Source organism: Hyperolius riggenbachi, chromosome 4 (genome assembly GCF_040937935.1).
Source record: "Hyperolius riggenbachi isolate aHypRig1 chromosome 4, aHypRig1.pri, whole genome shotgun sequence".
Classification (NCBI taxonomy): Eukaryota; Metazoa; Chordata; class Amphibia; order Anura; family Hyperoliidae; genus Hyperolius; species Hyperolius riggenbachi.
In genome coordinates, this window is record NC_090649.1 from 162736128 (window position 1) to 163024485 (window position 288358).

At 43.3% G+C, this 288358-nt stretch overlaps 2 protein-coding genes across 2 annotated transcripts; both read left to right on the forward strand.

Moving 5' to 3' along the window:
• Window positions 1-10737: 10737 nt before the first annotated feature.
• Window positions 10738-200390, forward strand: ARHGEF26 (Rho guanine nucleotide exchange factor 26). Its single transcript, XM_068280907.1, has 15 exons — window positions 10738-11143; window positions 15871-17004; window positions 25059-25098; window positions 39874-40013; window positions 76561-76617; window positions 78331-78491; window positions 122179-122331; window positions 125756-125885; window positions 127639-127713; window positions 134755-134844; window positions 150197-150351; window positions 179939-180148; window positions 185842-185909; window positions 190014-190118; window positions 196157-200390. Exons 2-15 carry the CDS (start codon window positions 15946-15948, stop codon window positions 196297-196299), a joined length of 2586 nt encoding a protein of 861 aa, XP_068137008.1. The 5' UTR covers window positions 10738-11143; window positions 15871-15945; the 3' UTR covers window positions 196300-200390.
• A 19028-nt stretch (window positions 200391-219418) lies between these two features.
• On the forward strand, window positions 219419-252378 carry LOC137571581 (lysosomal amino acid transporter 1 homolog). Its single transcript, XM_068280909.1, has 7 exons — window positions 219419-219732; window positions 228217-228346; window positions 230905-230992; window positions 232743-232867; window positions 241357-241452; window positions 248303-248488; window positions 252199-252378. Exons 1-7 carry the CDS (start codon window positions 219542-219544, stop codon window positions 252298-252300), a joined length of 918 nt encoding a protein of 305 aa, XP_068137010.1. The 5' UTR covers window positions 219419-219541; the 3' UTR covers window positions 252301-252378.
• Window positions 252379-288358: the final 35980 nt, after the last annotated feature.

The following is a 288358-nucleotide window of genomic DNA, read 5'->3' on the forward strand; positions in this document are numbered from 1 at the left end:
AGCTTTTATACATACCTGGGGCTTCCTCCAGCCCCATCCGCTCCGATCATTCCCACGCCACCATCCTCCACTGTCCGCAGCTTCGGGAACTGGGTCCCGACTCCCCGTACTTCTGTCAGTCGGTCCAGTCTGGCGTAAGAGAAGTGAGCTGTTTGTAGAGGGCGTACTTCTCCTGAGTAGCTGGCCACGATGACGTCAGTAACGGGACCCGGTTCCCAAAGCTGCGGGCAGAGGAGGATGGCGGCGCGGGAGCGATCCAAGTGGATGGGGCTGGAGGAAGCCCCAGGTATGCATAAAATCTTTTCATTTTACAGCTCTGAGTCCCTTTAAGCCTGGGCAGTACGTTGATTGATGCACTCTCATCTGCACTCCATATTTCTTGTACAGTGCTTCACAATATGTTGCTGCTGTATAAGCATAATAATAACAACATATGCCATGTTGTACAGCGCCTTGGAATATATTGGCACTTTAAAGCCTCTTTTACAGTGCGACGTTAAAGTTGCACGTTACAAAAATTTATAACGCAGACTAACGCACAGCAATACAAAGTCTGGGCGACATTCACAGTGCACACATTGCGTTGTGTGTAACGTGTAGCAATATTTAGAAAGTGCTGCATGCTGTGCGTTTAGCAATAAATTTGCTGCGTTATGTGTGTTGCACATGTTCAGTAATGTTTTTTGTTTTTTTTAAATGTAACACATGCACCGTTTTCATTCCATCAGTATGCGACAAAAATGGCGCACCAAGAGACACATAACGCAGTGTGAAATAACGTCCAATGTCATAACCTACATGCACTGCACTAGGGGCACGTTGTACGACTTTAACGTCGCATCAAACTCAACGTCCCACTGTGAAAGAGGCCTAAAAATCAATAATAATAATAATAGCTGCTGTCCGTAGCAGTTGTCAGCAAGAATAAGTTAATTGTGGTCCGATTTAAAAAGAAAAAAAAAAAAAACATTGGTAATTTGATAAAAGGTTTATTTCTTGATCCAGTCAAAATAAGAAATAGCTAGACTTATTTACAAATATACTGTGAACAACTGGCAAGACACAGGACCTGAGATACTTTACAGCTACAGCTTCAAAGACCCTCAGCCTTTTCAACCCATAAGAGGTGAGATGACTGGTCTCTTTGAAGGTAAAATAAACCCAATTTGACACCTCTGAGAGTGCCAAGTGGAAGTGCTGATGTGTGTGATTCAGTGTCACTGCGTTTGTTTAGAGAAATAACATTAGAGATCTCTCCAAGGCATGCTACCTGCCACATTATACTAATCTCATATCTTCTGTTTACTCAGCAGACCGAAAAAATAATATCCTTTCCTTAAAGGTGAGTTTAATGAAATCATCAGCACTGGAGCTATTTACTTTATCTTAATTGGCAATTTCCTTTCATTTGCTTAGCGACAGGTAACTTGTGAATGACTGTAATGATTCTTTAAATGCCAATGCTTTTAGTAGCCACACTGGAGATACAAAGTCTCATAAAATCATCACTCTGCTATTTAGCACCTTGTTTTAGTTTGTCATCATACTGCATCATCAATGGGATATTTTACTCACAGCTACACTGTTTGCCCTAGTGCACACCAGAGCGGTTCGGCAGCGTTTTCAGATCCGATAGCGGATGTGGATCCGCTTGGGTAATGTATTTCAATGGGCTGGTGCACACCAGAGCGGGAGGCGTTTTGCAGAAACGCATACTCCCGGGCTGCTGCAGATTTTGGATTGCGGAGGCGTTTCTGCCTCCAATGTAAAGTATAGGAAAAACGCAAACCGCTCTGAAAAATGCTACATCAGAGCGGTTTGCCAGGCGTTTTTGTTACAGAAGCTGTTCAGTAACAGCTTTACTGTAACAATATCTGAAATCTACTACACCAAAAACGCTACACAAAACCGCAAAACGCTAGCTGAAACGCTACAGAAAAATAAGAAAAAGCGTTTCAAAATCTGCTAGCATTTTGCGGATCTGCTAGCGGTTTTCGGTGTGCACCAGGCCTTAGAGCCCATTCAAACTTGATCGTTTTTCCGCCGATTTCCGCTTTTCAAAGCGCTAGTGTAATAAAAGTCTATGGGCTCGTTCTTACTTGGGCGATTTGCGCTAATCAACGCAAATCACCCAAAAACGCAAAACGTGTCGCCTGCACCATTTTCAGGCGATTTCCTGGCGATCACGTTTCAGTGCTATAAAAATCGCCGCAGTGTTCAGTGATTTTTCTGTGTGAAATCGCGGAAAAATCACTCCTGCAAAACGCTGGCAAAAATCGCCTGCGATTTGCAAACGCAAGTGTGATTAGGCCCTTATAGCGCTGCATAATATCTTGGCACTTTATAAATAAAATAAATAAATTAAATAAATAAATATGCAAGGTTGAGTGCAGGCCAAAAAGACAGGATCCCTGTCTGTACACTGCTGGGGAGTATTATTGACTATTTCTATTGTTGTTCTGTTTTTTGTATGCCCATGTTTGCCTTTTCTGATGCCAAAGGGCCAGATTTATCAAAACATTATCTACAGTTTTTTCTTCTTAAACAGTTCTAACCAGCAGGGGAACTGTTCTGCATGATAATAAGAGACTTCTTAAATCCTACTTAATAGCAGCAGTTTAGAGTGAATTTCTAGAACTGCACTACCGTTAAGAAAAGTGCAAATCCATCCCTAAACTGCCGCAAATTAATAGCACTTCTAAAGATTGTGCAGCAGTGCAGGCTAGACATGATTTGTGAAGTTCTCCTCCCCCCTGCTGAATTCCTCAGTCAGAGCCTGCCTGCCAGTATAAACACAGCAGATGTATTGGTTACCTCAGCAACAGCAATTTTCCTCATACACTGCACTGTCTGAGAAACCTTCCTAATTCATCCTATTTTACAACAGTTTAAAAAGTAAACTACACTAGCTAGTGATTTCCTAAAATGTCTGAGACAGTTCTGCAGGGTTTCTAAAAACCTACCAATATTTTGTCTCAGACACTGTTGATAAATGTCCCCCATTGTTAACTGCAATCAATTCCAGGTACGACAACTATTGTACTCGGCGAATAAAGCTGATTCTGAGTCAGCTTAGTTGTGTATCATATTTTTATGCCTTCCAACATTTTGAGATAAGAAAGGACACTTAAAGACAAACCGTGACCAAGGATTGAACTACATCCCAATCAGTGGCTGATAACCCCTTTACCCTAAGAAATATTTTCCTTTTCTCAAACGGATCATCAGTGGGCTCTGTATGGCTGATATTGTGTTGAAACTCCTCCCACGGTGTGATGTCAGGACCATGGTGCTGACATCACACTGTGGGAGCCTTGTTGCATTGTGGGAAATAACAGCTGTTTCCAACTGCCAAAAAAGCAAGCAGCAGCTATTTCCACTGACATCACTTGCCAGCAGTAAAAATGTCATCATGTGATAAATGTCAGAATGTAAATCAGGGAGAGGAAACATTTTACAATGGGCAAACACTGACTTAATCATTTCTATATAATTATTTTAAAAATTAAGCACTTTTGTTCATTACGTTATTTTCACTGGAGTTCCTCTTTAAATCACACCCCTGCCACTCCCCTAGTCACACACAGCATAACGATTTCATACTAAAATGTTATTTTATAATTCAGACCACACTGATCCTTTCTATCCTGGTTCATTTTCCTTCATATTAACATTTGAAAAAAGGAAATATATCAATTTAAAGGATGAGATATAAATAAATAAATAAAGTTTAGAGTTAATTAAACACATTTTTCAGGAGAAAAAGACATAATTTGACTTAGATTTGTACATCGGTCCTGAAAGAGGGACAAATTAGGAACAAAGAGGGACAGAGGAATTGCATCCCAAAAGAGGGACTGTTCCTCCGAAAAAGGGACAGTTGGGGCAATTTTTTTTGTAATATCTTCATCTTCTAGTTCTAGTGAAATCAGGCATTTGGTCATCAGATGTGTGTGAGAGTCTGGCCTGCAGGATTCCTGGTAACTTAGGCAATTTCTCCTGATTGCTATAGTAAGGAGCACAAACACAATAATTATATTGCAACACATTTTGCAGTAATCCAAGGTTATGTCACATTGATGAATTACCAATAACATATTTGTTTCCTAAAAGCTTTTCTCCGTCCAGTATCCATGAGTGACCTCAGAAAGCAATAAAGTCACATAATGGAGCAAATGAAATATTAGGCGTTCTAAGTTGTTTATTTATCTGGTTACAGCAGAACAGATTAACCTTTTTTGTTAAAGAGCTGAAATTCTCCCTCCCTATAGTAGTGCTGATCTTCCCACGGGTTTCCCACGCTGCAAGAACTGCGGCAACAATTTTTACACCAATTGCACACACTGCCCACCCAGAAGGGGTATGCATTAGGAGTTATAAGCCTATCCGGAGAGAATATATTCTGCTTCATTCGCATTTCCATACCCTATACAGCTTCTTTGAGCTGCTTTCATGACCAGAAATGGGACGAGAAATCACTTACTTCAGACTTTCAGATCACAATTGCAACTCTTTTCCTGCTGGATTTTGAACTGTAAAAGCCCATACTCACTACGCATTTTCTATGATGATTTTTCCAATGACTGGTGATATTTGGAGCAAGGAGCGATCATTTCTGCAATCTGGTGATATGGGTACAGGTGCATGATTACGCAAACAATGTTTGGCAACACGTGGCAATAACGAACGTCACAGCAGATCGGATCTTTAAGATCCCTAACAACTCCCACGCAAAGTACCGCAATCGCTGGACTTCCCTTTGCGCTCGTCATGTGCCATCGTGTGACATCGGGAGTACACGCCAGCAGGAAGATGGATCGGGGAATGCTTGGCATTGGGGGACGTCCCTGGGAGCCATCTTCCTGCATCATTAGATGCATATTCAGCTTTACACATGTACAGTATAGTTTACTTTCTATACAGGAATACTGTCTGCTGAAGGATTTTAGGTTTTGACAGTATTTAAATCGGAGCTGAAGATAAGGTTTCTGCAAGTCCCCAGCAGCCGTCCTGTCCCATGTTGGTCCACCACGAGCCTCCGTTCTCCCACGACCAGCCACTTTCAGTTTCGCCGATGGATCACTGCTCATGCGCAGCTCTGGCCACGGGTATCCTTCTTCACGCTCCAGTCCGCAATAGCCCTATTGCAGACGGGAACGCGGAAAAAGGATATGCTTGGCAGTGCTACGCAGGTGCAGTGGCCCCTCGATTTCGAGAAGCTAAACTAGCTGGCTGCAGGCAAACGGAGAATCGTGGAGGAGTGGCGTGGGACAGGAAGGCTGCTGGGGGCTTGCAGAAGCCCCAGGTAAATGAAAATGTTTGTTTTAATATTATTTTTAGTTCCACTTTAAAGGTAACCAGAGGTGAGAGGGATATGGAGGCTGCCATATTTATTTCCTTGTAAACAATGCCAGTTGCCTGGCAGCCCTGTTGATCTTCTGGCATAAGTAGTGTCTGAGTCAAAACCCTGGAACAAGCATAATGGCTAATTCAGTAAAACCTAAGTCAGTACCTGATCTGCTGCATGCTTTTTCAGGGTCTAAGGCTAAAAGTATTAGAGACACAGGGTCAGGGGGACTGCCAGGCAACTCCTCCTCCTTAATGCTGCTACAGCCCAATTTGAGCCTTGGCCCCCTTCAGTTTTCTGCCCCATCCAGGCAACTGGTATTGTTTAAAAGGAAATAAATATAGCAGACCCCATAGTCCTCTCACCTCAGGTTCCCATTAATACCTGCAAAAACACACAGCCCAGCTGTGGCTTTGGGTTCATTTACACTCAGTAAAATGCTGGTGCTACTTGCTGGTTTTAGTAAGTTCTGGCTGATGCTGATTAGGGATTCAGGCTCAGTTCCCATCTGCAGCCGGACCAGGTATAGCCAGTAGGAGCAGACAGTGTAATGTCTGCATCAATGGTCTGCATCAATGGTCTGCTGTGGTTTGGCTAAAACCCAGGGCAGATGCATTTCAACAATATGGCTACATGGGAAATGCATCCACCTGACGTGCTGTCATATTATACAGTAGAAGGGACTCGTAAGTCAATACGTTAATATCACATTTTGAAGACACGCTCATCAGTAACCCTTTGGCCCACTTTTTTATGCCACGCAATTATTTATGGCCATCCAGTTTTAGAGCTAATTTCATTTGGAGGGACATAGGGGTTTATGCAGGAAGCAGCAGTAATATTGCTGTGTGTAGACAGCACACGTAATATTACTATCACTACCATGAGCAGTGTACAGAGAGCTACACTACCAGCAAAACCTATGGCACTTGAGTACTGTGAATGCTGCTGCAGTGATGTGTGTAAGTAACACACGTTGCCGTAATAATGCCCACGTTACTCGAGTACCATGGGCCACGCTAATAGCCTAACTCGTGGTTCACTGTTGTCGGTAGTTACGGTAACATTGCGGTGCGCTGTCTACACACAGCAATATTACTGCTGCTTCCTGCATAAACCCCTAGGTCCTCCCAAAATAAATTAGCTGTAGAACTGAATGGTCATAAAGTGTTGCGTGGCACACAAAAGTGGGCAAAAAAGTTACTGATGTCCAGCGTGGCTTCAAAACATGTGATATTAACAAGTTGCGGTGCACACTAGATCTAACCTACTACGAGTTCCTTCTATAACATGACGGCACATCAGTGTCTGGCAGTACTGATGCAGGGTGGAATGCTATTGCTCCACTCATCTGTATGGAATTGTGTGATGTCTGTTTGGATTTTCAGCATGAACATAAGTCAGCAGCAGTAATGCCTGCAGATCAGATACTAAGGCATATGGAATTTACAGAAACTAATGCTTTACAAGCTCCATTTGCTATAAGGAAGTACCTGTGTGCATAACTGTGACAGCTGTTTATAAAAATAATAGTAGAACTGACTGTTAGCTGCACAGTATTGGCTGGCTTGTTATTCCCACATAAAATATGTATGAATAGTAATTATAACAATGCTGATGATAATAATAGCAATAATGATGATGATGACAATAATAACAACAATACCATAGCTGGAAAAGTGGGAGCACCATACAATTATGTCAGTGGTGTAGCTACAGAGGCTCGTGCACCAGTGCAGACACAATGGGGGACACTTTATTCATGCTTATTACTATATCACTATGCAAAGCACACATAATGGTAATTGTTAGTATTATAACACCAATAAAGAGCTGATGTAGTAATAAAGGTGCCCAATTATTTTCAATAGATGAAGCATTAGAAGCTCTAAAAACATTGCAAGTAATGAAAACCTAGTTAAGCCATGACATTTTCAATGTATATTGTGATCAATATGTAATAGATCTGTTGTTTTCCAGCTGAAGTGTGGAGGAGGGGGAGGAGCAGCAGTGCACAATCAATGTTTCCCGTAACTTTGTACTGCATTGAGATCTGCAAAGCTAGCAGCTGCAGTGCTACTTACAGAGAAACCGTGACCAAGAACTGAACTTCATCCCAATCAGTAGCTGATACCCCCTTTCCCATGAGAAATCTATTCCTTTTCACAAACAGATCACCAGGGGGCTCTGTATGGCTGATATTGTGGTGAAACCCCTCCCACAGTGTCCTGTCAGTGAACCTCATTGCATTGTGGGAAATAACAGCTGTTTACAGCTGGGTCCAACTGTCCCCCCACCCCCAAAAAAAAGCAACTGCCCAAAAAAAGCAAGCAGCATCTCCTTCCAGTGACATCACCTGCCAGCAGTAAAAATGTCACCATGTGGTAAATGTCAAAATGCAAATCAGGGAGAGGGGAGTAACACTAACTAAATCATTTATACATAATTATTGTAAAAATGAAGCACTTTTTTTAAATTACATTATTTTCACTGAAGTTCCTCTTTAATACAGTGCAAGGTGACATAAAGCGGTACAAAAGTTAAACAATTGATATCTTTGCATACCTGATCTACCACAAATCGCATAGTGTATGAGCACCCTGATTACTATTAAGCCCTAGGCAGGCGTACATGGCAGCTTGATGCAGGGCTTTTTGGAGCAGGGAGAGCCGAATGACAGCTCCCCCTGCTGCCGCACAAATTCTGGGCGCCATTAATTACTATTCCTCCTTCGAGTCGTAGCAACTTGGAGGGAGAAGTAATTCTGGGTCCGGCAATAGCGGGCGGGGACTATAGCATTACTGCTGTAGCCGCACCAAGCTTTGGCACTATGCCGTGCCCGGCTGGTGCCAAAAAGCTCTGCTTCACTAGGCTGGCCCTCTTGGGCTCCAGTAAGGCCCTTTTACACTGAAATTGTGGTGCAATGCAATCACGATTTTCACTAGTTTACAAGTGCGCATTTTGTCACGATTATGTGTGAAATCAGTGGGCGGGATTGTGATTTCTTGAGGAGAAAAACTAACGTTTTTTTCAAATGGGAGATCGCAAAGTAAATCGCAAAGCAATGCATTTGGTATGCTATTTGCACTCTCTCACATTCATTCAACCAGGGCAGTTTCTAGGCTAAATTGCACCCAGCGGAAGGGTGTAAAAATTGCACTCCTGCCCCTCACCCTCATGGACTTGTAAACCCTTAGGGCCTGTTTCCACTACACGCAGATTGGATGCAGATTGTATGCAGAAAAACTGACTCCAATGAATGCCTATGGGCCACTTTCCATGAAACGTGATTTTTCTGATGCAGATTTTCCCATAGGCATTCATTGGAGTCAGTTTTTCTGCATCCATTCTGCATTCAATCTGCATGTAGTGGAAACATGCCCTTAATCTTTATGGACAGTCACACAGCCACAGATCACAAGTAGATCTGCCTACTTACTAGTGACCAGCCACTCATCCAAGAGGAAGCAGGGACAAGGAGAACACACAGGTGAAGAGAGCCCGGAAAGCCGCTACAGGACATCAGGTGTCATTACGCGGTGGTGACATGATGATGACTTGACATATGACACAGGCAGTCCAGGAGGAGTAAAGCAAGGTGATTGCGCTGGTAATCTTCTTTCTTCTTCCATTTGGCTGCACCACGTGTCACCAGCTCCCTAGCGGTTATGTCCTTTTGCCTGCACCCCCTTTTTCTACTTACCGGTCTGCGCCCTGCACTGACCAAGAAACGGCCCTGCATTCAACCCAATCGCAAACACAGGAAAAAGGCAGCAGGCACTATGTTTGCGATTGGGTGTAAACTGGGTAGCACTACTGTGTGCAGGGCACCGCAATTACGATGTTAATCACGGTGCCCTTGCGTTTGTCGAATGGAAGCCCATGCACTGCCAATCCCTATACCACTGAATAAAATGCATTAACATCCACAACATATAACATATGGCATAGTGAAATACAGTAGCAGAATAATGATTAAAATAAATGAAATCCTCTAAATGACAATGTGCCATAGTGACTTCCCCATGTGCCGAATTTTCAGACATTGGAGAGGATAGTGCTTTATAGATGCATCTGGAATGAATATTATGGTTCCTTGTGAACTATTCCGTAGGACTGACATACTAGCATGTCTACACAGCTTGACTGCCTTCTTAAAATGTACCAGAAGTGAGAGGGATATGGAGGCTGCCATATTTATTTCCTTTTAAACAATACCAATGGCCCAGCAGTCCTGCTGATGTTTCTGGTCAGTAGTGTCTGAATCACAGCAGGTAGAAACCTAAAACAAACATGCAACTAAACAGGTCAGATTTTCTTCAGAAACATCTGTTCTGCATGCTTTCAGGGTCTGTGGCTAAAAGTGTTAAGGGTTCTGTGGTATTATAAAAATCAAACAAGCTGCCACTTACCTGGCGCTTCTATCGGCCCCCTGCAGCTGTAATGTCCCGAGCATCCTCCTCTGATCACCCTTCCCCCGCCGCCGGTCCTGGTTTAATATTCGTCTAAACAGACGACTAAAGCTCGCTCCCGCTGGCATCATCGGGAGCTTACTGCGCAAGTTTTCTTGTACTGCGCCTGCGCAGTAAGCTCCCGATGACGCGATGCTCTGTGATAACAACCGTCACGGCAGATTGGATCTTTAAGATCCCTGATGACTCCCGCACAAAGTGGCGCAATCGTTTGAACTCTCGTTTGTGCCCGTCGTGTGCTGTTGCATGTTGCCGCAGGCAGGAAGTTAAGGTGGGTATTCAGCATTAGGGGCAGAGGATCAGAGGTGCAGCCAGGCGATATGCATTGTTTAAAAACATATAAATATGTCAACCACCATATGTCTCTCACCTCGTGTTCCCTTAACAAATACGTACCTCTCAACTTTTTGAGATGAGAAAGAGGGGCACTTACGCCACGCCGCTTATCATGCCCCTGTCACACCCCTAGTCACGCATACTATAAACATTTCATAAGAAAAATATGTTGTTTTATCATTCAGACCACACTGGTCCTTTCTATTCTGGTTCATTTTCCTTCATAATAACATTTTAAAATTAGTAATATATCAATTTAAAGGATGAGAATAAAGTTTAGAGTCAATTAAACACATTTGTTAGTAGAGAAATATATATATATTTACAGAGAAAGAGGGGCAATAAAGTCCTGAAAGAGGGATACATGAGGAGGAAAGAGGGACAGGGCTCCCAAAGAGGGACTGTCCCTCCAAAAGAGGGACAGTTGGGAGCTATGCAAATAGTTTTGCCTATAGTATCACTTGGTACCGCAATACAGCTCATCTGTCCTTTCCCAGATGTTGCAAAAGGTGTCCACAAGGGGGCGCTCCCGCCATAGTTGGGAAGAAGCAGGAAAGACCTCAGTGTGCAGGGAATCAGGGCTAGTTGTTGCGTCCCGCTGTGAACAGTTTGGAGAAGTGACAGACGCTGCTCCCAGCACACCGCTGCGCTCACCTATTCGCTCCGTGTGGATTGCTTTTGCTTTGAGCTCACTACAATTTGTGTACTGTGGCGTTAGAGATCACCGGGGATGTCTCGCCACCGCTCCTGGCTGGATACGGACCGTATTACTCCACCCTGTGCAGGTGGAGCTGGAGCTCACATTGCAGATCTGTAAGCAGAAGACCCATCGTTACCATCTCCTCTCCGATCTCATCAGTGCGGGCTCGCTGGATCAGCACACAGCAGTATCATCAGGAGTGCTGGTCCCCCTAGAGAGGGGGGCAGACACTGCAGGACCCACTGGAGTAACAGCAGTTCCTGAACTTCTGAACAGACTTTTTACATGGTAACGTTGTGACCATTGACCAGTGTTGTAATCATGCAACTAGAATATTGCAATGCATGTTTGGAGAAAACTGTTGATACGTTATCTGTCATGGGATTATATGCAAAGTAGGCTGGGAATTGTTTTCTAACCACAGAAACGCAGGACTGAGTCAGGATAGTGATAATTCATAAATTATTTTGGACACAAATGTAACTATTGTCCATATTTACAGGCTGGTAATTTTGTTTCATTTTAATATCCCCTAGTTCATAAACATTTCTTTATCTAATGTGAAGCTGAATGTAAAAAAAAAAAAATCAAACCCTTTCCAGACCAGTTAGCTTAGAGCAGACTTTCTGGGCCCATTTAGTTCACCCCACTTTCCACCACCCTCCCACCATTGCACACTGAGCTTTCCCTTTGCCCCATTGCACTAATGGACACTCAAAACATGGTACAGAAAAAATGAAATCTGCCTGTCCAAATTTTGATAAGGTTTATAGATGGATTCCATTTACTCATACTGAAAGGTCTGCCACTCTGTACCGCTGCTGCTAGTCTGAACAGGCACCTGGGGTATAGCAAGTCAATTCACCTGGTGCCATTAGTTAGCAGCATAAACCTAGGATAACGCTATACAATTATTATTTTTTTGCCTGTTTTGACATTTAATTAGATAAGAAGTTTGATCAATCGTAAATCAATGTGGAGTTCTACGCAGTTTTAATTGATATTAATAGAAGAAAATTGGTAATGTTGGGTCTTTTTTTGTCAATTGCAAAATAATCATGCTAATGCCAGTTAGGTGGCAGTTCATACATTTCTCACATGTTCAACATATAAGATTGATCACTTTATGATCATTTCTATAGAAATAACGTCAATACCCCTCTTTGCTTTATGTCTGGCGATTCCAGTGTCAATTGTGTACACATTGATTGTGCAAAAACCTCTTTGCAGTTTCAATTAGATTATCGATGTGATGTATTTTGCCTAATCGATCATAACGTTTGTTAAAAAATTGTTTGCAGTGTATTGACATTCCTCGGTCATCTTAAGATCTCAAAAGACCCATTACTGTCATTGGTAGCTACAGGTGTCCCTTAGCATTAGGTAGTCAGAGACACCCTCAGTATTAAGTAGCTAGTGGTGTCCCCAAATGGAAGGAGATCTCGTCAGTGGAATGCCTAGAGCTGGGCGAGTAATCTCTTATGTACGCTCTGCATAGGGAAGGAGGCACTAGGGGAGAGGAGTGAGCTACCTTTCCACCACCAGGCGCCTGCAGGCATATGCCTATAGTGCCTTATGGTAAATGTGGCCCTGACCATAGCACCAGCCCCCAAAGCTACCCATACACTATGCAGTTATCACAACATTTTGTTTTTGATCACCATTCAATTGACATTTAGATCAATGTAAAGCTATGATCAGATTCTTACCTTGGCAGAGAGTTTCGCCAGAGGCTTCCCGCATCCTCCTCCCTTCCACTGATCCAGCACTGGGGACCTCAAGTTGGTGCCCGCGATCCCGTATGGTAGCGAGTGTGGCTGCACTGCGCAGGCGGAGGACAGCTCACCTGTGTAGGGGAAACCAACATCCTCCAGTGGTAGACAGGTTATGTGTATGCTAGGTGTGTATTCTTGCAGGTAGGCACTTATCTGTTTTTAAGTAGCGCTGTTCATTTCTTTGCTATGTCACCTGTGTAGGACCTGTGCACGGTGGCTGAGCTCCATCAACATGCCCATGTCAACGGGGGGTCCCAGCACTAGAACAGCAAGGTGGAGGGGAATAGGGAAAGGGCTATGGATTATTATCTGATGGATAATGCATGTTTGTTCTTCCGCATTCTACCATGAACACTCCTTGCTGAAACTGCAGCCAGAAGGTGAAAACAGGTGACATGGTACCAATATATGCTGAATGTTGGAACTGCCTTAACCTGCCTGGCGGTAACCCCGAGCAAGGCTCAAGGTGGAAAAAAGAAGACAGGAGCGGTAATCCCGAGCCTGGCTCTGGGTTGCCATCAAGAGGTATAGGGGGAGCAGCAGCAGTTAGAACTCCCCTTCCCCCAGGACTCAGAAGCTTGCAGTCCGTCTTCTTCCAGTCCTCAGAGGCTTTCGGTCCCTAGACCCTAGGGTGAGATCGCCGCTTGTCACACAACCACAAACTCTAATCATAGGGGTAGAGCGCCAGGAGGGAGACTAGCAGCACTAGATTCAAGGGAGGTAAGTAATATGCAGGAGTTGCTGCAGGGTCCAGACATTATGATTTATTTCCTACTTTTTAGGGTCTAAAAGCAAAAAAAAAAATTGTAGTGCCTTTAGACCCTAAAATCAGGAAAAAAAAATCATGCCGCCACAGAGGTTAACTAAGCCCTTGGCCGAGTGCCTCTGTATTTGCCTGTGCTCACCAGCCTCTGCACTATGCAAGGACTTCCCTCTACTTAGGTAAGTATCCATTTGGGCCGCTTTCTTTCCCTTCAGGTACACAGTGCTTCATAACATGCTGTTGCTCTATAAATGAATAATTGGGAAATGGTTGCCAGGGGAAATGGCTTCACGTTAGTTAAAGTGTTTTCTGGCGCTTGTGCAGCCCAGGTGCTTTCCTTGTTGCACAGGCAGGTGAGTAGTAAGTGTTCTTTGGCGGTTTTGAAGCAGCCACTATGGCAGGCCGGGCGCTCTTCTTGTTGCACAGGCAGGTAAGGGCTGCTCCATTGGACCAGGAGATCACGGTTCATTGGTCATGTTTATTTTTAACATCTTAGGACGAAATCCAATCGCTTTATAATAAAGAATGGGCCATGCCTTTCCATTATTCGTCATCTGTCACTGGCTGAATATGGTTTTCATTTGCCTTCTTTTCATTGTGTTTGGCACAGACCTTAGTGCAGGCTTTCCTTTCAAGGCAGATCAGCTTTCCTTGCCTGCAGAGGACTTGCTGCATTGTGAGCCACACTGCCTGGGACTGGGATAAATATGATAAGAATTGCTTCCTTACAGCAGAGGGTCAGGGACTGCAGGGATTTTCCACTACTCAATGTTTATTACCCTGAAGACCTGTAATTTAACACCTTCATTATGTTACTCTTCATGTCTGGCTCAATAGCATCTTACTGAGCTCCAGCAAATAAGAATCACTGATATCCCTGGCTTTCTGTGATCCCCCACTGATAGGTCTGAGCAGCTACTCCCTCTGCTCTAGTGTAACTTTAGGCAGAGCTGCTGAGAATGTAATGCTTAGTACACACAAGGCAATTTTCCATCAGATTGACCGTCAAATCGATTATTTCCGATAGGTCCAATCTGATTCCCGATTTGTTTTTGTTTGTTTTTTTTCTGGTCGTTTTCTTTCTGATCGACTTCTATACAAAAGCAATCAGAAAAATGATTGGGAATTAGATCGGACCTGTCGGAAATAAATCATTCAACCGTCAATCTGATGGAAATTGCATCGTGTGTACTAAGTAAAATGCCTGGTACACACCATGCAATTTCCCCTCAGGTAAACGGGTCGAATTGATTATGACAGGTCCAATCTGATTCCAATCGTTTTTCTGATTTATTTTTTATAGAAATGATTTGACCCATCTACCTGACGGGAAATTGCATGGTGTGTACCAGGCATAACCGAGTCGTGTAAGAAGGTTTTCTGCCACAATATTAGATTGCTTTGTTTTGTCTTCCCTAGTGGAAAGGTGACTATCTATCTAGGGCAGTGATCTGCAACCTTGGCTCTCCAGCTGTTAAGGAACTACAAGTCCCACAATGCATTTCAGGAGTTTGACAGCCACAGTCATGATTCATAAAGGCAAATGCATTGTGGGACTTGTAGTTCCTTAACAGCTGGAGAGCCAATTTTTCAGATCACTAGTCTAGGGAGTAATCTGATCTGGAAACGTACAAAGTTGCCATCATTAGGAGCTGATGCTGCGTACCAAGCAGTCACGCAGCTTGAAAAGTCACCTGAGTGCTCCTCCAGGGGTGGTTAATTGTGTTTATAGCTGTGATACTAGGAGTACAAGCGAGTACAGATGCTAAGTTAAGCTACATACTCGCGTCGCGATCCAGCGACATCTCCCTGACAATGAGCACTGCCCGATCCTTTTTCCAGCCAGCGGGTATGCGCAACATTACACAACGGGTTTGAACGAGACTTCAAGGGATCGTGGTACTTTGTGCAGGAGTCGTCGGGGATCTTAAAGATCCGATCCACCGTAACGGTCGTTATTGCTGCGCAATGCGATCGTGCTCCTGTGAACACATCGCAAGATCACGGAAACGACCAATCTTCACTCAAAAATTGCTGGTCTTTGGGAAAATTGTCAGAAAAATAGCTAGGTGGGTACGGGCCTTTACTGTGTTTACAAATTAGCTGCTCTACAGTGGTGATTAGTCATAGATGAGGGGGAATTTGACAGGCTAAACTCTCTAAATACATACAAGATGCATTTCTCTGTTTTCCTTCTGTCCTGTGCAAGAGTTCAGGTCCACTTTAAACAATGCAAACTGCCTGGCTGTCCTGCTGAAAAGCCTCAGTAAAGATCAGTTTATTAATGCAGTCCCTGCCTTCTAGCCTGTAATGTAGTTGCATGCATGTTGTAGGGAAGTGCTCACAGGGCTTATATAAAATAAAGTGTGGGAAGAAGTTTATTGCAGATGCTTGCTTCTCTTTGGAATGTTCCATGCAGGTTTCTGTGCATGCCTTGACATTATGATCACGGATACGTAACAATATCTCTTTTCTAGGAATGAAAGACGGCTGGAGATTTGCTGGCCTCCATTAGGGATTTAGTGTCTTTCGGAGGATGAACAGACGTTGCCATGGAGGCAGAAAGCGAGGTGGAGTTTTCCAGCGATCTTAACTTTGTTCCATTGTGGAGGCGAGTGAGTCCTCATGCTTCCCAGGGAGAGGGACTGTACTACAACCACAGCTCTAAACCAAGACCACAGTCTTATCAGAGTCCCAATGGAGTACTTGTCACAGACTTCCCAGTGGAGGACAAGCAGTGCTTTACGGTGACTCAGCCAGCAGAAAGGATTACAAGCTCTCCAGAATCCTGCCAAGGAGGGACATACTTGCACAGTCCCAATGGCAAATTACAGACCTCTCCATCACTATCATCTCTGGAATACAAATCCCCAAACCACAAACGTTCATCTCAGGTCTTAAAAGTGGTTTCCAGCAATTCCATTAGTTTCACCGCAGGTGAAATCCATTCTTCACCAAACCAAAAAGCAATGCTGTCACGGCGGACCTCTAGTAATGTTACACTTACATCAGACAGAGAGCAGATTGTGTTTGGATCTAGTGCTTGCATTTCACCCAAGGGGATGGTAATCAATAATAACTGCAGCCTGCCACAGCCTGTGCATGCCACACAGGCTCCAGATCTCTTTGGTTCAAACTCTTTGCCATGTTCTCCGGTATCGCATTTCGAAGAGAAGCCAAGTGTGCAGAGGACTCAGTCTAACCCTGAAAAGTCGCCCATCATCCTGAGCACTGACAGCCCAGTGGCCCGCAAAGCTGGAGCCCAACAAATCATTCCCAAGAGCCTAGCTTCAGAAATAAAAGTCAAAACTGGTAACCACCCAAACCAAACTCCAGATTCTAACAAAAGGTTGCTGAAAACCCGTAGCATGGTGGAGACCAGCATGTCGCGGCTGATGGCATCTCCAGAAGATAGAGATGCTAAAAATGAGACTGACAGTCCAGGTGCATTGCGCAGAGGCCTGAGGTCCACATCCTACCGGCGGGCGGTAGTGAGCGGGGTGGAATTCAACAGCCCAACGGATAGAAAAAAGAGTAACAGGATGTCTCAGCCAGTCCTTAAAGCTGTCGTGGAAGATAAGGAAAAGTTTTATAGCTTGGGAAGGATAAAGGTGAGTGTTATAAATATGTCCTTGAATGTCTGACAAATAAGTATTGGAAAATAGGAATTGAACCTTACATCTGCTGCTGTTTGACTTGCGTTAATCAATAACTGATGCTCCAAAGTGAGTGAGCGCAGTGTTGTCTTGTCCGTAGTTGATGTGTTACTAGTCTTGTCACTTTCAGGGTATTTGGACAGACAAGGGCTTTCCTTCCAGACAGTAACAGCTTTCGTTCATCAATATGATTTGTATTTGTGCGTGTTTTTTGTAAAGCCTGTGCGCTTTTGGAGTGTCTGCATGCTTCAGTACGAGACTTCAGGACAAGCATTATCAATTCCTGCTGTTCCGAGGACAGAAAGCTGCATTTGCACATTTGTTTTCTATGCCACCTGCAATTTCAGTATGATTTTCTAGGAAATCCTATCTCTACCTCTTTCACAAATCTGACAGTCTAAACCAAGAGATCTGCCAGATGACAGAGAGCCCTTCCTTCCTGAAGTGCACACATGTTCGCTGTACATGCCTGCCTGGATGGGATACTTAACAAGACATATTATGTGTTCACTAGTTTCTGCCAGCAGCATAGCTATCCCTTTTTCAGAGCTCATCCATCCCTCTTTGGGAACCAAATTCCTCTCTTTTTCTTCCTTACTTGTCCCACCTTCAGGACTAATGTACAAATCTATGTAAATATATTCATTTTTCTACTAAAAATGTATTTAATGGACTGTAAACTTTATTCCCATGCTGTAAATTACCGGTAATATATTTTTTATTTTTAAATGTTATTATGATGGAAAATAGAGACAACAGAAAGGACCAGTGTGGTTTGAATTACAATGCGCAAAGCATTACCGCATTTGGCAATGCAGAAAACAGTTGATTTTACCAATCACCTTGCTAAATGCCAATTCACCAAACTGAAAAATACTGGCTAGTGAGGTAAACTGAGCTAACTTGTGAGAAAAATACCTCAAGAAATTGCAATTCACAAAGATTAAAGCATTGAGTAAATCAAGTGCACGTGTTTGGTATTTATCTCCAGCTGGTAACTTACAATCTCTATGTGATAAAAGTTGACAGATGTAGCAGACATCCAATAGGGTGAGCCACACAGCCCTGCTTCTCGCCCCATTTGATCCGATGCACTGGTGGGCGGGACTTCAGAATGACAGAGCAGGAAAATTTGACATTTGAAAAGGCTTTTCTGTATCCCTTTAGATGTGCATATCTGTATACTGATACACAGAAGAGCTCCCTCTAGTTAGCATGTATGCACATCTCAAGGGATGCTGGGGATGCACTGGACAAAAAAAAAAGCAAGGGCTCATGCAGACACTTGGGTGAAAACTTACAGCTTTCTGCCTGACCTGCTCCGCAGCTGGTGAGACTTGCCGAGCAGGGCTTAGTGAACTGAAGCATGTTTTTTTGGTATATTACGGAACTTTTACGTCATGTGGAAAACCTTATTGAATTTGAAAAAAAAAATGTAAAATGCTGAATGCAGTAATTTACTCACTTGAATTATTTTGCCAAACTGTCAGTGAATTTTGCCCAATGTCTTTTGCTTATGAATTCTTTGTGGTATGCATGACTACAGGTGTGGCATGGGCGTGGTTACACATGGCAGGAGCAAGTCTTACAGGTGCCCCTCTTTCTTACCTTACAAAGTTGGGTGATATGCAGCAATTATTCTGTCATAAGAAGTCCTGGTCCTTGTAAAGTTATCTATAATGCTATGAGAAGAACAAAAGATTTTAATCTGTGTTCTCTCTTCCTAGTAGGGGGAGCAATATTCCCGTCTCTGATGGTTTGCTGACAGACATAAGTTACTTTTGTGGTTGATTTTCAGGCAGCCAAGTACATTCAAGGACAGAAATTTGGGAGCTGCGACTGCTATTATTAAAGGCTAAAACACGTTAAATATCACTCTAATCCTGTCTTTATTGCCTAGTGAGCCAATGTCCTGGAACAAATATACGCAGGATAAGAGTTCAGAATTTCCAAGGATTTCATACTCCTGGATCACTGACTCACTAGGTAGTAGAAATGGGAAGGACAGACTTTGAGGTTCAGGCATAATGTATGACTTGGGATTTTCAAGGGGGACGACCGGTTTTTATAGTTTGTTTCACATTCTTCATTCTTTAGCGCCACAAACAATGCCCTGATTAGCTCTTACCTTAAAGTACACCTGAACTTGCCTAAAAAAAGGAGATTTTTACTTACCTGAGGTTTCTTCCACTCCGTGGTCCTTTATGTCCCTAAGTGTCCTGTGGGTCTGGGTCCCCTCTGTTGTGCCGCTGCCAGCTCCAAGAGCTCCAGTCACAGGCAATTACGCATGAGCTGTGACTGTCTGCACCTCCTCAATTGTACTCCATTCACTGGGAGCATTCTGAGCATGCCCCGTTCATTCATTATTTTCAGAACCACACTTGTGCAGATTGCTTCCAGCATGCTCAGAAGCCTGTGACTGGAGCCCCGCAATGGGGGGGACCTAGAGGTGACCGAAGGTCCTAACAAACTACAGGGAGCTTGAAGAAGCCTCAGGCAAGTAAAAACCCTCCATTTTTGGGGGGAGGGGGGGGGAGGAAGAGGCAAGTTCAGGTGTGCTGTAACATCCCACTGATGTGGTAGAGACGGCAACAGCAGAGACAAGTGCCCAGTATCAAAGGAACTCTGTTGCCTGTAAGTTCACACTTCTGCGCGTTGTCAGTAGTGTAGTCCTTCTCTAAACTCTATCACTATATTTTTAGAACAAAGTACATGAACTGAATTACTTACAAAGATCTGTGATACATGTGATAAAGTAGAGCTGCAGTCCTAGCCTCTTAGCTCACTATGTACGGAGTATCCTTACGGAGACAGATGTCAGGCGCAGCTGCACCTGACCTGTTGCTTTTTTATTTGCATACTTGTTTGTGAAGGAATGAAGTATGAGCTTTCCAGGATTCGGTGCCCATATTCTTCCCTGGTGATGTATGCCAGGCTACTGCCAGTGTGGACCCCCTGCTTACTGACAGCTGCCTGCATACAAGTGTCTCTTCCCCGTCTGGTTTATTTAGCTCTGGGGATTTTGCTTCGCTCTCTATTGTTAGTATAATTATTTGAGCTTCCAGTGAAGTTTTATACACTGACAAAGTCCATGTTTCATTGCCAGCTATTTGTTTGCGATTGCTGGAGCAGAAATCTCTGCAGGCCGATAATCACTCTGTGAGTTCCTGAAGAGTGTGAGTGTGGGCACACTCATAGCCTTGTGTTAGAGCAAATGTCTCATCTGGATTTTTCCTGATTGTATATCGTCTTCACGTAGATCGGCAGTAGGAAATGGTGTCCTCAGTGTGCTTCAGAGCATTGTTTATTTTGGTGAAGGACGTTTGGGGTTGCTTCATATCTAATGGATTTCATCTACTAAAAAACACATATTTGAAAGTACTCCCGAAGTTAGGGGGAACAAAAGTTACAGTATATGGAAACCTGTGGATGATCTAGAGCAGGGGTGCCTATTAGGTAGATCGCGAAGGACTTCATGGTAGATCCCGACCCCACTACATTTTGACTTACTAATTTTTTAAAGTAGCTCACAAGCCGAAAAAGTGTGGGCACCTCTGATCTAGAGGCTACCTGGATCCTCCTACAGCCCACCAGTCCAACAATGGGTCCCACTTAACCAGGGGTGTCAAACTCAAATACAAAGTGGGCTAAGAATGAGCACTGGTACCAAGTTGTGGGCTAACCTCAATGTCTTGTCTAGTGGCCACCTCTCTCCCTTATAAAGTTCCCTGGTGTCTAATACCCCCCCCCCCCCGAACAGATCCCTGGTTTCTAGTGACCCCACTTCTTTCCCTTTACAGTTCCTTGGTGTCTAATGGTTCCTCCCTCCACTATACAGTTTCCTTTTGTCTAATGCCTCCTCCCTCCCCTATACAGTTCTCTGGCGTCTAGTGGTTTCTCTCCCACCCCTAAATAATTCCTTGGTGTCTAGTGCTCCCCCACCCCCCAACACCATTATACAGTTACCTCGTGTCCAGTGACTCCCCCCCCCCCCCTCCCTATAGAGCTCCCTGGTGCCTAGTGCTTTCCCCCTCCTCCATATGGCTTCCCTAGTGATCTAGGGCTTCACCCCCAATATAGCTTCCCTGGTGGTCTACAGTGGGCCAAACACAATGCAAAGTTGGGAAACCACTTGAGGTCCAAATTTGAAGGTTCTGTGGGCCAGATTTGACATATATGCTCTAAACCCATTAGACAAAATATGTTTCTTCTGGCTGCACTCCCAGCTGTGGACAAGCAGGTGTTATTGCAAATGTACATAATACTTCGACATGACTGAGAAACAATACATCTGCTTTAAAACCTGCTCCAAGTCTGGGAACTACTGCTGTGTTTTGTTATTCTAGAACCTGTAAGACGGTATGGTTGTATTATGCATTTCTATAACACTGACATTTTCTGCAAAGCTCCTCAGAAATTGTTGATTTATGTCAATGTCCTCGTCACATTCTGTTGTCCCTAGCGTTGCAGTGTAAGGCCAGTTTTAAGGTGGAGCCAGTGCCCAATTCCATTTAAACGCAGGAACATGCAAACGCCATCAGGATAGTTTTCTAGCTTGAATTCAACTCGCTAGGTACACACACGGCAATTATTGTCACCTGCATGGATAATGACTCATTCCCTTGGGTGACAGCTTGTAGGGCAAGTGCTGTACAGATCCATTGCTAGCCTAGAGGCTGAAGCCTCATACACATATGTGTTCTGTTGCCATGTGTGTGTAGAGGGGGGACACAAGAAGTGTGTTACAGTGGGAGGAGTGATTAGGAAGAACAATACTCTTGGCCTAATCGATATGCCAGGCTGATTACTGGCCGAGGAGTTGTGGACCTCTGTATACACGCCGGATTCTTGCCAGAAGTGGTCGTGATCGGCTGCTTCAGCTGAGTTTCATCCAGCATATATTCACACTTTTATTTTGCATAACATTTTAGTAAGAGGGCTTTTTGGTCCTTTGTAGCTTCTTACACATTACTAGGAGTTCTGGTTCACCACGAGCTTGCTGGGTTGTCTGTAACTCTGAGTGCTTCAAGTCCTACTCCAAAGAGCCACATTAATCCATGCCATGCACTGATGAGGACCAACCAATCCAAAACAGTCTGTATGCATGTTGATTAGTGTGGCTCTGTACATTTAACAAGCTGACACATCATTGGATTCCAGAAGTTCTGAAGGTGTGTTTAGCTTGCAAGGACAACAAAGGGATGATTTGCATATTCAGCAGTGATGCATCGTGGGAGATATCAAATGCTCACTCCTACCTGAATTATTGCAAATACCTTCTGTTTTAAGGCAAACTTTTGTTTTTTCATCTAGCATATGTACACAACCTAGCTATGCATCTGCTACCAGGGAGGGTGGGACAATGCGTGGAGCTTGAGGAAGCAGCTTCTGTTGGGCAGCTCAGGGAGAAGAATAATACGCTCAAAAAGATCAGTTGGGCAGTGTCGCCACTAAAGGTCGGCCATGGTAAAAGGGAGCTGCAGCACACATGCTAGATTCTCTGCTAAGACAGTCCATAGTGGTTGCCTCGGTCGAATGTCACCTAGTCTGTGTACATAGCTTCAGACCCCAGCACTGCAATGGGAGAGGCTGCCCTCTTAGTCACCACTTCTTTGAACGGAAAAGTCTAGCAAAGCCGGTATAGTACACCTAAGAGAGGTGTAGAGTGGACGGCAGTGCTATTTTGTAAGCAGTTTCCCTTCCAGCAAAACCTTATGGGGGAATTGCTTTGCTTCTGTGGAGTCTAACACTAGCAAGTTATGCAGAATTTATATTCCTGTTTTGAAAAAAAAATGTTCTTGGTTTCCATTCTAGATAAACATTCTTCTGTTTTCTTGCATAGTTGAGTCGTTGAGTTAAAGTAGTATACAATGAACAGAGGCGCCAAAAGTATAAGATTAGATTAAATGAGCTTAAAAACCAACTTAAATGGCAAAATTGAAGGAGGAAGTGGTGGTCTTACAGAGGCGCTTAATTTGAATCCTTGTGCAGATTGTTTGATACTCCTCCCTATATTGCCTGATGAAGCGGGGTTGAACCTGCGAAACGCGTTGCATTTCTTTTTGGAGTTCCTAATAAATGTGTTTGACTGTCTGAATCGCAGTCGTTGTCGTGTCTGCTTGAGGGAGGTAAGACCACCACTTCCTCCTTCAATTTTGCCATTTAAGTTGGTTTTTAAGCTCATTTAATCTAATCTTATACTTTTGGCGCCTCTGTTCATTGTATACAATTTTGAGTCCACCCTTGGTGGAGGGTTGCTACCCTTTCTTCCTGTCTACAGAGAGCGACTTCTTAATCCTGAGTGGGGTCAGGACAATCTCCCCACCTGCCTTTACAGTGGTTGCCTGCTGGTGACCCTGACTTGTGAGTATTTAGCAATACAAACTTATTGCCACCTTGTCCAGTACGAATTACACTATTGGGGCTCTTGGTGTTCCCTGTTTTTATCTCTTTGCAAGTTGAGTTAAAGTAGTTTTACCTGCTGGACAGCATTATATGCCCAGCGGCAACATTCAGAGATGACAATTTCACCAGCGTTATCCTTCTCGTTTATAACTAATATATTCTTAACATAATAATGTATCTATTATTATATTTTACTAATGAACAGTTAATTCTGCAATGTTGTACAAGAAAAAGGACGTCCAGCAGGAAATATTCTATGGTTGTCTTCTCGTGACTACAATTACATTCCCCCTTCCCCACCACTCATACTTCTTAAAGGTTCGGTAACAGTCCATGACTCTGATGTCCTAGGAAATTGAGTCAGGGACTTAGTCTCCCTCAGTATCTTCTGGTATGAGTGGTGAAAGCTGCCACCCACCTGCCCTTATTTTTCTCTGTATAGGAGAGCCTGTGGTTATAGAGCCTGTGCTAACTTGCCCTCCCTGAGAGAATCATGGGATGCAGCAATGGGGTTAGTGGGGAAAGGTGGCGCTAGCCTGCCAGTAAAAACCCCTCCAGTAGACATGTATGGATAGAGGCCGTGCTCGAGACGTAGGGGGCAGTTTCCAATCCATTGTGGAGAGGAACAGGGCGGTCTTGGAGAAAGGGAGATTCATATCACCCACACCTCCCCCTGTAAGCTGAAGACCCCATAAGTAAGATTGAAAATAGGGGATTTTCTGGGAGGGGGCCAATCATCATCTGTTTGGAAGGGAGACAAAAACATTACAATTAACATTGGCTTTGATTAACAAACTGGACACTAGTGAAAAACTTGAAACCGAACATGCAGAATTAGGGCTGAAGTTAAAGACTCATGCTTGGACCGGGGGGAGATGATGTCAACAGAATTAACTTTTTCTGTTCTTTTATGAAAATTATTAAAGTAGATCGACAGTAAGTTTTCCTTGTGTCTCAGTAAACTCCCTAACCTAATAAAGTTCTAAGGCCTAACTGTTTTTTTTTTCTAGAAAAAAAGGGTTGTTTTCACTTTGTCCTGGTAGCCTTATTATTGCCTATAAAGCCTGACATTTCCATACTGCTAGGATATTGTTCTTTTATACCAGACTGCAAAAGATAAGACATAATATATAACAGAGAACCTCTGTGTGCAAATTAATTTATTTGTAATTCTATGTTATTGACTTCAAAGGATTTTAATTGAACTGGATATTACATCACTATACAAGATGGCTGCTTCCACACTAGCAGACTGTAACCTGGGGGAAGGGTGTATATTGTGATATCTACGTGTTACTTCAAGTCAAAGGCAGGAAGGATAACTATATATTCAATAAGGAGTTGGGGAGCAAATGTTTAACTGCATGCTATGCTAGACTGTCAGAATGTATTGGACATGTAAATTATATAAAAATATGTATAAGAAATTACTTTGTAGCTCTGTTTTCTATATTTTAATATTTACTTTTGCAGTCCTGTTTCAATATGATATACAACATCTTTTTGTTTGCACATTATCACAATAGTCTCAGTTTTCATGAAGTATAAGGGTTATGATGAATATGAAAAAAACTTATAATCTTTTTTTTTTTTCCTTTTAAAAGCGGAAAATCCTTCGAGGACAAGGGACATTTGATAGTGAAGGTATGTTAAAATATAAGTTTATAGTCTATGAAATTTCCTTTGGTGTGCAATTTTGATTTGCCTGATATTAGCAAGGAAAAAAAATAGAAAAAACTGTATTGGGTGGCGTAAAGCACAAAAAACACGGAGGCCCATATGCAATTAGTTTTTTTCCCCCCTAAAAGTGCCCGTACATCTACCTATTTTGTGTGGCGGTCGACCATCTGATTCAATAATTGTCAGCCTCCTCCTCGGGGGGCGGTTAAGTTGCACTTTACACTTGGAGGCTGATTGGAAATTGGTCTGCGGAGTATGGGCAGGCCACTGATCTCTCTCCGATCAGATTTGATCAGAGAGAGAGCTGTCTCATGGTTGATCTGCCCATACATCGCCTGATGTATGAACACCATAAGTTTTCTCCTAGAAGGTAATTCTCATCTTCTCCATATAACTTTTTAGCATTTTACAATTGAAAAAATGCCAAAAATGTATTGACATGGTGTGAAAATATCACCAAACAGTGAATTGCATATGGGCCTGAATTGAATGTTTAACTAGGGTAAGGGAACATGCTAAGATTTTTTTTTTTTTTTTTTTTAAAGCTTGGGCTCGGCCATTTCAGAGCTTGAGGGAAAAGCAGCTACTGTGCCTGCTTGCAGCAGCGACTGCTGGTGTTTTTTTTTTTTTTTTTTTCTGGTGGTCCCAGAGGAAGACTCTTAAGGACCCAGAGGATAGTCCCCCGTTGGGGAGGTTTTTATCCATACAAGTTTACTTTGTTACACACTAACCACTTTCAGCATTGTGTGGGAGCCACAACTATGCCAGGTTATATTCATGCTTATTGGTTTTCATCATTTTACACTAGACTGCTTATGTTGGCAGTAACATACTGACTTTTTCTTATATAACTCTACAAGTAATCCTGTTGTCTGTAGCTGCTTTCTGATAGGGATCTTTGCTTCACAGTAACTTTCTAGAAGATATCTAAAAAGGACATGAAGCAGGTGTCTTCTGTCACATTTTTCGTCAGCTGCTGTAAAAATAATGAACAGTTATTTAACAAAGAATCGGAAAAAGACTCCAGCGCTAGGCCAGTGAACACCAAAACCTACACAGCTAAATGACCATGTTCTTGACTGCATACTCATGTATAAACGGCCTCTATGTAGTTATGAAGGCCTTTTTTACACGGGCGGTCATATAAACTCCTGGAAAACCACGTATAGCAGTTTTCCAGATGTTGTCAAGTTGGTTGTCAGTGGATATGAAACAGCTAAACCAGTTCTTTAGTTGGCCTCATAGGTGCACCTTCACAGTAAACTTCACAACTCCCTGAGGAAAACCAGTGCAACGCACACACACACGAACACACGAACACACACACACGGCACTAGCACTTAAAGCTATGAAGCACTTTTTGTCAACTTCCCCCGGTCACCCCTAACTACATACATTTATGGGTCCAAAGGTGGGTCTGCAGGGAAGGTAAAAGGCCCTGGTTTATTGTCCCCAAAACTGTGTAAATTAGGCCATAGAGATACAAGCAGAATCATTTTCACTGTATGGAGGTACTTCAAAAGCAGTTTTACTTGGGAACTATAACAAATATGCGTATTTTTAGCATAGGTAATAAAATATGTCATCAGAAGATACCTTCAGTAAAAATTGCACTTGATTACAATGATCAGCAGTTCCAACAGTAGATCAGATGGTCTGCTAAGTAAATATAAAAAATATATATATCCTTTACATTAAGCTTGGCTCTTCTGCTTTATATTCACACATTTCCATATGGATTCCTTCAAACAATTTTTAAAGTACACAAAGAATGTTTTCAAATAAGATATCAGAATGAATACCCTAGTATTCAGATTACCATTAATAAAGGTCCAGTACCAATGTGAAAAGCAAATGCGTAAAAAAAAAAATCTACAGTAATAGTGTGTTAATAATGTCTAATATATTTGAAGTATAGGTGAAATATAATTTACTTTACTGAGATTTCAGAAAACTCAGGAACTCACTTTACTTTCTATCACTAACCTCAGCAGTTGGTATCTCTCTAAAATGTATGATACGTTTGGCACATTGTTCTTATTAGAGATACCGTATACTATGGCAGTTTATATACTGTACAATTAGACAAGACACTACTGGCGGATTAAAAGCAATTCAGAGTTGTAGCCACTTAGGGCCCTACGGCGTGATTTGCAAATCATTAGCGATTTTTTTTTTTTTTTTTTTTTTTTTTTTTTTTTAATCACTAGGGTTGCTTCAATAAGGGAACCTAAATCCTACGAAAAAAATTAGTTTCACTTACCTGGGGCTTTTTCCAGCCCCCTGCAGCCATCCTGTGCCCTCGACGTCACTCCTGGATCCACTGGTCCCCTGCCACCAGCTAGTTTCGTTTTTGCTGACTCGGAGTCGGAGGGCCGCCACACGTATCATTACATGCGTTACTGCTGTAACAGGATGGTATAGCAGGTGTCAACACGTATCTTTGTACGCATTGACACCTGCTATAGCGTCCTGTTACCGCGGTAACCCGTGTAATGATACTAGTGGCAGCCCTCCGAGTCGGTAAAAACGAAAACTAGCTGGCGGCGGGGGACCAGAGGATCCAGGAGTGACGTTGAGGGTACAGGATGGCTGCGGGGGCTGGTAAAAGCCCCAGGTAAGTAAAACTCATTTTTTTTTTTCGTAGGGTTTATGTTCCCTCCCTCTCAACATAGGTATCATAAAAAGTATTTTCCACTATAGTGATTCGATTTTCTGTAAATCGTAATCACTTTTTTGGAGCGATTTTACCTGCAATTGTGCTTCAGTGCTAAATGTAAAATGCAACATTGCAATCACATAGCAAAATGTAATGAAAAATCGCAATCACTTGCGTTTGTGATTTTATTTTGCGATTGCTAGTGGAAAAGAGCCCTAAGGATGATCTGGATCATTATTGGAAAGCCTTGCCCTTTTTTTTTTTTTTTTATGTACTGGCTAGAACAGGGTTTTGAACCCTGATTCAGGGCTCAAACCTACATCAAAACCCTACACTATCCAGCTCGCCAGCAAAAAGTTCTGGGATATACTGTATGTATCATTTATTCTGCATACAGAATCAGGCTTTGTTTGATTCTCCTGAATGACGTCCAGAGGCTTGAGATGATGCACCTTGCTGCAGTCATTAGCAGTATGCTGCATCCTTTTACACGTCGCTACGTGATAGCATCTCAGCATCCGCTTTATGCTTGCTTGCTATGATACTACTATATTGTTTCATCGGATGCTTATATCCTCTTGCATAGTTATGTGATGAGTGAGGTTTAATGACTGCCGTAATCACTATGCTATCCTTTGTTTAGATTTACCTACTGATGACAAAGTCTTACAAACATACACAAACAGCTCTTATTCTTTTGGATAGCTTCTGTTTGCTATGGGTTTCCCAAAGGTTCTATCAATAAAATGTCATCTATCTTTTTTTAGACTGCCGTGTCACAGACACATGGTAGCTGCAACCACCTCTCCTTCAGCTCATATATAATAACGTAATGAAGAACAGAGGCGCCAACAGGATAAAATCAATTCTTAAAACTTTTAAAATTGCTTAGGAGGCAGTGGTGGACTTACCCCCCGCAAGCAGACACAAAAGTTGTGTATTCAAAACAATTAAATTTATTGGTACACTCCAGGGTTTTTTTTTGCAACGCAGGTATATTCCCGCTTCCTCAGGCAATAAAAAAATAGGAGTACACACAGTACAGTCTCAAGGTCACGATAAGCGCCTTTGTGCTAATTGATATCCACCCCTGGTGGAGGGGGATACCCCTTTCTTTCTCCTGTCTACAGAGAGTGACTTCTTAATCCTGAGTGAGGACAGGCTAATCTCCTCACCTGCCTGTACAGTCGTTACTTGGAGGTAACCCTGGTTTGTGAGTATATATTATACTCGTTTTATTTACCCAATTGTCAATACTTACTACACTATATTGGGCTCTCGGTTCTCTTTTTACATCTCCTTCAGCTCAGACTCCCAGGCCAGTTTCTAAACGGCTTCAGGGCCTGGCAGTTGGAGCTACACCCCCGACAATGTCATTTATAAATAAATGATTTAGTCATTGTTTGCCCATTGTAAAACCTTTCCTCACCCTAATTTATATTCTAAAATTTATAACAGTAGTCAACAGTAGTATTTAGTCATGTCAGGTGCGTCACTGGGGAATGTTTGTTTCTGTACATTCCAAAGCCAGTGAAAGTAATGGGTGGTCTCCCAGAATGCTCTGGGGGAGAGAGTTTCATCATAGTTAAACAGCTTAGGCTAAGCATTACTGAGAGGGCGAGGCTACATACCAATATGCAGCAATATATAGATATAGGAAGTGTTTCTCATGCTGTAACCAGTAAAATTAAAGTAAAAGTGGGTATCTTGAATTATTTACTGCATTCTACATTCTGCTATATGTTACTACAGTACCTCTTTGAGGATCTGTTTACTCTATGGCACAGCAGTACCACATGAGTATTGTGCAGATACACTGCACTGGTACAGGGGTGCGCTGTTGTCCATTGCAGGGTTTACTGTTACTTTGGAGTAGGTGCATGCTGCTCATTGGATTAATTGCATAAGAGTCCACTTTAAAAAAATATAAATGAAAAAATCATACTGTTTGGTATTGACCAGAAACGCAATGCAAAATCAAACAAATACATGTTATACAACCGAGATATCTGAGGGTGCAGGCTAGTTTTATACTTTATTTTCTGGTTGAACTCAAAAGGATGTATGTCTTTTTTTCAACCCAAATAACTATGTAACATGTGGGCCAGCCCATAGAAAGTCTTTGCAAATTGCAATATGATTTGTCTGTTTTAAGTATTGTGTCCATTCTGTCAAAACGCAGGGCAGTGAATCTGTGGACTGAGCCTAAATGACCTTATGTATTGGTCCCCATGTTTTTGCCATATTGGAGGTTGGGGGAAGATATATTTTGTTTTTTTTAAATTAGAGATCCTTTTTGAAATGTATTTACTGCAGGATGAGATATTATTCCAAAGTGTGTAAATGTCTGAATTCTTGTGGACATAGACTTGATAAGCTAATCCAAAACAGGAGGTGGTTTTCTCCTTGCAGGGGCCACACTTGCCTGTTTTCGTGGCCTTTTTCTGCACAGAAAAAAATGGATTTAGGGTAGGAACACACTAGGCAGAATCGCGTATGCGTTTTCCACTATGTGCTATGAAAAACTCATATGCGATTCTGATGAATAGTTCCTACCCTGAAACTGAGAACTTCTGCTCATTTTCTCCTTTTTTTTTCTATCAGTTACATTAACTGCTATGAAAAAAAGTGCACGTTTTTCTGCATACAAACACATGGCGTGCAGAAAAACGCATGCAGAAAACTGAAAGACAAGTGTGTCCCCTATGGTATATATACAGGCCTGCACTAATATAGAAGGCCTGCATAGGGATAGCTAGATAGGTGGTATAATGTGCAGCACAGTTTGGTCACACTGTAACTAGGTTGGATTATGTTTGTGTGTGGCCAACATCATTGCCTCATGCTCGCTTCTTTATCACAGAGCTATAAAGATAAGGCAGGGCAGTGCTGTATTGTATTCCTTTTTATAATCAGAAATTGTAAGTGTCTTTCCTCTCTGGTTACATTTATAACTGTGAAAACAGAATTGTGCTTTAAGTGAACTGTGCACATGGAATAAATTGTTTTTAAAATAAACCTTAATGAAGTAGTGTGCTTGGGGGGGGGGGGGGGGGGGGATTTTGAGTGAGCGTAATTACTTACCTAAAGGGGGCTGCACCTCTGGCCATGGTAGCCGCCCTCTTCTCCATGGATCAACTGCATCTGTACCACATTGTGAACTTCCTGATGAATTAATGAATGTGCATTGGCCGCAATGCATGCTGGGAGATGTAGTCTGTGGATGTGAGAATAATGGAAGTTTATAATGTGGTACAACTGGGGTTTGTTTCTGGCGCTCAATTCTCCTCTTGATCAATTTTGCGGCTCGATTCTGCAGTTGATTCTCTTATCTTCCGCTCATTTTTTTTTTTTAGCTTTTTCCATTCAATTCCATCAGAAATTGAGCGGCGAAAGGATCAAAGGGAGATCGGACATGTCAGAAATGATCTATCGAACCATCTAATCACCTCAACAACGAACCGTGTATTCCCAGCATTAAGCCAGGGAAGCACTGCCGATTAACCTGCTTTGGTAACGCACGTGGAGCTATTAGGTAAACAGTCAGTGCTTCCCCCTCGTTAGTAGCAGTAAAATTATTGTGCGCTGCCTGCGCATGCCAACTTTACTGCTGTTTTGTGCATCAGGCCCCATATATCTCTGCTTATATGTTTACATTATGAATTATCTTTCCTTATCAGGTCTATCTCATTGACTGTCCCATTTCCCCTCTCTCCATCTTTTTTAGCAGGGAAGGTTTTAGGCCCTGTTCTCACGCCGGCGCTTTCAGCCTGCGTATTGCACTTTGCTGATCGCTGGTGATCAGCAAAGCGCTGCTGCACAAGTAATCCTATGGGATCACTCACACTACAGAGGTTGTAGGACAATGGCGGTTTCCATTGATCGTAATCATGCTGCATGCAGCATTTTCCTGGTGATTGTGTTGTGATTCTGGTTCACTGGAATGGGAATCGCAAACCGCAATCATGGAGAAATCATGAAAACTAGCAATGGAAAATCACAGTTTGCAGTTCCAAGTATGAATGGGGCCCCCATATATTTTCATCCTGAACTGACAGTAAAAATGTGACCTGTACAGTCCCTGACTTGTAGAACCCATAAAGAGCTTGTGACCCTGGGCAATTGCCCAGCCTTGGCCCTACTTTCTTATAGTTGAGGTGAAAAATAAGTCCCCACAGTCAAATATGTCGGCAGGAAAGAACTTGGTAGTATATATAGAATCCTACTGCTTATCCATGGACTTGTAATGAATTTACAGAAATAGGTGAGCTGCTGTTGTTGCAATCCAGGGATCAGGCATCTCTTAAAAATCCATAAAGAGTAGAGAAACCGAGAGCCCAATATAGTGTAGTATGTTAAGCATAAATGAAGTAAAGGTTATCGTGAGAAAATTATACTCACAAACATGGGTTACCACACAGGCAACCACTGTATAGGCAGGTGAGGAGATTAGACCTGTCCTCACTCAGGGATAAGAAGTCGCTCTCTGTAGATGCGAAAGGGGGTAGATCACCCCTCCACCAGGGGTGGACACGGTATAGCAGTAGGAGAACAGAGGCGCCAGCAGGATAAAAGTGGATAAAAACTTTAAAATTTGCTGGGAGGAAGTGGTGGACTTACCTCCATAAAGCAGACACGAAAGACTGTCTGAATAGTAGTCACATTTATTAATTAGTACCCCAAAACAGTGCAACGCGTTTCGCAGGCCCAGCCCGCTTCATCAGGCAATAAAAATGGGGACAAGACTGTAGACAAGAGACAGTACATTATGCTATAGTAAATTCTGCAAATTTGCATATTAATATATTGCATATCATAAAGCATACCATATGAAATAAATAGCTTCGTGGAGATGGCATAAAAGAGTTGGGTGTGCAAGTAGACAATAGGGGGTAGAGGCTATGGTGCTCGTGATAGTAATGGGCTATGGGGTGTTATTTTACACAGATTTGCAATGAGTGGTATTGGTAATGGAAAAGGGTATATGTCAGCAAGAGTAATGGGTAATAGAGCATTGAGAAGAGAACAGGGGGCCAGAAATACAGGGTAAAGTGTGCAAATAAAATAACATAAAGAACTCACCAGAATTTCAGCAATAGCAGGTGTAGCGCCTCAGTGAAGTGGTGAGGACGCTCAGCTCCTTATATATACAGGTTCTTGCTAAAAGGGCCAATTAGATGTATGGGAGGTATTTGGTGGGCGGGGTTAGGGTGAGTGTGCGAGCAGCCAATGGGCTCTCGCCACCTGTGTTCAGTGAATTGGGTTTTTGGGAAGGGTGGGTGGGGTTAGGGCGGGCTTGTGAGTAGCCAATGGGCTCTCGCCACCTGTGTTCGGTGTATTGGGTAGTTGGGGGGCGGATACAGGTATCATGGTTACCAAATGTGCAGCTGAATAGTGTACTAGCTGAATAGAGTACTGGCCAAGGGCACCGCCTTTGACACGGGAGACCAGGGCCCAAATCCCGGCCGGGGCATTATCTATTCATTGGTGTTTGGATGCTGTAAATGGGCAAAAGAATAAATTAAGTAAAAAAGAATATGCAAAGGTCTTTTTCAAGATTTAAATAAATATAATGATTCGATCCAGTGGGAATAAAATTAGTATATTTGACAGAGGGATTGATGTGTAAAAGTATTTAGCTGCCATCTAGTGGACCAAAAAGTTATGACCCGGTCCTAAGACACAAGCATCAATAGACATGTAAGAGCAACATAAAAATTAATAGAATAAATAGACATGTAAAAGCACCATAAAAATTAATAGAAACATAAATATAATATAAAAAATAACCAAATATGGATCAACTTAGTAGTCCTGGCGGTTTCCATTGATCGTAATCATGCTGCATGCAGCATTTTCCTGGTGATTGTGTTGTGATTCTGGTTCACTGGAATGGGAATCGCAAACCGCAATCATGGAGAAATCATGAAAACTAGCAATGGAAAATCACAGTTTGCAGTTCCAAGTATGAATGGGGCCCCCATATATTTTCATCCTGAACTGACAGTAAAAATGTGACCTGTACAGTCCCTGACTTGTAGAACCCATAAAGAGCTTGTGACCCTGGGCAATTGCCCAGCCTTGGCCCTACTTTCTTATAGTTGAGGTGAAAAATAAGTCCCCACAGTCAAATATGTCGGCAGGAAAGAACTTGGTAGTATATATAGAATCCTACTGCTTATCCATGGACTTGTAATGAATTTACAGAAATAGGTGAGCTGCTGTTGTTGCAATCCAGGGATCAGGCATCTCTTAAAAATCCATGCTTATCCCAGGCATCACCACAGAGCGGGTCACTGATGTAGAATGACCGCACAGTGTGAGACTTCTGCTTTCACTGACTGATTGCTAGTAGTGAAGCCAAAGGATAAGTATAGATCGTAATGAAAAGTCAGGCCACACCGTCATTTCTCATATAACACGCTCATGTATATAAACTGACCTTGTATTTGTGGAGAGTGCACCACCAGTTTGTTACTAAATGAGGCACATGTGGTATCATTTTAACTGTGACGAGTTGTAGAATACATTTTGGTAGGTCTTAAAGCTTGGACACACGTCACATACAAAATAGGTATGGACAAACTCAATCTAACATAAAGTCATATTCAAAATTATAATCAAACTTGGGAAAGTTTTAGCAAAACTACAAGAGACATATGTGGTAACATTTTAACCATGATAAGTAGAACAGAGTTTAGAGAGTTTCAGGGCTGAGGCCCATGTCTTGTGTATTCTTTTTAGTCACAAACTGAATCGAAGGCAATTACATTTTCATATATTCTGTACCAAAATAAAAGACTTGTAAAGTGAAAACAAAGTGGCCAAATATGAAAGAAGAAACATACATTTTTACCTTAGGAACTAGGCTTTTTATATATGTATGCCATAGGAGTACTTTACTATTATTTTTGCAAATAAGGTCTCATAATCATCAATAGTGTACAATGAGAAAGCAAAACACATTGTGCTAGGAACATAATCTAAACATTGTTATAATCAGGAATGGATAAGCAAATACAATTTGTGGGTTTAATTAATAGTTACCACTGTTTATTGTAAAGCTATAATGGATGTAAATGGAGAAATAGTGTTTTTTTTTTCTTTCTATTTTTCCCCTTCTTTTCCCTTTAAAATGCATTGAAAGTAAGGTAATTACTAAACACAATTATCACACTCTAAAAGCTTAATTTGTCCTGAAAAAAATATATATAAATCATTTATGTGTGATTAGTAGTAATAAAGATATTGGTGAATAAATGGGAGTAGTGCTAATATGTGAAAATTGCTTTGGTTCTGAAGTGGTTAAACTAATTTTAAAGCACTTGTATTTGTTTATTTTGGAGTTTGTTTACTCTTTCTATTTAAATGTTTATTTCATAGTGGCAAAAAATACCATTTACAGTTGAGATGCTATTTCCACAGCGGTGTGAAGTAATGCACTCAGCGTACGGTGAGATCATGTCAGACATTCCTTCCCTTCTTTAGTTGTGTTTAGCTGCACACTGTATTCTGGGACAGCGAGGTTTACTATGGGGAGCGGGGCACTGGCCACCCTTCTGTTTCTCTTCAGCGTCTCTATTGGTACATTGTGCTGCTCTGTGCTTGTGAAATCACCTGGCAGAGACTGAGCAATCTCACACACATTCAAAACAATAGCTTGCTATACTTTGCCAGCTTCGACATTCATCTGCCTTAAGTGCTGTTCCAAACCACTTATTACCAACTTAGTACAATAAAACTGTACCTTCCCTGCCGTTTATCTCTGTGGTATCCATGGATAGATTTTATGATGAATGTAATAAAGCATTAAAACCTATCTCCAGCACAGATCTAAAGCCTTGTAGAATAGAATGAGGGCTGTCACCTGGCAGGGATCAGGACTCGACCTCTTGGGCCACAGTTTGGAGCTTAATCTGTACAGACACTTCACTAGCCTGCAGGCTAGTGGCGTATTCAGTTGCTAAGGAGGGAGAAGGCGGGCCAACGGCACGGTGCACAACGGAGCGGCATGGAAGTGAGTAGAGGAGCAGTTCCCTCGGCCTGCACTCGACCAGGATCATTCACCAGGCAGATTGCTCATCACTGACACACCGGAGGAATCGGAGCTGAACACACTAGAGTCTTGGTAGAGGTAGCCCTGACTGGAGCCTTGGCCGAGAACTGTCTGGCTTTTGTACATTATACAGATATCTTTGACTCTATGCAAAAAGTGCTAGCAAGCGCCCAGACAAGGGTGTGGGAGTAGCTGACAGGCAGTGAATTTAGAGTCCAAAGTCAATTGGTTAAGAAGTGGTCACGTGACTACTTTTTCCCATACTTTTGTAGTTGCGTTCACATGCACAACCCTGTCTCCTCTCCTGTTGGGAACAATGGATCCACATATCGTTAGGATTAAATGCTGCAGTACACTTTCTGGATAGAGGGAAGAGAAACAAAAAGAAAGAAAAGATAAGAACAGTTCCTAAATGGCAGTGAAACATAATCAAAGGAAATCATCGTAGGTGAAATCGGAAAGAAAAATTGAAATAAAATAAACAATTATGTATTTATTTAGTTAGCATTCATAACCAGAAGCTGAAAAGAACAGTCTCCATAGCAGTGGCTTCCTACTGTATACAACATTGTTTTCCTATACAGAGGAGACAAACATTCCCCAACCTAAACATTGTGTGGCTCCCACTATGGTGCATTTCAGAGCGCACAAAGTCGGTTGCTAGGACACAACTGACTAACATGCAAACACTGCCATGGCTGCATGGTGTCTTTGTGTTGGATAGCTGCCCAAAGTGTAAAGTACAACATGAACCTGTGTGACATCACTGCTCAGACTAAAGTGCTGCTGCAATCTACAGAACTTTCTTACAAAGGGTTTGCCTGTGATTGACAAGATGAGCTGTTTCCTTTACCGAAGTACTGATTATCTGTAAATGCTAGAGGTTCTGTATTCTGATGCAGCTTATAGGCAGTGTATGTCTTGTGTACTCTGTACTATACACATAATAAAATTACATTACCTATGTACTGTATATCAGTAGAATGTTTCAGAGTTAAAACAGAACTGTACTAAAAATAACATAATGATTAAAATCACTTATTTTGTTTTTACAATATTACTATGTAAATGATCTAGTTAGTGTTTGTCCATTGTAAAATATTTCCTCGCCCTTTTTCACATTCTGAAATGTATTACCAGTGACAACATCTTTAGTGCTGTCAGGAGCAGCTCTGCAGAATGTTTATTTACTTTGTGTTCTGAAGTCTGTAGGAACAACACTTGGTCTCCCAGATTGCTCTGGGAAGAGAATTCTGCATAGCTAAAATCCCTAAGATGTGACATCAGTGGGAGGGTGGAGCTACATACCAGTATATAGCAATGTATAACTACAGGAAGTGTTTCTGATGCTGAAACCAGGATAATGAATGTAGAAGTGGGTTATGAAAAAAGGAAGAGACAATCGAGAGCCCCCAATAGTGTATTACTGATATACAATTGGCATAGGTCGTAGGAAGGATTAGGTTATACTCACAAGTCTGGGTTGCCGGGTTAGGCAACCACTTTTATCGCAGACGAGGAGATTAGACCTGTCCCCGCTCAGGCTAAAAAGTCGCTCTTCTTAGAAAGAAAAAGGGTGTCCACACTCATCCACCAGGTGGATCAAATTGTGCTAAAGCATACAGAGGCACCAGCAGATTAAAAGTAGTACCAAATTAAAATCAGATAAAATGTGGGTGGTAAGGGTGGGCTTACTTACCCAACAATCAACACAACCACTTTGTATGGTATAAGTAACTTTAAATTTAATTAGCAATCCCCCCCAAAAAAAGTTTGCAACGCATTTCACGGGTCCTAAGCCCGCTTCCTTAGGCACAAAACATACAGGTAGGAGCAACAATGTCTTTGTGTATACAGGTGTAGCGCCTCTGCCTGGGTATCCTAAGTAACTACATTCTACTACAGGCAGACCTCTACCTACAAACTACTCATGTTACAATGTTGGAGAGATACAAAGTTGTACTTATGTACAAAATAAACAAATTCAATTTTACAGTATTATATACTAAATTTTTATTGGTCGTTTAAAAAAAATTAAAATGTTTAAAAACAACCCCCAAAAATGTTTAGATTAAATGTCTAAACTCAGAGTTGTCTGAAAGCCAATAATTTATCCACGTTTTACCATGTAAAGCACATGACTCATGACTTTACCAACAACTTCAAGCGACGAACAAACCTCTGGAACGTAACCTATTTGTAAGTAGGGGATCCTTTGTACATGTTACCTTTTTTAAGCTCTTGATGTTGAAGAATGTTCACATAGAAGTTTGTGAGTGGTCCTTCATGAATTGCTTTCAGAGGTTCAAGTTCCTTTCTGCACAACTAAGGCCTGTGCACAAAGCTTAATAACAGTCACCCAAAATAGTCATTAAGTGATCATTCATGCCAGATCACTTAACAACTTTAAGGGATGCAGTAATGGGTGCTTTTACCTTTAAAGAGAATCTGTATTGTTAAAATCGCACAAAAGTAAACATACCAGTGCGTTAGGGGACATCTCCTATTACCCTCTGTTACAATTTCGCCGCTCCCCGCCGCATTAAAAGTGGTTAAAAACTGTTTTAAAAAGTTTGTTTATAAACAAACAAAATGGCCACCAAAACAGGAAGTAGGTTGATGTACAGCATGTCCACACATAGAAAATACATCCATACACAAGCAGGCTGTATACACCATTCCTTTTGTATCTCAAGAGATCATTGTGTGTTTCTTTCCCCCTTCTGCTCTCATGCACTGAAGTTTCAGGCTGCTCTTTTCTTCTTGCAAACAGCTTTGCCCTTGTCTGTAATCCTCAGTATGTGAAAGCCCAGCCAGCTCAGAGGACGATTTATCCAGCTTGTAAAAGATAAGAGAGAAGAGAGAATCTGCCATAATCTAAATAACACACAGGCAGTGTGCAGAGAGGGGCCTGGAGGGGGGAGATTCATCACAAAACCACAACACTGAAGAACTTGGCAGCCTTCCAGACACAGGCCGACAAGTCTGACAGGGGAAAGATACATTGATTTATTACAGAGACTGTTATAGTAGAAAGTGCTGCAGTAAGCCAAAACACATTAGAATAGCTTTTGGAACTTGTAGGATGATAAAAAACAGGATGCAATTTTTGTTACGGAGTCTCTTTAAATCATTGGAAATATTTACATGTTTATGGTGATTATTAATCTACATAAGTGACTGAGGTGTTCTGCAACTGTAGGCCAAATGTAATCCGATAATAATCCTAACATTTGTATAGCGCTTTTCTCCTGTCGGACTCAAAGCGCTCAAGCAGCCAACTGGGACGAGCTCAAGGGGCCTGTCTGCAGTGTTAGGAAGTCTTGCCCAAACATTCCTTACTGAATAGGTACTGACCCTAGCCAGGATTCGAGCCTCGGTCTCCCATGTCAAAGGCAGATCCCTTAACCAGTGTACTATCCAGCCACTGTGTATCCATGTCAACACAATTCAGGTTTGTTGGATTTTTTTAACTTGAAAGTTTAGTTAAACAGATTTAGATAAGTTTGGTTGACTGCATATAACTGAACAGGCTTAGCTGGGAAAGTAAACTATATTTGGATGTTCCAATAGCTCTTGCTTGTAAAGTTTACAGTGCTTGCCTTTTCCTGTTCTAGATCAGTTGTCAGAGTAGCGTCTCATGTCTCTAGGCCAGTAACAGTACTACTACTACTGTGTTTCATTGCATGCTTAGAGTTAAGGAACAGCAACTATTTTTAACCATAATCCTCTTCCTTTATCCATTTCCTTCGGTATACCATACATCTGTGTATTTATAATGCAAAGCCCCTGTGAATATTTCACTATGGACAAACATATGCTTATTGTGCTATTTTTAGCTTGACATTGGCCCTCTATAGTTTCCATGATGGTTGCATTGCTTTTAATATGCTTAAATATGTAAAACACATGGTGGGGATCAAACGGGTTTTCCCATCTTCCTCCCTGTACTGATTGGGTGATTGGTATGAGTTCATAAGTCTCCTGAGTCGTTTTACTAAAATGAGTTCTATCATGTTTTCAGAGAATGCGGTTTTATACCAGAACTACAAAGAGAAAGCTCTGGATAATGACTCCGATGAGGATCCTGAATCTAAAGAGCCCAAAGATCGGATCATTGTAGAATATAAACCTCTGAGGTCAACATGGAGTCAACTGTCAGTGGTATGTAACAGTCATATAAACCATGTAGCAGGCTGTCCGCTTATGAATAAGATGTGCTTGGGATCCGAAGAGACATCTTATTTTCATGCAGTTTATTTTGTCTTAAATGTTCTTTTTCCATCACAAAGTGAACTATTCTCAATTATTTACAAAAAAAATTTGTGGTGGATCATTCTGTTCTGAATGCATGACTTCTGATTTTTGTAATGCTCATCTTTATGTTCTTGTTTTCATGTTTTGTAGACTGCATACCACCATATTTGCTAACGAGCTCAAATTCTGGGTTTTAAAAGGCCAGTTAATCGTAATGCTTGCGCATTACTAAAAGGAGTTGTGTCTGGTCTTTGGCGTTACGTGGCAGAACTTGTAGTTATTTGATATCTGGTTGTTCGATGGTGCTAAGATTGGTGAAGATGTCCGTAGAGATGAGATGAGTCTCTGGATTTTGTTTGGCCATAGTGGCCAACTACTTGTCTGTGTGTGTACCTTATAGATGCTGCAGTCTCTATGCTTAGCTCCTGGCCCTGCCTTCATAGTATTAATAGAAGGCATCTGTTCTGTTCCTATGCGCGTGCGAGGGAAGGGGAGGTTAGTGGGTCAGTAATTGATGGAAAATATCACCGATGAGTACACAAGACAGCAATAAAAATAAAGGTGGCCACGCACGATACAGTAAAATGATCCGATTTTACAGCAATTCGATAAAAACGATCGGATCTCCCGAAAAAATCGAAAGCTTTTTTTTCATTCGACTGAAAAATCGGATCGGATTTCCCGCTTTCTTCGATTTTTATCGATCCGGAATGCCAGATATTTTTCTTCAATCTTTCTAAAGATTGTAGGGTGTGTGTTAGATTGACAATTTATTAATATACACACCCTAGCAATTTTGTCAGAGTTTCCAATCATTTTTATCATAATTGGGGGAAAATTTACATAGGTGTGTGTGGTACATTGATCATATTTTTGAAATGTTACAATCAGTCAGAAAAATTGATTGCAATTCTTAAATTGAACAGATATTTAAAAAATTGTATGGTGTGTGGCCACCTTAAAGAGACACTGAAGCGGAAAAAAAATGATGATATTATGATTTGAATGTGTAGTACAGCTAAGAAATAAAACATTAAGATCAGATATATCAGTCTAATTGTTTCCAGTACAGGAAGAGTTAAGAAACTCTAGTTGTTATCTCTATGCAAAAAAGTGATTAATCTTGAAAGTCGTGGAGAGGGCTGTTATCTGACTTTTATTATCTCAACTGTAAGTGAACTAATTACTTTTCCTCTGCCAGAGGAGAGGTCACTAGTTCACAGACTGCTCTGAAAGAATCATTTTAAATGCTGAGTGTTGTGTAATCTGCACATATTAGAGAATGATGCAATGTTAAAAAAAAACACTGTATACCTGAAAATAAAAATATGAGGATATTTTCTTTGCAGCTAATCTTCTAGTAATTATTCATAGTACACAACCAATTCACTATATCATATATTTTTTTTCGCTTCAGTGTCTCTTTAAGTCAGAGGTTCTAACCCTTTGCCCACAGTATCCAGAACTGCTATTCAGATGTTGCCTGGAAATCCCAGAAAAAAGTGGAATTTCCTCTGGTTGTCAGAGTGGGTGTTTGGCACTCCAGAAATAGGATACAACTCTAGGGCCTCATTCACACTTCGTGCACTTCTTTTCGCTTTTTTTCAGCACATAATGTTAAGGCCTCGTTCACATCTAGCCAACGCCGATGGCTGTGCGATCCGAATGCAGCGCATCCGATCGCACGTCATCTGCGCCGCTGCGCTGCTGATCCCATCCATTGACAGTGATGGGATCAGCTCTGCGGTGCGGGCAAAATCCAGGCAGCAGTACACAAGCGCTTCCCAGCGCACTCTATGCCCTTCTGCCGTTCCTGCATTTCAGCACATCATACGCGCTTCCATATCCACACGGAAGCGCGTATGATGTGAACGAGGCCTCACAGATACATGTTGCTGGAAAAAAAAGCGCACAGAAGCGGACAGAAGCGCATTGGTGTGAATTAAATTTTTATTGCTGCATATAAAACATTACAATGTTTTGAGACAACAATGTGTCTCTTTCCCAAGGACAAAAAATGCCAGGGGAATAAGCTGGATGTGCATCATCGGGTTTCTGCAGCAGACAAGTGGAGAGGTTGTTTCAGGTGTGCACACCTGATTGGTATTTGTCGTACCCGATATCTGGAGTGCCAACCATTCACTCTGTTATTGGTCCCAGCACCCAGGAACCATTGGGCTATACCTTACGGTGTGCATAACTTCTCTCCCCCACCCCACCCCCATTTTTTTATTTGGTTGTGTCCATTGCGGATAGGTAAACTGACACTGGTAGAGCCTTTTCTCAGAGAAAGCACAGCTTAGTGTGTATCTTTTTATAGCTCCAGTATTTTCCAGGTGCCTCACTCTGTTATCTGCAGCTGGTCCAAGATTAGAGAGGGTTCTTCCAATCCTGGCTGCCTGCAGAAACCAGGGAGTAATTCACTACCCAATGGCCTTTCTTTTTTATGGCATTCCACTTGTATTATGTTGGATGGACATTTACAGTCTCCGAGTGATGCAAGTGAGTTTTAATAATGTCACTGTAAAAACGATAAGGCATTGTTCTTGCAAATCTTTTGTAAGAGGTAACAAGGTCCTATGTAATACTTGGTCTGCATGGATATATGATACTCTCCCCTATTCCTAAAAGGAATACAAAGGCTACAGCCAGTCAGTCATCTTTCCTGTTTCACTGACTGTCCGGAGCACACAGTGTCTAAACAGTGAGCCTATGCGATCACTGTATAATTTAGTAATAAGTCCCCAAGGTTCTCTTGTCAGAGAAGCTCTATCAACTTATAGGGTAAGGGAAAACCAGGAGCTAAATGGTACTCAGTATAGTTTAGGTCAATCAATTTGTGACAGAATTGTGGGTAAGAATACTCACAAAATTGGGTTGCAAACTCTTGCAACCACTGAATGCGCCTACATCAGATTTGTCCAGAGTCTGGCCTAAGTCCTAAATGTGGCCCACTAAGCCTTTTCCGGTGACCTCCAAAGTTCCTGTGTGATTTTCATTGCATGCCGTTCGCGGGTCATTGCTGTAGTGCTGTATGCACCAATGTTTGGAGCCAACCTGTGTCATCGCTCTGAATTTCCGTCTGCTCTCCTGCAGTCCCACAGGAATTAGTATAAAACTACAAAGTAATGGCCGCCGATGTGTATACTCAGTATACACTGGAACATGTCCGACATTTTTTGTAGTCCTATAGTGATTACTATGGGACAACGGAAAATGGCTGCAGAAGCCCTGGTGGACGGGGAGGAAAAACAGATACATAGGCCTGGACTTGAGTGAAGGGTAGCCGCTTATGCCAACAGTAGCCACTATGTCAGCAGCAGCAACCCCTACTCATTAGCAGCCGCCACTGCACTGAAGGGGACATGTTGACAGCACACATAGAATATGTTTTATTTCCCGTATAAATATTTTATTTGACAAAACTATGATAGACATACTTTATCTAGGGCAGGGATGTCAACCCGGGCCTTCGAGGGCTGAGGTCCTCACACATTTTTGACACGGCTCAAATTAAAATTGATAGGTCTGAATCAGGAAAGGTGTGGTCCATCAGGTAGAACACATTCCTCTCTTTCTCAGTCCATCCTAAACACTGGCATGGATCTGGCCCTCCAGGCCTGGAGTTCGACACCTGTGACCTAGGGACAATCAGAAAAAAATTGTGTTTAATTTTGCTAGTTCCGCCCCTTAGCTATCTCAAGACATGTGATATGGCCCTTGGTCTAAAATGTTTGGCCACCACTGGCCTACGGGGAACTTAGAAGAGCCCACAATCCACACAGTCTTCTGCAAAAACACTTTGTCTTTGTAGTTGACCTGAGGAAACAGGCAGATATCTGTGAAACGCTTTGTCATTTGTACATTCTGCTGCAATAAAAATATTTTCCAATTTACTGGTGTTGTACATCTCAAGAGGTAAGATACCTTTTGTTTTACTTATATAGCGTATATCCACTTATTCTGGGCGTCTCCACCCTCCAAATCCATACTATCACTGCTTCTCATCTCCTTCCCGTAAAATGAGCATCCAGTAACAGTGGCTGCTACTAAGTGGCAATGCCTGGGTTCCACTGACAGCAGACAGGAAGGAGTAGTGCTCTGTAAGAACTTCAAGAACAGCCAGAATAGCTGTAAGACAGTCTGTTCAGCTTTGGCATATGACATTAGGAAACGCTGAAAATGCTAGGTAAGGTTTTCTTTTAGTGACTGCTCAGCTCTTTCCCTTTGTTTTGTTTTGATTTGGCTGCTTTGCAAAGGGGTAAAGAAAGCAGAAACTCTGTTATGTAGTGTTAAAGGTAAATTCCTCAACTTATGAGAAAGGCCTGGGACTAACTAGAAAGCACAAAGTGTAATCGCTAGTGATTTGTGATGGTGTTTTACAGATTATTTTGGGAGCAATTTTTTTTCCTGCTCCTATACAATACATTAGAAAGGAAGCGCTCCCAAAATGCTGAATGTCCTGCGATTTCCATTTGCCTAATCGCAATTGCTCTAGTGGAATCTGCCCCATCCATTTACATTGGCAGAGCATTTAGGGAAATCGATAGCGATTGAAAGCGATCCTTAAATGCTCCAAAAAAACAAAAACACTCTTGTGGGTTCCAGCCCAAAAAACACTTTTTACATTGGATTAAGGGCAAATGTTACTTAAGCTTGCTCACATTAATTTATGTCTATATAAAACGCAGATGTTTCTAGAAATTTTTCTAGTAAACAGTGTCTAATGGGTGTATCAAATCCTACTGCCAATCAATCATTTAGTTCAGATATGCAAAAAAAAAGAGTAACAAGGGTCCCTGCTCTGTGCTGTGCCATACAAATAGCATATGAATTACCACTGACTTGAACCAGGGCTAGTTAATCAGCACACACTGGACTTAATTAGCTCATTTTGAATCAGAGTAAATTTTAATTGAAAGCTGGAACTGAAGCTGATCACTAGAAAGTACTGTAGTCGTTGTTCCAAAAAATGTGCATCTGAAAGTTTAAAATGTGATGGTCATTGTAATAGTGGTAAATTGGAAAACCTTTGTGTAGCACCAGTGGACATTTATACCAATTCTTAATGAAAATAGATTATCCCTTCAAATATACTTCTTTTGTTACAAAGCCAAAATGCATTATAGGAATAATGTTCTGATGCCTTCACTTTTCTGTAACTGAATTCCATGCTCCTAGTTGTAGCTTACCCTTTAATTGATTCTTATATGTCACAGAGCGTGGAGAGCATACCTGTTACACTCCTGATCTATATCCGTCAGCCGTGAAAGAGTCTTTTGTTTTCAGTCGGCCTGAGCAGACATCCATTTCCATAGAGGAAAATATTATTATTATCCATTATGAAGTGCCAGATTTAGAACACAGCACTGTATAGTACAGTAATGCACAAATCACTATGCAGGCAGCTATAACCAAGTATGCTTACTGTGTGACATGTGCAAACAATACACAGAAATGACGCTTTTATATATTAGCATGTATGCATTAAAGCTCACTTCACAAATCTTGTTAACAGTAAAATACATTCCCTGCATGTGAAAGTAAAATAGCTGCGGAGACAGGCTACTTTGCTGAAAGTAAAGCAAGATCTTTATTTCCTGTATTTATGTGGTGGATTGGAATGCACCATTCAGACTTGGCCACAAGGCCTCCAGGAGTGATGTGCAATTGTGGTGAAAGCCTGTAATGAGGTGACCTTTAAATGAGCATAGTAATAATAATAGAGGATTTTTGTTTCATTGTTTGTTTTATTGAATAATTTTTCAAAAAGTTCTATAAAATAGGATACCTCAACCATTCTGTAGTGAGCAATCCGACATGCAATAAATATTAGTATTTTATTAGCGTATATACAGTGGTTAGCAAAAGTATTCGGCCCCCTTGAAGCTTTCCACATTTTCTCACATTACTGCTACAAACATGAATCAATGTTATTGGAATTCCACGTAAAAGACCAATACAAAGTGGTGTACACATGAGAAGTGGAACGAAAGTCATACATGATTCCAAACATTTAAAAAAAAAATAACTTCAAAGTGGGGTGTGCGTAATTATTCAGCCCCCCTGAGTCAATACTTTGTAGAACCACCTTTTGCTGCAGTTACAGCTGCCAGTCTTTTAGGGTATGTCTCTACCAGCTTTGCACATCTAGAGACTGACATCCTTGCCCATTCTTCTTTGCAAAACAGCTCCAGCTCAGTCAGATTAGATGGACAGCGTTTGTGAACAGCAGCTTTCAGATCTTGCCACAAATTTTCGATTGGATTTAGATCTGGACTTTGACTGGTCCATTCTAACACATGGATATGTTTTGTTTTAAACCATTCCATTGTTGCCCTGGCTTTATGTTTAGGGTCGTTGTCCTGCTGGAAGGTGAACCTCCGCCCCAGTCTCAAGTCTTCTGCAAACTCCAAAAGGGTTTCTTCCAAGATTGCCCTGTATTTTGCTCCATCCATCTTCCCATCAACTCTGACCAGCTTCCCTGTCCCTGCTGAAGAGAAGCACCCCCAGAGCATGATGCTGCCACCACCATATTTGACAGTGGGGATAGTGTGTTCAGAGTGATGTGCAGTATTAGTTTTCCACCACACATAGCGTTTTGCATTTTGGCCAAAAAGTTCCATTTTGGTCTCATCTGACCAGAGCACCTTCTTCCACATGTTTGCTGTGTCCCCCACATGGCTTGTGACAAACTGCAAACGGGACTTCTTATGCTTTTCTGTTAACAATGGTTTTCTTCTTGCCACTCTTCCATAAAGGCCAACTTTGTACAGTGCATGACTAGTAGTTGTCCTATGGACAGAGTCTCCCACCTGAGCTGTAGATCTCTGCAGCTCGTCCAGAGTCACCATGGGCCTCTTGACTGCATTTCTTGTTCGGCCTGTGAGTTTTTAGGTGGACGACGGACGACCTTGTCTTGGTATGTTTACAGTTGTGCCATACTCCTTCCATTTCTGAATGATCGCTTGAACAGTGCTCCGTGGCATGTTCAAGGCTTTGGAAATCTTTTTGTAGCCTAAGCCTGCTTTAAATTTCTCAATAACTTTATCCCTGACCTGTCTGGTGTGTTCTTTGGACTTCATGGTGTTGTTGCTCCCAATATTCTCTTAGACAACCTCTGAGGCCCTCACAGAGCAGCTGTATTTGTACTGACATTAGATTACACACAGGTGCACTCTATTTAGTCATTAGCACTCATCAGGCAATGTCTATGGGAAACTGACTGCACTCAGACCAAAGGGGGCTGAATAATTACGCATACCCCACTTTGCAGTTATTTATTTGTAAAAAAAATGTTTGGAATCCCACCACTTTGTATTGGTCTTTCACGTGGAATTCCAATAAATTCCAATAAAATAGATTCATGTTTGTGGCAGTAATATGGCAAAATGTGGAAAACTTCAAGGGGGCCGAATACTTTTGCAAACCACTGTAAAACAGATAAAATAATGGAAAAGTGGTATGCATAACAGTTTAGTGGTATGCATAATAGAGATTAATTACAACAAAATTTAGCATGTTCCTGTATTCTACAAGTACATAGATGTAATGCTAGGTACACACAATACAATTTTCTGACAGATTTACCTGCCAGATCGATTTTTTTCCAACATGTCCGATCTGAATTTAGATCGATTTGCTCATCAATTTTCCATCAAACTGAAATCGGTCAAACTTCAGATTGGATATGTTGGAAAAAATTTATCTGGCAGGTAAATTTCATTGTGTGTACCAGGCATAAATCTGTGCATAGCCGGACAAGTTTCGTGGACAGCATTTACTTCCTCAGCGGCAGGCAAGATGATGGTGTTAGTTTCTTAAGTATTTTGGTAAAAAAATTAATACATTATCACTGTTCAGATCAGTTCCTGAGCAGAAAGGGATTAAAATAGGGAACCACTTGTACACAAAGGGGCAAAACCGTTATACAGTACATCTACTGATAAGCAGTATGAATACTTTTCCCAAGGGGTTAATAGTGACTGAAGTGTAACCTGGCTAATGCCCTGCATTTCCCAACAGGAATCACAGCATTATTTATACTGTATAGTGCTGATGACTTCTGCAGAATAGTCACTGACATCTGTCTAATGGTGGCCATACATGGTACAATTTTTCAATTAGGTAATTTAGTTCGATTATTCCGTTAGATCAATTATAAAAAAATTTCCAGCATGTCTGATAATTTTTCTCGAAAAAACGGGATGATCGTTCGAATTTCTTGATCGAATTTTTTTTTTTCAACTTTCATTCAATTCGATCATTTAGATCGAAAAAACGGGAAAATCAAACGTTTCTATTGTACCGTGTATGGCCACCATTATGGTGCCCATACATGGTACAATTTTTTTCATCCAATCTTACCATTTCTATGTAAAATAAGGGAAGTGCCTACATTATCCTTTCAGTATATTCACTTAATTTACCCTTATACTAAATAGAAATGGTAAGATTGGATGAAAAAAATTGTACTATGTATGGGCACCATTAGTCTCTTAAAAGTCATAACCTACAATTCCTACCACATTCTAGGCCCAGTTTTCTAAAGAACATGTTTAGTTAGAAATGTGTTCTTGGATTGTGGAAGGTAACAAATGCACCTGAAGTAGAAGTATGTAAAACAGGGTTTACATACAAACCTCATACAGACAGCTGATAGCGCTCTTGGTGGCACTTGAACTAAGGACAAGGATCCCAGACCTGCAAGGTAAATAGTGCCACTGCTAACAAGTAAGACTATGGATGCTAAGCTTATGTCAGTGAAGTGAACATTAAATATTAGGTTGTGTTTACAAGTAAAACTGAAATTTGTTGAATATCTCTGGGAGTTCAGATTGCCTTTTCATATATGATTAGTTTCTATTAGCCGGAATTGTGAGAGGTTTATTTTAAAGGAGCATATTTTCACTTGTGTATCACTTCCAGCAATAACATAATGAACTGGTCCCCATCTAGTTAGGGGAGGCAGGAAGGATAGGTAGTGGAAAATTATTCTTGTAATTTGATTTTAAATGAAATGTTCTATTCAGTCTCGCTATCAGATTACTATAAATTGTTGTAATCACTGCTTTTTATTTAAGGTGTACCCGACTTGTCATGTGACATGAGATAAACATGTGTATGTACAGTGCAAAACATTTTGATAACCAGGCTGTTTTTCTTTTTTTTATTTTGCTGCCTGAAAGAGTTAATTTTCAGGCATGCAAGTGACAGCTTCTGTGGTGTTAGTACATTCTGGGAATATAGTAAACATCACTGAAAAGCAAATTATAGTCATAAATATTTCCTGACAGAATACAACTCCTAAAGGGCAGGGGAAAGATAGAAAAAGGTCAATCATGTATTTTAACTGGGGCATTTAATATGCTACCATTGATCGGAGAGAATAAAATATTCAATCTACTTTATAAATGTTTAAATATAAAATAAGCAATTTTTAGGAGTAGGAGAATAAATACAATTATTTCATCAGTTTATTTTCACCTCGGGTTCACTTTGTTTTTTTTTCTTATTAAATTTCAAATGTATGTAATAATTTAAATAAAGACCTGAGAATAGTTGATCTGTTGGGTTGTAGTAACCCTAAAATAAATAGTATGATTGAAAATTGTGCTTATAGGGGATGTTGGTGGAAAATCCAAGTAGAAAGTTATCTAAAAAAGAAAGAGAGGGAATATGGGGAAATCAGGACTAACCTGAATATCCTAGAAAAAAATATACTTACCTTTTTAAGACCAAAAAAGCTGCTGTCACTGTATTATGGGTTCCTTAATCAATTGAATTGCACAGCAAAGTTGCCCTTTTGTGCCAAATGGGAAGTAGAGTGGGGACCAGAATTAGAAAAACAATGGGATGATATCTGGAAAGCACTAGCCAAGATAGAAGCTACTAGATTAGCTCTGACCCAGTATAAGATACTAACGCGTTGGTATCTCACGCCGGTAAGGTTTAAAAACATATCAAAAAACTCCGAGCTGTGCTGGCGATGTGGAAAGGAGCGGGGAGATGATATACATGTATGGCGGAAATGCCCTATGTTGAGGAGTTTATGGGAAGGTATAATAAATTTCGGGAGTATTGGTGGGAAAGATCTCATATTAACGGATGAAACAATAATATTTGGGATCTGTGACCCCTTAGATAATAAGGAGATGAAACTAATTAAAGGAGTAGGGACGATAGTTGCAAAGGCCTTGATTCTAGAAAGCTGGAGAGGAAATGGAGTCCCACATTTTGAAGACTGGTTGCATCAGATGAATAAGCTGTTTGATACAGCAGATGATTTAACTGAGGAAGATAATGGAAAGGGGAGAGGGAGTGAACAAAAACAAATTTGGAAAAATTTACTAACTCAAAATCTATAAAATTTGACATATACGAAAAATAATTTATGACCGTCCCCTCCCCCTTTACTGTTAAGGACCAGACCGGGATATTTTAACTCAATAGTACGTCCTTGTCTCTCATGACCATATGGTATGAATGTTATTAGTATGAAAGCATACATGTATGTATGTATGTACGTATGTCGGTATGTAAGTCACTATGTATGAATCTTATGGGAGATGAGGTGTGAGGGTCTTATGACCATGGGGTATGAATGCATGTACGTAGATATGTATGATCAATTTGGGGGAGGTTGGGAAGTTAGGTTGGAGTAGCGTATATATATTTGTGATGTTATTGATTTTGACTTTTTTTTTCTATGAATAGAAAAAAAAAATAAAAAAAAAAATATACAATCAAACAATGATGCAAAATTGACCCAGTAAAAGGAGTATTACTGTGAAGTTAATCTACCAACTGGGTAAATAACACAAATGGTGTGCGCTGAGTTTGAAAAAAAAAAAAAAATTCAAATGTATGGAGTGAATAAAAGCAGTTTTAAAAAACTGTTACTTCTTGAGGAGTTGTGCCTGTTCCTTGATCAGAACATTTTTCCCATAGTTATCTGAGGAGAAGGGGGAATAGTTTCATGTCACCCACCCTTTGTCCCCGTGTACACACAAAGTGAGTCTGTGGATGGTGAGGAAGGGAGGGTCCAGCCTCATGCTGAGGGGAGCACACAGAGACCTTGGGAAGTTTTGTAGTAGCAGAGAAGAGCTAGTGTCTGATGTTCAGTGTGTGTAATGGTTTTTGTTCACAGTTAATTGAAATGCTGAGTCCATTGGCTGAAGCCTGTGTTTTAGTTGAGCGGGAGCCAGGCTTTTCATTTTGTGTGCCTGACTCGTGAGGCAACAGAACTGCAGCTCTTAGCTGAATGAAGCAGTTTAGATGTGCTGCGCATGCCTGCTGTAATTCTGTCCCCACTGTGAACCTCTGTAATGCCAAAGACTCGGCAATTGTCAGTGTGCGTTTAACTACTTCTTTATTCTTCACAGAAAGGAGTGCATACACATCAGAAAACTCTTCTCATGATTAATATTACAACTTTTTGAGAGGAGAAAACATAGTGCTGAAATGGTTGGTCTATAGATATAATCCACCCCTACTTCAGTCATATAATACATTGCAATAACATCTGTAAAGCACATCTCCCATAGGACTCAAAGCACAAAGATTTGTCTCAGATCAATACAGGGTTGCAGGCTGGACTGTGTTACAGAGGTGTTTGTAAATGCCACGCTAAACAGGTGGCTTTTTAGTTTGGACTTCAATGCTTCCAGGGATGGAGATACCATGATTGAGTGTAGCAGGGAAGTTCCAAAGTGCAAGGACAGCATGACAGAAGGCTCCGTCTCCAAAGGTTTTGAGGTGGACTCTGGGGTAACCAAGTTATTAGATTCCTTTGATCTAAGATTGTGTGTGTGTGTGTGTGGGGGGGGGGGGGGTGATGCGGTTGTAACAAGTTCTTCGGGTATCCAGGGCCCAGATTGTGCAAGGATTTAAATGTCAATAATTTATATCGATCTTTCCATTTTATGGGTAGCCAGTGGAGTGAGCGATTGTTTGGTGTTATGTGGCAATGGCAGGGTTGGCTTGTTAACAGACTTGCAGTGACATTCTGTAGTCATCGCTGGCTTCATTTTTGCAATGTTCCTTAGGTGAAAGAAGGAATGTTTTACAGCAGCTGAGATTTTATTCCTGAATCTTAGTTTCCCATCAGGACTAGAGCTGCTTTGGTGTCGAGAGCTGACCTCTGATAACAACAACCTCAGTTTTGTCAGCATTTACCCAGAGGTGTAGCTGTGGAGCTTGGGGACCCGGTGCAAGGTTTACATGGGGCCCAAAGCACTCTACTGATTTGGAGACCCGAAACCTACCAAGGACAGCTGCAGTGTCAGAGATTTGTAAGTAGAGTAAGGAAACAGTTTAAGGATTATCTCTATTTGACGCACATATATAGTACCAGCATGGCACCAATGAAAAGCTAATAAGATGAATGAAGGAGGGCTCCTAGTGGTCCCTTCTGGTCCAGGGGCCTAGGTGCAGACACAATCCCTGCACCCCTTATTGCAATGCCACTGCATTTAGTTTTAGTCGTTCATCCACTTCTGAAGCTCCGCTAAGCATGCGTTTATTTGTGGAGTAGGGTCTGTCACGCCATGTTTGAATGATAAATCTAGCTGGGTGTCATCAGCAATAGCATTGATATGTCCGCGGCTGCGCTCCCGACATCCCCCCCCCCCTGGCTCGCTCACAGGACAATCTGCGCAGGCATTGGCTATAGAGGAGCCCTTACTGCGCATGCGAGAAAAGAACTGCATCTGCTTCTGCCCACCTGTTAGGTCAGGCCTGTTACGAAGCATTTTACAAACAATCCGACGAGTACGGAAGGAAACAGAGGGCGCAGTCTTCCGCTGCTGGACAAGTTGGATACGTGGAGGCAATTGTTTTTAGTCTGTTTGCCCGCCTCATGCATCCTTATTAACCCCCCAACCACTGCATCACGCACAGGACCACCTAACACAAATTGGTGTCAAGTCCTTGGGCGCGGTTTTGCAGGAGATTGCGTATGCCGATGCGCGGTCATTTCTGCATGAATGACGGAGCTCCACTCCGTCATCAGTCTCCCAGCAGCGATTTCCGCTAGGAGACTGTTAGATGGCAGTCTAAGCTCTGTTTGTGGGCAGAAAAAGGGGGGGGGGGGGGTCACTTGTGCGCTGAGTTGTAAAGCCCTGCATCGAGGCCTTTAAGCTACAGTGGCCTAATTACTGAAACATAGCCTGGTCACTAGGGGGGTGTAAGCCCACAGTCCTCAAGTGGTTAAGGTCAATGGGAATTGTTTTGTTTTTTTAAAAAGCCAAATACTTACCTAAGGAGAGTGAAGGCTTTGGGTCCTATAAAGCCTTCCCTCTCTTCTCCCGGTCCCCTCGTAGCAGCAGCTCCTCCATTAGAATCCCCTGCCGTGGGGGACTTTGAAGTCTTCGGGAGCCTAGTCCTCCTGAAGACAGGCGGCTTCATACTGTGCATGAGCGAGTGTGTGAGAGAGGGCACTCGCGTGCTTAGAATGGAGCTGCCCGTCTTCAGGAGCACTCGGCTCCCGAAGGCTTCCAAAGCCTACCTTTGGCGGAGTATTAGAGCAGTATTTCACCAAATTGGTTGAATACTGCTACCGGGAGCCAGTGCTGAAATGAGGAACGGGAAGGCTCTATAGGACCCAGAGCCTTCCCTCTCCTTAGGTAAGTATCTGGCTTTTTTCCCATTCCCGATTCCCATTGATTTTAAGTGTATGGCCATGTTTACTCTACTAAGTTGTGAGCACAATAAAGCTAAGCTATGAGTACAACGAACCTATAACATTGTGACTCACCCCTTGACGAAGGCTGAACTAGCAGTCTCTCTCTCTCTCTCTCTCTCTATCTCATGTTTACAACACTAATTGTTAAAATTGGTATGTTTGTTGTTACTGACCACCTGTGTCACTCACGATCCCTTCAGTTTTGCCCTTTCTTTCTTCACAAGAATATCCACTTATAAAAGGCAGTTGTATGGGTAATGATAGTGGTAACTGCAGAACACAGTGTGGAGATGGCTGCCTTGCCGTGTAGAAGGTGGTGTGGCTGACAGACAAAATCTGGAATCTGTTGTCTATCCCAATTCTTTTAGGAAGGGTTCACACGTGCTAAACTTAGCATGTGACTTGTGAATGCGCAAAAATGCGTTTGCCACTGTGGAGAATTGAACTTTGTGGAGAATTGAAAATTTGTGACATTTTGTTTGCGTTTTTGCATGTGCAAACCACCCTGGCCTGGCTTCTGTGCTGTGCTGTTCTGGCTGGTCTGGCTTGCTAGCCTGATCCTGGGCTGACTGGCTGGCCTGATGCCAGGCTGGCTTGCAGTCCCCCCACAGTATTCCCTGATGGCCTAGTGCCCCCCTCCCCCCAGCCAGCATAGTAATTCCTGGTCATCTAATGGTCTACCCCCCATAACTTTCCCTGATTGTTAAGTGGCCTCTCCAATCCTCAATAGTATTACCTGGCCTTCTAGTGCCCCCCCCCAACCCTTACTAGTATCCCCTGGGTGTCTAGTGGACCCCCATGGCCCCTCCCCAATAGCACTGGGGACATCCGGGACACCCCAGAATAGATCTGCGGCCTGTGCCATGGATCTTTGGCGCTAGCAACGTGCATGACACACAGGATCTTTGTGTTTGTGTTTCATTTGAAAGCTTTTCAGTTTGTATTGCATTAATATGAAGTATGGGAAATGAGAGATAGAATGAAAGCATCCTTGAAAGTTGATCTCCCCCACATTGCAGTGCTGAGGAAGACTGTGTGGCAGCATTCCTGTATGATGAAAGTCACTTTTGGCCAGCATGCTGATTTTTGTTCTGATTTCTTTTACTGGTGGTCTGTAAGAGGTGACATCAGAACTTAAGTTAGAATAGTGTAATGGTTAATGGCTTTGCCTCTGACAGCGGTGTCCTGGGCTTTAATCTCAGCTCTTCCTGTTCAGTAAGCCTGCACCTATTCAGTAAGGAGTCCTTGGGCTAGTAACACTGCTACTGCCTACTGAGCGCGCCCTAGTGGCTGCTCTGGTGCCAGCCAGGAGAAAAGTGCAATATAAATGTTCTGTATCTTTTCTTGATTGGACGGGAGCAGCAAATGAATATCAGGGCACCCAGGAAACGGCAGACTTTATGGGGATAGACTTACTGGCACACTGTGTGCTACATGCCCTCACACACTGGCCTGAATCCTGCCCACATGACCAGTAACAGCTCTGTCCTGCCCATAGCAGAAGCATGTCCTACCTACAGACACATACCAAGATCTGTATAAGACTAAGCAATATTTACCAGCATGTCTCTGATTGCAAAAGCATTCTTCATTTCTGATTAATGGACAATTACGGTATTTTGATTGGACCATTAGTCAAGCAGGTTGTGTTTACACAGCCTTAGGCCTCTTTTCCATGGATGTTTGAACTGCTCGCTTGTCAAGCAATTCAGAGTCCCATCTAATCTGCCATATTTATTTCTTTTTAAGCAATACCAGTTACTTGGCTATCCTGCTGATCCTCTGCCTCTAATACGTTTAGCTATAGACCCTGAACAAGCATATGCAGATCAGGTGTTTCTGACATTATTGTCAGATTGTTTAGAAGGAAATATGGCAGCTTCCATATTCTTCTTGCTTCAGTTATCCTTTAAGAGGCACTGAGACTGACACCGAACCCCAACTTCCCAGCCATCCTGGCCATCCTGTTGAAATGTGTGCAAAAACATGGAATATAATACAATAGCAAAGTGTCTATTCTCTATAATACAGATGTGACGCAGCAGTATGATGCAATCAGCCTTGGACAGCTAAGGTGACCATACAATGCTTTTCTTCTAAAAATGTATTAGAATTTTCCCACATGACCGATAGGTAATTTGAGGTGTTAAGAGTTTCATCCTATAATCTCATGGCCACCTCCCATCATGGTTGCCCTGTAAGATTCAAAGCTAGTGGTTTCAGCTCCATTGTTTTGGGCATTGGTAGTAGACTAGATCAGCTGCTTTGGCCATTCATCGGTAGTTTGGTGCCTGGCAGTATTTTTTATCTCAAGCAGTCTAAGCAGGTAGTCTCTAGGCAAGTTTTCTATTTTACAAATTATTTACAAGGTCAATGGCCCAAATCCTCAGTAGCAGCAATGCATTGTGGGATTGTGCATGTATGACAGCTGTTTCATTGTAAAGTCTTTTTCCAAGTGTCTGCACTTATGTTTATTGTGGATTTCTCATAGTCATTTTGGTCCCTGGTACCAACTGAAGCAGATAAGAGTTTTCTGGAATGTTTCCAACAGACATAGAGCAATTAGCAAAGAATGATCACACTGTTATGCACTGCAATCAAGATGAGCATGTCACTTAATATGAGAATTTACGGGAGAATGTTTTCTTTATGAAAATTATAATTTATTACGTGTTCCCTAACCAGGGGTAGGCCCCTAGCGCTAAAATTTAACTTTTATTAGTCGTATTAAAATACATATGTATCAAACGTACAGCATCAATTAAAACAGTCTACTGTGTTAGTGTTTGACTCTTAGCTTGTGTCATATACACAACATATTTTTGTCGGGTGGATCACCTACAGACAATAAAGATTGTACATCTATGTGCACATGTCTTAAAGAGGGGACAAATATCTCCTCTCTAGACCATATAGCTAGTGCATTAAGTACCAGGGGTGTTTTGCCTGATCTGTGCTGCGTGGGCTCTCCAGCCCGCAGCACAGATCAGTATTATGCCAGGGCGATCAACTTGCCCCCTTTTTTTCCCACTAGGGTGATGTCCTGCTGGGGGGGTCTAATCGCCGCCGGCTTGCTGCGCTTTGCGGGGGGCTCTTCAAAGCCGCCCTCCGCAACGTTTTCGGCGCTCCCTTCCTCTCCGTCCCTCCCTCTCCCTCCATGGGCTGTGCAGGACGGATATCCGTCCTGCGCATTGTAGGATAGGCTTCAGCCTATCATATTCCGGCGATCCCCGGCCAATCAGACGCCGGGGATCGCCGATCTGCCTTACGGCGCTGCTGCGCAGCAGCGCCGTATGATATAAACAGCGGGGATTTCTTCCCCACGTGTTTACATTTTGCCGGCGAGCCGCGATCGGCGGCTCTCCGGCTAATCACGGAGACACCCTCCGTGAACTATCATGGAAAGGCTGTTTCCATGGAAAACCACTTAAGTCCTGCCGACGCCTATCGGCGTTAGGCGGTCGTTAAGTGGTTAGAGTCTGGTGATCAACACCCTCCCACACCTAACACAGGTGTAGCGGACAGTAGGGGATCACACCATGCAAACAGTGTGCAAAATTACAAAAAACTCGACATGTTTCAGCTAAACGCCTTCGTCTGGAGTGAATACATATATACAGTGCAGTGCATTAAACATATACAGTGCCCCCACCCCACATAACTGTCAGCATATATAGCCCCTGTGTTAGCTGTGGGAGGGTGCCGATCACCAGACTCTATTTAATATGCACTAGCTATATGGTCTAGAGAGGAGATATTTGTCCCCTCTTTAAGACATGTGCACATAGATGTACAATCTTTATTGTCTGTAGGTGATCCACCCGACAAAAATATGTTGTGTATATGACACAAGCTAAGAGTCAAACACTAACACAGTAGACTGTTTTAATTGATGCTGTACGTTTGATACATATGTATTTTAATACGACTAATAAAAGTTAAGTTTTAGCGCACTAGGGGCCTACCCCTGGTTAGGGAACACGTAATATATTGTAATTCCCCTGAGTGCTTTATCAAGTATTTGAAAATTGTAAAATCTCAGGCTTTGTTCACATCTAAAATCGCAATTGCTGAGGCCAGCGCTTTGCGATTTTGTGAGTGATTTTTCTTTCCCCCTCCCGTCACTTACCTTCGTGCTATGATTTTTTGTAAAGCGCTTTTCAAAGTGCTTTTGCAGAGCAATTTTGTTTTTTCACTTCCTGACGCAAGTCAGGAAGTGAACTCTGTGACCCTGAAAAGAATAAATACAATGTATTTATTCTTAAAAGCGCGAACGCAGTTGTTGCATAAAATGGAAAGCAGACAAAACACACTGATATGAACTATCCCATAAGGATCATTGCACAAGCGTTGGCGCTCAGAAAAAACGCAAAACGTCCTAGGTGTGAGCAAGTACGGAAAGTTTAAACAAGCCTTATCATTTGCAGTATAAAATAGAAATATGTAAATAACAGTCAGCATTTAAAGAGAAACCGTGACCAAGAATTGAACTTCATCCCAATCAGTAGCTGATACCCCCTTTTACATGAGAAATCTATTCCTTTTCACAAACAGACCATCAGGGGGCGCTGTATGGCTGATATTGTGGTGAAACCCCTTCCACAAGAAACTCTGAGACCATTGTACTCCTGGCAGTTTCCTGTCTGTGAACGTTATTGCATTGTGGGAAATAGCTGCTTACAGCTGTTTCCAACTGCCAAAACAGCAAGCAACAGCTACATTACCTGCCAGCAGTAAAATGTCACCATGTGATAAATGTCAAAATGTAAATCAGGGATTTAAAAGATTTTACAATGGGCAAACACTGACTAAATCATTTATACATAATTATTGTAAAAATGAAGCACTTTTTTATTACATTATTTTCACTGGCGTTCCTCTTTAACTATAAAAACACAAACATTGAAGTGATCTGCAAACTTGGCTCTCCAGCTGTTAAGGAACTAAAAGTCCCACAATGCACTTGCCTTTATGAAACATGACTGTGGCTGTCAGACTCCTGCAATGCATTGTGGGACTTGTAGTTCATTAAAGGAGTCATCAGGGGATTATAATGAAAATAAGTGTTACTTACCCGGGGCTTCGTCCAGCCTCAAGCTCCCAGCATGTCCCTTGCTCCGCGGTGAGCTGTTCGCCTGTGAAGCTTCCCAGTCCCCGGCAATGACGTCAGGCCGACCTGGGGGTCGCCCTGTACTGTGCCTGCGCGAGCGGCGCTGTCAATTAACCGCCACGTGGACCAAAGCATACTGCGCAGGCGCATAACTACTGGAACATGCTGGGAGCTTGGGGCTGGACGAAGCCTAGAGCCAAGTTTGCAGATCACTGGCCTAGTCGTTTTCCAGCCCTAATTGTGGATCTGTATAGGTCCATCTGCCACCAGCTCAGTGTGGTGCATCAACAACAGCACAGTATTGACAGAGTAAGCCCAGAGTCCACTGCTGAGGGTAGATCGGTTTCTTCCTCCTTTTATATCAATGGAAGCATCAATATGCATTGTGTAAGTATGTTTTGGCTCCTTAAATTCACAGGACTTTTACTATGCCTCTGGTCATGCATATTAGCAAGGCAAACCAAACTGATATCTGTTAACTTATGGCTATATTTTTAAGATGTGGGTGGAGAAAATCCAGGTAAATGGTGACAGGGCAGTTTCTAGGCTCAATAACCCGCTCACACACAGAGAGACTTGGGCACACTGTTGCAATGCGGTAGCCTTAGGTAGCCCATAGTAAAGGTAGGCAGAGTCCATACCCCCCCCCCCTCCCTTCCCCCATATCAGTAGCTGAAGGGGTACCACAGTAATACGCAGCCAGTGGTAGCCAACCTAGTATAGGTAGCTAGAGGTTTCCTGCAGCATTAGATAGCCCCCCAGTATTGGTAGCTAGAGTCATCCCCCAGTAGTTTGTAGCCAGGGGGCACCCAATATATATAACCAAATGAGTCCCCCAGTATAGGTACCCAGATGAGCTTTCAGTATTGGGTAGCCAGAGAGGCCAACCCCCCCCCCCCCCCCCCCCCAGTCTAGGTAATCAGAGCAATCCCTGGTATTATGTAACCAGTAAAGACCCCCGTATGTAGTCGAGACCCCCAGTATAGGTAGCCAGAGAGGGCCCCCCTAGTATAGGTAGCCCAATGTGACCCCCCCCCCATATTAGGTATTCAGAGAGGCACATTGTCATGTGCAGAATGCAGCAGGGAGAAGCAGGCTCAGTGTGCACAGCATATTGTAGTGGAAAAGTGACCTCTAGGATCCAGAGACATACTTGAATGATTTTTCTTCAAGGTGTCCTGGTCTCTCCAGCGTCTCTCTTTCCATGATGACAAATCACATAAGTAATCTAGAGACTACACAGGCTACATATCAATATACAGCAATATTTGGCTATAGAAAGTGTTTCTGATGCTTAAACCAGGATATTTTATGTAAAAACAGGATTTCTGAATATTTTACTGAATTCTACTATATGTTGTCACAGTTCCTCTTTAATAATCCTTGTTCTTGTGGAGAAATGGAGACAATCCAGGGGACTTCACTGAGCAGTGGATATACAATGCTGGCTGTATGGCCACCATCCATCTATGGCCACCTTTATAAGGCTAGGAAGGTGCTGAGCAGCTGGTATGCATTACATGGAAAGATTACCAGCTGACATTCAACTACACAAACACAGTTTACAGAAATAGTGCACATGCTGAGAGCCTGACCTGTGTAAAACAATCAGTGAGCACAAGAAAGCGGCACATTAGACATGTACTGGGTTAAACTAACATTACAGTAGAAGGAATTTTGTGAAACAAGCAGAACAGGTATAATAAATAAGCATTACACTTTCATTTTAAGTGTAGATAGACAGCGCTCAAGTACTTTACATTTACACATCTTGTGAAACATTTGTAACTTTTGTACCTTGTTAGCCTGAGAGTTATTAGTTAAAAGGGAATCTGAAGTGAAAATAAATGTATGAAATAATACATTGTAGGTGGAGTACAGCTAAGAAATAGACCATAAGTAGCAAAGATATGAGTCTCATATTCTTTCCAGTACAGGAATAGTTAAGAAACTTCAGTTGTCATCTATGCAAAAGAGCTTCTCTGGGCTCTCCAACCCAACTTGGGTCAGAGACTGTCCTATTTTCTGAAGCACTTATGCATCAAAGAAACAGTGATAGGCAGCTTCAGATAAGGTTTTATTGCAGGGAAGTTCAAAGGGTCATTAGCTCTGCTCTGTTTCATTGTTTAATATACAGTGTGTGGTTTGTAATTGCAAATATGATAGAATGATGCAATGTTATATATAGAAAAAAAACTATATAACAAAATAAAAATATGAGACTTTTTTCTTTGCTACTAATGTTCTATTAATTATCTGTACTACACATACAATTCATTATATCATACTTTTTTTCGCTTTGTTTCTTTTGCTTCAGTGTCACTTTAAGATATCTGCGTATTTATATGTGTTTCAGGGTGTAGTTCAGGCATATTATAATATATTGTGTAAATGGCCCCTGTGGCCTTTGCTACATTACAGTGGGGTTGACTAAGCTTTTTGGCAACTCACCAGATAAATGCTTATTGAAGTAACGACACATGACTCATGGCGGTTTCTTACATGTAACCCTGGATGTAAAAGTGCATTCAGCACATGTGTGAGTTTTGGGCTGAATTTTGACCTGCCTTCCAACACTCTCCCAGCAGGAGGGGCCTTCTGGGGAGAAGCAGTGTTTATCAATGTAAAGTCATCCAGAATACTGCACAACCATATGGTTCTTTGACCTTTTGTCTTTTCATGGCCACTAAAGTGATGGTGCCACTGACTGTGCATAGAAATCTGAGATGGCTAGCATTCAGGTTAAAAATAATCCTCTAAAGCATAGTCCACGTGTACAGTAAGTTCCAATGTTTCAAGGCCAGTCAAGGTACCGCATGGCCCTAAAATGTTGGATTTTACACGTGGATTAGCTTAAGTGTTCTAGCCATCTCTCCAGGCATCTCCTCAGATTTCCATGCTTGTTGATGGGAATGCAGCATTCGCACAGTTTGAACTATAGGCATGGGCGTCCGCACATATGGCAAAACCGGGCATCTGCCTGAGCCTGGCCACCCGCTGCCATCCCCCCCCCTGCCACGTGCCCGTGCAGCCAAATTAGAGGAACAGCGCAGAGAAGAGAGAGCTATGGGCACAGTGGGAAAGGGCGGATGTCTCCCCCCCCCTTCCCTCATCTTAGGGGGCTCTCTCTCCCTCGCTGTCCTCTCCGAAATGAAGTGTGCAGCGGCTGGGCAGCGGGCGGAACTTACCTCCTCTCGCTCCTGCGCCGGAAGTTCTGGTGCCGCACTCTGGTCTGGATCAGACCAGAGTAGCGGTTAATCCATCCGGCGCGTGCGACGAGAGGAGGTAAGTTCCGCCCACTGCCCAGCCGCTGCACACTTCATTCCGGACTCCGGAGGGGAGAGCGAGAGAGGGAGGGAGAGCCCCCTAAGGTGAGTGCCCATAGCTCTCCCTCTTCTCTGCGCTGCTCCCCTCCTGCTGGGGCACACATGGCCACCTTTTCTGGGGACATATACCCCTGCCTACATATACTGGGACATATCCCCCTGGCTACATATACTGGGACATATACCCCCTGCCTACATATACTGGGACATATACCCCCTGCCTACATATACTGGGACATATACCCCCTGCCTACATATACTGGGAAATATCCCCCTGGCTACATATACTGGGACATATCCCCCTGGCTACATATACTGGGACACATACCCCTGGCTACATATACTGGGACATATACCCCTGCCTACATATACTGGGACATATCCCCCTGGCTACATATACTGGGACATATACCCCCTGCCTACATATACTGGGACATATACCCCCTGCCTACATATACTGAGACATATCCCCCTGGCTACATATACTGGGACATATCCCCCTGGCTACATATACTGGGACATATCCCCCTGGCTACATATACTGGGACATATACCCCTGCCTACATATACTGGGGCATATCCCCCTGGCTACATATACTGGGACATATACCCCCTGCCTACATATACTGGGACATATCCCCCTGCCTACATATACTGGGACATATCCCCCTGCCTACATATACTGGGACATATACCCCCTACCTACATATACTGGGACATATACCCCCTGCCTAAATATACTGGGACATATACCCCTGCCTACATATACTGGGACATATCCCCCTGGCTACATATACTGGGACATATACACCTGCCTACATATACTGGGACATATCCCCCTGGCTACTTTTTCTGGGGACATATACCCCTGCCTACATATACTGGGACATATCCCCCTGGCTACATATACTGGGACATATACCCCCTGCCTACATATACTGGGACATATACCCCCTGCCTACATATACTGGGACATATCCCCCTGGCTACATATACTGGGACATATACCCCTGCCTACATATACTGGGACATATACCCCTGCCTACATATACTGGGCACATATACCCCTGACTACATATACTGGGCACATATACCCCTGACTACATATACTGGGCACATATACCCCTGACTACATATACTGGGCACATATACCCCTGGCTACCTGTTCTGGGGACATCTCTACCCCTGGCTACCAGTTCTGGGGACATCTATACCGCTGGCCACCTATTCTGGGGACACCTATAGACCTGGGGCTACCTATTTTTGGGGAACCATTGCTGTCAGATTGAGTGTATTTTGGGGAACTGCTGCCAGGTGAGAGGTGTCTACATATTAAGGGGGCATTCTGCCTATTTATGTGAAAAGCTGTCTATTTATGTGCCTCATGACTGCTGAATTTGTCTTGTTGCGGGCCTCATGGTTACTGACTTTGTCTTGTTGGGGGCCTCATGATTTGTTGGGGGCCTCAAGATTGCTGAATTTGTCTTGTTGGGGGCCTCATGATTGCTGAATTTGTCTTGTTGGGGGCCTCATGATTGCTGAATTTGTCTTGTTGGGGGCGTCATGATTGCTGAGTTGGTCATGTTGGGGGCCTCATGATTGCTGAATTTGTCTTGATGGGGGGGGGGGGGCTCATGATTGCTGAATTTGTCTTGTTGGGGGTCACATGATTGCTAACTGCGAGACTATGGAAAAAGCTGAATCATCATCATATGAGACAATAGCATTGAACCTACTTGTTCCGCTTTTTAAAACAGAAAATGAAACTGGGAGGTTCTAAAAAAATGAATAATTTTTTCAGAAGTACGATGGATGAAATTGTTTATCTTCACAGTTTATTTTCAACTTAATTTTCCATAATGTTCATGTATGAGTTAAAACGTTTGTATTTAGTTTAAATTGCTGTTGGCACTTTGTGATAGTAAAGTGACTTTGCAGTTTGGACACTCGACCTCCAAAAGGTTCGCCACCACTGTCCTAATCTAATGTCCCACCATTGCTTAGTTCATGTAAACTTGTCTCCACCCACGACCACACCCACATTCTGGTTCATGACCACACCCATTTTTCGGCACGACGTAGCTCCATTTTTTGGCGCGCACCAACCCAGATTTGCGGCGCGGCGTGCTAAGCGCGCCGCCCCGCTTTTCGCTCCCCACTTTTTGGCCCCCCCTGGAAAATTTTCTGCAGACGCCCATGACTATAGGTGACACATAACCAGACTAAGGCCTGGTGCACACCAGAGGAGTTTTTCTGAGCGTTTTGGGTTTTTAAATCTGCTGCTAATGTTATCCTATGTGTCTGTGCACACTGGAGCAATGAGGTTTTGTAAAAAACCCCATAGCATTACATTGGGAAGAGCTTTTGAAACCTTTCAAAAGCTCTTCCCAATGTAACGCTATGGGTTTTTTTTTTACAAAACCTCATTGCTCCAGTGTGCACAGACACATAGGATAACATTAGCAGTAGATTTAAAAACTCAAAACGCTCAGAAAAACTCCTCTGGTGTGCACCAGGCCTAACTGTTTTACCTACAACTACAAACCATCTTAACCTAACTTGTGGCTATGTTGTGCATTTATACCCAAACCAGCCATTTATAGGAATTTAGTGCAAATGGCTCTGTTCAGCTGTGTTTTTAGGCATTACAGGCCACTGCCTGGAGTGCCAATGGTCTTGGGGGGGCCGTGCCCCTGATTAAGCCCTACCCACAAACTTAGCCACACCTCATGAACGAAGATACACCCCTCACAGTTTTTTTTATCTCCTTCTGTCTCCTTGTGCCACGTTCAGTCCCCTTGTGCCACCTCTACCCCCCTGTGCCTCCTTCTGTCTCCCTTTGCACCTCCTTCTGTCTCCTTGTGCCAACTTAAGTTCCCCTGTGCCACTTCTGTCCCCCTGTTTGTCCATAGACAGATTAAAGTGAAATTGTGCCCTAGGAAAGTAACAACTTTAGGCCCACACTTGATGGCCACCTAGTTTTTTTGGCAAAATTTGCTGGCGGTTAGCAAAAACCAGGCCCCTAGACTCTCTAGGCCCTAGGCACCTGCCTAAGTTGCCATGTGTGTGATCCGGCTCTTTGTGCATCCCTCTGTGCCTCTGGTGGTGCTATTGCAAAGATGCATGCAGCACGAAAATAGTGCCAACACATGTAGAAAAGAGGATGAGGCACTGTGCCTTTAAACCCCTTTAATCATGAGCCAGGCATCAATACATTGGTTCAGCAGTGGAGGTTAAGGCCATGTCACTTAACCCGCGCTGCCCTTAACCCCCGCTGCTGAACCGCTGTATTGATGCCCAGCTGTAGAGCTGTATATTTTACCAGACTGAAAGTGTGCTGTTCATGTACAGTTCATGTCTGGGTTTTTTCCAAAGAGGCAGAAATCTTGATGACTAAACAGGATTGTGACAAGTGAAATGAACTGCTCACACAAGTGGCGGGCAGAATGTGAAAGTAAAAGGAGGTGTGGTGGTTTTAGTAAATAGCACAAGCACCACTTCTGATGTTCTAGCTTGCGTGTAATGCTGCTCCCCTTTAACAAAGAGCAGATTGTCATCGCTGTGCTGATGTGACCAAGGAAGTATGCTTTTCATTTATATTTTGGGGATTAAATCATACTTGGGAGGTGATGGAAATGGAAATCTCTCTTGAATTGGTAGATCAGAACCAGGCAAGCCAAATGACTTGTCTTGTTTCCAATATTCCTGTCTGTGAGAAACTTGTTAACTGGCCCACGACCATCATAAGTGAAATAAACAGATTTTAACAGCTCAGTGCTTACATTCTCTTGTAAACACATACGTATTGGAAATACTTGTTAAAGTGAAACTCCAAGCCTAAACTTTTTTTTTAATAGGAGTTTGGACCAAGTGGTATATGGTAGTAACTTTTTTCTTTTTCTCTGTCCCTATTGGAGAAAGCACATGAATTTTAGTCCTGGCTGAAAACAGGGGCAACTTATTTTAAAGTACACCTAAACTCAGAACTTCCTTGCTGCTCTAAGAGACAAGCAACAGCATAATAAACTTCAAAGGAAAACATTTATTTGTTACAACTTACTCAAATCCTACAAAAAAACTGCAGTGTTTGCATCCTGGTATCCTGGGAGCACAGAAAGGGTTAACCTCCTGTGTTATCGAATTGGCCCAGAATAATGGCACATCTGGGCACAGATCAGACACTGCTGACAGTCCTGATTTACACTTGCTATTTAATTGATGATAAGGGATAATTAGACAGGCTTATCTCTGCAAACACACGCAAAGTATATTTCTTAGCAACTATATATGTTATCTTGGTCTACTGTTCTTGAGTTTAGGTCCTCTTTAATGAAAACACATGGTATTATAAATTCAAACCCTTTCACTGAAGAAAAGTGTTTTTATTATTATTGGAATGCCCAGTAGTGGCAAGTGATGTTGAGCAGCAAATCAGAGATCTACATTAGTTGCATAGAAATAATGCCCGTCTTATACTAATTATAGAAGCTGGTTTTTAAAGGCCTTAGAAATCAAGCTCCTCCAAATGCTCCATGTTTTTACTTTCAGTTTTATGAATGAACTTGACTTCTGGTTGGATTCATGTTCATTCATTCCCAGGCACTTTGATTGGCTTACGGAACACATGTTTCCTTTCACCAATCCCTGGCATGTAAATTCCACCATGAATTAGCATTGGGAGCGGTGGGTGCTGATGGTGGTTGGGTTTGTATATGTTTTGCATCTAGTGGCTGATGAAGTTGCTGTTGGGTAAGGGAGCTTTTCAGAAAATCTCTTTGCGCAGTGCAGTGCCTAGTAATAGAAACAAGTGTGTATGATGATGTTTGATTGACCTGAAATTGCAGCAGTCTGATAAGCACCCTGTTACATCGAATAAATACAGAGGTCACCGGAGACTTCTTACAAATTGGCACAAAATGTGTAAAGGTTAGAGTCAATAAAGAGATGGTTAACGGTAGGATTTTATATCTAGAAATGTACAGAATTCTTCTTCTGGACCTTCATTTTATTTGACAGCTTTGATTGCAGCCTGGCTCCTTTCTGTTTGATTGTCAACCATTCTCTGTGTTGAGCGCAGTTTGGCATCTCTCCATGCTGCTTGCAGTCTTCTATGTCTTCTATGTTCTGGGCACCACATTACAGTTCTGGGCACCACATTACAAAAAAGATATTGCAGTTTTAGAGCAGGTGCAGAGACGAGCAACAAGTTGATACGTGGGATGGAAGCTCTCACTTACCAAGAAAGGTTAGATAAACTGGGTTTGTTTAGTCTAGAGAAAAGAAGCCTTAGAGGGGATCTAATTAACATGTATAAATACATCAGAGGGCAATATAATAGCTTGACGGGTGAGCTTTTTGTCCCTAGGCCTTCTCAAAGGACTTGAGGACATGATCTGCGCATGGAGGAAAAACGTTTTAGCCATTTATTTAGGAAAGGGTTCTTTACAGTAAGAGTGATTACGATGTGGAATGCATTGCCACATGAAGTCGTTATGGCAAACTCTATACCTGCATTTAAAGGGGGCTTAGATGCTTTCCTTGTGTTGAAAGGCATCCATGGCTACAATTACTAGGTAATGCCCAATGATGTTGATCCAGGGATGTTATCTGATTGCCATCTGGAGTCGGGAAGGAATTTTTTTCCCTTTTGGGGCTAATTGGACCATGCCTTGTAAGGGTTTTTTCGCCTTCCTCTGGATCAACAGGGATATGTGAGACAGTAGGCTGGTGTTGTACTTTGTTCTCTGGTTGAACTTGATGGACGTATGTCTTTTTTCAACCAAAATAACTATGTAACTATGTAATTATTTTGCTTGATGAGAGTCTGGAAGCAGTCCATCTCCTACAAGCTTTTAAGCTCACCAAAGTTACTGCTGCCTGCCCCACCTCTATAGACACAGCCATGACTTGCAGTGGGCTGACATGTCTGAAAACGTGGAACTGGTGGCAGGGAAAACGTGGAACTGGTGGCAGGAAGCTAATTAAGCAGAAGATATTTAAGGGAGTAGACTCCCCCCAAAGACTGTTTAATCAAGACAGAAGACTGAAGGCAATATGGTTATAACCCTTCTATTAACAAATGAGTCAAGCAGCATTCAAAGCTGCTGATGATGGGTATATTGGAAAGGAACCCAGAAGCCTGGAAAAAGAACACAGCCATAAACCATCTTTTTGTTGACTTACACAGTTTGGTACAATTTGCAAAGGGTCTTGGGGGACTCCTGTACACACTAGCTAGAGCATGGGTGGTAATCTGATCACTCAGAATTCAGGAATGTTGCATGCACCACATTACTACCGTGCACCCTCTGAGCCAGGGAGTTTGTGAAAAGAGCTGTATGTCACCCCTAAATATTGTCTGTAACCTAAACTAATGTCCAGCGCTGCGTAATATGTTGGCGCTTTATAAATACAATAAATAAATAAAAGAGCTTCGGTGCCCACCAGTAGTAGGCGTGTTGCATCTGTGTGAACTGGCCTCATGCAGGCATTGTAGCTAGGAGTAGGCTGGGCTGGTATAGCTTCAAGGGTGAGAGAGGCCCACAGTGATGGTTTTTTCTGTTTAAAATAAACAAGGAAAACCACAAGCTCCTGGCTGCTGGAGAGTTTGGCGGTATTTTACATACCAAAAGCATATACTGTGTGATATCAGTAATTACTGCTGAAAAAAAAGCTGGCTGAAAGGTTTAGATGAATTCCTCAGTAATGCATGGAACCTTAATCTATGCACAGACTATTTAACTATGCTAATTTATGCACATAATTATGCAAAAATGGCTGGTAAATCATGTTGAACTTTTGGAACTAAAGTGAGGTTTTCTGAATCCACCTCATAAATGCTTATTGGTGGTGGTATTTTTTATACTCGGCTGCTATTTGCATTGAAGTGAATCTGAAGGGAAAATTTGAATACAAGTGACATACTCTCCTTAGTAGAAGGAAGCCTCTGGCTAGTCCTGAGGCTTCCCCCATCCTTGACCCCCTCAGCGCCAGGACCTATTAAGCAAATCTGACAAGAACTTGTTTGATTTGCTCACACAGTCATGTTCCCCTCCATGTACAAGCGTGGCCACACTGCGTCTGCACGAGTCCTGCCTGCACAGTAACACAGAGCCACTCGTGTACAGAGGAAATAGTTCTGCAGTAGCCGCTCCGTACTGCACTGGCAGAGAAAGGACTTGTGAAGACGCAGTGCAGCCACACTCGTAGATGGACAGAGCGGGGCCACGAATTAGGAGAAGGCCAAGGGTGACATGACAAGTCTCTGGATCATCTAGTCTTCCCTCTACCTTGGTAAGTATGTATCTACTTTTTCTTCTCACAGGTTTTACTTTAAGTCATATACGGTATACAGTAAATGCCAAAAGCACGATGTGCTAAAATGCTAGAAGAGATAACCCTAGCAAATGGGAGTGTGTTTTATTTCTATGCACCATATATTTCTAGTGATGGCGGAGTTATAGAGATTATCTGGCATTCTCAATTAGGTTATTGTAGGCAGAAATTAGATCACAATATTTTTTGTATTGTGGATGTGGATGTTGGGTATAAGAAAGATCTATAGCTGTAAAGTTTTGTGAGCTTAAAGAGAATCTGTACTCTAAAATTCTTACAATAAAAAGCATACCATTCTCTTCATTATGTTCTCTGGCTTGTAATTAACAGTTTTAGGCAGTGTTTACAAACAAAAGACATGGCTTCAAACCAGAGTATGATACGCTGAGAACAGCTTACTGTGTGACTCATGCAAAGCTTGGAGAGGGTGTGTAAAGCTTCTGCCAATGACAAGCAGTGCTGCACATTCCAGCCTGATCCCGACAGAGGAAAGAAGATAAGATTTATTACAGAGACAGTGCAACTAGAAAAGGCTGCAGTAAGACAGACCACATTAGGAACTTATAGGATAGAAGAAATAAGGCTCAAAATTTTGTTAGAGTCTCTTTAAGGTAACCATGTCCTGATACTTGTCTGGTCCCCATCCAACTCTGCATATTAGGTATAGCAGTGTCTCCCACATGTCCTTAAATAGCAGTTGGCTGATGATGTAATGGTTAAGGGCTCTGCCTCTGACACAGGAGACCAGGGTTCGAATCTCGGCTCTGCCTGTTCAGTAAGCCAGCACTAATTCAGTAGGAGACCTTTGGCAAGTCTCCCTTACACTGCTACTGCCAATAGAGCACGCCCTAGTGGCTGCTGCTCTGCTGTGGCGCTTTGAGTCCGCAAGGAAAAAAGCGCAATATAAATGTTATTTGTCTTGTCTTGTCTTAAAGCACACCTGAAGTGACCCGAAGATTGATAAACTACACATGCCAACGTATGTGTTATGGGGCCCTAATACTTACAGGTCCCCCTTTTGGACGAGCCCCCTCGGTTGTGCAGCTCTACCCCCTGTGTGCGGCAGTCACAGCCGGGAGCATTCTGGGCATGTGTAAAAATGCCACTTTTGGTGGTCAGCTCAAATGTTCTTAAAAGAGGAACTGCAGTGAAAATAACATCATGAAAAAAATGCTAATTTTAACAATTATTTATAAATGATTTAGTCAATACTTGCCCATCTTTCCTAAAATCTTTCCTCTCCCTGGTTTACTTTCTGACATTTATCACATGGTGACATTTTTACTGCTGGTAGGTGATGTCTGTGGAAAGAGATTATGTATTTTTGGCAGTTGGAAACAGCTGTTATTTCCCACAATGCAACAAGGCTCCCACAGTGTGATGTCAGCAACCTAGTGCTGACAGCACACTATGGGAGGGGTTTCACCACAATATGGCCTCGATTAATAAAGCATTCCCGCATGCGGATATGCTGAAAACGGCTCCCTTTACCGACCACACAGCAAAATCTGTATTCATAAAGGCTTTTTCCGCATGAAAAGCCGACATTCGCGAGCAGAGTGATAAATCACCGCCTTGAGCGGTGATTATCATAACAAAAGTAACAAGTAGTCAATTCATAAAGATTAGAGGTAGCGGTATGCGGACGGGTATTACCGCTACCTCTGATGTGGCGAGAAGCGTGCGGAATACATTGCAGTGAATGGGACAGACCTCCCAAGCAGCTGCAGAGAGAACACCGCACGGAGGGACTCCGCCTGCTTCTCCTGTTTCCGCATGTCTCCCGACAGCCTAACGCCTGCCTACAGTGGAATATCTCTGCACGCCTGTCACAACTAGCAAAATTTTTATGAATTAACACCCTGAAGGCTGAAATACCGACAGCGGTGTTTCCCCGCTCGGCGTTACCTTCCCGACAGCACTTTTATGAATCGAGGCCTATATCAGCCATACAGAACCCCCTGATGATCCATTTGAAAAAGGGAAAAGATTTCTCAAGGGAAAGGGGGTATCTGCTACTGATTGGGATGGAGCTCAATCCTTGGTTATGGTTTCTCTTTAAGTCCCACTAATAGGTCATATTTTGTGCATGTCCACATAAGTAGCTACAACATTGGCAAGCCATTGACTGTCACATCGGTGCTGAATGTAGAGTCACGTGGGAAACCTCTACCATTGGCGGAACCTGAGGACAGGCGTGGGAAACGCTGGCCTATTGTGAATTGTACATTTGTGATTTATACACACACATCACATATGGATAATATTTTACAGAGCAATGTACCAAACTCCCTTTCATATTCTTGCATATGCATGCATACACAAATAACATGAAATCTAATTCGGTGGAACTGATGGTTAATGTAACCTGAGTGGCTCCATTATCGTTTCTTACAAAGTTCTGCAATAAAATGGTTCTATTACTTCTGTATACTCATGTTTAATTCACTTTCTGTCTCTGATCGAATATTTGGACAGGAGGAAACTTATGTATCTTCCTTCCAAGTGGAAAGTTACACACAGTATAAAAGCTTTCTAGTGTCCAATAAAATATTTACTGAAAGAAGCTGAAAGTCACATTCACATTATGTTCCGCGCTTATGAAATGAATCTGTAAACCAATCATGCTTGTTTGTTTTGTACTTCCTGAGCTGAAGTACCTGCTGAGCCAAAGGGCCTCACTGTTCAGCAGGCATTGCCAGTCGCTGGCGGCCCGGCCTGCCCAGGTTTCCAGGCTTGGCACATCTCTTGAGTAAGCATGCTCACCATAGGAGAGTGAATACTGGATCCATTCAGGACTTCACGCTAACAAGAAGATGAAAATGTAAATAGCCTTGCCTTCGTTCTGCATTGTGTGTGAGGTCTCTACGTCTTCATACAGCCAGTGCTGGCTAGGAAATTGGATTCTGAAGTAATTCCTCTAAAAAAATGAGCATTTTATTGCACCCTGTGATACTTCTCTGATGATTGTGATACACAAATATGGACATTTCTGATCAGAAAATGGTCAGAAAAGCATCTCAGCAAATGCCAGTATCTGTTCCTGTGAGTCTTCAGCTGTTGTTGTCTGAATGACTACACCATTGACAAGGGATGTTGTATTGTACTTGTAGGAATTATTGGCTACCAGCAGAATACTACTTCTTGCCTAAGTGCCATCTAGATATGCTCTCATTAATGGTACAATTTTTAGTGACTGATCATGTTTTTAAACAGATTCATCTGATTGTATTTTATGAAAAACAAAAAAGCTGGTGGGCCCAATCGACCTTGAACAATCTCGTTCTTGATCATTTGCTTAAAGGAATGATAGATCGGCATGGCAGATTTTTTTTTCATACATGCAATCGCCACTGATTCTGATATCAGGAATAGTTTTGTTTCTTTTATTTTTTGCTGTGGATTAATTAGGATATTTTCTTTCAATCTGAATGATCTAACCAAAAATACAATCATTCATTAGAAATCACATTGTTAATGGGCTTCTTTAGACTTTTGTTGCTCTAAACAATCTTTATCGTTTTGGGTGACAGCGGGAATTAAATTTAGTCAATTAATTAACCAGCAGCCAGGCAGCTGGTCAGCAGCTGATGGATTTATTTGACTCAGTTTTTTTTCACTCATAGGTCAGTAGAAGTTTGCATTTGTTGCTGATCACCGTTAAGTAACACAATGGCACAAGCGTAAGTGTCCCAGCCCCTCTGCACACATCTCAGTCTTGAAGTATTGTGTAGCATTTTAGGTTAAAAAGCATAGAGTTTCATAGTAAAGTGTGAATGGCCATTTCAGACAGTGTTCAATGTCATGCACAAGTGTCAGATTTAATTATGTTGGGAATGCATTGTTCCTGTTTGTTAGGAAATGTCATCACAAAGGAGCCAAAGTACTTTTTGCACAATAGATTGGTTATAGTTTGTGATATTGCACAATGCAGTGAACAAAAGATTTTCCACAGTGCTTGAGAACCTGTAAGTAAAATAATATTTTAACGTAAACCTGCAACTTCCTTTTCCAAAGTGAATGACACAGAGTAACTTACTGCATACAATGCATAGGCTTATTTTAAAATCAGAAGCTGGTGTCAGGATATTTATAATTAATCTGAAAATGAGCAACCAGCCTCTGCTTTCTGAGGTAAATGTCCTACCTCTTCCCACTTTGGTGTTTGTATTGGTGGCTCAACCAATCCTTTAACTCTCATGCTGGGATACATGCTGGGATTGTGAAGTTACGATTGATGTAACATATTAGGACACGTAGAAGTTATTGTGATGCCTTGTTAAAGGAATACAGAAGCTGACAACTTCATGCTCTAATGAACAATGCCAGTTACCTGACTTCTGTGCTGATTCTCTGCTCTCTAATACTTTGTCATTGGTCCAGAATGAGCCTGCAGATCAGACGCTTTTACTCCACAGGCTGCATTGCAGATGTGGGACTTAAAAACAACTAAAGTCTAAAGCTCAATGTGACAGCCAGGCAAATGGCATTATTTATTAGTCGAATATAGATGGAAGCCTCTGTATTTCTATCACTTCAAGTTCCCTTGAAATTTTGCTAATGAGATAACTAGGCAGCTTTTAGGAAGAGTGCAGGCAAGAGACAAACCATAGCAATGCTGTTCAGCATGACAGAAATGTTGTCTTGTTCAGGGACAAATAAACTACATTATAAACATTCAGATGCTTTCTATAAGAAAACAAAAATTGTTCCATTCAAATCCAGAGTTAAAGGACCACTATCACAAAAACGTAGACAGTTAAAATCAGACAGAACCGACAGGTTTTGGACTAGTCCATATCCTCATAGGGGATTCTCAGGGTTTTCTTTGTTTTCAATAGCATTCAGCATTTCCTGAGCAGCAGTTTAACTGCCAAAATAGTAAGATACCAGCCAGCCTTCCTACTCACTTGCATACTATTTTGTCAGTTAGACTTTGCAGCTGCTGTTCAGGAAATACTGTTGAAAACAAAGAAACCCCTGAGAATCCCCCATGAGGAGGTGGACTGGCCCAAAACCTGTCGGTTCTGTCAGCTTTTAACTGCCTACTTTTTTTGTGATAGTGGTCCTTTAACTGTCACTACGTGGGCTTTGTGATGATTTGCAAAATGACCAGTTATGATATATCTGAATGTGATAGCAAGGATTCCCACTGGTCCATCTGCACCACTGAGAACCGTAAATTCAAATATGTCAGCTTCAGATTCCTGATCAGTCAATCCTGGTTCAGTGTGTACAGCAGGTTCCATAATCAAGAAAACTTTGTGAAAGCTGCTTATTTAGATATCTTATTGGGATTACTTAAACATTTACTTGGCTATACGATATTTCAGAATGACCTCAGATTAAGAAAGCTGGAAAATGGGCCGGTAGACATGTGGCCTCTCCACCTGCTAAACCAATCATGCCATAAGCCAAGTCCCTTGTAAGTCTAGTACTGATCACCAGCCTTGTGTTGAAGTCAGGAACCAGTCAAGCCAGTACAAAAGTCAAATTGTGTTTTAAAGTAAGCAAATGACTTGCCCCCTGTGACAACTGAAGAGACTCAGGAATGTTAAGCATTAGTAGAAGCATTCTGCACGGCTCCTGCCATTTGTCTAGCTCTGCTGTAAAACTCATAGATAAACCAGTCAGCCTATAAGAATTGGTATTGTGCTTGTTCCATCACTGTGCATGACTCCAAGAATTTACAGCCGATGTGTTGGATCATGCAGTGCACATCTCACCTGTCCATTTGTCATAGTCCTTGGTATATTAGAAATGACAACTGCCTTTCTGTGTGAGTTTAGCTGTAGGGGGATACTGATATCCTTTCATGATGGTCTGTATGTATACTATGTGGAGTCTCTCAGCCCGTCTGTATACACATATATTCTGAATGAACAGCTTTAGGGCTAGATGGGTGTGTTTCTGAGCCGCTCTTCTGTTTGATCTGAGGTCTGTTTACTACTACAGTGAAGCGAGCTTAGATGAACGCTTCTGGACCTAAATGCAAACATTTGATGCAGAGCCCAATAAGACTTCCTCATTATTAAAGGAAAAACCCTTAACATAAATACCTCATGTGGTAGAATAAAAACACACATGCATGAACACTACTCTATCCCACAGTGTGAATCCTCATGTGGTGCAGACAGGATGACCTGACTAGAGTGGAAAGTGATAATTGTCATTCATAGCTTCCACAGGCAGCCAGTCACAGAATACACATGCTGGTTTTGCTGGAATTGACAGGGTATAAGAGTCTATAAGTCCCACTAATATATCAGCTAGGAATGAACGCAAACCATGAAGAGCATTACAGCGCCTCACTGACTTTACATCTGTCTGTCTGTCTAAACACACAGTACTCATACCTCCGGGAGTACTTCAGTAAGTACCGGTAAGTAAAAGTCAGTGCTTGACATTTTCATAGTCAATCCTTTATTGCTTTAACAAGTTCAAGTTTTACAATGAAAAAAATACTAAATGATATGGAGCATATAAGGCTTTAATTGGGGCTTCTTACTCTAGGAGTCTCTGTTCCCTTGCTGCAGTTCCATCTTCCTGTCCCACTGTCATCCCTGTAATGATCTGTGACCCTGGACAGGTCAGCGGCTTTTGCGCAGCGCTGGGTCACATGCCTCTGGGCATTGCGCTCCCACGGCTGGTTGCCTTCTGTGCATACGCAGAGCACTGTGCATGCCCAGAACGCTCCCAACCACAGGCGTGCCAGAGGCACACACATGCCCATGTATGCTTAGAATCTGCTGGGGTGCAAATTATTACGGGGCTGACAGTGGGACCCTGGTGGAAGAAGGAACTGCAGCAGGGGACCATAGAGACTTCTAGGAGCTGGAAGAAGCCCCCGGTAAGTAAAGCTTTATATGCTAATTTCACCTCCTTTAGGGTATAAACATCTTTAGTTACACTTTGTGGTTCACAAATCAATATGGGAAGAAACATAACATGAAAATGATGTAACATACACATTAATATCTGGTTGTCTTTTTTTCACAGGTGAGGAAGAATGGATTGTCCCAGAGTGTTGGGCAGGAGGAAAGGAAAAGGCAAGAGGTATGTATTTTTACCATTCACTAGTGTGTTCTAGAAACATCCGTTCTCCTTTATTTGAATCCAGGTGGGGTCATTACTCGGAGCTGAAGCTTCCACCTCTTCCCCTCCAATATTTCCAGTGACCAATTAGTTTGTCATGTGACTAGATTGCATTTTCCCCAGACTCTTCAGCCTGCTGCCAGATTTGCTTTACAGCCCAACTTCCATAAAGGAAAAAAGTCTGCTAATGCTGGCTGTGACTTCTGGACAATGAAAGAAGCTGTTGTTTGTGAAGGAGCATATAAACTCTTTCTGTGGCCGATAAGTAGCAAGGCCAAATTTACATTTTTATCTTCCACTAGGCCAGCTTTCTTGTGGCCCTTCCATGTGCAGCCCCTCTTCCGTATACAGCAAGCACCCCTTGTGTATGCAGCAGCCCCATCCTATTCTGTGTGTAACTCCCATTTCCACGTATAACATCCAGGTAAGATACAAATCCTTTGGGTGGATGGCAGCTCCCCTCTTCCATGTTTTGCTCAACATTTGCCATCCCTTTTCCCATATGCAGCATCCCCATCTTCCATGTCCAGTCCTCCCTTTCGCCAGCAGCTGCCTTAGACCAGTGGCAAATGTGGCTTTTGCAGAAATTTTCAGGATCAGAATTACAAACATGGCAGCTGTTCTACACCTGTGATTGTTAAGCATGGTGTGATACTGGTGGAAGTCTTTGACATGTGCCCTCCCATAAAGTACAGCATAGAAGTTCGGTGTTCCTCATCATTTACAAGATGTGTGGCACCCCTACAGGAACAGAAGGCAGCCAGGAAAGAAGCTAAGCATTTCTCACATGACTGTACACATACGATTTAGATCTTTATTAGGTTTTCCTTTTTTCTGGGAGATTAGCTTAAAGAGCAGCTGTCAGCCATACTATCTCAGGAAAAAAAACAAATATATAAGTAGATAAATACTTGCTCTACTTACATAACCTATGTATTGCACTGTCCACGTTATGATTCCTGTGAATTTTATAAAGGAAAAGTAGAGAATCCTATTCTACACAGTTTCCATATTTACTGTGGCTATTTTGAAGCCAGTCGTGATGTAATATCCGCCCTTAGTCTCCTCTGCCTGATTTGCCTGCCCTTCACTATAGAAAGTGCATTGTTTCAGCCTGAAAAATTTTGGCCAATCATAGAGGAACAGAGGTGTGGGAGGGGAAAACAGGAGGGAAAGAGGCTTCTGCCAATCAGGCTGCATTAGTTAAGTCTGAGGGGAAGTAGAAAAGCAAAAAAAAAAAAAAAAAAGCACACCATGCCCTGCAACTTCTCTTTTATGTACCAAATTTTCTGTGTACCAAATAAGAGTCATGTAAACTGGGGAATGATAATTTATGAACAAGAAAAGTAATAGTGATTTTTTGGATTGCCTGATTAGCATCCTTATTACTGGTTTACAAGGTAAAAATAAAGAATTGATTTTTGATTTTATGCCTGACAGTTACTCTTTAATGGATGTAGTTTTCATAGGACTGCTCCTACCTCACATTGCTCAATACAATGTCTATAGTCAGTGTGCTCTGCTGAGAGAGCTAGGCATTGATGGAGCTGGGTGGGAGGACATTACTGTTCCACTTCCTTGTGAAAGGTGATTATGTATAGTGTATTTAGGGGATCTGATGAGTTACATTTGTTGAATTTCTTCATGATTTGCTATGTTCCTTTCCATCTGCAGGCTATGTTTGAAGTGATCTCTTCTGAACACTCATATCTGCTAAGCTTAGAGATCTTAATCCGGATGTTCAAGAATTCCAAGCAACTCACTTCAACTATGACCAAGACAGAAAACCACCATCTCTTTTCCAATATCGCTGATGTATGTGAGGCCAGCAGAAAGTACGTAAGCATTCTACAGCTCCTGCATGCTGTTTCTTTCTTACACAATGTTAGTTTTGTATAGTGTGGAAAGGATATGGAACCTGTTCTGTGTCTGTATTGAGGAGCATATGCTCACTTCCACTGCTGACAGGAAGCAGGCAAAGAGTGATGAAGATAGCAGAAAAAAGAGTTGGTAAGAGTTAATATCCCCATGCAGTGTTTATAGCTTTCCATCATTTCCTGTTCTGGGCACCACAACAGTTCATATTCAAGTCCTAAATGACTCTCTGTCTCATACACAAGAAGACTATGAGCCTCTCCAAACCAAACACAGATGGCACTACAATCTTGCACCCTATCCAAAACAAAAATATTTTTTTCTGGAGTTTGGCTTTAATATTAACTCAGTAAATGGGGATAAATTATATAATCAGTGGTTACAGACTGCACATTTTTCATACCGTTTCATAGTGTTTGGATCCACTGGGCCTATGCATGGAAAACAAGTGTAAATGTGAAGCCCTGATCAAGGAATCTGATTGGTTGCTCTAAGCAACTGCATGCACGTCACTATTTAATTTACACTGCTTTTTAAACCTCTGCCCCACTGTCTCAGCAGACGGTCCACCCTCTTACCCCACTTGACCCCGCTCCCTGTTTAGATGCAGTCTTCCTGTTTCTCTAGGGTTATATGTACCATACAAAGACATAAATGATAATCACTTTGTTCCCTTAAATAACAAAAGCAAACTTATGAAAGGGCAGAAAGGAAATAAACATTTCCTGCCAAAGTGTAGTTTCAAACTATTGCAATTTTTCATTATTTTCTGTGTTCTCATTGATGATATTTCCCAACATCACAAGCTTTTGGTGGTGACCCTGTCACTATAGCAGCAAGTGAAAACTCCCCCCAAAAGGTAACTCAACCAGCAATAAAAGTCTGGCGGGTGCTTTACACCTTCTGATATATTTAGTGAAGATAAAATGTAAAGTTTTCCCTTGAGTTCTTCTTTACATAGGATATGGTCAAGGCTGGTGCATAATGTTGTGCCCTCATGGAATACAGTACATCAGAGACGAGTTTGTACCCTGCCTGCCATACTTGCAGGGCTGGTCCACATATGGTTAGTACTATGTATGCTGTGAATTAGTAGGAATGCTAAATGTGGCTGGATAAATCACTGCATGATATCTTTAACCCTTTTTCACGCTAACATCAATAGGGTACTTCACATTTCCTGTTTTGAATTCCTTTTGAGCACCCTAGACTGTTAGGGCTGAAAGACTGCACTGAGCACAGGGTTTCTTTACATACTTCCTTAGTCTCTGAATATCTCAGATCTAAAATTATCTAAATGCTGTGAGCAATTTTTGGACCCATCAGCTTTGGTAATCCATGTTTCATCACCTTATGGCCCTGCATATTGGAGTGTAGGTAGAATGCCACTCAAGCAAGCACAGACTCTGGGTTCACTTTGGCAGGACATGTGTAAAAATACTTTACTGTTTTGTTTTAGGTACCTACTTTGGTTTTTTTCCCTCTCTTTTGATATTTGCATTCCACAGCTTGTTTTATATGAAAACCAGTTTGCATTATCCTCATTTAAATTACATTAACATTGTAATGCTTAAGCTACATAGGACACCGTGGCGTAGCTAAGGAGCTGTGGGCCCCGATGTAAGTTTCATAATGGGGCCCCCTAAGCACTCTACCCATAACAATTGATACGGCGCACCAAAACCTGCTAATGGCAACTACAGTGTCAGATGTGCAAGAAGGGAATTGGGAACAGCTTGTTAATGATTACCACTATTCAAAGTATCTATAGAAGGGATTATTATGAGCACAGGACCAATAGAGAGCTAATACTGCAGTTGAGGGAAGGCCCTTCAGGGCCCCTCTGGCCCAAGGGCCCCGATGCGGTCGCTACCTCTGCAACCCCTATTGCTACACCCCTGATAGGACATGATGCACAAACCCTTGGTAATATTATCTGTACTAATACCAACAGAGTACCGTGTGTTGCGCAATAAGCGCAAACCTCAGTACATGGGTAATGTGAGCATTGCTATGGTAATATATGTTACATTACTTGTTTAATGCACATTTTCATAGCAACGCTTGCGTTATCCATGTACTGTGAGTCGTGCTAATTGCACAACGCATGGTACTTTGCTGGTACTTTGCTGGTGTTAGTACTGGTAATATTGCCTTCACATGACAATATTACCAGTGGTTCATGCATCAGGCCCATATACACGTAAAAATTTTCATCACCCCAAACAGTCATTCCTGATCATTTCAGGTGACTGGTTATCCCAAGTTGTTGAACAGATATGTTAATCAACTCCCTAATGAGGGATGTGTTCCTATGGGGAGTGAAGGAGAGAAGTTAAGTGAGTGTTGCATCGTGTTGGGAACTACAGTAGCCTCAGCCAGATATTTTCCATCTTGACTAATCACTGAAGGGGGACTACCAATGTCAGGGGAGACATACACTCTTCAGATTTTTACCCACCAAAAAGGTCACAAAAATAGTTTTATGTGTGTATGTTGTTTTACGAGCAGTAAATCGAGAGACTACCTTTCATGTTAATGGTAGATTCCTTCCCATGTAGGGGTGATGATGTGTGAGTAGGTGTGATATAACAGTCTTTGTGCTAACAGAGACATAGCTTCACTGCTTAGTATCTGACGTGCTGAAATGTTGGCTATCCTCCCCTAACATATATACATTTTCAGAACAGATTGTCATAGAACTCTGACCTCCATAGAAGGAATTCCTTGTGAAGTCCAGGACTGAACACTGGCTCACACAGCCTGATATGAAAAGCAGCTTTTTTTCCTGGTGATTGATATATTGAAGCATGTCACATGGTGTACTTTGTAGTGTAAAAATTAGAAAGTGGGTTTAATTTCAGTTCAGTTCTATTTGAAAAGCAGCATTTCCTTACTGTTAACAAAGGTTATGACTGTTCATCTCTTCTTGATGAATGATGGAGAAGCCAAAGGGTAATTGTGGCAGGCTTGTGTTGTGGAGCTTCTTATGGAGTTATCACCGCCCTGTCTTCACTACAGTCTCTGTTTCTGTTACAGCTACCAACATGTGCAAATGACATGAGATTTTTTAACCAAAAGTGGTCCCCCCTGTAGTACTATTGTGCAGAGTGCTGCATGAGAGCTTCTTCCCCCACCTACTCCTCCAGGTCATCACCCTACTTAATGCAGAGACTTAGAATATTATTATTATTATTATTATTATTATTATTAATTAGATTTATATAGCGCCAACATATTACGCAGCGCTGTACAATAAATAGGCTTACAGACAATGATAACAGGGTTGACAGAACAATACAGGTAACGGACCATAGATACAACAATACAGGTAATAGCAATAAGATACACAACACAATGCAGATAATAGTACAATGCCAGATCATAAACTGGAATGGTAGTGGTAAAAAATTACCAGTTCCAAATTCTGGGTAAAGTGCACACAGTCAAGTATGATACACAAGGGAAGAGGGCCCTGCCAAAGGCTTACAATCTAGAGGGAGGGGCTGGTGACACAAAAGGAGGGGGTGCATCAAGAAGTTATTGGCAGAAAGGATTAGGGTAGTGTCGAGTTGATGTAGGCCTCCTTGAAGAAGTGAGTTTTGAGTGCTTTTTTGAAGGTGTTGAATATTAAAATGAGTTGTGTGCTGGGGCCCCTGTAATGTGTGTGCCATTAGAAGGAGATTAGGGACTCAATTGCTGCTTGCAGATATTGCTTATGATTGCATGGTCGATGCTGTTCACCCCTTGTTGTTTACTTTATTCCCTTGTAAGTAACTAAACATCAACACATTCCACTTAAGCACAACCCTTCGGCTAGGTGCACACTTAGCAGAAATGCTAGCGTTGCGGAAAATGCTGCATTTTTGCCACTAATGGAAGTCTATGGGCCACAGGAAAAAACCCATATCAAAAACGCATATGCGTTTTCAATGCGTGCTCTTTCAAAAACGCTGGTTTTTTTGCAAAATCTGTACAAACGCACCAAAAAATGCACATAATGAAAGTCAATGGAAACGCAATGGTATGAGTTTTGTTAGTGCGTTTTCAAAGTGTTTTTCTATGCGTTTTTGTACAAAAAATTGTTTTGTGATGTGTTTTAGCTTCCTGTTGTTTACCTAGTGATTTGCATAAAACGCATGAAAAACGCATACAAAACGCTTAAGCGTTTTGTATATGTAAACTGTAAACGTATTAAAATGCACGCAAAACGCTTCAGAAATGCATCTGCAGTAAAAAAAACGCTAGCGCAAACGCACCAAAAAACGCAGTAAAAGCACAGCAAAAATGCACACAACATAAACTAAAACGTGACATAAAACGCAGCCTTTCATGTTATGTTATTTTATGTTATGTGTGCACTGACCCTTAAAGTGAAACTTAAGTGTAAATACACAGATGAGATAAACAATTGTATCTATCCCCCTACTCCTAAAAATGACTTATTGATATCCCACAGCTTTATGTTATGATTAAAAACTTAAAAAAAATAGATTTATTGTTTTGTCTCAGCCTGTCCAACGTGCTAAAATATATTGGCCTTTTTTATCTATCCTCTGCTCTCAGAAGCCCAGTTATCTGTCGGGAAAGTATTTTATTGCTGTAATTCATTATCGGTGAGGGACGCTATAGTCTGACTGGGTCCTGACTGGAGCAGTTGCATAGCTGAATGTTAACTCTTTCAGGCAGTGAAAGAAGAAAAGTAACTCAGCATATTTATTTGTGTGCTTGGCACTGTACATACACTTGTCTATCTCATCATTTCACATGTCACTTAAACTTCCCTTTAAGATGCCATTCATAGTACAATTTTTAGTGAACAATCACACTTTTGATCCGGTTATTTTGATCATATTGGAGGAAAACAGAGAAGTTGGTGAGCCCAATTAATACTGAAGACCACATTTTCAATCCTTTCCTTAAAGAGACTCTGTAACAAAATTTTGAGCCTTATTTCTTCTATCCTATAAGTTCCTATGCCTGTTCTAATGTGGTCTGTATTACTGCAGCCTTTCCTAGTTGCACTGTCTCTGTAATAAATCCTATCTCCTTTCCTCTGTCGTCTCTGTCGGGCTTAGGCTGGAATGTGTGGAATGTGCAGCACTGCTTGTCATTGGCAGAAGCTATACACACCCTCTCAAAGCTCTGCATGAGTCACACAGTAAGCTAGTTCTCAGTGTATCACACTCTGGGTTAACAGCCATGTTTTTTGTTTGTAAACACTGCCTAAAATGGCAATTACAAGCCAGGATTGCAGCAGGGAGTGGCAGAAACAGCACAGAGGGGCCCAGGAGAACATAAGGAATAGAATGGTATGCTTTTTATTGTAAGAATTTTACAGTACAGATTCTCTTTAAAGACATGGTCGATGGGTATGGTTTTTTTTAAAGATATGATCGTAACTGGTTTAGATATGATTGCAAGTTGGGTTCTTTAATGCTGTGGATCAATAAAATATGATCTTTTCTTGATTACCTTATCAAAAATAAGATTGTTTCCTAAAATCATATACATTTAGATTACCAGTATCCACGCTCCTTATTTCCTATTAGGAAGGTGAAATGATTATATCTTTGTGCTGTGGTCCCTTTTATTTGTAATGCAGCGTTCCATTCAGTAGGATGTGCTAGAGATTGGTTGCAATGACTTCCACTCTTGGGTTCCAGCCATGGAGCTCGTCTCGTTTACCACTGCCCACTGACATTTCCTCCGTCTCCTCCAAGTTCCAATGGTGCAGCTTTTAGTTCCTCTGCTGCAGAAGTCACCCAGCCTTGATACTGAAATTCATGTAGGTAATGGAGAGGGGGACTTAGAGCAGGCCTGGATGACTTTAGAAGCAGCAGATCTAGATGTCACAGTGGTGGGACCTGGAAGAACATGTGGGCAGACTGCAACAGAAGAGAGGAGCTCGGCGGCTGTTACCCTATCGCAACCCAACATGCTGCATAGTACTCTACATTAGGAATGGTCAATGAGATGCAAATTGTACAGAGTTGATGCAGGATTATGCAAAAATTGTATGCAAATATATGCATCTTAAAAATGCACCATTCAAAATTTGTTTCTATTGGTTCATGTTCAAGCTGCAGAAATATTGCATACATAATTTGTATAATACTGCATCTCATTGACCATCCCTACTATTCATTAAGTAGGCAATATCAGTAGTAGCCTGGCAGGCTCTATAGGAGGGATGGGGAGTCGAAGCTTTGTTGCAGCATTCTGCACTCTAGCTCTACAGGGGGGACACCAGTACCTACAAGGTGGGGGTGGTGGAGGACTTACCACAATAGCGAGAGAGACAACACTGGGTGGGAGCAACACAATACCAAGCGTGTCTGTGAAAACAATGGTGGGAGAGTAAAGGCCCCTTCACTTTTTAACTGTTCCACCCATCATTTACCTTTCCTTTCAAGTAAAAATGGGGATACATAACTATCCTATATCACTTTCTCACAACGAGATTAGCATCTACAAATCCCAGCTACATAGCTGCTAATGTTATCCAATACAGATGCTAACGACTACTGTTATGCCTGGTACACACCAATCAATTTCCCATCAGATAGACACTCGAATAGATAATTTCTGACAGGTACGATCTGATTTCCGATCCTTTTTCTGATCGATTTTGTATAGAAGTGATTGGAAAATTGAACAGAAAGACGATCGGAAATCAGATTAGACCTGTCGGAAATTATCTATTTGGCCTGTCTATCTGATGGGACATTGCAAGGTGTGTACCAGGCATAACACTAGCAAATCCAGAGCCTGGGCTCTAGAGCTCCAATCCCAGTGAGTTTACCAGCTGCGCTGCTAGCTGTGCAGAGCACACTTATTGGCCAGCAATAACGTGAACACCCATTGGTTTTGAAAACCGTATATATTAGAGCTCTTATCCATGAAGGTGTTAAGCAAGCCTCATCTGCACTTTCCCTGCTGCACAAAATAAGCCATATACATTATTATAATTGTTGTGTACAGTGATGCCATCTTGAAATTCAAGAAAGCTTCTGGAGCCTCTTTGTTTAACAAAACACACATTTCCAGATACAGATAGACACACTTCCTAAATTAGATTGGTCAGAATGTAACCTTTGACTTATTTAACATGTTCTGTCTGGTGAGGAAAAAATGCTGCTGTCTAGCAGAGGAGTCTGGGAAAATGAGGAAGAAGGGATTGTACTGGCCTTCACTATGAAAGATGGCTTGGTATAAATAGTCCCTCTTACATATGTCGGGGTCCTGAATGGAGTGGTCATCAATATGTGTCGGAACAAAGAGACCTTTGTAGGCTTGTGAATGCTGTCCGAATGCCTCATCTCTTCCAGGCTGCTCCCTGGAATCTTTTTCCCCTTTAAAAAGGAAAAACGCTTTAAACAGTTGGCAATTCCCATCCATGTGTGTTTGTGGCGGCCTTCTGGTACAATATGTGACTGTCGCTGTGCATTCCTTCATGTCATGAAATTCTATTGGCTGCTTCTTTTCAAGGCAGCACTGTTGAGGACATTGAGGACTAGCTGCCATTCTCTGTGTGTGAACGCTACAGTAGTGCATAATTGGCCACTGTATGCTACAATGCCCTATTTTGATGATTTTCTAAAGCAGTCTCGACTTGAACATTTTTACAAAATTACAGTTGTTTTCATTATTCCTAGAATCAAGAGAATTAATAAGAAAATATCTCGGCTGACTTAAGCTGTTCTTGGCAGGAATCGCGGATACTTCTAGGGGCTCAAGGGGCCAAATAAAGTAGAGCTAAACCAAAAGCTAAACTATACAAGACTGAAAAAAAAACAAGACAAAAGCTTCTCCAGGTAGCTGTTCTTGGCAGCACGTGGATGTTGATTTACAAAGATGCAAAACGTTTATGCAGCCTCCGACAATTAGAGTTGTAAATTCCCAATATGGTTAGTATTGAACTTGATATAATATTAACTGTTCTTACGAGAAATTGTACCTTTGAGGTTTATCTGTAACCATTATATCAAACTCTCCAATATTTGCTGGAATCCTTTTAAAAATTATAACTATTCCACTGAGTGTTTGGCATTGGCTTCTCCATGTATCATTTATAAAGATGTGAAATTATAATCTTAAATTGTATGGCCAGAAGTGTTTAGACACAAGCAGATCACACCTTTGTGTGCTTGTTAAACATTACTGTCAAAACCATCTGAAATAATAGAGATAGAGATGGTGTTTTTTTTTTATTGCCTCTAAACTTTTTTGGGAACATTTTCCACTAGACTTATGAATATGCAGCTGAGATTTGCTCCTATTTAGATATGAATTTCAGTGAGGCCAGACGTCGATGTTAGGTGATGGGGTCTGGTGTGCAGTCTGTATTCCAATTCATCTCAAAGATGTTCAGTGGAAATCACCTCTGTGAAGGCTAGTCCTGTTCTTTTAGGGCTCAGACAAACTATACGCTCTTTTCTGAGTGCTTTTTGGCCCCCAGAGCTTTTTAAAAATGCTCCCATTGAGTTCCATTAAAATTGCGGTAAAGCGGCAGTCGCGGGAAAATCGTGTGATTTTACCGATCTCATGATTTTACCGCCATTTTAATGGAAGTCAATGGTAGCGTTTTCTTTTAAAAAGCTCTGGAAGCCAAAAAGCGCTCGGAAAATGCTTGTAGTGTATCCAAACCCTAAGGCCTGGAACCCACTAGGTGGGATTTTCTGAGCGCTTTGTGATTTGCAAAGCGCTTGCTCATGTAATATAGCATAGGGTGTGATCCCACTTGAGCGATGTGATTTTATAAAAATCCCCCATAGCATTGCATTATCAAGAGCTTTTTCAAATTATTAGCGCTTAGAAAAGGCTGCTAGGGGGTTTGAGCCATTACTGCTGACTTGCCAAATCATTTCTGTATGTAACTTACTTTTCTACTGGCGCCAAACCCTGATCCATCAGCTGGGGGAATACATTTCCCCGGTTCAGAGTCCACATGCTTTATATCATTCCTGCGTATGTTTGGTAATGTAGAAATCTTCAGTGGGAGAAACCCTTAAAGGTAACTAGAGATGATGAATGCTGCAGATTTTATACTTACCCAGGGCTTCCTTCAGCCCCATAAGCATGTCTGAGTCCCTCACCGTCCTCTGCGGTCTGCCATTCAGCCGCAATCAGCCCCAGTAACTGGCTCAGTCGCGTCAGTCTGTTCAGTCGTGGTCTTCTGCGCATGGTGGTGAAAAAAACGAAATAGCTAAGTATTATTACTGTGTATCTAGATACTTAGCGAGTTACTGTTTATTTATTCATAATTGCTGACAAGTATGCAAGTTCACTTTTGACAAAAATTTTAACGGTTGGCTTGTACTCAGCAGCAGCTATTTTACGTTCAAGATAGATTACCATTTGTTAATTTAGTACAATTTGTACAATTGGTAAAATTTGGAGATACAGGGCATTTTTTTGCTTATATCAGAGAAGCCCTCCCATGTATTTCCAGCTGATGTGTACATTTTTGCCTTTTTTTTATAACTTTATTTCTTAAAGTGGGTGATTTGTTACTAGAAGTGTGGAAAGAACATAAACTATTGGTTACCTTTTTCCCATTCAGTGTGTTTACCTTTCGTCATACTGTGACTGAAGTCTGATGGCTGTCTTTTTGATATAAAACATATTGCATTCTATAGTCTTTCTCAGATGTTTTGAGGTGGGTGTAAATTCAGTTCTGTGTATATGTTGGACCAGTGCTGAGGAAAAAAGACTGGTTTTCCATCCCAAGATGGTTGAGATAGTTAAGAGCTCAACGCTGACTGCATAAGTCTCTCTAAAAAGTTACAGTATATGGACGAAGATGCAAAGCCAAATTGAAAGTTAATGGAGCGTATTCTCACCGGTCTCTCTAGCGCTGACCTTATCCCACAGTTCACGTGTTCTGGTAAATTAGACATTTGGCGTACGGCCCAACTGCGGGATGAGTTACAGTTTGTGAATATTATAATGATAAAAGCTGGAACTAGAATCCACTGAAGAATGACACACAGACTAGTGATTATGGGAAGGATGATTTTGTGGGGCTTCTCACAGGCTCTCTAGTTGACGACCTCAGAAAAGTTGCTGGTTTTGTTTAGAACTATATTTCTAAGTGACATGTAAAGCTGCCCAGTGTTGTGAGAGGCCAGCAGCCCGACACATAAAGTTTCAGATCTGCTGAGGGCTTAGATTTATATCTGAGGGGATAGCACAGATCAGTGAGTAGGTAACTGTTACTGTCAGCTGGGCTGTTTATCTGAGGTAGAAACAGTAGTTGCCAGGATAGGTTTTCCTATCTGCCTGATTGATTACATCACACAAGAGTGGTGACCCAATGGCCATCAGCTGCTCTCAGGATACTGTCAAGCAGAAAACAGATTGTCATCTAAGGTCTCTGTGTACCTTTTGTGGTTGTGCGCTAGGCCAGAGTAAACAGTGGTTGAAGACAACAAGGACAGCATTCTCTTCAGCATGGAAAGCAGTAGACACTGCATTTATCTATAATAACAGTTAAAAAGAAACCTCATTATAAGGATGTTATTTTCTCTAATTGTCATCCGGGACAACCTGAGATCCGGTCCCGCCCCGGATCTGTGGAAACACGAATCCAAGAAGATTAAAAGCCCCCGCCCACCCTCCATACTCAGTTCATCTGTGTTTCCGCCACGGAAACACCTGAGAAGCAAAGCTCCTGTTTTTTATTTTTATGGACTCACCAGAGGGTGAGTCCGGAGTACCTGGAGGTTTTGTTATGGTTCCTTAGCAGCAGCGGGCAGAGCAAGAGGCGGCCTCAGCAGCGGCACGGACTACAGACCTCTTAGAGCGGTGTACGGCTTCCGCGTGGTGTATGGCCGTTACGCCGCACCTCCTCCATCAGCGCCGGCTCTGCAAGGCGTATCCGGACAGCTGAGTGAACGCCGGAAGTGAGGTCAGACGTCGCGTGGCGTATGACGTAGGGGCGTGGAGGAGGAACATCAGAGAAAGCCAGGAAGTGAAGCAGCGTGGTCCTGGCGTCTCTGATCAGGCCTGCAGGCGGCACAGCGGAATGTCGCAGCCTCAGAGGGGAGAGCAGCCTCAGCAGCAGCGTGAGTCGGAGAGTTCTGCTCCCAGATCCTCTTCGCAGGTCCAGCCATCAGGGTCCAGTGGGGTAAGCCTCCAGTGGAGGATATCTTTCCTACTACCACATCTGATAAATATCATATAGAGGATGGCATCTCAGTACTTTGTCTTTGTTGTCTTTTTATTGCAGACAAAATCTGAGCCCAAATCTACTACTACTACATCCACTCAAGCTAAATATAAAAGATGTAGTTTATGTAATAGTAAGATAGCCTTGGAAGCCCCAAGAAATTTATGTCAGGCTTGCATAGATGCTATTGTGGCCTCCCAAACTCCTAACATCCTAAAGGAAGTTATGGATACTGTCAACAAAAATATGCAGGAAACTTTAGAAAAATTTAAAGAGTCCCTGGTCCAGCCAGTTAAGGAGTCTCTGTCAGGACCCTCTTCCGGCACTCCTTCCCATCACTCCTTTTCTGATATTTTTGGAGCTGACGAGGAAGAGGAGGGAGAAGAGGAAGGGGAAGATATGTCAGTATCTCAGGAGGAGGGAGAGCAGCCTCAGTCAGGGGATTCAGAGGGGGATGATAGGGTAAAAACGCCTAGATTTTTGTTTTCCCCCGAGGAATCTTCTGAGTTACTTAAGGCAGTATATACCACAGAACAGATAAAGGAATCAGTTCCGGAAATTACTCCCCAGGATCAGGTGTATCTTGGGTTAGGTCAGTCCTCGGGCAGAGTTTTTCCTATCCACAAAACTTTACAGGATATTATTACTTCACAGTGGCAGAATCCTGAGAGGCCACTGTTTGTGCCCAAGTCAGCAAAGAGGAAGTATCCCTATTCTCAATCAGAAATTGACAGATGGACTAAGTGTCCTAAACTTGACGCATCCCTGTCCCAATATTCTAAGGACTCGGATCTATCCTTTGAGGACGCGGGGGTCCTCAAGGATGTCATGGATAAGAAAATTGATGCACTTCTCAAAAAGGCTTGGGAATCGGCTGCTTTTGGTTTTATCCCAGGTATTTCAGCCACCTGCATTTCCCGAAACCTTAGAATTTGGATGGATAATCTTATTGATCAGATTTCTAAGGGTGCTCCGATTAAGGATTATGCGGCATCCTTGCCGGTCGTCCTTAAAGCCGTCGCCTTTTTAGCTGATGCGGTTACGGAACTTATTCGAGTATCAGCTCGCACTACGGCTCTCGTTAACTCAGCTAGGAGAGCAGTGTGGCTAAAGACCTGGGAAGGGGACCAGACCTCAAAGAACAGATTATGTTCTATTCCATTTGAGGGTAGTTTGTTATTTGGATCTGGGCTGGAAGAGGTGTTATCCCGTTCAGCGGAAAAAGGGAAGCAGTTTCCTAACAAGAAAAAGAATTTCAAAGGAAAGCGACCGTTTGTTCCCAAGAAACAGGACTCTAACCTTCCGAAAAATAGGAATGTGCAGAGGAAGTGGTCTTTTCCCAAAGGGAAAGGAAAAGGGGGGTTCACTCTTGGAAAGACGGAGCCCCCCAAGCCGAGTAAATGACGATTTACCAGTAGGAGGGAGGCTAATTTATTTTCAGGTCGAATGGGGAAAGTTGAATCCCGATCCTTTTGTTTTTCAGATAATCAAGACGGGTTATCGTCTTCAGTTTTCAAGCCCCCCTCCACAAAGGAAATTTGTAAATCCAACTCCAAAGGACCCGGAAAAGGCCAGGGGTTTGGAAATGGAAATTCTGAAACTTTTAGAGAAGAAAGTTATAATTCCAGTACCCCAGGAAGAATTATTCCAGGGTTACTATTCCCATGTCTTTCTAGTAAAGAAGACGAGTGGAGAATTCAGGTTCATCCTGAATCTGAAATCTCTCAACCCATTCCTGACATACAAGAAGTTCAGGATGGAAAGCATTTATTCGGTGAGGGCCCTATTACAGGGCATGGAATTTTTTGTGTCGATAGATCTCTCCGACGCATATCTGCACATTCCCATTTTTTCCAGCCATCAGAGGTTTTTGAGGTTCGCAATCAGGTCTCAGGACCAGATTCGACATTTCCAATTTCAGGCAAAGCAGGGAGGCACGAGATCAATCGAGCTCAGGCGCCTATGCTCAGAAATTCTGGACTGGATAGAACCCCTGGTTCTATCTTTGTCAGCTATCCACATAAAGGGGACTCTCAATGTAGAGGCAGATTTTTTAAGTCGTCATCAGGTAAATCAGTCAGAGTGGGAACTTCACCCGGAGGTTTTTCAGATGGTGACAATCAGATTCGGTTTCCCAGAGGTGGATCTCTTTGCATCTCCGACGAATGCAAAGACGGTCCAATTTTTCTCCCTGCACAGGTGCCAGAGATCTCTGGGGTTGGACGCCCTCAGCTTCCCTTGGAACTTCAACCTCTCCTATGCGTTTCCTCCAACAGTGCTGTTACCTCAGGTATTGGGGAAATTTCAAAGGGAGAGAGGGAATATGATCCTGATAGCTCCACTATGGCCGAAACGACCATGGTATGCGACCCTGCGGAGGTTGGCAGTGGCTCCACCCTTTCCCCTGCCGGATCGGCCAGATCTGCTAATCCAGGGCCCTCTTATCCACCCCAGGCCACAGTTATTCAGACTGGCCGCCTGGATCCTGAAAGGGTAATCTTGAGGAATAAGGGCCTTTCAGAGAAGGTTATTGACACGGTAATGAAATGTAGAAAGCCAGTAACTCAGAAGATATACCGAAAGGTCTGGAAGGTTTATCTAGCCTGGTGTGAAACTAGAACCAGGGATCAAAATTTGACTAGTTCAATTTTAGAGTTTCTTCAGGAAGGGTCGGACATGAAGTTGGCTCTTAGTACTCTTAAGGTTCAATGTTCAGCGCTTTCAATACTATTAGATAGGCATCTAGCGCAGGAAGAGTTGGTAAAGAATTTCTTCAAGGCACTTCAGAGGTCTACACCAGTAAGACAGAAGGTATTTCCACAATGGGATTTATCCCTGGTCCTCAAGTGTTTAACAAAGCCACCCTTTGAACCCATTGAAGAGATTGAAATGAGATTCCTTAGCTTGAAATTAGCTTTTTTGATCGCAATTACATCGGCTAGACGTATTAGTGATTTACAGGCGTTATCTATCAAAGATCCCTTTCTAATCATTTGCCCTGATAGTGTCAGACTCAGAACTGATCCGGCCTATCTCCCTAAGGTAGTCTCTGAGTTTCATAGATCTCAGGACATAATTCTTCCTTCTTTTTGTGGCAACCCTTCGGGACAGAAGGAGGAGGAATTTCACGGTTTGGACGTAAAAAGATGTCTACTAGTATATCTTTCAAGATCGAGAGAGTTTAGAAAGTCAAGCAGCCTATTTATCCTATTTTCAGGGAAAAATAAGGGGCAACAGGCATCCAGACAAACCATTGCTAGATGGATTAGACAGACCATAGCTATAACATATGAGGGTAGTAATTGTCCCTTACCACCTAACATTAAGGCTCATTCAACCCGTTCTCTATCTACATCCTGGGCGGAGAGAGCAGGAGCCACCATTCAACAAATTTGTCAAGCGGCAACATGGGCAAGTGCATCAACTTTCATCAAGCACTACAGAGTGGATGTACTGTCTCAACAAGATCAATCGTTTGGCAGAAAGGTGCTCCAGGCGGTGGTCCCTCCCTAGGTTAGTCTTTTTTTGCCATAAAGACTTTCTTGTTTATCTCTCAGGTTGTCCCGGATGACAATTAGAGAAAGACTCCTATTAGACCTACCGGTAATGGAGTTTCTGATTGTCATCCGGGACAAACATTAGAACCCTTTTCCCTATCTCGACTGCGCACCTTTCTGTTACAGTTTAGATCACTGGGATCTAGTACATTCACCTTTTTTGGTGTTTTATGTGTTCCTTCATCTTGGTGTTTCTAAGTCTTATATACTTTCAGACGCACTGAGTATGGAGGGTGGGCGGGGGCTTTTAATCTTCTTGGATTCGTGTTTCCACAGATCCGGGGCGGGACCGGATCTCAGGTTGTCCCGGATGACAATCAGAAACTCCATTACCGGTAGGTCTAATAGGAGTCTTTTTACAGGCACATTAATAAAACAAACACATATAATGTTTAATAATGAAGACTTGCCTAATATCTGTTTTCTTATTTGTGGTCTGTTGCTTTTGTAATTCATGTTTTCAGTTACTGGAGGGTTGAAAAAGGAGATCTCAGGCTCTGTCCTGTATTTGCCTTCCTCATAGTGCGTGAGAATTACTGTTGGTTCCTCTGAAACATTTGCTCCAACAAGGCTGATTAGCAAATGATGAATGGTTACTATGGGTAACTAGCACAAAATACTACACACTCATGAAGTCCGTGGCTGCACTTACATCTCTTTCATAGGAAAGGCTTTTCTAGAATAGTTAAATAACAATGTCCACGAATCCTGGCGCCAATATCACATGACTAGAGAAGATGACAGTTGGCCAATGTGATAAAATTTTGGAATCAATTATATAATATAATCATTCATATAATATAAATGTGCCTCCTTAACAGACCACGGTAATTGAAATCTATGCCCTGTTTATGGCTGCTTATTTCTGCCAGGATGTAGATGTCAATTACCACGCCTCTTGTACAAACCGCTCAACATGTTTCACCTGAATTGGGCTTAATCAGGAGTACAACAGACAAGTGTTAACTTATAAAAAATAACAACAACAAAAAAAAACCCCAGCAGGTCAAACAAATTTACAGCAACATGAAAACTCAACTCAAATATTGAGGAACATACATACATAAGAATTTCAAGACACTGTACAATCATGACATCCAGTAATACAAGTACAAATACATACATAGCTGATGTGTGGTTTATGATATCACCAAAATGGGTACACGTTCATATGGTAAATTACAGCAAAAAGGAAACAATTGGAGGAGGTCCCTGCCCTTGCAAGCTTAGAATCTAGAGGGTAACTCAATCAGTGAGAGCAATAAATCGTTATCCAAAACCTGGCTTTGCTACCCAAGCACAAACAAGCCAGCCAACTAGGCAAATGAGGCCATCCAGTAAAGCTGGATAGCAAATCCCCTACCAAACAAAACTGCAACTAAAATAATAAAGTTAGGAGGGAGGGTTGGTGATCCCTAGTGCTGCTGGCGCCCCATTGTTGCAAATTAATAACATCTCCTATCTCAAGGCATGGACTCCTGCTTCCTGCATTTTCCTATAAAGCATGCCAAGATGGCTAGCAGCTAATTAATCATCTGATCAAACTTACCAAATGTTCCCCCTTTAATCTTACTTGAGGAGAATTTCTGCAGGAAAAAAATGTTAACCTTTATCAGCATAGGTGTCTTGAGTGAGTCTGGATTATTTTAGGTAGTGGATTAACAGTATAGCGAACATAGAAGCATCTGTTAGAATAGCTATGACAGACAGCCTTTACATTCATCTTATGAGTCTACGTTAAATCTGTACTGTAAAAAGTATTGTTTTGTACATACACTTTGCTTTTCCATTTTCCATTTGAAAAGCATATAAACTGTTTGCAGGCAAAGTTTTACATTAACCACTTCCCGACCGCCTAACGCACAGGGGCGGCCGGGAAGTGGAGCCCTTAAGGACCGGCTCACCCACAGAGGCGGCGGTCCATTTAAGGGCATGGGTGGAGCGATCGCGTCATCCGTGACGCGATCCTCCGCCGGCGTCTGTCACCGCTCGCCCGCCGCAACATCCCGCCGGCTATACGGAAGCGCCGGCGGGATGTTAACCCCGCGATCGCCGCATACAAAGTGTATAATACACTTTGTAATGTTTACAAAGTGTATTATACAGGCTGCCTCCTGCCCTGGTGGTCCCAATGTCCGAGGGACCACCAGGGCAGGCTGCAGCCACCCTAGTCTGCACCAAGCACACTGATTTCCTCCCCCCCCCGCCCCAGATCGCCCACAGCACCCCTCAGACCCCCCCCCTGCCCACCCCCCAGACCCCTGTTTGCACCCAATCACCCCCCTAATCACCCATCAATCACTCCCTGTCACTATCTGTCAACGCTATTTTTTTTTATCTCCCCCCTGCCCACTGCCCCCTCCTGATCACCCCCCCACCCCTCAGATTCTCCCCAGACCCCCACCCCCCCCCCCCCTGTGTACTGTATGCATCTATCCCCCCTGATCACCTGTCAATCACCCCCTGTCACTGCCACCCATCAATCAGCCCCTAACCTGCCCCTTGCGGGCAATCTGATCACCCACCCACACCAATAGATCGCCCGCAGATCTGACATCAGATCACCACCCAAACGCAGTGTTTACATCTATTCTCTCCTCTAAACACCCACTAATTACCCATCAATCACCCATCAATCACCCCCTATCACCACCTGTCACTGTTAACCATCAGATCAGACCCTAATCTGCCCCTTGCGGGCACCCAATCACCCGCCTACACGCTCAGATTGCCCTCAGACCCCCCCTTATCAATTCGCCAGTGCAATATTTACATCTGTTCTTCCCTGTAATAACCCACTGATCACCTGTCAATCACCTGTCACTGCCACCCATCAATCACCCCCTGTCACTGCCACCCATCAATCACCCCCTGTCACTGCCACCCATCAATCAGCCCCTAACCTGCCCCTTGCGGGCAATCTGATCACCCACCCACACCAATAGATCGCCCGCAGATCCGACATCAGATCACCACCCAAACACAGTGTTTACATCTATTCTCTCCTCTAAACACCCACTAATTACCCATCAATCACCCCCTATCACCACCTGTCACTGTTACCCATCAGATCAGACCCTAATCTGCCCCTTGCGGGCACCCAATCACCCGCCTACACGCTCAGATTGCCCTCAGACCCCCCCCCCCTTATCAATTCGCCAGGGCATTATTTACATCTGTCCTTCCCTGTAATAACCCACTGATCACCTGTCAATCACCCATCAATCACCCCCTGTCACTGCCACCCATCAATCACCCCGTCACTGCCACCCATCAATCAGCCCCTAACCTGCCCCTTGCGGGCAATCTGATCACCCACCCACACCAATAGATCGCCCGCAGATCCGACATCAGATCACCACCCAAGCGCAGTGTTTACATCTATTGTCTCCTCTAAACACCCACTAATTACCCACTAATTACCCATCAATCACCCCCTATCACCACCTGTCACTGTTACCCAACAGATCAGACCCTAATCTGCCCCTTGCGGGCACCCAATCACCCGCCTCAGATTGCCCTCAGACCCCCCCTTATCAATTCACCAGTGCATTAGTTACATCTGTTCTTCCCTGTAATAACCCACTAATCACCTGTCAATCACCTGTCAATCACCCATCAATCACCCCCTGTCACTGCCACCCATCAATCACCCCCTGGCACTGCCACCCATCAATCACCCCCTGTCACTGCCACTCATCAATCAGCCCCTAACCTGCCCCTTGCGGGCAATCTGATCACCCACCCACACCAATAGTTCGCCCGCAGATCCGACGTCAGATCACCTCCCAAGGGCAGTGTTTATATCTGTTCTCTACCCTAAATACCAACTAATTACCCATCAATCACCCCCTGTCACTGCTACCTATCAGATTAGACCCCTATCTGCCCCTAGGGCACTCAATCACCCGCCCACACCCTCAGAATGCCCTCAGGCCCCAGCCCTGATCACCTCGCCAGTGCATTGCTTGCATCTATTCCCCCCTCTAATCACACCTTGAGACACCCATCAATCACCTCCTGTCACCCCCTAGCACACCTACCCATCAGATCAGGCCCTAATTTGCCCCGTGTGGGCTCCTGATCACTCGGCCAAACCCTCAGATCCCCCTCAGACCCGATTCCGATCACCTCCCCAGTGCATTTATTGAATCTATTTTCCCCTCTAACCACCCCCTGAGACACCCATCAATCACCTCCTGTCACCCCCCTAGCACTCCTATCCATCAGATCAGGCCCAATACTACCTGTCATCTAAAAGGCCACCCTGCATATGACCGGTTCCACAAAATTCGCCCCCTCATAGACCACCTGTCATCAAAATTTGCAGATGCTTATACCCCTGAACAGTCATTTTGAGCATTTAGGGGCCCTAAACCGTGAGGAGTAGTCTAGAAAACAAATGCCTCAAAATGACCTGTGATTAGGACGTTGGGCCCTTAGCGCACCTAGGCTGCAAAAAAGTGTCACACATGTGGTATCGCCGTACTCAGGAGAAGTAGTATAATGTGTTTTGGGGTGTATTTTTACACATACCCATGCTGGGTGGGAGAAATCTCTCTGTAAATGGACAATTGTGTGTAAAAAAATCAAACAATTGTCATTTACAGAGGTATTTCTCCCACCCAGCATGGGTATGTGTAAAAATACACCCCAAAACACATTATACTACATCTCCCGAGTACGACGATACCACATGATTGGCACTTTTTTGCAGCCTAACTGCGCTAAGGGGCCCAAAGTCCAATGAGTACCTTTAGGATTTCACAGGTCATTTTTGTTTCAAGACTACTCCTCACGTTTTAGGGCCCCTAAAATGCCAGGGCAGTATAGGAACCCCACAAATGACCCCATTCTAGAAAGAAGACACCCAAACGTATTCCGTTAGGAGTACGGTGAGTTCATAGAAGATTTTATTTTTTGTCACAAGTTAGCGGAAAATGACACTTTGTGAAAAAAAACAATTAAAATCAATTTCCGCTAACTTGTGACAAAAAAATAAAAACTTCTATGAACTCACCATACTCCTAACGGAATACCTTGGGGTGTCTTCTTTCTAAAATGGGGTCATTAGTGGGGTTCCTATACTGCCCTGGCATTTTAGGGGCCCTAAACCGTGAGGAGTAGTCTTGAAACAAAAATGACCTGTGAAATCCTAAAGGTACTCATTGGACTTTGGGCCCCTTAGTGCAGTTAGGCTGCAAAAAAGTGCCAATCATGTGGTATCGCCGTACTCGGGAGATGTAGTATAATGTGTTTTGGGGTGTATTTTTACACATACCCCTGCTGGGTGGGAGAAATACCTCTGTAAATGACAATCTTTTGATTTTTTTACACACAATTGTCCATTTACAGAGTTATTTCTCCCACCCAGCATGGGTATGTGTAAAAATACACCCCAAAACACATTATACTACTTCTACCGAGTACGGCGATACCACATGTGTGGCACTTTTTTGCACCCTAACTGCGCTAAGGGGCCCAAAGTCCAATGAGTACCTTTAAAATTTCACAGGTCATTTTGAGAAATTTTGTTTCAAGACTACTCCTCACGGTTTAGGGCCCCTAAAATGCCAGGACAGTATAGGAACCCCACAAATGACTCCATTTTAGAAAGAAGACACCCCAAGGTATTCTGTTAGTAGTACGGTGAGTTCATAGAAGATTTTATTTTTTGTCACAAGTTAGCGGAAATTGATTTTTATTGTTTTTTTTCACAAAGTGTCATTTTCCGCTAACTTGTGACAAAAAATAAAATCTTCTATGAACTCACCGTACTACTAACGGAATACCTTGGGGTGTCTTCTTTCTAAAATGGGGTCATTTGTGGGGTTCCTATACTGCCCTGGCATTTTAGGGGCCCTAAACCGTGAGGAGTAGTCTTGAAACTAAATTTCTCAAAATGACCTGTGAAATCCTAAAGGTACTCATTGGACTTTGGGCCCTTTAGCGCAGTTAGGGTGCAAAAAAGTGCCACACATGTGGTATCGCCGTACTCGGGAGAAGTAGTACAATGTGTTTTGGGGTGTATTTTTACACATACCCATGCTGAGTGGGAGAAAGATCTCTGTAAATGGACAATTGTGTGTAAAAAAAATTAACAAATTGTCATTTACAGAGATATTTCTCCCACCCAGCATGGGTATGTTTAAAAATACACCCCAAAACACATTATACTACTTCTCCTGAGTACGGCAATACCACATGTGAGGCACTTTTTTGCAGCCTAACTGCGCTAAGGGGTCCAAAGTCCAATGAGCACCTTTAGGCTTTACAGGGGTGCTTACAATTTAGCACCCCCCAAAATGTCAGGACAGTAAACACACCCCACAAATGACCCCATTTTGGAAAGTAGACCCTTCAAGGTATTCAGAGAGGGGCATGGTGAGTCCGTGGCAGATTTCATTTTTTTTTGTCGCAAGTTAGAAGAAATGGAAAGGTGTTTTTTTTGTTGTTTTTTTTTGTCACAAAGTGTCATTTTCCGCTTACTTGTGACAAAAAATAATATCTTCTATGAACTCACTATGACTCTCAGTGAATACTTTGGGATGTCTTCTTTCCAAAATGGGGTCATTTGGGGGGTATTCATACTATCCTGGAATTCTAGCCCCTCATGAAACATGACAGGGGGTCAGAAAAGTCATAGATGCTTGAAAATGGGAAAATTCACTTTTTGCACCATAGTTTGTAAACACTATAACTTTTACCCAAACCAATAAATATACACTGAATGGGTTTTTTTTTATCCAAAACATGTTTGTCCACATTTTTCGCGCTGCATGTATACAGAAATTTTACTTTATTTGAAAAATGTCAGCACAGAAAGTTAAAAAAATCATTTTTTTGCCAAAATTCATGTCTTTTTTGATGAATATAATAAAAAGTAAAAATCGCAGGAGCAATCAAATAGCACCAAAAGAAAGCTTTATTAGTGACAAGAAAAGGAGATAAAATTCATTTAGGTGGTAGGTTGTATGAGCGAGCAATAAACCGTGAAAGCTGCAGTGGTCTGAATGGGAAAAAAAGTGGCTGGTCCTTAAGGAGTAGAAAGCCCTAGGTTCTTTAAGTGGTTAAGTATAAACTTCCTTAACTTACATTGGGTCATTGGTGCAAGTACCAGGATATCAGCAAAGGAGGAAACTAGCACCACTGCAAAATAGTTTAAATTTACTGAATGCAAAAACAACTTCTGCAAAACAAAAGTTTGCCTTCTTAAAACGAAAGGAATTTGCAATTATTCAGATTGGATTGAGCATATGCCAACCATGCATCACTGGTGAATATGCAAATCATCCTGTGATGTCCCTGTAAGCGAAACACACCTCCAGAACTGCTGGAATGCAGTAATGTGTCAGCTTGTTATTTGTACAGATTCAGAACCACAATAATCCAACATGCGTACAGATTAATGTGGCTCTGTGAGGTAGAACTTGAAGCACCCAGAGTTACAGATCAAACTCCAACCTGAGTAATCACAAATACCTTCTGGTTTAGGAAGGCAAACTTGCTTTGCTTAACATTTTAGTAAGAGGGCTTTTTGGTCCTTTGTAGCCCCTCACACACTCCTAAGAGTTCTGGTTCATCATGAGCTTACTGGGTACTCTGTAAAGCAACAACTTGTAATGCAAAAATGTGATATCCCTTACAGACCAAACACATTATATGCCAATAATGTAGGACATTTTTTATGAAAAATTAAAACCTGCCTTTGTTTTTATAGTCAAGACCGCTGTGAGGGGATATTTAAAACAACAGGTCTTGTATATTGCACAAAACTGGCAATAAAAGCATTTAAATTAAATAATGAACTGTACTTGAATTGGGATTTTAACAGAAATTCCTCATAGTGGCATGAATCAGAGTGCGATTTTGACAAGAAATAGGGTGGTTAACTTGTTTAGTTTCTCAAATAAAGAGACTACAGTGTGGTGGCTATTTGTGTAAGGACAATGACAAACTATCCTGAGCTGCTTCATAGGCAAACTGAACGGCTGTAAAAAGCCCCCCACAAACAAACATGACTATATAGGTTTCCTTTTGTACTCAGGACCCCTTCTATTAAATATTATACCGTATATTATTTAGTGAAACTACAGTAGCCATATAGTAGGTAACAAGGCAGCCGGGAACTCCTTTAATTCTTTATGGCCACAACTTGGCATGTTGCAGATTTAATTTCTCTAATAGACTATTGACTTTCACCAAGGCTCGGTAAACACCTGGAGATTAAGGTCCTGTTACATGGGCAAGGCGTCTAGGTGTAAACTGGAGCAGATGTTTCTTTCACTTTAATTTGCTCACAGATCAGGAAACACAGTACTCCCTAATTTACAATGAATAGCACTTAATATAAGAAGGAGCATTATGAAATTGAATATGGAATGTAAGGGTTAGAGAGCTTTTTAGTTGCTTATAACTATGTCCCTATTGGAGAAACTTTCTTACTTCCTCTCCCATTAAGTGGAAAAGGAAGGAGAGCAGGAAAAAAGTTTTTTTTGCCATCTATTTAGAGAGAGTGAGAGTCAGGGGCGTAGCAATAGGGGGTGCAGAGGTAGCGACCGCATCGGGGCCCTTGGGCCAGAGGGGCCCCGAAGGGCCCTCCCTCAACTACGGTATTAGCTTTCTATTGGTCCTGTGCTCATAATAATCACTTCTATAGATGCTTTGAATAGTGGTAATCATTAACAAGCTGTTCCCCATCCCCTTCTTGCACCTCTGACACTGTAGTTGCCATTGTCAGGTTTTGGTGCGCTGCATCAATTATGTATAGAGTGCTTGGGGGGCCTCATTGTAAAACTTGCATCGGGGCCCACAGCTCCTTAGCTACGCCACTGGTGAGAGTGGTTAAAAGCTGGAACATATTACCTCAGTAGTAGCAGTAGGGTACTGCTATTACCTCAGGAAGTAGTTATGACAAACTTTATATCTGCATTTAAGAGGGCTTGGATGCTTTCCTTGCATTGAAGGGCATCCATGGCGATAATTACCAGGTAATTCCCGGAAGAGTTGATCCAGGGATTTATCTGACTGCCATCTGGAGTCTGGAAGGAATTTTTCCCTTTTAAGGCTAATTGGCAAAGGCCTTGAACGTTTTTTTGTTTTGTTTTGTTTTGTTTTGTTTTTTTGCCTTTCCCTGGATCAACTGGGATATGTGCAGGTTCAGGATGTGTTTTTTTTTTTCTGGTTGAACTTGATGGACGAATGTCTTTTTTTCAACCAAACTAACTTTATAACTATGTATGTAACAGTGCAATTCATCTTCACCAAGGATGTAGACAGTAATAAAAAACCTTTTTAGCAACATGTAAAACATTTGTGATGTTTGTGTAGTGTTTATTACTGTATCTTAGATTCTTGTGACCACCCAGTTCTTATATTAGAATTCCCAGACATTAGAATCCACAGACTGCAGTAACAACCTGGCAGAAGCTGTATATATTCCACTTTATTTAAACCTTAAAGTCAGGTTTTGGCTCCAGTCAAGCTAATTTTTGCTTCCTGCATTGGCTTCATTGCAATTCAGATTAAAACGGAATTTTGGCAGAAATTGGAAATTTCTCACAAAATGTATGTGAATCAGTGACCGTTTTCATATACATGAATGCTTATCCTAATGGCATAATTTCCCAAACACTCTGGGGACAAAAAAGAGCTGCAGTGTTTAGAGTAGATGCCAAGAGATTTTTTTTTTAAATTTAGAGCAGAGTTCTGTTTGTGTTATTGGATGACATCTGAGGCTACATTCACATCGGTGCGTTGTGGGGTAACTGCCGCATTGTAACGCAGCTTGCCGCACTACAGTGCACAACCTATACAACGTTCACAGTGTCCAGTGCAGTGTGTTATAACTGCATGCAGTGCATTATTACAAAGGATGGGCATTAACAGTGACAGTGAAGCATACTTTTCATTGACTGTATGCTTCCTTGTATGCAACTCAGTGCGCAGATGATGTACGGTGCTGCTTTTCCATTCCATTGCAGTCCTGCTGTTACAGGGAATGCAACACCCATTTTGAACCTATCCTAACCCTGAAGTCTGCACTAATTAGGAAGCAACATTACAGATATAGCTATGTCTGTAGGTTTACTGCACTGGAACAATGTATACATGTCTGCCGGCATTCCAGAAACACCCTATTTTTTGCATGCACCAACCACTCCTACTGCATGGTGAGCTCCAAAGGGCAGCTCAATAAAACTGTATGATTTGTAGTTTGTAAATGGCTTGTTCAGCATATGTTGCAACCAGTCTGGTAAGGATTGTTTTTTAGCTAGCAAATGTAGAGTTATACTTTATTGTATATGGGCAACTATAGTGCACATTTAATGAAAGCCCTCCATTATTCTTACTTACCTTTTGATAGTATACTTTAGGAGAACTCCCTCCTGCACTTCCCCCTAATCATAAACGGATCCAAAGTGACCTGAGTAGAATCGTACAAATTTCTTGGGTCCATAATCTCGCAACACCTTAAAATAGGATAACAATGCCATCACCATCATCAAGGAAGTTCGGCAGAGGATGTACCACCTACAGCAGCTGAAGAAGTTTGGCCTACCACAAAAATCAATGGTGCCGTTCTATACTGCGATCATTGAATCCATCATCTATGATTGTCTGGTTCAGCTCATGCTCCGTACGAGAAAAGATGTGACTGCAGCGCATCATTCAATTAGCAGTAAGAATAATTGGCTGTAGCTTACTTTTGCTGCAGGATCTTTATGCTAGCAGGAGCAGAAAGAGAGCAGATACCGGTCAGTCACAACAAAAACTTCAAGACACAGGAACGGCTTCTTCCCTCAGGTGGTTGCCATGCTTAACGTGGAACCATGCTAGAGTGGATAGGACTGGAAAAGCTATACAGTAAAGAACTGAAAATGGACACTTCTCACCCTGTTTGCTACGACTTTGTTATATACTGTCGTTGTCTTGCAATTACCTACATGAGGGATGTCAAACCGGTCCTTCAAGGGCTGAGGTCCTTAAACATTTTTGACACAGCTCTAATTAATTGATGGGACTGAATCAGGAAAGGTGTGGTCCATCTGGTAGAGCACATTTCTCCATTTCTCAGTCCATCCTAAACACTGGCATGGATCTGGCCCTCCAGGCCTGAAGTTCGACACCTGTGACCTACATGGTGTGTCCTTGTTTGTTTGTGTCTGTTATGCAACTGCCAAGTCAAATTCCTTTGTAAGTACAAACTTATTTGGCCAAATAAAATTGATGCTGATTGATGCTATGCATCTTAATTGTGCAAAAAATGTTTCCTGGTGCTATGCCAGAAGTCTGCTCCTGTACCACACCGCTGCCACATTGTTTTCGTTTTTCAAGGAAGCTAGAGGTGGTACCTTCCTTAGTAATTATATCTACTGCTTGTGTTTAGATTTAGACAGGGTTATTGTGGTTAGCCAATAGAGGTACGAATACAGAAAAGTTTACCAATGTTGTCTGCAGTTAACTGATGCAGTTACTGTCTCTTTACTTTACGTCTTCATCACTTAAAAAGACTTTGTTCATGTTGTTTTTTTGCTGTTCAGGAATTTATTCTCAGTTCAATTATTGATGGACAATGAAAACAGCAGGGCATCCCTGATTGCTAGGTAGACTCCCCATCACAGACCGCTGGCTGTGATGAGTCACCCGTGGTTTTCTGGTACTTCCTCCTTTCTGTACGGTGCTTGTAGACAAACTACCAGCGGTTGGTTGGTTGTTTACCTCACGCTTTTTATGAATAAAAAGATACATCCTGATGCATGTAAATTACAGAAATGAACGTGCGGGGCCAATTTGTTAAACACAGAAAAAAGTCCTCCATAAAACAGCATGGTGACGCCTTTAATGAATCAGCCTTATGATAATGACTGAGCTGGAGGTCGATTGAATTTCACATGATAATCATGAATCTGAAGCTTTCCTCAGAAACCTTTCCATGTTGAGTTGCAATGATGACACACTGTGCTGTGTTGCCATAGCCTCATGCATTTCCTATGGTTCAGAATGAGCTCAGTTCATCACACTGCAGAGTTTCTGGGTGGTTTGTGGAGTTGGAGCATGTGTTCCCATCTGGTATGATTTAGGGGAAGGCGTTAAGCTGCCGTGTGCATTTTTCCTCCCGTTACAGATTTCTTCTTTTCAACTTATGAATTGAATATCTCAGCATTTCTTCTTGCGAATGGAATATGGGCTAGTGTGGGTTTGTGGAAGGCTGTGCCAACCAGTAATTACACTTTATGAAGTGCCATTTTAGAAGGAAGAGAACATATATTATGTACCGTAAATTACTTTTTTGTGTTTTGATTTATGAAAAAGCACTAAGGAGCAAGTATAGTTCATTCATACAATCTATCTCATAGGGCACTGCTATTCCTCTGCCTAGCTAAAACAAAGCAGGAATACAATATGACGCACCATTTACATACAACACTTCATAAACTGCGTGCTCATAGGTTTCTAGTGCCCAAATGGGGTTATCAGATTAGATTAATGAATGCAAATCAAATGTTTGCTTCTCTTGTCAGCAGAGAGGACTACAGGACCTTAGGAGCCAGCTCTACTGACAAGAGAAACAAAAATTTGTTTGCTTTAAGGAAACACGTGGTGAAAATAAACTGATGAGATAAATAATTGGCTCTGTCCTCCTTCTACAAATGACTTTCTTAAATATCCCAATGTTTTGTTTTTAAAGCTGTTTTTTAATCTTTTACTGTTTCATTGTCTCTGCTCAATGACACATGCTTTGAAGTATGCCAGAGCTAAAATCTATGAATTATTGACCCTTTTTATCTCTTTCCTGCTCTTAGAAGCTATTTTCTGCCAGGAAAGTGTTTTATGGCTGTAATGTCTTATCAGTGAAGGTTACTCTATAATCCGACATGGTCAGAAACTGTCACTTGCATATCCGATTTTTTTATTTCTAACTCTTTCAGGCAGAGGAAAAAAAAAGGAACACAGTATAGTTATTTGTGTGCTTGGTACTGTATATACACGTGTCTATCACATCATGTCACCTTGTGTATCCTTTCACCTTTCATCTAGCATGTGTCTCGGAGATGCATGCCAGCACTTTTTTTTTTTCAGCTGCATGCTGATTTTTCTACGGATTTCAGTAGGCTGTGATTTCCCATCCAAATTCACATGCAGGAGAAACATTGATTTGCCCAGGGGCGTAGCAATAGGGGGTGCAGAGGTAGCGACCGCATCGGGGCCCTTAGGCCAGAGGGGCCCCGAAGGGCCCTCCCTTAACTACAGAATCAGCTCTCTATTGGTCCTATGCTCATAATAATGACTTCTGTAGATACTTTGAATAGTGGTGATCATTAACAAACTGTTCCCCATCCCCTTCTTGCACCTCTGACACTGTAGTTGCCATTGGCAGATTTTGGTGCGCCGTATAAATTGCTATGTATAGAGTGCTTGGGGGGCCCCATTGTAAAACTTGCATCGGGGCCCACAGCTCCTTAGCTACGCCACTGGATTTGCCCCTAGTGAAAACAAGCCCTAACATATTCTAACCTGCTTCTGGATTGGACAGACTGGCTCCTGAATTTCATATTAATTTGTCCAGTCTAGTAGTAGCAATTTACAAATTCCAGGATGTTTGCTATAACAATTTAAACGTTTGATTAATGTAAATGAGGAAATGACCTAAGATGTCTGGTTGTGCATATGATATGGTGCAACTAGGGGTTTGTAATTCTCTTAGCATAGTATTATTGTCACCCTAAATGATCAATAAGTGAGGGGGGGTCGGGAGAAAATGAGTTGAACTTACCTGGGGCTTCTAATGGTCCCCCACAGACATCCTGTGCCCGTGCAGCCACTCACCGATGCTCCGGCCCTGCCTCCGGTTCACTTCTGGAATTTCAGACTTTAAAGTCTGAAAACCACTGCGCCTGTGTTGCCGTGTCCTCGCTTCCCCTGATGTCATCAAGAGCGCACGGCGCACACACAGACCATACTGGGCCTGCGCAGCACGCTCCTGGTGACATCAGCAGGAGTGAGGACACGGCAACGCAGGCGCAGTGGTTTTCAGACTTTAAAGTCTGAAATTCCAGAAGTGAACCGGAGGCGGGGCCGAAGCATCAGTGAGTGGCTGCGCGGGCACAGAATGTCTGTGGGGGACCATTAGAAGCCCCGGGAAAGTTCAACTCATTTTCCCCCGACCCCTACAGTATTCCTTTATGTTCAGCTACAATAGGGCAGGCAGGTTTCTTATTTTTTTTTTCCTTCAATGTTATCTTTATTGAAAATTTGAATTATACACTAAACATAACAATTACGATAAGCTAGAAGCTAGCATTAGGAACTATGGCAAATGCTCGGGAAGTTGGGATTGTGCTAGAGGAGAGGGTTTGGGGACCATTTCCACTCACTTGGCTTTAGTGACCTGAAATGACTCTTAACAATCTGATACAGTCATATTTATGATGTTGATAAGGAAGAGCTTTGTATACTACTGAGCAGGGAATAGACTATGAGGAGTGGAGGATCTAGCAGTACATTATTATTATTATTATTATTATTATTATATTTATACATGTGGCAGGAAGAACAATACCGTACAAAACAATAGCACCCGTTTATTGTCATTTGACGATGCATCTTGATGGAGTACTAAACAACATTGTGACACATCTGTAAAGATTGCTTTTGTTAGAGACGATCAGAAACTATCATCTGTAGCAAAACCCTAGTGTCTGTATGTATCTTACCATTTGGTATAGAACACATTGGCCCATATGCACTGAACTTTTTTTTCCCTAAGTTTTCTCCTAGGTGATATTTTCACACATTGTAAATAAAATGTTTTTTAAACCACCGGTAAGCACGGAATTACTCCAAATAATAATTTAATAGTAGTTTGTCATCTACTTTTTAGTACTTTTTCAATTGCAAAGTACTGAAAAGTTATTTTTAAAAGAAGTTGAAAAATGATCTCGGAGGAAAAGATAATTGCATATGGGCCATTGTAGTAAAAGTACTGCATCCCAGCACAGTAGACATTCTCTATGTGTTGTGGGAACTGTAATTTTGATATGCACAGGATTTCCATGTAGAGAGAAGTTTTGGTAAATAAGTGACATTTCTTTGCAATGTCCTCGATCAGTTGCCAGTTTTTGATTTAGTGCTGTCCAAGTTCTAGAGCCAGACTGGGAGCTGAACAAAAGGTCGTTGTTTGTCTTATTCAAAGCTATCCTTATCTGACAGAAGGGGGCAGTGCCAACTGCATAGCTGAGTTTCTAGCAGGAGATGGCATTTGTCATTTTCTGGTACACAGTAAACACAGACAATGCTCCAAAAGAGATGAAATGCAAGTGAGAGCCAAACCTGTGTGCAACTTAATGAATCAAGTAATTTATACAGGTTCGGAAATTAATGATGGCACTGATTTGGTTTTCTATTTATATGCAAGTACTTCTTGTATTCTTGCCATAAGTTCCATGTGTAATGGGCTCAATAGCAGCAAAAGACCTGAAAAGTTTCCGTTTGTGGTAATGAGCTGCACTTATTCAGCAAAATGGATGATGTTTACGTGCGAGCTCAAGACTTCAAATCAAAGCCAACAGTCTCATGTCTGTACAGATGTCCCCCAGCTTCTGTATCAACACAACTAAATAGGTGTAGATTGACCTGAAACTTAAATACGGGTTTTTAAAAACTTCAGATTGCTATGCAGCGGGAAGCATCAATGAGGGCTTGAGCCCACTAACGCATATATGTACGCTTCTCAGCATCTGTATCATTGTTGTGTTGCTGAAAAGCGGACAGAAGTAGACATAAATGCGTTAGTGGGCTCTGGCCCTGAATGATGATCTTGGGACTGGAAGTTTAATTAGGAACTCTCTTGTTACACGCACATACGGTCTTGGAGGTAACGACTGTTGATTATCTAACAATGCTTTACACACTGTGCAATACACAGCCAGCAGGATAGCTTGGTCTATGTGGCAGAGATCCCTTATTTGTCTATTGTTTCCCTTAGTTCCACAGCAGTCTCACCAACCATTATCTAATCTGTTGTTCATTGTGGCATTTTTAAATATTTCCTTTTAGTATGTGTACAAGACTTTAGGCCACCTAGGGCCCTATGCAATTTGACTTGACTTGCCAGTAATACAGAGCCATGTATATCATGGACAAGGGGCTCTTCCCATCTCCAGTGCCCAGGAGGAGGTGAGGGTGCATAGGTCATATGGGGCTTATGTTGGAATCTGGGAGTCCCCTTTAATAAGATGACCACCAGATGTCTGGCCCCTTCCAGGTAGATAGATATAGCGTGTCACTTTTAACCCTGTACCTATTTAATGTTAAGAACCCAATAATAATAATACACTTTATTAGGGGGTTAAAACCGTTTTTCTGTATTCTGTTTTTCATATTTCACTTATTTCTTCTTTGACTTCTTGTTTATTTCTTCTTCTTTAAATCTTCATAGAAGAATCTCCTTTGGCAGTCAGTCTCCATTGATCGCCACTACTTCAGCTCCAGGAACCACGGAGCTCAAGCGATGCCTGCCACTGTATGCAAGGCCCCCCTGGCACTGTCACTTCCCATAGCTCTGTGCCCGATGCTGGACTCACTGTGACAGTCACTGCTGCTCTCATCCTCTGCATCTTGTACTGGAGCCCTGGCAAAAGCATCATCTTGGCTATCTATCCATTCGTCAGGATTATGCTCATTGCTCCACCTAGTGGACCAAAAGGGAGCTTTGGCAGAAGCTATGGAGATGCTTCTGCTGGGGTTTCAGTGCAAGATGCAGAGAGAGAGAGCATCGGTGGCAGTCACAGCGGGTCCGGCGAGGTGGGGCAGAGCATTGGGGAACGACAGTACCAGGAGAGCCTGGCAAGAAGCGGCGGGCATTAAGTAAGTGCAAGGAAGCCATCTGGCTTTAGTGGCGGATGCTGAGTGAAAGGACAGGTGAGCGTACATCTGGGGGAGAGAGGCACCAATGCCATGTTGCTGAAGGACAGCTGCACCACACTAATACCTCACTCCCCCATCGCTCAGCATTGCACGGCACACAGAAGCATCACTCAGGTGTATAGTTACTATTCGCCTGAGTTATGTTCTTTACACTCGGACATTGCTTAGGAGAAGCTGGCAATTTAAGTTGTCTGTAAATCCTGAGCTTTGTCAGTTGATGAGAAGCTTGCACATTGCTAGCTTCTTATCACCTCAAATTGCATATGGCCTCTTGAGTCCTATACACCATAATAAGTAATGGCCATGTCAGCCAGGTCTTGACAATAACCCTAATCCAAAATAAAGATATTGTTATCACTAAATAGTGTGGAATACAAATACTTGGAAAAGCACAAGAAGGCTTTGTTCACATCTAAAATCACAATCGCCAGCGATTAGCGATTTTGTGTGCAATTTCCCCCCCCCCCCCCCCCCCCCCCGGGCTCCACTGTGCACTACGATTTTTGATAAAGCGCTTTTCTAAGCACTTTTGCTGAGTGGCTCATTTTTTCACTTCCTGATGCAAGTCAGGAAGTGAACTCTTTGCCCCGAATATAAATACGATGTATTTATTCCCGGAATATAATAAATACAATGTATTTATTCTTAAAAGCGCTGGGGAAATCGCTACACAAAGCGCTTTTTCAAGTGCTTTGCGATTTCCCTATACCTTCCATTGAGCAAAAATGCTCAGAAAATGGTACAGGCACAGCTTTGCTGATTGGATCGGAAACTAACCGCTCAGATGTGAAACCCCCCATAGGGAATCATTGCACAAGCTTTTTAGGGTGATTTTCAAAACTGCGGGTGCTTGAAAAAAGGGCAAAAACGCCCTAGCTGTGAACAGGCCCGAAAAAAAACAAAACTGAAGGGAAAAGAGAAAGTATGAGAGAGGGTGCGGGTGGACGACGTAACACAAACACTGGACTTTAATCTTCTAAAGTATTTTCATTTCTTTATTACTAAATCACGGTAATAATCTTTTCCTTTCTGGCCCTTTTCCCTTTGAAGAAATAAAAAAGAACATTAAAGAATTAATACCTGGCATCAATTTATGATGGCATTACCAGTCTACTATGCCAGCTATGTGAGTGCAGCCTTGTGAGTAATGTGAGAAACCAGATCACTGTTATAGTTGGTCTGTAACTGAATTTTTATGTCTTTATTACAGTTCACAAGAGACATGGAGAACGTGGTGTACTGAGTTGCCATAGTCCAACTCAGAACTCTGCTTATTACTCAATTAGGGCTCAGATTAGCACAAGTAAACATTTTGTTTGGCAAATAATGAACATTTTGCAACATTCACTTTACTTTTTACATTTGCTATTCACTCTGGTAACTAGATCACATGTAAATTCAAGTTGCTACCTAAAAAGAAGCCACTTATGCTTGTAGAGGAAGTGAATGGCAATGAAGCAGCTGATTTATGAAATATATACGGTATTCTGTGATTTAAGAGGGCCATACATCAGGCGACTTGGCGGCCGATTGACCATCCGATTCGATTATTATAATCAAATCAGATGAAAATCGTTGCCGCCAAGGGCATGCCTGATCGATGATGCAACCAATTTTGGGCCTAAATTGGTTGCTTGAATTGGTCGGACATGCTACAAGATGTAGGGTGACGTGCTTGATCAGGTACACGGCAGTAACGGCAAGAGATATTGGGACAAGCGATGAACGCAACGAAACCCCCGACGCTGCCCCTCTAATGTGCCCTCCCGATGCCCACTGCACTATACATGACCTGTCCTGGTCCAGCGCTGGCTCAAGGCACAGTCCTTGGTCCATGCACGCACCCCATGTGGTTGCCAGAATAATGTGGGTGCATGTGTGACGTCACACACGCTCCCACGTGTTTGACAGCAACCATGTGGGGCGCTTGTATAGATCAAGGACTGCGGCCGGAGGCAGTGGGGGACAAGTGGTGGCCACAGACAGGTAATGTATAGTGCACTGGGCACCTAGGGGGACAACGTCGGGCTGGCAAGGTGGCAAATGCGGCATCACAAGGCTGATTCCAGATCAATTTCAGCATGAAATTGATTGGGAATCGGCCTGTAGTGTATGGCCAACCAACAGATCTCTGTCTAATTAGATTCGATTAGAGAGAGATTTATCTATTGGTTGAATCTGTCCATCATCGCTAGATGTATGGCTACCCTTACAGCTCTTCTCTTTATAGGTGGCTAGATGGTGTACTAGCTAAGGGCTTCGCCTCTGATACCAGGGTTCCAATCCTGGCTGAAGCCAGTGCCCTACACACTAACACTGCTGGGTGGCCTATTGAGCGCACCCCTAGTGACTGCGGCATTTTAAGTCCGATGGGAGAAATGCACTATATAAGTGATTACATTGGGAGGAGATTATGTGAATTTTTGGGTTAAACAAAAGGTTTTAAATATTACAGATCTGTCACAATCATCACACATGGGCACTTATTCAATTAATTTTTTCTACTTGGAGATCATTTTTCATCTTCTGTTTAACCACTTAAGCGTATCCGGCCGAGTATTGTGGATGAGCAGTGGTATTTCCATGTCACCGGTTGGGTAAAGGAAGCAAGGCTTCCCGAACCAATCGCAGTGCCTGTAATGAATGGACATGACCCCGATCTTAAGAAAGTGGTGAAAAAGTTAAATTACACACCACATGTTTTTTTTTATTAAAAAATTAATATAATTAAATCCCTTAGAAAGACCCCCCCCCACACACACACACACACACACACACACACACACACACACACACACACACACACACACCAGTTACCAAGCAAACAAATTGGAAACAACACAGGAATTACAAAAATCCATTAATAGTTGCTTTAGGGCAATATATAATAATATGTATGTCATGAGGGTACATTACTGTTATTTTAGTACATAAGGGCTTACAATTGATGGGACACACACAAAAAATACACCTTTCTTTCTACACAATCTATTGACTAGGAACAGAATTTGTTGTTGTATGTTGTGCTAGGCGGCACTAATGGGAAAATAAAATGGGTGGGTTTTATTTATAGTAGCATTGCTTATTTTAAAACTATAGGGGATGGAATTTGAGAAATAGTGTATTTTTTCCTTTTTTTTTTTGTATATTTGCCTATAAAATGCATAGAAAATAAAATAATTACTGAAAACAAGTATCGCTCACAAAAAGCTTAATTTGTGGCGAAAAAAAAAGATATAGATCATTTACGTGTGGTGAGTAGTGATAAAGTTATTGGCAAATAATTGAGAGCAGTGCTGACAGGGGAAAATTGCTTCCGTCCTGAAGGTGAAAAAACCTGCGGGCTGAAGTAGTTAAAATAAGTTTTCAGCACTGTGCAACTGAAAATGTACCTAAAAGTAGGTGGAACAGTACTGTCAAAACTAGTACTGTCAAAATGAGTATTTTCATGCTTTCTGGTGGCTTAAAACACATTGACAATTTGTGAAAATATCACCTTGGAGAAAACTTAGGAGAAGTGAATTAAATAAGGGCCATGGAGTAGTATATTTGCTAAATGATTAATCCTAGTTCTAGAGTCCTGGGTTGGGTACCCATATAGGACTCTATCTGCATGGAGTCAGTATGTTCTCATGCTTGTGAAAGTTTCTTTTTGGGGACTTTGACTTCTTCTCACATCTAAAAAAAAACCACCAGTAGGTTAATGGCTTCTTATAAAATAATCTATAGAATCTAGTAGAAACAATAGATTGTCTTCTGCACCAGCAGGAGGCATAGTGTTTTTATGTAGGGGGAAACTTTTGTAGTCCTACTTGTAAATTCCCACATTGCTGTTGCCGAAACTACATGATTTCCTGGGCTTCTCCTATCTCACTACTTCCCTTGATTCTTGAATCAATCCATCGTAGGATGAAGCACTGGGAAATATTTGCTTAGGTAAATGTTATGGTGCCGAACATTGTTCTGTTACATATTTTGTTATCAAGCAATTCTTGAATCTTGGCAACAGCTTATGATTTTGAGACGTGTAGAAAAGCAATAGGTACTGTATACTGTAATAACCTGTGGTTAAAAATAGCCATGAAATGATATCTGAGATATGATGTATCCTGAGCCATCTTAGGTCTTCCCAATTCACCCCCCCCCCCCCACCCCACCCCACTGCTACAAAGCCCCATTCATTACTTGATAATATGTAAACAATGTGTGGAGATTTATTAGGCTCAGATGGTGAGGAGTAAAGAGAATTGTTTAGACAGGAGAAAACATTCAGGGGTGAGTATAGAAATGTGTTGCTGTGAAGCAGGATGTAGGATAAAGCAATCAGGAGACAGCATTTCAAAATAACATAAAAACATTCTAGTAATAATGGACTGTTGAATCTTAGTCTGGCCACATGGAATGCAATACTGTTCTACAACCCCATGTCTAAGAATACCTGTGATGTTGTGTACAGTGCTGATAAAACACAATATTATAATTTGACAGTCTTGTTAAATTTTGAACATAAGAAGTATTGTTGTTGTTTTTTTTAATGTATGCTTATTTTGGATTTGACACAAGCAACATGTTTCATACAAAGCTAGGACAGGGATGTTTACCATTGTTCTGCATAACCCTCTCTGTTAACATCTTTGTGAATATTTGAAATAAACGAGACCAATTGGATTGTTCAGAAAAACAAATTCTGACCTATTCTCTCCTGATGTAGGAATTCAGCTGCTTGGCAGTTGGAGTCTGCTTTGTCATATTTTCCATTTCATGATCCACCAAAATGTTTTCAGTAGGTGATGGATCTGGACAACAGGTAGGCCAGTTTAAACACTTGAGGACCGTAGGCTTACACCCCTTAGCGACCAAGCTAATTTTTGCAATTTAGGCCATTGCAGCTTTAAGGCCTCACTGCAGGGCTATAGTGATTCTCCCCCCTCCCCCCCCCCCCCCCCCCCTTTCTGATCACCAGCAGAGCTTTCTGTTGATGGGCTGTGATCGCTCCTGCGATGTTTGTTTATTTTTATATATATTTATTTGTTTTGTTTTTTTAAATAAATATGTGCATTTTTTAACTTTTTTATTTCCCACCCCCCTCCCTCCACCCAGCAGCCAATCCCAGCGATCGGTTCTCATAGAAATCAGCCTATGAGAGCCGATCGCTCTCTGTGCCTCCCAGGGGGACAGCGCTGCCGCTGGGAGACGCTCCGTCATTCAAGCGTAGATGCGCACGTATCAACGTGCGCGATCTCCTGCAAAACCCTGCCCCAGGACTTCACGCCAATTGGCATTGAACGGCCCTGGGGCTGCCGCCGCATCCACACCGCTTGGCGTGGAGCGGTTGTTAACATCTGGACTCTCTTACTATGGAACCATGACATTGTAATACATGCTAGGCATGGTTTGGTATTGTCTTGCTGAGTTATGGTTTTCCCTGGAAAAGATGTCCGGGCAGCCACATTCTTTGCTTTAAAGGGAAGGTTCAAGCAAAATAAAAAAATGAGTTTCACTTACCTGGGGCTTCTCCCAGCCCCCTGCAGCCATCCTGTGCCCTCGCAGTCACTCACTGCTGCTCCAGTTCCCCGCTGGCAGCTTGCCGACCTCGGAGGTCGGCGGGACGCATTGCGTACATTTTTACGCATTCCAGCTAGTGCAGGAACATTAACACATACAATTTACGCATTACTGGTTTAATGCGTAAAAAAATACGCATTGAACTAGTAATGCGTAAAAATGTATGTGTTAATGTTCCTGCACTAGCGGGAATGCGTAAAAATGTACGCAATGCGTCCCGCCGACCTCCGAGGTCGGCAAGCTGCCAGCGGGGGACTGGAGCAGCAGTGAGTGACTGCGAGGGCACAGGATGGCTGCAGGGGGCTGGGAGAAGCCCCAGGTAAGTGAAACTCATTTTTTTATTATGCTTGGACCTTCCCTTTAAAACATGCATTTACCATCAATGGTGCCTTCCCATATGCACAAAGCTACCCATGCCAGGTAACTCCAGTGTCATCACAGCTACTGGCTCTTGAACTGTGTGTGGATACGTTCGATGGTGCTTTGCCTTTCTTAAAGTGTGTGGAGTTCAGGATTTCCCCTCAAAAAAATTCAGATTTTGACTTTTCAGACCACAGGACAGTTTTCCACTTTACCTCAGTCCATTTCAAATTAGCTCAGACCCATAGTTAGCTGCTGTGTTTTTGGATCACGTTTGTGTATGGTTTGTTCTTTACATGATATAGCTGTAAACTTCCTTTTTTTGTACAGCTATGAACTGTGTTCAGGCAATAGCTTTCAAAAGTATTCCAGAGCCAATGCAGTGACCCCCACTACAGGATTGTGTATGTTCTTATTTGCAGGTTCAGATTAGTGCCTGAAGATCATGGCCATCCAGTATTGGCTTTCGGCCTAGTTTCCTGAGCACAAAAAAAAAAATTCTTTTTAATTAACTTTTATCTTTTAATGATATTCTGTTTTGTAGATGATTACAGTAAGATCCAGTTCACATCAGTGTTAGAAAGCAGACCGTAAGCGGAATGGAACAAATGCGAACAAATCCAATGTTAAGCAAAGTTGATAGGCGCTCCAATGAGGGTAGACGTGTGCTAGGACAATATGGTGCTGTAGTCCAGCAGCACCCCAATCAGGTAAAGCAGAGATCATCAGCACCACATAGACGTATTTAAAGCTCTTTATTGCATAAAAGAGATGAAGCCCAGGGACAGTGACAGACGCCGTTTTGGAGAGACACTCCTTCCTCAAGCTGTATAAGCTCACTCAACAAATCCAATGTTAACCTATGAAATTGTTCACATGCGTCCGTTCATACGGATCAATTGCATATGTTCCACTGAACGGAACGCAACTTTGCTGCAGCACCAATTTTTCCGGACCGATGAGCCCATCGGACCGGGAAATGGAAGATGAAGCTCTGCATTTGGGCAATTGGAGAACTGAACTTTTCTTCACACTAGTCAAGAAACGGGCCGTTCGGAGGTCTAATCCACTGGGGGTGGGGAGATGTGGGGATGCTCCACTGGGAGTGGGGGTTTGGAGGGGATGTGGGGATGCTCCACTGGGAGTGGGGGTTTGGAGGGGATGTGGGGATGCTCCACTGGGGGTGGAGGTTTGGGGGGGCTTGTGTATCTGGGCGGGTGAGGGAGGGTTTCTTACCAGGCTTCCCCTATTGCGTCCCATGATATCACGTCATGTGACTACCAAACTTCTGGGTCGGAGGAAGTGTGGTAGTCATGTGATGCGATGTGAGACGCAAGGGGGAAGACAGAAGCCTGGTAAGTTAACCCTCCCTCACCCGGTCGCTCAGGTGCACAGATCAAAGTGAAAACTGATCCAATCGACCAGTGTGTAGATCCGTTTTCCGTCTCCTTTAGGCAGTGTGAACGAAGCCTTGCGGATCTGGCGAAGCGGAAACCGGATCCGTTTGGCTTTAAAATCCAATGTGAACCGAGCCTAAATCCTCACATTTTTTGCAATAAACATTGAATTACAATTATTCTAAAACTGTTAAACAATTAACCTGCAAAGTGTTTTACAGAGTGATAAATGTAATCATTTTACTGACCTATTCCCAGTTGATGTAGTTACCCACTGTTGCAAATCATCATTTCCATGTCCCTGGAATCAGATTCACAATAAACATATATTTTTGAAAACCAACAAAACTTCTCAGTTTGTTGTCTTTGTACTATTTTCAATTAAATCTAAGGGACATATGTTAAGAAACGTTTCCAATTTTTATTGTAGGTACACTGAGTAGCTGATTATGGGAAAACATCTGTTATGCCCAATTGATAGCTTTCAGTCCACTTTAAATCTACTATTTCGTTGTTTCTCAGCTTTGTTCTTGCAGTAAACCCAACAGGTCATGCTTTGAGATTTACTCATAATGCTAGATATACACGATACGTTTTTGTGTTCGATAGATGCATTCGATAGATAATTTCCGACATGTCCGTTAATACTTTCGACCATTTTACCGATTGATTTCTCATAGAAGTGAATGGAAATTGATAAGAAAAGATAAGAGAATTGAGCGGAAAAACAAATTGAAAAACGATTGAATGGAAAATCGACCAGAAAAACGCATCGTGTGTACCTAGCATAATATAGAACAGCTGTGATAGTCACTGAAATAAAATACTGGCTAAATTACCTGTTGAATGTAAAAAAAAAAATGTGTGTTTGTCCTGCAATAGGGCTTGGTGTAAGTAGCACTGTGCTACTGGAACTGCTGCATTGTGGTTCATATGTACAGTAGCTTCCAGATATTTGGGATGTTGCCTATTAGAGAATCCTGAGCAACTGTCATTCATCACTTGTCTACGCAATACCAGCTGCAGTATGTATTCTATGCAAGGGCAAAACCAGCCATCATTTGTCTATTTACGCACAGTCTATTATCTTATTATTTTTAACAAAAGGTGTGCTCTCTGTTTTCCTTCCCTTTTTTGAATCATTATTACTTTGAACTTTTAAATGTAGCTGAAGTACTTTTAGATTCTGAAGACTTTTGCCTTGAGGTGTCCCAGGCTATTATCTGAAAAGGCTGCTTATTATACAATACGTTTTTTAAAGGGCTTCCTGTCCCTGGGGGTAACGGGCTGGGTTCATGTGTCATTTGTATGCTGTTTCTTTTGTATTTATATTCCAGACGTGATTAAATCTGTTTGTCATGTGGTAGAGATTTTGTGTCCCAGCTGTACAGAACAAATGACTGCACTGCTTTTGCGGGATAAAAATAGTACAACTTGCGTCCCTGAAGTGTCACAACTTTGAAGATGTTAAAATTAAAGAGTTCCCTTCTGGTCAGCACAGTGTTAAACTATAACATCGCCCAATTGAGCCATAGGGATACATGGTACATCAGTTGTCCTCACAGCTATAACTGACAGCAACTGATATATTTCAGTTCTGACAAAATGTTGTCAGAACTGGAAGGGATCATTGTCAGAAGAAAATAGTGAGCTTCTGAGAGGAGCTGATAGCAAGGCAGCTATGTCATGTTCAATTCAAGTTGCCTCATGTGCTTATCCTCTATAATAAAACCCCTGTGTCCCCGCGTCACGCTGTCCCTGTGTAGCTGGGTCCGTGCTTTTTGCTACTGCGCATGTGTGCAGCACGGACCCAGCCTCACACAGGCAGGAGGACAGTCCAGGGAGCCGGGCGGGCATGTGAGCGGGCGACCGGGTGTGCAGCGGGTGCGCACGCAAACGCAGTAACAGACAGCGGGCGGCAGTGAGAAAACACAGACCTAGAGCCCATTTTTTAAACGGGTTTGGGTCTGCTAGTTTTTAATAATTTTTCTCAGTTCAGGTTCCCTTTAAAGTGAACTTGAGGTGAGAGTCATATGGGGGCTGCCATATTTATTTTCTTTTAAACAATACCAGTTGCCTTGCAGCCCTGTTGTTCTTCTGGCATCAGTAGTATCTGATAACAAGCATGTAACTTATTCAGTCAGACTTGAGTCAGAGCATGTGATGCTCTGCAAGCATGCTGGTTCAGAGTTTATGGCTAGAAGTATTAAGCTGAATACTCGCTTGTAGTGACATAGGGAGATGGTTCCAGTGATGTTCCCTGACGATGAGCGTTCCCTGATCCACCTTCCTGCCGGCGGGTACACGTGACGTTACATGATGGCAGAGCCGGGACAAGGTCCTTCAGCACCCAAGGCTGAGACACCAAAGTGCACCCCTCCATCCCTCCCACCCCAGCCGTCACACACTGATTGCTATTAGACTAAGAGGCGCCACAGGGCCCACAACCTCCCCAACACCTTAATATCTAGTTATCTGGCTTGCAGTCACTGCCATGTATCCTCTTTTCTTATTTATTTCTGCTTCAAACACAATTAGGAATGACAGCTGAATTAACTCTGCTCCCCCTCCTACACTGCGCCCTGAGGCTGGAGCCTCTCCAGCCTATGCCTCGGCCCGGCCCTACATAATGGGCGGTAACAGCAAGTCAAGCTATCACGGTACTTTGCACGGAATCATCAGGGATCTTAAAAATCTGATCCGCCGTGACGGTCGTTAGCATTGCTAAATGTCATTCAGGCAATCAGGCGCCTGTACTCACATTGTCGAGATCGTGGAAACGATTGCTCATCACTCAAAAAATCAGTTAATGGAAAAATCTTTGGAAAATCGTGTAGTGGGTACTTGTCTTAAGAGACACCGGATCAGGAAGACAGCCAGGCAACTTGCATTGTTTAAAAGGGAATAAATATGGCATATCACTCTCCCCTCGGGTCTCTTTAATTGATCCATAAATACAACCTGTTCTGCTCCTTCAGTGCCTCTGTATTGTGACTTGAGCATTAGCAGAATTTGTGTACCTGTGTCAGCTGCTGTGTCAACAAGGTATACAGTCTCTTCCAAGAAGAACCCTTCCTTCTATTGTCTCTAGAGCTGGCATTTAAGCATTTTCAAATTGTACTTCAAGAGGTACTGATCACAGACATGGCTAGGAAAAGAGAACATTGAAAGATTTGTAGATAATATTGTGAATAACAAAAACAAATATAAACAACAACAAAAAAATCCTAAGTTGTCTGGCTATTGCTATAGGTCAGACTGTATGCTTGTATGACTGACCTATAACCCAGCCCTAACACCTGCGTACACTCCTACCTAACAACAAACTACACAATCCCTGCAGGTAGATAGATGTAGCATGCAACCTGGCATATAGCATTCACCAAACACAGTAAGGTAATGCAGATACAGTAATATTGAATAACCTGAGGCCTATGGGCAGAGGAAATCCAGACGAAAGTATAATCACAATACAGATGCAAGGTCAGACAGGCCGGGATCAGGGCAGGCAGCTTTCATGCAAGGTCCTTTAACAATCCGAGGTTTGGCAACAGGGAATCCAGAAGATGCAAAGTCAGGTACAAGCCGGGTCGATAACAGAAGATCAGAAGAAGGATAGTCAGGTTCAATCCGGATCGGCAACAAGGTATCAGATCTGCAAGAAGCTTGGTCAAGAGACAGACAACATCTGCAGCAAGGCAAGGCACTTTGGCCCATATGCAATTCACTTTTTCACCTGAGTTTTCTCCTAGGTGATATTTTTACAACTTGCAAATAAAATACTTTTTAAACCACCAGTAAGCAAACAAATAATCAAAATTATTTTGGCAGTACATTTTCACTTACTTTTTGGTACTTTTTCCATTCCAAAGTGTTTAAAAGATATTTTAAACCATAGATGAAAAATGATCTCCTAGGAGAAAACTTAGGTGAAAAAGTGAATTGTATATGGCCCTTGGTGTAAGCACAATCTCAGCTACAACCCAGCATAGGCTATCATAGGCCAAGACTGAGGGCACTCACCAGAAACAAATACTAACATTCACCAATCAGAACTCAGCGTGTCAGCTGGTCAGCTGACACGCAGGGAGACAGGTGACTATTATTGCGTAGACGGAACGTGCACTGAGACGCATCCTCCGCCTGCACGCCTGTGAGTCAGCAGCAGGTACGGCAACAAATTGTGAGTCAGCGGCAGGGCCTGCAGAGACCTTGCACATATCGTCATCATCATATCATATCATATCATTGTCTGTATCATTATGTACCCCTTGTTTGTGTTTCTTACTTTGTGCATCGCCACAGAATATGTTGGCGGTTTATAAATCAATAATAATAATAGGCTATGAGTCAGCAGGGAGTTGTAGCATCAGCTGACAGGACAATAACTCTCTCTTGCATGCTCTTGTGGCTGAAGGAGCAGTGTTTCAGTCTGACTGTGGCTGAGCAGGCAGGAGTAGGATGCTGAGGTATAGATGAGTATCTGTGAATTGGTATAGCACTTTTGTTTTCTTATTTCATTTTAAAAAACATAACAGCATTAAAACATTCTATGCACAATGAATTCAAGATAATGTACTATTTAGCACAGTGCATCTACAGTACTTATCATCTATAGTGTCTGGAACAATAACCTCAATCTTCTCTTATGATTTGTGTGTTGCAGATTCTTTAAGGAACTGGAAGGGAGACATCAGAGAAACATTCTTATTGAAGATATCAGCGATATTGTGGAGAAACATGCACAATCCACCTTTGACCCATATGTGAAATATTGCACTAATGAAGTCTATCAGCAAAGGACTCTTCAGAAATTAATGTACGTTTTATTTTTAGTTGTAACATCTTGCAATCTGTGATTCCCTCCCAGATCAGTATTGTTGTTTGTATGTTTTTTTCTTATGTCTCTAAATTTAATAGAAATAATTGGTACAAAATCATGAATTTTCATTGTATTTGCTAGCAGGATATTTTCTGTAAGACTGTTTCCACTGTAGTGTGAAATTTTCGCATCCAAAAAAAAATTGTATACGATTTTACTGCTTGGTGAAAAGTTGCATGTAAATTTGTATGTGTTTTTATGCAAAATTTTTGTATGCAAAAATTCTCATTAGCCAAATTTAACTATCTGTCTAGTAACAGCTTAGTCATCATGAGTGCTGACAACTTCCTGTAACCATACATTTAATGACAATTTTTGAATGAGAAAATTTGCGTTGCTATCGGATGCCATTGCAAAGCATTATACGCGAATCGTGGCCGATACGCGTAAAATATCCGGAAAGATGAAACAGGACCTCAGATTCTCATTAAATGGAAACGGGCCCCATTTAATACCATTTGCTGCTAAACTAATGCAAATTTTCTATGCAAAAAATCTAATACAAAATGCACAAGTGGAAACCCAGCCTAATACACACAGCGATGTTGTACGGTAATATGATTATCAGTGTTATTAGCATATGAAGAGAATGAGAATGTTTCAGTTTTCTTTCACAAATCCGGCAAAGGAATCCCACAACTTCCTCTCTTTTTTTTAAATAGAACATTTTATTATTATTATTTAATGCTTAACATTCCTCTCTAATGTGGCCTTTTTCAGTGTATGGCTATGGGTGGAGAGGTTTTTGGGAAGAAATCTTCATCTGGAAAGCCTTTCTGTTCTATAGTCTGGTGGCTTTTATACTGCCGACTGTGCTGGTTTGCTTCTGAAAGTAACAAAAGCCAGCAAATCTTGGATGCCTGCCACTGCCAGGGCTCAATTTGTGGAATAACAAAGGTTCTAGAAAGGCTACCTCCCTTCTAGCCATCATTAAGGTGTGAGAGGAACTTATATTTTCCTTTCAGACTTTTTTTTCGGAACAAAACCACACATTTCTGATAAATGTGATGTTTTGAGGCAAGCTATACATTTTGTAAATTATACAAATAAAAGAGGCATATGGGATATTTTAACCCTCCTGGCGGTCTATTACAAACCGCCAGGGGGCAGCGCAGCAGTTTTTAAAAAAAAAAAATGTTTTAAATCATGTAGCGAGCCTAGGGCTCGCTACATGATAGCCGCTGTGCAGCGGCATCCCCCACCCACTTTGATCGCCTCCGGCGATCTGCGATCAGGAAATCCCATTCAAAGAATGGGATTTCCTGGAAGGCTTCCCCCGTCACCATGGCGTTGTGACGTCATCGGGAGCCCCGATCCACCCCTCAGCGCTGCCTGGCGCTGATAGGCCAGGCTGCGCAAGGGGTCTAGGGGGGGCGCGGCGGATAGTGGCGAATCGGCGCTAGCAAAGTGCTAGCAAAGTGCTAGCTGCGTACAGCAAAAAAAAAAATTATGCAAATCGGCCCAGCAGGGCCTGAAAAATCCACCCGCGCGGCTTTACCGCCAGGAAGATTAAGGCACACTGTCACATTTCACACATTAGCCTTGATATGCTAAACTTTTCACATGAGTTTGGTTCTTATTTGTTATCAGGTCCATGTTTCAGGGCAATGCAAACAAACAAAAATATCTGTAATAATAACAACCATGCATTAAATTAAGTTTGCTTTTACCACTTAATTTTTTTTAATGGTAAACCCAAGTTCACAAATGACCTGTCATGATCTTTCCTGTAGCATTTCCTGCTGGTTGCAGCTTAACTGCAACCAGGCAGTTCTGATTTCTCTGCATGCATTCGGTTGCATAGTTTTGCTTGCATTCGCGATAAGTGTCATTGCCATCTGCAATCACTCTGCAGTTCACAGGAGCTCAGGATGCTGTCATGAATCCGCCTATGGCTTTTTGTAGCTCCCTATATGGGCCTTATATTATAATGTCCTTACACAGTCTAGCTAGACCAACATTTTAGGGGAAGCAATGTAACCCACCAGTAGATGTTGGGTTTCGGGAGAAAACCGAAGAGTAAAACTGAGGTAAACAGAATGAGGTCATACAAACTCTGAGTATGAGAAGAATCGCCGCTGTGAGACTTGGGCGCAGGATACAGCCGGTATGGCTTATCCTGCTCCTGCACAAGTTCCCGGTGACTTTAAATACTATTCCCTCTCCTGGCCGCCATGGAGGGTGGGGAATTAAATAATTTGGCTTTCAGCAATTGCTGGAGGCCGAATTAGTGTTTTATAAGTAACTTTAGCTGGAGGCCGAATTATAGTGTTTTATAAGTAACTTTAGCTTCATCTTCTGACGGCGCTGAAGTTACTCACTGTGCGCCGCTATAGCCGTAATTCCTATTACGGCCTACGGTGGCGCCGGCTGCACCCAAATCTCCTGTGCTGGAAAGAAAGTGTTCGGGATATTCCCGCTCTAGTTTTCCATGTCTGATTTGGATACAGGTTCTCTTCTGAGCTTGGACAAACAACCCCAAAAATGTACCACACTTTGTCTTTAGAATTGAAACACCATCTAGAGAAACTTGCAAGACTTAACAGTGACTGCTTTTGTTGGATATATGCAAAGAAAAATCTCATCCCTAAAGAACTCAGGCTACGGAATCCCTCCCTGCATATAAACAGCAGATCTGAAGAACCTCTGAGTACTGAGTGTGAAATAACCTCATCAGACTTTTCAATTACCAAAAGAGGGGTGTAAGCGTTGAAACACAGGCCCTAAGCTGAGAACACGAGACCCCTGCTATGGTGAATAAACTTTGGGATTTCTAAAAAAAAAGTCTTTAACGTAACATTTACTTAGTTTATCTCTAATTTAATTTGTTTCCCTGTGGAGCATTTGCACAAGACCAACATTCCATTGGGTGTATTATATATTACAAAACACTTAGATTATTCTAAAACTCAAACTAATGCTGGGTACACACGATACGTTTTTCCGCTCGATAGATGGATCCGATAGAAAATTCCCGACATGTCCAATATTCCTTCTGATTGATTCTGCGCTCGATTTCTCATAGAAGTGAATGGAAAAAGATAAGAAAAACAAGCAGAAAATAAGTGAATCGAGCACAGAATCGAGCGGAAAAAACGATCACGTGGAAAATTGAGCGGAAAAACGTATCGTGTGTACCCAGCATAAAGTCTAGCTGCAATTAGAGCCCCACCTTTGACCTGTGATTGTACAAGGAAAATGTTATATGATGCACATTGTATTTACTTGCCTTGCCTTACAACAGTTTATTAGGAAGGATGTTCTAATGCATACATGCTAGTTTTACCTTCCCACCTGTTGTAATATTATTGACTGATCACTAATAGTATTTTACTCATAGATGTATCCATTTTTTTCTTAGCTCTACAAATGCCTCTTTCAAGGATGCCCTGGCTAGGATAGAGTCTCAGGAAGAATGTAGGAATTTACCTATGATTTCCTTCCTTATTCTACCAATGCAGAGGGTCACCCGTCTTCCTCTTCTCATGGATGTAAGTTGCGTTTGTTGTTTTCCCTTCGCTAGTATTGTATGACTGTGTATAAAAAGAGAACCCTCTTTATGACTGTAAGTACATCTATTTGTATGCAGGTGTGGTTTTAGGTAAAATTGGGCCCTAGTAAAATGAATGTGGGGCCCCTTACATTATTATACAGTACCAACAGTAAACTTGAGCTTCATCTTGGGGCCCTGGGCAATTGCCCAGTATTACCCCATGGAAGTCGTACCTAGGATGTGCTGGTCCCAATAGAGAGACCTGGCATCTACAGCCTGGTTTGGTCCTCTGCTGCATCCAGCACTCTGTAGAGGAAAACAATATTTTGCCTTCTTAAATCAGAAGGTATTTGCAATTATTCAGGTTGAAATGAGCTGTGATGTGTCCCACAATGCATCACTGCTGAATATGCAAATCCTCTTTGTTGTCCCTGATAGCTAAACACACCTCCAGAACCTCCTGAATGCAATGATGTAGCAGCTTGTTAATATTACAGAGCCAAACTAATCTAATATGCATATACAGGTAGTCCCTGGTGGGTTGGTTTTTTAACCTGAATCTGTTCTTAAAGGACTTACGAGGCCAAAACGGCTAAAAAAAGCCAAGTACCTTTAAGATGTTTAAATGCACGGAGGACGCTGTCCGCGCCCTCCGTGCAGTTCCGCCGGGTCCCCTTCCTGTGATCGCCCCCGTGCCGATCGCGACCCCACAGGCCGGGTCGGGCTCTCGTTCCGCTCCCAATATGGCCGCTTCCTCTGGCCGCGGCTGCGCAGTCCGCCTGGCCGCTAGTGCGGCTGCGCAGCTCTACGGCCAACCCCTCCGATCCACGCTACTAGCGGCCAGGCGGACTGCGCAGCCGCGGCCAGAGGAAGCGGCCATATTGGGAGCGGAACGAGAGCCGGACCCGGCCTGTGGGGTCGCGATCGGCACGGGGGGCGATCACAGGAAGGGGACCCGGCGGAACTGCACGGAGGGCGCGGACGGCGTCCTCCGTGCATTTAAACATCTTAAAGGTACTTGGCTTTTTTTTAGCCATTTTGGCCTCGTAAGTCCTTTAAGTATGAACACTGGGCCATCTCTGTCCCCTGTGCCTCTTCTGTGCCCCGCTGTGATTCCAATGTCCCCCTCTGTGTCACCTCTGTACCTGCTTATACAAGTTTAAAAGCCATTTTTTCTTAGAATTTTTTAAAATCGTTTTTCTCAAAAACTAAAAGTCCAATTTGAAAAAATGTTTTTTGACTTGTTCCCATGGAAACACAGAATCCATGCCATTCGTATCGGCGAGGCATTTGTAAGTCGGGTGTTCGTAAGTCAGGGACTACCTGTAGACCGTTTTGGATTGGTTGATCCTCATCAGTACATGCATGGATTAATATGGCTCTATGGGGTAGGACTTGAAACACCCAGAGTTACAGATTACCAAGCAAGCTCATGGTGAACCGGAACTCTTAGGAATGTGTTAGGCTTTGTTCACATCTAAAATCGGAATCGGTGAAGCCAGCTATCTAGATGCTTTCAGTATTTTTATTGTAAAAAGTACAGGCGGTGCAGTGCACAAAATTTTGTGTATGACTAATTAATGCAAAGTTACTGTCATATGCATTTAAAAAAAATGGGAGTCTGTACAAGGACTTACTAGCATGAACGTTTCACAGCTTTGTACTATCACAAAACCATACAATTGGTCATGGTGAATGTGTTTCATATCAGTATTTTAGTAATTTCAGTTTTGCATTTTATTTTGAATTAGACAATCTGCCAGAAAACACCAAAGGATACAGCAAAATATGAAGTTTGCAAGCGAGCCTTAAAAGAAGTCGGCAAGGCAAGTCTAATAACCACTTTTCTCATAGACCATGTGAAGAATATGGAGTTGTTAATTAGTGCTTTTAGTATTTTGTTTCGCCGTTCTATATCTAACAAGAGTTTTTAGATCTACAAAGACACGGGGCTCATTCACTAAAGAATGTTAATCGTAATGTGTGCGCATGAAATGATTATAGGCTTTTATTATTATTTAGTATTCATATAGTGCTGACATCTTCTGAAGCACTGTACAGAGCATACTGCCTTGTCACTAACTGTCCCTCAGAGGGGCTCACAATCTGATCCCTACTGTCTATGTATGTATCGTGTAGTGTATGTATCATAGTCTAGGGCAAATTTAAGGAGAAGCCAATTAACTTAGTACATAGAAACTCCATGCAGATAGTGCCCTGGCTGGGATTTGAACTGGGGACCCAGTGCTGTAAGGCAAGAGTGCTAACCACTATTCCACCGTGCTGCCCACTATGCCACTGTGCTGAAATGTACGTAGTGACATAACTCACTATATACAGTACAGGCACCACTTATGTTGCTTGAGTAACATGCAATGTAAGTGGGTCACATACAGTTTATAGCGCCTTATGCAATTTACACAAGTTGCTACATAAATTGCATAAATACTGGTGATCTTCATGTGCACTATCTGCACAAGTTAAGATTTTCATTCTTTAGTCAATTACCCCCATGTCCTCATCCCAATCCCTAGGAAGGACAATTATTTTGTTATGAATATAAGCAAAGACTTTTTTTTTAGAATAGCTTTCACCATTACAAGCTTAACATTCCTTGTATAATTGACCATTAACCCTTCTTTCCTAAAATGGTGGAGTCAAGTGGCTTTTATAGCAATCAATGAAAATTTGTTTTCAAAAAAGTAGAACTAAAGGGCTGCATTCACAAAAAAATGTAAACTTTACATGCCCAGACAGACCACGTAAAACTTACTTAAGTAATGTACTATGAATAACGTGAGTTGTTGTTCCATTGCTTGGAAGCCTATCAGTTGCATAAATGTAATAAAGGCACCTGAAAAAAAAGGGTGGCGGCAATTGCCTCTAGTGGAATATCAGTAAAATTACTGATATTCTACTACTTAAAGGGGAACTGAAGAGAGAGGTATATGGAGGCTGTCATGTTTATTTCCTTTTAGACAATACCAGTTGCCTGGCAGCCCTGCTGATCCTCTGCCTCTAATACTATTAGCCATAGCCCCTGAACAAGCATGCAGCAGATCAGGTGTTTCAGTGGTTCAGACTTATAAGTCTGATCTGACAAGACTAGCTGCATGCTTGTTTCTGGTTTTAATCAGATACTACTGCAGAGAAATAGACCAGCAGGGCTGCCAGGCAACTGGTATTGATTAAAAGGAAATAAACAGGACAGCCTCCATATACCTCTCTCTTCAGTTCCCCTTTAATTCCAATAGTAAAATATTATTAATCTTTATTGATATTTTACTGTGACCTACCCTACTCTCACACTGAAACCTCCCTCTACTGATGCCTAACCCTTTCTTCCCCCCCCCCCCCAGCAGTGCCTAAAGCCTAACCCACCCCCACCCCTTGATGATATACTTGTCTCGACCACTTACCTTCGACGCAGCAGTTTGGGACGAGCCTTGATCCTTACCATGGCCTGCAATGTTAATGGCAGCTATAGTGTGCCATGGTGTTTAGTTTTGGCGCAACTTGGCAAGAGATGGCACTACAACTGTGACAACTTGGCTAGTGGCGGCTATTGAAAATCAGCAGCGCAAGGAACGGTAAGGGACACACGATTCATAATTAGAGGTAGGTGTAGTGAAAGGATGGTTAGTGTTAGGTGTTACCACAATGAGGCTAGTGTTGTGGTGTAGTGGCAGTGAGGATAGTGTTAGATGCAGTGGTAGTAAATAGAGCAGTAGTAAGGTTAGTGTTAGCGACAGTTAATGTTAGGTGTAGCTAAAGAAGGAGGGTTAGGGCACACACACTATTAGGGCCCTTTCACACTTAAAAGCGCAACTACCGTTTTGGGCGGGTAATTTTTCCGCGATTTAATGCGAAAAAAATCACTGTACAAATATGCATTCTTGGAGCAATCGAGATTAGCGCTTCAATAATTGCGATCACTCCCCAATGGCCCAAAAATGCAGGTAATGCGTTTGGCGCGATTGCCCGTGATCGGTAGCAATCGCGGCAGTGAGATCACTATCATATACTTACTATTGCACTAGGGCTTTAAAAAGCGCTAGCGCTTCAGCGATTAGCGGGAATCGCCATAGTGTGAATGTGCCCTAAGTGCTTTTCTGAGTGCTTTTTGGCCCTCTGACCTTTGAGAGCTTTTTAAAAAAAACGCCCACATTGACTTACATTAAAATCGGCTAGTGAATTTTATAAATATGACATTACTTTGGGACAAAAGCAAGTGGAGTAACTGTATGAGTAGTAAAGTATAGGAAAGCAAGCTTTTAGGCTGCTTTCACAGTGGGACGTTAAAGTCCCACGTTACAGCAGCCTGTAATGCAGCCCAACTCACAGCAATGATAAATCAATGGGCTGTTCACAGTGCCCACGTTGCGTTGGAGTATAACACAGCACGTTAAATGAAAGTGCAGCATGCTGTGCGTTATACTTGTATTTCCCTGCGTTAGAATGTTTGCACATGCTCAGTAATGTTTTTTTTTTTTTAAATGTGCCGCATTCACTGTTTTCGCTCGATCAGTATGCGTCAAAAAGTACGCATCAAGAGACGCATAACGCAGTTCAATGTAACGTCCAACTTCAAAGCTAACATGCGTTGCGTTAGGGGCACGTTATGCGACCTTAACATCGCATCAAACGCAACGTCTTAGTGTGAAAGAGCCCTAATTGTATGTTTTGCCAGACTGTAATTCTTTGTTAGGATGCACAGCATGTATGCTTGCAAATGAAAAATATAATCAAAGATCAAAGCTAAGTCTGATGTTCCTTAACCTGGAGTGCAGCCTAAATGTAATGGGTAATTACGGCTTGCAGTGTTACAGCACTAAATTAGATAGTTTGTTTAAAATCTGCATACTTTTAGGATGGCATGTTATTTCAAAGCGTCAGTACAACATCATACTTCTTTGATAATAAATTAAGTTTCTTTTACTTAAACGAACAAATAAACATATGGGTTGAGACAAATGTGTGTGTGTGTATACATTTTTTCTAGACCTTCCATTTTATAATTAGCTTGAAAACACTCCATATACGATGTAATTAGCTGGAAGATAAAGAAGTTCTCCATTGTATTTTTATATTTCATATGTTACAGCTCTCTATGATAATTTGTGTACATTTTAAACTTACATAGCCTGCAGCAGGCTATGAGTAGAAGAGGCCCCAACTTACATAAGGAAAATATAGGATACAATTAAAGAGATAAAAGTCAGGGAGCCAGATCTGGTGTATTATCTTCAAGAAGGAATATGAAAGTAAAAATATAAATGGATGTTCACAAGAATGGGATGACACTATAGGGCAAACACTATGTACGTTATGGGGCTTTGTGTTTTTTTACTGCCCACTAAAAATTGGGGTATTAACTCAGATCAATTGCTTTCTTGTAACAATCCAAACTTTCATTATGTCTTCTATATTCGGGTGATACAATACAATAACATTTCTATACTGTAGACTCAAAGCGCTTAGGCTCTCTCAGATTCAGTAATTGGTAGTAGGATGAAGTATTCACACAACAAAAGTTATATTACTGCAAATGCCAAACTGAACAGGTGGATTTTCAGTCTGGATTTAAACACGTCCAGGGATGGAGCTGCCCTGACCTGTTGAGGTAAGGAGTTCCAAAACGTAGGGGCAGCATGACAGAAGGCTCTGGGACCAAAAGTTTCCAAGTGGACTCTGGGTATGACTAGATTATTAGAACCTGTGGATCTGAGAATGCGGGGATTGCTACGCAGCTGCAACATATCTTTCATGTATCCAGGGCCTAGATTATTCAGGAATTTCAATGTCAGAGAGGTGGTGGAGAAGGGAGGGGGGACTTTTCGGGATAACTTTACTGGGAACATTTTTTAAAAGGTGTCTAGTGCCTGACTACAGACTTTCTCCTGAGGAGGCTGGCTGTGATTGGCCAAGTTTAAGTCTTTTATTATACCTACTGCGTTTGTCTTCTAAGAGAAGGTATGCCTGCCCACCTTCAATCACATTTCATTCTCAACGGTTCCCTTTCCCAGTATAGGATACAATACAGGAACTGGTACTGTGGTTAATATTAATATTGAAAGAATAAGAAAGCTGAGTGGATGAGTTTAAAGTGGTGGATTCAAGAGAAATCTTGGAGCTATTCAGGAGAAGAGATTATGAGTGAGGAAGATGTTAGTAGGTAACTGGAAAAGCAGAGAGGCAGTTAGGAGTGTATCTTTGTATTAGGTCAGAAATGTAAGTGAGATTGACATTGTGAAGTGATTTAAAAGTAAGGCATAATCGTGCAAATTCCAGTCAAATGATTAGGACTAGAGAGAGAAGTCTAGCAGCAGCATTCAAGATGGATCATAAGCCAGACAAAACAAATAACATTTATATTGCGTTTTTCTCCTGGCTGACTCAAAGTGCCAGAGCTGTAGCAATTAGGACGCATTCTATAGGCAGGAGCAGTATTAGGAAGTCTTGCCTAAGGTCTCCTCATTGAATAGGTGCTGGATTTCTGAATAGGAAGAGCTGAGATTTGAACCCTGGTCCCCTTTGTCAGAGGCAGAGCCCTTAACCAATACACTATTCAGCCACAGATTATTAAAATACCATAGGGAATAAATAATGAAAGCTCTAGGGGTTTGGCTTAGAAGGGGCATATAAATAAATCAGTTGTAATTCATATTTAACTGTTACATTTTTATCCTGATTCATGTTCTGTGTTCTGTCAAATACTCCATATGGACAGAGTCTAATCGCAAATAATGCAAATACCGCTAATGGCATAGACACATAAAACAACTGATTAATAAGAAGATTTCTCAACTGTGTGTAGGTCATCTTGTAACTATACTGAAAAATTAGTGGGTGTAAATTTGATGTACTGAGTTTGGCTTAACGTGCTTGTTTCAGTACACTGCTCATCTTTGATCTATAACATTCTTCTGATACAATACTATGATAATACTTGATGTATCCGATAGATTGGATGGATGTGAGAAGATGCGGTGTCTTAACACCCTAAAGAAAAAAGACACAGAGACACCCGGGGCCCAGATAGCGTAGTGTGTTGTCAACGATATAAAAGTTAATGATGAAAAGGGCTACTCACAAAGGTGGGTTGCAGCAGGGACAACCAACCACTTGAAGCAGGAGGAGACAATTAACTTGACTTCACTCGGGGTGTCCAACCAGGACTAGGTGTGGTCGCTCTCTTCGGTAGAAAAAAATGGCTTTCACAATGGTGTTCACCATGTGAGGCCATGAAGGAACCCTCCAACCTTGATGGGGTGGGGGTATGTGACCCCTATTATAAGTGATTATCTTGCTCTGTAAAATAAATTAAAAAAAAAAGCACCAGCATCACACAACAGAGTTTTTTTTCCAGTGTAGGTGAGTTTACTTTAGCGTAATTACATCTCTTAATATGTGCTTGATGAACTAATATGGCTTGTGAGATGTGATGCAGCACAAGTTAGGACGGATCATCACCCAAGGCACTGAGCATTCCTGTCAGTGTTACTTCTGCTGCAATAGTTCATGATGTCAAGAATTAGTGGTGTGCAGCCTGCAGGTCTATCTGTGTGCAGCGAGGCTATAGCATTTTGCTGTTTCTCCTGTTTTAGAGTTTAGATATACATGAGCTCACTGGCCGTCACTGACAGGCCTGGGTTTCACAAGCATGCAGCACCTGTCTGTAAGGCTTGGGGCAGACTAGAGAGTGATGTATTATTTGTCATCTGTGTCTTCCAGAATGAACTCTGACAGTATCTTTGAGGGTAGATTAGACATCCAGGCAGTGTCAGGTTTCTAGCCTTATTTTCACACAAATACATTTATTGTGTCTTCAGTCCAGTTTACATGTTAAAAAAAAAAAAGTCCTTGAGCTTTATGATGGGAAAAAAAGTTATGTCCATGTGTTCTGTATTACTATGGGGAAGAATAATGTCCACATGTGCATGAGGTAAATCATATGTATATTACATTTTTACATAGGCAAATCAAATGAGTGAGGATTGTTTTTTATGTTATAAGCTGTATTTGTCTACACAGCTGTGTTGTATGCCATTGTTTATTTTGCTTACCATGGTGCAGACCTTTTGGACTTGCATGCTGTACATCCCTAGGAGGTAGTTGGGCCTCAGATATTTGCACACACAATCTCGCCCCGATCTTGTGAGAGAGAGTGCTCCTCCATCCACTAAATAAGATATGTTTTACTACACTACCTAAAGAAAGCCCAGGAATCTGCATCCATGGGCATGCGTCCGTTTATGGCACAGAGTGCGCAGGTGTGGAGCCGCGACTGTTGCCATGCAGGCACCAGGCGGATGTGTGCAAGCGTGGTCGATCATGTCATCATTCGGGGATGCGCTCGCGGCCGCGTTGTGTGTCAATCTAGCGCCTGTTTTTTGAAACTAGTCTAATTGACTAGTATCTTATATTTGTACAGATTTCATGCATAGGGCTTGATTCACAAAGCGGTGCTAACCTACTTAGCACGCCTAAAGTAGTTTAGGCGTGATAACCTTTGCACTAGTAGGTTAGCACCGTTTTCAGGAATTAAACTTTGCGCGCAAAGTTTTACGCGCACAAAGTCCGGTGTGCACAGAAAGTTGCATAGGGTTTAATGGGTGCATAAAACTTTACGCGCGCAAAACTTTATGCGCACAAAAGTTTGTTTTTATCACGCCTAAAGTGATAAAGGGCTTTTCACCAGCCTGCTAACAGTTTGCACCGCTTTGTGAATCAAGCCCATAGTCTGTCTGATTCAGTTAAACATTTGGCAGTATTGTGAAGTATCCTACAATATAGTATGTGTCTTATTGTAATTAGTAGATATGTCATTGTTTAAAAATAAGACTGTTTTTAATGTTACATTTTAGTTGGTCCGACTATGTAATGAAGGAGCCCGGAAGATGGAGAGAATGGAAATGATGGTGACTATTAATTCCCAGTTGGAGTTTAAAATAAAGGTATTGTTATCATCTTTTTCAGTGCAATTTATTTTTAAAGAGACTATGTGGTGAAATATTACCGTAATCAATATCCAATAAGGGCTGGAACCCACAGGAGCGCTTTTGGCAGCGTTTTGGCAGCACTGCGATACGCTAGCAGTTTGCCAAAACGCTGGGCTAATGTTAATGGATGGGGCAACTTCCACAGGAGCGTTTGCGTTTCCCAGAAACGCAAACGCAGGACCTGCAGCATTTTGGGAGCGTTAGCGCTTCAATGTAAAGTATTGAACCGCTAGCAGAAACGCTCAGCAAAACCTAAACTGAGCGGTTTTGCTAGCGTTTTGCGGTTAAGCACACTGTAACAAAATGAAAAATAATTCACAGGACCAATCAGGATAAAAACGCAAAACACAAAACGCTAGGCACCCGCTGGGGAAAAAAATACAATGTTGCAAAACACGACCAAAAACGCGCATGAATCCGCTTGCAAACCGCTCAGACAAAACGCTAGCGGTTGCGTTTTGTGTTTGCGGTTTTCAGTGGGTTCCAGGCCTAAGGGTTTGTTCACACTATGCGCGTTTGCGGATTTTTTTAAGCGCTGGCGATTTTGAAAATCACCCTAAAAGCGCTTGTGCAATGATTTCCTATGAGAGTGTTCACATATGAGCGTCTCGATTGCGTGCTGTTCTCAAAAGCGCTGCCTGCACCATTTTCTGAACGCGTTGGCTAAATGGAAGGTATAGGGAAATCGCTAAGCGCTTGAAAAAGCGCTTTGTATAACAATTTCCCCAGCGCTTTTAAGAATAAATACATTGTATTTAATATTTTCTGGGTCAAAGAGTTCACTTCCTGACTGACGATCTCGATAGCTCATCAAAAACGCTTAGAAAAGCGCTTACACAAAATCGCTCAACGCTCAGAAAACACCAGGAATCGCTTGAAAAAAATCACGTACAAAAGCGCTCATCGCTTCCAATTGCAATTTATAATGTGAACAAAGCCTTACTCTGATCTTATCTTATTCAAATTAATTTGACATTATCTACAACTTGAACAAATAGACAACACTTATCAATATGTTTTCAGTTCCTTTTTTTTATTACTGATTTCAGGGGCCTGTATTTTTTTTTTATTGCCTGCATGGGAGCAGCCATTTTGCTGATAATGCCAGCACTATACACAGAAAAGGAAGCATACACAGGGATTTTAACCACCCTGGTGTTCTATTAAGATCGCCAGGGCGGCTGCGGGAGGGTTTTTTTTTAAATAAAAAAAAAACTATTTCATGCAGCCAACTGAAAGTTGGCTGCATGAAAGCCCACTAGAGGGCGCTCCGGAGGCGTTCTTCCGATCGCCTCCGGCGCCCAGAATAAACAAGGAAGGCCGCAATGAGCGGCCTTCCTTGTTTTGCTTACATCGTCGCCATAGCGACGAGCGGAGTGACGTCATGGACGTCAGCCGACGTCCTGACGTCAGCCGCCTCCGATCCAGCCCTTAGCGCTGGCCGGAACTTTTTGTTCCGGCTACGCTGGGCTCAGGCGGCTGGGGGGACCCTCTTTCACCGCTGCTCGCGGCGGATCGCCGCAGAGCGGCGGCGATCAGGCAGCACACGCGGCTGGCAAAGTGCCGGCTGCGTGTGCTGCTCTTTATTTGATGAAAATCGGCCCAGCAGGGCCTGAGCGGCAGCCTCCGGCGGTGATGGACGAGCTGAGCTCGTCCATACCGCCCGGCTGGTTAATGCTGGGAATACACAATTCGTTTTTGCCTTCGTTTAAACCTTCGTTTCGATTGTGCCTTTTGTCCTTTTCGATCCCGAAATAATCGATCGTACGGTTAATATCACCACCCACGGTTTCGTTTTTTTTTCGATTCTGATGGTTTCATTTTGCCAATGATCGAAGGCTGCAAAGAAACGAAACGAAAATCCCTTTTTTCCTTTCGTTTATACCTTCGTTTTCGTTTTCGATAGCGATAGGGGCGGCTTTTAGGAGGAGCGAATAGCATATACACAGAGGCCAGGTGCGCTGGCAGGGTCTCCAGCGGGTGCAGGATCGGATTGCCGGCCCACAAACACCCACATTTATGCAAAATAGTACAGGGACGGACTAACGAATCGACGGCATTAACGAATATATAATCGATCTGAACAGCCATCAAGCCTACCAATGGCTCGATTAGATGGATAAAGAGAGATAATATCAAACATGTTCGATCACTAGTCGTTCGTTTTTGGGGTCTATTAATCAAAACTATAATGAGATTATGACTATTTTCACATACGTTTTCAACACTCAATTCGTTTACCGAACGAATTGAAGGCTAAAACGAAGGCAAAAACGAAACGTGTATTCCCAGCATAAGTCTCTGAAAGTGTATAGTTTCATGATCAGTATCTAATCACTGTTTTATTTGTACATTAGAGGCTGTTGATGTACAACCCTTTGCATTCTATAAATACACATTGTAAGACTGATTGACATGCTCAATGTTGAGCAGTTTGTAGTAACTTGTAAGTAATGTCTGAATAGACCAGATGAGGAAATTGAAAGACTTGAGCACATGTTGAAACTGTATTTTTCTGCATTTCTAGAGATAGTCAGTGAGATGCATATAACTCTGAGTTGATGCAAATGTATGCTAATGCATGCAGCTTGAAAATGGAACGACCAAACCGAACTACTTGCAGTATAGTACCTCCTGAGGTTACATTTTTGCTTTGCTATTTTAAAATGGCCTAACTGCATGGGTGTGACTGCATGAACCATTTGGCTGTGTGATATGGGGGGCAAGAGTTGACCTTTGATAGCTTGCCCCATTCCATCCAGTCTGCCTTTCTATATGTGACCCATGCTCTGTAACCTTTGTGTAGTGTGTTGTGGTAGCCTTTATGCGCCTAATAGTTTATGGTAACCTTTTATGTGTAGTTTGTGGTGACCATTGTGTGCACTATACTTTATTATAAGCTTTTACATGTAGCTGATTGTAACCTTTGTGTGGCCTGTAGTTTATTGTAGGCTTATCACAAAAGCAGTAACAAGAGAGGTGAAGGTGATGACTGGCGCTCTGTATGCACAGGATTGATGTGGAGCTCTATGGTATAACATACACTCCTGTCTCCTAGTCCGTAGGATTTCTTAAAGGATTAGGCAGATTCATGCACTGAGCAGACATATACACATCTATGCGACATAACACCCTCTTTAGCTGATGTGAAACTCTACAAGTGTTCAGGAATGGGCATTTTCCTGACAAATCTCTATAACACAGAGAAATCCATCCAATTGTTCTCAGCAGTCCATTTAAATTCCAAAGGTAGAATGTTGAGGATGAAGCTTTTCAGCCACTTACAGCATACCAGCGTAATGTAAATATTTTAGCGGAAACATTTTTGTGCAGATCTCTGGAGGACTGAAAGAATGTGAAGGTGAATCTGGATTTTCCATAGCAATCACTTCATTTTTTTTCACATCTCCGTTTATAACCTTTGTTTGTATTTCAGGGAAAATGTCAGTGTAGCAAGCTTTCCCCATTACCACACTCATTATTCCCAGCAATCACCTGGGATGGGTGTTGTTATGACTCCTTCTGTCTTCACGTTCACTAGCGCTGTTACCTTTCACTTTGTGGCATTCAGCTGCTGGATTATGAGAAGTGAACTTGTACAGAGAGGAGTAATGAAGCGGAAGCAGTAGATTTGGGCGCATGAGACAAGTGGACAAAAAGGGCGCCCCATTCACTTTCATTATAAATATCGTTTACCGGGCGCCGAACAGGGAAAATAAGGCGCCGGAGATTTTTAAGGATTTATAACTATGTTTGTGATGATTTAAGTTTACAAAATGAGCCCGTGACGAATAACGTTTATGAAGATAATAAATCACTATTTCTAAAACATTTCTAACACATTATTATCCACCCAAAAAAATAATTTACATTTTTTTTCTTTACATTCTTTATTTATTCATGTCTGTAAAACATTATTATCCATAGGGGGTTTTAGGTTTAGGCACCTACAGGGGGGTCTTAGGTTTAGGCACTAACAGGGGGGTCTTAGGTTTAGGCACCAACAGGGGGGTCTTAGGGTTAGGCACCTACAGGGGGGTCTTAGGGTTAGGCACCTACAGGGGGGTCTTAGGTTTAGGCACTAACAGGGGGGTCTTAGGTTTAGGCACTAACAGGGGGGTCTTAGGTTTAGGCACCAACAGGGGGGTCTTAGGGTTAGGCACCAACAGGGGGGTCTTAGGGTTAGGCACCAACAGGGGGGTCTTAGGTTTAGGCACCAACAGGGGGTCTAGGGGTTAGGGATAGGTACAGGGAGGGTTTTTAATAAACGAAAATATAAGTTTCACTTTACAAACAGGGAAGATTAACGTTTTAAGAATTGCCGATCTCATATACATTATTTAGTGATTTATACATTTTTAAATCACTATTTATAAACGAAATTCTACACAATAATTTCTATAAACGATATTTCCATTTATCGTTTATACCACGCGCCCTTTTTTCCCGACGCCCTTTTCGTACGTACGCTAATGAAGCAGCCTTGCCCTTGCCTGGTTGTTGATCCTTTCACTTTAACATTTTTTGAGCCACTGACCCAGATTGAGTAGGCAGTTAGGCATCCTTCCCCACTTCACTGGCTGCATGCTGATTTTGGATTAGTGTCTGAAGCTACTAAAGTGAGAAGATGACAGCCAGGCAAGTAGCATTTTTCCAAAAGGAAACAAAGAAAAATGCATCAATGCTACTCTAATTTTAGGTTTCCTGTAACCACTTCTTGACCGGATGGTTCTGACTCCTTAAAGAGACTCCGTAACAAAAATTGCATCCTGTTTTTTATCATCCTACAAGTTCCAAAAGCTATTCTAATGTGTTCTGGCTTACTGCAGCACTTTCTACTATAACAGTCTCTGTAATAAATCAATGTATCTTTCCCCTGTCAGACTTGTCAGCCTGTGTCTGGAAGGCTGCCAAGTTCTTCAGTGTTGTGGTTCTGTGATGAATCTCCCCCCTCCAGGCCCCTCTCTGCACACTGCCTGTGTGTTATTTAGATTATGGCAGATTCTCTCTTCTCTCTTATCTTTTACAAGCTGGATAAATCGTCCTCTGAGCTGGCTGGGCTTTCACATACTGAGGAATTACACACAAGGGCAAAGCTGTTTGCAGGAAGAAATAAGCAGCCTGAAACTTCAGTGCATGAGAGATGCAGGGGGAAAGAAACACACAAATGATCTCTTGAGATACAAAAGGAATGCTGTATACAGCCTGCTTGTGTATGGATGTATTTTCTATGTGTGGACATACTGTACATCAACCTACTTCCTGTTTTGGTGGCCATTTTGTTTGTTTATAAACAAACGTTTTAAAACTGTTTTTAACCACTTTTAATGCGGCGGGGAGCGGCGAAATTGTGACAAGAGGGTAATAGGAGATGTCCCCTAACGCACTGGTATGTTTACTTTTGTGCAATTTTAACAATACAGATTCTCTTTAAGGATGTTTCCTTAGACTGTCAGGGTCACCAAGGGGAGGCAAGGGAAAGTGTATGGACATTAAGCTATGTATCCACAGCAGAGGATGCATCAGGGAACTACCGGCGATCCGACGAACGATTGTTCCCCTATCCATCTTCTGCCATGGGTACACACAACGCCACTTGAGGGGTGCGATACAATCGTGGGAGTCTACGGGGATTGTAACGATCATCCGCAATTGTGACCATCATGATGGTCGTGATCGCCAGATGTTGCTAAGCATTGTTTTATTGAAGTTAAACAATGTTACAAGATGTTGCATGATACTGTGGAAAACGGTCATCCCTTGAAAAACATGGGAAAAAATTGCATGGTGGGTAAGGGGGCCCAATGATTTGTAGTTACGCCCCTAGATAGATAGATAGATAGATAGATAGATAGATAGATAGATAGATAGATAGATAGAGTGAAAGGTTTTATATGGTTGGCTGCCTTTGTGTTATCTCATACATTTTTCCCTGCCTCTTGTTGCAAGGCTCTTGATAATTACATGTCATGTAATTTGTAACATGAGGGAACATCTGCCACGTCTTAGTTTAGCTATTTCCTACCTTTCTTAGGCTGCACTGCCAAATCTACCGTATGACGCTCAGCCTATTGTCCATGTCTTTCCTAGAGTGAAAACAATTTACAGGACCCCGAGGGATCCACTTCAACATAAAATGCTTAATGGGATGAATCATATTATATATTTAGGAAGGTAGTTTATAACGATGTGCCAAGCAGAGAATAGCTGATAACTGTAACGATCGGTGAAGCACAGAGAGGATCTGATTACCGGTGATCTGCAGAATCACTGGGAATACAGATGTATACAAGATTATAAGTGATCTGCAGTATCACCGATAATCCGAAATACCAGCTAACCTCTGTTCACCTGAGTAGAGTGTAGTGTTGGGTGTAACAGTTTTAGGACTAAGCCTCAGCGCAGTAAGGAGTACTGCACCGATTCCTTCCGAAGACCTGGACTCTCCAAGACGGGCGGAGTCAGGCTGAGAGTAGGAAGGATTGTCTGACAGTAACACTCTGAAGGAAGTGTCACTAACAGAACGGGGAACCGCCTCTAACACTAAGGTCGGTTCTCGAGGTCGGACAAGCCAGGTCGTACACACACGGACAGATAAAGTACAGTATCAGGAGGCAAAGGCGGAGTCGAGGTACAGGCAGGGTTCGGCAACAGGGTATCAGAAATATCGAGGTACAAGATCAGGAGGCAGAAGCGGAGTCTAAGGACGAGCCGGGGTTCGGCAACAGAGTATCAGAAATATCGAGGTACAAGATCAGAGTTCAGGAGGATAGTCAGGCAGGCAAAAGTCATAACAGATAATCACAATCAAACTAGTACTTTAGCTATCAACAGAATCTAGCTAAGTGTAGGATTACAGCTCCAGCTGGTCCCGGCACACTTGCGGATCTGACTACGGATCTGGGTGCTTCCACGTATGTGATCGCAACGCCAGACAATCAGCAACTGAACAGCCTGCAGTATATATACACAGGCACCTCTCCAGCACCTCCCTAAGTGCTGGACCAATGAGGAGTGGAACCAGAGTCAGCTGACCAGCCTGGTCAGCTGACTACCTCTGGCTTCCACAAAAAGCCTGCCTGAGTGCACACGCGCGCGTCACTCTAAATCCAGAGGGACTACGTGTCCCAGCCACACCAGCTCCGCTCTGCGGTGCCTCCGCAGCGGGGGCATGCGCGCTAACCGCCGCGTCCAACGCGGCGGTTTCTCCGCGCTCTGCTGAGACCTGCACGGGGACAGCCGCCTCATACTGAGAGGAGGCGGTTGCCTCTCCGTGTGCAGCGTCACTGTGTGCGGAAAGAGCCGCCTGCTGCTGGCTTATGGCGGCGGCTCTTCCGCGCTTTCTCACAATAACAAGTATGAATGATAATTTGAAAGAAAGCACATTCCTGTCTTGAGTAATTTTGTTAATTTTAATGTGTGCAATGGTACATTTATTGACTGTAGTGCTGCAGTATTTAAACATTTAAGAGGAACCTGAGGTGAGAGACATATGGAGACATATGGAGAGACATATGGAGGCTGCCATATTTATTTCCTTTGAAACAATACAAGTTGCCTGGCAGCCCTGTTGATCTTTCTGGTCAGTAGTATCTGAATCACACACCGGAAACAAGCATGCAGTGAATCTTGTCAGATTTTTGTCAGAAACCTCTGATCTGCATGCTCGTTCAGGGTCTATAGCTAAAAGCATTAGAGACAGAGGATCAGCAGGGCAGCCACGCAATTTGCATTGTTTAAAAGGAAATCAATATGTCAGCCTCCATATGTCTCTTATCTTGGATTCCCTTTAAAGTGGACCTGAACTCAGAACGTCCTGTCTGCTCTAAAAGATAAGCAACAGCATAATAACCTTGAAAGAAAAACATTTCTGTTACAACTGATACAAATCATAAAATAAATCTGCACTGTTTATACTTCCTGATTCATGGAAGCAGACATATTATTAACAGCCTGTGCTTTCAAATGAGTTTGTGGCACAGAGGAAAGATCAAATTACAACTTGTGAATAGACACAAATGAGGGGGACTTAAACACTCTAAATACATACAGGGTGCATTTCTCTCTGTTTTCCTTTTGTCCTGTGCAAGATTTTAGGTCCACTTTAAGCACCCATTCACACCATGTGCTTTGCAGTGCAGTATAATGTACCACACAAATAAAGGCAGGGGCACAGAAATCTTGAGCATAAATTGCCCACAGCAGCTCAGGTTTAAGTTATTAAATGAAACAATAATTATGATTGGTTGTTCTAGGTAACTGAACTTCTTGCTCTGATTTTTTTTTTTTTTTTTTTGTGCCCCAGATTTGAAAACTCAATCCCATAGTTTGTCATTGTTGAGCACCTTAAGGTGGCCACTAATGATCCAATTTCTAGCGAAAAATCGTTCGAGCGATCAGAAATTCTGATCGGAAGTGAAATTTTGTAATACATCGTTCACTACTCCATCAACGAACCAATCTTTGCTTCCTATTTATCACAACCAACAAGAAAATCCAAATTTTGGTTCAACGAAAATTCATTCGGACGACATTTTTTTTCACTCGTTCATAATCGATTTTGTCCATCAACGGAGGTTATTTACAACCAATCCGATCAGAATTTCTGATCGCTCGAACGATTTTTCGCTAGAAATTGGACAGTTAGTGGCCACCTTAAGACAATGCATGAAAGCTGTGTGTGACACTCACACTAGTGTAGTGAGATATTACACTGCGGCATAAATTGTGATCACAGGCGTTGGCAGTATGAACAGGCTCTGTCTTACTGTCATGATTATATTATTGATTACAGTGCCTGTAGTAGTGACTTATGCTCTGTTTTTTAGTGCTTGTTTCAAGAGTTTGCAGTCTTTTAAGGTTTAATTGTAAAATGTTTTAGTTTTTTTTTCTTTTTAGTCCCTTTATTTTTCTGAATATGTTTGCTAGTTATTTTTCATGATGTAGAAAAAAGAAAGAACAAATACTGTATATACTCGTATATAAGCCTGACCCGCATATAAGCCGAGGTACCCACTTTTCCCTTCAGAAACCAGGAAAAAGTGATTGACTTGTGTATGAGCCCCTTCCTTAGTATAGCCCCCTCCCTAGTAGCCAGATGTGCTCCCAGTACAGCTCAGTCCCTTACCCCATAGCCAGATGTGCACCAAGGATGATACAGCTGTGTTTCAAGATGCCACTAGATGGCATTATACATATGAGACACAGCGTTTGCCACACAGAAAGAATCCCCAATAATTGCACCGCTGAGACATTGCTTGCACACTCTGCTCCACAAGCCAGGGGACAAAGGTAGTCTTGAGCAGCGCACTCTGCACACCATGTTGCAGGGGATGGGGACACAAACGCAGCAGGGAGCCAGCTGGCAAGAGATCACTAGTGCAAGATCCTTATGCTCCTCTGCCAGTAACAAAACCTGTTCCACCATCCGTTCTGCTCCAATAACTCGCATATAAGCCGAGGGGATAACTTTTCAGCACACTTTTTTTGTGCTGAAAAATTAGGCTTATACGCAAGTATCCTACCTAATAATTGGCAAGTGTCCCTGCGTCCCATGTCCTTGTGTCAGTGCTTTTTGTCTCTGCGCATGTGCATGGCGGGACTCAGAGACACTGCCGAGAGCTGGGGGAATGACGTGCGGCAGAGGAGGACGGGTCCCGAAGGGGGGCGAGAGAGTGTGTGGGTGGGTGCGTGAGCACGCGGATAGAGAAACCAGCGCTGGGGGGGGGAGGGAAGGGCGCCACCACAACCTAGCGCCAGTTTTTAAACGGGCCTTAGGACTAGTATAAGATATTACTGATTTGCCATATACAGCAGATTTTCACTTATCTGGCATAGGTGGAGATTGGCTAATGCCGAATAAGTGTACCTTCTGGTTCCATGAGAGTTTATGTAGCAGGGGCCTTGGGCAGCAGTGGACAGCCAACCTCCCATCTCCACAGCAAAGTGTGCCCATTGAACTCTTCCTGCTCCTCCTTACCTACAAGTATGCCAGCCAGTATGACATCTCCCCATCCTTTTCAACAAGTAACCCCCTCAGACAGGCAGAGCCCCTCTATTCAGAGCTGCATTCAGTGGAACAGACACCACAGCATAGGGTGCCACCCTCCACTCCCCTTACAGCCGCCAGCTGTGCTGCAGCATGCTCCAGCATACTCCGTACAGCTCCCAAGCCAGGTCACATGACAAGCATAAGACACCTACGGAGGATGTAGCAGCACAGACTTTTGCTAGGAGTGGAGAGGGCGGCACCCCATGCTGTCGTATGTCTGTCCTGCTGTGTGTTGCTCTGCATAGCTGGGATGGAGAGAGAGAGAGAGAGAGATGCAACCCCCATGGCCACTCAGGAATTGTCAGATGCTTGAGAGTGGCAATTGGTTAAATTCAGTGTGACCAAGATTCTGCTGTAAGCTGAAAAGTGGAGAAAAGATGTACCATAAATACCATTAAGTGAAGAATATCTCTGCTGATATGGTATAAGAGGCCTAAAGTATACATTTCTCTTTACTTAATCAACTTTTTTTTTTTTTTTTTACGTCACAATTTTTGGGGCAAAAACACTTCATCAGTAAAAATGATGAATTTTCTAAGTGGCATTTTATATTTTAGACAATTTTATAAATATGTCTTAAATAACTACTGTAGCAAATATTGCCAATTTCTTTATCCTTTTTGAATAAAGCTTTAAGGCTATTAGACCCATTTCACATTGCGTTTTAGAGCCAAAAGGATCCGGTGAGCGGATCTGGTCTATGCTTCACCGGATCCAGATGGTTCTGTCTGCGGCCCGGTTCACATAGTGAAAACAGATCTGATCAATGATTGATCGGATCCGTTTTCACTGAGCAATACATACCTAATCTTCCGTAGCAGCCGGCGGTAGAGGCTATTCCTCTTCTTCCGCTGTGACTACACGGCGCGTCATGTGACTATTCACATGACGCGTCATGTAGTCACATGACGCGGAAGAAGCCGGAAGCCTCTACCGCAGGCTGATACGGAAGATTAGGTATGTATAAACCCTCCATCACCCACCCGCTCGGCTGCCTCACCCTCCCTCACCCTCCCGTCGCTCAGGTTCGCGTCGGCCCATGCCCCCATCCCCCGTGGAAAGGTCAGTTTCTTCACTGGTGTGAAGAAACGTTCCGTTTTACATTGCCCCAATGCTGCTGCATTTTTTGTCCGAATCCGTTCCGCTAAGCAGAACAGTCCAGAAAATTAGGGCCTGCAGCAATTTTTAGGTCCAGGGATCGGAACATACGGAACGTATCCGTACCAACGGACGCATGTGAATGGATCCATAGGTTAACATTGGATCCTTTCATATCCGTTCCGTTTGTACAGTATACGTTCCGATCCAGAAAAATACGCTAATGTAAACCAGTCCTTAAGGTAAGCCCTGCTTTGTTTTAGTTTTTCAGGGTGTAATTAAATGACATTGTGACATTGCAGTCTGTCTCCAGTGTTAGGTTTGAGACTATACCAAAGTGTAGGGCGGGGGAATCTGTCTCACTGACATACTTGTCACTGTAATCTTCCCGGGGACAGGGCTGGGCAGGAGAGGACATACAGTAACCTAAAGCAGGCAATATTTACTGATATTTTACCATGACCTAACCTCTCCCTGCTCTCACACAGAACCCCACCAGTGGGTGACTAACTCCCCTAGGCTCTGTGCCCACTGGGCATGTTTGTACTTGTTGACAATCCATTGAAGCCATTAAACAGTTCACACCAGTTGGACCATTTGGAGGATTTTCAGATCATCATGAAAATAAATGTAAACACATAAATAAAAAGTGCATCTGTCCCAGAGTAAAATGTACTATAAATTACGTTTCTCCTATGTTACTCTCAATTACAGTAATTGGTAGAAATCAGACAGAACTGATAGGTTTTGGACTATCCCATCTCCTCATGGGGGATTCTCTGGGTTGTCGTTATCTTCAAAATAACTCAGTGACTGGCAGTTGCTAAGTCCAGCTGCCAGAATCTTGTTCAAACAGGTAGGGGGGATGGCCTGCTTCTTTATATAGATCCTTTCCAGTGAGTGATTTTGTAAAGAATAAATGAAATACTGAGAATCCCCCATGAGGAGATGGGCTAGTCCAAAACCTGTCGGTTCTGTCAGATTTCCAATAACTACTGTAAGTGACAGCAACATAGAAGAAATGTAATTTGTAGCACATTTTACTCGGTAAGAAGCATACTTCTTATTTGTATGTGTTTACATGAATTTTACATTGTACTTTCACGATAGTGGTCCTTTAATGTGCTCTGTGCTCATATTGGCAGTGAATGGGTTAGGTTTGCCAAACTTGTTTGCTGTCGCCATCGGACCTGTCCCGCTGCATTGCCTCTTCACAGGAAACAGTCTACTTTCGTTTAGGAAAGGAGTTACCAGGGCTGGCACAATGCCCTCCAGCATCTTGGCACAGCGTAGAGACATTTGATCATGCAAGCACCAGTCCCATGGTCTGGCTTACAACCAAGAGACCCATTACTTTACCCTTTGTAGTCATTAACCCTTCATTATAAAATTAAATAATGATAATTGAATGACTGTGGTACACAAGACATAATAAAAAAACAGAACCATTTCATATATTTCTAATCAAATTTTGATATTTCATTTATCCCTGCTTGACTCTGCTGTTTTTTGTTTTCACAGTGCTGATGTATGTAGTGTTATATTAAGGCACTTACGCTCATTAGTTTCTTGCCCCCACAGGCATGTTGACCAGCGTAGTATGACAAGTCCCGGGCCACCAGCACACGCCTAGCAGTAACACATTAGGATTGCACCAATTAAACATGTACTTTACCTGGCCAACATTTCTTGCATAGAGATCTGGCAGGCAGCTTGTGGGCAGTCAGATCTTCTGATATGTGTAAATCCTAGCTTACATAAATACAGATCGGAGCCCTTACACAACCAGGGTAAAACTTGTAATGATAACTGTGTATATTCCTTGTAATGATAGCTGTGTGTATTCCGCACACACAGATCAGAAGTGTCATGGCTACAGATCAGCATTCAACAAAGTAGGTGTTTGTTTAGACGTTGGAGTTCCTGCATTTGGTAGAGCTGTACATGTGAGCATAAGTATTCTTAAAGGAAAGAGCATAGTTGCTCAAGATCTGAACACAGGTAATTTAGATCTTGTGGGCTGGCTATCTTTTTCTCATTACACATTCCTACTTTTTAATGCAAACTATACTGGTTTTCTGTTATTCTGTTAACATTTTTGGAAAGTTTTAAAATATATATTCTATTATTTGAACATATGTTATCAATGTATTTTTTATTCTTCTTTGCTGTCTTTGTCTGGAGTAAGGCCAGCCATACTTAACCTCCTGGGGGATACAATTATATCTCCCAGGAGGTGGCGCAGCACTATTTTTTAAAATGTTTTATTTTTTAAATCATGTAGCGAGCCCAGGGCTCGCTACATGATAGCCGCTGTGCAGCGGCATCCCCCCACCCCCTCCGATCGCCTCCGGCATATAAAGCAAACAGGAAATCCCGTTCAGAACGGGATTTCCTGTTTGGCTTCCCCGTCGCCATGGCGACGATCGGGATGACGTCATCGACGTCGTGACGTCAGAGGGAGTCTCGATCCACCCCTCAGCGCTGCCTGGCACTGCTTGGCCAGGCTGCGCACAGGGTCTTGGGGGGGGGGGGGAGCGGCGCGGCACAGCGGGTAGCGGCGAATCAGCGCGGAGCGGCGGCGATCGGTATATACACGCAGCTAGCAAAGTGCTAGCTGCGTGCAACAAAAAAAAATTATGCAAATCGGCCCACCAGGGCCTGAGAAATCCTCTGTGGCGGCTTACCCCGAGCTCAGCTCGGGATTATCCCCCAGAGGGTTAAAAGCAGCCCAATATGGCAAATGAATGATGAATAGTGATTGATTCTCCATCTCATTATTCACTTGATCATGATTAGATTTCAGCAGAACCTGAATCAAGGATCAGTCTGACTGCTAGGTATATGTATTGGTGAGTTCTATTTCACTGCAGAAGAGTTCTTTACAAATAGAATGAGATTAGGGTAGTCACAGAACCACAACTGAAATGGACGCTGCATAGACGGCAATGTCAGTTGGGGCTATAGTGTTACCCAGGGGGTAATTTGGGTGCCTGATAATTATTGTTTTTAGGCAGTGGGAATATTGGCGGAGGTAGTTAGGTTTAGCGATTTTTTTCGTACCTATTGCCCATTTTAGAATATTTTTCATTTTACTGATATTCTACGATCGGCTTTCCCCATTTCCACAATGCCCTTTTTACATGTATGCCCATCACTGTTCTTCCTGCTGCCTCGTCCTATTGCCTATGATTAGGCTGTGTTTCTCTGCTAGCTATGTATGTAACCTAATAGGAGGCAATAGGACACCAGCACCACCAATAGTAACAGCAGAAATGACAGCTCTGATCTAGTGGTCCTAGAGTGATGCCGCAGTGCAGCATCTTTCCTCATGTTGCCAAAACAGGTAAAGCTCACCAATCACGCTGATAGTTTGTTTGCACTGAAAGTTAAATGTTGACCTTTAGTTAGACCCAAAGATGCTTCAGGTGGCAACTAAATGGACTAAATGGTTTTGCGGTGGAGTCCCTCTGCAAAACCTGCTTCACTCAACATTATAGAATTCCTTGTTAAAGGGAACCTGAAGTGAGAGATATATGGAGGATGCCATCTGAAACAAGCATGTGCCAAATCTAGTCAAACTTTAGTCGGAGAGTATCTGATCTTCATGATTGTTCAAAATCTATGGCTCAAAGTATTAAGGCCCGTACCCACTATGCAATTTTTACGATTATTTTTTTAAGCGACAAGCAATCATGATAACAATCGTGCAACATGGGTACAGGCACGTGATTATGCGAACAATGTTAAGCGATGCGTGGCAACAACAACCATCACGATGGATTGGATCTTAAATCCAATCGCTTGACTTCCCATTCGCGATAGCTTGACTTCTTGTTCGCGCCCGTCCTCTGACATCGTGTGTACCCGCTGGCCGGAAGATGGTTCGTGGAACGCTGGTTGTCAGGGGGATGTCACTGGATCCATCTTCCTCTTTTGGGTGGTGAGTATTTAGCTGTACAGGCAGAGGATCAGCAAGATTGTATTGTTTAAAATTAAATAAATATAAAATATTAAAAACTGTATTTTCTTTTATAGGCATAGCATTTAATGTATTGGATTATATAACCATCTCCATCACAAAATGGAACTGTTCTTTATTATTTATGCATTCCTTTTAGAATCTTTGTATTAACTGCTTTTACTATGTTTCTTTAGCCATTTCCACTAGTGTCTTCCTCTCGCTGGCTGATGAAGAGGGGAGAGCTCACATCCTACGTAGAGGATACCGGTATTTTCTCCAAGAGAACAACAAAGCAGCAGGTCTACTTCTTCCTCTTTAATGACGTGCTGATTATCACAAAGAAAAAGAGGTAAATGTGTGCTTTTTTGGAAGTATCCTATGTCTGTACCAGTGGGATTTCAGTCCCTAGTAGTCTCCAGCCTGCATTTATAATGACCCAAACACACCAGGAAGTTGCAAACATCCGCTCCAGAGAATCCCCTGTATTCTTACAACAATGATATGAAAGAGAGCCAGAGCTTCATCTGCTTGTGTGTTTTGTAAAAAATGATTTAGTTTCAGGTTTACTGTTTTTAAGCTACATAGATGGTTAAATCACAAACTAGGGTGAGCTGAAAATCGTATGTGAGGCCACAAACCCACTAGGCGTGATTTTTAATCGCTAGTGATTTGAAAAAGCTCTTGCTAATGCAACTAATGCAATGCTATGGGGGATTTTTATAAAATCACACCGCTCAAGTGAGATCACACCCATAGCATTACATTAGCATTATGCTTGTAAATTTGTGCCAGCGGGACAGATGAGAATTTTCAGGGCATTGGGGGGGGGGGGGTCGTGTATGACAGACGGACATTTTACACTTGGGGGTAGCTAGACAGGCAGCGAATGTGGTTTTTCATGCAGAAAGCTATCAGGAATCTGTCTGCAGTGTATGGGCAGGCAACAGCTATGTCTGATCAGATGCGATAAGGGACAGATCTGTTTCATTATCGATCCCATACATCGCTAGAGGTTTCTCACTCTGTTGGATTTCTGCTTTCTACTGTGGAAAATCCAGGAGGATAGTGGGTGACAATTATTTGGTTGAAGTGGAAGCCCTTTCTCTTAACATAATTTATGTGCCCGCACCAGACGCACATAGTAGTATGGTTTCTTCTTCCTCCCTGACATTTGAAGAGAATGAAGGAACTGGCTTCATCCTTGTGTCATCTCTGCTTTCCAATGTCATGTGATCAGTGGGGAAGGGGTAGGCAATGAGCAGTGCCAACACAGCAGACTCAACTCTGGAGACATGAAAGTGTAGACTCTACGTTGGTAAGCTCCACAGCTCTGTATGGGGGACTTGCCAGTGGGGAGATATGCTTATAGGTGCTGATAGAGGTACTATAGCAAGGGACACCATTCATTGAGCTGTCTGTTTCTGGGTTCTGTCATGGGGTTGCTTGTGTTTAAACTGTGTTATATTCTAATATACCCTTAGACAGAGTTGCACATGTTTGACACCTAATAAAAAAACAGTGCAAATACAATACACAATAATACAATAACATTTCTATAGCGCTTTTCTCCCATAAACCTCAAAGCGCTTAGGCTCTCTCAGATTCAGTAATTAGTAGGATGAAGTATTCACACAACAAATGTTATATTTCTGCAAATGCCAAACTGAACAGGTGGGTTTTCAGTCTGGATTTAAACACGTCCAGGGATGGAGCTGTCCTGATCTGTTGAGGTAAGGAGTTCCAAAACGTAGGGGCAGCATGACAGAAGGCTCTGGGACCAAACGTTTCCAAGTGGACTCTGGGTATGACTAGATTATTAGAACCTGTTGATCTGAGAATGCGGGGATTGCTACGTACTGGATCATGTATGTTTACTACTATTCTCTAACCTCAGTATTTCAGCCACAATGCCAATAACCACTAAATAGTAGTATTGCTTGAAAATGCACCATAGCAGTATGCTCACATCACAGGACATGTTAGGTCTTATATCCTGCATACCTCTTGTCATCATATCACAAATCTGGCCCCAGTGCATAAGTCACTGAGCAATAGAATCTGTCTCTGTGACCTTGTCTGAGTAGCCTTCTCCATAGAATCCATACTAGAGAGCCTCTGGCCATGCAGACTATATAGACTTTCCTAAAATGACTGCAACGTATTAACCTGTGTTATCATGTTTTAACATGAGCTCGGATGTTTGTTGCTCTTTCGTCTTGTTGTTAAGTCCCTATCTATCATACAATATTTTTACTGAAAGTGTTAGATTTAATAAAAATATCAAATCTAACCAAAAATTGATGCTCAGTAATTTTAGCAATCTAAGATTGAGGCTGGCTTCACACTGTATATTGGCGTCAGCCGTGCAGTGTGGCTGCCGCACCGCCAAGAACAGGCCTTCGAGGAATACCACGTTACTATGCGGTATTCCCCGTCTGGCATTCGTCCATGCAGGAAGTGGTGTGCTTGCGGTCGCTTCCTGTTTCGGGTATACCGAAGTGCACGAAGTGCAAACGTATTGCAAAAATATGTTCCGCGCATGTGTGTCGCTGCACTGCGGCCGCCGACATTTTTTAAATCCCTGCGTCGCCATAGACTTACATGCCTTCTGGTCTGCCACGTTTTAGAAGCGCGTCAGATTGAGCAACATGGAAGCACTTTCATTGCCCTGCAGTAGCAGTGCGGTAAATTGCTGTGACACACCACGCCAGTGTGAAAGGGCCCTGAAGATCAAAGCTTAGCTCCTGAGGAATGAGCAGAAAGATGCCACAATAACTATTCACATATCTCTCACCACCTGTCACTCTAGATCAAGCAAAGTATCACCTCAGTCATCATCGTCATCTTTGGGCCACCCTATAGATTTCTCAGCATTCATACCAGGGCCAAGGCAGAGGTGAGAGAGGCTCCAGCCTCAGGGCGCAGTGTAGGAGGGGGCACACAACTCACTCAGCTATCATACCCTTATTGTGTTCGAAGCAGAAAGAAATAAGTAAAGGGGATACATGGCAGTGACTGCAAGCCAGATAACTAGAGATTAAGGTGTTGGGGGCCCTGGGGCACCTCTTCGTCTAATAGCAATCAGTGTGTGAAGGCTGGGGTGGATGGGATGGGGGGGGCACACTTTGGTGTCTCAGCCTTGGGTGCTGGAGGACCTTGTCCCAGCTCTGATTCATACACTTACTTATTACTCTCTTGTATAGTAACTAACATTCTCTTATACTGTATTATCACTTAACACAATTGGAGATGGATACAAGTAATATATTTCACCTAGGATTAAGTATATTTTATTTGTGCATTATTGATGGTCATTGTAGAATTACTGAACCCCGGGGTTCCTCTTGCTTGGGGACTTTTCTTGTGCATTGAATATGATGTGCATTCTATGATAGTAACATTATATTGTGTGTGGTACATCTGTGCATTGCACAGCTTGCAGCTATACCTGGTCACATGTTAGATTGATAAAAACGGGATATGGGTCAAGCTGTTTTTATGGGAGTGGCTAGCTTTAGTGCCCATTCCCACTACATGCTTGTTGTGTGTTCTATGTATGAAAATTCACATGCACATTTTCACGCAAAATAAAAGACAAATGTGTGAATTTTCCACAGTTTTTCACATACTCACAGCATATATGACAAGTTCCTCCTCCTTTGCTTCCTTTGTAAAATGTATGCCAATTTTATGTATTTCCCATGCAGAGTCATTGAGACTCATTATGCTTGATCCTGACATGAACACGAGTTTGACAACCTGCTGCATTTTTCGTCTGTCCACTAAGAAACGCTAACAAAAATTAACATATCATGGGAACCCATAGACTTTCAATGACATAAAAATATGTGCTACCTGAACATGGTGTAATACTGATGTATCATATTAGAAATTAGGGCCCATTTCCACTATCGCGAATTCGCATGCGTTTTTCGCATGCAAATTCGCATAGCAATACAAGTGAATGGGACTGTTTCCACTTGTCAGGATTCCTTTGCGTTTTTTCTGTGCAGAAAAAATTCGCATGGCAGAGCCATCAGAATTTGCATACCGCATACCGCTATGCGAATCGCATACAATGTATTTAATAGGAAATTCGCATGAGGTTTGGGTATGCGAATTTTCATGCGAATTCGCATAGAAACAATGGAAAAGCACACCAGCACTGTCATGGTTAAATTCGCATACATCTAAAAACAATAATGGTGCACAAGCCAGCCCGGGGCCCCAGGAACTCTCACTGCCCGGGGCCCCAGAACCAGCATGCAACACCATATGTGAGCGCAGCCAAACCCTGGATCTGCCACACCCAGGAGATTGTCCCCAACTGCTCTAAGACTTACCAAACACACAGGAGATACTCACTTCCCAGACAGTTCTCTGCTGCTTATATAAAGCCTGCAGGCTGCTTGTAAGCCAATCAAGAAGTGCACATACACATGACACCTAGTCTGCAGTGATTAATTCAAACAGAAGCTGAGCTACTCAGCTAGTAATTGGAGAGGGTTTCAGTTGCATATAGACAATGGCTATATGGCCAGCAGGGGGCACCAGCGTGCAGGATATACCCTCTCATCTGCCCCCCTCCTAACTAAACTGCATGTGAATCTACAATAAAATTAAAAACAATAATGGTGCACAAGCCAGCCCGGGGCCCCAGGAACTCTCACTGCCCGGGGCCCCAGAACCAGCATGCAACACCATATGTGAGCGCAGCCAAACCCTGGATCTGCCACACCCAGGAGATTGTCCCCAACTGCTCTAAGACTTACCAAACACACAGGAGATACTCACTTCCCAGACAGTTCTCTGCTGCTTATATAAAGCCTGCAGGCTGCTTGTAAGCCAATCAAGAAGTGCACATACACATGACACCTAGTCTGCAGTGATTAATTCAAACAGAAGCTGAGCTACTCAGCTAGTAATTACTAGCTGAGTAGCTCAGCTTCTGTTTGAATTAATCACTGCAGACTAGGTGTCATGTGTATGTGCACTTCTTGATTGGCTTACAAGCAGCCTGCAGGCTTTATATAAGCAGCAGAGAACTGTCTGGGAAGTGAGTATCTCCTGTGTGTTTGGTAAATTCGCATACATCGTCATCAATGCGAAATCGCGTGAAAATTCTCAAAGACCCGCATGCAAATTTTTACAGCGGCGATTCGCACCGCACAAGTGGAAATGCAGCCTTACTTTCTGCACTCTGAATATGAGTACCCACGAGAAGCTACTTGTAGCTTGTATTTTGTAATATAATGAAGTTTAAAAAATTAGTAGCCATAGTCGCAACCAATTAAAATTCAATTTGTTGCGACTAGGTGTGCTAAAGGTGATAGTTGCTATGGGTTACTGCACATTGCCCGTAATTATTGAGAATGGAACTGCACTTAATAATCTAGTTTGTTTGCCTCACACTCTACACAACTGCTTTCCAGCTTATTTTGCATGATTTCAATTCTGCAATAGAGCTAATACATTTCTCCTATACGTAGTCCCTCCTAGCTATGTAATCAGCATAACTTTGTGCTGACTGGATTTGTCATGGTTTATCCTCATTACCTGAGGCACTTCATTGTGTGCAGACATGAAATTCCACGTCTCACATTTAATTACATTCCATTGCTGGGCATATTTTGAAAATTGTTTGAAGCAATGGCAGAGAAAAAAAATCTCCACACCTTTTCAATAATACCTTTTAGAATCGAGAATTGCAAATCATAGGCATTTAAAACAAACAAACATACTTATCAGAAGGCAAGAATATAGCTAACACCTGATCTCACCTAAAGGTTCAGTAAAGTATGAGGGAGTCAGACAGAGCAACAGCTGAATAACTTATTTTGGACGCACATTATTCTGATGCTTATATAGACCTCAGAGAGTTTATTGGCTCTCTGGGTATAAAATTTGGGTGCAAAGATTTTAGACCACATGGAGGCTTTTGATAACATTTGGTTACCCTGGATCGACTGACAGAACAATTTAGGCCTATCCTATGTATTACATACCTTCTAACCCCCTTCTGAAGATTACTTAAAATATATTCTGGCCCTCGCGAGTAAATGTGCGTGCCAATTGGGGGCGCTCGGCCCAAAGTCTCATATAAGTGCACTGCACACCCATATATGTTGTATGTCCTCTTTCTCCTTTTCTACCACTACCCTTTCTCTTGGTTTGTCTTAACCTCTCCTCTGGACTGGGTCATTGGCATGATGTGGACTTTGTTCCACCCATGGCCCAGCCCAGTACTTAACTTTCTCCCTCTTCCCTTTCCCTTTCTTCCCCCCACTTCCCTTCTCTTTTCCCTTTCTCTATACTCTACTTTAAATAAAAAAAGAGAGTATGAACGTTTAACTGGTTTATTTTCGATACTTATTGTCATGAATATATGTATTTCCAGTTTTACCTTTAATTTGTATATGCATGACATGTTTTATACAAGCAACTCCCCATGTGTGGGGATATTGATGTTATGTTTTTGTATATTGTCATGTGCAAAGCTTTAATAAACACCCTTGAAACGAAAATTTGGGTGCAGCCAGCATGCAGCCAGCCAGGCATGAGCTTTTCAGCTACTGTGTTTGTTTCTAGCCTACTAGCTTCATACTTTTGTTTTGGGTGCTTGTTCTCAGCTGTAACAAAGTCAAACCACTGTCTTACTAGATATCTCGCCTCAAATTTAATGCCAAGGGTAAAGATGATAGAAGCAGAGTATTAGTTATGGTTAAAGATTAGTGTTTGGAATTATTTTAGGATAGTTAGGAGATAGGGTACAGGGAGGTCAGTCCTAATAATTCAGATTAAGAGGTCCTAATAATGCAAATTAAGAAGTTAAGTGTAAGGTCTGGTTCGCGCGGGCGTTTTTGTGGCATTTAATGCGGCATTTCAGATGCAGCGTTTTTTGGAATCTACCGCCATCCCATTCAAGTGAATGGGAGGATTTAGAGCTGGCTTTTGCAGGGTTTCATGAAAGCCTGGTGGTAGATCCCGGCGTTGCATCTAGTCTCGAAAGCAACATGCTGCTTTCAGAGGCGGTAAACGCCAGGAAACAATAGCAGAGACCAGAATTGCTAGCCTTGAACGCTTCCTAAAAGCCTTCAAAAGCTAGCGTCTAAACGCTGGCATTTAAACGCCGGCGTTTGAATGTGGCGCTGAGCGAAAGCTCGGCAGAAGCCCATGTGAACCAGCCCTTAAGAAGGGGATTTTGTTAGGAAGTGTAAAACATTTAGGGAAGGTTAGGGTTAGGTGTTAGGAAGGGATTGAGGCTTGGGTAAATTAGGATTATGTTATGCATCAGGAAGAGGAAGGCTAGGGATAGGCATCAGAAGCAGGTTATGTCGGGGGAGGTTAGGTTTGGGCTCATATAAAAAAAAATGCATAAAATGGTTAAAAAGACTTAAAAGTTTTACTTTAAGCCAGGAAGCATTTCCGCATAGAGGTTGTTACTGAAATGCCACACAGAATGATCTGTAAAGATTATTTTGGGTGACACATAAATTGAAAGAGGGATCTACAGACAGACCTTTCCAGAAGAACGTAGCTTTATTGTTCCAATACACACAGAAACAACATCTGATCCTAGCCGGCGATCGTTTGGGGGCCAAACATGTATGAGCCGTTGGAAGTGATGTTCACTAGTGGAGTTCACTCCGGGGGGTTCAACAGAGCAACTGTAGACCATTCAATCAAGAGAACCGCACACCTGCAATAGAGTGAGGCTGGTGCAAAGATCCTGTAGCAATCGTCGGCTAGGATGATCAGATGTCGTTTATGTGTGCATTGGAACAATAAAGCTACGTTGTTCCAGAAAAGTCTGTGTGCAGATCCCTCTTTCGATTTGTTGGACTTTGTTGCCAGCCTTACTCCATTGCAGGTGTGCAGTTCTCTCGATTGTTTTGGTGACAGATATTGCAAATGTTTATATAGCTTAACATATGAACCTGAAAAAGATAATGATCATTGGGAGTGTTGTTCACATATATTTTCCCAGTTGTAATAATGGCTAGTTTGGGTAGAAGAGCTGTAAAAATGGGTGATGTTTAGGGGCGAGGTGATTTAGCTTCTATTTCTGTTCTCAGCCTCATTTCACACTGAACTGCCCTCAGCCAATCAACAAGGAGCAGAAATGTGGCAGGGGAAGAACAAAAGATAATAACCTTCGCTCTCCCCGGCAATGTACCAGAATAGAGCCAGCAGGCTGATTGAGATGAGATTCATTACAACAGACACATTTATGATTATATTGAAATGCTTGCAATGCAGGGTCAGGATGTAGACTACATAATAAACAGAGCAATGGGTAATTGGAATTTGATTTTATGGCTGTTAAACACACTTTAAAGGGGGCACTATGGCAAAAAATTTTAAATTTTAAAATATGTGCAAACATAAACAAATAAGAAGTACGTGTTTTCCAGAGTAAAATGAGCCATAAATTACTTTTCTCCTATGTTGCGGTCACTTACTGTCTAGTCCAAAACCTGTCACTTCTGTCAGATTTCTACTGCCTACTGTAAGTGACAGCAACATAGGAGAAAAGTAATTTTTGCCTCATTTTACTCTGTAAAAAATGTACTTCTTATTTGTCTATGTTTGCACATATTTTAAATTTTACTATTTTCCGCTATAGTGCCCCTTTAAGCTCTCAGCACTCAAGAACATTCCCAACATAAGTTTGGCATAATTTTTTTGCTTACATTTCAGTACTTTTTAATTTGCTAAAGGCTGAAAAGTTATTTTATAGATTCGATGGAAAATTACCTCCTGAGAAAAAATGGAGAAAAGTTAATTGAATAAGAGCAAATTAATGATCTGTCTATGCTATATATTACTAACCCTGCATTATACTGTATGTGATGCTATATTCTGCATAGAAAACAAGGTGGCAGGGGTCACTTTACAGCAAGTCAAGCTTATAGCAAACACATTTTTTTATCCCTATAATATTTGATTTATGACATTTTAACAGTTGAGAACAGTGTGTATTGAATTGTCGTCTTGTTCTGCCTTTAGTTGGCTAATGGACATTTATAAGATATGTGTGCTTGAAGATCCTGGGTTTAGTGGGACATATTTAGGAGCGATTTCCAGAAGATTTCATTGCTAAGGATGATTTATGAGGCTTTTGCCTTTCTTGGCTGATGATGCTGGATATCACTATTTCTTACTTCCAGGAATGTGCACAAAGCCAAAAGAACATTGACTAGATAAACAAGTCAGTCTTTGCTTGCAGTTATTTGGAGCATTATGTTAATAGCTTGCTCCCCGACCTTCCTGTCTGCTGTTTATAAAGAGCACCTAGAAGCCAGAGCTGCCTATACTCTGTCACGTGCTCTGTATAGGTGGAAAGAGAGTAAATCGTCAGATCCTGTATCTCTCACTTTTTGCCCGGCATTCAATAAACGTATTGCGGTATTTTCTTTCACGCACATAAATCATTTATATTTTGGCTGTGTTAATCTTGGAAGAACAGTTCATGTAAAGTCCTGTGGTTCTTATGTAAACAGGAAGCATTGCATTTGATGGCCAACTTTAATCAGATCTTTTATTTCAATTTTGCATAGTGTAGAAAAATTGAGAAGCTCTTGGTGTTTATTGCTACCTGTACCACACACCACACACTATCTGGGAGAATTCCTTTGACCACCTGTTTGATAGCCATGTCCTCTCACAATTCCATGTGCCTCTTCAGCAGGGCAAGAGAAAGCTTCATGTCACCTAGGCAGTGGCGTTGAACTACCTTATGCTGAAGAAAGCTGCTACTTTACTTCTGACCTCATGCTTTCCACCATGCAATAAAGAATCAGTTGGCAGGAGCACCCCCATACTATATTCAGAATATATATTATATGTGATATTCAGCTGCCTGCCAGCAAAATATGATGCCCAGCCTAGGCCAAGGGTGGACATCTCTCCTTATGCCACTCTCTTCCAAATTCTCTGGCTATACAGGAAGTAGGACATCATTTAGCCCTGCTCCCAGGTTCCCAAGCTATACAGAAATGGCTGCGTGGCATACATCTGTCTCCCGGGGTGGATATACAGACAAACTCCTCCCAGTTTGTACCTGAAAGAGAAGCATACACTGTGGAGAGGACGTTACATTACTGGCCTGTGGAAGAACAGATAATGTGTACTGTCTTTTCGGGATACACTATGGAGTGAAGCTGGCTAGTTGGAGCATAGCTAGGTTATTTGTATGTTTAAGTAGAGACAGCATTACACATCTCCATCGTATAGCCCTACCACTTTCTTCAGTGGACTGCAGATGAGGCGATAGCTGAATATCGTTAGATTAAAATCTAAACGTAGAGGAGGATTGTAGTATCAAATTGGTTAGTCTGGACAAACAGAATTTCCATTCATACTTTAGTTCCAGTGCTGCTATCATTCACTGGCAGGTGGATGCTATTATAGTGGTTGCCTGGCTTCGGCAACCCAGATTTGTGAGTATAATTTACTTTACCTACAACTTACACCAATTGTCTACCAGTAATACACTATTGGGGGCTCTCAATTGTCTCGTCATCATTCACTGGCAGTTATTATATACATATTGTAATGGGTTAGCGACATCAACACATTAACAACATATACCTGGAGATAAAGGCATCTGTATAAATTAGCTGTTTGAGGGTTTGTGGCTTGTGGGAGGGTGTTTCATATCAGAGCAGTCATGTGATAATGGTAAATATTGCAGGTTTTACTGCATCAGCTCGATATCTATTTACTGTTGAAGAAAGGAAAACACCCTGAGCTCTGCTTGGATTCAACACAAGGCTGTTTTTTAGAAAAACATTGACCTTTTGTGATAGAAGCATATAGCGTAGGATTTACGGTCTCCATGGCTTGAACTGACACAAATATGTTGAAGTAGTTGTGCGAGTGTATTTCTACTTTATCCTCACAGCTTGTCATAGATGAATACATCTCAAGCTAAAACAGAGCTCTCCAGCAGTGGCCCAAAGACCTTCCTTCCTAGACAGATTACAGTGAAGTTATATTTATACAGCAACTTATATACAGCAGCTGCAGGCATTAGCAGTGCTAGTTTCATATTAGGTGGCTGGTATGGGGCATCGCTCTCAACCTTTGTGGAATAAATAAGAGGGACAACTGTAACACCTCACATTGCACCCCCACCACTACCCTAGTTATATATACCACATATTAAATAAGGGGTCCCCAAACATCTTTGGTCAAGGGGCCAGGTCAACATACTTCAGACCGCTGGGGGGGGGCACATAAATAAATGTTAAAAAACATTACCTTACATTGAATCTAGGTATTGATTTCCCCCAATCATGCCCGGAGGAGACCTCCCAGCAGCAGCCATTCATTCATGCAGCTCTCGAAGGAACGTCTTTTTGCACCAGACAGTGAAGCATACCCAGGTGACAACCTGCCGTCCAGTTGGACAGCAGTGTCACCTGATGCAGAATTGGATTGGAAGCCAGCAAAAGACTGCTCACTGGCTTCTACAGTATGTGGATGGGTGGTGCCAGCACTGCTATGCTATATGCGGGCTGCCGATATTTAACGATGCAGTGAGCCTTATCTATAAGTTATACATTTTGTGTTTGGGGGCCAGTGAAAAAGCCTCGGTGGGCCGCATTCGGCCCGCAAGCCGTAGTTGGAGGACCATTGAATTAAATAATGAGCAAAAGATGTAGCTTTATAATTGAGATGACACTGGTCCATTCATAATAATTTTTTTCATTCATAATAACAATTTAAAGAGAAACTGTAACCAAGAATTGAACTTAATCCCAATCAGTAGCTGAGACCCCCTTTCCCATGAGAAATCTATTCCTTTTCTCAAACGGATCATCATGGGGCTGACATCACACTGTGGGAGCCTTACATAGTTACATAGCACATAGTTACATAGTTATTTTGGTTGAAAAAAGACATACATCCATCGAGTTCAACCAGTATAAAGTACAACACCAGCCTGCTCCCTCACATATCCCTGTTGATCCAGAGGAAGGCAAAAAAAACTTTACAAGGCATGGTCCAATTAGCCCCAAAAGGGAAAAATTCCTTCCCGACTCCAGATGGCAATGTTGCATTGTGGGAAATAACAGCTGTTTCCACCTGCCAAAAAAGCATCATCTCCTTCCATAGACATCACCTGCCAGCAGTAAAGATGTTGCCATGTGATACATTTACATTTTAGAATGTAATTCAGGGAAAGATTTTACAATGGGCAAACATTGACTAAATCATTTATAAATAATTATTGTAAAAATTAAGCACTTTGTTTCTTCATTACGTTATTTTCACTGCAGTTCCTCTTTAAAAGATGGGAATAAGGCTTATTTTTCTGTAGAGAAATACATATATTTACAAATCAGTCCTGAATGAGGGACACATGAAGAAGAAAGTGGGACAGAGGGATTTGAAAGAGACACTGTTCCTCAGAAGAAGGAATGGTTGGGAGCTATGATCGAATACTTCTTGTCATGTTGGTTGGCCATTGGCAGTGACCATTCAAAAGTCGGGGCTTTCTGTGTATGTTACTGACCTATCAGAAATTAGGATGTTCTTACAGAGGAGGCCTTGTGTGACAACAGGCTACTGACATAAATTCCTTCATAGAGGGAGTCAGGAAACTGGCACCTGTTTGATGGATATGATACTTCAAGTTGTATCATCTGGGAATACAGATAAAGAGCCTTATTTACTTTAAAATCAATATTGCCAGATAACTTGTAGATGTTTTCATCAGAGGAAATATGTCAGCTTTCCTGGTGGCATGCAGCTCCACACTGCAGAAGAAAGCAAATCACCCCCAGCCCCCATCCAGCACACTATTTCACAGCACAGTTCCTCATAGGAAGCTAGAGATGACTGAATTATGTTTTCAGGCCACATATTTATCTTGTGGGTTTTTTCCAGGGATGAGGCTTAACAGTAATGAAGCCTACAATAAGAGGCTAATTGTTTTCTTACAGATCTGGTGACCACATATCAACTGTAGAGCCAGATGCTGCTAAAAAAAGCGAAGGAATAGCTCTGCCTTTTTGGTGTTGTGTGCCATGGCATTCACAGCTGAAACCGCCAATGTTTACTTTTAACGTATTGCTTGCATAAGTCTATAACAGTCAATACCTTGGCAGAGATTGGCAGTTTCAGCAGGACATAAGAGATATGCCCATCATTAAACTGCTGTTCTCTTCCCCATACTTGGCCCTTATTCAATATACTACGTTTTCTCCAAGGAGATCATTTTTCATCTTTTGTTAAAATAACTTTTCAGCCCTCTGTAACTGAAAAAATGACCAAAGAATAGATGAAAAAGTACTGTCAAAATCATTGTCTTTGTGTACAATTAGAATGGGTGGCAGGAGTATTTGGGTGCTGTGAATAGTAAATTACTGATATTCTACTATGGTTCAGTTGGTTATTCCGATAGTAAAATATCAGTCATTTTTACAGATATTTTACTATAGCCTAACCTTATTCTCACACTGAGCGCTTCCTTCAACAATACCTGAACCTAACCACCCTTCCATGCCTAAACCTCTCCACCCTTTCCAATACATAACCACCCTCCTCTGCCAATGAAACCCTAAAAAAAACCCTTCAGATGCCTTATCCTAAACCACCCCACTTTTGATGCCTAACACTAAAACACTTAAAAAAAAAAAAAAAAAAAAAAAAAAAAGTGGCCAGACTGTGTCATCCTATTGCTGTGACTGTAGGTAGATTTTAAAACCGCAAGCATATTTAAAGAGCCATAATCACACTACAACAACAACCAACATTTGTAAAGCGCTTTTCCCCCGTGGGACTCAAAGCGCATAAGCATGGCTCCGACCATCGTGGTACAGAGGAAGAATTTTATAAATCTGGAAATGCCAGGCTAAACAGGTGGCTTTTCAGTCTGGATTTGAATAGCTCCAGGGATGGTGCTGTCTTTACTGGGTGTGGTAGGGAGTTCCAAAGAGTAGGGGCAGCATGACAGAAGGCTCTATCTCCAGATTTTTTAAGGTGCACTCTGGGAGTGACCAAGTTTATAGAACTTGCTGATCTGAGGTTGTGAGAGGTGTGGTGCAGCTTCAGCAAGTCCTTCATGTATCCAGGGCCCAGATTGTGCAGGGATTTGAATGTCAGCAGTCCAATCTTGAAGAGTATTCTCCATTCTACTGGTAGCCAGTGCAGTGAGCGAAGGATCGGTGTAATGTGACAGTGGCGAGGCTGGTTTGTTAGCAATCTGGCAGCAGCATTCTGCACTAATTGCAGGTGACGCAGGTCCTTTTTGGGTAGGCCAGCATAAAGGGCATTGCAGTAGTCCAGCCGTGATGTGATGAAGGCGTGGACTAGGGTTGGAAGATCCTCTGGGGGAATCAGAAGTTTAATCTTTGCAATGTTCTTCAGATGAAAGAAGGAAGATTTAACTACAGATGAAATTTGCTTTCTGAAACTCAATTCCCCATCGATTAGTACGCCAAGGCTGCGCACAAAGTTGGAGCTGTTTATGTCTGAATTCCCAATCCTGATTGGTGTTGCTTTAGGATACAGCTGTTTTGATGGCGAGTGCTGGCTTTGGACACTATCACACAAATTTCAAATATATGTGTACATATTCATATGAGATGTTCTCTTAGAGAAAATTGTCCCGTAAGATACTTTTTCCAATGTTGCTGTTGCTTACATTAAATAGAAAAAACGTGGCTGATTTGAAAGGCGTTGGCCAGAGAGAGCTCTCATACTGCAACAAATGCAGAGACATAGGCTTCAATAAAGCCAGAGACCACGCATACAGCAGGGTAACAGGTGCACAAGGACGGGCCAGCCGCAATCTGCCTATGTACTAGCGTTAGTAGCAGCCAGCCACCCTGTACATTTTATATGTATGGACCCCAGTAAATAGGTATCTAGGTATAGGTGTGCCCCCAGTATAGGTAGCCAGGTACAAGTGCTCCCAGTATGGGTAGCCAGGTATAGGTGCCCCCGTATTGGTTGCCAGGTATAGGTGCCCCCGTATTGGTTGCCAGGTATAGGTGCCCCCTCCCTGTATAGGTAGCCAGGTATAGGTTCCCACAGTATAGGTATCCAGGTATAGGTGTGCCCCCAGTATCGGTAGCCAGGTACAGGTGCTCCCAGTTTAGGTAGCCAGGTATAGGTGTCCCCCTATTGGTGGCCAGGTATAGGTGTCCCCCTGTATAAGTAGCCAGGTATAGGTGCTCCCAGTATAACTAGCCAGGTATAGGTGCCCAGAGTATAGGTATCCAGGTATAGGCGCCCCCAGTATAGGTAATCAGCTAATCAGGAAGTAGAGTGAGCGCCCCGGAGATGGAGAAGACCAGAGGCACGTGGACCTCTATCGCATCGAATGAAGTCCGGGAGAGGTGGGTGTTCACTATAACTACCTACTGCCGCCGAAGCTTTGCAATGGAGCGGGGAGCATTGAAGTGAGGGCCCAAGGAGAGGGAGGGTGGGAGCCGGGCACCTCTCCCTGCGGCTCTGTCAGTGTCCCTGCTGTTCCGCGGGTGGAGACCTGCATCGTCCGTAACAGAAAACGGGCTGACGGGGGCCTAGCAATAGGGGGTGCGACCGCATCAGGGGCCCTTGGGCCAGAGGGACCCTGAGAGGCCATCCCTCAACCACACTATTAACTCTTTATTGGTCCTGTGCTCATAATAATCACTTCTATAGATACTTTGAATAGTGGTAATCCTTAACAAACTGTTTCCCATCCCCTTCTTGCACCTCTGACACTGTAGTTGCCATTGGCAGGTTTTGGTGTGTCGTATCAATTGTTATGTATAGAGTGCTTGGGGGGCCCCCATTGTAAAACTTGCATCGGGGCCCACAGCTCCTTAGCTACGCCACTGCGGGCTGGTCTGGTGTAAGCAAAATGTTACCATTCAAGGGTGTTTTTCCCTTTCCTGTTATTATGCTGATTTTACATATTTACCATGGTTCCTCTTATAAACTTAGAGAGTGCTAAGGAACATACATCATTTATCATGCAGTTCATTCATGGTTAGCAGCAGCATGTGTGAATGATGGTGGGCAAGTCGCACACCATGTTGGTGGTAGTCCCTGAAGTAATCCTAGATCAGCATATGCTTAGCACATTTCAATTGTAAAGCAGTAAATATGTGTGGAGTTGAAGGCCAGCAGTATTTTGGCACAACTTTTTCATGGTGCAGCTTTCTGTTCTGTCTCATTCCTCTGGGATTCCAGTAAAATGTTGAGACTTTTGGCTTCATGCCCCGTGGAAAACAGATACATTTGACAAAATGCAGCTGGACTTTAGAGCTGGATTCCAACAATGAGACAATGCACTAGAAAGCTACCTGTGTGCAGCTGGCTGTTGGAATTCATTTAGCTTACAGCTGGTTGGTTACAAGAGGGGAGTCACTTGCTGAGAACTTTTTCAAGTCTTCAATTATAGACCAAATTAGCATCAATAATAATAATAGAGGTTTTATAGATCATAATCTCTGTATATGTATCAAGCAGGATGTTGAAAATAAAACAGAGAAGCAATAAAATAAGATATCACTTATGTAATTTTCACATTTCAATTTGCACCCAGCTTTGATTTCCTAGAGGAAGTCTGCCTTTTTTTCCCCATAGCAACAGTACACTGTTTGAAGTACAGATTGCTTTGAATTCCCATCTTCTGTTTTGAGTCATTTTCTGCACAAAGCAGGAAGAAAACACATAATGTTAGCGTCATAAGGCATTATGCTTAGGCTTAGTTATTTATTTACGGTACTCTTTTTGCACATGTAAAGAAAATAAACATTTATTTTATTTTCTCAAAGATCTGGGACAGATCAAGTTTATATGGACGAGCTCTCGCATCTAGTGTTGCTAGAATATAGATTTCTTTATGATACATTATGTTAGCATATCTACACCAAAACCAGGTAGGAAAATGAAATAACGTTTGCTACGAGACCTGTATTGCACATCGTTAATCTGCAGATGACTCCATGTTTGCTCAATAGAAAGTAAAGTTTTTAACACCCAGTTCACAGGTAGCGCACAAGAAGATACACAGTCCACGACAATCTCTCTTCCTCAGCAAACCATACAGTGACAGCACACTGGGGATAATGGATTCTTGTGCCATATGTCACTAGTGTGGGTACTTTCAGGGCTACGGACGCTCCACTTCCATTTCAGTATCAAAACAAAACCTTCCCCAAGTAGCTACCACAATCCAGTCATTAGAATGTCCAATGCCAACCCCCCATCTGCCTGCCTAGCCTTAACCCCTCCCTACCAATGCCTAACCTTACTCACCCCCCCCATGCCTAACCTTACTCACCCCCCATGCCTAACCTTACTCACCCCCCATGCCTAACCTTACTCACCCCCCATGCCTAACCTTACTCACCCCCCATGCCTAACCCTACTCACCCCCCATGCCTAACCTTACTCAACCCCCATGCCTAACCTTAACCACCCCCCATCTGCCTGCCTAGCCGTAACCCCTCCCTGCCAATGCCTAACCTTAACCACCCCCCTCTACACACCTAGCCTTAACCTCTCCCCACCGTTGCCTAACCTTAACCCCCCATGCTAAATTTGAACCCCCACCCAATGCCTAACCTTAACCTCCCTCCCCTGCCGCAAAAAGCACAAAATATTGGGCACCACAGAAGGTTCAGCGCCCATGCAAATATTGATTATTGTGGGAAATTTGGGTACCCAAATGTCCTGCAATAGTTAATATTTGTATGCACGACTATGGTGGTGCCCAAACTTCTGTGGTGCCCCCTTACCCCAGTAGAGCCTTTGATATTGGGGCCCGGGTGTTGTCAAAGCCTGTGTATCCTGTTGCTGCACCACTGTAGGGAGGAGTACAAAACTAAAATGTGGACATGGGCTGTATTGTTCATTATTTGTCTTCATTGCACTGTAATGCCGTCTTTATGCAATTGCGTGATTTTTATTTTGCACTGATTTGCTGCTTACATATTGTATCGCACTAAAGATAAACTATATACCTGCTGTCATCATGTTATATTTACAATGTCCATTTGTTATAATAAGCAAAAAAAGCAATAAGGAAAACAATAGTTTGCCGTGCTGTATTCGCACGTGCCTGCATTGCTATTTATATACTGTTTATATGCTATGGGGCATGTGGGCTGCATGAGTGAACCAGGAAATGATCAGTCCACTGTAAAGTTTATACAAGGCCTCATCTTTGCCTGGTGAGTGGTGTAGTCATGCTTGCCTCTAGTAACAGCTGGTACACAGGAATGTGCTGTGTATGACACACAATTGAAGGAAGTCTTGCTGTAGCTAGGTGCTCAGTGCCAAGAAAAGTATTTAAAGCATGTTCTGTGTGTGAGCAGGCCTTCTAATTACTGCAATGAAGACATTCCTCTGGGCCAGCTTTATAATGATTATTTCTCATGACAGGGCTCTATATGTTTTTCACATTATCCATTTGTTCGCTCTCTATTAATCATGTTTTTCCCTGGATAGCGATACAATAACAGTGAATGGGGAATCATTGTCATCCGCTTGACTGAACGATTCAAGTCTGTTTTGCAGAATGTTTGTAGTATGGACACCTGTTGCTGGTCTCCAGTGTTGCAGCTTTAGCGAAAACAAGCTTTTTCACAGACTCTTCTGTTACCTGTTTTTCTATAAACAACTTTTTTTTCAATGTGTCAATGTACTTAGATTCTGAAGTTCACATGTATATGAATTGTCAAATAAGATGAACAGTGGTTACATCAACGGTTTATAAGGTATTAGTGTACTTACACAAAGTACCTACCTATACTCATGCTTGCTTGCCTTTATTGGCAAATAAGCAGGGTGTGCAGAGGTTTCAAAGAAAAAAGTAACAAAAAGAAAACATAGGTGGAAATAGCATACTTAAAGCCCGTCACCTGCTCCTCCCCTTTTGTGTGACCTACTAACCCCACCCCCTTCCTCCTGGACTTCATCTTAATAGGACTGCAATAGACAGTCCGTTGCACTGCAAAAACTCACTGCTGAGTGCTGACACCCTCACCTCCACTGACAGATACAGGGACAGTCATGGAGCCAACAAGGCGAAGGAAGGAACAACTTCCTGGTAGCACCATATCTCCATGGCAACTGCGTCACGTCAACCTGACGTTATGTAACAGCGGAGACGAGGCTGCCCAAGGGAGAGACAACAGAACCAGTGAAGAGGGGGAGGAAAGAGTGCATAGTCACCAGTGACAGACAGGTCTGACTGAAGTGTGTTGTGTGTGTATATTTAGTGGCTGGCGGAGGGGCGCCGGAGGCTAGTGTGGGAGTGGGAGGTCCTCTCCCTGACTTTAATACCTGCCCTGGTCGGAGGTCACATGTCTCAGAAGGGGGAGGGGGGGGAGGCTAACAATTGCTGATTTTTTTTTTTTTTGTGTGTGTGTGCGTGCGTGCATGCGTGCGCTCTATATATATTTTTTTTTTAAGGGACACCAGCAAGCTCCTCTTTGTAGTATGAATTGCATGTGTGTGTGATATAGCGACATACAGTCTGGGGTTAATTCACAAAAGTTACTTATTTTTCCACTTAACTGTAAGGAGTGCTAATACATGAGATAAACAAATAAGGAGAGATAATTCATGAGTTAAATAGATAAGAAGAGCTTAACCATGAGTTATGTCAAATAAGGAGAGCTAAACCATAAGTTAAGTAATTTAAGGAGTGATAAATTGTGAGTTAATAAATAAGGTGAAATAATTTAAAAGAAAAGTTTTGTGAATCAGGCCCGTTGAATCTTATGATTATAACTAATAAAGTAGTAGGCATTAGCCTTTTACCTAGCGCTCCTTGTTATTGATTTCTTGTATATGTTTGTATTGTGTTTATTAAATGTCTTGTCCAAATCTACATGGATCACAGTCCAAATTAGTCAGTAGGATTGTTATTGAGGTGCAAATAAATTTTAGATGATTGAGAATTATACTATATTACTAATTATTATGAAACTATATCGTAAAATGGACTCATCAAATCCAATTTAAATGCATATGGTTTTAACTTGCAGCAAATGAGATGACAATTCTATTACATACACAACAGTTTAAAGTCTTCCCAGAATCCTGGAATCACCCACTAGGGAGTCAGAAATGAGCTTGCAGGGGGCAGTTTCCATTAAGAATGCTTATTTTGCTCAGAAAAACTATGGTCTGTAAAAAAGTCCAGATTTAAGTCTGCTGGAAATTAACCAGCCATATCCATGATCTTTTTTTTTTTTCTATCTAAAGCTCTAAGACCCCTCTGCATCTATCTGCAACCCTCAAAATCCACTCTATATACCCTCCGAGCGATAGTAACAATCTTCCTCACTCCTGTATTGTGTCATACAACATGGTACCATTCACCTGGAGATTAATATTTTAAGTATTTATATCTTGCATATACTGTGCAAAAGCAGGAATGGAGTGCTTCGATTGTATTAGGTGGATTATGCCACCTCTCCTGATTCAATGTAATAAGTATCAGCACATCCAATTACCGTATATTCCGGCGTATAAGACGACTGGGCGTATAAGACGACCCCCCAACTTTTCCAGTTAAAATATAGCGTTTGGGATATACTCGCCGTATAAGACTACCCCTCTTCCAACGCACACCAAATAAAAATTTAAAAAATCATGTACTGGTGCTGTGTATGAACAGATACTGGTGCTGTACTGTGTGTTGCCCAGTATATAACAGTATATAGTCAATTGACTTGTTGCATTGGTCAACTCTCCTTAAGTAGACTGATCAGCTCTCCTTGTCTACCTGTTTATCAGAGCGGTATGGAAGAATAGATTGCGCTCCCTCAGCAGCGAGATCTGAGAGGCGGTAACAGGATAGGGCGTATCACCCGGCATTAATGACACCCGGCGTATAAGACGACCCCCAACTTTTCAGAAGATTTTCAAGGGTTAAAAAGTAGTCTTATACGCAGGAATATACAGTACTTATGCAGTTGTTAGGATTCCTCCTGTGACGTGCCCTGTCCATTGCAGGTGGAGCCGCAAATGGACAGTTCTGGTTTGTCAGTTTGCATTCGGTTGTGCATTTGCAGTGAGTCACTTTGTCATTTGCAATTGCTCTGCAGTTCTGGACAGCTCAGAATACTGTAATTATTCCACTAATGGATTTCCTGCATGCATGTTCTTGCATAGTACTGCATGCATTTGTTATGATGGTCTTTCAGCTAGCAAATGGTGTTCAAGCTAGCACAGGATTGAGTGATTACCATTCAGCTGTGTGGAGATTTGCATGCTTGCATCCATTGGCTGATGCCAGCATAAAGCCCTGCCTCTCCTGCTAGACCTCGACCCGTCATAGTCTCAGCTCTGTCTAAGGCCCGGTTCACATTAGCGTTCCCTGTCCGGATTTTCCTGATCTGATCCGGACCGTATACTGTACAAACGGAACGTACGTTCCGCATAGCAATGCAAAGTCTATGCAGACGTTCACACGTGTCCGTTCCGTACAGTACGGAGCCGGACCGGATCCGGACACTTTTCCAACATGCGCTATTTTTTGGGTCCGGATCTCCGGCCCACGCACCCGGACCGGAGCCGGACCTGAGCCTGACAGCACCATCCGGAACACAGAAACCAATGGGGAACGGAAGGCACAGAACACACTGCCTACAAAAACCTGACGTTCTACCCCACTTCCTATGCGTATCCAAGCGGCCATTTCGGATGGGGACACATGGGCCAAGCATGTCTGGAGTGGAGCAGCAGTGACAGACGTGCTGGAGCTGTTTGGCAGAATATCGGAGGTGGAGGTGAGGCCTACAGCGGAGGAACCTGATTCTACAGGTGCACCTTCTGCTGACCCCAACATTTTTTTATTTAAATTTCACTATTTTTTGCCCACGGATCCGGATGGCAGCCTGATGCATGCCTGATACAAACGGACCGGATCCGGATCGGATCCGGATCAGAACCAGATCAGAACCGTACGGTTCTGATCAGGATCAGGTCCTGATCCGATCAGGATCCGGTCCGTTTACTTGCCAAAACGCTAGTGTGAACGGGGCCTAAGCTATTACTGGGTCCCTTGATCTTGTAAAATATATTCCTTGTCTTAGTTCAGTTATCCTGTGGAGCTACGTTATATATTTCCCACGGGGACATATATACGTACTCCTTTTAGTCCCGAGATTTTGTATTGCCTAGCCTTGTTCGCGGTATTGTTCCTGATCCTAGCCAGTCTTCCTTGCTTATGTTATATATCGGTTCATTGCCGATATATACATATGTTAGTCATTTGTAGTTTCATTGATAGCTGTAAATTGTAATACGCTAGGAAATCATATCTATTGTATATTTGTCTATGTATTACTTCTGCCTGCCTTGATTCTGCTATTTCCTGACTATTCTGTCCTGTCCTTGCGAGGTAACCATTGCTGTGGTTGCTACTGGTTACCTCACTCTTGTCTTTGTGAATGCTTGCTGTCACTGAGGCAAGTGACTAGATTAGCAAGCATTCACTCTGTCAGCCTCTGTCCTCCTAGTCCTGTCCTTGCAGGTAGCCATTGCTGTGGTTGCTATTGGCTACCTCACTCCAGTCTATCTAGTATCTGTCTGAATGTTTGCTGCCGCAAGGGCAGCGCAACATCGCACTGCGCTGCCATTGCGTCTTATCAGAATCCCAGAGCTGCAGTTGCTCTGGGCAGCCTGTGTAGCTTCTTCCATTATTTAGCTCTCAGCCTTGTTGTGCTGGCTGGTCAGGAAGTATGACCAGCTGTACTTATTTGGAACACCAAATAAGTTACAGCTGTACTTATTTGGAACACCACCAAGGGGGCAATGTTTCGAGACCACCAGGGGTCTCTTTATCAAGGCAAAAGTGGTCAAAGCTCAGTCACTCTGTAGACAAAAGCACCATCTGTTCCAGGGACATTCCCTTCAGTGTTCAGCCACCTCCAAACATTGGCTGTACAGCAATGTGCAGTGTATGAGCTTCCTACATAAATCCTGGAGTTCAATAGGCTGGGAGAGGTAGAGTCCCTTGTGGAAACATTTCTGGAGGTAATTTTGCAACTTGCGAATGACAGAACTGTGTGTGTAATGAAGAGGAGGTGACTGGAGGCAAATGAACCAGACTAACAGCAAATACACAACATGTTGTGTAACAAATTGAATCATGTTGCAGATCTGCATTCTGTGGATTCCTTTATAATCATACAGGTATTGAATGAGAACAGGAGTAGTCTTGCCTCAGAGGCTGTGGTGTCTTCAAATAGCTGGGCTCCTTTTAGCTGCTGCATTATTATTACCATTGTGTATTTATATATTTATATAGCCCTGACATCTTACAAAGTGCTTTACAGAGTGTGTAGTCATGTCACTATTTACAGTATATTCCTCTGTGACCATTGCTCCAGTAAAAACTTTTACATAAGAGTCCCTACAGCATTTCCACCAGCTTACTCTCCCACCAGCTCCTGCAATGTTCAAGCACTTGAGTCTTGAGTCCACAAAACCACCTTACCCACCACATTCCCACACTATCCCAATAGGAATATAGGAGACCATTAACTCCCTTTAAAAAAATGTTTCCTTGAGACAAACTTTTTAAGACCTGCTTGACAACTTTTTTTTTCTTTAAACAAGATCTAAATATTTTTCCCCGTGTTCATATCGGTTTAGATACCCTTGGTTTGGAAAACATTGGCACAGGAAATGGCTTGACGATTTTACTGATATAGGCCCTAAGTTTTTTCCCTTGGAGCTAAATTTTAATCTTCTTTTTGGAAGGCATACAGCCGAAACTCGAGTCGGGAGAGGAGTCTACGTGTTTTATTACGTGCAATAAACAAGCTCTGCTTCTAGCTGTCCGGTGCGATTTTATTGGCACATGTAACTACATTGCAGTGCAGCACGCACCCCACTGGCAGTAGGGCTTGAAGGACCGGAAACAGGAAGTGGTAGAGCAAGCGAGCTCTTATCCCCCGTCGCTGTGATATCGGGATTACTTGAAATACAGAGATCGGGATTACAGCAAGTATTTGGGCAGCTAGATGTAACCTCTATTAAGGAACTGTACTGTCATCTGCTTACATCTCGAGTGGGCTTGCATAGCCCAGGGCAAGTTCCACACCCTTTTTTGCGCTGAGGTACTATACACATTTTCTCCTTCATCATTGGGTCTGAGCCGACCCCACCTCTAGCAGCAACACATTCATCCACACAAGCTCAAACTTTTTCCTTTTTTGTTTACATAAAGGAGACTCACCCTGATCAGGACTGCCTGCCTCCTCTGTGTACAGTGTTTACATAAAGTAGACTATGCCTGATCAGGACTGCCTGCCTCCTCTGTGTACAGTGCTTACATAAAGGAGACTCAACCTCATCAGGACTGCAGGCCTCCTCTGTGTACAGTGTTTAAATAAAGGAGATTCACCCTGATCAGGACTGCCCTCCTCCTCTGTGTACAGTGTTTACATAAAGGAGACTCAGCCTGATCAGGACTGCCCTCCTTCTCTGTGTACAGTGTTTACATAAAGGAGACTCAGCCTGATCAGGACTGCCTGCCTCCTCTGTGTACAGTGTTTACATAAAGGAGACTCAGCCTGATCAGGACTGCCTGATTCCTCTATGTACAGTGTTTACATAAGAGAATCAGCCTGATTAGGACTGCCCGCCTCCTCTGTGTACAGTGTTTACATAAAGGAGACTCAGCTTGACCAGGACTGCAGGCCTCCTCTGTGTACTGCCTTTACATAAGAGACTTAGCCTGATCAGGACTGCCTGCCTCCTCTGTGTACTGTCTTTACATAAAAGAGACTTAAGGCCCATACACACGTCGGATTTCCGCGAACGACGGGTCGTTTGCACGCCCCGTCGTTCCGTCGTTCGCCCGCTAAATCGGGCGTATGTACATGCTGTCGTTCGCTTGATAAGGGTGAGTTTGAGCGATCCGCTCATGCCTGATCAGGACTGCCTGCCTCCTCTGTGTACAGTGTTTACATAAAGGAGACTCACTCTGATCAGGACAGGCCGCCTCATCTGTGTACAGTGTTTACATAAAGGAGATTGAGCCTGATCAGGACTGCCCACCTCCTCTGTGTACAGTGTTTACATAAAGGAGACTCTGTCTGATCAGGACTGCCCACCTCCTCTGTGTACAGTGTTTACAAAAAGAAGACTCGGCCTGATCAGGACTGCCCGCCTCCTCTGTGTACAGTGTTTACATAAAGGAGACTCGGTCTGATCAGGACTGCCCTCCTCCTCTGTGTACAGTGTTTACATAAAGGAGACTCACCCTGATCAGGACTGCCCGCCTCCTCTGTGTACAGTGTTTACATATAGGAGACTCACCCTGATCAGGACAGGCCGCCTCCTCTGTGTACAGTGTTTACATATAGGAGACTCAGCCTGATCAGGACTGCCCTCCGCCTCTGTGTACAGTGTTTACATAATGGAGACTCGGCCTGATCAGGACTGCCCCCCTCCTCTGTGTACAGTGTTTACATAAAGGAGACTCACCCTGATCAGGACTGCCCACCTCCTCTGTGTACAGTGCTTACATGAAGGAGACTCAACCTCATCAGGACTGCTCGCCTTCTCTGTGTACAGTGTTTACAAAAGGAGACTCAACCTAAGTTACTGGCAACTAATCAAGAATCACAGATGTTACAGTGAATTTCTAATGTTAGTGTTTTGATTTCCTTCCAGTGTGTTTCCTCTCTGTACTTCATGCTGTAAACAGGTAGTGAGCTCACGTAAAAATACTCCCAGAAAAGCTAAAATAATCATTACCTTCTCTTTCACCACTGTTTTCACTTCTTGGTGCTCTAGTAAGATTCCTTTCCAAATGTGTATACATCTCTTACCTGCAATAAATATTTCCTTATATGTAATTTAACATATAATTACATTTGTGCACCTCCTAAAGTAGTTTATAAGTATGCTGAGCATTGAAATATGAGTGGAGTTTGCATACTGTAAATGTTCAGAGGCAAGCCTTGCATGGGGATACCTGGGTGTACAGTCTGTCTCATTCTCTCTCTGTACATATGAGCATGCTCAAAGATTAATGCAGGGGAAACACTTGGACATGGTATTCTGTGCATTTATTTTTGTTGACTTACTGCTTTTGTTTGTTTTTTTGTTTGTTTTTTTAAGCGATATTGAAGTGAGCTGCATAAAAAATTGATTTAAGGTGACCACTAATGATCCAATCTTTTTCATCCAATCTTACCATTTCTATGTAATATAAGGTAACTGCCTGAAGTATCCATTCAGTATATTCACTCAGTTTACACTTATACTACATAGATTTGGTAAGATTGGATGAAAAAGATTGGATCATCAGTGGCCACCATTAGGTTCTCAACTATGGAGATGGAAAACTGTGGATATGATAGAGCTGAATTACATAACATGGAAGCTCTGCATGTGCATTAAACATTTAATAATTGCAAAATTGCTACACAATAGTCACAGTAGTTGTGACTATGTAGTAGTAATTTTGCAATTATTGAAGGTTTAATGCACATGCAGAGTTTGCAAGTTATGTAATGAATTTATACTGTATATGCCTTGTTACATGGAAAGTCCTCCTCTATGAGTGGTGCTACAACGTATTAAGTGACGGCCACTCTTTTTTTAATTTCAAAGTTGTATTTTGAGGATACGATAGGGCCTTACCTATTCCTCTCAGCCTCTTGCACACTACATGTGATTACGATTTGCGATTTTGACGCGATTTTACTTGCAATTCCGATTTGTGATTTTTAATTGGTACTGCATGCTGCGTTTTTTTCTGAGATCTTCTTTTTGTTTTGATAGCATCCAGGGAAAATCGGAATCGCAAATTGGATTCGCAAATCAGATTTCGGGTGTGCAGGGGGTGTGCGTTCGGCCTACCGTGGTTCCCCTCTGAATTTCCCCACCTTCGGGACTCATCAGCAGTCTTCAGAAGCACTGTCCCCGACTGATTCCAAAAATGGGCTCAGCTGTAATGTGCATGAGTGAGCCGAGACTCCTGGGAGCACAGTACAGATCTGCTGGTCTTTGAAAGTACGTGAGTACTTCCGAAGGCTTTCCGGAGGAGGCCCGAAAAAGATATTTGACCAAGGTGGTCAAAGAACTACTGGGACCTGGCAGTGGGACAAGGAGACAGAGAGGACCAGGAAGGTCCTCTAGGATCCAGAGCCTCACTCATTTTTTGCAGCTTGCTTCAGTATTGCTTAGAGGTTGGGAGCACATTAAGCAGAATTCGCATGCGTTTTTCAGGAGTGCACTCAGTTCTGCTCATTGTGCTCCCAGCACAAGTATAATCATTCATTTAGCTAATTGCAAGCTGAAGCTTCTCATCTCTGGCATTCTGCCCAGGCAGGAAGATTTGAAGGCGTCAGTAAACAAGGGGCAGCAGCAGGCTACGCACTCGTGCAGGTAAACTGCTAAACATGTAAACCACAGCGGTGCCAGACACGTCTTTTGCTGCCCTGCTTCCAGAGGGGTGAGCAGTATAGAACACAGGGCGGAGCTAGCACAGGATCCGGGATCACAGGACCGGGGGGGGAAGGGGGGCACATGATCTGGAGAGCACACAGGATTGGGGGGGGGGGAGGGGAGTAAGGACAGGGGGAGCACACAGGATGAGGGAAACGCACAGAACAGGGGGATCACCGGCCGAGTGGAATACAGGGCGGGGTGGGTTGAGAAGTTTGGTACAATGGGCCTTGGGTGATAAAATATACAAATCTGGCCTGTGGGACTACAACTACACAGTTTCCCAGGATGACAAATCTACACGATATTGCAGAAAATTTGCATGCATTTGCATTTTTCATGCGTTGTAATACAAAGTGTAATACAATGGTGTAAAGCTAGGTAATATTGTTGTGCTTTCTATTTGTAATGCTGTAGGTGCAATATGGTCAAAGCTTGTTTTAAGTTTGGTTTCTCTATAAATTGTTATGTGGGTACACACGCTAAATGCAACTCTGCCATGGTAGCCATTTGTAGTCGACTTTGCAGAGAATTGAGCATGTGTTCAGGTGTCCCCTGAGCTTGTTTAAAGAGAAACTCCAACCTGGAGTTGAACTTTATCCCAATTAGTAGCTGATACCCCCTTTTACCCTAAAGCAACACGAGCAGACATATCAAGGCGACAAAATTGTCTACCTAATCACTTTAAGTATTTATACTTGGGGAATAGGTCACCAACCTGAATTAACATACTACAAAAAAGAAAAAGAACTAGAACCCCCTAATATTCAATAATTATTAGCTAATACTTAGCTAATAATACAATACTGTAGTGAGAAATATATAAATATCTAGATGGGTCCCTTGGCAGCTTCGGCGGAACTAGTGGGGCAGCATGGGCAGCGCTGTGCAGCCATTCCTGTGTCCATTTACTTATTCATTGGGCGAGTCTTTTTGGCATGCGGATTGCTGCCATCTTCTTTCACTCGCTTCATTACTCATCTCATCTTGGTACTTGCTGGGTCTAAACTTTTTTATTTTTCACTCATATTTCAGCACTTTGTATATTTCTTTCACTAGGTATTTCATTTGGTGTCCCCTTTGGGTCTTTCTATACCCCCCCCCCCCCCCCCCTCTCTCCTCACTGTGTTTTTTGATAACATATTATGGATTTTTATTGATGTTTTGTATCTAGATATTTATATATTTCTCACTACAGTATTGTGGACCCTTCCATGATATCTTATTATCCAGTTTAGCACTAGAAGATTAGCACTAGCACTTTGTGTTGAGCAGGGAAATTGTATAGGAGATTTTATATGTTTGTATATTATCATATACTTCTCCTGGGATATGGATTTGTGAAACAGATGTCTCTAGTTTATACTTTTTTATACATAATTTTTGGACACTGTTACAATATTTATCACAAGGTTACCCAGGAGAATCATTGACCTATTTTATGATATATTGCACATTTGACTCAATCATGTATCTTTGTTATTTAGGGGCCTGTGTACCAGGTCTGGCTGCCTGTTTTTAATTGGTTTTATCTTTTTGAGCTGGTTTTGAATAAAGATTTTTTTCACTGATCCAGGTGTCTTTAGCCATATATTAGCCACGACTCTTAGCTAATAATTATTGAATATTAGGGGGTTCTAGTTCTTTTTCTTTTTGGTGATATCCCCTTTTACATGAGAAATATAATGATTTTCACAAACAGACCATCAGGGGGCGCTGTATGACTGATTTTGTGCTGAAACCCCTCCCACAAGAAGCTCTGAGTACCGCGGTACTCTGGGCAAACTGCCACAATGTAACAATGTTCACAGACAGGAATTAGCTGTTTACAACTGTCTCTAACAGCCAAAACAGCTAGGAGCAGCTACATAACCTGCCCACAGTAAAAATGTCACCATGTAATAAATGTCAGAATGTAAATCGGGGACAGGAAAGATTTTACAATGAGCAAACACTGACTAAATCATTTATACATAATTATGGTAAAAAATGAAGCATTTTTTTATTACATTATTTTCACTGGAGTTCCTCTTTAAAGATCTGATATCCCGGAACTTTAGACAACAGCGACTATAAAGCTAATTCTTGTCCTCACCTGTCCCCACCAGCCGCTCTGTTGTTCACTTTGTGTCATCCCTCTTCCCCCTCCATAGCAGCAGATGTCTTATTCTGCTATAGATGTGTGAGGTGCCTGTACAGCGGCCAGACCCCAAACTGTCACCCGAGGCTACATAAGTCCCAATCCTTTTGGGCAACGAACAAACTCTGACAGACTGAATGCCATGTATATGTGAATATTATGCTTTGGAATTTGTTTTTTTAAGTCATCCTATTGCTAAACAAGGATAATGTGTATCTGAGGTTGAAGGATGTTTTTGAATAAGTGGTGCTTTATCTGTTTTCCACTGTGCAAAGTAGACAGAAGGATGTGTGTACTTCTTGTTTAAGGAAAATACCCCAAAAATGAAGAGGTTTATACATTTTTGTATGTTCTGTTCTTGCAGTGATGAAAGCCACAATGTGACGGATTATACCATGCTGGATCAGCTTCATGTGGAGCAGTGTGACAATGAGGATCCAACTACTACTCCATTAAAGAACAGCACTCCCATCCTTTACTCCAGACAGTCCTCTGCCACACATCTGTTCACACTCACCATTCACAGCAATCATGCAGGAGACGAGGTGGAAATGCTGCTGGGAGCCGAAACTCTGTAAGTGCCTCAATGAGGTTGTCTTCTTTCATACATGCATTCTAGTCAAGCATGAGAGGTTTGTATTGAATGTCACTCAGGGATAGAGGTGATTCATTTAATCCGCATACATTCTCCTGAAGGAGGCTAAAACAGGAAGGTGAAGTTAGACATAATCATACTGTCGCTAACCGCAATCAGAGATTTACACGATGATGGTATTTTCTCATTCATCCCCCCCCCCGGAAGAATCGCAGACTGCCATGGATGGATGAAATAGGCCATAGCGACACTTTTTTGTCAATACCAAATACTGTATTTTTTGGACTATAAGACTCAGGGTGGGAAAAAGTCACTGTGTCTTATAGTCCAAATGCAGGGTGTTTCTGACTTGTGAACGCCTGCCAATACGAACCACCAACCCGCCACTGTGTCGGGGACTCCCTGTACTGTGCCCATGCAAAGAAGGACACGGGGACAAACGGACACAAAGGGGCATAAAGGAGGATACAAGGAGTACACAGGCAGACACATGGGGTCACAGGAGGACACAGGGAGACACAAGAGGTACAAGCGGGCATGAGGTACAAAGGGGGCATAATCTACAAAATGCCCCTTCACCATGGATGCACCATTATTTAATTATTTACCAAGTTAATATATATGTTTTTCCCCTGGTTTTTGCCCTCTTAACCTAAGTGCATCTTATGGTCAGGAGCGTCTTATAGTCTGAAAAATACGGTAAATAACAACACATAACAGAACTTTTATAGAAGATAATAAATGTAATAGCATGAGAATTGAAGGAGGGGCTACGGAGGTCAAGAACACGTAATACAAACGACACAGCCAGGGCCCCAGACGTGGACACTGACCCAAGGACAGCTGTCGGCTGACACCAAGAGTCCTACTTGGTGTAGACTTCAAACAGTCTGAGGTGTCCCCACCAATGGGTGGATGCTTACCACAAAAACAAAAAAAACAACAACCATTGTACGACCTCCCCGCCCGGCTGCAATGACATAACAACAATGCAACTAAAACACACCCAATCTCCACTTCCGGGACAAGCAGAAGAAAAGTGATGGAAAAACCTTGTCCAGCTTGTGCCAAGATTGGGTGGTAAGTGCAGACCTCCCCTCTCTGTCCCACCCATCCACTTCCTCAACTATCCCTGACCAAAAGTCTCAAGCAAAGTTTAACCCGTAACCTTCCAAACCTGAACCCCTGCCCAATAGACTAATTGATTGCCTAACACCAGCTAGCCAGAAGAAGAAAGGTGTGAGTGTGTGGTGGTGGGGGGTTAGTGCAGAGCAAAAACATGGTGGCCTTCCTATAACCCTAGCAAGCTGCAGGCCTTGTTAATAAGGTACCTCATCAAAGCAATCATAGGCTGCTGCATATATTCTTCTTTGGAGAATTGGTGTAGAGTAAACTGATCATCGCTACTCAGGATACACACTGCCTGCGGAATGGCTCTTGTAATCATCTTGAAATCACTTTGTCATTCTGCAAATCTTGCTAATTGTTTATCATGTTGTGTACATTGATTTAAGCCTCTATTTTGCTCATTATGTTTTTCTGATTTTGAATGGAATCTTATTTGGCATTATAAACCTGCATTTACAGTTGCAAATCTGTTTGATTTATTTATTAATGTATTTATTTAAAATGCAGGCTGTCCTGTTGTAGCGTTTTGCTTCTTCTATTGAATTAAGTGGGATTTCTTGTTTGTAGGGTGGACATTGTCTCTAAATGACTGTCACCCGCAGAAGGGATCAGTACTGGATCCTTTAGGCCAAGTGCTATACAAATGCATCGCTATGCTACAGCCCCATGACTTATTCTTCTGCGATGGGGAAAGAGAGGGTCAAAGGCACGGCTCACAAAGGTGCAGCATCTGATGGACAGGGTATGGAGGAAAACAATGCTCTCGGTCAAGGCATTCCAGCACCCCGGATCTTACAGTGATGCATTGGGGCATCCGTACTTGTGCTAGATTTTCAGCAGAGACGCCACCTCCGCCGAGAACACTCTAGCGTGTGTACTAGGCTGGCCTTAATACTTTTACCATTACCATTCCATTCTGTGGCATCGCCTTGCTAAACTGAGCCTGACAGGTCTCCTTGTGAGCAAGAAGTCCAGGGTTTATGCAGGCCTGACATCACGTCTCCATTCATGTGACCATGATCCTCTACACTGGTGCTGAAGCTGATGGAATGGTAAATAACAAATGAATGGAAAATAACGTTACATGTAACTCTCCTTTAATTGAGTGTTTCTTATTTTTATTTAAAATTTGGATATGGAGATCCCCTTTAAAATGCAAAATGTAATTGTTTTTTTTTTCTAAAAAGAAAAAAAAAATGTGACTGATTACTTTCTGTCACTTCCTGTGTGGGAAAACCATTTGCAAGTTGAGCACTTTTAGGACAGGATTCCCTGCCCCCCCCCCCCCCCCCCTTACTTTTCACCAATAATGACGCCACCAACAACAACAACATTCGAAAATTCTGTGATTTGGATGAGCTCTGTTCAGTGTGAGCGGCACTTATGAGGTAAGACTTTTTAGTCTGAAAGCAGAAAGCAGTAGCCAGGATCATGTGGCTCAATTTGCAAACTAATTTTAAGGTGTGGTATAAATCTACTATGGTTTTATACCTGTACATTAAGCTTGGCCTGCTGCTCTGGTTTCAGATTTAAAAACATACTGTACTATGACAATATAGGCACCTTTCTTTTTATTACCAGCCTTTCTATAAATAGACCTTTTTGCAGCGATGTTGCCAAATGTGATATGTACACATATGATGTTGTATAACATTGTGCACTGCATAAAATGTTGCTATGTCACAGCAAAGCACAAGGCGTAATAACAGCAGATTCTTTATCGTTCCATCTGACTGGTATGGAGAGTTGTAGTTATTCAGTTTCTGGGGTATCTGTTTTCTATCATCCTAGTGTCAGCACTTCCCCTCACAGATCCCCAGTGTTGATAGATTGTCAGTGACAGGGTGTCTGGTAATCATGCGTGTTGCAGAGTTCCCATCTCTGATATCATGACATGGTGGGATTACCAGCCAGAACTCTGGATTTCTAAAGAATATAACAGAGATGATCAGTTCTATCTTCCCATTTCCTTCTCCTCATATTTCTTTCTGCACATTATTATGTGATCACACTGTATATCAATGTGCTGCAGGCAGAATTCATATGAAGAGCATTCCTCCAGTGATTAAAGTCCACATCCGGGCACAAGTATTTCACTAGTGCTACACAGGAAGTCAGTAGCAGTTATTATTATGTATACTGTACAGCATCAACATCTTCTGTAGTGCTATACAGAGTACAAAACAGACAGTAGCGGGGACCATTAACACAGAGTACAATCAAACAATTGGCAACACAAGTACAAAAAACAGAGTTCATGTATGGTAGAAAAACATCCAGCAAGGGGCATAACTACAAACCATGATGCTTCCCTAAAGCGGACTTTAAAACAGACCTGAACTCTTGCACAGGAGGCACAGTGTGTTTATAGAGAACAGCCTGTCTAGTTCTCCCTTCTCGTCAAATAATAATGAGCTAGTGTAATTTGAGCTGTAAGCTCCCGACTGCTGAATTCTGAGCTAATATGTAAACACAGGAGGTTAACCCTGTCTGTGCTCTCTGGATACTAGCAAGTAACCACTCTGCAGAATCTCAGTGGGAGTGCTATAAGCAGTAACAGAGAGGGAGTTCTGAGTTCAGGTCCACTTTAAAGCCTAGTACACGCATCTAATTTCGAATGATCAAATTTCACAAAAATTTTATGCAGTTTGGAAGTGGGCTAATTAAGAAAGTGTATTTGATTGACCAATTTTCAAACTTCATACAACTTACGTTAAGTTTGCATGCAAGCTGTCATTATTAGCATCTCATTGGGCATCTATGGACTAGATATGAGTCTCTCTCCCACCTAACCAGTATGCTGCCACCTACAAACACAAGACACACTTACACACCTATGCTGCCACCTACAAACACACAGTCTAGTAAATGCAGGGCCAATCTGCCCAAGATTTGCATAGACCATACATTGGCTTAACAGCAATCGTAAGGCCATGAGAGCAGTGCACAGCTACTGAATGATGCTAGGGAGAAGAGTCAATCTGGTATGGTAAAAAAAATCAAGCCTTATAGCTATTGTTCATTTCTGAACAATAGCACACCTGTACCAGTGACATCTAGGCCTGCACGATAAACGTTTTTTAAATTCGAAATCACGATGTGGGGCACGACAATTACGTAATCGTCAAAGCAGCAGTTTTGTGACCCGTATAATTATAGCGTAGTAACTCACCTTCCGGGATCCCCGGCAGACTCTTGCTACTTCCTTTCCCGGCATCTGTCGCACTGGTAACAACAAAGCTGCCTGTGATGACGTAACTGCATGTCATCACAGGGGGCGCTGGTACCAACGCGACGGACGCCTGGGAGAGGAAATAAAAAGAGGCTGTGGGGATCGAGGAAGGTGAGTTACTGCGCTACGCTCGCTCTCACCCAACGCTGCACCTATGCTGCCTGGCTACCTGTACTTGAAGGCACCTACCTAGCTAACTTATTCTTTGGGGAACTATACTGGCTACCTATACTGGAGGCACCCAGCTAGCTGACCTATACTGTCGGCAACTCTACTAATGGCTACCTATACTAGAGCTATACTGGAGGCACCTACCTACCTAACCTTAATTGGGGGCAACTATACTGGCACCCTATACTCTAGGCGCCTACCTGGCTAATCTATACTGGGGCTACTATACTGGCCAGAGCAGGGACAAGGTCCTCCAGCACCCAAGGCTGAGACACCAAAGTGCGCCCCTCCATCCCTCCCACCTCAGCTGTCACACACTGATTACTATTAGACTAAGAGGGCCACAGGGCCCCCAACACCTTAATCTCTAGTTATCTGGCTTGCTGTCACTGCTATGTATCCCCTTTTCTTATTTCTTTCTGCTTCATACACAATTAGGAATGACAGCTGAATGAATTGTGCGCCCCCTCCTACACTGCGCCCTGAGGCTGGAGCCTCTCCAGCCTATGCCTCGGCCCGGCCCTGATACTGGCTACCTATACTGGAGGCATCTACCTGGCTAACCTATACTGGGGGATACTATACTGGCTACCTATACTGGAGGAACCTACCTGGCTAACCTATACTGGGGGCAACTATACTGGCTACATATTGGAGGCACCTACCTGGCTAACGTATACTGGGTGGCAACTATACTGACTACCTATACTGGAGGCACCTACCTGGCTAACCTATACTGGGGCAGCTATACTGGCTACATTTTGGAGGCACCTACCTGGCTAATCTATACTGTGGGCAACTATACTGGCTACATATTGGAGGCACCTACCTGGCTAACCTATACTGGGGGGCAACTATACTGGCTTCCTATACTGGAGGCACCTACCTGGCTAACCTATACTGGGGGCATTGTGAATTTAGTGCTACAGCTTGATTTGAAGAAATTTGTGAATCAAATTGAAATCGCAATTTTTGAGAGAAAAATCACAGTTAATTTTTTTTTCTAAAATTGTGCAGCCCTAGTGACATCTACAGCCTATTCACCCCACCCCCTTATATGTATATACAATTTTTTTTATTTTTTGTTAGTCTTACTGCATAATTGCTCTCTGTAACCTGAGGACAAACTTTTGTTTTTCAGAAGTGACCGAGCACGATGGGTTACAGCTCTGAGTCAGAGCAAAGAAAAACCATGCACAGACAGAACAAGTAAGACAAATAGCATTCTTTCCCTGTCTCACACTGCCCTCTGCTGATTACTTTTGGTTCTGACATAGGTCGCTGCATTTTCTTCAGTATAATTACAGTACTGTATTATTTAGTATTTATATAGCATGGATATCTTTTGCAGAGCTGTACAGAGTATATAGTTAATAATAATGATTTATAGAGTGCCATCATCTTCCGTGGTGCGGAGTAAGAAAAAGACTAACACAAATGCGGTAAATAAAAATAGACATTGGTATACATAAAAATAAATAGATTAGTACAGTTGGTACAGTTGTGCTCATAAGTTTACATACCCTGGTAGAATTTATGATTTCTTAACAATTTTTCAATGAATATGAATGATAACACAAAAACTGTTATTTCACTCATGGTTAGTGGATGGCTGAAGCCATTTCTTGTCAAAGAACTGTGTTTACTCTCCCCAAATTACCTTGGCCATCCTCCAACCTACTGGCACAAAGTAATTTAGTGATGAGACTAAAATTTTACTTTTTGGCCACAACCATAAACACTAAATTTGGAGAGGACTCAGAAAAGTCTATAAGGAAGGGTACACTATTCCTACTGTGAAACATGGTGGTGGAACACTAATGTTTCGGGGATGTTTGAGGTACAAAGGTACAGGAAATTTGGTTAGAATTTGTGGCAATTTGAATGCAGTAAGTTATTAAAAATTACTGGAGGAAAATTTGCTCTCATTAGCCAGAAAGCTGAGCATAGTTAGAAATTCCAACATGACCATGATCCAAAACACAAGGCCAAGTCGACCTGTCATTGGCTACAGAAACATAATGAAGGTTCTGGAGTGGCCATCTCAGTCTCCTGTCCTGACCTAGGTATCATAAAGACACTTTGAGGAGACCTCAAACATGCAGTTCATGCAAGACCGCCCAAGAATTTATGGTTACTGAAGGCTTTTTGACAGAAAGAATGAAATGGGCAGCTTTACCATCTGAGAAGAAAAAGAGCCTCATCCACAACTATCACAAAACACTTCAAGCTGTCACTGATATTAAAGGGGGCAATTTGCGGAATTAACAACTGGGTGTGTAGTGATTTTGATTTAAAAAGAGTAAACACAGTTGTTTGACAATAAATGGCTTCAGCCAACCACTAACCATGAGCGGAAGAAATTTTTTGGTGTTATCATTTATATTCTATGAAAAATGGTTAAGAAGTCATAAATTCTGCCAGGGTATGTAAACTTATTAGCACAACTTGAACATATAATACAGAAGTTGTAGACCATATAATAATTTAGTTATAGTGACAATTGTATATCGATTAAAAAAATGTACAACAACTTACAAAACACAAAGTGAGATAGCCCTGCCCATGCTAGCTTACATTCTTGTATCTATTTTTCATGTAGCTTACTGATACCTGTTACTGTTTAGGTAATTGATCTGTACTATAACTTGACTCTAGTAGTACACTCCTATAGCCAGTTGCATGTAATGGTGACACACTCATCGCCTTTTATATTGGTCATAATCACTAGACAGGTTCTTGAAAAGTCACTGGATTAGCAGTTGTGTGGCTATGGTAATGTAGATGCACCCATACCACAAGACCTTATTGAAAATAGATCCACACGGCCTTGGATTTATGAGAGAAAAAGTTTATGCTGTATGTGCCTGCATTCGACAATAACCACACAAGTGCTGAATAATTATCCTTTCATTTTACCATCATTGTAATCTGATATGACCATCGCTATAATCTGATATGAGCAATCTATAATCTGATATGACCTACAGTAAGTGAAAGTTGCAAATTTATGCCACTTAAAAGAAGTGAGTTTCAATAAATTCAAGCCAGGATGGCAGTCAGTTAATGTCCTCCTGTGTTCTCCACTATTCCCTAGCCTGGGAGATAGCATAGCAGTCTTGTCGTTCACTCTCCTGTTGTCAGACTTCTTTAAAAATGACTCTGTCAAGTAATTAATTTAATCTATGTACATAAGATAACATCATTTACATTCCTGATAACCTATAACTACAGGCAACATTTTACGCAATGATTATCTGACGATCCATTGTTGATTGTGTTTCTGTAAGCATATTAATCATGCGTGTGTACACAACTTAAAGGATACATGAGCTGAAAGGAAAGATTGAAGCTTTACTTACCTGGGGCTCCTTCTAGCCCCTAGAAGTCTAACCGCTCCAGCGCCAAAGTTCCACTGTTTTTAGACTGCCGCTGGCCTATCCATAACACCACAACCCATGGCTAGGTCACTGGCTTCTGTGCATGCTCCGGCGCATCTCGCCCCTCTCGTGATTGCAGGCAACCTGGGGAACTGGGAAACTTTGGCGGTGGGACAGTCAGACTTCTAGGGGCTGGAAGAAGCCCCAGGTAAGTAAAGCTGCAATCTTTTCTTACAACTCATGTATCCTTCAATGCAAGTGAACCAGAAGCATATCTGCAGATGAGCTGTGAAAAAGCCGCTGTCGCTGGACTAGGCTTCCTGGTGCTGATCAGACTGCTGCTGCATTAGCAGGGATTTTTCTTTTAAATGAAGAGATTGATTTATTTATTTGTTGTAGTTATAAAGCGCCAACATATTACACAGCGCTGGACATTAGTTTAGGTTACAAAAAATATTTAGGGGTGACATACAGCAATTCAAGAAAAACCAGATCACGCAGCACAGTAGGAGTACAAGGTAATGCTTAGTCGGTCACTGGATGGGAGCATGGGGATTAGGCAAGTTGCGTTCACTCAAATGCATTGCATGGGTGCACAGTAATGGAGGTGCATGATCAGGTAGGACACACAAGGAGGAAGACCCTGCCCAAAGGCTTACAATCTAGAGGGAGAGGTAGGGAAACAAAAGGTAGGGGACCAGAGTTCAGCTGCAGGTTTACAGCACCAGTGAGGGGTGGTAGAACAGAGTGAAGAGGTGAGTTTTGAGGGTCTTATTGAAGATGTTGGAGGGGTAAGATTGGAGATGTAGGTTGGGCAGGTTTTGTGGACAGATTTGTTCGTCAGACACAATATCTTGAATCGGATTCTGGACTGGATAGGAAGCCAGTGGAATGATTCACAGAGGGGAGCCGCCGTGGTGAAGCGATGGGAGGAGTAGATAATGCTGGCTGCCGCATTCATGATGGACTGCAGCGGGTCAAAGGGAGACCAGACAGTTTAGCAGGTAAAGCTTGCTTTTGGAGTATGCAAACCTGGTAGATGGTTGGGAGGTGGGGCGAAGCAGGTAATTTCAGCTGAGTGCCGTGTGGCAAAACTAGGCTGGCCCCATAGTAGTCATATTATACTGTGCGGGGCGCGTAAGGGTAATTCGGGGCCTACAGCGATCGCTGGACCCCGAATTAAACCTCGCTCCAAGTTGCGACAACTCTGAAAGGGAATAGTGTTTTATGCCACTGGGAATTTGAGCACCAGCAGGGTGAGCTGTCACCCTGTGCCCAGCTCACCGGCGGAGTACATATACGTACCCATATGGGGATGCTAGCAGCCACCTTGCTGGCAAGGTTTAAAGGAGTCATCAGGCAATATTATGCCCCTCCCAATCTACTTACCTGGGGCTTCCTCCAATCCCTTGCAGCTGACATGTCCCACACCGCATCTCCGTTCACAGCTGCTAGCCCGGGGTCCGCGCCACGTGCAGAGGCCGATCTCCTCTACTGTGCCTGCATGAGCGCCGTTGTCAATCAAGTCCACATTCTCCGCGTAGTTCTGCGCTTACGCAGTACGCCACAGACAATGTGGGCTTGATTGACAGCGGGGCTTCACACAGGTGCAGTAAGGACAACCTCGAGGTCGGCCTTTGCACCGTGTGGGGCCAGCGGCTGAGAGCGGAGCTGTGGCATGGGACATGTCGGCTGCAAGGGGCTGGAGGAAGCCCCAGGTAGGTAGATCGGTGGGACATAGTATTGCCCGATAACTCCTTTAAGTGGGCTTTAACATTGTGACATGGGTTGTAGGTCAATCACTTCAAAACATTACAATTTAATGCGACAGTCGTGATACTAGCATATTTAGGACAAGACTTTCATGCTCTCTCTTCGAGATTGCCATGCAAACTTTTAATCTATATTTATTTGTCATTTTCCCCTTTATTAGCTTTAACTCAGGTGGAAATTATTCGGACCTACACAGCAAAACAACCAGATGAGTTATCCCTGCAGGTGGCTGATGTTGTCCTGGTTTATCAGAAAATTTCTGATGGTGAGTATGGTCATTTTTAACTTTTATTATCAATTAACTAGGTAAATTTAATTTATTTTAATTGTTCTATAATATATTTTGACGATTCTTTCTGCAATCCTATTTTTAAATTAGTGAAACACTCACTGACCTTTTAAGGACCATTATCACAAAATAAACTCAGGCAAACACTGTGTAAAGACAGGTGATAGATTAGTATGTTTGTGTATAATCTTTAAATACGCATTCTGCAGGTAGAGGCAACATCAGACATCAGTGATGGGGAACATGAAGAGTCTTGCATCTGCAAGGGATTTCATATTTGCATAGATTGTTGTGGGCCTCATTCACTAATCTTTACATTGCACTGACAGCATAAGTAGAGATTAGCAGGTGTTATGTAAATTGCATAATGCTTGTTACACAAATAAAGTAATGCACATTATGCACAAAAATGTACTATTTAGGTATAACACGCATTACTGGCGGACTCTGTTAGCATTATGCTGACCAAGTCAGCCAGTAACGCACATTATACAGGCAACATATAGGTCGTGTGCATAACATGAGTTACACTCTCTACATAATGCGTGAATTGCGTAATGCCTGCTAAAGTTACGCAGCATGGTGACATAGTGGATACTACTTACGCCATGTACCTGTGAGTCCCTGGTTTAAATCTTGGCCAGGACGCGATTTGCAAAGAGTTTGTATGTTCTCCCCATATTTGCGTGGGTTTCCTCTGAGTAATCTGGCTTCCTCCCACATCCCTAAAAAAGACATAGATAGTTAATTGGCTCCTCTCAGAAATCAAGTTCATATATATATATATATATATATATATATATATATATATATATATATATACATATACACACAGTGGTGTGAAAAACTATTTGCCCCCTTCCTGATTTCTTATTCTTTTGCATGTTTGTCACACTTAAATGTTTCTGCTCATCAAAAACCGTTAACTATTAGTCAAAGATAACATAATTGAACACAAAATGAAGTTTTAAATGATGGTTTTTATTATTTAGTGAGAAAAAAAACTCCAAATCTACATGGTCCTGTGTGAAAAAGTGATTGCCCCCCTTGTTAAAAAATAACTTAACTGTGGTTTATCACACCTGAGTTCAATTTCTGTAGTCACCCCCAGGCCTGATTACTGCCACACCTGTTTCAATCAAGAAATCACTTAAATAAGAGCTATCTGACAAAGAGAAGTAGACCAAAAGCACCTCAAAATCTAGACATCATGCCAAGATCCAAAGAAATCCAGGAACAAATGAGAACAAAAGTACTGTAATTGAGATCTATCAGTCTGGTAAAGGTTATAAAGCCATTTCTAAAGCTTTGGGACTCCAGCGAACCACAGTGAGAGCCATTATCCACAAATGGCAAAAACATGGAACAGTGATGAACCTTCCCAGGAGTGGCCGGCCGACCAATATTACCCCAAGAGCGCAGAGAAAACTCATCTGAGAGGCCACAAAAGACCCCAGGACAACATCTAAAGAACTGCAGGCCTCACTTGCCTCAATTAAGGTCAGTGTTCACGACTCCACCATAAGAAAGAGACTGGGCAAAAGCGGCCTGCATGGCAGATATCCAAGGCGCAAACCACTTTTAAGCAAAAAGAACATTAAAGGGAAGGTTCAAGCAAAAAAAAAAAATGAGATTCACTTACCTGGGGCTTCTACCAGCCCCATGTAGCCATCCTGTGCCCTTGTAGTCACTCACTGCTGCTCCAGTCCCCCGCTGGCAGCTTTCTGACCTCGGAGGTCAGGGCCACATTGCATACATTTTTACGCATTCCAGCTAGTGCAGGAACAAAAATTTACGCGTTTCACCACTAACGCGTAAAAATGTATGTGTTAATGTTCCTGCACTAGCGGGAATGTGTAAAAATGTACGCAATTTGGCCCTGACCTCCGAGGTCAGAAAGCTGCCAGCGGGGGACTGGAGCAGCAGTGAGTGACTACGAGGGCACAGGATGGCTGCATGGGGCTGGTAGAAGCCCCAGGTAAGTGAATCTCTTTTTTTTTTTTTTGCTTGGACCTTCCCTTTAAAGCTCGTCTCAATTTTGCTAAAAAACATCTAAATGATTGCCAAGACTTTTGGGAAAATACCTTATGGACCGACGAGACAAAAGTTGAACTTTTTGGAAGGTGCGTGTCCCGTTACATCTGGCGTAGAAGTAACACAGCATTTCAGCAAAAGAACATCATACCAACAGTAAAATATGGTGGTGGTAGTGTGATGGTCTGGGGTTGTTTTGCTGCTTCAGGACCTGGAAGGCTTGCTGTGATAGATGGAACCATGAATTCTACTATCTACCAAAAAATCCTGAAGGAGAATGTCCGGCCATCTGTTCGTCAACTCAAGCTGAAGCGATCTAGGGTGCTGCAGCCGGACAATGACCCAAAACACACCAGCAAATCCACCTCTGAATGGCTGAAGAAAAACAAAATGAAGACTTTGGAGTGGCCTAGTCCAGGGGCGCCTTTACCTGCTGTCATTACAAGCAGGTGCTTGGAGCGGCATGAAGGGAGGGGGGCGCACTGCTGCGGAGGGGGGTCTGCGTGCGGCTGGTCGCCGCTCTTAAAATCAGCTGCGCTTGTCGGCGGCGGCGCTCGTGGTTTATTTACACCACGTGGTGCTCTCTCTGCCTCTGCCGCTTCTATGACGCCCCCCCCCCCCCCCGCCCAGGCCCAGCCAATAGAGTCTCGGTGGAGAGTCCCGACTCCCGCCCACTCCACCTCCTCCAAATCTCCTTGCCCGCCCACCGCTCCTCTCCCTAGCAGCAGTCGCAGTTTGTTTACTGCGTGTGCGACGACGCCTCTAACTCCGCCCCCCGCCTGAAGCCAGCGTGACTCTCCTGGCTGGCGCCGGCGCTGCATGCCTGAGGGGACAGGGAGCTTGCACCACGAGCACGACTACTGTGTCTGTGCCCCCTGCTGAGCCCCCCCTTGGCATGTGTTCTGCTCTCTCTCTCCCCCTTCTCCTCCCGGACCCCCAAACAAGTGGCTGCATGCTGAGGCAGCTAAGGTAAGCGAGTCCATACTAGTAGGCTAAAGACAGTTGTGATGATGTGATCACTGCTGTATCAATAAAAAAAAAGTGGACCTGAACTCTTACACAGGACAGAAGGAACATGTGGAGAAATGCACCCTGTATGTATTTAGATTTAGCCTGTTTCATTCCCCTCATTTATTAGTAATCGCAAGTTGTAATTTGATCCTCCCTGTGTTACCTGACTGTCATGCCACCACAGCAGATAAGCTCATTAGAAAGCACAGGATGTTAACAATATGTATGCCTCCATGAAAGCAGGAAGTAGAACAAGTGATGATTTATTTTAAGATTTGTATCAGCTGTAACAAAGAAACGTTGTTGTTTAAAGTCCAGAGACGAGCAGCGTCTTTGGTACAATACTTACCGTAGGCTTCCTTAAACACGCTAGGGCTGCTCGTTCCTTGCCATTTCCCTGGGTGACTCCAGTCACCCATAATTGTCCCCGAAAGCCTGGCCGAGTTGCGCTCAGTCACACATGTGCGGCCCTTCCAGGTGCGCTTCTGTCCCTGGGCGCGATCTGTGCTTGCGCAGTACAAGTACAGGGACGGGAGCACGCCTGGCGAGCCACACATGCGTGATGGAGTGCAGCCAGGCTTTCGGGGACAACTGCAGGTGACAGGAGTCACCCAGGGAGATGGCGAGGGACGAGCAGCCTTTATCATTATAGTATAATATTGTGTGTGTGTGTGTGTGGGGGGGGGGGGGCACAGGTTTTCTCGCCTGGAGTGACAAAATGGCTAGAGGCGCCCCTGGCCTAGTCAAAGTCCTGACCTGAATCCTATTGAGATGTTGTGGCATGACCTTAAAAAGGCAGTTAATGCTAGAAAACCCTCAAATAAAGCTGAATTACAACAATTCTGCAAAGATGAGTGGGCCAAAATTCCTCCAGAGCGCTGTAAAAGACTCGTTGCAAGTTATCGCAAACGCTTGATTGCAGTTATTGCTTCTAAGGGTGGCCCAACCAGTTATTAGGTTCAGGGGGCAATTTCTTTTTTCACACAGCTCCATGTAGGTTTTGAGTTTTTTTTCTCACTAAATAATAAAAACCATCATTTAAAACTGCATTTTGTGTTCAATTATGTTATCTTTGACTAATAGTTAAAGTTTATTGATGAGCAGAAACATTTAAGTGTGACAAACATGCAAAAGAATAAGAAATCAGGAAGGGGGCAAATAGTTTTTCACACCACTGTATATGTATATATATATATATATATATATATGTATGTATATATATGTATGTATATATATGTATGTATATATATGTATGTATGTATATATATATATGTATGTATATGTATATATATATATATATATATATATATATATATATATATATATATATATATATATATATATATATATATATATATATATATATATTTATTTTCAAATTCCAGCAGCACTAACCTAATGCAGGAACAGTCCTCCACACACACTCTGCTGCACCCTATAACTGCTATATATACAGTTCAGTACTTAAAGGGGTTATTTCACGAAAAAAGTAGGCAGTTAAAAAATGTGACAGATGACAGGTTTTGGGCCAGTCCATCTTTTTAAGGGGGATTCTCAGGGCTTTCTTTGTTTTCAACAGCATTTCCTGAACAACAGTTTAACTGCCAAAATAGCAAGATACCAGCCGGCCTCCCTAATCACTTGCACACTATTATGTCAGTTAAATTTTGCAACTGTTGTTCAGGAAATGCTGTTGAAAACAAAGAAAGCCCTGAGAATCCCCCTTAAAAAGATGGACTGGCCCAAAACCTGTCATCTGTCACATTTTTTAACTGCCTACTTTTATCGCGAAAGAACTCCTTTAAAATGACCCTGAACAGTAGGTAAAATCAAAAATTTCATTTACCTAATGCTTCCTCCAGCCCACCGTAGGCTGCGAGGTCCCGTGGCGTCCTGGCTGCTCTCCGGGTCCCGCTTGCAGCTCCATTACCGGCGACACTCGGGCTGGGCGCTCCGCGTCATCACGCCAGGCCGCTACGCGTCATCATGGTGGCCGGCGTGACAGTCCTGCACATGCGTGGTTCATAATTAGAAACCCGCACATGTGCAGGACTGTCACGCCGGCTGCCATGATGACGCGTAGCGGTCGGTTTGATGACGCTGAGCGTCCAGATTTAGGAAGTGTCGGCCCAGTAATGGAGCCGCCAGCAGGACCCAAAGAGGAGCCAGGAGGACACCGGGGACCTTGGTCGGCCTACGGTGGGCTGGAGGAAGCCCCAGGTAAGTGACATTTTTTATTTTACCTACCGCTCAGGGTCCCTTTAATTGTGGGTGTGCTGTAGTTCAATAATAGATACCAAAGATTACACAAATATGTCCTCCACTGTGCAACAGATGGTGAATATTCCCGTGACTTCTCAGTTTCCTGCAATGGCGGAGTTTAAAAAAAAAAAACATGCTAACAATGGTGCATTACTTCAGTAGTACAAAACCACCACTATTCCAGGTTTACAATGTAATAACTCATTTCCTATGTCTGGTGAGGGTGATCACTCCATGCAAGGCTTACCAGATACCTCTATATTCAAGCTTTGTATAACATCCATCAGTTGTTAGACTCTTGCAGTTGGTTGGGAATACACCTCAAAGAAAAGAGCAGCAATCATAGCGTACCAAACGTTTTAATACAAAGTTAAAATCAGAAGTGCACTCACAAGTGTAGGTCAGTATACAGCATATATATATATTGATACATGTGACCAATTTTGGCCCGAAATTGGTTGCATCGTCAATTAGGCATGCTCTTGGCAGCAGTAATTTTTATCAGATTATAATAACCCATCTGTGAGGATCACCAGGGGTTGGCAAGGGAAGGGGTGTGAACATTGGGGACCCCAAAGTTTTGCTGGGGGTCCCCATGATTCGCTGCTACATCACTTCTTGCAGGTACATGGTAATATGTGTAACAGGAGATTTTATTTTAATCCTTACATGTACTGACTGTGGCTTCCTTTACTTTTTCTCTGCAGGATGGTATGAAGGAGAAAGGCTTCGGGACGGAGAAAGAGGCTGGTTTCCCATGGAATGTGCTAAAGAAATTACATGTCGAGCTACAATTGAAAAGAATATGGAGCGTATGGGACGTTTACTTGCCCTGGAAACCAATGTGTAGACTCCAATGCTCTTCCTTCATTTCTTTACTGCGAGATTTGCACTACAGTAGCACCACTGTGCATAGGGACATAAAAGGGAACACAAGCTCCAGTCTCTTCTGTTGGGAAGGTTCATGTTGGTTAAGCTGTCCAATCTCTTGACATGAGAGTGCTGTACGGAGGACGTCGCTGCTCCCCGCTTGTCACTCACCATACCCCTATTCCTTTTATAGACAATGTTTAAACTGATGGGAGCTATTTGCAGAAGAAGACCATGAATATCGTTGTTATGGACTGTGAAAAGCCAAGCTGTGTATGGACCATGTAAACCTCAGCTGTAGGCCAGTGCTGAGGAGGTGATGGATTTTCCTTAAATGTTTCATGGGCAGTGAATGAAATAGTGAATGTCCATGAGTAAATGTACAAGTATGTTATTAATAGGAACTTCATATAGTAAAGGTGTATTTTAGCAATAATTAAAGCGTTTTAATGTGGAATAAATGATGCATTTGCATCATTGGAAATCTATTAGTACTTTGAGGCAGCCATATTTATTAGCTTAAAAAAGTCACCAAGAGATAATGGTATAGTGTCTGGTTAAATGTGACCATGTTGTTTTGCCCCAAAACTGATAAATATACCTGATATGAAACAATTTACTTCAATGTAACAATAGATAAGCGAAACACAATAACACACACCTTATTATATAGGTGGACTGCTGACAGCAATAGCTTAGCATACACACCATACATTTGTATGGAATGAGACTATTTTCTATTTATTTTTGCTGTGCAACTCGAGCCTAACAGTGCCAAACAGCTGCATCTGAATACAGTAGAGTCTCAGTTATCCGGCACCAATAGGGATCGGCTGATGCCGAATAAGTGTGCTTTCTACCGTAGTTGCTTGAGACTTGAAGTTGAAAATAGGCCTAGTTAATTCAATACAAGATCCCGCTCTATATACATACCATGAACGCTGTATGAAATGTTTTAATACAGGAATAGAAAGTATATTAACCTTGGTGGGAGCCGTGGGATGCAGTCTTTAAGCACAGCAGAGCCCACTAAAAGCCTAAGTTGGCCTTCACCACTGTGTGTACTGCCGGCAATTTGTTCTGGTTGGTTGATACTTGAGTTCTGGATAACTGGGACTCTACTGTATAATGGACTGTGCAAAGGTGTATATATTATGCATAAATGCACCAAAACAGATACAATGGAGGCATATTACATGGCATTTCTCACAACTGCAAGATCGTTGATCACTTGCAATCTGTATAGGAGCCAGGTACATTCTTAGAATAAAGCCGGATTTAAACCTGTAGTTACATTTTGCCAGAAGCGACCTTCACATTGTGTGATGCCATATTGTGCTAAGTTAAAATTCTAGACCATGCTGAAAAGTGCACATACAATTCATTGTTCTCCCTGTCTCAGAAGGAGCTCACAATCTAGATTGTTCATTACAGGTTTATTCAGTGGGTATGTGTAGTAATGCACAGCAACCATTCAGAAATCTGCTTTCAGGGTTCTAACTAAAAGAAGTGTGAGCTGCAGTTTTGGGTTGCTTTGCTTTCCGTATTGGTTTTAGACTTGTAGCAAGCTGGTGACGCCAATCTCAGGCTACTGGGAGAGTACAGTTACCTGGGAGTCATCTCATCTGCTACACATTGAAATGAAAGTTATGCAGATTACCGTATATAAATTATATAATGACAGTAATTTAAAGGTAATGGGAATTACTTAAACAAAAATAAATAAATAAATAAATAAGCCAGATACTTACCTAAGGAGAGGCAAGGTTCTGGGTCCTATAGAGCAGTGTTCCCCAACCCTGTCCTCAAGGCCCATCAACAGTGCATGTTTTGTGAAAATCCACACAGGAAGGTAATCAGCTCTGCTGAGACACTAATTACCTCACCTGTGAATGTTTGTGGTTTCCTGCAAAATATGTACTGTTGGTGGGCCCTGAGGAGAGGGTTGGGGAACTGTGCTTAAAGCATTCCCTCTCCTCTCCCAGTGCCCTCATTGCAGCGACAGCTCCTCGGTTTGAATCCCCTGCTGGAAGTCTTTGGGAGCCAAGTCCTCCCGAAAACAGACTGCTCCATACTGAGAGAGCGTGCTCACACATGTGCAGTATGGAGCGGCCATCTTCGGGAGCACTTGGGAGGCTTCGGAAAGTCTTTACTTTCTGAAGCCTCCTTCCGTGGCGGAGCGAGCAGTAGTTGACCATACTGGTCGAATACTGCTAACTTGGAGCCAGGATTGGGACGGGGACCGAGAGAGGAGCGGGAAGGCTCTACAGGACCCAGAGCCTTCCATCACCTTAGGCAAGTATTTGGCTTATTTATTTATTTTTTTGATAGAATTCCCATTCACTTCAAGATTAAATTTGCCAATTTGTTTCAGTACACTGTGCTGTCAATTAACTCGTAATAAAACACCTAAATCCTGTAATAATATATAACCTTGTAGAGCAGTACAGAAGTAGAGAAGTGTTGTGGCACACTAAGCTTGGCATAACACAGAGAAGCCATCTCTGTGCCCTGAAGTAGTGATGTGAAGTTTAATTCAACTAGGCGGTCTTTTTGCTCCTCAATCAGCAGAACTCCTCTGGGCTGAACTGCAACTTTGCATAGGACTAATTGGGTTTAGAAGGTTAGTGATCACTTTCTGTCAGCTTCACTAATTGGGGCCGGTTCAGACGGATATCTTCCAGCATCCCGTTAAGCAGCATCTCGTTTGGGAGCTTGCGCGGGCTTGCAGCGGCGATCGGCGGTGTCAGCGTTTTTCGTCCCCGCAGAGGGACATGAAGATGCGGTGGTTAATTGCATGCGGCTTCCAGGGTCGCCTAGAACAACGGGGGAAAAATCAGGATTGGAACACCGCGTTTGTGTAAACTGCCGATATAAAGCTCCTATTCACTTGAATGGGAGAATTGTATCAAATGCCCACGGTAATCGCCGCCAAGCGTCCATGTGAACCGGCCCTTAATCAGGCTGTCAGGTAATCAACCATTGCTTAAGGTGCATACACACATGCAATTTTAATTGGTCAATGAGTGACTGCCAATGAGAGACTAATTTTACCACCTCCAAGTAAGGACTTCCTTTCCTCTCCTTCCCTGGAAATTGCGTCCCTGCACTCCTTATAACATCTGTGCAGATGTTATCAGCACTTTACCTTATAAGACACCCACCTTGTTGCACAAGTAATTAGGTGCACAGAGGCAAAGGTGGAGGTGCTGACAATGAGTAAGCAGCAAAGGCTCCTGCTCTATGTTGCAAATTACTCATCCAGAAAGGATAGAGCTACTGGACCCTCGCAGCAACAGTACTCGTAACGGATTACACAAAGTGCTGTTGCCAAAGTTGCAAAAAAAAAAAAAAAAAAAAGAAGCCATTTGAGATTGTCAGCTTTTTAAATCTTTTTCCTGCGTATATATTACACTTTAGAAAGTAGCAGTGGAGGATTTTGCACTGCTCCCTCCTTCCTTGCTTGGAAATATTGTTGGCGGAGTATTCACTAAACGTGAATGGAGACTGTTGATTGATAGGCATAGAAAACTATGCTGAGCGAGGAGACTTAAGTGGCAGCCCTGATGCCCATGTTCATGTAGCTCTGGCAAACAAAAAGGAACCCCAACCACCACCAACCCAGTTATTTCTGACATTGCAGTTTGATAGACTGTAGCTCTATTGTCATGTCCATCAACTACAGGTATACAATCTTGATTGTACAGTATCGTCCAGTTTTACAAAATCTGTGTCATGGAAGGGTAAGCTGTCTGACGATACATTAAATAGATACTGTAGGAAGTCAGTTATACTATGTAGATGGGGTAAGATTAGACATACAAGATTGTATGGTAAGTAAGCAACTTCAGAACTAAGTTTGTGATTGCAATCGAGTTTCAGTTTTGGGGCCCAGCAACATGGACATTACTGTCCTCTTGGAATAAAATACCATTAGAAGTTTTCAACTGGAGACCCATCACTGTTAAATTTCCATGTTAGGTTAAAGGCCTTGTATGTAAATTCTAATACAGAATACTGTGATGTTTAATTCTTTTTACCACTGTACATAAAATGTTTTAGTAATATTTATACTGTGTGCTTTTGTTCATTTTGTGATGAAAATCGTTTAATATGGCTTCACAAGAGACATGGGCTATTTTCCATTGATGTTATATACAGTATAGTACAGCCTTTCTCAACCTTTTTACCTTGGAGGAGCCCTGTAAATAACTTTTGGATCTCAAGGAACCCCTGCAAACAATTTTTTGGTCCGAGGAACCCCTACATTTATTTTTCAGGAGGCATGGTCTTTAAGTAGGTTAGGCTGCTAATTTCACTACCCCTACTACACTGCCACTCATTATACTGTCTCCTGACCCCCCAATTTAGTGCTTCTTGTTACAGTACCACCTATTATAGTGTGCTCTATTATACTTTCCCCACGATGGGGTAAAATGCCAAGGAACCCCTGCAGAGTCCTCAAGGAACCCTGGGGTTCCAGGGAACCCTGGTTGAGAAAGCCTGGTATAGTACATATATCATGGGGGAAATATAGGTGATTTCCATAATTGACGTGCTTTGTGGTTGTAATACTGACCCTTTGGTTACAGCACTGTCTAAACCAGTGCATTCCCTACCGCCAATGCATGTACTTATGGAGTAATTTTAATGGGTTCAGGCAGTACTTGTGTTTGTCAGTCAATTCATTATAACAAGCCATGAATTTTAGACGGTGATTAATTATGCATTAAAGAGCTTGGTGGGTATTTTCAGTTAATTAAAAGCATTAAGGTCCTCGCACAACAATACAATATAAATATATATATATATATATATATATATATATATATATATATATATATATATATATGTATATAGATAGATAGATATATATAGATATGTGTATATATATAAATATATATATATAGATAGGTATATATATATATATATATATATATATATATATATATATATATTGTTTGTGGGCTATAACAAACATTAGAATGACAAATTATTTGCAATGTTGTCCAATGTATGTAGTATACACTTGTAATCACTCCCACAAACAGTACTAAGTTACAAGTCACTGGGGTAACAGATGCAAATAAATCCTAAGAGGTGATCATATATAGTAGCAATAAAAAGTATGTGAACCCTTTGGAATTATATGGATTTGTGCACAAATTGGTCATAAAATGTGATCTGATCTTCATCTAAGTCACAACTATAGACAATCACTGTCTGCTTAAACTAATACATACCACACAAATAATTAAATGTTTCTATGTTTTTAATTGAACACACCATGTAAACATTCACAGTGCAGGTGGAAAAAGTATGTGAACCCTTGGAGTTAATAACTGGTTGACCCTCCTTTGGCAGCAATAACTTCAACCAAACGTTTCCTGTAGTTGCAAATCAGACGTACACAACGGTCAGGAGTAATTCTTGACCATTCCTCTTTACTGTTTCAGTTCATCAATTTCTTGGGATGTCTGGTGTAAATCGTTTTCTAAAGGACATGCCTCAGCATCTCAATAAGGTTGAGATCAGGACTCCCACTGGGCCACTCCAGAAGGCATATTTTCTTCTATTTAAGCAATTCTGTTGTTGATTTACTTCTATGCTTGAGTCATTGTCCTGTTGCAACACTCATTTTCTGCTGAGCTTCACCTGGCCTTAAGTTGTCCTGCAAAATGTCTTGATAAACTTGGGAATTCATTTTTCCTTCTATGATAGCAATCCATGCAGGCCCAGACGCAGCAAAGCAGCCCCAAACTATGATGCCCCCACCACCATACTTCACATTTGGGATGAGTTTTTTTTTTGTCTGTCCACAAAATATTTTGCCAGTACTGCTGTGGGACATCCAGGTGCTCTTCTGCAAACTTTAAATGTGCAGCAATGTTTTTTTTTTTTTTGGACAGCAGTGGCTTCCTCTGTGGTATCCTCCCATGAACTTCATTCTTGTTTAGTGTTTTATGTATCACTAGCCAACCCGCGTCGTAGCATACGCCGCATCTATCTATCTAATAGAGTACGTGCCTCAACCTTGAAGCAAGAAGAAGTAGGCTTTCCATGAGAAAATGTATGCGTGCTCAAACACCAAGTTTAACCCTAGCAAGTCTGGCTTTGCAAATCCGGCCTAATTGGCTATTCATGAGGCAATGCTCATGCAAATATGCATTTGCTTTCGCATGCCAAACTATGCAGGGTCTAAAAACCAATACCGCAAAGCGATCGCCCTGCGGGTATTAGTTCATGCTACATTAGCACTATCCAGGAGCGCCACGGGGAGGATTCCGAATGCCCCCATACAACCGGGGGACTGCGGGGTCCCAGGCTCTCTTACTGCCTGGGAACCACAGCGGCACCCCGGAGGGGGAGGCTGGGTGGCGCAGCTGCACCCCCAAAGTGTGGTCAGCGCCGGGGAGAGCCATCCGCACCCACCTCCCAATATTAAAAACAGGCACTTACCTTAACGTCCATTGCGTTCTGCAACATGCACATTAACTTGGGGGCACCACATGAGAAAGGAGTGAAGCATGGGTCACCCCGAGCTTTAGAGCTCAGGGATGGCTCACATACAACACTCCGGGGTGGGGGGAGGACAGGCGCAGACAACTCACTCCAGGGCTCACACCACCAGAGCAAGCCATCCACCACCTGCCTCCAAAGGATACAACTGCAAAAAATGCTTTCCATGAGAAAAATTTTGCGTGCTCAAACACAAAGTTTAACCCTAGCAAGTCTGGCTTTCCAAATCTGGCCTAATTGGCTATTCATGAGGCAATGCTCATGCAAATATGCATTTGCTTTCGCATGACAAACTATGCAGGGTCAAAAAACCAATACTGCAAAGTGCTCTCTCGCTGCCTGGGAACCACAGCGCCACCCCGGAGTGGGAGGCTGGGTGGCGCAGCCGCCCCCCCCCCCCCGCCAAGCGTGGCCAGCACTGGGGAGAGCCGTCTGCACCCAACTCCTAATATTAAAAACAGCCACTTACCTTAACGTCCATTGGGTTCTGCTACATGCGCATTAATTTTCTCATGGAAAGCATTTTGTGCAGTTTGTATTCTTTGGAGGCAGGTGGTGGATGGCTTGCTCCGGTGGTGTGAACCCTGGAGTGAGTGCACCTGTCCTCCCCCCCCCCCCCCCCCCCCCTCTGGAGTGCTGTATGTGAGCCAGCCCTGAGCTCTAAAGCTCGGGGTGACCCATGCTTCTCTCCTTTCTCATGTGGTGCCCCCAAATTAATGCGCATGTAGCAGAACGCAATGGACGTTAAGGTAAGTGCCTGTTTTTAATATTGGGAGGTGGGTGCAGACGGCTCTCCCCGGCGCTGGCCACACTTGGGGGGGGTCGTCCACGCCATCCAGCCTCCCCCTCCGGGGTGCCGCTGTGGTTTCCAGGCAGTGAGAGAGCCTGGGACCCCAGTTGTATAAAAGGGGGCATTGGGAATCCTCCCCGTGGCGCTCCTGGAGGCCTGGAGCACACCAAAAACTGCTAGCAGATCCGCAAAATGCTAGCAGATTTTGAAACGCTTTTTCTTATTTTTCTGTAGCATTTCACCTAGCATTTTGCGGTTTTGTAAAGCGTTTTTTGTGTAGTAGATTTCATTTATTGTTACAGTAAAGCTGTTACTGAACAGCTTCTGTAACAAAAACGCCTGCAAAACCGCTCTGAACTGCCGTTTTTCAGAGCGGTTTGCGTTTTTCCTATACTTTACATTGGAGGCAGAAACGCCTCCGCAATCCAAAAAATGCCTCACCTCGGGAGTATGCGTTTTAGCAAAACGCCTCCCACTCTGGTGTGCACCAGCCCATTGAAATACATTACCCAAGCGTATCCGCAGCCGCAAGTGGATCGCAAAACGCTGCCAAACCGCTCTGGTGTGCACTAAGCCGGATAGTGCTAATGTAGCATGTAGCATGTAGCAGGGTGACTGCTTTGTGGTATTGGTTTGTGCATGCATTTGCATGAGCATTGCCTCATAATTAGCCAATTAGCCCAGATTTGCAATGTCAGACTTGCTAGGGTAAGGCCTCTTTTCCATGGACTGTGAATAGGCAGTGAAATGGCTCTCAAACTCTCACAACTGCTCACTGCTGCCTGGTAACTGCTCACTGCTGTCTGGTAACTGCTCGCTGCTGCCTGGTAACTGCTCGCTGCTGCCTGGTAACTGCTCGCTGCTGCCTGGTAACTGCTTGCTGCTGCCTGGTAACTGCTTGCTGCTGCCTGGTAACTGCTTGCTGCTGCCTGGTAACTGCTTGCTGCTGCCTGGTAACTGCTTGCTGCTGCCTGGTAACTGCTTGCTGCTGCCTGGTAACTGCTTGCTGCTGCCTGGTAACTGCTTGCTGCTGCCTGGTAACTGCTCGCTGCTGCCTGGCAACTGCTTGTTGCTGCCTGGTATCTGCTCACTGCTGCCTGATAACTGCTTGCTGAGCACACAGCTCAACAGTCCGTGGAAAAGAGGCCTTAAACTTGGTGTTTGAGCACGCATAAATTTTCTCATGCAAAGTACTTCTTCTTCTTGTTTGAAGGTTGAGGCACTTAGTCTATTATATATATAGATAGATTCGCTAACAGGGATGTTAGCATATGTCAAGAGACTTTTGAAAGTCTTTCGCTGACATTAGGATTCTTCTTCACCTCTTTGAGCATTCTGCACTGTGCTCTTGCAGTCATCTTTACAGGACAGCCACTCCTAGGGAGAGTAGCAACAGTGCTGACCTTTCTCCATTTATAGACCAAATTTGTCTTACCGTGGACTGATGAACAGCAAGGCTTTTGGAGATACTTTTATAATCCTTTCCAGCTTTATGCAAGTCAACAATTCTTAATTGTTTGTCTTCTGAGAGCTCTTTTGTGCGAGGCATCATTCACATCAGGCAATATTTCTTGGGAAAAGCAGACCCAAAACTTGTGTGTGTTTTTTATAGGGAAGCTGTAACCAACACCTTCAATCTCATCTAATTGATTGGACTCCAGCTGGCTAACACCTCAGTCCAATTAGCTCTTGGAGATGTCGTTAGTCTAGGGTTTAACATACTTTTTCCACCTGCACTGTGAATGTTTACATGGTGTGTTTAATAAAAACATAGAAACATTTTAATTATTTGTGTGGTATTAGTTTAAGCAGACTGTGATTGTCTATTGATGAAGATCAGATCACATTTTATTACCAATTTGTGCAGAAATCCATATAATTCCAAAGGGTTCACATACTTTTTATTTCTACTGTATATACAGTAGCTTGCAAAAGTATTCGGCCCCCTTGAAGTTTTCCACATTTTGTCACATTACTGCCGCAAACATTAATACATTTTATTGGAATTCCACGTGAAAGACCAGTACAAAGTGGTGTACACATGAGAAGTGGAACGAAAATCGTACATAATTCCAAACATTTTTTACAAATCAATAACTGCAAAGTGGGGTGTGCGTAATTATTCAGCCCCCTGAGTCAATACTTGTAGAACCACATTTTGCTGCAATTACAGCTGCCAGTCTTTTAGGGTATGTCTCTACCAGCTTTGCACATCTAGAGACTGAAATCCTTGCCCATTCTTCTTTGCAAAACAGCTCCAGCTCAGTCAGATTAGATGGACAGCGTTTGTGAACAGCAGTTTTTAGATCTTGCTACAGATTCTCGATTGGATTTAGATCTGGACTTGGCCTTTCTAACATATGGATAGGTTTTGTTTTATACCATTCCATTGTTGCCCTGGCTTTATGTTTAGGGTCGTTGTCCTGCTGGAAGGTGAACCTCCGCCCCAGTCTCAAGTCTTTTGCAGACTCCAAGAGGTTTTCTTCCAAGATTGCCCTGTATTTGGCTCCATCCATCTTCCCATTAACTTTGACCAGCTTCCCTGTCCCTGCTGAAGAGGAGCACCCCCAGAGCATGATGCTGCCACCACCATATTTGACAGTGGGGATGGTGTGTTCTGAGTGATGTGCAGTGTTAGTTTTCTGCCACACATAGCGTTTTGCATTTTGGCCAAAAAGTTCCATTTTGGTCTTATCTGACCAGAGCACTTTCTTCCACATGTTTGCTGTGTCCCCCACATGGCTTGTGGCAAACTGCAAACGGGACTTCTTATGCTTTTCTGTTAACAGTGGCTTTCTTCTTGCCACTCTTCCATAAGAGCCAACTTTGTGCAGTGCATGACTAATAGTTGTCCTATGGACAGATTCCCCCACCTGAGCTGTAGATCTCTGCAGCTCTTCCAGAGTCACCATGGGCCTTTTTGACTGCATTTCTGATCAGCGCTCTCCTTGTTCGGCCTGTGAGTTTAGGTGGATGGCCTTTTCTTGGTATGTTTACAGTTGTGCCATACTCCTTCCATTTCTGAATGATCGCTTGAACAGTGCTCCGTGGGATGTTCAAGGCTTTGGAAATCTTTTTGTAGCCTAAGCCTGCTTTAAATTTCTCAATAGCTTTATCCCTGACCTGTCTGGTGTGTTCTTTGGACTTCATGGTGTTGTTGCTCCCAGGATCCTCTTAGACGACCTCTGAGGCCATCGCAGAGCAGCAGTATTTGTACTGACATTAGATTACACACAGGTGCACTCTATTTAGTCATTAGCACTCATCAGGCAATGTCTATGGGTAACTGACTGCCCTCAGACCAAAGGGGGCTGAATAATTACGCACACCCCACTTTGCAGTTATTGATTTGTAAAAAATGTTTGGAATCATGTATGATTTTCGTTCCACTTCGCACGTGTACACCACTTTGTATGGGTCTTTTACGTGGAATTCCAATAAAATTGATTCAGGTTTGTGGAAGTAATGTGACAAAATGTGGAAAACTTCAAGGGGGCTGAATACTTTTGCAAACCACTGTATTTACAGTGACATAACCACCCAATGCTCAACATGCTACACCCCAAAGGGCTTCATCAGGAGTGTTGTACAAGGTCCAAGTGCTATCTACAACATGTACAATATATAGAGCATCAACCCCCCACCAAGGTACACCAGAAAATCCCCCAGAAGCAAATAGCCCAAGTCAGAGCTGAATAACCATGTCTGGTGGGCGCCTTGTCATATAAGGTGCAGCATCTGTGTGATCCATAATATCCATAGACATGCTATGCACTTAACCAATGGACTGATTTGCCGCAGCCCGTGACCTCACTTCCTGTATGTTACTTGCAGCGACGAGCCTGGCATAGCAACCTCTGTAGTAGGTGTCAAGCTGGAGGCGTGAGCTGTCCCTGCATCAGAAGGCTGAAACACCACCCAGCCGTGATGCGGTGGTGAGCCTGGCGTCCCATTGGCATAGCCACCTATGCCGACCTAGTAGGTGTCTCCTTAGCATTGTAGGCACATCACAGCTAGGGGGAAGGGGGGTTCCAGCCTTCTGATGTGGTGACTGCTCACACCCCCAGCCTGAAACCTACTATAGTTTGCTTTGCCGATGGGACACCAGGTTTATGGAGCACTTTCTAAATATTGCTACACGTTACACACAACGCAACGTGTGTACTGTGAATGTCGCACAGACTTTGTATTGCTGTGCGTTAGTCTACGTAATTTTTTATAATGTGTGACTTTAACGTCCCACTGTGAAAGAGGCCTCATTTTTGTTAGTTCAGCCTCAGCCAGCTGGTGTTCATCCAGTTTTGTAATTCCACTAGAGAGGCATTGATGGACTTGGATGGGTCTTGTGTGCCAGGAAAGATACAGTTGTGTGTGGTCTGCGTAACAATGGTAACCTAGGCCATAGTTCTGGACTATTTTGCCCACTGGGAGCATGTAGACTGCCAAGAGTAATGGTGATATCACAGAAACCTGTGGGACTACATACGCAATTGTGGATTGATGCATTGATGGCATTTGTAGCAGCTTTGAAGATCTGTTCATAATTTACTATGTATGTTAATCTTAGTATGTTGGCTAAATGTTTACAAGCCTGAGAAGATTGCAGGCTGCAGTTCCGAATGTGTATGCTGTAGGAAGTGGCAGGCTGGCGAAGGGGCTGTAGATTAGGTACTATAAACATTAGTTATGTGATAATGGCCTCAATTCACTAAGCTTACCTCCTGTCTTTAATAACGTTTCTAGAGTTATCACCATGGTGATAAGGCATGTAGTATTCGGGAAACAATTTACCTCAGGCAAACCTAAAGTTAAAGAGAATCTGTATTGTTAAAATCGCACAAAAGTAAACATACCAGTGCGTTAGGGGACATCTCCTATTACCCTCTGTCACAATTTTGCCGCTCCCCGCCGCATTAAAAGTGGTTAAAAACTGTTTTTAAAAGTTTGTTTATAAACAAACAAAATGGCCACCAAAACAGGAAGTAGGTTGATGTACAGCATGTCCACACATAGAAAATACATCCATACACAAGCAGGCTGTATACACCCTTCCTTTTTAATCTCAAGAGATCATTTGTGTGCTTCTTTCCCTCTGCAGCTATCTTCCACTGAAGTGTCAGGCTGTTCTTCCTGCAGAGTGCAGACAGCTGTGCCTGTATGTAATTCTTCAGTATGTGAAAGCCCAGCCAGCTCAGAGGACGATTTATCCAGCTTGTAAAAGATAATAGAGCAGAGAGAAGCTGCACTAATCTAAATAATACACAGGCAGTGTGCAGAGAGGGGCCTGGAGGAGGGAGATGCATCACAGAACCACAACACTGAAGAACTTGGCAGCCTTCCAGACACAGCCTGACAAGTCTGACAAGAGAGAGATAAGTTGATTTATTACAGAGATGGTGATAGTAGAACGTGCTGCAGTAAGCCAGAACACATTAGAATAGCTTTTGGAACTTGTAGGATGATAAAAAACAGGATGCAATTTTTGTTACGGAGTCTCTTTAATTCTTCTGTCTTTAAGTAAACTTTTCAATCCTTAAAATAACTCCAGAATTCTAAAGTTAAAGACAGGCTGTGTGTGCAAATAACTACAGAGGAGGTAACTTAACCACAGAGGAGGTAACTTAAGGAATGAAGAGATAAGATAACTCTCTCAGTACTGTGTGGTGGCAAGTTTACTCTTGCCTTATTATCTCCAGCATGATCTTAGTGAATTGAGGCCAATGACTAATCCAGGAGCTTCTACACAGATAAACTCACATTCTGCCACTAATTGATGCACTAGAAGAATTTCTGCGCCTGGTGCTGAGATTTCAATGCTAAATGTTCTAAAAAAAAAAAAAAAAAAAAAAACTTGGTGGGTTAATTGGTAATTTAGGTTATAGACATAGCTATATATTTCCTCTTTCACTGAACTGTGTTCATGAACATATACATTTAATGGCCAATTTGCTAGTTACACTTCTACAATTGTTTTGTAAACGCAAATAGCTGATCAGCAAATCACATGGCAGCATCTGAATTCAGAATTTAGACATCTACAGGTGGTGAAGACAAGTTCCTGAAAGGGGAACTGAAGAGAGAGGTATATGGAGGCTGTCATGTTTATTTCCTTTTAGACAATACCAGTTGCCTGGCAGCCCTGCTGATCCTCTGCCTCTAATACTATTAGCCATAGCCCCTGAACAAGCATGCAGCAGATCAGGTGTTTCAGTGGTTCAGACTTATAAGTCTGATCTGACAAGACTAGCTGCATGCTTGTTTCTGGTTTTAATCAGATACTACTGCAGAGAAATAGACCAGCAGGGCTGCCAGGCAACTGGTATTGATTAAAAGAAAATAAACATGACAGCCTCCATATACCTCTCTCTTCAGTTCCCCTTTAAGTTCAAACAGAGCATCAGAATGGAAAGAAAGTGGATTTCAGTGACTTTGAAGTTGAACCTTTCATGGTAGTTGGTGCCATAACTGAGTACTTCAGAAAATGCTGATGTACATGAATTTTCACCCACAACCATCTCTAGGGTTTACAGAAGATGGTCTGAAAAAGAGAAAATATCTACTGAGTGGCTGTTGTGTGGACACAAATGCTTTGAAGATGTTAGAAGAAAATGAGCAGACTGGAAGATCAAAAAGCAACAGTAGCGCAAATAAGCGCTTGTCACAATCATGTAATGCAGAATCTAAATGCATAACACATGGAACCTTGAGGACCTTTTTGGATTGGTGTGCTGCAATACCGGTGTGATTTGGAATAATTGCACCGCACATTATAACATGCTACTTCCGGTGCACTTCTGGGATTACCGCAGTAACCCAGAGCAGTTTCTGCATTACTTCTGCGGTTCCTGGAGCACTTTTGTCACATTGCGTCACGCTGCAGGCAGTGTGTCATGTCTGTGTGACTTTAATGGCCACTGTAACAAGCTGCAGTGAGGGAGAGTACCGCAATGCAAAACCGTAAGTGTAAAAGTTCCCTAAAGCAGTTGGGCTACAGCAGCAGAAGACCACACCAGGTGCAATTCCTGTCAGCTAAGAACAGGAAGCTGAGGCTACAAGTTGCAAAGGCTCACCAAAATTGGACAGAACAATATTTGAAAAATGTTGCCTGACCTGCTCAACGGTCCTATGATACTGCTGCCTGATGCTCCATCAAACTTTCTGCTGGGTGAGCGTTCACCTGTAGGTGAGGTAGGAGGCAGGGCTTTGCTTAGGGGTGGGGCTTTGTCCGTAGGTGCGGCAGAGCAAACTGTGTGGTCAGGAGGGAAAGAAGGGGGAGCAGAGAGCAGGGGGGCGTAGTGGGGAGGTGGTGCTATTGAGGTGATCACTGTCAGCAGACGCTGTAACCATGCCTGCCAGGACCAATGGCACTCCAGGCGATGGCCTGGAAGGTCTTTGGTTAAAAACGTCCCTTGTCCCCTGCTCCAGGGACCGATGATGATGCTGCTGCTTCATCAAACTTCCTGCCAAGTGAGTGTTCACCTGCAAGGGTCAGGGATTCACTTGGGAGCAGGGCTTTGTCCAGAGGCACGGCAGAGCAAACTGTGTGGCCAGACTTGAAAGGAGAGGGAGTAAAGAGTAGGGGGGTGTAGCATGGTGGTGGTGCTGCTGCTGAAGTGATCTTACTGATCACTCTCAGTAGACACTGCAGTCGCACCTGCATGGACCAATGGCACTCCAGGTGATGGCCTGGAAGGCCTTTGGTTAAAAAAGGCCATGGTTCCCTGCTCTAGGGGTCGATGGTGATGCTGCTACCTACTGCTCCATCTGCTGCTCCATAGGCAGCAAGAGAGGGGGGCTTTGTTGGAGGGTGGGGCTTCGTCCAAAGGCCTTCTCCCTATCCAAAGCAAGGAAGAAAGAAGGGCCCTGACAGGATTCATACATGGTGCATAGTATTTTGAATTTTCCTCGTCCCATCTGGGGCCTCTTGACCTTAGGTGAAGCCTACTTTTCGTGGTTTATGAACAAAAGGTAGAATATTATTTGCCAAAAGTTTTACTTGTAATATTGTATCACAATTATGGATCGATATTGGCCTGTATTTGGCAGGAAGTGCTGTATCCTTCCCTGGCTTTGGGATTACAGAGATATTAGCTAGTTGACATTGAGTGGTAAGGGAGTTAGAGGAAACTATAAAATTAACTACATAATTAAACAGTTTAGTCCATCTAGGGGCAAGAAAATTACTAAAAGGTTGATATTAAATGTTGGCAAAGCCAGCAGGGACTGGTGATTTATTGATTTTAGGGCTAGCAATCACTTGGAAAACTTTTCTGGATTAAAATGGGCTATTCAAGGCTATCAGCTGCTGCTCAGAAATAGGGAATCAATGGATGGAATCAAAACATTATTACTTCTGAGGTTGGTAGGAAGGTATTAGACTTCTTCAGGTTATAGTTTGTCATAAAAGTCACTAAAGGACCTATTAAAGGGAATCTGAAGTACTTACATAGGGGCAAACTGTGCAATTGCCCAAGGCCCCTCTAGCTGACTGTAGCTGCAGCATTCCTAAGGTACCCCCCAACTTATTGTGGTTTCCAGGGGCCACTACAGAGTTCTTGGCCGGTAGTGGCTCGCCTGTCCCAGTCAACGCACTCTTTTAGTTTGTGCATTCCCGTCTTGATCCTCACTGGTCACATCTTCTCAATGACCGGCAGCATGTAACTGTCGGGCATAAAATAAAAAAATCAATTCTTTATTTTTACCTGGTAAACAAGTCATAAGCATGCTAAGCAATCCAGTCATAAGCATTGCCAAGCAATCCAAAAGTTAAAATCACTATTACTTTTCTTGTTAATTATCATTCCCCGGTTTACCTGACTCATTTGGTACACACCAAATTTGGTACACAAAAAGGAAGTTGCCGGACATGCTGGGTTATCCTTTTTTGCTTCTCTATTTCCCATCAGTCTTAACTAATGCAGCCTGATTGGCTGAAGCCTAGTTCCCTATTTTCCCCTCCCACATCTCTGTTCCTCTCTGATTGGCCAATATTTCTCATGCTGAGACAATGCACTTTCTATAGTGAAGGACAGGCAATGGATACACAATAAGGCAGAGGAGAGTAAGGGAGGAAATTACATTGGGATTGGCTTCAAAATAGCCACACTTAAAATGGGAAATGCTAAGGATTTTCTTTTTTTACTGTAGAAAATTCACTAAAATCAAAATGTGGACAGTGCAATACATATGTTATGTAAGTAAGGCAAGTATTATCTACTTTTATATGTGTTTTTTTTTTCTGAGATAGTATGGCTGCCAGCTCCTCTTTAAAGAGACTCTGTAACAAAAATGTCATCCTTTTTTCTACTATCCTACAAGTTCCTAAACCTATTCTAATGTGCTCTGGCTTACTGCAGCGCTTTCTAGTTTCTACTATCACTGTCTCTGTAATAAATCAACTTATCTCTCTCCTGTCGGATCTGTCACCCTGTGTCTGGAAGGCTGCCAACTCTTCAGTGTTGTTGATCTGTTATGCACGCCCCCCTCCAGGCCCCCTCTATGCACACTCCCGTGTGTTATTTACATTAGACAGCTTCTCTGCTCTCTTAGTGAGAGAAGAGAGCTTTACAAGCTGGATATATCCTCCTCTGTTGTGAAAGGAGCTGGGCTGTCACATGCTGAGGAATTACAGACACAGAGCTGTCTGCAGGAAGAAACAATCAGCCTGTCACTCTTCAGTGGATGATAGCTGCAGGGGGGGGAAGGTAAACACACAAATCTCTTGAGATTCAAAAGGAATGCTGTATACAGCCTGCTTGTGTATGGATGTATTTTCTATGTGTGGACATACTGTACATCAACCTTCTTCCGGTTTTGGTGGCCATTTTGTTTGTTTATAAACAAACTTTTTAAAACTGTTTGACTACTTTTAGTGCGGCGGGGAGCGGCGAAATTGTGACAGAGGGGAATAGGTGATGTCCCCTAACGCACTGGTATGTTTACTTTTGTGCGATTTTAACAATACAGATTCTCTTTAATAACATGCTTCAGGTCACATAGGAGAGGTGACCCATGTTATAATAACTTCCAGTATAGGGGTGGGATTCAGGGGGCCACCAAGGTTAATTTTGCCTAGGGCCCCATAGCAACTAGAACTAGTCCTGACTCAGTGCAACTGTCCAACAAGTGTATTCCCTGGTTTTCTACACAGACAAATGTCTATTCACAATCATTTTCCACATGCAGAAATGCACTTGCGGTAATTTCCCGACTGAAAAAAGACCATCTTGACATTCACAAATGTATACGCATGATTATTTACCACATGCATAAAATTGTTTGCTTTGTTTACCCGCATGTGTAAAAAATGAGGTAAAAATCCGCAAAAGTCGGTAATTCCCGCAAAAAAAAATAAATAAAAATTCACAAAACAAGGGGCGCCTTATTTCTGACTTAACTACCGATTTTTTTTTATCACCTACTTGTACTTGGTGATATATTTCGCTTCCCATTGACTTAAATAGAGTCTGGAGCCTTGAGTGCTGTTTTCGCTGGACTGAAAAAAAAAATGTATGGTTTCCGCATGTTCACTATGTACTTACGCATGTTTCCCAAATTATCACTGGCTGTAATATAGCGGTAAAAAAAAAAAAAAGACTACTGCAAGCACTGGCGCACGGAAGGGGGTGTTTCGGGTGTCTGGAACCACCCCCTCGCACCTAGACCGGAAGTGCCTCCTGAATCTGAGCAGCGGCAGCCACTGAATGCACTGCAGCTGCCGCCTGCTCATGTGTGTGCGCAACAGGGGGGGCCCGGGGCCCGCCAGCCATGTGTGGGGGGAGCGCTGTTGCCCTCCCGATTGCAGGACCCCCCAGCCAGGTGTACAACTTCTTCCCCGCAGCCCCGCAGTCTCCCGAGAGGCAGAGCAGGGCTACGGCAAGATGGCTGCCGAAGCCCTGCTCTGGAGACTATTTGTGTCTCCAGTACAGGGCTTCGGGAGCCATCTTGCCATAGCCCTGCACTCTGCCTGTCAGCGCGGGAGATGTGCTGCAGGTGGATCGTCGGGGAGCTGTGTGCCAGGTGCCAGATGAGGAGAAGACTTCTGTCAGGTAAGTGAATTGATTTTTTTCACAGGTGCATTTTTTTTTCTAGTGTCTGCTGCCTACATTGTGATTTTCAGGTGTCTGCTGCCCACATTATGATTTTCAGGTGTCTGCTGCCCACATTACAATTTTCAGGTGTGTGCTGCCCACATTACATTTTCAGGTGTCTGCTGCCTACATTGCGATTTTCAGCTGTCTGCTGCCTACATTGTGAATTTCAGGTGTCTGCTGCTCACATTGTGATTTTCAGGTGTCTGCTGCCCACATTACGATTTTCTGGTGACTGCTGCCCACATTGTGATTTTCAGGTGTCTGCTGCCCACATTACGATTTTCTGGTGTCTGTTGCCCACATTGTGATTTTCAGGTGTCTACTGCCCACATTACGATTTTTTGGTCACTGCTGCCCACATTGCGATTTTCAGGTGTCTGCTGCCCACATTACGATTTTCAGGTGTCTGCTGCCCACATTACGATTTTCAGGTCTGCTGCCCACATTGTGATTTCCAGGTGCCTGCTGCCCACATTATGATTTTCAGGTGTCTACTGCCCACATTACGATTTTCAGGTGTCTGCTGCCTACATTGTGATTTTCAGCTGTCTGCTGCCCACATTATGATTCAGGTATCTGCTGCCCACATTACGATTTTCAGGTGTCTGCTGCCCACATTACGATTTTCAGGTGTCTGCTGCCCACATTACGATTTTCAGGTGTCTGCTGCCCACATTACGATTTTCAGGTCTGCTGCCCACATTGTGATTTCCAGGTGCCTGCTGCCCACATTATGATTTTCAGGTGTCTGCTGCCCACATTACGATTTTCAGGTGTCTGCTGCCTACATTGTGATTTTCAGCTGTCTGCTGCCCACATTATGATTCAGGTATCTGCTGCCCACATTACGATTTTCAGGTGTCTGCTGCCCACATTACGATTTTCAGGTGTCTGCTGCCCACATTACGTTTTTCTGGTCACTGCTGCCGACATTGCGATTTTCAGGTGTCTGCTGCCCACATTACGATTTTCAGGTGTCTGCTGCCCACATTACGATTTTCTGGTCACTGCTGCCCACATTGCGATTTTCAGGTGTCTGCTGCCCACATTATGATTTTCAGGTGTCTGCTGCCCACATTACGATTTTCAGGTGTCTGCTGCCCACATCACGATTTTCAGGTGTCTGCTGCCCACATTACGATTTTCTCGTCACTGCTGCCCACATTGCGATTTTCTGGTGCCTGCTGCCCACATTGCGATTTTCTGGTAACTGCTGCCCACATTGTGATTTTCAGGTGTCTGCTGCACACATTGTGATTTTCAGGTGTCTGCTGCACACATTGTGATTTTCAGGTGTCTGCTGCACACATTGTGATTTTCAGGTGTCTGCTGCCCACATTACGATTTTCAGGTGTCTGCTGCCCACATTACAATTTTCTGGTGACTGCTGCCCACATTGTGATTTTCAGGTGTCTGCTGTCCACATTACGATTTTCTGGTGACTGCTGCCCACATTGTGATTTTCAGGTGTCTGCTGCCCACATTACGATTTTCTGGTCACTGCTGCCCACATTGCGATTTTCTGGTGCCTGCTGCCCACATTACGATTTTCTGGTGACTGCTGCCCACATTACGATTTTCTGGTGACTGCTGCCCACATTGCCATTTTCAGGTGTCTGCTGCCCACATTACGATTTTCTGGTCACTGCTGCCCACATTGTGATTTTCAGGTGTCTGCTGCCCACATTACGATTTTCTGGTGACTGCTGCCCACATTGTGATTTTCAGGTGTCTGCTGCCAACATTACGATTTTCTGGTCACTGCTGCTCACATTGCGATTTTCTGGTGCCTGCTGCCCACATTGCAATTTTCTGGTGACTGCTGCCCACATTGCAATTTTCTGGTAACTGCTGCCCACATTGTGATTTTCTGGTGTCTGCTGCCCACATTGTGATTTTCTGGTGACTGCTGCCCACTTTAAGATTATTTTCTGGTGACTCCTGCCCACATTATGATTATTTTCTGATGGCTGCTGGCTGCTGCCCACATTACGATTATTTTCTGATGGCTGCTGCCCACATTACGATTATTTTCTGATGACTGCTGCTCACATTACGATTTTTTTCTGGCGGCTGCTGCCCACTTTACGATTATTTTATGGTGAAATGCTGCCCACTTTACAATTATTTTATCGGTAAATGCTGCTCAATTTTTGATTAATTTCTAGTGAAATGCTGCCCACTTTACGATTATTTTATGGTGAAATGCTGCCCACTTTACGATCATTTTATGGTGAAATGCTGCCCATTTTATGATTCATTTCTGGTGAAATGCTGCCCAATTTACAATTCATTTCTGGGGAAACATTGCTGCATTAGGATTATTTTATAGTGAAATGCTGCCCCGTTACAATTATTTGGTGCCTATGGGGAGGGCCCCATCCTCAATTTCGTAGGGGGACCCAGTGATTTCTAGTTACGCCCCTTGGGAAGGGTCTCTCTGACTGGCGGTATGAGAGCGGGGGTACTAGGGGGGCGGCGCAGAGATACATTACCTTTCTCGGCTGCGGTAATGGCGTCCCAGGTCTCCATGGCTAGTTGGCTACCTTTCATCCTGGCTCTAACGTGACGTCACCACGCCATCCAGCCGCAGCGGCCCCGCACCCCCCCCCCCCCTGAAGGCCATTGGACATCAGAGTATGCATCCATGGAGAGAGATGTACTGCTGCTGGATGAGCTGGAGTCTGGATAAGGCAAGTGCAGCCAGGGCTCACTGAGAGGCAGGGCGGGGGGATATTTGGAAGCCAGCCAGCCATTCCACGATCCACCATATGTGAGAGGGAGAGAGGGGGGGGGGGTTCATCTGGCTATATATACAGGGGGGATCTGACTATATACACTGGCTATATGCAGGGGGATCTGACTATATACACTGGCTATATGCAGGATGATCTGGCTATACACACTGGCTATATGCAGGATGATCTGGCTATACACACTGGCTATATGCAGGGGGATCTGGCTATATACACTGGCTATATGCAGGGGGATCTGGCTATACACACTGGCTATATGCAGGGGGATCAGGCTATATACACTGGCTATATGCAGGGGGAGGCATCTGGCTATATACAGTGGGTATATGGGTATATACAGGGGGGGGGGGAATCTCTGGCTATATATACAGGGGATCTGACTATATACACTGGCTATATATACAAGGGGGATCTGGCAAAATACAAGGGGGAATGTACTGAACGGGGAGACATCTGGCTATATACTATAAATGGGGATCATGTGGTTACTTATACTAACTGGGGGGGGCCTCATCTGGCTACCTGTGTGATAAATGGGGGTCATCTGGTCACCTATACTAAAGAAGGGTGGGGTAATTTCGTTATCCATAATAAAGGGGTGGGGGGGTTATCTGGCTACTTAATCACTGCCACATTATATATATTTTGGCAAAACACTACTGTATCATGTGTATTTTGTAGGGAAACACTGCGCATTGTGTGTATTTTGTGGAGAAATGCTGTGCATCATGTGGATTTTGTGGGCAAACGCATGCGCGGTAGTGTGCGGCTTGCCAAAAGAGACCTATCAGGAACCCCCCCTTGAAAATCCTGGATTTGCCCCTGGCAAGTGTGATTGTGAATAGAGCAGTGTTCTCCCCAGAATTTTTTTCCAGCCGGGTGGCATGAAAAAGTAGCTGGGTGGGGCAAGATCAGAAAATACAGGGCTGGCGCTTTTCTGCACAACTGATTACAGCAGAGGAGGAAGTGAGCCGATGACAGCCGGGTGCTCACCAAAACTAGCCGGGTGGAGCACCCGGCTAAAAGAGCCTGGGGAGAACACTGTAGAGCCCAATGTACGCTGAAATGTTGACTCACCCCAACCTAACTGCACTTTCATGACAATTGTGATAGACCCAATCATTCCAGCTGGATACTGGTTGCATCATTATGATTTAAAGAGACACTGAAGCGAAAAAAAAATGATGATATTATGATTTGTATGTGTAGTACAGCTAAGAAAAAAAACATTAAGATCAGATACATCAGTCTAATTGTTTCCAGTACAGGAAGAGTTGAGAAACTCCAGTTGTTATCTCTATGCAAAAAAGCTCTCTAAGGGCCCTTTTCCACCAGCGCGTTTGCGCTGGCTGAATCGCAAAAACGCAAACCGCTAGCGATTTTACAATCGCTACGGTTTGCTTTTTAACATAGGAATCGCGGTAGGTCATTTCCACTACCGCGATTCGCTTTTGACGGGAACGCGAACGGGCGGCGGAGCGATATTTGCCGCGATTTTGCTATGCAGTGCATTTACTTTTCCTCTGCTGGAGGAGAGTTCATTACTTCACAGACTGCTCTGAAAGAATCATTTTGAATGCTGAGTGTTGTGTAATCTGCACATATTATAGAGTGATGCAATGTTAGAAAATGTTAGAAAAAACACTATATACCTGAAAATATGAGAATATTTTAATGCTGCTAATCTTCTAGTAATTATTCATAGTACACAACCAATTCATTATATCATATATATTTTTTTCGCTTCAGTGTCTCTTTAAGCCGGAATTGTTAGCATCTCTAGTTATTACATCGGACTGCAGGAGCCCCACTGTTACCCCTCGCAGCCAGATTCAGCCTCTGTTTGTTCAGCCAATAACTGCAGTGACGTATACACTCATCTTTACAAGGCGGAACAGGACGGGGCGGAGTTGATGCCAGTGTTAGCCAATGAGAACGCCGAGTGCATGGCAGGCCTGCTGACGCTCGGAGAGATCCTGGTGTGTGCAGACAGACCGGTATACCGGCTGATGGGGCTCTAGGAGGGGGAGCGGCGGCGGCGCTCCCAGGATACGGGGCACAGAGATGGCAGACGGGGGGCATCCTCTGCTAGGAGCGGTGAATGTGTCCCGGGCGGAGGCCAAGCTGCTGCTGTGTCCTGATGGCAGTCAGTGGATCTGGCAGCTGCTGGAGCAGTGTGTGGACAATGGATGGGAATACTGGAGTGTCATCATCGGGCTCATCTCCATTGGCTGCTTTCTCTTCGCCGCACTACCGTAATTATGCTCTGTGTGTTCTGTGTGTCTGCTCCTTCCTGTGTGCCCTGTGTACTTATCATTATCGCTCTATAGGGAGGACAACAAGTACCAGCTGGAGCTTCGCCCCACCCCCGAAATGTTCTGCCCGGGTGTCCAGCATTGATGGCTTGGGTAAACTCCTCTGGTTGGGCGACCCAGCTGGGAACCTCAAAGAGAAATTGGATGGATTGCACCCAATTGAACTTTGATGCTGGGAACACACAATGCGATTTCTCCTCCAATCGACGGGTAATCTGACGGGAAGTTGTAGCGTGTGTACATGTCAAAACTGTTCCTGATCGATAAAGGGATGGTGATGGATTTTCCAATGATAACTTTTCAAAATCAATCCCTTTATCAATCAGAAATAGGATTTCGGTCAATTGGTCTGGAATTTGCATCGTGTTCCCAGCATTAGGTTTCAGATAGGTTATAGTAATAATACGCCACACTGTACTGGGTCACCTAAACCATACTAGTATCCAGGGCTGTGGAGTCGGTCCAAAAATCCACCGACTCCGACTCCTCAGTTTAGGATTCCACCGACTCAGACTCCTCCTCCTCTAATTTGCATATTACAATTTTGTTGATTAAAAGTATGTAACATGAAAATCGTCTCTTAAATGCCAACGCTTAGGAATTTTACAAGACAACTGAAGTGAGAAGGATATGTAGACTACTATATTTATTCCCTTTAGACTAAAACTAGTCCTTGGTAAGAGTACTTGTAAAAGGTACAAACCGGAACAAAGAACATCTATCAGGCCCTAGGCAATGTAAGTGTGGGTGCAAGTAAGAATGATGTGCAGGTACTCTGCAGGGGAATGAGGAGATTGTAAACAGACAACACCTCTGTATTCAATGTGCACAGCATTCTCAGTGGATTCCCTGCAGCTCTGTGGGGAGTGCATATGTAGAGTATAGTACTACTGTGTAACAAAGTAAACCTGAGACAGATGGAATTAAAGTTTTATACATACTTTGGGCTTCCTCCAGCCACCTTCAGGATAATCAGTCCCTCGTTGTCCTCCTCCACCACCTGGATCTTCTGCTATGAGTCCAGGTACTTGAGCCAGTCGGGCGTAGGGCGCATGCACACACTCCGCCGCCAGGAGCATACTACACCTGTGCAGCACTATTGCGCAGGTGCAGAGTGTTCCTGGCTGTGGGAGCGGCATGCGGCCGGACAGCGCTGACTGGCTGAATTACCAGGACTCATAGCAGAAGATCCGGGTGGTGGAGGACAGCGAGGGACTGATTAGCCTGAAGGGGGCTGGAATAAGCCCCAGTTATGTATAAAACTTTACTTTTCATCCGTCTCAGTTACCCTTTAATTTGTAGTCACCAAACCAAATTTTAACAACATATCAAATTATTTGATTTCATCAGCAAAGGGAGTGCATACATTTGCATAAATCAGCATCAATGCAGAATTATTTCCATCTCGTTGACCATCTCTATTAGTGACACAGCTACACATCAGGCTTTATTCTTACAGCATAGATGTTATTTAGTATATATAAGAGATTCCTGTGTACACATCATATATACAGTCACAATCAGATATGTATATCTGACCTTAAAAATACGGGGACTGCTTTATTGAAGCAGCACAAGTAACTAATTTTGATTGGTTTATTTCATTTCTGTGGACTAAGCACAGCTATTACTGTATATATACATTATTTTTAATGATTATTATCTGAGAAATAGAACATTTTATCATATTTTCTATTTTAATTACAGTTACAAATTCATTAGGAGTCGGAGTCGGTGCATTTTTTCCCGACTCCGACTCCAGGCACCCAAAATTGCCCGACTCCACGACTCCGACTCCACAGCCCTGCTAGTATCAGCTCCTTTGTGTGCTAATTTCACTTCATGTTACCGGTAGTATTTGTGATTGAATGATTTCAGCTTGATTTACTGACGCTTGCTTTTTTTTTTATTCTCCCACTATCCTACTGGGTATGTTTTTGATATAACAAAAGGACCACTTTTAGACAATAAAATCTGAAAGTAATCATACTACCAGGGAGGTTAAAGGAAACCTCAGATAAAGGCAAGAGATGCATTTATACTAATTTGGAGCTTTCAGCCCCCTGTAGGCCGTGGGCTCCCTTGCCATCCTCCCAGGCCGCTCCTTTATCCAGCAGTCAGCTCCAGTAAATTGCCCAGTTACGCTCCACTGTGCACGCGCTATCTCTGCTCTGTGCGCCCCCCAATCGTGCTTTGGGGGAGCGTCTGGCGCAGTTACAGTCATAGCAAACTATGCATGTGCAGAACACTTTCAATAATGGTAGTGCGATTGGGGGGGGGGGGGGGGGGGCTAGGTGGCCAGGACCTCGCATTCTCAATGTCAGTGGAGCACGACCACCAGCGGGCATATTACCAGAACAGACTGCAGGATAACGGAGCAGGCCGGGAGGATGGCGAGGAAAGCCCATGGCCTACACGGATCACCTCACTGAACTGTCATCAGTATTTTTCTTTTCATATTAACATTTTAAAATCAGAGATGTATCAATTTAGAGCATGCAAATAAAGTTTAGACTCAAACACCTTTTTGGTAGAAAGATATATTTTATACAGATGTGTATATCAGTCCTGAAAGGGGGACACCAGAGGAAAAAATGGGGACGGAGCGGTTTGGTTCCCAAGGACGGTCTGACCCTCCGAAAAAGAGACAGTTGTAAGCGATATAGTTGTAACATAAAAATGTTTGGCTTCGGTTGTACTTTAATGGGACACTTCCTGACTAGCGTGTTCAGCTGCAGCCTGAAGAATTACGTGGCCTCATTTCTGATACAAAAGTAATGAGGAAGTAATTTATTTTATATTCAGTCAGTAATTGGCAGGCTTGGAGCAATATCTTTCTTCATAACTTGGTGACGTCATAGGTTAACATGTGACTGAGTTCGAGCCACTAAGTCACATGTTAGCTTATGACGTCACCAGGCTATGCATAGTATGGAGATGTATATTTATGGTTTGAATGTAGATGGATAAAATGCACAGGAGAATCGGGCATAAAAGTATTACAAGAATACAATTGCCTACCATAATTTACTAAGACATCTGCATAGATCTCTAGTGGTGATGACAGAAGGGATTCAGCACACCCAACAGTGAATTAATTTGAAAAAAAGCTTCTAAGCAGCTAGAATATGCTGCCATCACCCAGGTCATATCCTGTATTTAATTCTGAGTGATTGCCCCATAAGGTTTAGAAGACGAAGACCAGGGAAAAAAAAGTATTCTAAGCTTGGTGTATCGTCACGGTTTAGGGTTGTCTTGTTGAGCAGTAACCCTCCCCCCCCCGAACTTCAATGCATGGGGTGCCAGTGGCGATGAAGATAGGACACAAGACAGGGAAGATCACTCCAGCTGGAGAGGTGAGAGCACTCCACTGCTGTTATTCTCTGCAAAGGGCCACATGGGATTGCTATTAGCTTGGGGGTGGCAGAGAGGCAAGGGCGTAGGAGACCTGACCTGGCACCGGTGCTAATATGTATTACCGTATGCTGTCCATAACATGGACAGATTCTGCCCCTCACCCCCATGCAAACCTTTTTGGGGAGAGAAGAGCATCTTATGACTTTAGAACACCCGCTGATGCGAACTGCTGACCCGCTGTAATGTCAGGGATTCCCTGCATCGGTTTCCCTTCTTACCTCGGCTCCCCATGTTGTCCACTCTCATCCGCTCCCTCCCCCTTGTCTTCTTCTCCCCCTTTGAGCAAAAGTGTATAGTGGCAGTATTTTACCTAATCCATGGTGCCCGCAGGGATCACAGACCTCTTCTCTTCCGCACGGCTCCTCCTAGTGAACGGCTTGTGCTGATCGCCTCATCAGCATAAGCCATTACCAGGGGGAGCTGTGCGGGACCGAAGAGGTCTGTTATCCCCGTGGGTGCCCTGGATTATGTAATGGCCCATACTCACGGGCAACTTTTTTGCATGTCGCAAGCACACGGGAGCGTGCTTGCGACATGCTGGCGACAGCTAGTAGCCAGGTCCCTCCGCATACACACGGCGGAGGGACCTGGCAACTGATGCGACGGAAGCTGTCGCCGTTGTCCCTCCCCCCCGCCGGAAGCGCCGTTTATTTACTATCATGTTGCTGTCGCTAGTCCGCGGACTAGCAACAGCTGCGGCGGAGGTGCGGCGGCGACTGTTGCCATGCGATTGAAACTTTCAATCGCATGGCGACATGAGCGACGGGCGACAGTTCGGGGTGCGCGCGCGTGCAACGGCCCATACTCACGGGCGACCTGTCGCCGCAACACGCGCGCGCCGCGTGTTGAGGCGACAAAAGTCCCTCGTGAGTATGGGCCATTAGACACTGGCGCTATAAACTTTTGCTTAAAGGGGAAGCAGGAGACGGGGGAGGGAATCAGAGACATAGGGGGAAGTGGACAAACTGAGGGAGCTGGGACAGAGGGGACACACTGGGAACAGAAGGAGAAACAGGAGGACACATGGGGGACACCAACTGGGGGGAGAATATGTACAAGACTCCTGGAGCATGGACGCACCAGATTTAGTATATAAGTTGTATTTTTTTTTTCCATGGTTTTTGCCCTCTAAACCTAGGCTCGTGCACTGCAGCAAAACTGGGCGAGGCACCACCTGTGAACAAAGTGCTGCAGTGAAAAGTGGGTGTGGCCAAGATGTGATGTAGGTGGAGCCAAATACTAGCAAAATACAGGTAGTCCCCGGTTAACATATGAGATAGGGTGCAGGTGGTGCCCTCAGTTTAGGTAGTGATCTATAGGTGTTGCAGTATACGTTGCCAGGTACAGTTGGTGCCCCAGTATAGGTTGCCAGGTATAGGTGGTGCCCCAGTATAGGTAGTGAGTTATAGGTGCTGCATTATAGGTAGCCAGGTACAGGTGGTGCCCTCAGTATACAGTGGGATGCGAAAGTTTGGGCAACCTTATTAATCATCATGAGTTTCCTGTATAAATCATTGGTTGTTTTGATAAAAAGTCAGTTAAATATATCATATAGGAGACACACACAGTGATATTTTAGAAGTTAAATGAAGTTTATTAGATTTACAGAAAGTGTGCTATAATTGTTTTAACAAAATTAGGCAGGTGCATAAATTTGGGCACCACAAAAAAGACATGAAATCAGTATTTAGTAGATCCTCCTTTTGCAGAAGTTACAGCCTCTTGAGAGTCTGGTTAACGGTATTTTGGACCATTCCTCTTTACAAAACATTTCTAGTTCATTCAGGTTTGATGGCTTCTGAGCATGGACAGCTCTCTTTAACTCACACCACAGATTTTCAAGTATATTCAAGTCTGGGAACTGAGATGACCATTCCAGAACGTTGTACTTGTTCCTCTGTATGAATTGTGTGTGAGAAAAGAGATGGATAACTGGCACAATTTGACTAGCAGGTCGGGAACCCTGGGTGCAACACAGCTGTGCCTCCAGATAGCAAGTGATCCAGTGTTACAAAGGAGCAAAGGTTCCGGGCACCAGTAGATTGCAGTCACCCTTTTAGTTCCTGACACCCTCCAAACATACACATCAAATCTTAGGCCTTACAGCCATTTTGCAGGGTAACCTGCTTCTTCAGAGGCAAGATGGTACAAAAAGCTTTTTGTACAAATTTTTTGAACTATCTTCCCTTTGAAGAAGCAGGTTACCCTGCGAAACTGCTGTAAGGCCTAAGATTTTATGTGTATGTTTGGAGGGTGTCGGGAACTAAAAGGGTGACTGCAATCTACTGGTGCCCGGAACTTTTCCTTCTTTGTAACACGTTTCCTCTGTATCAATGCCTTAGTGGATTTTGAGCAGTGTTTAGGGTCGTTGTCTTGTTGAGCCCTGACGCAGCTTCAGCTTTGTCACTGAATCCTGGACATTGGTCTCCAGAATCTGCTGATACTAAGTGGAATCTGTGTCCCTCAACTTTAACAGGATTCCCCGTCCCTGCACTGGTCACACAGCCCCACAGCATGATGGAACCACCACCATATTTTACTATAGGTAGCAAGTGTTTTCCTTGGAATGCTGTGTTCTTTTTCCTCCATGCATAACGCCCCTTGTTATGCCCAAATAACTCCACTTAGTTTCATCAGTCCACAGCACCTTATTCCAAAATGAAGTTGGCTTGTCCAAATGTGCTTTAGCATACCTCAAGCGGCTCTGTTTATTTTGTGGGCAGAGAAAAGGCTCCCTCTGCATCACTCTTGCATACAGCATCTCTTTGTGTAAAGTGTGCCGAATGGTTGAACGATGCACAGTGACTCCATCTGCAGCAAGATGATGTTGTAGGTCTTTGGTGCTGGTGTGTGGGTTGATTCTGACTGTTCTCACCATTCGTCGCTTTTGTCTATCCAAGATTTTTCTTGGTCTACCACTTCGAGCCTTAACTTGAACTGAGCCTGTGGGCTTCCATTTCTACAATATGTTCCTAAGTGTGGAAACAGACAGCTGAAATCTTTGAGACAGCTTTCTGTATCCTTCCCCTAAACCATGATAGTGAACAATATTTGTCTTCAGGTCATTTGAGATTTGTTTTGAGCCCCTCATTGTAACAACCAATGATTTATTCAGGAAAATCATGACGATTCACAAGGTTGCATCCCACTGTAGGTAGAGAGCTATAGGTGCTGCATATAGGTAGCAAGGTACAGGTGGTGCCCTCAGTATAGGTAGTGAGCTATAGGTGCTGTAGTATATAGGTAGTCATGTACAGGTGGTACCCTCAGTAGGTAGCGAGCTATAGGTGCTGCTGCAGACAGTATAGTAGCCAGATACAGGTGGTGCCCAGCCCAGGCAGAGTGACTTACTTGTAACCTCGTTTCAATGAGGACTCCTCTTGGCGTGCTCTCCTGCTCTCCTCGCACTCTCCTCCTGTCGCTGCATCCTATGCCAGACTTCCGGGGGCACCTCTGACGTCATTAGAGGCGCCGCTAGGTAACCATGGAAAGAGGACGCCAGTGGCGGTGACAGGAGGAGAGAGCAAGTGGGCCCAGCGACCAGAGGAGAGCGCCGCGAGAGGAGTCCGCGCAGGAGCAAGGTTGCATAAGTTTCACAGGGGACTACCGGTGCTACACAGAGCAGTTCGGTGGCCGCCAGCAGCAAACGAGTCCCCCCGCCACAGTGAGGCCCAAAGCGGGGGCGTGCCTCGCTTGTACGCTGGCGGCGCACCTTTGATCATTGCAGCGTGCACTTAGATCAATAAATGGGAACTGCGTTCCCATTCATTGAACTCAGGCAAACGAGCGGCAAGGCGTACCCCCGTGGTTGCGAGGGAGCTTGGACAGCAGCAGTGGCGCTGTTGATGCTTATATCAACGTCCCAAATGCAGAAGTGAAGTCTGGAGGGGTGTCGATGTACTGTCCCCGGGCGCCGAAGTGGTTAATGTTCAGATCTAGATTTTTTTTCTGTAATATTTTGCTATAGTGGATGAGACTTAACCTGCCTAGCATTCTGGACGTGCTGAGGTCATCCAAAGAAAACTTGCTGGAAACGTTCTGGACGAGCTCAGCTCGTCCTGCACTTTCCCCTCTCACGCTGTGATCAGCAGCGCTGCAGCAGCCTCTGCAGGCTGCTGCATGCTTCTCCCTAGGGAATCCCTAGGGAGAGAATGTGCTAGGGCAAGCGGGGGTCCCCCTTATTTTGGGCTGGGGGATCCCCCTCTGCAGGTGGGTTGATCCCCCTTCTGTGCAGCGTGCGCCCAAAATACTGCTGCACAGAAGGGGGATCCCCCCACCCGCAGAGGGGGATCCCCCAGCCCAAAATACCGCTGCACAGAAGGGGGATCCCCCACCCACAGAGGGGGGTCCCTCATACCAAAAGGGGGAATCGAAGGGGGGAGATCGGGAGGGAGGAGACACCTGGCACCCTATATACCTGGCTACACCTACCTCCCTATAACTGGCTACACCTGGCACCCTATATACCTGGCTACACACTTGGCTACCCATAACTGGCTACCCTGACATCTGGCTACCCTGACATCTGGCTACATGTGGCTCCCTATACACCTGCCTTCACATCTGGGTCTTATACTCACAATTGGCGTGCTGATCCCTCGTCGCGTACCTCGGATAGCTTCCCCAGTGCCGACCGTCTTCCATGTCCGTGTACGGATTTTACTTCTCCCTCAGCGATGACATGTCCCCCGCTGATCGGCGTTGACACCAGGGTCACACAGCGTCATCAACATCTCACTGCAAACATTATTTTTTTTTAAGTTGAATTCAATACAATAACTTGTATTGAATTCAATATTTTAAAAAAATTGATTGCAAAAATAAAAAAAAAGGTGAAAATGATTGGAAATTAATTGAACCACTTTTTGCACGGAAATCCTGGGGAATCAGAACGCCAGGGAGGTTAATAGTGCACGCACCTACTTGTGAGCATTTCTTTTTGTTTTTCTTGTCTGTATGGTTTCTTTTGAGTTAACAAGAACTATTTTATCTGTTTTTCTCCACCAGACAACTGTATGTTGCCTACAAAAATGGAAAAGTTGACCAAGCACTTTCTCTAGGATTTCTCTTATGTTGGTTGGGAGGGGACTTTACAAACTTTATCGGCTGCTATCTGACCAAACAACTGCCAATACAGGTAAACTGCTAGCACTCTGAAATGCACATTCAGTACAATACTACTTTACTATTATATTATATTATACTACAATACTATACTATACTAATACTACTATTTGATGAGTGTTTCAAATATTCCTGTGAGGAGTATTTAGCGTATGTATTGTAGTGCAGGACCAATCAACAAACAAAATAGCTTTGTATGTTAATAGCAAAGCTTACATTATGGGAACTAGTATTATAAACTGTACTTTTGCATGTCTGGCGTCCTAAAGCTGATGCACCTCAGTCAGCAGGACTTTGTTTTAAAAATCACTTGAATGTTTAGTGGGAGGCTTAAGACCTCATGCAGATCTACTTGAAATGATGTGCTGGACGGGGTGTGACTATGGTGTGTTTATAACAAGCATACCAAATGAATCCTCTACACTTTACTATGATTTGGCTGTCAACTGCCTCTGCAGAAAAAAACAGGGAATATCTAAGCACTTCTATTGAAAAAACGGTATTCTCGCGATCTGCTTAATAGTTGCATTTGCTTTATCTCTGGAATTGATTGTCTGAGTGTAGTGCATATTGCCTGGTCGTGTGTATGGCTATTTCAGTAGATGTAATTGAGAATGCTCAGTAATGCATGCATAGAAGTGCTTACAGTAGTTAGTTCAAGTTTTTTCATTCCCTGTTTTTATGCAGAGACAGCTGTCAGCTAAAACCTAGTAGAGCTTGGAAGGTGAATTTTGGTATATTCAGTCAAATTGGTGTGTAGAGACTGGTGTGGGCAGCACGGTGGCGTAGTGGTTAGCGCTCTCGCCTTGCAGCACTGGGTCCCTGGTTTGAATCCCAGCCAGGGCACTATCTGCAAAGAGTTTGTATGTTCTCTCTGTGTCTGCGTGGGTTTCCTCCGGGCACTCCGGTTTCCTCCCACATTCCAAAAACATACGGATAAGTTAATTTGGCTCCCCCTAAAATTGGCCCTAGACTACAGTACTTACAATACATAATATAGACATATGGCAATGGTAGGGATTAGATTGTGAGCTCCTTTGAAGGACAGTTAGTGACTATATATATATATATATATATATATATATATATATATATATATATATATATATATATATATATATATATATATATATATATATATATATATATATATATATATATATATACATATATATATACACACTGTACAGCGCTGCGTAATATGTCGGCGCTATATTAATAATAATAATATTAATCAGAATTATTGTTTGTTTGCCACACTTTACTTTTCAAGCTAGTACAGATAATATATCTTCTAAAATGGCAAGAGAAATGATTGACGTGACTTGTTCAAATGTGATTTATCTGCATGTGTTCTCCTTTAAAGGGACTCTGAGCAGTGCAGAAACTATGGAAAGATGCATATCATTTTAAAGCTCTTTCTCCTCTTTCCAATGATATATAAACCGCCGCCCTACACCTTTTAGTTTTCGCTATTTTCGCGATTGAAATAGCCGCGGACGTGATTTTGATCGCGAAAATAGAGAAAACTAAAAGGCGTAGGGTGACGATTTAGGTGTCGTCCGAAAGAGGAGAAAGAGAGCTTTAAAATGATATCCATCTTTCCATAGTTGCATTGTATTACACAGGCCGACTTTTTTTCTCAAAGTCAGCAGCTCCATTCAGCAGAAAAAGTCGGCCTGTGTAATACAAGGTAACTATGGAAAGATGGGTATTACTTTAAAGAGAACCCGAGGTGGGAATTACTTTTACTATTGGGGCACAGAGGCTGGTTGTGCGCACTAAGACCAGCCTCTGTTGCCCCATCGTGTGTCTCCATGTCCCCCCTGCTCGCCGCTATACCCCCCGCATTGCTGGCGACACGCAGCGTGTCGCCAGCTCAATGTTTACCTTGCGCTGTCTGTCAGCGCCGCTCCCCCGCCTCCTCCGCATCGGCGCCACCCGCCGCGTCACTTCCCTCCTATGAGCGGGAGGGAAGGGACACGGGCGGGTGCGCCGATGCGGAGAAGGCAGGGGAGCAGCGCTGACTGACAGCGCAAGGTAAACATTGAGCTGGCGACACGCTGCGTGTCGCCAGCAATGCGGGGGGTATAGCGGCGAGCAGGGGGGACATGGAGACACACGATGGGGCAACAGAGGCTGGTCTTAGTGCGCACAACCAGCCTCTGTGCCCCAATAGTAAAAGTAATTCCCACCTCGGGTTCTCTTTAAAGCTCTCTTTCTCCTCTTTCTGACGACACCTAAATCGTCACCCTACGCCTTTTAGTTTTCTCTGTTCGCGATCAAAATCACGGCCGCGGCTATTTCAATCGCGAAAATAGCGAAAACTAAAAGGCGTAGGGCGGCGGTTTATATATCATTGGAAAGAGGAGAAAGGGAGCTTTAAAATGATATGCATCTTTCCATAGTTTCTGCACTGCTCGGAGTCCCTTTAAAGGTCAGGAGCTATAAAACACATGTTCTTCAGATAGGTACTTAGGCCAGGCCACAAATAATACTTGGAGTTTACAGTAAAACCAGTGGATTCAGTTTTATTGTTTGTACAGTTACTAGTTTGTTTGTTCTCCACAGGTTGTGACTGCCATTTTTTATGTGAACATGGATATAATTATGATTTCACAGTTTGCCTACTACAAATTAAAGAACAAGAAAATGAAAGGTAATTGTCTTGAGCAATGTTTGGGTTCACCTTTCTGTAGTCATTCCTTTGCTGCACTTTTACAGCAGTCTGCCACAAAGCTGATCGTAACCGATAAAATCAGATCAGTGATAACATATTTCATCCTCTTCACAACCCATTTACCTCTAATGCACAGAGGATAGATTTGCTGTTATGAGCCAGGGAGTCCTTGGTCTGGATCACATGGAGAAATGCACCCTGTATGTATTTAGAGAGTTTAGCCTGTCTAATTCCCTCTCATCTGTGACTAATCACAAGTTGTAATCCCCCAGCTGTGACTGCCATGGCAGAGAGCTTATTGGTAAACACAGGACGTAACAATATGTCCCCTTCCATGTAAGCAGGAAGTAGACACACTGCAGATTTATTGCAGGATTTGTATCAGCTGTAACAAGTGTGTTTTTTTTTTTTTTTTTTTTTTTTTTTTTATTTATTTAAAGGTTAGTATGTTCTCTTTTAGATCAGAGAGGAAGTTCTGAGTTCAGGTCAGCTTTAAACGGAAGTTTATGGTAATTTTACCACAAATAGACAGTGTTCATAGATATTCTTATTAGTATTACTATTGTCTTTATACAGCACTGACCTCTACTGCCGTTTTTTTAGAGCGTTACATAATCATGGCACTAGCTGTCCCTCAGAGCACAAAGACAGTCATTGTCTTATGTTTCTATGTGATCTAAGACTTTACGCCTTTTTGGGGGGGGGGGGGGGCTTTTCTTAATCTATCTTTGTTTCTGAGATGTGAGAGGAAGCCAAAGTACCCAGAGGAAACTCACACAGACATGGTCGAGAACATACAAACTCCATGCAGTGTGTTTGCAGTGTCCTGGTGCAGCTGCAAGGTGTAAGTGCACTACTGTCATACTCCAAACACTTTTAGGCTGGAGGCCCTCCCATTGACTTACATTAAAATTGCTATTGTGGTTATTTTTCCACAATATTACTGTGATTTAATGCAAGTCAATGGGAGCATTTTTTAAAAAAACCAAAACTATCTGAAAAGTGCTTTGGGGTGTGTCTCCAGCCTTATTGTAATAGTTGTGCAGTATGAACAATGTGTAGATAATAAAGGATACATGAAGTAGTATGATAAAAGTAGTAAGATATAGTATGGGGGAGAAGGTGGAATGTATGACACGCTGGTGGAATATAACACACTGCCCGGAGATTAGCTTCTACTAAGATATTCAGGGCAGCACGGTGGCGTAGTGGTTAGTGCTCACGCAGCGCTGGGTCACCAGTTCGAATCCCAGCCAGGTCAACAGCTGCAAGGAGTTTGTATGTTCTCCCCGTGTCTGCATGGGTTTCCTCCGGGCACTCCAGTTACCACCCACATTCAAAAAACATACAGATACGTTAATTGGCTCCCTCCTAAATTGGCCCTGGACTGCAACACATACACTATACAATACATACATAGACATAGGATTATGGTAGGGAATTAGATTGTGAGCTCCTCTGAGGGACAGTTAGTGACAAGACGATATACTCTGTACAGCGCTGCGGAAGATGTTGGCACTATATAAATACTAAATAAATACGAAGCCCCATTCTGAACACTGTAAAATAAAAAACTTGACCAGAGCAAACCCTTTTATTCCAAGATCGTTCATGTTGAAGGGATGGATTTAAGGATCTTCATTTCTTGTAGCAATGGCATTTCATGTTTTGAAAAGGTGGGATATATTGAAGTATACATGTATTACCATTATTGTGCAATGTTTTTCAGGTAACAGAAGCCTCAAGGGAATCTGCATAGCTTGGGTGGTTGTGTGCATCATGGTGTCTGTTATCCTTCCTAGTCAGCTGCTTCTGAGGAACCTTGAGAGGACTGCTGAACTGGATATAAATCAGGTAGATTATTCACAGCAGGCTAAAAGTTGTACTAGTAAACTATTTCTAAACTTTCTTAGGAACTGTTTACACTGCCTGATATTTTGTGCCGCTTTCTCAAGTTTCCCAATTAATGTTTTGCCTTTGAAAAAGTGATTACTACACTGAAAATATGTTCTAATAAAATGCCCTGTAGTAGTGGTAGTCTGCTTAAATCCCTGGACACGAGTCAGATGCACAAACACTTGGCTGGATTGGGTCAGTAATTGTCATATCCTGCCCTGTAAGAAGTGCAACTGGTGTGCTTCAACTAACTTGTGACTTGATGAGATAAATGAGAATACATGTAGCACTTGTCCTGCTAATAACATAATCGAGGTCCCTTTCTAATTTTTTTGCACGGCAAGTGTCAACACCATTTTTTTTTCTATGCAAATGAGGCAGTCTAGCCAAGTTGAATTAAAGCGGAACTGAACTCAGAACGTCCTCTCTGCTCTAAAAGATACATAACAGCATAATAACCTTTAACCACTTAGGCCTCGTTCAGACTATACGCGCTGCCGTGCGCATTTTGGCAGCGCGTATAGTGTGCGACACGCAAGAACAGTAGAAGGGCATACACAGCCCTTCTACCGTTCCCATCATATGCGCTGCGTGGCAGCGCGATTGCGCTATCGCGTACTGCACGCATTTTTGGGAATCGCAGCGCAGATCCCATTCAATGTAATGAATGGGATCTGCAGCGCAGCGCATAGGAGCGCAGATGGCATGCGATTGGACACGTTGCGTTCCGATCGCACAGCCATCTGCGCTAAATGATGTGAACGAGGCCTCAAAGGATACACCTGAGCTATAAAAATAAATGAAATCTACTTACCCGGGGCTTCCTCCAGCCCCTAGTAGCTGATCTGTCCCACGCCGCAGCTTCACTCTCTGCCGCTGGCTCTCGGCGCTTCGCCAAGCCTTCCTCGCCTGCGCCGCTGTCAATCAAATCCACATTGTCCGGAGCGTACTGCGCAGGTACCGAACTACTGCACCTGCGCAGTACACTCCGACCACGTGGATTTGATTGACAGAAGCGCTCGCGTAGACGCAGTAGAGGTCGAACTTGCAAGGTCGTCCTCAGCACCGGGAGACAACAGCTGAGTGTAGCTGCGGCGTGGGACAGATCAGCTGCTATGGGCTGCAGGAAGTCCCGGGTAAGTAGATTTATTTATTTATTTTTTTTTATTTTTTTTATAGCTTGGACCTTCCCTTTAAGGACCGTGGTGTTAACACCCCCCCCCCCCCCCCCCCCCCCCAGATTGGGCAACTGCAGCCTTAAGGCCTCGCTGCAGGGCTGCACAACTCTGCACACAAGTGACTTTAAAGGACTTACGAGGCCAAATTCTGCCCCCAAAACCTTAAAAAAGTTAACTACCTGCATGAGTTTGTATGGCACGGAGGACGCCTCCGTGCCGTTCCGCCTGGTCTCCTCTGCGCAATAGCCCCCCGAAAGGCTGCGACCCCACGGTCCGGGATCTGCAGCCTGCAGAAAGATGGCCGCCGGAGCTGGTCACAGCTGCGCAGTCCGCATAGCCGCTACTGCGGCTGCGCAGCTCCAGGGCCAACACCCGATCCACGTAACAGGCAGCGTGGATCGGAGGGTTGGCCCTAGAGCTGCGCAGCCGCAGTAGCGGCTATGCGTACTGCGCAGCCGTGGCCAGCTCCGGCGGCCATCTTTCTGCAGGCTGCAGATCCCGGACCGTGGGGTTGCAGCCTTTCGGGGGGCTATTGCGCAGAGGAGACCAGGCGGAACGGCACGGAGGGCGCGGACGGCGTCCTCCGTGCCATACAAACTCATGCAGGTAGTTAACTTTTTTTAGGTTTTGGGGGCAGAATTTGGCCTCGTAAGTTCTTTAAGCTGCCCCCCCCTTTTCTCCCTACCAACAGATCTGATCATTTCTAATAGACCAGATAATGTATCAACTGTGCAGGTTCAAGAACATTCGGGAAATAGTGAACACAACATAATGTTTGATCTGGTGACAGGCCACGGGGCAGCGGGACCACTAAAACTATGAATTTTAGGGATATCAAATCTAACCCAAAAAAGTTTTACAAGTACATCAACTCTAAAAAAAGAAAGGTTGACTGTATAGGACTCCTAAAGGATGAGGGTGGGAACTCAATGGTGGATGACCAAGGTAAGGCAGAGTGAGGGCTCGTTTGCACTATCGCGAATCTGCATGCGTCCAACGCATGCAGATTCGCACATGTAATGCAAGTGAATGGACCTGTTTCCACTGTAGCGTTTGCGTGGTGCGTTTTTATGAGCGGTGAAAAAACGCACAAAAGAGCCAACGAATTCGCCTGCTAGTGGAATGCATGCGAATCGCCGCTAATGTATTTAATAGGGAAATCGCATGCGTTTTTTTTACGCGTTATTTTACGCGATTACGCATGCGATTACGCATAGGAACCAATGTAAATTAACACAGGCAGTGACATGGTTAAAAACGCACATAGCCTAACCTATGCGAAATCGCATGCGTAATCGCGTAAAATAACGCGTAAAAAACGCACCTGCATGCGATTTCTTCTGCGGTGGAATCCAGGCGATTCTGCACCGCTACAGTGGAAACGAGCCCTTATTAAATGCTTTCTTTGCTTCTGTCTTCACAAAGGAAACAGCACTGTTGCAAATTACAGAGGCAGAAGAGTCTCAATCTTCTAACTGTAATATTAAATACTTAACGCAGGAAGAAGTGAAGGCAAGACTAAATAAATTAAAAATAGACAAGGCCCCTGGCCCGGATGGCATGCATCCTCGGGTCCTAAGGGAATGAAGTTCAGTTATAGATAAACCCCTTTATCTTATCTTTTGTGACTCTCTTTCAACTGGCAGAGTCCCAGTGAATTGGCGTACAGCCCACGTTTTCCCATTTATTTAAGGGCCCGTTTCCACTAGTGCGGTGCGAATCGCTGGGATTCCACCGCTGACAAAATCGCATGCGGATGCGATTCCGCATGCGATTTTTACCGCGATTTCGCATAGGCAGGCTATCAGCGATTTTAACCATGTCACTGCCTGGCTCAATGTACATTAGTTTTAGTGCGAAATCGCGGCAAAAAACGCATGTGCGATTTCCCCTATTAAATACATTGCCTGCGAATCGCCTGCATTCCACACGCAGGCGAATTCTGCAGGCCCTACCGTGCAGAAAAATCCTGCACAGAAAAACGCACCAAAAAACTGACAAGTGGAAACAGTCTCATCCACTTGTATTGGTTATGCGAATCCGCATGCAGACAACACATGCGGATTCGCTCTAGTGGAAACGGGCCCTAAGAAGGGCAAAAAATCTGATCCAGGAAATTATAGACCTGTAAGTTTAACATCAGTTGTATGCAAACTATTTGAGGGGTTACTAAGAGATACTATACATGACTTCATAGTAGAAAATAATCTTATTTCTCAGCATCAACATGGGTTTACTAAAGACAGGTCCTGTTTGACTAACATGCTCAGCTTTTATGAGGTAGTGAATGCTAATATGGATATTGGGAATGCTGTAGATGTGATATACTTGGACTTTGCAAAGGCCTTCGACACTGTTCCCCACAAAAGTCTGGTGCAAAAGTTGAGGATGCAAGGACTGGGGAAGAGTTTGTGTGCATGGATAGGGAACTGGCTAATGGACAGAAAACAGAGTTGTGGTCAATGGATCGTACTCAAAATGGGAGACTGTTAGCAGTGGGGTCCCACTGGGGTCTGTACTGGGTCCAGTGCTCTTCAATTTATTTATTAATGACTTAGTAGATGCAGTAGTGAGCAATGTTGCTATTTTTGCAGATGATACAAAATTGTGCAGAATCATCAACTCTCAGGAAGATAGTGTCATATTGCAACAGGATCTGGATAGGATGGCTATATGGGCACATAAATGGCTGATGAAATTCAATGTTGAAAAATGTAAAGTCATGCATTTTGGTCGTACCAATGGTCTAGCACCATACAAAATAAATGGGATACAGTTGAGGACATCAAACTTGGAGAAGGACTTAGGAGTACTCATGTAACAGAGCTCTATGTAACTATGTAACAGAGCTCTCTGCTGGTGGGGTCTGATTGCTCCCCCAGTGTTTATATTTTTTATTTATTTTATAAATATTTTTTAAAAAAATGTACTACTTTTTTAAACCCCCTGCCAGCCAGTCAGCGTGATCGGCTGTCATAGGCTTCAGCCTATGACAACGGATCACAATTTTGCCTCCCAGGGGGACAACCGTGTCACACGGCTGTCCCCAGTACAGCGCTGCCTTAGATCGCAGCATTGTACTTAGACGGTGGTTTCGCCATCTAATAGTCGCCCCGCTGAAAGGAGCTCTCCTGCAAAGCCCATTCCCAGCCGTTCACGCCAATCGGCATGGAGCGGTCCTGGGGGTGTCGCACTGCTTATGCCAATCGGCATTGTTTCTACTTCCTGGTTCATAGATCAGACATATTAACATCCTGTGCCTTCAAATGAGCTTATCTGCCATCTCTGTCATGTGACACGGGGAGAGATCAGATAACAATTTATGGTTAGACACAGATGAGGGGGAATTAGACCGGATAAACTCTTTAAATGCATACAGGGTAAATTTCTCTGTTTTTCCTTCTGTCTTGTGCAAGAGTGTAGGCCCGTTTCCATTTGTGTGTTGCGATTTTGTTGCGGAAAATGCGTCAACAAATCCGCATGCGGGTGCAGATTCGTTCGCGTTTCCATGCGGATTTTCACGCGGAATTGCTCGTGGTTTGCGCTGTGCGATTATTTTTTTTTTTTTTATTATTATTTTACCGTGTCAATGCCAGTAAGCATTGACATGGGTTTTTAAACGATAACGCACACAAAAACGCATGGAAAACCGCAAGACAAAAGCTTGCCGTTTCCCTGTTATATTTACACGCGATTCGTGTGCGGCATGCAAATTAGATTTTTTTTCTGCACAGCAGACCGCACAGAATTCCTGACAAGTGGAAACAGCCCCATCCACTTGTATTGGTTATGCGAATGTGCATGCAGAAAACTCATGCAGATTCGCTCTAGTGGAAACAGCCCCTAAACCTGGCTATCCTGAAAAGTAAGGCAAAATTCACTGGGAGCACTGGAGGGTGCTGTAGCTCACTGGAGGCGCCTACTGAAGCTACCAGCGGAACTATGTAGAAGGTGCATGAAGCATGCAGAGACAGAGGGTAAAGGGGGGGTTTCAGGTTATGGGGTTCGTTTCTTAGGTAAGTGGGATAATGCAGGGTGATGAGGCAATACTAAATGTGCATTTGGAGATATGAGAAGGCTGTCTTGTTCTATAGAGACATGAAATTAATCTTTTTTTTTTTTTCTTTTTTTTTTTCTGGCATTGAAATTTTATGTTTTGGAATTTGAATGCATACTGTCATAGTTACATAGTTGTTTTGGTTGAAAAAAGACATACGTCCATAGAGTTCAACCAGTATAAAGTACAACACCAGCCTGCTCCCTCACATATCCCTGTTGATCCAGAGGAAGGCGAAAAAACCCTTACAAGGCATGGTCCAATTAGCCCCTAAAGGGAAAAATTCCTTCCCGACTCCAGATGGCAATCAGATAAAATCCCTGGATCAACATCATTAGGCATTACCTAGTAATTGTAGCCATGGATGTCTTTCAACGCAAGGAAAGCTTCTAAGCCCCCTTTAAAGAGCAACTGTTAGCTCCAAAATGCCCCCTCAAAAAAACATACATATGTAGATAAATACATGCTCTACTTACATAACAGATGTATCTGGGTGTCAAAGTTTTCATTTCAGTTATAATCATATTTATATTCTAGAAGGTTCCTGTTGCTGGCAGGGGCCATCTTGTGTCCGGCTAGATCTTCTTCCCCCCCCCCCCCAGCATCCCCCTCCTCCCCGCACTGACTCTGAGCACAGCGGGGAGGAATAAATGCAGCAGCCACACACAGACTCACCTAATAATGGATCCAAGCGCTGTCGTTCCCATCTATTCTCTGCACTAGTGCAGAGTGTAGGATACTGCAGCGCCTGGAACCATTATTCCGGGAGTCTGTGTGTGTGCGCACCACCTTTATCCTTCCCCCAAAACTCAGTGCGGGGGAAAAAGGAGAATGCGGCGATGGCGGGCGGCAGAACGGCGGGGGGGGGGGGTGCGGACATGCCACTGGAGGAGGGGGGCAGAGGACAGTGACAGGAGATAGCCTCTGGCCCCCCTCCGTGCGCTCTAACAGCAGCGGCGACCAGGCAGACAAGGGGAGACCAGGCGGCCAATCGCACTGCAGAGAGATGTGACAGAGGCATCAGCCAATCGGGCTGATTCAGCATGCCTGTCACTCTCTCTGCGGCCTTGCGTACACTTTTAGAGACTGGGACATGAGAAGAGAAATATACTAAAGTAAGAATGACTTTGAATGTTTACATTGCCTGGTTAGCATCCTTTCTACTGCTCTATTAGCCTGCAGTAGAGAATGTATTGGGTATTTTCTGCCTAACAGTTACTCTTTAAATGCAGGTATAGAGTTTGCCATAACGACTTCCTGTGGCAATGCATTCCACATCTTAATTACTTCACTTACAACATGTACTTACTATAAAGAACCCTTTCCTAAATAAATGGCTAAAACGTTTTTCCTCCATGCGCAGATCATGTCCTCTAGTCCTTTGAGAAGGCCTAGGGACTAAAAGCTCATCCGCCAAGCTATTATATTGCCCTCTGATGTATTTATACATGTTAATTAGATCCCCCTCTAAGGCGTCTTTTCTCTAGACTAAATAAACCCAGTTTATCTAACCTTTCTTGGTAAGCGAGACCTTCCATCCCACGTATCAATTTTGTCATTTCTACATTCTTGCAAATGATGTATGTTTATGCCTTGGAAACAATAAAAATATAATACACCCACACCCCAAAATACTGGCTTTCTGGTTTAACGCTAATTTTATTTTAGTTGTGAGGAGGAAATGAACCAGGTTTTACATCACACTGATATGGCTACTGTGCACAGTTCAGTCAAAATGTAACCCCTTACAGTGAGCATAACAATATGAAACACAAGGGCAGTTACTGTACTTTATTTCCACAGTAAAATGTACTATAATTTTTTTTTTCTATGTACCTGTCGCTTACTGTAAGTAGTACTAATATGGTTTTGGAAAAGTCTGAACTCCACATTGGAGGGATTCCTTTATTTTCAGAAACACTCCCTGGATGGCAGTGGCACAGTGGGAGTAGGCAGGCTAGCCAGAAACTTGCTATAGATCCTAAACGAATAAAGAAAATTTGGGAATCCCGCATTAATAGACAGACTGGTCTAAAACCTGCCAGAGCGGTCAGATTAAAGAGACTCTGTAACATTAAAAACCGCCCCTGGGGGGTACTCACCTCTGGTCCGCTCTACTGCGCAGGCGCCGGAGACTTGCGACTGCGCAGTAGAGCGGACCCGACGGTGATCGGGTATTTCCACCTGCTTCGGAGCCGACAGCCGTCAGAGCGCGTGCGCTGCAGCCGGGAAGGTAAATAATGATGTCACCGCTGTACGGAGGGCTGCAGCGAGACCCCCGAGGGACGGAGGACGGCGTGGGAAGCCTCATTAGGATCCTGAGGCTTCCCCCACCCGAGGTGAGTACCCCCCAGAGGACGTTTTTACGTTACAGTTCCTCTTTAATATTGCTGCTGTGACAACTAGATAGGAAAGAAGAATTTGTGGTGTGTCTTACTCTGGGATGTGCAAATGTGTGTTTTTAAATGTACCGTTAACTTTTTTTCCATTTCTTTTTGTAATCCCGATCAGTTAGGATGGCTCTGCCTGCTTAAAGGGAACCTAAAGCAAAGTTAAAAAAAGTTTCACTTACCTGGGGCTTCTACCAGCCTCCTATAGCTGTCCTGTGCCTGCTCCATCCTCCGGTTCCCCGCAGCAGCTAGGTTTTTTTTTTTTTTGTTATCCACTGACCAGCCAGTCAATGGAAACTGCACCTGCACAGCCCTGGCTGCATGCGTCCTCGATCACGCTCCCACTACTGGGAATCTCGTATGCAGAAATCTCGTACTGCACAGGATGATCCCAGTGGCGGGATCGTGATCAAAGCCGTGTGTGGCCAAGGCCGCACAGGCTCAGTTTCCATTGGCTGGCCAGTAGGCGGAAAACGAAATTTAGCTTCTGCGGGGGACTGAAGGGGCATTCTGTGATGGTGCGGGCACAGGATGGATGCAGGGGCTGGTAGAAGGTAAGTTAAACTTTTTTTTTTTTTCCCCCTTCTTCTTCACTTTGCTGGTTTCCTGCAGCAGGTACTCAGCCAATAGCCTAAAGTCCCTGGAGTACTATGGAATATATAGTTCAGCTTGAGGGACATGGAGTGATATAGCCATTCTTCAAATTTTTTTTAATTAAATTTATATAAATTATTTAGCCCTTTTAAATATTCTTACAATTACTTTGGATGTGTTTGTCTCAAGATTTAAACGCAAACCATAATTCTTAACATTTTATTGCAGAAAGCACTTGACCTCACTCAAATGTCTGGCTTCATTTGTGGATACGTGTCATCTGTGTTTTATCTGGGCTCTCGTTTTCCTCAGCTCCATAAAAATGTAAGTATCTTTGAAATGATTAAAGAGTCTTTGGCATCATGTTGTTTGGTTTTGGATAGTGCTGAAAGGGACTAAACTATCTTACATTTTATTGCCGTTGTCCTCATCTCTTCAAATACCTGCAACATTGACAGATAGTAAGAAATATTTATTTTTTTTTGTACAGAAGGCAAGTGTTAAAACCCCCCCATCAAGTTTGTATTGCCCTATTTTATTTCCTGTCCTCCAAGACTTGTAAGGCTTATATTAGAGTCACAGAGATCCAAGAAGATCCCAGCGTCAGGAAGTAAGAGAAGATCTGCTTAGTGAAGCTATAGATGACAGTGGTAATCCACTCAGTTCTGCGCCCCATTTCATGCTATGCAAAACTAAAATGCACATTTGCTAAGGCCCTAATCACACTCAGGAGTGCAATTGCGATTTTACATTGCGATGTTCCACAGTTTTTCGACAATTGCATTTAGCGATTCTCATTCTAGTGAATGAGAATCGTGACGCAATTGCCGTGAAAATGCTACATGTTGCATGTTTACCATCGTCAGGAATTGCAAACGCGTCACAATCGCTGAAATGTGAGTAATCCCATAGGATTATTTGAGCAGCAGTGCTTTGCTGATTGCTGGCGACCAGCAAAGCACCGGAGTGTGAACTCAATCTAATAGTTGGACTTTGACATCCAGCTTTAAAGAGACTCTGTAACAATTTTTTCAGCCTTAGTTCTTCTATCCTATGAGTTCCTATGCCTGTTCTAATGTGCTGGGGCTTACTGCAGCTCTTCCTAATTACACTGTCTCTGTAATAAATCAATGTATCTTTCCTCTGTCCTGTTTGTCGGGCTAAGGGCCCGTTTCCACTAGTGCGACGCGATTTCGCCGGCATTCCGACGCTTGTAAAAACGCATGCGGGTGCGTTTCCGCATGCATTTTACCCGCGATTTCGCGTGCGATTTCGCATGGCAGGGTGCCATGCGAAATTAACCATGACACTGCCAGGGCAAAATAACATTGAGAAGGGTGCGAAATCGCGGGTAAAAACGCATGTAACAAACGCATGCGTTTTTACTATTAAATACATTAGCGGCGATTCGCACGGATTCCCGACGCAGGCGAATTTTGCGGGTCCCGCCGTGCAGATTTGGCCCGCTGCCAAATCGCTCCCGCACGCCGCACAGGTGGAAACAGCCCCATCCACTAACATTAACTATGCGAATCCGCATGCAGTGCCCGCATGCGGATTCGCCCTAGTGGAAACGAGCCCTAAGGCTTTGATTGTGTGGAATGTGCAGGGCTGCTTGTGATTGGTAGAAGCGATACACACCCTCTGCAGGCCCCCTGCATACTCACACACTATGCTTAGCTGAGCCTATTAGAAGCTGGTTAGTTTGTTTGTACACATTGCCTAAAACTGTTAATTACAAGCCAGGATTGCAGCAGAGAGTGGCAGAAACAGCACAGAGGGGCACAGGAGAAAATAAGGAATAGAATGGTATGCTTTTTAGTGTAAGAATATTAGAGTACAGATTCTCTTTAAAGTAAACCCGTACTCTGGTAAATAACGGTTTTAGCTCAGTATTCCTTCCAGCACATAGTAGGACAGACTATGGAGCAATCGTTGGCTAGAGAAATTCATTTAAAGAGAACCTGTACTGAGTAAAAATATTTAAAATAAACACATGAGGTAACTTCAAATGAACATTACATAGTTACCTTGCCATCAGTTCCTCTCAGAAGCTCACCATTTTCTTCTGACAATAATCCCTTACAGTTCTGACAATATTTTGTCAGATCTTAAATATATCAGTTGCTGTCAGTAAAATATCAGTTGCTGTCAGTTATAGCTGAGAGGAAAATTGATGTACCAGGTAATGTCTATGTTTCCCTATGGCTCAAGTGGGCGATGTTACAGTTTAACTGTGTGCTGACCAGAAAGCTGTTATGGGTAATGGCCATTTTCAAAATGGAGGATGGAAAATTCCCTTGATCACAGTGAACAAACAGGACGCGGGACAGGAGAAAGACACTGAGGAGTAGACTACATGGAAGGTAAGTATGACTTGTGTATGCTTATTTTAACTTTTAATGTTCAGTTCAGGTTTTCTTTAAGGGCATTTTTCCATTTGCTGCATTGCAATGAGATTTTCCTTTCGATTGAGTTTTTCGGATCGCAGTGGAACCAGGATTAATGTGTAAATCTCACTGCAATTTTTCCACAACTGCATTTTTTTTTTTTTTTTTTAAGTGCAGTCGTTCTGCTGCATTTTTTTTTTATGCACTTGGGGTCCTATACAAAGTATAGGAGTGCAGGAAAATAGCATAGCAATCATGCCACTGTCATTTCCTATGATTCAGCAATTTAACTTCTTTTCACTAAGGGGTTGTTTGCCTCCTGTCGGAAATCGCAAAGGCATCGCAGTTTTACAACCAAAGGATTGCACCAAAATCCTGGCAGCTGAAACTAGAAACAAGTGTGATTGAAGCGCGATCACAATTGAGTTGCTTAGAGGAAAAATTGCTTTAAATGTTGTAAGTGAATTGTAGGGTGACCTCTGTTACAGCAGCCTTGGCAGGTTGCAGAGAGCTGGAATGGTAGGCTTCATATTTTGTGGAAGTGGAATTAAAATGAACCTGAGGTGAAAGACCTATAGAGGCTGCCATATTAATTGCCTTTTAAATGTATTTTTATTATTCATTTAAGAATTTATATAGTGCCAACATATTACGCAGAGCTGTACAGAGTATATTGTCTTGTCATTAGCTGTCCCCCAGAGGGGCTCACAATCTAGTCCCTATCATAGTTATAAGTCTATGTATCGTGTAGTGCATGTATCATAGTCGAGGGCCAATTTATTTTTTTTATTATTTTTTTTTGAGGGGGGGGGGGGGGGAGCCAATTAACTTATCTGTATGTTTTTGGGATGTGGGAGGAAACAGGAGTACTTGGAGGAAACCCACACAGACACTGGGAGGACATACAAACTCCTTGCAGATGTTGACCTGGCTGGGCCTGGCAAATCATGCCTGTTGCCTGGCATCCTGCTCAGTAGTGTCTTAATCGCACCTTAAAGGGGCACTTTTGCTAATTCCATCTATTTTAGTCCCCTTAACATACATATGCCTTATTGGAGTTATGCTATTGCTCAGTATATAGTCCTATCAAAATGTAATTGTACACTTGTAATAAACATTTACAGCCAGGCAGTCACGTCAGTAGTAAAACCTTTCCAACGCCAGTTCAGCATAAACCATTCTGTAGTAGGGAGGCATCTGCTACTGATCCTTCAGCTGCCGTTATTTTCAACCCCTCTGGCCAGCTCATTTATTCTTTTCCATGTTGTAACTGCACTAATGTGCAGTTACTGAGCCCACAGCAGCCGCCATAAAGTGCATCACGCAGCCTCCTCCGTACAGCGCAGGATGTACACGGCTGTGTGATGATACGCTGCCCGGCTGCTAAGGACCGCTTTTGTGTAGCTGGCAATAAAACGGACAGCTATTGCTGTCCGTTTCCATGGTAACCCGGCCGGCAACATGATTATGGCAACATACAAAGCAAGACACAGCTGTAGCACTTGTGTCTGCTCTTTGATGCCGCTGCTGCCTAGCATACTTCAGAAGCCGTTGGGTTACCATGGAAACTGACAGCAATAGCTGTCCGTTTTATTGCCAGCTACACAAAAGGGGTCCTTAGCAGCCGGACAGCGTATCTTCACACAGCCGTGTTCATCCTGCGCTGTACGGAGGAGGCTGCGTGATGCACTTTACGGCGGCTGCTGTGGGCTCAGTAACTGCACATTAGTGCAGTTACAACATGGAAAAGAATAAATGAGGTGGCCAGAGGGGTTGAAAATAACGGCAGCTGAAGGATCAGTAGCAGATGCCTCCCTACTACAGAATGGTTTATGCTGAACTGGCGTTGGAAAGGTTTTACTACTGACGTGACTGCCTGGCTCTAAATGTTTATTACAAGTGAAAAATTACATTTTGATAGGACTATATACTGAGAAATGGCATAACTCCAATAAGGCATATGGATGTTAAGGAGACTAAAATAGATGGAATTAGCAATAGTGCCCCTTTAAAAATGGCATGCACTTGATCTTACCAGATTTTTGTCAACCATCTGATCATGCATGCTTGTTCAGGGTCCCTGGTTGAAAGTACCAGAGGCAGTTCTGGAGTAGTCAAGTAGATGTATAATTACAGCAGCGCATCTCCTGTCACCATGTCTGGCATGGCTTGTTCAGATGCCCAATCTTGATATCCGATATGCCGATATATGAACTTTTTATGAAATGTGTTATATGCATTGACTTATGTTAAAGGGACACTGTAGGGGGGTCAGGGGAAAAGGAGTTAAACTTACCTGGGGCTTCTAATGGTCCCCCACAGACATCCTGTTCCCGCGCAGCCACTCCCCAATGCTCCAGCCCCGCCTCTGGTTCACTTCTGGAATTTGAGACTTTAAAGTCTGAAAACCACTGCACCTGCGTTGCCGTGTCCTCGCTCCCACTGATGGCACCAGGAGCATACTGCGCAGGCCCAGTATGGCCGTGAAAGGTGACGTCAGTCGTCACCACGCCGGCCGCCTCATGTCATCACGGCAGCCGGCGTGACAGTACTGCGCATGCGCGATTAAACCGCGCATGTGCAGTACTGTCGCGCTGGCCGCCGTGATGACGCGAGGCGGCCGGCGTGGTGACGACTGACGTCCCCTTTCAGGAAGAAGGAGCCCGACACCCGGGCCCAGTGTCGCCGGGAGCCATTTCTGGCCAGGCCCTGGTAGAGGAGCCAGAGGGACGCCGAGGGACCTCCTGACCTACGATGGGGTGGAGAAAGCCCCAGATAGGTTCCGATTTTGTATTTATTTACTGCTCTGATTCCCTTTAAACACTCACATTCAGTTATACTAGTTTGTTGTTATATGCTCTGTTGCGTGCATGAAAAAAGGGCCCGGCTGAATAACGAAATGGCGCTGGTGGATAAAGAAATCTCAATAACGATATCTTTGATAACGTAAAATCTGTACACAGAAACGAAATGACAAAAACTATAGTGCTGCAGGGTTTTAAAACGACAACCTACTTTAAAAACTTTAATGTTCTTATGTTGTTAACGATATTTAAAGCGCCCTTCTTTTTTTTTTTTTTTCTTTTTTTCCGCTGTGTTAACGGTAATTGCATTAGTCTATGGCGACGCCCTTTTTTCCTGCTTCCACTCTGTTTTATAGTCTGTGTTACTCATACTCATCATATTAGGTCTGTTTTTAAGCTACCGTATATACTCGCAAGCAAGCCGAATTTTTGACCCCCCAAAAGTGGGCCAAAAGTTGGGGGGTCGGCTTGCTTGCGAGTCATGGGTGGGTGAGTAGGTGCTGTCCCTCCCCGCTCCCCCCGCGGCCGCCGCTGCTATTACCTTAGGCGGCGCCGCTTCCTCTATCCCCGTCCTCCTCCGGTAACTACTAATTCACAGCAGCGCACCCCTCGCTGCTGTGATGACGGAGGAAACCATAGAGAGCGGCCGTTACTATGGGAACCGCTCTCTATGGTTTCCTGCGTCATCACAGCAGCGAGGGGCGCGCTGCTGTGAATTAGTTACCGGAGGAGGACGGGGATAGAGGAAGCGGCGCCACCTAAGGTAATAGCAGCTGCGGCCGCGGGGGGAGCGGGGAGGGACAGCACCTACCCACCCACCTACCCATACTGGGGCACTATGCTAGCTATATGGGGCACTATACAAGCTATACTGGGGCACTATACAAGCTATACTGGGGCACTATACAAGCTATAATGGGGCACTATACTAGCTATAATGGGGCACTATACTAGCTATAATGGGGCACTATACTAGCTATAATGGGGCACTATACTAGCTATAATGGGGCACTATACTAGCTATAATGGGGCACTATACTAGCTATAATGGGGCACTATACTAGCTATAATGGGGCACTATACTAGCTATAATGGGGCACTATACTGACTATACTGGGGCACTATACTGACTATACTGGGGCACTATACTGACTATACTGGGGCACTATACTGACTATACTGGGGCACTATACTGACTATACTGGGGCACTATACTGACTATACTGGGGCACTATACTGACTATACTGGGGCACTATACTGACTATACTGGGGCACTATACTGACTATACTGGGGTACTATACTGACTATACTGGGGCACTATACAAGCTATACTGGGGCACTATACTAGCTATAATGGGGCACTATACTAGCTATAATGGGGCACTATACTAGCTATAATGGAGCACTATACTAGCTATACTGAGCACTATACTAGCTAAACTGGGGCACTTCACTAGCTATACTGAGCACTATACTGGCTATACTGAGCACTATACTGGCTATACTGAGCACTATACTGGCTATACTGAGCACTATACTGGCTATACTGAGCACTATACTGGCTATACTGAGCACTATACTAGCTAAACTGGGGCACTTCACTAGCTATACTGAGCACTATACTAGCTATACTGAGCACTATACTAGCTATACTGAGCACTATACTGGGGCATTTTACTAGCTATACTGAGGCACTACCTACCCATACTGGGCACTATACTAGCTATACTGGGACATACTGGGGGGATTGCGCGGCCAGCGTTTCCTACCCCCGGCTTATATGAGGGTCAATCATTTTTTCCTGTTTTTTTGGGGTAAAAGTGGGGGGGTCGGCTTACATGCGGGTCGGCTTGCTTGCGAGTATATACGGTATGTGATGACTCTTTAGCTGTTAATTACTGATTATTTCTGTGTAGCCGCTCTTCCTGGGTGACAAGTTGCAGGATGTAATATTCTATTCATTCTTTTTATTTCGCAGTTCCAGAGGAAATCTACAGAAGGTGCTTCCTACATGTTGTTTGCATTGGCAATGCTGGGAAACTTCACCTATGGGTTAAGCCTTGTTCTGAAGTTACCTGCTATTACATACAGTAAGAATAAATACATTCTGCACCACTTGCCCTGGCTTATCGGAAGTTTTGGTGTTCTCATCCTAGACTTTTTTGTATCCTTTGATTACAGTATATGTATTTTCATAGCAATTATTTTGCTGAAAAATAGTTTTTGTTTTTTATAGACAGTAATAGTGGCGGTAATAAAGCTGGGGAAAAACTGCATTATCTGCAACACAGGCTACACATCATTTTTTTAGGAGCATACATGTTCCTTCTGCATTGACTGATCAGCCTTTTTTTTTTTTTTTTTTTTTGTCCTCTGGCATTCAGAACCAAAAAGCTTGCATTCCTCACCTGGGTCATATTAATTTTGTGTTCTTGTAGCTCCATACTATTATTATTATTATTATTATTATTATTATTATTATTATTGTTTATTTATATAGCACAACACACCCACGCCAAGGACTGATTTTTTTTATTTTATTTTTTTTTAATGAATTAGGTCCACTAATATAATCACAATTTGGATCAATCTGCGAGATCTTTTACAATAACCATTTAGGACCCTCTACACGTTAAATGCTCATGCAGTGAGATCTTTAGAGCAAGGTGAACATAATATCTTTCTATATACACCCAGCCTGCAAGTATACTACAGTGTTACTGAAAGACCTGGCCAGCAGGTTTTCCATGTCTACAAGATATTTAAGTATGACTATTACCTAACTTACGTATAGAAACCGCGCAGAATAAAGCCTATTAAGACTTCTTGTTTACACACCTGGATTTATTGCAGAAAAGAATCTTGCCGCAAGTAAAGTTATCTGACTTCAGCTGCTGGTTAAATAACCTTACAGAAGTGCCCGCTGTTTCTTTATGAACCATGTGATGGTTGTTAGTTCTTCATGAAGCATATGATGATTGCTGTTTCTTTATGAACCATATGATGGTTGCTTGTTCTTTATGAAGCATGTGGTGGTTGAAAACTTTTTGCTGCTTACTGTCACAAAGAGAGTTGAGGGAAGAAAAAACAAATTTGCCTGTGAAGGCAGTTCAGCCTTCAGACCTAGATTTTGAACCCTTAAAACCAAAATACGAGTATGAACTGCAATGTTTAGGATTAGTTCTATATCTTTTTGAAAGATCAACTGCCAATGTCCTGGTGGTCCCAAACTACATGATGCCTTCAGAATCCATGCTTTGACAGACCGGGGGTTTTCTTTGCTGCAAAATGGTGTCTTACATAGTGATGTAGGCGAACAGCTACAGTGTTCTTCCCAGAAATTTCTTCCAGCCGGGTGGCATGAAATAGTAGGCGGGTTTTACCCACTTCATCAGGCTGTAGGTAGGAGCAAATAAACACTGTGGGACAGAGGAAACAGTCTCTCTGTCCCACAGTGTTTATTTGCTCCTATCTATAGCCTGATGAAGTGGGTAAAACCCACGAAACGCGTTGCAGTTTAATTGGAGTATGTAAATAAAAAAAAAATTTCTGTTGAAAATCTGACATTTTCTTGTGTCTGCATCAGGGAGGTAAGTCCACCAACGACCTCCCTGTCTTTTAAACATTTTATTTCATTTTATACTTCTGGCGCCTCTGTAACATTGTCTACAATATTGTGTCCACCCCTGGTGGCCCCTTTTTCCTATCTACAGAGAGCGACTTCTTAGTCCTGAGTGGGGACAGGCCTAATCTCCCCACCTGCCTATACAGTGGTTACCTGGAGGGTAACCCTGACTTGTGAGTATTACTCTACATTCACACACCTACATTTAACTTCCAGTACATACTGCACCATAGTGGGCTCTCGGTGTCTCCCTCCCCCTATTCTGCTCACAGCATAGGAAGAGGAGAGCCGATGACAGCCGGGTGGTCACCAAAACTAGCCGGGTGGAGCACCCAGCTAAAAGAGCCTAGGGAGAACACTGAGCTATTGCCCTGTACTACTTACGGGTCACTGTCTCTCAGTAGTATGCATGCCCTGGGCAGGACTCTTTCAGTAGTATGCAGGCCCTTTTCCAGACTCTTTCAGTAGTATGCATGCTCTGGCCCACCCGTGCGTGTCCTTGATTATTCGCCTGTGGCCGGGCACGCTTTTTGACGTCATGCACAAAGCGGCACGGGGCCATCCTTGATTGCGCACTTGTGGCCGGGTACCGGCCACAAGTGCGAAATCAAGGATGGCCCCGCACTGCTGGGCCAGGGTGTGCATACTAAACGCTTCTGGCCCTGGACATGTGTGCTACTGAGAGACAATGACCCGGAAGTAGTACAGGGCAATAGCTGTTCACAGGCGAGCTGTTTGCCTACATCACTAGTCCTACACAGTTAGGCAGGTAGCGTTAATGTTTTGGCTGTTCAATCAGCACACCATACTCTTCAAACGGCACCGTATTAACTTAAAGTAGAATGTAGTAAATTGTTCAGGATTCCCACTTTTACATTCATTATCCTGGTTTCAGCATCAGAAACACTTCCTATATCTAAATATTGCTATATGTTGTAGCCCTGCCCTCCCAGTGATATCACAGCCTAGGCTGTTTAGCTTTGTGGCCATTCTGGGAGATCAGGTATTTTGCAGAGCTGCACCTAACGGCACTAAAGGTGTCGCTACCCGTGATAAATTTCAGAATGTAAATCTGTGTGAGGAAAGGTTTTACAGTAGGTAAACACTGACTTAAAGAGACACTAAAGTGAAAAAAAAAATGATATGATTTGTATGTGTAGTACAGCTAAGAAATAAAACCTTAGGAGCAGAGACATAAGTCTAATAGAGTTTCAAGTACAGGAAGAGTTAGGAAACTCCAGTTGTTATCTATGCAAAAGAGACATTGAGCTCCACAACTTTCAAAGTCTCAGAGAGCTCTGTCTTTTGAAGCTTATTATCTTAACTGTCAGTCTTAGTCATTTATTTTTCTCTGCTGAGAAGAGGTTCAAAAGTTTATTGCTGCTCTGCAAAATCATTTAGAATGCTGAATAGTGTGTAAACTGCAAATATTAGCGAATGATGCAATGTTATAAAAACACTAACTGAAAATAAAAATATGAGAATATTTTCTTTGCTACTAATGTGTTAGTAATTATCCGTACTACATACAATTCACTATATCATAATTTTCAGTGTCTCTTTAATATAACACGCTTCAGTGTCTCTTTAATATAAAGTAACTAGTTTAAGGCTACTTTCACAGTGGAACGTTGCATTTTAATGCGACGTTAAAGTCTATGCCCTGTTATCGTCGCATACAGTAGGCATACAGGCAATGAAAAGTATGCTTCCAGGTCATTACTGAGCATGTGCAAACTGTCCACCACAGCTAATAACGTGTAACGCACAGCATGCAGCACTTTCTAATAATGCTACACGTTACACACAAGCACTGTGAATGTTGCACAGACTTAGTATTGCTGTGCGTTAGTCCACGTTAAAACTTTTTCTAACGTGCGACTTTAACGTTGCATTGTGAAAGAGGCCTTAAGGCCCGACTGTTACAAAACGGGCGGTAGGCCTTGGCCCCCCCCCCCCTCTCCCGTGTGCACACGCCGTCCTCTTGTGCTGGCCAAAGTCTGTCCGCGTGCAGCTCATGTGCGCTTGGCACAACGCATGGACAAAGAGGACCCGGTGACACGAAGATCATTATAGGGTGGTGTAAAAAAAAAAAGAAATAAACAGCTGTTTTTTTTTTTTCAGTACAGTTTTTCTCTTTGACAGTAATGCTGTATTTCCACTAGGTTGTGTTTGAAGATCCTTTTCTAACATTTTTATAATTTTAAATGCACATATATGTAGTTCTTTCCTAAACCTTATTAAAACAGATGACTGCGCAGTTTATTTTGTATCGAAAGCACAAGACCACACAGTCCAACATGTTGGCTCTAGAAGTGGAGCCTTTGCTTGTGGATGAAGAGGAAACCTGAAGTTCCACACCAACGTTATCCTTCTCCACTGATGTATTTTTGTTTACATTTTCTGCATAAATGGACTTTTTCGTATTCCTTAAAGCCCTTTCATGTTCAGTCGGGATCTGTTACTGAAGTTATACCATCTTCCAACATGGATGTTTTCTATTTCATTTATTCATTTTTGGCAGGGATGTAAATATATGAAAATGACTTTGTGGAACGTATGGACCAGCGAACCTTTTTAATTTATTTTAACAATAACCTTTGAAACCTGTAGCAGGTAGCTTATTTGTAATTTTGCAATTTTGCACAAATTCTTCGTTTGTTCCAAATGTTCTTATTTTTCTGAAATCTTCACTAGGTCATTGCTAGCACTTCTCCCAGGAAGAGAGGTAAGAGCCACTATAAGTCCATTACTCACTTAATAATGGAGTTAACCATGTAATTCGCCCTCCCCATTTTATCTTACTGTTTGTCAAATAATTCTTAAGCCTTGTACAAACGGACAAGGACTGTTACTCAGCAAAGGTCGGGCTCTATCCCTCTGGCTATAATATGGGGCTGAGGGATGTTTTCTGTTGGTATGCAGGGGGGCTGACAGAGTGGGCAGGGTAAATAGATGAATAATGCCCTCATCCTGCCCATGGTGCATTGGCTGTCAGTGCATTGGGGAGGGGTGGATAAGGCCACTACACACGCCATAATTTTGAGCAGAGGCGGGTCTGACCAGCTGCCTTGGCCAAGAACTGTCTTGTGTGTGTACAAGGCTATAGTCTGCATCTTAAGTGAATAAGCTGATTGAACAGGTCACTTTAGTGGGTTTCTGGTACCCACTTTAAAAGGTCGTTGTCTGAGTTATGTCCTCCATTATGTTCAAGATTTTCAGTTTGGTTATGACCACCTAATCAGCGCAGATTGCTCTTCTACATAAATAAATTGAAGGAAATAAATGGTACCTGTTTGTACTGTAATTGCCCCCAGAGTTTGGACAGACACTTTCTATCATGCTTTGCTTTGTGACTGTATATGATCGTAGCTTAAAGTGTACTTGAACTCTGGGTGTGTTAATAAAGGTGTCTATGTGTTTCCCTCTGAATGAGGATTCCAAATCTACTTAAACATTTCTTTATCATCTCTGGAATATGTTAGGGCCCTTTCACAGGAGCAGTTGATAGGCAGTGAAAAGAATGTCTAAAGGTGGCCACACACGATACAATAAAATGATCCGATTTTACAGTAATTCGATAAAAACGATCATATCTCTCAAAAATCGCAAGCTTTTTTTTTTTCATTCGACTGAAAAATCTGATCGGATTTCCCGTTTTTTTTTTTCGATTTAAATCGATCCGGAATGCCAGATATTTCTCCAATTCCTACTAAAGATTGTATGGTGTGTGTTGGATTGTTAATTTATTAATCTACACACCCTAGCAATTTTCTCTGAGTTTCCAATAATTTTTATCATAATTGAGGAAAAAATTGAACACAGGTGTGTGATACATTGGTCATATTGTTGAAATGTTACAATCAGTCAGAAAAATTTATTGAAAAGATATGTTTCTGCAAAATGCATTCATAGTCTATAACTGCAGATCCTCATACACACCTTGTTTAGCAGACATTCATCTGCAGATCAGATCCACCAGGATGGATTTTCAGATCTGCAGATGATTGTCTGATCTGCAGATCAATGTCAGTTAAACAAGGTGTGTATGATGATCTGCAGATATCATAGACTATGAATGCAATTTGCAGGAACGGATCTTTGGCAGGAACAGATCTTTTGCAGATACTGATCTTTTGTGTCTGTACAGCATCTGTGTGTGCAGCATCTTGCAAAGATTTTTTTCTGATGGGGAGTTCAGCTTCATAAATCAGACTGTGTAGGTATGGCTCTCCTACTACATGGAAGGGGGTAAAATTGGTCTGTGATCTTTCATTTTCAAAAGACTATGGTCTGATGTGTGTATGTGGCTTAAGGGAGGAAATTACATCAGGGTTGGTTTCAAAATAGCTACAGTTACAATGGGAACTGCTAAGAAGGATGCAGAGAGGGAAACCTGTAACATTCAAGCAGTTCACCTCCTTTCCTTGCAGCTGCAAGACCTCATTCTTCATGTCTGAAGGGAGCAGATATCCTAAAGGCACATTGTACTGCTTTAAATGTTATCCCAATGGAAGCATGATTTGCCTGTTTAGTCTTGTCTGGGCCAACTGTACTTGTACTGTAACTGAACTGTATGTTCAAGTAGCTCCTGAGACTCAATGCAGGTAGACTTCAGAAACAAAAAAGTACAGTAAGATCTTCCAGCAGAAGCGGTGTCTAAAGTGGCCACATACGATTCAACCAAAATGTCTGTTTTGGTTTTTTTTTGTTAAAGATTATTGAATATGTAGTTTTGTTTATCAGTGGTTTGATTACATTTCCCAGTTTGTTTTTTCAAAAATATTTAATCAAAATTAAATACTGATATTGAGACAAAATAAACACTAAAGTACTGTACACAGTTGCAATACAGGGAGTGCAGAATTATTAGGCAAATGAGTATTTTGACCACATCATCCTCTTTATGCATGCTGTCTTACTCCAAGCTGTATAGGCTCGAAAGCCTACTACCAATTAAGAATATTAGGTGACGTGCATCTCTGTAATGAGAAGGGGTGTGGTCTAATGACATCAACACCCTATATTAGGTGTGCATAATTATTAGGCAACTTCCTTTCCTTTGGCAAAATGGGTCAAAAGAAGGACTTGACAAGCTCAGAAAAGTCAAAAATAGTGAGATATCTTGCACAGGGATGCAGCACTCTTAAAATTGCAAAGCTTCTGAAGCGTCATCATCGAACAATCAAGCGTTTCATTCAAAATAGTCAACAGGGTCGCAAGAAGCGTGTGGAAAAACCTGTGCGCAAAATAACTGCCCATGAACTGAGAAAAGTCAAGCGTGCAGCTGCCAAGATGCCACTTGCCACCAGTTTGGCCATATTTCAGAGCTGCAACATCACTGGACTGCCCAAAAGCACAAGGTGTGCAATACTCAGAGACATGGCCAAGGTAAGAAAGGCTGAAAGACGACCACCACTGAACAAGACACACAAGCTGAAACGTCAAGACTGCCAAGAAATATCTCAAGACTGATTTTTCTAAGGTTTTATGGACTGATGAAATGAGAGTGAGTCTTGCTGGGCCAGATGGATGGGCCCGTGGCTGGATTGGTAAAGGGCAGAGAGCTCCAGTCCGACTCAGATGCCAGCAAGGTGGAGTACTGGTTTGGGCTGGTATCATCAAAGATGAGCTTGTGAGGCCTTTTCGGGTTGAGGATGGAGACAAGCTCAACTCCCAGTCCTACTGCCAGTTTCTGAAAGACACCTTCTTCAAGCAGTGGTACAGGAAGAAGTCTGCATCCTTCAAGAAAAACATGATTTTCATGCAGGACAATGCTCCATCACACGTGTCCAAGTACTCCACAGCGTGGCTGGCAAGAAAGGGTATAAAAGAAGAAAACTAATGACATGGCCTCCTTGTTCACCAGATCTGAACCCCATTGAGAACCTGTGGTCCATCATAAAATGTGAGCTTTACAAGGAGGGAAAACCGTACACCTCTCTGACCAGTGTCTGGGAGGCTGTGGTTGCTGCTGCACACAATGTTGAACAGATCAAACACTGACAGAATCCATGGATGGCAGGCTTTTTGAGTTGCCTAATAATTATGCACAGTAATGGTCACCTGCACACACAGATATCCCCCTAAAATAGCTAAAACTAATAACAAACTAAAAACTACTTTCAAAAATATTCAGCTCTGATATTAACCACTTGCCGACCGCACGCTTATACCGTGCGTCGGCAAAGTGGCAGCTGCAGGACCAGCGACGCAGTACTGCGTCGCCAGCTGCAGGCTGATTAATCAGGAAGCAGCCGCTCGCGCGAGCGGCTGCTTCCTGTCAAATCACGGCGGGGGGCTCCGTGAATAGCCTGCGGGCCGCCGATGGCGGCTCGCAGGCTAAATGTAAACACAAGCGGAAATAATCTGCTTTGTTTACATTTGTACGGCGAGGCAGATCGGCGATCCCCGGCCAATCAGCGGCCGGGGATCGCCGCCATGTGACAGGGGACGTCCTGTCACTGGCTGCACAGGACGGGTAGCGTCCTGTGCAGCCTCGATCACCGGGGGGGGGAGCAGGTAGGAGAGGGAGGGGGGAATTTCGCCGCGGAGGGGGGCTTTGAGGTGCCCCCCCCCACCAGCCACACGCAGGCAGAAGAGATCAGACCCCCCCTGCACATCATCCCCATAGGGGGGAAAAAAGGGGGGCAATCTGATCTCTCTGCCTGCACCCTGATCTGTGCTGGGGGCTGTAGAGCCCACCCAGCACAGATCACTAAAAACCACGCTGGTCCTTAAGGGGGGGTAAAGGGTGGGTCATCAAGTGGTTAATGAGTTTTTTTGGTTCGGTGAGAACATGGTTGTTCAATAAAATTATTCCTCAAAAATACAACTTGCCTAATAATTCTGCACTCCCTGTACATTGTATATGAAGTAACTTTATTATCAAAATGTGTTAATCTGTCCAACTAGTCCCAAAACATACTGTCAAGTTTTACACACACACCCCCCCTACCCCTACCTTAGACCATGGCAGGGACACAATTATGACTGTGGTTAGGATTAGTGATATGACAGTTGGGACAGTTTAGTGGTAAGAGCATATACTCTGTACAGCGCTGCGGAAGATGTATGCGCTGTATAAATATATACTAATAATTATGAATCATAAGAAAGCCTAGCTAGTGCATTTTAAATGCATATATCTGCACAACTCTAATAGGATTTACTCTGAAACCTATAGTACACATGGGACCAGCAAAATATACCAGCTAAGGAACTACTACATATATGAATTGGTAGAGGGACATATTTTTGTCTCATTGACTTGCGGTTTTTTAGAACAGTCCAGTTCGTGGAGCATTCAGGTATAATCTTCTCATACATTCCAATATGGTCATTCTTTTTCAGATGTTGTGTATTCCAATATTTCCATAAAATATCTGTTTGTAAATAAGTAAATGAATGTTGTCTTCTGATGACTGCCAATCCAATAAAATGCATATGATTCATGGTCTGTTCGTGTATGCATTTTTGAAGGCAGCCATTGTTTGCCGGCAGTCAGTATGCAAGAGATTGTTTAACATTTTCCTATATTGCATTGCATCCTATCCACAAGGGATTTTGTTACATGGCTGACAGGAGGCACACTATGGCGTCAGTACTTTATTTTAACCTATATGTGCTGACAAAATTTTAAAGTTGTTAAAGTACTTATACAGTATGTATTTATTTAATTTACTTTGTACAGCGCCACGGAATATGTTGGCACTTTATAATCAAAAATAGTTAACTGAGACTAATGATCTGATAAATGGTACAAATGTACTTTGCACTGCTGATTTCTACTCTGTTTAAAATGCAAGCAAGTCCCTCCTATTAACATTAGAGAAATAACTCTTTATTAAGCCATACTCTACTTAAGAACGATATCCTTCTGTCTTCTTCCCTAATCACCTCCTCCCGCTTACAAGACTTCTCTCGATCCTCTCCCCTCCTCTGGAACACTCTCCCTCAACACATCCGCCACTCATCCACACTTACTATTTGTAGGCGCAATCTAAAAACTTGCCTCTTCAGGCAAGCATACTCTCCTACCTAGGACCCTGCCCACTAACCACCATTTCTGCCACTCCACACGCAGCTTCCCTTACCTACTGTCCTGTACCTTAAACATTTAGACTGTAAGGCCTTTCGGCCAGGGCTCTCTTCCCTTTTTGTCTCACAATGCTGTGTAATGAGTGCACACACCTCCCACCCCTTGTAAAATGTTGTTAATTTATTCACCGCTTTAGCTGTTACACCCTCTTGTCTTGTATCAACTGTTGTATTGTATACTTTGTATTGTTATACCCTTTATGCTATTGTACAGTGCCACAGAAGATGCTTGCACCATATAAATCAATAATAATAATAATACTGTGTTTGATTGCGGAGTAGGGATAGTCAATGAGATGCAAATAGTTCCAAGTTTATACAGGATTATGTAAAGTTTTGATTGGTTCATTTTGAAGCTGTGTAAATTTGCATACTAGATCTGCATATCTTGTAATTATTTGCATCTCTTTGACTCTCCTTATTGCTGGTAAACTCTGCATAGGCAGCAGCAGCATATGACAAACGGCTTAGGCTAGTTTCAGAGGATGTCTAACAGACCGTTTTCTGAAAGTACGAGAAGACCTGTTGATGGATCCTTTAAGTAGAATATCTTTTTGTATATGTTCCTTGTGTACGTGTCTGTTTTGTTTGTGAAACACAAAGTTCTGACGCTGCACAACTTCTCTGGACACCACACGGACCACTGACATAGATGGCATGCTTCTATAGGTTTGTTGTCTCGCACACATCAGTGGATTACACCACGATGGAACCACGGAGTGCTGCAGCTTATAGAAGAGGAATGATGCCCTCTATATGACATCAAATAAGGCAGGAAGCTGGCACATTCAATAGAATTTATTTGGTATAAAAAATAGACATTTTGGAACCACCTAGGGCACCTTTATCAATGCCGAGTATGCTTGTAGGCAACAATCTGTCTGCCGCAATGTAAAGGATCTAAGTATAAAACCAGGAGAAGCTCTGTCTGTTGCTTTGTAAAGGATCTAGGAAGATCGGTGGGCCGCAATGTAAGGGATCTAAGGAGAAGACTTCTCTGAGAGAAGACACTCACACGTGTTGTGTATCAGGCTGGCGGCAGAAGCTGCTGCATCCAGCCTGATGCACATCACGTCTGAGTGTCCAGAGAAGTCTTCTCCTGGTCTTCTTCTTAGATCCTTTACATTGTGGCAGACAGATTGTTGCCTACAAACATACTCGGCCTTGACAAAGCAAGCAAAACGTTGGTTATTTTTTATATAAAGCGCATAAAGAATTTTATACTGGATGTGCCAGCTTCCTGCCTTAAAGCGGTTTAACACCCAGCATTACAACTTTGCTTTAAAAGATTGCTTACAGCTTACAAACTATTATGCCAGATTTTTTTTTAAGCAGAAATTCACTGAATGGGTTAAACATGACATTTTAGTGTTGGATTCAACTAGGAATCCGCATCCGTTCTTATCTTTTAGTTACAAATGTATCTTTGCGAGGAGAACGCCAGCGCATACCACTAAGGCTGCATCTGAAATGACCACCAGCTCAGTGTGTAGCACCTATATAGACTTTCTACACACTTCGCATTCAATTCAGATGAATGCGAAGTGTGTAGAAAGTCTATATAGGTGCTACACACTGAGCTGGTGGTCATTTCAGATGCAGCCTTAGTGGTATGCGCTGGCGTTCTCCTCGCTGTTCTACCAAATGTAAGTTACACATTTTTTTCTGCTTAGCTGCTCCTGAGGTTTTAAATTTAGGTTAGGTCACTTGCCCGGAGGTCTGCCTCACCGTGGCGCAAGTGTCTAGTATAATATACTTTGCATGCAAACCATATTGGAAGCTAAAGTACCTCCTAGTTTAATAAATGTTAGCACTTGTCTTGGATGCAGGGCATGCATTTTTCAGTCTGGCAGAGGCGGTGTATGCCTATGCGATTAACCATTCAATTGCAGCATGTGTTTAGGGATGCGCAGCCTTTCCCCCCACCTTTCCTTACAAATGTATCTTTATTTGGAATACAAATAGACCTTTGAAAAGCCTGCAGGGGAAGCCCTCTTTGTTCTCTCAAAGCAGTGTTTGTTACATTGTAGATAGATACATTTGTAACTAAACAAGCAAGCACGGAGGAGGATTCTAGCTAAATGCAGCACTAAAATGTCATGTTTAATCCATTCAGTGAATTTCTGCTAAAAAAAAAAAAATGTGGCATAATAGTTTATAAGCTGTAAGCAATCTTTTAAAGCAAAGTTGAAATGCTGGGTGTTAGACCACTTTAATAGATGGCATGCTATCTATGACGTGTTACAATGGGTGCCAAAGTTACATGGACTAACACAGCGGATCCTACACTGGATCCACTGTCCGTATACACTGGGAACCCTGCACTCTGCTCCCTAACTGTTGCCCGAGGCATAGAGTTCAGAATCCTTCAGGTTACAAACCATGTATGTGTATACATTTTGGGACCATAAGTGCTGCCATAGCAGTAGCAAGTATGGATAGCCAGTTTCACTCCATGAAGCAAAATGATTTCAATAGCGGTTGTTGTTGTTTTAATCAAACTTTCAAAGCTTATTATAAGCAAGGGCAAAGTAGTACAGTGTTTAAAAGATAAGTTAGACTCACACAGTGTTTTGTGCAGTGCAGACATGTTATTTTGCAGATTGTGTGTATATATGATATTCATTAAATAAGGGGCGACACATCTGCTCAATGGTCAATGGGTCCATAAGAAGCAATTTATTAGACCTGTCTGTTTCCCCGAAAATAAGCCCTAGCTTATACTTCAAGTGTGCTTGAAATATAAGCCCTCCCCTGAAAATAAGCCCTAGCTAAGGATGCTATGTGTATGAGGTGTGCAGTCTCTTACCGCACCTCCCTTGTGGCTGCGTCCCCCACCATTCGTGTAGAACGGCTCCACTTTCATAGCTGTTCAGCGCGATGACCCATCTCTGCACTGGCTCAGTGATCACGCTCCCCTCTGTCATGGTTTATAATCAATGTGCACACATGCTGAGGGGAGAACGGTTCCCAAACTTAACCACTTCACCACTGAGGGGTTTTACCCCCTGACCACCAGAGCAATTTTCACCTTTCAGCGCTTCATCCATTTATTCGTCTATAACTTTATCATAACTTATCACAATGAAATGAACTATATCTTGTTTTTTCCGCCACCAATTAGGCTTTCTTTAGGTGGGACATTATGCCAAGAATTATTTTATTCTAAATGTGTTATAATGGGAAAATAGGAAAAATGTGGGAAAAAAAATATATTTTTCAGTTTCCGGCCATTATAGTTTTTAAATAATGCATGCTACTGTAATTAAAACCCATGAAATTTATGTGCCCTTTTGTCCCGGTTATAAAACCGTTTAAATTATGTCCCTATCACAATGTTTGGCGCCAATATTTTATTTGGAAATAAAGGTGCATTTTTTTCAGTTTTGTGTCCATCCCTAATTACAAGCCCATAGTTTATAAAGTAACAGTGTTATACCCTCTTGACGTAAATATTTAAAAAGTTCAGTCCCTAAGGTAAATATTTATGTATTTTTTTTTAATTGTAAATTTTTTAATTTTTTTTTTTAATTACAAAAAAAAAAAAAAATGGGGAGTGTGGGAGGTAATGAGTTAATTTTTAGTGTAAAACTAATTTATTTCTATGTAAAAAATGCTTAGGGTGTAGTTTTACTGTTTGGCCACAAGATGGCAACAGTAACTTTTTGTTTATTGCGACCTGCGAGCGTCCTTCCGGAAGCTCGCAGGAAGTACAAGGAGGCTGTGAGTGTTTGTTTTTTCTCACAATGATCGCGCTGCCCATAGGAGAGCAGCGGATCATTGTGGGGCTTAGATCAACGAACGGGAATGGATTTTCCCGTTCATTGATCTCCGGGCGAGCGGGCGGCGGCGTGTTTACTAGCGGCGGGCGACGTGTTTACAAGCGGGAGCGCGGGCAGCGGCGGGAGTGCGCAAAGTACGGATTTCTCCGTCCTTGGGGGTGAAAGGATGGAAAAAGGGACGGAGAAATCCGTACGGGCGGGGGTAAAGTGGTTAAAGGACAATTGAAGCAAGAGGAATTTGGAGGATGCCGTATTTATTTCCTTTTATACAATGCCAGATGCCTGGCAGCCTTGCTGACCAGTCTGGCTGCAATAGTGTCTGAATCACACACCTAAAACAAGCATGCAGCGAATCTTGTCAGATGTTTGTAGAAACATCTGATCTGCAGGCTTGTTCAATGGTCTGTGGCTGAAAGTATTCGAGGCAGTGGGTCAGAAGGAACGCCAGGCAACTGGTGTAGTTTAAAATTAAATGGCACTCTTCATGTCCCTCTCACTTCAAGTTCCTTTTAAGTGTTGGCGATGTGCTTCCTGTCCTGCTGTTAATAAAGCAAGGTCTTGTGAGCAGCCTCATCAAAATGCTGTCAGCTCCTCTACCATTTATTAAATCCATCCACACCTCACACATTTGATTGGCATTTGCAAGCAAAACATGTAATTAAATGTCCTCTACCTAGGTAAGTATATAACCTCTTTTTATTCAAAGGGGTACACTTTACAAAAAGACCTTCCAAATGCAGTTGGTGTAAAAAAAGGCCCTAGGGCCTGGTTCACACTGTAAAAAACAATTTTCAGAGCGACTTTTGAATAATTCATTACTTTATACAAAAAAATGCATGCAGCATGATTGCAATTTCAAACACATCACAAAGCTGTTGTGGGAACACCCTCATTGGGTACCACTGCACTAGCGCAAGCGCTGCAAAAGTGAACCAGCCCTAAATTTTGTGTGTGTGTAGCCTCAAGCTGTTAGTTGCTCACACAAGCATTTCAATTAGCTTGTTATGCTATATAGACATTAGTTACACCTGATCAAGTTTAAAACTGTTTTATGTTCCTTTAGCTCTGAAATTATTTTTTTCTGAACTGTATCCATTATATCTTTAAATTGGATGGATGCTGTAAATTGCGTGGACAAAATAGTTTTAAGTTGCAAAGCAAAAATATATGACCATTTTGAAGGGGTGAATCTTTTCTATACACACTGGGCCTTATGCAATTAACTTTTTTCCTGAGTTGTCTCCTGACCTAGGAGAACATTTTCATAACTTTTAAGCATTTCTAAACTTAGAAAGTACCTAAATGTTGGTGAAAAGTACTATTTCAATTTATTTTGAGTAATTTTTCTTTGCTGGTGGTTTATAAGGCAGTTTGACAAGGTGTAAAAATATCACCAAGAGAAAACTCAGGAGAAAAATTAAATTGCATATGGTCACTGTGTTAAAGGGAAGGTTCAGGGAGGGTGGGTAAAAAATAAAAATCGATTTCCACTTACCTGGGGCTTCCTCCAGCCCGTGGCAGGCAGGAGGTGCCCTCGCCGCCGCTCCGCAGGCTCCCGGTGGTATCCGTTGGCCGACCCGACCTGGCCAGGCCGGCTGCCAGGTCGGGCTCTTCTGCGCTCCAAGGCCCGGAACTTCTGCGTCCCACGCCGGCGCGCTGACGTCATCGGACGTCCTCCGGGCTCTACTGCGCAGGCGCAGTAGTTCTGCGCCTGCGCAGTAGAGCCCGGAGGACGTCGGATGACGTCGGCGTGGGACGCAGAAGTTCCGGGCCTTGGAGCGCAGAAGAGCCCGACCTGGCAGCCGGTCGGGTCGGCCACTGGAGACCACCGGGAGCCTGTGGAGCGGCGGCGAGGGCACCTCCTGCCTGCCACGGGCTGGAGGAAGCCCCAGGTAAGTGGAAATTGATTTTTATTTTTTACCCACCCTCCCTGAACCTTCCCTTTAAGTCAAAACTGAGCATTTTTTTTTTTTTTTTGTTTTTTTTTGTTTGTTAAACTCCACTAAAAGATACAACAGTAATCCAGTTCTAAAACTGGACAGAACCTTTATATATTATGTGGAAAGTGGGTAGCTAAAATACTTAGTGACTTGCAAGTTTGTCATACTGCTGGATGTAGCTTTTGCATCAACCACATCTATTCCTGTACAAAGGTGATTACTATGCTATACAGATGATGTAATAGGATTAGTGAATGAGATGACTTGACCTTGTTCCTTGGATCTTCAGCAGTGTGGAAGATATCACATTTAGCCATTGCATTATGAGCTTAAAATGTATTTTTCAAATACCTTTTCATGTCATTTTGAGTATTTTCTTACCTGCTGGTGATTTTAAAATGTATTCTATTGACAAGTTGTGAAAATATCACCTAGGAGAAAACCCAGGAGAAATAGTTAATTGCACATGGGCCCTGGTCAAACTTGTCAATAAAATGTCTTTTAAAGTGTCCCTGAAGCTAAAAAAAAAAAAATATGATATAGTGAATTGAATGTGTAGTACAGATAATTAATAGAACATTAGTAAAAAAGACAAGTCTCATATTTTTACTTTTAGTTATGAGTTTAGTTTTTTTTAATAACATTGCATCATTCTATCATACTTGCAATTACAAACCACACAAATGCCCACATGCAATTCACTTTTTCTCTTGAGTTTACTCCTAGGTGGTATTTTGACACCTGGTAAATACAATGCTTTTTTAAACCACCAGTAAGTGGGAAAATGCTCAGAATAATTTGGATAATACTTGGTCATCTACTTTTTGGTACTTTTTCAATTGCAAAGTGCTGTAAAGTTATTTTAAAAAGAAGTTGAAAAAATATCTCTTAGGAGAAAAAGTTAATTGCTTATGGGCTGAAATAGAGCAGAGATAATGGGCCATATGCAATTAACTTTTTCTCCTGAGTTTTCTCCTAGGAGATAATTTTTCATCTTCAACTTTTTAGCATTTTGCAATGGAAACATTGCTGCAAAGTAGGTGAAAAAGTACTGTCCAAATTATTTTGAGTATTTATTTACTTGTTGTTGGTGGTGTAAAAGGCATTTTATTTACAATTTGAAAAATCTCACCCAGGAGAAAATTCAGGTGAAAAAGTGAATTGCATATGGCCACATGACCCTTTTAACTCCCCTGCAGTAAAAGCTTAATGCTGGGCATACACGGTTAGATTTCTTATCAATTGAGTCGCTGATGGCTCGATTGATCATTTCCGACGCGTTCAATACCCCGCCGGATCAATTCCACGCCCGATACCGATGGGCAGAACAAAAGAATAAACGAGCGGAAGATAAGAAGCCGCCCACGGGGACGAGCGGGAATCTATTCGGGTGCCCGCGGGGATGTGTGGAATCTATCGTGCGGCTCGATTACACGGTGCAAACGTACCGTGTATTCCCAGCATAACTGAAGCTGTATCTTGTCTCTTTGATGTATAAATGCTTCAGAAAATAGGATGGTCTCTGACCAAGTTAGTTGGAGAATTCAGAAGCTCTTATGCATAAATAACAAGTGAAGTTTCTTAATTCTCCCTGTACTGGAAGTGTATGTATACAAATATCAGACTCTGGCTCTCTCCAGCCACTTAGGGCCCGTTTCCACTAGTGCGGTGCGAATCCCTGGGATTCCACCGCTGACAGAAACGCATGCGGATGCGATTCCGCGTGCGTTTTTTGCCGCGATTTCGCGTGCGAATTCGCATAGGCAGGGTCTATGCGAATTTAACCATGTCACTGCCTGGTCCAATTTGTATTACTTTGCGTGCGAATTCGCACGCGAAATCGCGGCAAAAAACGCACGCGCGTTTTCCCTATCAAATACATGGGCTGCGATTCGCCTGCATTCCTCACGCAGGCGAATTCTGCAGGCCCTACCGTGCAGAAAAATTCTGCACATAAAAACGTGCGTTTAAAAAGACAAGTGGAAACAGTCCCATCCACTTTCATTGACTAAGCGAATTCGCATGCAGGCCACGCATGCGAATTCGTCCTAGTGGAAACGAGCCCTTACTCATCAACCTTCCAGCGAGCCCAGCAGACTCTCTGCACAGCTCCGGTATGCAGATCGGTACTGTGCAGCATTATGTTGATGACCTGTACCTACCTGCCTGTACTGCGTGACACCTGTACCTGCTAGCCTATTCTGGGGGCACCTAGACCTGGCTACCTACCTACAATAATCTGCGGGGGAGTCTGAAGACAGATGGGCACAGTGCAGTGGGCGACACAGGACAGGTAATATATAAGTGCGCACGCGAGTACATTTTTACACTGGGGGGCAGCGACGAGGCAATGGACATGGCTGATTCCCGAGAGATTTAATGTTGAAACTTATCGGGAATCGTCCTGCGGTGTATGGGCAGCCGATCCATCTCACTCTAATAAGATTTGATTAGAGAACGATTTGTCTCTTGGTTGAATCTTCCCATCATCTCTAGATGTACGGCCACCTTTACATTCATGTTAGTGCAGGTTGAGCAGCTGCAGCTTTGTAAGTACAAATGATCATTTTGGGGAGTAATTTTGAAATTTAGTTTAGATTTTATGTTTCAAGCTTTTATTAAACTCAAAATGTATGCTAGACCTTCGCTTGACACATTTTGTTAAGTTACAGGGAAAAAAAGTTATGAAAATTAATTGGATCACTTTTTGCACAGAAATCCAGCAGACACTGAGCGCCGAGTAGGTTGAGGGCCCATTCACACTGGCTGATCACAAACCGCTAACGATTTTGCTAGCGTTTTGCTCTGGCGTTTTTGTTTAACGCCCTAAAAAAATCACCATTCACACCTGGTGATTTTTTTTTTTTTTTTTTTTTTTTTTTTTTAATAGCGATCCCGGTTTGCGCTTCTATAGCACTAACGCAATCGCCAGGAAATTGTCTGAAAATGGTGCAGGCTACGCATTTATGTTTAGCGGTTTTTGAGCGATTTGTGGCGATGAGCGCAAATCGCCCAAATGAGAACGGGCCCATACACCTTTATTACCCTAGTGCTGTGAAAAGCGCTAGCGTTTGAGCGGTTTGCCAAAATCGCCGGCAAAATGCTCAAGTGAGAATGAGCCCTAAGGTATGTGACCTGGTTCTCCAACACTGTTTTCCTAATGGTGACAATTTAGCTTGATGGACACGTTGCTGATAGAGATGGCCCGAACCTCCGATTCTTGGTTCGCGAACTTCCGCAAAAGTTCGGTTTGCGCGAACTTTCGTAAACTGCCATAGACTTCAATGGGGAGGTGAACTTTTAAAAATCTGGATTTGACGCAAAGCAGCGTTTTAAGGGCAAAAATCACATTGAATACAAAATTGCAAGCCTAAAGTGCTTTAAAAATCTTGCATGTGTATACATCAATCAGGGAGTGTAATTAGAGTACTTCTTCACACTGACACACCAAAACTCACCGTGTAACACACCGCAAACAGCTGTTTGTGTAGTGACGGCCTTGCTGGACCGGTGCGCACCATGGCGAGATTGCTCTTCCTCGGTGATATCAGGTAAAGTCTGATTGCCTTAACAACTTTCGATGGTTCTTTCTCTACCATTGTTAAAGCTTACATCTATTTTTTTAACCACTTGAGGACCTAGGGCTTTCTACCCCTTAAAGGGAACCTTAACTGCTGCGGAAAAATAAATTCACTTACCTGGGGGCTTTCCCAAGCCTCCTGCAGCCGTCCTGTGCCCGCGCCGGTCCTTCGGTGCCCTCCGGTCTCCCTCCGCCGCTGAGTTTCGATTTCGGACGACTGCCAGTCGTCCTGGGGCCTCTTCCGCATTCCTTGTCGTAAACTGCAGTAAAGCGCGTCCGCATGACGCCAAACGCGTCATCGCATGACGTCAAACGCGTCATGCGGACGCGCTTTACTGCAGTTTACGACCAGGAATGCGGAAGAGGCCCCAGGACGACTGGCAGTCGTCCGAAATCGAAACTTAGCGGCGGAGGGAGACCGGAGGGCACCGAAGGACCGGCGCGGGCACAGGACGGCTGCAGGAGGCTTGGGAAAGCCCCCAGGTAAGTGAATTTATTTTTCCGCAGCAGTTAAGGTTCCCTTTAAGGACCGGCCACTTTTTTTCCATTCAGACCACTGCAGCTTTCACGGTTTATTGCTCGCTCATACAACCTACCACCTAAATGAATTTTGGCTCCTTTTCTTGTCACTAATAAAGCTTTCTTTTGATGCTATTTGATTGCTCCTGCGATTTTTACTTTTTATTATATTCATCAAAAAAGACATGAATTTTGGCAAAAAAATGATTTTTTTAACTTTCTGTGCTGACATTTTTCAAATAAAGTAAAATTTCTGTATACATGCAGCGCGAAAAATGTGGACAAACATGTTTTTGATAAAAAAAAACCCATTCAGTGTATATTTATTGGTTTGGGTAAAAGTTATAGCGTTTACAAACTATGGTGCCAAAAGTGAATTTTCCCATTTTCAAGCATCTCTGACTTTTCTGACCCCCTGTCATGTTTCATGAGGGGCTAGAATTCCAGGATAGTATAAATACCCCCCAAATGACCCCATTTTGGAAAGAAGACATCCCAAAGTATTCACTGAGAGGCATAGTGAGTTCATAGAAGATATTATTTTTTGTCACAAGTAAGCGGAAAATGACACTTTGTGAGAAAAAAAAAAAAAAAAAAAGTTTCCATTTCTTCTAACTTGCGACAAAAAAAAATGAAATCTGCCACGGACTCACCATGCCCCTCTCTGAATACCTTGAAGGGTCTACTTTCCAAAATGGGATCATTTGTGGGGTGTGTTTACTGTCCTGACATTTTGGGGGGTGCTAAATTGTAAGCACCCCTGTAAAGCCTAAAGGTGCTCATTGGACTTTGGACCCCTTAGCGCAGTTAGGCTGCAAAAAAGTGCCACACGTGGTATTGCCGTACTCAGGAGAAGTAGTATAATGTGTTTTGGGGTGTATTTTTACACATACCCATGCTGGGTGGGAGAAATATCTCTGTAAATGACAATTTGTTAATTTTTTTTACACACAATTGTCCATTTACAGAGATATTTCTCCCACTCAGCATGGGTATGTGTAAAAATACACCACAAAACACATTATACTACTTCTCCTGAGTACGGCGATACCACATGTGTGGCACTTTTTTGCACCCTAACTGCGCTAAAGGGCCCAAAGTCCAATGAGTACCTTTAGGATTTCACAGGTCATTTTGAGAAATTTCGTTTCAAGACTACTCACGGTTTAGGGCCCCTAAAATGCCAGGGCAGTATAGGAACCCCACAAATGACCCCATTTTAGAAAGAAGACACCCCAAGGTATTCCGTTAGTAGTATGGCGAGTTCATAGAAGATTTTATTTTTTGTCACAAGTTAGCGGAAAATGACACTTTGTGAAAAAACACAAAATCAATTTCCGCTAACTTTTGACAAAAAATAAAATCTTCTATGAACTCACCATAGTCCTAACGGAATACCTTGGGGTGTCTTCTTTCTAAAATGGGGTCATTTGTGGGGTTCCTATACTGCCCTGGCATTTTAGGGGCCCTAAACCGTGAGGAGTAGTCTTGAAACGAAATTTCTCAAAATGACCTGTGAAATCCTAAAGGTACTCATTGGACTTTGGGCCCTTTAGCGCAGTTAGGGTGCAAAAAAGTGCCACACATGTGGTATCGCCATACTCGGGAGAAGTAGTACAATGTGTTTTGGGGTGTATTTTTACACATACCCATGCTGGGTGGGAGAAATACCTCTGTAAATGGACAATTGTGTGTAAAAAAATCAAAAGATTGTCATTTACAGAGGTATTTCTCCCACCCAGCATGGGTATGTGTAAAAATACACCCCAAAACACATTGTACTACTTCTCCCGAGTACGGCGATACCACATGTGTGGCACTTTTTTGCACCCTAACTGCACTAAGGGGCCCAAAGTCCAATGAGTACCTTTAGGATTTCACAGGTCATTTTTGTTTCAAGACTACTCCTCACGGTTTAGGGCCCCTAAAATGCCAGGGCAGTATAGGAACCCCACTAATGACCCCATTTTAGAAAGAAGACACCCCAAGGTATTCCGTTAGGAGTATGGTGAGTTCATAGAAGTTTTTATTTTTTTGTCACAAGTTAGCGGAAATTGATTTTAATAGTTTTTTTTCACAAAGTGTCATTTTCCGCTAACTTGTGACAAAAAATAAAATCTTCTATGAACTCACCATACTCCGTACGGAATACCTTTGGGTGTCTTCTTTCTAGAATGGGGTCATTTGTGGGGTTCCTATACTGCCCTGGCATTTTAGGGGCCCTAAACCGTGAGGAGTAGTCTTGAAACCAAATGTCGCAAAATGACCTGTGAAATCCTAAAGGTACTCATTGGACTTTGGGCCCCTTAGCGTACTTAGGGTGTAAAAAAGTGCCACACATGTGGTACCGCTGTACTCAGGAGAAGTAGTATAATGCGTTTTGGGGTGTATTTTTACACATACCCATGCTAAGTGGGAGAAATATCTCTGTAAATGACAATTGTTTGATTTTTTTACACACAATTGTCCATTTACATAGAAATTTCTCCCACCCAGCATGGGTATGTGTAAAAATACACCCCAAAACACATTATACTACTTTTCCTGAGTACGGCGGTACCACATGTGTGACACTTTTTTGCAGCCTAGGTGCGCTAAGGGGCCCAACGTCCTATTCACAGGTCATTTTGAAGCATTTGTTTTCTAGACTACTCCTCGCGGTTTAGGGCCCTAAAATGCCAGGGCAGTATAGGAACCCCACAAGTGACCCCATTTTAGAAAGAAGACACCCCAAGGTATTCCGTTAGGTGTATGGCGAGTTCATAGAAGATTTTATTTTTTGTCACAAGTTAGTGAAAAATGACACTTTGTGAAAAAAAACCAATAAAAATTAATTTCCGCTAACTTTTGACAAAAAATTAAATCTTCTATGAACTCGTCATACACCTAACATAATACCTTGGGGTGTCTTTTTTTTCTAAAATGGGGTCACTTGTGGGGTTCCTATACCGCCCTGGCATTTTACAGGCCCAAAACCGTGAGTAGTCTGGAAACCAAATGTCTCAAAATGACTGTTCAGGGGTATAAGCATCTGCAAATTTTGATGACAGGTGGTCTATGAGGGGGCGAATTTTGTGGAACCGGTCATAAGCAGGGTGGCCTTTTAGATGACAGGTTGTATTGGGCCTGATCTGATGGATAGGAGTGCTAGGGGGGTGACAGGAGGTGATTGATGGGTGTCTCAGGGGGTGGTTAGAGGGGAAAATAGATGCAATCCATGCACTGGGGAGGTGATCGGAAGGGGGTCTGAGGGTTTGGCCGAGTGATCAGGAGCCCACACGGGGCAAATTGGGGCCTGATCTGATGGGTAGGTGTGCTAGGGGGTGACAGGAGGTGATTGATGGGTGTCTCAAGGTGTGATTAGAGGGGGGAATGGATGCAAGCAATGCACTGGCGAGGTGATCAGGGCTGGGGTCTGAGGGCATTCTGAGGGTGTGGGCGGGTGATTGAGTGCCCTAGGGGCAGATAGGGGTCTAATCTGATAGGTAGCAGTGACAGGGGGTGATTGATGGGTAATTAGTGGGTGTTTAGGGTAGAGAATAGATGGAAACACTGCGCTTGGGTGGTGATCTGATGTCGGATCTGCGGGCGATCTATTGGTGTGGGTGGGTGATCAGTTTGCCCGCAAGGGGCAGGTTAGGGGCTGATTGATGGGTGGCAGTGACAGCGGGTGATTGATGGGTGGCAGTGACAGGGGGTGATTGATGGGTGGCAGTGACAGGGGGTGATTGATGGGTGATTGATAGGTGATTGACAGGTAATCAGTGGGTTATTACAGGGGAGAACAGATGTAAATATTGCACTGGCGAATTGATAAGGGGGGGGTCTGAGGGCAATCTGAGCGTGTAGGCGGTCGATTGGGTGCCCGCAAGGGGCAGATTAGGGTCTGATCTGATAGGTAACAGTGACAGGTGGTGATAGGGGGTGATTGATGGGTAATTAGTGGGTGTTTAGAGAAGATAACAGATGTAAACGATACATTTGGGAGGTAATCTGACGGCGGGTTTGCGGGCGATCTAATGGTGTGGGTGGGCGATCAGATTGCCCGCAAGGGGCAGGTTAGGGGCTGATTGATGGGTGGCAGTGACAGGGGGTGATTGATGGGTGATAGGTGATTGGCAGGTGATTGACAGGTGATCAGTGGGTTATTACAGGGAAGAACAGATGTAATTAATGCACTGGTGAATTGATAAGGGGGGGTCAGAGGGCAATCTGAGCGTGTGGGCGGGTGATTGGGTGCCCGCAAGGGGCAGATTAGGGTCTGATCTGATAGGTGACAGGTGGTGATAGGGGGTGATTGATGGGTAATTAGTGGGTGTTTAGAGAAGATAACAGATGTAAACGATACATTTGGGAGGTAATCTGACGGCGGGTTTGCGGGCGATCTAATGGTGTGGGTGGGTGATCAGATTGCCCGCAAGGGGCAGGTTAGGGGCTGATTGATGGGTGGCAGTGACAGGGGGTGATTGATGGGTGATAGGTGATTGGCAGGTGATTGACAGGTGATCAGTGGGTTATTACAGGGAAGAACAGATGTAATTAATGCACTGGTGAATTGATAAGGGGGGGTCAGAGGGTAATCTGAGTGTGTGGGCGGGTGATTGGGTGCCCGCAAGGGGCAGATTAGGGTCTGATCTGATAGGTAAAAGTGACAAGTGGTGATAGGGGGTGATTGATGGGTAATTAGTGGGTGTTTAGAGGAGAGAATAGATGTAAACAATGGATTTGGGAGGTGATCTGATGTCGGATCTGTGGGCGATCTATTGGTGTGGGGGGGTGATCAGATTGCCCGCACGGGGCAGGTTAGGGGCTGATTGATGGGTGGCAGTGACAGGGGGTGATTGACGGGTGATTGACGGGTGATTGACAGGTGATTGACAGGTGATCAGGGGGATAGATGCATACAGTAAACAGGGGGGGGGGTCTGGGGAGAATCTGAGGGGTGGGGGGTGATCAGGAGGGGGCAGGGAGCAGGGGGGGGGATAAAAAAAAAATAGCGTTGACAGATAGTGACAGGGAGTGATTGATGGGTGATTAGGGGGGTGATTGGGTGCAAACAGGGGTCTGGGGGGTGGGCAGGGGGGGGGTCTGATGGGTGCTGTGGGCGATCTGGGGCAGGGGGGGGAGAAATCAGTGTGTTTGGGTGCAGACTAGGGTGGCTGCAGCCTGCCCTGGTGGTCCCTCGGACACTGGGACCACCAGGGCAGGAGGCAGCCTGTATAATACACTTTGTAAACATTACAAAGTGTATTATACACTTTGTATGCGGCGATCGCGGGGTTAACATCCCGCCGGCGCTTCCGTATAGCCGGCGGGATGTTGCGGCGAGCGAGCGGTGACAGGCGCCGGCGGAGGATCGCGTCACGGATGACGCGATCGCTCCGCCCATGCCCTTAAATGGACCGCCGCCTCTGTGGGTGAGGCCGTCCTGCAGGGCTCCACTTCCCCGCCGCCCCTGTGTAGTGGGCGGTCGGGAAGTGGTTCAATACTTGTGCTGTTTAGTACCTGCAACGAGAATCTGTTATGGAGGGTAAGTCTGCCATTGTCAGTGACCAGTTTCAACTACACAAAATCCTCCACAGAAAAAAACGCACCCAAAACACAACGCCCTGCACCCCCCAAGTCCCGTCCTAACCAGGCCAAAATCCCCAATCCGACCCCCATCTCTAAAAACCCACATACTGGAGCGGACATGAACAAATCCAATAACTTGGTCCTCCCATCCACATCCAGTTTCAGCTTCAGTAAATGGGTCATATGTGAGACCCCTCGAGAAGTACCCCCCTCGGATGGCAGTCCCCCCCCCTTCCCCTAAACCGGACAATAACCCACCCTGCAACGACCTAAGGGTATCTCAAATCAGCACTTACACTTCCGACCTCAACCTCACTACATCCCCCAGCCCACCCACCACACCACTTAGCTCCTCAGAGTCCGACCCCCTAGCCACCAATTCTAAACAAATGGTCAGGAATAAGAATAGTCCTGAACTCAAGGACATAGCCCCAGCAGAAGGGGCCCAAAACTTAACCATGTCCTCCTCTTTTTTAGAACTGCCAGCCTCCCTGTCACAGAACCTCTTGTCCACCCAACTACCCAGTCCCATCCCAACCCGCATCATTATGCAGCCACTCAGGAAAATGAAACGCCAATTATCAGACACAGAAAACGAGGATGCCGAGGGAAAAGAAAAAAGAAACAGACGCTAGATCCCCACCCTCACAATCCCAATTTAACCCACACTAGCAGCAAAAGAAGTATCTTCAACCTATCCAACCACATTCTAACAAAACAAGAATCCAACCTTCTAGAAAAAGGCTTATCTTTCTGTCCCACCAACAACTCAGACCTGTTCGAATTGTTTGGTGATTTAAACACTTACATTCGGAAACTTACCTTGAAACGTCACTTCGCCATAAAAAAACTCCATACCACCCCTCACAGAGACCCCCTCAATATAGTCATTACAAACAATGATTCCCTTCCTATAGTCACCATATCGCCCGCAGAAATAGAAACCGAAAAATATATTAGCACTAACCTCAAAGGTCGATCAAGATTCTACCCTACAGCGTCAAAGGGCAACTTCATCGACACATTTTACTCCCTAGTCCTCAATGACCTACAAGAATTACTTACCCCTGATGCCCTTCCCCATTCAAATCTCACACCTCCAGAAACAACTGCCCTCAAAACCCTACGTAACAATGCCAACATCATAATCAAACCGGCCGATAAAGGGGGGGGGAATTGTCATCCTCAATAAAACTGATTATTTAGAAGAATCCACAAGATTACTAAGTGACCCTAGACACTATACCCAACTTGACACTGACCCGACAGCAGAACTCAACAAAACCCTTAAGAACTTTATTAACCAGGCCCTACTTAATAACATCATCACCAAAAACGAAAGAAATTTCATCATCAACCATCACCCTAAAACCCCCTTTTTTTACTACCTGCCCAAGATTCACAAAAATATCCTAAAACCCCCAGGTAGGCCCATCATTTCAGGAATAGACTCAATCACCAGCAACTTATCCAAATTCATAGACACACACTTACAGATTCACGTCCAATCACTCCCCTCGTACATCAAAGATTCACAACCTCTTATCAACTTCTTACAATCCACACCCTGGCAAGACGATTACATCTGGTTGACTTGTGACGTGACATCCCTCTACACAAACATACCACATGCTTTCGGACTCACCGCCTTACAATATTACCTACAATCCAATACGGACATGCCCAGAACACAGCAATCTTTCCTGTTACACTGTACCGAATTTATCCTCCAGAATAACATCTTTACGTTCTGTGATAATGTATACCAACAGGTAAGCGGGGTTTCAATGGGAAGTTCTTTCTCCCCATCTTATGCAAATTTAGCAATGGGCTACTTGGAACAGATCAAAATACACAATAACAACCCGTTCATCAACAATATCATTTTCTATAAACGTTATATCGACGACCTCATCTTCATATGGAAAGGTCCCATTAACTTGATTCCGCCTTTTGTCGAATATCTCAACACCAACCCAGCAGGCTTACAGTTTACCTCCCACCATGACCCCAGTTCCATAGAATTTTTAGACCTCATTCTATACACAGACTCATCCCGCATACTAACTAGGACCTTTTTCAAACCAGTAGACGCCAACAATTACATTCACTACCACAGTTTCCATCACCGCCCTTGGACAAGAAACACCCCATATAGCCAGTACAAGAGAATATATCGTAACTGCACAGAGACACAAGTATACAACACCCAGTCCAAAATCTTGACCAAAAAATTCACAGACCGAAAAATATCCGAAAAAACTACTTAAAGATGCACAACAGAAAGCCAAAACGCAAAACACTCCATGCCCGACTCCCAAACCACAGACCCACGACACACCCCGATTTATTACAAAATACAGTGCTCAACATTCGTCTATTCGCAATATCCTACACAAGAGGTGGGAAATCCTATTACAGGATCCCCACCTCCGATCAATACTCACCCCCACTCCGGCAGTGACTTACAGACGTGCCCCCAACCTGCGAGGCATACTAGCTCCCAGTAAGCTGCGCACACCTCAACCGAATCCCACCCCTACCCCCATAGACTCACATCCAGGCTCCTATTCATGCAACCACAAGAAATGTCTAGCTTGCAAATTCATCCATCAGACGACCACTTTCCAATCCCAAGTCACTAAAATACACTACCAGATCAAACACCACATCGACTGTGAATCAAAATATTTAATATACATCATCTCATGCCCGTGCCGGCTCCAGTATGTGGGCAGAACAACCCAACCCGCGAGATCCAGAATAGGACAACACAAAAGAAACATACTCAACAAATATCCCCTCCACAGCGTATCACGTCACTTCGCTTCCCAGCACGATAGCAATCCGGAACTCTTCCATATCACACTCATCGACACCATCCCACAGAACCGGTCCAACTCATTTGAGCTTCTAAAATCACGTGAGATGTATTGGATCCAAATCTTGAGATCCCTAACTCCAGATGGTCTTAACGAGCAGCTGGAGAAAATCCATTAAACAATCATCTCCACAGACATGACCTATCATTTTAAATTCTTCCTCTCATTATCAATTTTTAGAATATGGCAAGAACGCGTTACTATCAAGCGCTCATGAATAAAGACAAGCTCTAATCCCTTTCTGGGAAAGCTCCAAAAGTTCCTACCAACAAAAGAACTTTGAATTTTTGAATCCATTTATTTATTCATTTATTTTTATATATTAATTTTACCCCCTGGTTTTAAGGTGATTTTATATCACATTTATTTTATTACTTGAATACTCCTACCACGACCAAGACAGTCTGAACACTGTTTTTATCCCATTTATGTAATATTTATATCTGTACAATAGCTGGATGGGTACTATTAAAGTGCCCTCAATGATACACATCGTGCTTTAAACAGAAACAGGCTATATATAATCCTGATTGAAATTTGAACGCAACAGCTGTAACAGATGCAGGTCAAAGAAACTCTCTCTTTTCTATGTGTATACAGTTCTAGTTGTATTCCAGCAGAGGGCAGCATTGTTTTTCATATAATGCAATGGATTTCATGTATGTTAAATTTCTCAGAAACTGTACAAGAAGTCTCCAAATACAGTTTACATGTATTCCTGCCATGTTCTTTCAAACTTTCCCTACTATTTCCACATTTCTCCACACAATATTAGTATGGGCAATCCCCCTTATTATTCAACCATTCCTTCCCATAACCGAGAGACGGAAATGCACACAGCACCGCCCCTTCCCGCATCCTCTATCCACCTCCTTGGTCCGCATCTGCGCACATAATACATGCCACGTCACCCCTGCTTCTTCCTTCACTACGTACATTCACGCGACACTAGTTTCTCCCACCCACTCCCGCCCACTTCATTCCCATTGGTCACAGACCTCCAGCTGCCCCATCACCGCCCCTCGCTGACGTCATTCACCTCCTCCTCTCGTTCCTTCTTATACTCCGCACTCTAATACAGACGGCACAGAGGTGCCAAGCAACTCATCGAGTACATGTTGGTAAGCGACTTCTCTGCATTTTGCGCCCCAGGTTCACTTTTTTGCCCCTCATTTACCTGCACCCCCATAGAATAGTCCCAGGCACTATCAATACCACCCTGCCTCTTATCTCTATATCACTCCTTCTCATTCCCTTATGTGAAATCAGACAGTTACATTGTTTATATAGAGTAACCTCCACAGGTACAGATTCCCATAAGGACACTAGGTCCAATTTAAAATTGGTACTGTCTACTACATTGTACAATAGAATACCCTTATTTTGATATGGGATATCCACATGTTAATTACCTTTAAGCACATTATGTGATACAACTACAACAGACCTAGTATTCTGATGGTTGTCAATTGTCTCTGTCGTTTTTTCAGTGTATTGCTCCTGTCTTTTATTGCCTGAAGAAGCGGGTTCTCGCCCGTGAAACGCGTTGCGACTGTCATTAGGAGCAAACGAATAAATTGTATATTATTGGTATTATTACAAGTACCTGTGCCTATCTTTGGTTGGCTGGTCCACCACCGCAACCGAAGCAATTTTAAACTTTTTATTGACTTTTATCCTACCGGCGTCTCTGTACACCTCGGACCATGGGTAATGGCCAGGGAATCCTGGTTTTATTCCGGTCCGGAGTGGGAGCCTAAGAAACGGCTACCACCACCACACATCAAAGGAAGGCAGCAGGCGCGCTGTGGGAAAAGGAGCAGGACCGGCTACCACTCATCTAAGGAAGGCAGCAGGCATGGCATGCACGTCTCAAGGTAGTGACCAAAAATAACAATACGGGAGGACTTTCGAGGCCCTGCTGTATATGACACTGATCGACTTTATTACCTGTAACGAGAATCTGTTATGGAGGGCACGTCTCCATCCATTTAAGTGAAAGATATGCACTGACTGCCAGGTACAATACAATGTGCAGTCACAGATGCAGTCAAAGATATGCAGTGACTGCAAACAGCTTTTTGTGTAGTGACGGTAGTGCTGGACTGGTGCGCACCATGAGGAGAGTGCAGGTGATGGCGGCTTTCTAGCCCATATTGTCCCCAGGCTGAGGTAGCTGAATGACAGAACAGTGACTGTCCAGCTTATCAAATTTGGTCTGTCCACAATGTAGCAACAACCTTATTATCGTGGGTGTGCTCCCCCCTCCCGAGACACTCATAGCCGGCGGTCATTGCTGCATTGTGATATGCGGCAAGGTAATGATCACGAAGGGGAATTGGCACATGTACATGCCTTTTGTTTTGTTGTTGCAGCTGCAGTGCAGCAAGAAAAATTATAGTGGCCGCTGCTAGCAGCAGCCTTAAAAATTCAGGAATCCACCTGGAGTCCTGGACCCTGTTGGTGGTGGCGGAGAAGGCAGTCAAGCGGCCTGTGGGCAGAGGTGCTGTGTGGGGAGTGACTTAGTCTTGGGGCAGGCAGTCACACGGCGTGCAGGCAGAGATGCTGTGTGTGGGGACGGACTTAGTCTTTGGGCGGGCAGTAGGCCTCCGGGATCCATGCCTCATTCATTTTGATAAAGGTGAGGTACTGAGCACTTTTGTGACTTGGGCAATTTCTCTTCTCAGTGACAATGCCTCCAGCTACGCTGAAGGTCCTTTCTGACAGGACGCTTGAGGCAGGGCAAGACAGAAGTTGGATGGCAAATTGGGACAGCTCTGGCCACAGGTCAAGCCTGCGCACCCAGTAGCCCAAGGGTTCATCACTGCTCACAGTGTCTACATCCACGCTTAAGGCCGGGTAGTCGGCTACCTGCCGGTCCAGGCATTGGTGGATGGTGGATCCGGAAGCGCTAAGGCAAGGCGTTGAACTAAAGAATGTCCACATGTCTGACATCACCATGAGATCGCTGGAGCGTCCTGTCCTTGCCTGTGTGGACATGGGAGAAGGATTACTGGCAGTGGTACCTTTATTGCGTTGTGCTGTGACATCACCCTTAAACACATTGTAAAGCATAGTTTGCCAGCTTGTTCTGCAAGTGCTGCATCCTTTCTGCCTTCAGGTGAGTTAGTAACATGTTCGCTACTTTGTGCCTATACTGAGGGTCAAGTAGTGTGACCACCCAGTACAGCCCATTCCCCTTGAGTTTTCTTTATACGGGGATTCCTCAACAGGCTGGACAGCATGAAAGACATCATCTGCACAAAGTTGGATCCAGACATACTATCCATCTCCTCTTGCTTTTCCTCAGTGCCGTCAGGTAAGTTGTCCTTCCCCCCCCCCCCCCCCCCCCCAGCCATGAACAATACCACGGGAACGTTGAGCAGCACAAGCCCCCTGCAACGCCTGCTGCTGTTGTTCTTCTGCTGCCACCTCCTCCTCCAAAGAAACACCTTCCTCATCATCCGCGTCTGACTCCTCTTCCCCAAACGACTCTTCCTCCTCCTCCCCCTCTGTGTTCCCGCAGGTGTTGAGGAAACATCTAGTTCTGATGAGAATTTATCCCACAACGCTTCCTCCCATAACTGTTCCTCTTCACGCTCCTCCACAGCTTTATCCACCACTCTACGCACGGCACACTTCAGGAAGTAAGCGTACGAGATCAAGGCGCTGATGGTGCCTTCACCTCGACTCACCAGGTTGGTCAGCTCCTCAAACGGCCGCATGAGCCTGCATGCATTTCGCATCAGTGTCCAGTTGTTGGGCCAGAATATCCCCATCTCCCCAGATTGTGTCCTTCTACTGAAATTGTAGAGGTACTGGGTGACGGCTTTCTCCTGTTCTAGCAGGCGAGAGAACGTAAGAAGGGTTGAATTCCAGCGAGTCGGGCTATCGCAAATGAGGCGTCTCACCGGCAACTTGTTTCTCCGCTGAATCTCGGCAAAGTGTGCCATGGCCGTGTAAGACTGCCTGAAATGCCCACACAACTTCCTGGCCTGCTTCAGGACGTTCTCTAAGCCTGGGTACTTTGACACAAATCAAAGGGTACATCAGGGTACATGTGTCAGCTTTCCCAAATTCAACGCAGAAATGAGATTGCTGCCATTGTCACTCACCACATTGCCGATCTCCAACTGGTGCAAGATCAGCCACTGATCCACCTGTTTGTTAAGAGCAGCCAGGAGAGCTGGTCCAGTGTGACTCTCCTCTTTGAGGCAAGACATGTCTAAGATGGCGTGACACCGTCGTACGTGGCATGCAGCATAGGCCCTGAGGAGCTGGGGCTGTGTAGCTGGAGAGGAGATCACAGCACCAGTAGAGTTGAACTGTCACTCAGCCGAGGAGGAGGATGACTATAGCGAAGAGGATGTAGCAGGAGTAGAGGCGGTGGCAGGAGGCCTGCCTGTAAGCCGTGGAGGTGTCACAAGTTGGTCCGCTGCACAGCCACGTACTCCCTGCTTGCCATCGGTCACCAGGTTGACCCAATGGGCTGTGTAAGTAATGTACCTGCCCTGACCGTGCTTGGCAGTCGAGGCATCCGTGGTCAGGGGGACCCTTGACCCAACGCTGTGTGCCAGAGATGACACCACTTGCCTCTCAACTTCATGGTACAGTTTGGGTATCGCCTTTTTAGAGAAATAATTGCGGCCTGGCATCTTCCACTGCGGTGTCCCAATGGCCACAAATTTACGGAAGGCCTCAGGGCGCGTTTCCACTTGAGCGGAAACCGCCGCGAATCCGCAGAGTTTCCCCGCAGGCGGATAGTGAGGGGAAACTCTGCCATAGGGTCCAATGGTAACGCCGGCCGAATCGCTACCGCTAGCGATTCGGCCGGCTTTTCCATCCGAATCGGCGCGGGAGGCTGCGGACTCCATAGCCGTGCATGGCACGGCTGATGAGATTCGTGTGCTTTCCCCGCATACCCGGAAGAGCCGGCTTGCCGCTCTAGTGGAATCGCGCCCTCAGAGTCCACCAGCTGGTATGGTAACAGCTGGCGAACTAACTGTTCTGCCAAGCCAGCTGTCAGACACTGGGCAAGGGGGTGACTGGCAGAAATTGGCTTCTTCCGCTCAAAGATTTCCTTCACAGACACCTGGCTGCTGTGGGCAGAGGAGCAAGAACCCCTCAAGGTCCGAACTCGGGAGTGGAGGAGGGTGGCTGTGAAGGTGCAAGGGAGAAAGCGGCTGAAGATAATGCACCTGAAGGAGGAAGAGTAGAAGGAGGGTGGCTTTTCTTTTGTGTGCTGCTTTTGCTCAGGTGCTCTTCCCATTGCAGTTTGTGCCTTTTCTCCGTGTGCCTTCGTAAAGGCACTTGTCCCTACGTGGGTGTTGGCCTTTCCACGGCTCAATTTTTGGACGCAGAGAGAACAGATGGCATTGCTCCGATCTGAGGCTGAGCTGATGTTGAAGGGCATGTTGGCTGGCTGTACATGGGTGGCGATACATGGTGCCAGACACTGCCACCAGCTGTTTCTGATGACGAGCTCCCCCTGCTTCTTTCAAGAACTCCTCTCCTCCTACTCCTCTCTATCTCCCCGTCTGAACTGTCCCCCTGTTCATCTCCTCTATTGGGAACTTACATGGGATCCGTATCATCGTCATCATCATGATCCTCCTGCCCAGCTTCGCTTGCCTCAGACACCTCCAAAACTGCACCAACAGCAGGTACTTCATCATCCCCCTCTGCACACGTTACGTCCATAGTGTTGCCTAACTCAGACATATGAGGTGGTGTAACTTGCTTAGCGCCTTCATCTGGTTGTAACAATAATGGCTGTGCATCAGTGATTTCCCCACCAAATAACTCCTGCGAACTGTCAAATGTAGTGGATGTGGTACTTGGAGTAACGCTGGTGGTTGCGGAAGATGTGTTATGTGTTAGTCAACCATGTCCTGACAATCTTGGGAGTTGATGGGATGTGCCTTCTTCTGAGCACTATTCTTTGGTCCAGGGCCGCATGAAATCACATCACCACGACCTCGAACAGACCTGCCGGGTGGCCTTACTCTGGGTCTTCCTCTACCTTTGCCTCTACCTGTTTTGTCCGTTTTGTCCATATCGGGGGGGATGAAGTGAAAGGTATGCACTGACTTGAGTAATACAATGTGCAGTCACACAGGTGCAGTTAACAGGTATGCACGGAGTGGTATATCACACTGTGTGCGCTCAAGTAGGTAGATGGGTGCACTGAAGTGAACAGGTAGGTATATGCAGTGATGGGTATTACAATGTGCACCTGTCCCACACAGACAGGTACCGGACAGGCACAGTGACACTGCGTGCACTCACGTAGGTGGGTGGGTGCACTGAAGTGAACAGATACTAGTAGGTATATGCAGTGATGGGTATTACAATGTGCACCTGTCACACACAGACAGGTACTGGACAGGCACAGTGACACTGCGTGCACTCACGTAGGTAGATGGGTGCACAGTGAACAACAGGTAAGTATATGCAGTGGGTATTACAATATGCACCTGTCACACACAGACAGGTACCAGACAAGCACAGTGACACTGCGTGTGCTCAGCTCGCGTAGGTAGGTGGGTGCACTGTGAACAACAGGTAGGTAGGTGTATGCAGTGATGGGTATTACAGTGTGCACCTGGCACACACCCAGGTAGTCACTGATTGTGCTGGGCCTGGCAGTGGCACACACAGTAGGAATTACCAAGGCTGTCTATGCAACATAAGTGTCAGTGGGACACACACAAAAAAAAATCACAAGAACAAGATTCACTCTCAAAAGAGCTGTTGTGGGGTGCTTTTTTTTAGCAATGAAAATCCGCAAGAAGCAAGCTAAGAAGCCTACAAGAGCCTAACTAAGGTTTCCCTATGAGAGTCTGCAGCAGCTATCCCTTCACTAATTACTGCAGGCACACGAGTGAGTGAAAAGCCTGACGCTTGCCTGCCTTTTATAAGGTGGGGTGGGGCTCCAGGAGGGAGTGCAGCCTAATTGGCTACAATGTGCCTGCTGACTGTGATGTAGAGGGTCAAAGTTGACCCTCATGATGCACTATGGGGGCGCACTGAACTTCCGGAAAAGTTCGTGGTTCTCCGCGATCACGAACCCCGGTTCGCCGGGAACCGTTCGCTGGTGAACCGTTCGGGCCATCTCTACTTCTGAAGCTGAATTTTCTTTAAAGTATTTTTTGCTTTTAATTTTAGCCCACTCACCTACTTCATTTGTTCCGCCAACTGGAATTTATTTTAAAATAAAAATGTATTCATTGAATTTTTTTTAAAATCAACTCCTGTTGTACAGCTTTTTTTGCATAGGACTGCAAGTTAACAAGAATATGTAACTTTTATTTAAAATCCAACTACAGTGTAGAATATCCACTATCTTCATTTACGGTGATTATAGTCCTTTAACTTGATAGCCCCTTGCTGATGGAGATTTTAATCCCTTCCTGCTTTTTATGTTGTGGCAAATTGTTCCTGTATCAAAGCCTCTATAAAGAGTGCTAGATTCCCTTCCATCCGTTGTGTCTCCTGGAGACAAATCAAGTTTATTTTCAAACGTTTACAGAAGTATTCCATGAAGCATTCTATAAAAGTATTCCCCAAATTATTTCAGACATTGTAATTCATTTCGTAACACCCTTTCCCCCTAACTACTTTGAAAGATACCTTGAATCTGCATGTATATTTGTTATACAATTACAGATTGTAAATGTAAAAATGGCCTGGTAAGGAAGAGGATTTGAGTTCTCCTAAAGGGTATTTTCATGATGACGTGGTGTTGTCTAATCGCAATGTCATGCAATTATATTGTAGTGGTACATTCACATCTGTGCGGTAGTGGCACAGTGCGGCAGATACTGTCGGTATGACTCCCAGCATGCTGTGCTCTTCCCAAACGATGTGTGTACATTTGTAGTGAAGCATACTTCTCTCTTCTATATGCTTCACATTGCATCGTAGTGCTCTGCAATTGAAAAAGTACTGCCAAAAATATTCTAAGCATTTTCTTGCTTGCTGGTGGATTAAAAGGCATTTTATTGATAAAGTGTGAAAATATCACTTAGGTAAACACTCATGAGAAAAATGTAATTGTATATCGGCCAATGTTGCCTTTTTTCGGCATATTAGACGCTCCAGACTATAACGCACCTAGGTTTAGAGGGCAAAAACAAGGCAAAAAATATTATACTAAGCCTGGTGCGTTTATGGTCCAGGAGAGTCTTGTAGATGTCTTGTCTTCTCCGACGATTTTTGTGTCCCCCTTGTATGTCGTGTCCTCCTGTGTCCCCTTCTGTCTCCACCCCATGGCCCCCTCTTATCCCCCTGATTAGATGGCAGCACAACTCACCTAATGCATCGGCTCCAGTGGTGATCAGAGACCTTTCCCACACTGCTCCCCTAGTGCCGGCTTCTGCTGATCGCGTTATCCGCAGAAGCCGGCACTAGGGGAACAGTGAGGCAGAAGTCTGATCACCGCTGGGGCCAATGGATGAGGTAAGCTGTGCTACCACTGCTTATAATTTATATATTTGGAAAGCAGAGGAGATGGTGGAAAATACAGTCCCTGAATGCGTCGGGTCAGTGGATCATATTGGCCGGCATTAGTACATTGGGGACTCCCTGTATTTTGGCATATAAGACACAGTGTCTTTTTCTCCCCATTTTTGGGAGAGAGAAGGTGTATATAGTAACTTTTTCTCCTGAATTTTCTCCTAGGTGATATTTTCACAACTTTTCAATAAAATCTTTTAATTTTGAAATACTCAAAATAATTTTGATAGTACTTTTTGATACTTTTTTTCAATTGCAGAGTGCTGGAAATGTATTTTAAAGAGAAGATGAAAAATGATCTTCTAGGAGAAATCTCAGGAGAAATAAATTGGATATGGGCCCATGTCTTCTGGACACGTGATACAAAAGTATAGTTTATTTTGGTGATGTCATCATGTCAGATGAAGCAGCTTTCTGTTCTGTAATACATGTAAGCCAGGCACTCCCTCCTCATCCACAATTTGTGTCCTGAGGTCTGTATTAGATAGTCTGAGGTCTGTGTTATGACTCATGGCAGTGGTGAATGACATTACTATAGTATATGCACGTTAAACCCTCATTTGTGTTGCTTTTTTCAATTTTCATGTTCATAGGAGGCAGGATACTACTTAATTTTGTCTACATTATTATATAAATCATAGGGAAGACGCCCTATGATTTATATCCAGCCCTTCTCTGCCAATCTCTCCATTAGTTACCAATTGCCCAAAGGATCCAGTTAAAGTTTTCAGGCTAGCATACAAAACGCTACACAAGCTATCACCTCCATACATTTCAACTTTAATCTCCAGATACCTCCCTGCCCGGATCCTTCGTTCCTAACAGGAGACCCTTCTGTCCTCTAGCCTGGTCACCTCCTCTGACTCTCGCATCCAGAACTTCTCAAGGGCTGTCCCTCTCCTTTGGAACTCTTTCCCTTAGCCCGTTCGTCATGCTCCAAGCCTGGAAACCTTCAAACATATTCTGAAAATACATCTGTTCAGACAAGCCTATAATTTCCTATAGGTAGCACTAAAGGTTCACCAGGGGCGCCTCTAGCCATTTTGTCACTCCAGGCGAGAAAACCTGTGCCCCCCCCCCCCCCCCCCAATAAACCGCAGATAACGCATTTCCCACTCATCAAACAGATGTGTAACCGAATGCAGATACCATGTCCCCAACACATCAAACGCAGATAACGGGTCTCCCGCAAATCAAACGCAGATACCATGTCCCCCGCACATCAGACGCAGATAACAGGTCTCCCGCACATCAAACGCAGATACCATGTCCCCCGCACATCAGACGCAGATACCATGTCCCCCGCACATCAGACGCAGATACCATGTCCCCCGCACATCAAACGCAGATACCATGTCCCCCACATCAAACGCAGATACCATGTCCCCCACACATCAGACGCAGATACCATGTCCCCCGCACATCAAACACAGATACCATGTCCCCCACACATCAAGCACAGATACCATGTCCCCCGCACATCAGACGCAGATACCATGTCCCCCGCACATCAGACGCAGATACCATGTCCCCCCACACATCAAACACAGATACCATGTCCCCCACACATCAAGCACAGATACCATGTCCCCCGCACATCAGACGCAGATACCATGTCCCCCGCACATCAGACGCAGATACCATGTCCCCCCACACATCAAACACAGATACCATGTCCCCCACACATCAAGCACAGATACCATGTCCCCCGCACATCAGACGCAGATACCATGTCCCCCGCACATCAGACGCAGATACCATGTCCCCCGCACATCAGACGCAGATACCATGTCCCCCGCACATCAGACGCAGATACCATGTCCCCCGCACATCAAACGCAGATACCATGTCCCCCACACATCAGACGCAGATACCATGTCCCCCGCACATCAAACACAGATACCATGTCCCCCACACATCAAGCACAGATACCATGTCCCCCGCACATCAAACACAGATACCATGTCCCCCACACATCAAGCACAGATACCATGTCCCCCGCACATCAGACGCAGATACCATGTCCCCCGCACATCAGACGCAGATACCATGTCCCCCCACACATCAAACACAGATACCATGTCCCCCACACATCAAGCACAGATACCATGTCCCCCGCACATCAGACGCAGATACCATGTCCCCCGCACATCAGACGCAGATACCATGTCCCCCGCACATCAGACGCAGATACCATGTCCCCCGCACATCAGACGCAGATACCATGTCCCCCGCACATCAGACGCAGATACCATGTCCCCCGCACATCAGACGCAGATACCATGTCCCCCCGCACATCAGATGCAGATACCATGTCCCCCGCACATCAGATGCAGATACCATGTCCCCCCGCACATCAAACGCAGATACCATGTCCCCCCGCACATCAAACGCAGATACCATGTCCCCCCGCACATCAAACGCAGATACCATGACCCTCGCACATCAAACGCAGATACCATGACCCTCGCACATCAAACGCAGATACCATGTCCCCCGCACATCAAACGCAGATACCATGTCCCCCGCACATCAAACGCAGTTACCATGTCCCCCGCACATCAAATGCACATATCATGTCCCCCACATCAAATGCAGATACCAACTTCCAGGCACTATGCACAATTTCTGTCATTTTTGTAGGTTAATGTTAGGGGGCCCATACACTCAGCCGATTTTCTGGCCGACCGATCGATCCCGATCGATCGATCGATTGATCGATTGAAAATCGTTTGGCCAATCGACCGATCAATGGCCGATTTCGATCAATTTCGATGGATTTCCATTGAACTGGCAGGGTGGAAAATGTAGGTCGATCTGATGAGATTGCTTATCAGTTTGCATTGGCCTTAATGGAAATCTGATGGCAAAAAAATGCCATCAGATCGAATTTCAATAGATTTCAAACTGAAATCTATTGGAATTCTATCCTGGTAAAAAATGTTCTAAAAACGCATCAGATAGATCATCAGATGCATTTCTTATCTATCTGCTGCCAATCTGACGAGTGTATGGGCACCTTTACACAATGCAGGCAGGTGGGGTGGGTGTGGGGAGAGAGACACGACTCTGAAGCTTGGTGCCTGGATCGTTTCTTTTATTGTAAAGTCATGAGTCTGGGATCTGTGAAAGCTCAGCCTGCATTTTTAGCCTGGACATCACAGTAAAAGTGAGATAACATCTCCTGTTTGTTTGCTTCACCCCTCCCTGCCTCTGAGTCTACAGTGCTGATTCTCTTCTCTTCACCTTTGAATGACGTCACACAGACAGAACTGAGTGACAGCAGCTCCGACCATGCACAAATCACTACCAAAACAGTGTGTTATGTTGTAAAATGATGCCTGTTGCCTTTGTTCACACACGACACCTGTAACCGCAGCTCTCTGTCTGCCATGCTCCTTCTCCTCACAATGCAGTTCACACTGACTCCTTACTTCTCCCCTGATGCAGGCTGCATCTCAGCCCCCAGTCACCTCCTCTGCCACCCATGTCAGGCTCGGGACAGGGGTACAGAA

Coding starts and splice junctions, on each gene's coding strand:
- LOC137571581 (XM_068280909.1), top strand. CDS start 219,542: ATGGCAGACGGGGGGCATCCTCTGCTAGGAGCGGTGAATGTGTCCCGG. Junction 219,733..228,216: donor TTTCTCTTCGCCGCACTACC/GTAATTATGCTC, acceptor TTTCTCCACCAG/ACAACTGTATGTTGCCTACA. Junction 230,993..232,742: donor AAAGAACAAGAAAATGAAAG/GTAATTGTCTTG, acceptor AATGTTTTTCAG/GTAACAGAAGCCTCAAGGGA.
- ARHGEF26 (XM_068280907.1), top strand. CDS start 15,946: ATGGAGGCAGAAAGCGAGGTGGAGTTTTCCAGCGATCTTAACTTTGTT. Junction 40,014..76,560: donor CATGGAGTCAACTGTCAGTG/GTATGTAACAGT, acceptor TTTTTTTCACAG/GTGAGGAAGAATGGATTGTC. Junction 127,714..134,754: donor CCTTAAAAGAAGTCGGCAAG/GCAAGTCTAATA, acceptor GTTACATTTTAG/TTGGTCCGACTATGTAATGA.